Source organism: Mixophyes fleayi, chromosome 5 (genome assembly GCF_038048845.1).
Source record: "Mixophyes fleayi isolate aMixFle1 chromosome 5, aMixFle1.hap1, whole genome shotgun sequence".
Lineage (NCBI taxonomy): Eukaryota > Metazoa > Chordata > Amphibia > Anura > Limnodynastidae > Mixophyes > Mixophyes fleayi.
The window spans coordinates 269,609,826-269,898,183 of NC_134406.1; the positions used below are offsets into that span (position 1 = coordinate 269,609,826).

General features: G+C 40.8%; 1 protein-coding gene across 1 annotated transcript; it reads left to right on the forward strand.

Annotated features, from left to right (window-relative positions):
* The first annotated feature begins 19,363 nt into the window (after positions 1-19,363).
* On the forward strand, positions 19,364-198,322 carry ADCYAP1R1 (ADCYAP receptor type I). The gene is made up of 16 exons (XM_075214095.1): positions 19,364-19,771; positions 78,406-78,562; positions 128,916-129,018; positions 155,934-156,041; positions 163,838-163,858; positions 164,610-164,642; positions 165,430-165,533; positions 168,150-168,247; positions 170,829-170,961; positions 173,605-173,758; positions 182,138-182,198; positions 182,850-182,919; positions 184,587-184,678; positions 196,157-196,286; positions 196,381-196,422; positions 196,945-198,322. The coding sequence occupies exons 2-16, from the start codon at positions 78,512-78,514 to the stop codon at positions 197,131-197,133; spliced, it is 1,389 nt and encodes a 462-aa protein (XP_075070196.1). The 5' UTR covers positions 19,364-19,771; positions 78,406-78,511; the 3' UTR covers positions 197,134-198,322.
* Positions 198,323-288,358: the final 90,036 nt, after the last annotated feature.

Below are 288,358 nucleotides of genomic sequence, written 5' to 3' on the forward strand. Positions count from 1 at the left end.
AGCCAATTAACCTACTAGTAGGTTTTTGGAGTGTGGGAGTGAACTGGAGCACCCGGAGGAAAGCCACGCAAACATGGGGAGAACATACAAACTCCACACAGATAAGGCCATGGTCGGGAATTGAACTCATGACCCCAGTGCTGTGAGGCAGAAGTGCTAACCACTGAACCACCGTGCTGCCCAACAGTGTGTGTGGCTATGGTTATGTTCCACAGGGGTTTGTCACATATTCCTGGGTACATGCCCAAGACTGGGCCATCTTGAGGCCCTTTGCTTTCCTCCCCTAAAACCAGTGCTCTTTTTGTCATAGAACTCAAGGAACTGAGTTCCGGCACCTTTTTTCAACGGATTTTCCAAGTTTTAAAAGTAACTTTTGAACATTTAACGTTCGTTCCACGTGGACTTGAATCGCCCTGTCGAGAGTAGCACGTCGGTGGCAAAATCATTAAAACGGTGCATGCGGGCTGCTTGTGTGTCCAGTCCGATGCATGCGTACATCGTCCGCGCTGGTTGTGATGGCTGCTCGGCTTGTGGCGCTGCTCAGCTTGTGATTGGTCGAGTGGTCGCGCCCTGAGAGCTTACTGCGGACGGTGACCGTTATGTTTCGTTACACACCTGACGTGTGTGGACTGTGATTGACTACGTGATGTGAGTTCCGGCACATTTTATTTTACAAAGAAAGCAGTGCCTAAAAGTAACCCTTCAATGCTTTGCACACATGCGGATGATACGTTCGGGATTTAAGCAACTTTTGCGCTCTGAGGCTATGCATAATTATCATGTAAATAAAAATTGCCTCAATATTCTGACTAGGCTGCAGGTTAAGGTGTAAGTACTTTGGGGGCGCAAGATGTTTATGGGTGCAAAATTATAACAGAGGGAGGTATAAACTGAAATTCATTTTAAATTATAAGAGAATAGTTGTTCTCCAAAGTAAAAAGAAGACATGGAAGAAAAATGTAGAAAGGTTTTAATCTTAATGTATTCCCATGGTAAAGGCTGAAGACAATGAGTAATCCTTTGGTGGGCGCTTGAGGACAGGGGCGGATTGGCCATAGACCTTACAGGGAAGTTTCCAGGTAGGCCGATGGCCTAACAAGGCCACCTGGAGGCCACCTCAGATTTTCCCGGGGGGCGCATTTGGATGCGACGGGGGGAGGCACGTACAGGAAAGCAATCTAAAATATTGGTGTTCAGTGGGCAGCAATAGGCAGCCAATTGCTAGGCTCTCACGGTGCTGTTCGGCAGACAGGAAGTCTGACTTCACTTCCTGTCTGCCTGATGTGAGAAGAGACGCTGCTCGGAGCAACTGAAGGTAAGTGAGGGGTGCTTAGTATACTATACTATACTAAGGGGGGGGTCCTATACTATACTAAGGGGGGCTACCTATACTATACTATTGGGGGGCTACCTATACTATACTATTGGGGGGGCTACCTATACTATACTATTGGGGGGGCTACCTATACTATACTAAGGTGGGTTACCTATACTATACTATACTAAGGGGGGCTACCTATACTATACTATTGGGGGGCTACCTATACTATACTATTGGGGGGGCTACCTATACTATACTAAGGTGGGTTACCTATACTATACTATACTAAGGGGGGCTACCTATACTATACTATTGGGGGGCTACCTATACTATACTATTGGGGGGCTACCTATACTATACTAAGGGGAGCTACCTATACTATACTAAGGTGGGTTACCTATACTATACTAAGGGGGGCTACCTATACTATACTATTGGGGGGCTACCTATACTATACTATTGGGGGGCTACCTATACTATACTAAGGTGGGTTACCTATACTATACTATACTATACTAAGGGGGGCTACCTATACTATACTATTGGGGGGCTACCTATACTATACTATTGGGGGGCTACCTATACTATACTAAGGGGAGCTACCTATACTATACTACAGTGGGTTACCTATACTATACTATACTATACTAAGGGGGGCTGCCTATACTATACTAAGGGGGGCTACCTATACTATACTAAGGGGGGCAACCTATACTATACTAAGGGGGGCTACCTATACTATACTATACTAAGAGGGGGCTGCCTATAGTATACTATACATTTCCCCTGCATGGCTTTAGAGATGACTCACTGTGTGTAAAGTCATCACATCTAGGTTTTCCTAAATGTTACTACAACCAAATTCCTGTAGTTCTAAATCCCGCCTACATTTGTGTTGGCCCCACCTACAGTTATTTTGGTCCCGTCACCATGAGGCCACTTCAATAATTTTTTCCAGGGCTACTTTAAGTTCCCAATCCGCCCCTGATTGAGGATAACGAGTAGGAGAGACCAGACTGGCGCAGGTGTTCGCATCCTCACCCTCAGTAGTGTTCGTTCCCGTCCCGTTCTATTCAGTCCTGATTCTTATGAAAATGAAATGAGTGACAAAAAATGCAGTGACCCTTATAAAAAGCCAAGTGGAGCTGAGTTTTGAGGACTTGAGAACCTAAACATTGGTGGGGGGAGAGTGACGGAAGCTGAATTTTAAATTACGAAGGAGTCCTATTTTTTTTTAACCACGCATCAGCCTGGTGTGGAAGGCGAATGGGGCAATAGGCAATATTAGCCTAGGGCGGCCTAAATCCGAAAGCTGGCCCGGAAAACAACCACATTTTTGTTTGTGCACCCCTTCCTACCATCGTCAACCCCCCTTTTCCCTGCCGCTACTACTTTCACCTTTAGAAAAAAATTTGGTGTGCTAAGATCCATTTCAAATGGGAAATGGAATTTGGAACTTTAACTGACGGGGATTGGATTTACAGTTTGGGTCATGCATGGGAAGCTGCTCTTTCAGCTAAACAAATACATCTCTACATACTGTACAGTGTTTATAATACTCCTGTTAAGCTAATTTACTTTTCTTTAGGGGCTGATACATCTTGTTCGAAATGTGCCCGCAAGGGGAGCTACAATTTGGCATTTATTGTGGGACTGCCCAGTGGCTCGAAAGTTTTGGTATGGCATATTTAATTGCATAGATGTGGGCAGCACGGTGGCCTAGTGGTTAGCACTTCTGCCTCACATCACTGGGGTCATGAGTTCGATTCCAGACCATGGCCTTATCTGTGAGGAATTTGTATGTTCTCCCTGTGTTTGCGTGGGATTCCTCCAGGTGCTCCGGTTCACTCCCACACTCCAAAAACATACTGGTAGGTTAATTGGCTGCTATCAAATTGACCCTAGTCTCTTTCTGTGTGTGTGTGTGTGTGTGTGTGTGTGTGTGTGTGTGTTAGAGAATTTGATGTGAGTGAGTTCTCTGTACAGCGCTGCGGAATCAGTGTCACTATATAAATAAATGATAATGATGATGATAGATAGTACTGGTATATCTATATTTCTGAATATCCCTGTGGGAGGATTCAATTAGCTGTGCGTTTTCACCGTTACTACTGTAAATCTTCAGCTCATTTTCCTCGCACCTCTATGGGGCGCAAGGAAAAATCAGCAGAGATTTCTTGTAAAAGTCCCGCTGATGCGATCTTCCGAGGAACATCGCAGCTTATTGAATTCCACACTAGAATAGTTATATTCTTACTAACATTGTCTATATTGTTAGATACATTATCCAGACAATATGTAATTAATCTTATTACCTTGGCCAATGTTTTCAACACTAGTAACTAGACGCCGTCCTGGAGTCCTCAGTTCTGAGTAAAATTGGTGAATGAGACTTTTGATTGTGAGAATTTTATTTACACCAGCAGAAAAATAGATATGTTGCACTAAACAGTTTTTTAAGTGTATTTTACATTACACAAATAGGAACATTCTTAATTTAGGACAGATTGTTCTTTCAGTTCACCCAGGATTTCCAGCATATATCTACTTCTTTTTCATTCAAAGAAATACTGAAGTAAGTGTAGTTCAAATTACTTGAAAATACTTTAGTTCAACTTATGAAAAATTCCTTTTAAAGTTCTAATTTTCACTCAAAAAAATATTACAGTAGGTGGGTAGGGTTCATATTATCGGAAGAGAACTTCATACCAACTCCCCTCCAAAACTGTCTATCTTATAAACCAGATTTAATTAATAATTATCGCAGTAGGTGCATTTTAAATTATAGAAATATTCTTTACAGCGAGTACAAAAATTGTCTCTCTCTTAACACCTATTTTTCACGCAAATAAATATCACATACAGTGTTGTCAACTCTTTTTAATGTACCCTCTGTGTTTGAAAATAATCGGTCCTGTTTTTCACAAAAATATCTCAGTAGAGGAGGTTCAATTACTTTTAATATAATTTATATCACTTGTGCCCAAGAAGTGTCTGTCTTAGCAAAAGCTCTTTTCTGCTCATATACAGAGAGCACCACTGCAGCATTCACATTACATATGTAAAATAGGGAACCTTTTTTATTTCTTGTGAAAGGTACAGAATGCTTGCACAGTGCCAATCCATGGTGCTCAAAAGTGTTAATAACTTTATAGACCAAAGAGAATAAATATATATATATATAAATATATATATATATATATATATATATATATATATATATATATATATATACACAAGTTAACCCGTGCATGATACTCATGCACTCTAGTCAAATCAAGCTACTTAAGGTCTTAAAAAGGGTCTTGTCATGCATTTGGGCCTAGCCCAGGCCTCCTCAGGGGAAGAGCGTTACTTCCCGACGCAAGCGCCCTTTTTAATGTGTGTTCATGAGGTAAAATTACCTCACGAAAATGAGTTTGAGCCCTCAACTCGTAAATTTAGCCTTTATTACCCCTCCCACGGGGGGAAGGGGGGATGATGGAAGTTAACTGACTTCACTATTCTAATTTTTTTGTCAAATAATGTCAGTATACCAAATTTCAGGTCAATTGGATGAGTCCTTTCTGAGAAAATAGTTTTTTCCACACACACACACACACACACACACACACACACACACTAACACACGCCGCTAGGCTTTTACTTTTATATATTAGATAATGCTAAGAATTTAGTAGGTCAGTGTATAACTCCGCCCAGCAGGTGGCGCTGCAGCTTGTTTTGTTTTTTTCACACACAGACTAACACACGCCGCTAGACTTTTATATTATAGATATATATATATATATATATATATATATATATATATATATATATATATATATATATATGTATTATATATACATATAGTCTAAAAACACACTGGTTGTTTAATTCTCTGCTGAAAAAAATTATCCCTACTGTGCATGTGCTTCTGTGGGATAGAATATTAATAGTTTTAGAATCTTACAGGCGCAAGATAAACAGCAATTCAGCCCCTCCTTCTCAGTATAGGGTCACCTCATACATACAAGTATACAAATCACAGAAATGGAATAGGATAATAGGCGCCTGCTCAAATAAAAGCACAACGAATAGATACAGTGCATCCGGAAAGTATTCACAGTGCTTCAATTTTTTCACATTTTGTTATGTTACAGCCTTATTCGAACATTGAATAAATTCATTTTCTTCCTCAAAATTCCACACACAATACCCCCTAATGACAATGTGAACAAAGTTTTTTTTAATTTTTTGCAAATTTACTAAAAATAAAAAACTAATAAATCACATGTACATAAATATTCACAGCCTTTGCCATGAAGCTCAAAATCGAGCTCAGGTGCATCCTGCTTCCACTGATCATCCTTGAGATGTTCCTACAGCTTAATTGGTCCACCTGTGGTAAATTCAGTTGATTGGACATGATTTGCAAAGGCACACACCTGTCTATATAAGGTCCTACACTTGACAGTGCATGTCAGAGCACAAACCAAGCATGAAGTCAAAGGAATTGTCTGTAGACCTCAAAGACAGGATTGTCTTGAGGCACAAATCTGGGGAAGGGTACAGAAAAATATCTGCTTCTTTGAAGGTCCCAATGAGCACAGTGGCCTCCATCATCTGTAAATGGAAGAAGTTTGGAACCACCCGGACAAAACTGAGCTATCAGGGGAGTAGGGCCCTAGCCTAGTGAGGGAGGTGACCAAGAACCCGATGGTCACACTGTCAGAGCTACAGCATTCCTCTGTGGAGAAAAGAGAACCTTCCAGAAGGACAACCATCTATGCAGCAATCCACCAATCAGGCCTGTATGGTAGAGTGGCCAGACGGAAGCCACTCCTTAGTAAAAAGCACATGGCAGGCCGCCTGAAGTTTGCCAAAATGCACCTGAAGGACTCTCAGAGCATGAGAAACAAAATTCTCTGGTCTGATGAGACAAAGATTGAATTCTTTGCTGTGAATGCCAGGCATCATGTTTGAAGGTATCCAGGCACCACTCATCACCAGGCTAATACAATCCCTATAGTGAAGCATGGAGGTGGCAGCATCATGCTGTGAGGATGTTTTTCAGCGGCAGGAACTGGGAGACTAGTCAGCACAGAGGGAAAGATGAATGCAGCAATGTACAGAGACCTCCTGGATGAAAATCTGCTCCAGAGCGCTCTTGACCTCAGACTGGGGCAACGGTTCATCTTTCAGCAGGACAACGACCCTAAGCACACAGCCAAGACATCAAAGGAGTGGCTTCAGGACAACTCTGTGAATGTCCTTGAGTGGCCCAGCCAGAGCCCAGACTTGAATCTCATTGAACATCTCTGGAGAGATCTGAAAATGGCTGTGCACCGACGCTTCCCATCCAACCTGATGGAGCTTGAGAGGTGCTGCAAAGAGGAATGGGCGAAACTGCCCAAAGATAGGTGTGCCAAGCTTGTGGCATCATATTCAAAAAGACTTGAGGCTGTAATTGCTGCCAAAAGTGCATCAACAAAGTATTGAGCAAAGGCTGTGAATACTTATGTACAGGTGATTCCTTAGGTTTTTATTTATAACAAATTTGCAAAAATCGCAAAAAAAAACCTTTTTCACGTTGTCATTATGGGGTATTGTGTGTAGAATTTTGAGGGGAAAAAGGAATTTATTCCATTTTGGAATAAGGCTGTAACATAACAAAATGTGGAAAAAGTGAAGTGCTGTGAATACTTTCCGGATGTACTGTATATAAAAGAAGAACATTTTCAGTCTCGATTTCAATTAGAAAGTATCTTTCTCAGTCCAAAAAAGGAAGAGCATAGGTAGATCTTGTAGATAGTTTGGTCATATGAATGTTACTCCATTCTTCAAAAGAATGGATACAGACCGATGGGTTTGAAAAACAAAAAAAAAATCCACTTTCTTACAAATGTATGTATGTGTATATGCTCCTGCCGAAGCTTGTATCCGTATGTCTTGAGAAAGACTTGGTTATGAGTTGAAACGCGTCGGTTAGTTGATCGGGACGATATAAGCTCTCTCTTGTATCCGTATGGCCTTTTGCTGCAGGTGTTTAATAGGATATGCTCCACCCAACATAAAAAGAAAAAAAGAAAAATAGAAAAACACACACATAATCTAATACGGTTGATAAAAGTTAAAAAAACAATGTGCGTTTTTTTTAAATCACATTTTAGAACATATAGAAATGTGTAAGTAATAACAGTTCCATGGCAGTTCCATACATAGATATAGAGAGATCCGTACCAGGGACCTGAGTCACTAAGTAGAGCAATGCATAAAAAAGGAGTAACTTTGCACCTGGGCAAAACCATGTTGCATTGGAGGGGGGGGGTAAATTTAAGATGTGGGTACAGATTTATAGTTGGGGTAGGGCATGTCCTAGAATAAATTCAAATTTCAGTGTAAAAATAAAGCTTTCAAGTATTTGTGTGCTAGATGTCAAAACAGCCAGTGTTTAACATATGTGCAAAATAATAAACTAATTTGCAACCCTTGCAATGCAACATGGTTTGTCCCGAAGAACATTTACTCCTTTTTTTGCGTTACTCTCCTTAATGACTCAGACCTCAGATGTATAAAAGTATAAGGCATCCACAATACAAACAGCACTCGGCCGGAAAAAGGGCTGCTGGATCTGGACCACATAGATTACTCTGTAATCCTAATAGAGAGAGCTTACATCGTCCCGATGAACTAACCCACGCGTTTCAACTCATAACCGAGTCTTTCTCAAGACATATGGATACAAGTTTCAGCAGGAGCATATACACATACATACATTTGTAAGAAAGTGGATATTTTCCTTTTTAAACCCATTAGTCTGTATTCATTATTTTGAAGAACCTCCATATCCATTTGGATTGAAAAGTATTATGAGTAACATTCATATGACCAAACCATCTACAAGATCTACCTATGCTCTTCCTTTTTTGGAATTGAGACTGAAAAAGATATTTTCTAATCAAAATCGAGGCTGAAAATGTTCTTCTTTTATATATATATATATATATTCGCTGTGCTTTTATTTGTGTAGGCGCCTATTATCCTTTTACATTTCTGTGATTTGTGTGGGATAGAATTAAGACTGTAAGCTGCAATGATGCAGGGACTGATGTGAATGGTTAGATGATTAACTATCCTCTGTACAGCTCTGCACAATATGCTAGCTAGTTTTAAAAACAAAATAAAGCAACAAAATATATCCTGGCCTGTCAGCTCTAACTAATACATAATACAATCCCTCTATAAGTGTGGAAGGACCTAATATTCAGCACAAAAACCAAGACCAGTTGGCAAGTTTAGTTCACTTATCACATATCAGTTTTCTCTCTCTATTGAGGATTATATCCTCTTTCCCCATGTAATGAGCGAGACTTACCGAGCAAACTGACAGCCTTTTAAACTACACCTTGCAGGTGCAACTATAAACAGGCCTGCTGTCTGATTGATAGGTCAGAAGACCCGAAATGGACCTAATAAATGAAGGCCCGCCTTCTCTCTCCATTCACTCCAGGAAACCCTTCATTCTGCTCTTACTCGAGCCCAAAGCTTTTTGAAGACTTCTTTTTTTTCCAACAACAACCAGTTCCCCTGGAGTTCAAAACACATAAGTTAGAAACCTGGGACTTACATCCAGTCCGTTCATGATTCTGTTAGTGTTTCTGTCAGAAAAGTAATAAATATAGGAGAAAAAATATTATGGTATCAAATAAAGAGGAATGCAAAGACTTCCTCCTGTGGAAAGAAAGAATCAATTAATGCCAACAAAAATAAACTTCATGATATTTTTATGAATAAATGATTTTTTAAAAGAGCGTAAAGAGCAATATAATGCAATAATTTATGGACATAAATTTGTTAAAGGACACTCACAATGAAATGTATAAATCTCTGACATATCATGTTTGCAAAGTTGTTTAATATTATCACTCATTAAACATTTTCTTCTACAATAACATGAATAACATTAAAGTCTATTAAGAATAAACAATAACCCTGTCAAAATTACAACATGAATTCTGAAAGATTTCAGTTACTGAAATCTATAAGTAGTAATCATTTTATTATCTATATATGAATAGCATAAGTAAGACTATTACGAGTGACTTATTTCTAATTAATCACTCTGGAGAAAAACAACAATGGTTCTGGGCCTGGAGAAAACCGCTAAGTGGAAATTCCTTTAGGAAATGTTGCTTCTACTGGTGGTTTATGAAAATTGGGAAGAAAATTGGTAAATCAGATACAATAAACAAATTTTGACTGATTCGTTCATCTCTACTGCTCTATTTAGTTCTCTAAGGGCATCATGCATTTTTGGGATCATTTTGCGCCCCAAAACGCAGGCGTAAGAAGCGTCTGGGCCAAAGCTGTAAATCTGTATGTTTGCCGTGTGTGTGCTGTGTGTATGCTGATACGAATCACAAGATGGTTCCAGCTCTGCATCAGGTGCTGATTTTTACGCCAGGAGTAACAGAAGCATAGAGCGCTTGCTAGTGATAGTAGTAAGAGCTAAAGTCACATTGCCCTATTTGTACACAATGTAATACTGTAAGGAGGTGTCATATACATAAGAGAATTTCTGGACTCCCAACTCATTTGGGAAATCGGGACAAAATAGAACCCAAGACTCCCAAATAAAGACTTGGACCACCCAATGCCACACCCATCAAAAGCAAACCGAGGGGGGGGGGGGGTTCCTAGTGCCTGGAAACCCCCTCCAAGCCTGGGGCACTGTATAATTGAGGTGGCTGGACCCTGCTCCCGCTTCACACAGCTCTGCTTGAAAAGGGAGAGCTGCGTGCACCTAACAGTAGTACATGCAGCATTGCCCATGTATATTATGGGGATAGGAAACCTTGGAGAGCAGCCAAGCACTGTCTAATATTATAGGCACGCCCCCATGCATGCTGGTCAGGCCCACTGGGTATGTGGTGTGGAAACCCCCCTCTACAAATCCTGCGTTTGCCCCTGCCCAGGGCTCAGTGTGGAGATGAGGGAAAACTGGGAGCAAAAAATAATGGAACTGTACTGAATAGTGTGGTCTGCAAATGGACTTACTAGCAGTGTCACAAAAGCCTTGAAACAGGAATATTTTTATACATATTGACATTAATAAATACAAGGGAAAAATAATCAATATAGGGTTAAAATCCCTTTAATGTAAGGCAATCACTAGAACAAGCACCAAGTAGTGATGACACAGGTACTAACTATTGAGGTCAACACTGCAAAGTGTGTCAAACAATCTTCTGTCAACACGTTATGGAATTTTACAGGCAGGATCTTTTTAGAAAATTGTTATATTGTACAATAATGTCTAGTAAGGATAGGGGCCACAGAAAAAGCCTTAGAGAGCCACAGTCGGCCCACTGGCTCCTAATTAATGCCAAAGCTATTATAGGAAGCCCAGATATATAACTACGCTACATCTCACGTACAAAAGCTTCACTGCTGCAAGATGAGGATCTAGGGAACAGTTACTTTAGGGACGATGCGAGCGGCCAATTTTATTAAATGGTGCTAAATATTAAATGTCACCTTTGGGTAGGATCATGTTAATAATGCGAGGAGTGCGGAGACCATTATTGCAGGAGAATTAAATCTACAGGACTTCAGCCCAGGAAATAAAGTCAGAGAAGCCCTGAACTCAATTAATATTTATATTACATTTTAGCTGTGAAGTAACATAGAATTCAGCTTCACAAGTTCCGCGGTGAGATAGGAAGGATTGTCTGTAAGTAAATTACTAAGATATGTTACTCATTATAATTTGTACTCTAGAGAGAACCGTGGACATGAAGGTGTAATGTGAGACGTGGTCTCCGAAATATACGTCAGGACGAGATGAAACAGTGATCACCTGACATCATTAAAGAGAGTGTAATACTGTGAATAAAATAAAATGTGATTTCATAAACCAAACAGTGTGGAGGGAACGTCGTCATCTTCATCATCATCATCATTATCTATTTATATATCGCCACTAATCCTGCTAATTCTGCACTAATTTAGACATATGTTCTCCAAACGCTCCAGGCATAACTCCCTTCCAGTATTTTGTGCCAGTGGTTGAACTGCAGCAGTTGCAGGAAGGGCCGGATTAACCCAAAGTCTAACTGGGCTGCAGCCCAGGGGCTTCGGGCATCCAGGGGGCCCTTGACAGTGCTTAGCGGCATTAAGGATCGGTGCATGGCGCCCTCGACCAATCAATGCTGCTGAGCACTGCCAATGTAGTCTTTCCGCGGCACTCAGTAATCTCCTTACTGAGATCTTGTGAGTCTCGCTGTCATGAGATCTCCTCAGTAAGGAGCTTACAGCGCACTGCGGAAGGACTACAGTGACAGGACAACAGAAAGAGGTAAGCGGTTGGGGGGTGCGGCTCACAGGGTGGACCGGCTCACAGGGGAGGCTCACGAAGGAAATGAGGGCCCCATTAGCCCAGGGGCCTCCTTTCTTTTTATCCGGCCCTGGTTGCATCTGCACATCCTGCAAAGTGGCAGATATTAATAGTGGGTGAAGGCATTGCTAGTGGCTACAGGCATTTCTGCCATTGCCTACACTGACTATTATCTCAGAGACTGCATAAGGAAGCCCAAAAAGGGCTTCCTTGCATTTCTACATTACCCCATACATGCTCAGAAGAGCACATTGAGGGCCACACAAGAATGGACTGCTTCTTATGGCCTCCCCCAACAATTTTGCTATGGGGCCCGATAATGTAACATAGAAACATATAAGCATAGAATTTACGGCAGATAAGAGCCACTTGGCCCATCTAGTCTGCCTATTTTTTAACCTATGGTAACCTCAAACCCTATTTGTTCCTTAGTTCTTTGTAAGGATATCCTTTTGCCTATCCCAAGCATGTTTAAAGTCCTCTACTGTATTACCCTCTACCACTTCTGATGGAGGCTATTCCACTTATCCACTACCCTTTCTGTGAAGTAGTTTTTCCTCACATTTCCTCTGAACCTACTTCCCCCCAGTGTCAGTACATGTCCTCGTGTTCTAATACTTCTCTTCCCCCCAGTGTCAGTACATGTCCTCGTGTTCTGATACTTCTCTTTCTTTGTAGAATGTTTCCCTCCTGCACCTTGTTATAACCCTTGATATAGTTGAAAGTTTCTATCATGTTCCCCCTTTCACTTCTCTGCCCCAAACTATACATATTAAGATCTTTTAGTCTTTCCGGGTAAGTTTTGTGCTGTAGGCCATGCACCATTTTAGTTGCCCTTCTTTGCACAGTCTGCAATGTATTTATATCCTTCTGGAGATATGGCCTCCAGAACTGATCACAGTATTCTAGATGAGGCCGTACCAATGACCTATACAGTCATGGCCAAAAGTTTTGAGAATGATTCAAGTATTATTTTTCACAAAGTCTGCTGCCTCAGTTTTTATGCTAACAATTTACATATACTCTAAAATGTCATGAAGAGTGATCAGATGAATTGCAATTAATTTCCCTCTTTGCCATGACAATGAACATTATCCCAAAAAACACATTTCCACTGCATTTCAGCCCTGCCACAAAAGGACCAGCTGACATCAGGTCAGTGATTCTCTTCATTAACACAGGGGGAGAGTGTTGACGAGGACAAGACTGGAGATCACTCTGTCATGCTGATTGAATTAGAATAACAGACTGGAAGCTTTAAAAGGGGGGTGGTTCTTGAAATTATTGTTCTTCCTCTGTTAACCATGGTTATCTGCAAGGAAACACGTGCAGTCATCATTGCTTTGCACAAAAAGTGCTTCACAGGTAAGGATATTGCTGCTAGTACAATTGTACCTAATTCAACCATTTATGGGATCATCAAGAACTTCAAGGAGAGAGGTTCAATAGTTGTGAAGAAGGCTTCAGGGTACCCAAGAACGTTCAACAAGCGCCAGGACCAACTCCTAAAATTGATTCCGCTGCGGGATTGTGGCACCACCACTGTAGACGTTGCTCAGGAATGACAGCAGGCAGGTGTGAGTGCATCTGCACGTACAGTGAGAGGAAGACTTTTGCAGGATGGCCTGGTGTCAAGAAGGCCAGCAAAGAAGCCACTCCTCTTCAGGAAAAACATAAGGGACAGACTGATATTCTGCAAAAGGTACAAGGATTGGACTTCTGAGGACTGTGGTAAAGTTATTTTCTCTGATGAATCCCCTTTCAGATTGTTTGGGGCATCTGTAAAAACGCTTGTCCGGAGAAGGAAAGGTGAGCGCTACCATCAGTCCTGTGTCATGCCAACAGTAAAGCATCCTGAGACCATTTATGTGTGGGGTTGCTTCTCAGCCAAGGGAGTGGGCTCACTCACAATTTTGCCTAAGAACACAGCCATGAATAAAGAATGGTACCAAAACATCCTCCAAGAGCAACTTCTCCCAACCATCCAAGAACAGTTTGGTGATGAACAATGCCTTTTCCAGCATGATGGAGCACCTTGCCATAAGGCAAAAGTGATAAATAAGTGGCCCGTGGATCAAAACATCGAAATTTTGGGTCCATGTCCAGGAAACTCCCCAGACCTTTGTCCCATTGAGAACTTGTGGTTAATGCTCAAGAGACAGATGGACAAACGAAAAACCTACAAATTCGGACAAACGCCAACCATTGATTAGGCAAAAATGGGCGGCCATCAGTCAGTATGTGGCCCAGAAGTTGATTGACAGCATGCCAGGGCGAATTGCAGAGGTCTTCAAAAAGAAGGGCCAACACTGCAAATATTGACTCTTTGTATAAACTTAATGTAATTGTCAATAAAAGCCCTTGACACTTATAAAATGCTTGTAATTTTACTTCAGTATACCATAGCGACATTGGACAAAAAGGTCTAAATAGACTGAAGCAGCAAACTTTGTGAAAACCAATACTCAAAACTCAAAACTTTTGGCCATGACTGTACAGTGGTATTATTACTTCTTTCTTTCTGCTACTGATTCCTCTCCCTATACAACCAAGTATCTGACTTGCATTTCTCATTGCTTTAGTACATTACTTACCTGCCTTTAAGTCACTTGAAATAGTGACTCCTAGATCCCTTTCCTACTCAGTAGTTTCCATTATAGTGTCATTAATACTATATTTAGCCTTTGGGCTTTTGTGACTCGAGTGCATGATTTTGCATTTTTTGTCATTAAACTGTAGTTGCCACTCTCCTGACCATTCCTCGAGTCTACCTAGATCATCAGTCATTTGTTTTACCCCTCCTGGTGTGTCTACCCCATTGCATATCTTTGTGTCATCTGTAAAAAGGCATAAATTCCCTTCAGTACCATTTGCAATGTCACCAATACAGATATAAAAAAGCACTGGTCCAAGTACAGATCCTTGGGGCACTCCACTGGTAACATTTCCCTACTGTTAATATACTCCATTTAATGCATATTGCTGTTTTCTATCCTACAACCAAGATCTTATCCAATCAACCATCTTTGAATCCAATCCTAAGCTTTCCAGTTTATTTAACGGTCTGTGATACAGAAAATATAGATAAGCTAGTGCTCCACCGCTATGTTCATCTGTCACCTTAGTCTTCATGTTGGAGGAAGTAGTTATACTCGGAATAATCACCACCTCCTGCAGCTGCACTGTAAAGAAGTAACTGGTGGCAGGGAAGGTATGAGAGACTGGTTAACAAAATGAGGTTAATTGAATTGCAGAAACAGGCAACTGACCATCGGAAATAAAGTGTGACTCTGCAAAGTACAGTCTTAACATCATAAGTCGTAACACCATGTGAGACCTGTATTCAGGGGCGGATCTTGAAAAATGCTGTACCCGGGGCGATTTAGGGGGGGGGGGAGCGATTTAGGCCCCGCCCCTATCTAACATCTTAGGCTGCCGACGGCTGCACACTATGTGCAGGTCCGTCCAGCTGTGACAGGCAGGGACAGTGTGCTACCCGGCTGCTCTGATTGTGTTTTAAACACAGTCAGAGCAGCCGGGCAGCACACTGTCCCTGCCTGTCACGGCTGGACGGACCTGCACATACTGTGCAGCCGTCGGCAGCAAGTGTTTGCTAGGGGGGGCGATCGCCCCGATCGCCCCCCCCTGGATCCGCCACTGCCTGTATCTCGTTACCACCAAAGCCCAAGGTGAAGTCTATATTGTCTGCATTTCCAGATTCCAAAAGATCAGGATGTGAAATTCATCAACATTCAGTTATATAGCCCCAGCAAATTCCGTAGCGCTTATAATCGATAGTCTTTCTCCTTTGACAGATGTAACATTTGTAAGTACAGATGTTTCTGCAGATGTCAACATGTCAATAACATCCCTGCCACCATCAGGACCAGCCTAGTACTGTAGAAATAGACCCCCATACCTGTAGGATCCAGATCAGGGGAGATCAAGGCTCTTTTAAAGCCTCCCCCATCCTTGGCACTTTCTTATTTCCCCCCTAATGATGGGGGTGGACAGAACATTCTGGGATATAAGCTGATGCATTTATTCGTATGATCATCTTGGTAAACCTCTTGTAGAAAGAAGATTGTAGGAACCAGGAGTAACTACTAGAGCAATTCCATCTTCCAATACATCTACTCATGCAGGATCTGAAACCTATGAAAGTTAAGGTTCCCTCAAGGCTCTGTAGTTTAAAAGAAGAACAACAGAAATGTTTATGAAGTCTATGCATGTATTATAAAGACACGGAACATTATAATATTTCATGTTCAAGTAATAACCGTATTACTACAGCAGCTACCTGGCTGAATGAACCAATTACATCAGAGACATTAGATCTCAGTCCACAATTCCTACCAGTTAACCAGCTATGTCTTCAGGGCCTGAATCATTAAGGAAAGTAAAGCAAAAAAAATGAGTAACTTTGAACCTTGGCAAAACCATGTTGCATTGGAGGGGGAAGTAAATTTAAAATGTGGGGATAGATTTTTAGTGGGGGTAGGACATGTCCTATATCAACTTTAAGTTTCAGTGTAAAAATAAAGCGATCAAGTATTTGTGTGTTACATGAAAAAACAGCCAGTATTTAACTTATGTGCAAAATAATAAACTAATTTGGACTCCTTGTATTGTAACATGGTTTGTCCTGGAAAAAAAATATTTTTTTGCCTTTCCTTAATGAATCCGGCCCTCAATATCTGGGGGTTTGTGAAATCCACATCTTTATTTTTGGTTACCCTCCATTGGGTATAGGCACATGCGAAATACTTAATATCTATCTATCTAAAAGGAATAAACACATACAAATACCCCCAACACACTGCTATAGCCAGCAACAGATCTGCTATTTCTACTGTAGATAAAAATGCAAAAGTCTTAGTTGCACACATTTGCAAATGTATGTTGAAGCCACCCACCACTCCACGGTGCTTTTGCTAATAGGGTGGTCCTACTCTAAACAATGAAAGTCCCATATATTTGGGCCATACATATGTGTTTTTAAATTGAGAGCTAACTTACCAAAGAGGTACCCCAGAAGCCTCCAAATAGCAATCCAATGTCAGCAGTCCCCCTCAGCTACTGACATCAACATGCCTCTCAGACAAATAAAGAAAATGGAAGCTGCTCAAATCAATTTATAGGCTACATCAGGTGCATGAAAGGGTGGGGTTATCCTAAAAGGAACAAACACAGACAAATACCCCCAGCAGTGTGCCTATATGGCCACTTTATAAAGAACATCTTTCTAGTACTGGGCAGGAACCCCGGTCCATGTTGACATTCGTACTGCAAAATCCCATTCCACTGTCCAGTAGTGGAGCCCGGTGTGGTCTTCTGCTGCTGCAGCTCATCCACTTCCAGGTTCGACGTGCTCTGTGTTCAGAGATGCTCTTCTGCATAACACTATTATAACACATATCTAATATATAAAAGCCTAGCGGCATGTGTTAGTGTGTGTGTGTGTGTGTGTGTGTGTGTGGAAAAAACTACCGGGTGACAGAGTGCTCAAGCTGCAGTGCCACCTGCTGGGTGAACAGCAGAGAATCTAAATCAAATCAATATTTGCTGTGACCCCTTTGTCTTCAAAACAGCATCAATGTATCAGTTCTTCTAGGGACACTTGCACACAGTTTTTGAAGGAACTCGGCAGGGAGATTGCTCCAAACATCTTGGAGAACTAACCGCAGATCTGTGAATGTAGGCTGGCTCACATCCTTCTGTCTTTTTGTGTAATCCCAGACAGACTGGATGATGTTGAGATCAGGGCTCTGTGGGGGCCATATCATCCCTTCCAGGACTCCTTGTTCTTCTTTACAATGAAGATAGTTCTTAATGACATTGGCTGTGTGTTGGGGGTTCTTGTCCTGCTGCAGAATAAATTTGGTGCCAATCAGATGCCTCCCTGTTATTGCATGATGGATACGTACCTGCCTGTATTTCTCAGCATTCTGACCAAATCCCCAACTCCATTTGCTGAAATGCAGCCCCAAACCTGCAAGGAACCTCCACCATGCTTCATTGTTGCCTGCAGACACTCATTATTGTACCGCTCTCCAGCCCTTCAGTGAACAAACTGTCTTCTGTTTCAACCAAATATTTCAAATTATGACTCATCAGTCCAGAGCATCTGCTGCTATTTTTCTGCACCCCAGTTCCTTTGTTTACGTGCATAGTTGAGTAGAAGGTAAGGCTTCTTGGCCGAAATTCTTCCATGAAGACCCCTTCTGGCCAGACTTATCTGAACAGTAGATGGGTGTACCTGGGTCCCACTGGTATTTTCCAGTTCTGAGCTGATGGCACCGCTGGACATCTTACGATTTTTAGTAAAGTAAGTATCATGTGTCTTTCAGCTGATGCACTAAGTTTTCTTGGCCGACCACTGCATCTACGGCCCTCAACGTTGCCTGTTTCTTGGTGCTTCTTTAAAATAGTTTGAACAGCCCATCTTTAAACCCCAGACTGCTTTGCAATCTTTGCCTGGTAGAGACCTTGCTGATGTAGTATAACTACCTTGTGTCTTGTTGCTGTGCTCAGTCCTGCCGTGGTGTATGACCTGTGACATGAAACTGTCTTTCACAACCTCACCTTTGTAGCAGAGTTTGGCTGTTCCTCACCCAGTTTTAAGCCTCCTACACAACTGTTTCTGTTTCAGCTAATGACTGTGTTTCAACCTACATATGAAAATGATGATCATTATCAGCTATTTTGTATGACTGGTTAATCATACACCTGACTATAATCCTACAAAATCCCTGACTTTGTGCAAGTGTACCTAGAAGAATTGATGCTGAATTGAAAGCAAAAGCTGGTCCAACCAAATATTGATTTGATGTAGATTTCTCTTCTGTGTATTCACTTTGCACTTTTGCACAGTAATATATATATATATATATATATATATATATATATATATATATATATATATATACACATAAACATATGCCATATCCAATAAAGTGGCCACTGTATATATTGCAGAATTTAATTTAGAAAATGTCCTCTTGTGCTTAATATATTATTAGTGATTTATGCCTGCTCCTACATTCTGGCCTCTAGTTTATATAGTCAGTCATAACTGTGAGGCACCTTTCCATACATTTGATTAATTTGAGTGTTCAGACTAAATCCCTTCTTTTTTTTTCTATAACACTTAATATCACCCTAAAGATAAAACTGGACCTTGCAATGCAGTGCTGTTCTGCACAGGGATTTTTTTTATCTGACAACGAAGCTAAGAAATAATTAAGATTTTCTCCTGCATCTCTCTCTTTCACCTTTGAGGTCAGAGAAGACATCAATCTCTGAGGTCTCTGCAATGAGGTCACATGATGTTGCCAGGAGTAACACAGCATCAATGGCACATCCATAGGAGACAGGGCAGTGTAAACATCACACTGCAGTGCTACACTGCTCCAGGATTAATACAGCAGAAAGCATGATGTCCCTTCTCCGGAGTTGAATGACTCAGTTTGATTTAAGAGCGTAATTTAAATAAGCTCAGCCCTTACACACCCTAATTGGTCAAGTGCAATATATGAATATTTATAAGAAGTGGTGCATAGAGGTGATTGGCTAAAATGTCTATTTTTTCCCCCCTTCACTGTAGGGTGGTCTCCTCCTCTCACTAGAACCTGCTATGTTTGTTGTGCTTTGTCTAGTGATAAAGACCAGGGACCAGCAAATCCCTGAGAAGACACAATTCACACAGAATCAGCTATCTGAGTCTGGATATTGTATGATCATCTTTCCCATGGATTTCTATCCTCTGCCCTCTGATGATGCAAAGTTATGGATGTCATCTGCTAACGTGTAAGGGAATTCATTCATTGCAGGAGGCTGTGTAACGTTCTGGAGCTCGAGTCTGTATTCAGATCACATACTTCTGCCACTATACTCTGACTGAGAGCAAGGAAATTACTGATACAGGGGCTTTGATTAGGGCAGATGCTGTTGCAAGACAGTCTCCTCATCCAATGCCTCCATCAGCACTAAACTTCAATGTGTTGGGTCTCTTCTGCTTTGGGATTGAACATCTTGACGGCTCCTGTGTGAGACACTCTTAGCTGCATTTGGTAAGTCAGCGAACCTAGCATCTCGTCGCCAGTGCTATGCAGTCTTTATTCAGTATACACGTTATTGCAGTGTTGCCATCAGCTTGCAGGGGCTTCTAGGCACAAATGAGAACATGCAATGCAATAGTTGCGGTGGTGTTTCTGTAAAATGTACAATTTCTAAATATGTATCTAATTATTATTCCAGATTCTATCTATTTCCCCTGCAGACACTGTAGTCTTAGTAAAAACATGTTCTGATCACTGCTTGACATACTTCCATATCAACGATGTTACAATGTTGCATCTGTTTTAGTTACAATGTATCTTTAAAAATCAATGTGCTGAATTAAAACTGTTACATTGATATGCTTAGGTGGATATTGTTTGATATCCTTTAAAAGTAGGAAAGAACAGAAGCCCCAGATTCCACTGCACTGTTTTGCTATAGTACCACAATTATTGATGGGGATCACGTATGAGCTAATGCAATATGTCCGTTGGATAAGATCAAATTGCTGATTTGTTTCTAATAAATGTCTCCTTCACACTTTCATATGTCTGTATATTAATATATATTATAAATGTTTAAACAACAAATGGAAACTAGCAACACTTTGTGCTCATCTGAAACAGATTTGATCATTTTAGAGCTATTAGCCCCCCTGTAAAACACCCCATTCATCTGTAATTTATAAAACAAAAACACACAAATTGTTTTCAAAGTAATATTTTATGTGGATTTTAAAAGGTTTCCAGAAAAGGCAGATTAAAGCTTAATGAAAAGTGCCCATTGTTATTGCTTCACAATATTGTGTAATATAGACAGACATAATGAGCTTATGACTACTAAGTGTACACACTGACAGAGTTTGATTTTTCATGAAATGGTACTTGTCATGTCAAATGTGTTTGGTCTGATGGGATAAGATGATGTAATTACACAGAATTCATCCTATACATTAAGCCTGTAGGAGATCCTACTGCAATGTCACAGAGAGCTAATAGCCATATGGAGTGTACAGATCCTAGGTGGCTCTCAATGTATTAAATGACTGTTATTATTACAACATATTCAGATGGCAAATATACCAAACCCTGGTGGTCTGATGAACAGGTTCAATATATAATGTAGTAATGTAGTAACCCCCCCCCCCCCCTCCTCCCCCTATCCAATGAATTAGGTTGTGATTTTTTTATATTTTCTCCTTGACCTTGTCTTGATGGGAACCCTTATAGCCCAATGCATACGGGCGATGCCATCTCACTTTGTGTCATTTAATTTATAGGGCACTGTGTTACCGAAACAAATGGCAGTTTACAATAATGACGCTCCGTTAACTTTATAACATGTTGGTGTCCCGCCACCGAGATCTTGTTTCAAGGGAAGATAGCCCAATTTTATACACATGTTTTTTATGGTTTATTTTCCTATAATGTTTGCATACAACATATGGAGAGAGAAGTTATCTTTCACAGAGTCTCTCATTTTTTGATTCTGTGTTTGAATCCTTTAATATGAGTGCGAGCTGCCACATTAACTGTGGTGGCGGGATGTAAGTGTGTATCATGCATAGACTTTAATAGCACAATTGTACTCTCCAGCCACAGTAAAAGCCAGGCTCAGGCTGGTCTTCCCAAGACTGGTGCCTCCTGGGGAAGGGGAGGCTAAAGAACAGCCCCCCCCCCCCTCCCAACTCTACTTCAAGACTGAGTTGTGGCTCTTGCTGACCCCCTGTGTGCGGTCTGGGGAATCAAGATTAGGATGCCTGAATGGCCACGGCAGTGGTCCCAGTATCATCAAGAGGGGTCTTTATCCAATATGGTCCTTGGGATCCGTAAGACCCATACACAGTATAACAAAAAAAATAAAAAAACACAATTTAGTAATATATAATCCAGATGGTATACCACCCAGGAAAAAAAAGAAAAATATTCTTATAGAAATTCTAAATTATTAAAGACAGGACTCACCGAGATTGGGGGAAGAAAGGTCACCCTAAGCACCCACACGCACTCCTGGTGCATTACAAGCAACACCCCCCACTTCTTACCTTGGCGAACGCTGAATGAGTGACATATCAGTGCTCAATCAGTGTTTTAGACACCCCCTAAAGCATTGTGTCCTAGACTATCACTTAGGATTTCCTATTGGAACTGCTGGCCCCAAATCCCCTTCATCAGCTAACATGGGAATTACCAATTTTTTAAACATTATGTATTTATTTATTTTGTGGTAAATAGTGCTGGGTCTGTTAAGCCATCACAAGCCCTAAGGACTGCGAGAACAGAGAGGGGCTGGTTGTGATATCTCTGCGGGACCGTCCCCCATAGGAAATACTGGTAGAGTAGCAGTGTCCAGCGAGAGATTACAAATGGTCACCGCTAATTTGTAAGCGGGGGTGTGTTTGCCCAAATCTCCACCGTGTGTTACTTATTTGACAAATTTTTGCCAAATAGTGGGCTAAATTCGTCTGAATTTCAGAATTTCCTGAAATCGATCTGCTCGTCCCTTCTCAGTCTTCATAGTCCGATGTCTAATATGTACAGTGAGCGATGAGGAAACATTATGCCCACATGGATCACTTCTGCCTCACAGCACTGGGGTCATGGGTTCGATTCTTGACCACGGCCTTATCTGTAAGGAGTTTGCATGTTCTCCCCGTGTTTGCGTGGGTTTCCTCCGGGTGCTCCGATTTCCTCCCACACTCCAAAAATATACTGGAAGGTTAATTGGCTGCTATTAAATTGCCCTTAGCCTCTGTCTGTGTGTGTGTTAGGGGATTTAGATTGTAAGCTCCAATGGGGCAGGGGCTGATGTGAGTGAGTTCTCTGTACAGTGCTGCGGAATTAGTGGCACTATATAATTAGCTTATGATGATGATGATGATGGAGAAGCATAGAGACGAGGATTAATAAGTATGCAATGCTTAAGGGACATTTATTAGCGATATTTTTTGATGAGGCAGTAGGGGTGCTTAATGGACCTATCAACTACTACATGCAATGGCCAATTTTGTTGGCTGAACAATGCAATAACTAACTTTGGAGCAGCACTGTGGCTCAGTGGTTAGCACTTCTGCCTCACAGCACTGGGATCATGAGTTCGATTCCTAACCATGGTCTTATCTGTGTGGAGTTTATATGTTCACCCCGTGTTTGCGTGGGTTTCCTCCTGGTGCTCCTGTTTCCTCCCACACTCCAAAACGTAGGTTAATTGGCTGCTAATAAATTGACCTTAGTCTCTCTCAGTTTGTATGTGTGTGTGTGTGAGTGTGTTAGGGAATGTAGACTGTAAGCTCCAATGGGGCAGGGACTGATGTGAGTGAGTTCTCTGTACAGCGCTGCAGAATTGGTAGCGCTATATAAATAAGTGATGATGATATTAACTCGTTGTCACTGGTTCCTAGTGAATTGGTAGAGTAAGTATTGGTTTATCCTAAAAACTTGGTTTGTATAAAATAGAAATCCTTGTGTGGTCTATACATGAACATTAAGGAAATACAAGGAGTAAGTTTGCTCTTGGACCTTCGATGTTGGAGTGCAAATTGGTTTATTATTTTGCACATAAGTTAAGTACTGGCTGTTTTTTCATGTAAAACACAAATACTTTAGATAGCTTTATTTTTACATTGAAATTAAAAGTCGATCTAGGACATGCGCTACTCCAAATATAAATCTGCCATCACATTTAAATTTATGCCCCCTTCTATCATGGTTTTGCCAAGGTGCAAAGTTACTATTTTTTTTCCTTTACTTTCCTTAATGAATCAAGCCTAAACTATTTTTAATAAAAACATTATTTTAGGGAGAAATGATGAGGACTTGTAAATAATGACAGGTTTGGAAGGGTCTACATAGGAAACAGGAAAGTGATGATTCATTGAACAAAGGGGATGTTTGAAAAGTTTAGAAGTCTATAGAATAAACTGAATTCAATGATTTGTGTCTCCTCAAATCTTGTCCAGTGTATTTACATGAGACATCCCTTCAATGAAAGCAGCTGAATATTGAAGTTACTTGTTTAATGTGAAAAATTCAGTGTTCTCTATCTATACATCATTTTCACACTTTAAACGTGTTGTTTTTGAAAATGTTTTTATGAAAGCAAAATTGTGACTATATTTACTGCAATATATTGTAAAACAGAGGGAAGAGTTGCTTACTTTTTTAAAAATAAGAAATAATATTCCAAACATTAGTAATATTTTATTGCAATAAAACTATCAGTGCCACAGTTCAGAATTCTCTGGAAGTTAATATACACTCTTTAGATCATACTTCCCAACTTTTGAACCCGGAGGGGAGGTCTCCAGTTGCCTCACTGTAGCCCTGCCCCAGAGCTATGATTCGCAGAATTGAAATATGGGGGTGTGGCTTAAGAACGCAGATCATGTCATTAAGCCCCACCTCCGCACTGGATCTGAGAGAGTACCCACTTTTAATGTCTTACAAGTCTTTGCCCACGGTGCACTCGCCAACGCCAGATAGCTTGTGAACTACCCAAAAAGTGGATCAAGTAGGGGGATCAATAATATGTGGGCTGATCCTGCCACCTGGCTCAAGTGTTGATAGACAGGATCAATATACAATTTGACAAGACAAGTTGACCAAATTGGACAAGATCTGACCCTAAAGGTGTTGAGACCAAACGACCAGATCACTGGTCGGTATGGTTAGACGATTACTACACACAAATCGCGACAGAAGAAATATACCAGCCCCGTTCACGAACAATAAGACTCTCTACTGGTCTACAAACTTTCAAGCGTTCTCTGAAAACCCACCTCTTCAGACAAGCTTATAATATTCCTCAACCACCCTCTTAACCTCACTACATTACCCTATTATCACCCGTTACACAACTTCACACAAGACAACTACCCCTTGACCAACATTGTTGTGTGACACCTCATGTGTCAAACTCCCATTGTCCCATAGACTGTAAGCTTGCGAGCAGGGCCTTCTCCCCTCTTTGTCTGTTTTACCCAGTTTGTTTATTACTTTACTGTGTTTATCCCCAATTGTGTACAGAATATGTTGGCGCTATATAAATAAATTTTGGATTAAATACAGTGAGAACCCAGTTATCAGTCTAGGGCCAAATTACATAATACCTACAGGTAAGTGTGTTCCATTTAATATTCAGGCTCTTCCGGAGCGCTAGACACGCCCCCAAGGATGTGAACACACCCATTAATATGTGGACATATCCGCCCTTCAGAGGAGGTGTGGACATGTCCCCAGTTAGAAATTTTAAACCAAGTATGTCAGAGTACTAACGAGCCCTAAAACTGAGCGGAGAAAAGGAATAAAATTAGAAAAATGTTTCGTTATTTTTCTTGAAAGCCTGGAACAAACATCCAGAACATAGATTAGGAAAAATAGCGATAAAAGGATTAAACATGATTGGGACAAATGTAGGAGAAAAACAACATGGGCGAAAGCAATAAGCTAATTGGTCTTCAGCTCTAGTCAACATACAATATGTCGTATACATTTTGTCTCTGGATAACGTCATTTGTCTAATGTGCCTTATCCGTTGGTTTCTGTTGCTAGAATTAAAGATATATAATATTTATACATTGTATTCAGAAATAATTTACTTTAAGTGAGCTCTATAGAGCTACTGTTCTTCAGTGTGAATAGTGTTATAAAGACAAAGCAGTTATGTTTAAACAACACCATCGCTCGCTGATAAATCTGGATAATTAAACTCACACGGTCTGGCAAATGTGTGAGTTTAAACTATACATTAACAGTTTTATAATAAGCATACTTATATTTTCTGTCACTTCTATAAACAGCATGGCGCCTGTTTACATATACACGCTTAGGTTAAATAAATATATATATATATATATATATATATATATATTGTTGGTGTGTAGAGAATTATAGCAATTTAAACTGGTCTGACAAGGAGGTAAAGCTGGGTACACACTACAGAAAATTACTGCAGATGCGATTTCCGTAAAGATTTTACCAACGACTGAAAGTCCCAATGACCATGGCGATTCCTGTGTACACACCTACACAATTTACATTCAGATCTGTGATCTTCATCTCTCATAACCATCTGCTAAAAAAAAGATCCTGACTCTGTACACTGTACATATATCTGCCTACACGGCTGGTCGTGACTGTGTACACACTGCCACATTTGCCCGACATCGTTCCATCATTGATCATGAATTTTAGGAAGTTTAGAGAGAAAAATCAATGGATACGTTGTGTTTTGGTACAATAAAACATGAATGTGGCAGTATACACTAGTGCAATATGTGACCAAACGGACGTTTATAGTGTGATCCGCGATAATTGCATGAAATTTGCTGTAGTGTGTACCCAGCTTAAATGATTGTGTTGTAGACTGCCCAGTAGTAGAAGCCGTATGGTGTCTAGATTACGCGGGATCAGAACATGATCAAAAAGGACCAATAAATAGAATAACTGTGCACTGACTGCACCACTTATTACAGAGATTGAAAATCTGAAAATCTGTTATAGCCGTAATATTTCTTTGTTGAAACATCGCTCAGCTGTCCGGCGATACAGGGCGGGAGTGATGAGGCTTCACTTACCTCTATGCTGGGCCAATCTCGAGGCATATGCGCGGGCGTGACGCAACTGGACGGCGCAAACATGCGCAATGGAACTGAAAACCTTTTTGCTTTTAGTCCCACTTAGTGGGAAAAAAACAATAGAAAAAAAATATTCTAAAATATTTACCTTTGAAAAAAATACTTTATTTAAATAATAAAGCATTTTTTTTTGTTTCGTTATCTTTTGCTAACACCGTCTTGCGATGGAGATAGGGAAAAGAAGATTTTGGAGGTCGGGGTCATTGTTAAATAGATTTCCCTATGCAAAGTTGGCAAATCTCTGTGTTGCAATAAGTGTCCGGTGTGTTGCCTACATTTTTATATCATGACTTGGTATCTGTCATTCTATAATAAACAGACAAGCTGAGTTCAGGATCCAACTTCATGTTTAGTGTTGGGGACTGTAAAATGTTTTCTATACCTTTGTGGGTTGATACACCGCATAATGTTTTCCTTCGGCCCTCTGAAGGGACTGTACACTGAGCAGACTGGCCCAAAAAAAAAAATGGACCATTCATTTAATAATACACAGAGACATTAATGCGTCTCTTCTCCGGAATACATGTAGCTTGGGTAATCTTTCCTCTTAATTAAACTCTTACATACACCTCTACTAATTTAGTTGCCATTCCCTGCATTTACTTCATATTCAAGCTAAAGTCTCGTCATTCCTTTATAAACTGACAGCAACCTGCACCTTACTGCTCAGTCTCTTTTAATACTTCATTACAACTTGCTGGCTCCAGGTGTTGCAGATTGGCCATTGCATGCCGATGCTAAGTCTGTAATCTAGAATTAGACCTAGATCTTTTCTCATGAACCCAACAATGTCCCACATAAAGTTGTACATGTTTTTCTTCAGTTAAATATGTTGATATGAATAAAACACTATAAGTGCAGTATCAAACATCAGTGTTGTATATACTTTCCGCAAGGTTTATTTTATTAAAATGTTGTACCTCTATTCCTGGAAGTTCCTTATCTACCTTTGTACAGCAGTTTCCAGACTTCCTGAACAGGCTGAGGGATTCCTCTCATGCTTGTAATTTGTTTTAGAAAGAGGAGGAGAAGCTCCAAGAGAATTCAGCCCTATTGGGCCATCTGAGGCCCTCTGCCCCTCTTCCTAGTAGAGCCTACATGACTAGACACCTTACTCCTCTGTCAGCCATTACAGTAGGAAGACAATGGTGCAAACTTGGCAAATTTTTGAACTTACCCTGGAGGAGAGACTCAAAGACAAGTACAGCGGTGGAGAAACATGACAACGCGTTTTGCATCATATCGACCACGCCGTGCAACCATATGAATATAACTATATGTTTTACATAATCCCCTTTTTCCCACACTAGCGCAAAAGTGGAGGTCCCATTCCTGGGAACTGTGACCCTGTACTAAATGTCCTGTAATAACTATTATCAGGAACGTGTGCTAGAATCAAGTTTAATTATTTGTGTCATCACTGTCCACCCCCACAATGCAATGAGTGATTTGCATCAAAACAAGTCATCAAGGCTTTGGCCACTTCCGAAAAAATTCTGAAGTGTGGCCTACTTTTCCGGGAGTCCGAAAACACTCCACAAAATTCCCGTCTCCTGTATATTCCAGGAGAGTAGATAAGTTTGGTGTAGGGCCAGATATCACCATGCGCTTTCTTCAGCTTTCACTACGTGACTGTTGCTTTGATGGACAGAGAGCATGGATCTGATACATGTGTTAGGAATGTGTGTTAAGCCTTTGCCATTGTTTTGTATCTGGCTGCGGTACCTCTATGTCACCAGAGGTGCTGCTATTCTACCATGGACATTTTCCGACCACTGGTAGGAGTTAATCTTCTGCTCCGTCTTAATTACCATACCTGTGTCTCTGAGTATGTATGCCTGTTTCTCCCCATTCGCCTTGCTGGTCATTATTTGTTTTTGCTTTGGACTACCTGCATTGCTTCATTCTGTTTTTGTTATATCCCTGCTCTCGCCTGTACCTGCTGTTCAGTAACCAATTACTACTCATCTGTACTCAGTCACCAGGAGGTTAACCTGAAATCTGTCTTATGCTTGGATATACTGCAATTTTACAGTTCCTGTGAATTCCTGGCCCTCGCTGATAATCTTTGTTCAGCTAAGTTACCGGTACCTGCTGTGTTGTTTTCATTACCATTTACTTATTATCCTGCCACACCCGGATGTTTGTTTACTTACCAAGCCTCCTTTGGTCTGTGTTTACCTTGCATTACATGGGATCTGTTCTTCCTGCAATAAGTAGTTTTATGTTTTCATCTTAGTTCTGGCTTCAAGGCTGTCATTGCAAGGATCTAGTTTTGGAACAGCATCGTAAAAACAGAGGATATATTCCTTCTCTTCTCCTCTATGTTCGAAAGGATTTTAAGTAAAAAAGTTACTCCACTTCCACTGTCAGTCACTGCCCTCCTCACATAATGAATTAGAAGCGAAACGCGTTGTGTTTGTCTCCTCAATCACTGATTGACCAGTTCTGTGACTGCCTACATAGAGGACTGGAGTGGGAAGGAAAGTAAGTACAATAAGTGGTTTTCCTCTTTTATGATACAACCCCTTTAATATGAATTATAGTGAGTGATTTCAAAATCCCCTGTAACCTTAATCTCAGGTGTTACGGTGGCCAGTGACCCAGTTAAGAACTGTGTTTTCAGTCTTCTACAGGTCAGGAAGTGTTGGTATTTTTTGTATATATTCCATATATTGTACCTTTGTTTATTTACATTTATCTGTAAAACAGAGGTACATTTTCCTGCAGGAAATGATTATATTAACACATAAGCTTGTATAACCTATAGCCTCTTATATCTTTCATAGCATTAATTTTCTAATTATTAATTTGCTGACCTCTGCTGCAGAACATTGCCCTCTCGCTACCATACGACAGGTAATTATTCATAAATTCAAAAGTGGAGATCAATCTCCAGGGATTATGTACTAACTGTCCTGTAATTACTAGAAGTGTCTGCTAAAAGAAATCGTGTTTAGATATAAGAGGACCCAAAAAGAAAGGACAGATTGTTGCTGATTGGGTGGTCGTAGCACTCATCCAATCAGTTGGTGGCAGTACTCTGGTTCAGACCCCACAGAAATTATTAGGAGTTCTTCCAGCATAGGTCCATGCTAGATCCCCACAAGGTCTTCCAGCGAAGGTCTCCACTAGGAGTAAGTACAGGACTTGAGAATACAGTAGGGGATCGGTCTATGCAAAACAAAGAGGTGTAAACCCCCCCTTTAGGTAAAAAGGATTTCTGAAAAGTTAAAATCTACACTCACCCTCACTTCTCACACCTGCAAGCAGAGACGTAACAATATAGGATGGGTTGGCTACAGGGCCTGGGGGTGAGGAGGTCACCCCCCCTCAGAGGTCCTTACCATTACACAATTTTACACAAGACAACAACCCTCTGACCAACATTGTTGTGTAACGGAATCATTTAGCTTGCGAATCACTTTTACCTTTGCAGTCTGGCTGGACCGAAATGCAAATTGTAGACTTAACCTCATGTATCAAACTCCTATTGTCCCATAGATTGTAAGCTTGCGAGCAGGGCCTTCTTAGCTCTTTGCCTGTTTTACCCAGTTTGTTTCTTACTGTATTTGTCCCCAATTGTAAAGCGCTACGGAATATGTTGGTGCTATATAAATAAATGATGATGATGACGATGATGATGATAAGCAGAAGAGAATGGCACAGCCAACCCTCAACTCAAATATTGCTATAGAGCAATCACTTATATTGATAATAATTGGACAGTACGATGACACAGTGGTAGTACAACTACCTTCTGGTGCTGGGGTCATTGGTTTGATTCTGACCGGTTCCCAATAGACTAAATGTTAGATAGTGAAGGGGAGCAGCATCCCCCAACAGCACAACATAGTGATATGTCACACTGATAATAACATATTGTGGTGTCAAAAACACCTTTATGTGATCATCTTGTTTATTACTCTTTTACTGTTCCCACTTTCACCACTCACCATCAAGCACCATCATTTTTGTGAAAAAAAAAAGCAAAAAACGGAGACAGTGAAAGATGAGAAAAATTTTAGAGATGTTTCCCACGGTTGTTCCCTGTTGAGTTCCGGTGATATAATTGTTCAATTTCCGCCTTCTCTATTGTATTTGTATATTTGCATTTCACGGAATTTATACTGTTGTCCTTGAATATAGCTGAGTGTGACTATGGTCAATTCATTCTGCTGTATAGGACAGGGGTAACATTTAAGGCAAAAAAAAATGTTTCACCCAAATGTTTTGTGAAGCAGTTTAAAACCTTTTGTGTATCTCTAGTGTAATGCATCGCTCAGAATCTGCAATGATCTGTGAGAAAATGATCATTGTAACACACTGTTTAGTTATTCATAAACAATGTATGCATTTTCAATTTCTTTAATGTTGTTAGAAAAATATAGTATAAAAAAAAAGAAAGAAAGAAAAGAAAAATAGGGACACCAAAAAAATAACCATACCAAACCAAAACCTAATCAATATTTAGTTTATTAGTCAGGAAAACACAAAAAGTTTGCAAAGGGCTTCATGGGGACTCACTGTAAGTAATGTGAATGCTGACCCACATGTATAATAATGATGGTTTTCTTAATTTGCATCAAGAACCGTCAACTCAACTTACCAGTTAAAACACGTAGACGTCAGGGAGTAGCTTGTAGAAGACATGGTGATGGGTATCAATTTTAAACCCTACAAGGTATTATGATGATTATATGATATGATTATATTATGATATGATTATATTATATGATAATATGATGATTATGAGCTGATTGATGATTAAGGAAACTTACAATGGTGATTCTTCGGATCAATATGGTATACAGATGTTAACGCTGGACAGCAAGTCGGGAAAATAAATAAAGTCATAACAATTAAAACCTGGACTAGTGATCGGAACCTAACCAGACTCCATCTGGTTTATTGTTGAGCAATAGAAGATATCTGACAACCCCCTTCCCCAATGCAGGACTCAGGATGGCTGTTCAGCACCGAAGCACCAGACTACAGATATTTAAAATTCTGTAAAACTATTTCCCAAATCGGTTTGTTGAATATGATCTAACGTTCAAAAGTTTTACGGAAATTTTTGACCTTTAGATAAATTCAAAAATCGAGCTTGAGCAAGCCGATCTCAAACGCAAACCATAAATGCAAATGGCCAACCTCAAGCCCAAATGGTAAACAGAACTGGCGTGCCTCACACGCGACTGGGTAAATTTGAATAGTAAAATTGAACCGGCATATAGATTGTTCTGTGAACATGTTCATGACCCTCGAACCAATGAAATTCAATAAAATTTCGAACAGGTTTGAAAATTGTTAAGCTCTTCTTCACACCAGTAGGTAAGGGGGTTTATGTCCCATCACAATTTGAAGTGGGGTGGAGCTAGGTAGAAAGTAAAGTGGAGCCTCTTTTCTAGATACAAAACAGTGCCATCATAGAACCCTTGGCTGGCACGATGTAACCGATGTAAGAGTAGTCTTGTTTTAACAAGCATAAAGTGAATTTCAAAACATTTACTGTATAATAAATTGTTATCACTATACAGTGCCTTTAAATCAGTATTATTACCAAGCTTTATATTGTATCAAATGTCATCTATTAAAAAAATAAACAAAGCTTTATGAATGTAAAGTAAACAAATGAATGACTGATTATTACCAAATGAAAAAAGAGTGATTTTTTTTTTGCCATTATAAGTAAACTTATAATGTTTTTAATTTTCTTGGCAAATATTGGCATTTTAATTATTTTATTAAAAATGTCTACAATTTTAATAGACTACAATGGTTTTATCGCTTAAGCAAAATGATCTTCTATCTCCACAAACAAATAATAATATGCTAGAAAAACAATATTAAAGTGAATATAGAATATTGAAACTACTGTATTATCCGTTTGATGTTTGAAAGGGAAATTACCTACAATTTGTATGGAGAAAAAGTAATTTTCCCTTGAGTATTTCTCGAGGCAGCTATTTATTCCAAGAAATAAGCCTATATAATTTCTCTTTATAGTAAACAGGAAAATCACATTACAATTAATGAAAAGTCATTATAGAGGACAAGGGTCATAATATAGCTCTTTGAAGACATGTTCTAAAAAAAAAATCACTAAGGTTGCAAATTAAACAATCACTAATTGTAATGCAATAATATATATATAAATGTATTTGTGCTTTTTCAATTATATTTTCTGAAGAAATACTAAAATATAAATGGCTAGGAAATAAGGAACAATAATTATCATGCCACTACTAATAATATAATATAATAGCCTCAAAGTAATAATAATAATATTTAATAATAGTAATAATAATAACAACAATAATAATAAATAATAATTATTATTATTATTATTATTTTCATTATTTCATTTTTTAGAATATCAAACATCAAAAATTGTAACTTGGTAGAGAACAGGCACTTAATGTATATTTACATAAATGCCATGTTTTCTTTTCTTATAAAAATCAATCTATGCTTTAGATTTAGTAACTATTTATTTGATATAATTACCAAATCCCTATGATCATGATAAATAAAAAAAAAACAGGATATTTATGAATGCAAATTGATAATTCCACAAACACTGGCCAGGTCACTGTCTGCATTTCTTTATTTTAAGAATTACACCGTTGTTTTTTGTTTTTTTTGTTTGTTTTTGCGGCAATCAACTTTTATTTTACTAATAGTAATTGAAGGAAAACAACTTCATCAACTGAAAGGCTACGAAAAAATGTCACCTGCTGAATTGCATCTACCACAAGTGAACTATGCCAGTTTATGTTATTCTTTTGACGGGCTTTGAGAAAATGTAGGTGGTATTGTCTCATATCTCACTATTATTATTATTATTATTATTATTATTATTATTCATTTGTAAAGTGTCACAGTGTTGCACAACATCTTTTTGCTGGCTCTCTCTCATACTTTTGTTCTTTCCGGACCCGACTATGCCTTCAAATGACATCACATACCACCACCAATGACATCATGGATATCTCTTGTCATGAGGTTATGCCCACAAGCTTATTATGCAGCAAGGATGACGTGTTATAATGTATCTTGTTGACCTGGCATTTAAGGATTGAGAGTATTAATTGTCATCTATACACAGTGGAAGCAGCAATATTGTGGGCTGAATCTATGTTCATTGATAACAAGAGCCTCATCACTGTTAGTCAGACCTCATGGACTCTTACGATATCTCAGAGATGCTACTGGTTCCTAATGTATCTCTAAGCTACATTCTAAAGAAATGAGATTGGCAAATTGATTTGGCAAATTCTGAAGTTTTGCCAAATTTCAGAGATTCGATGGCAAGTAGTTAATTTGAAAATCGCTCTTGTTTCACCCAGAATTCAGCAAATAAATAGCACTGACTGTAGCATTGAGCAACACAAAGCTGCGGTCACAGGACCGGCACTGTTTAAAGTAAATCAAATAAATTATTAATAAAAGTAGGCAGGAAGTCCTCAATCAGTCCCAGCACTAGGCAGCCTGGCCTGGTTTCCACTGTACCAGGGAGACCAAAAGGTTAAGATTCCCGTGCTATGGTAAAAATCATTACCAGGAAGGTCAGCACAGGGGCTGTGCCTCAATGTGAGCACAAAAGTCAGCACGCCCCCTTTCCAGAGGGTATCTAGTTCTACACTTTTCATCCTGACTCCTCTGGGCTGTCGAAGATGGGATAATAAATAAGATTGGGACTCCTGGGGGGAGGGGGCAATTTTGCCGTCCCAGTGGTCCTGGTATTATGGACAACGGTTCCTAAGACCCTTGCCCAAAAGAGTAAAATAAAACGAATTCACAACTTAAGTAAAACTTTGAATAGAAGACTTGCCAAACCATCATTCCTTGTTAGTCTATAACTATAAAAGTACATATAAAAAAAGTCTTATGAACACAATAGCACTGACGACCGCAAAATGACCAAAGCCTGGATTCCCTTGGACTCCAATTGACTGGAAGCCAATCACAAGCATTTGCCCATGATGGCCCCCTGTGATTGGCTGATGGAAAGTGGAGTGCCAGCTTTGATCGCTTCACACTGGCCGGACGTAGTGTGTGGGTGGGTTGTTTTTTAATGGGGATTTTTTTTTTTGTATATGATGGATCCAGAAGTAAATATTGAATCATCTATTCAGTTAAAGTTTATTTTAAAATTGGGTAAAATGTAATCTTCTGTTTTAATGGGTAGGGGTCTTAAGGACAGCCCAGGGACCCCCATTCCTTTTTATGACCCCATGCCTTGTTACAGGTTAATCCACCCCAGGCTGTTTTGAGTCGGAGCTGGTTTAATATTCGGGTAGGGGGGTAAGCTATCTTTTTAAATTATTTTTATTTTGCACAAATCCACCCCTCTGAAATCATAACCATCTGTGAGTTCAGGATGGGATATTTTTCTTTTTTTTCCCCCCAAAATTTTGAATAAAAAATAAAATTTGCTACGATTCATAAATTTTGAGCCGGAATCCGGGCGAATTGCAACAATAATAGTTTTTGGGGTTTTATGCCACCCTACTAATAAATAATGGTTCAGTCCTCGCAATGACGGCTTTCACAGTGTGTCGAGGACAGGTGTTTTTTCCAGGTCTTTGTGGTATCTTGCTCATTTAGGATTTGTCTGGAACAACAATATGGTTTAAAATGACCGAAATATAAGAGAGATTTATGATGACCTTTATTAACCAGGTCACGTTTTTGTTTTTTCCATCTTGCCTTTCATATTTGCAGGTAAAAAAAAAATAAAAAAAATGTTTCTCGAGTGGCTCTACTAGATATTTGCTGGGTTGTTCCATAAAGTGCTGCCTGATAGAATAATGCAACAATGAAAGTGCTTTCATATAGCCTGAGTCACAATGAGACTATCCAGGGAAGAAAATTGAGCTGCAAAACGATTGCCAGGAAGCTCGTTCCATTATAAAACGTGTTCTGCTCTTTGCTTTTGTTCGAGCAAACCTGCTTTCAGCGAGCGCCTTCTCAACGTTTTATTTTCTCTCAACACGCTGCTCCGTATTTTTGCATGATGAGAAATTGCTTAGTTTCATACATATAAAAATAGAAAAACTGTAGCTGTACATATACTACGGTAAAGTATAAGGGTATTACAAGTCAATAAGGGTTATTTAATAAAATTTGCAATGTTCAGAGGTGCAGATCTTCACTAAAGTCACATCAAACAACTTGCTGTCATTTTTGTTGACATTTTTCAAAACATAAAGAAAACCTTAACACAAATAACAACTATCTATCTATGTTGAAGTCATGGCTTGTTTTGTACATAAAACCGTAAACCAATATGTACAGTAGTTGATTTGTAGACGACAAACACTCGGTGGAACAATGGAGAATTCGTTCTCCCTCCTTAGGGGTCCTTCAAACCTTGTTTCTCATTCATCATTTTCTTAGAAGCTACCGATGTGTGTTCTTGGAATTCCACTAATTGGCTTCCTATTTACAATAGCAAGTGCGCAGTATGAAGGGCCAGAATCAGTTTGCTCGCTAGTCCATAGATTATATACACATTGTGCTCAGAGCAAATGAATATGGGTTGTTTGAAAATGTTCTGTTTCACAGCTTAGCATAAAGGTTTGTATGTTGCAGGTTCACAAGATAAATTGCAATAGAACATTGGTAGTAATCACGTCTTACTGCTAGACTATGTCGATAAAATATTACTGTGTACTTGATGCACTGGAAGTAATTAATAATTGCAGGTGCTGCAGAAAAGTCAGAGATTTGGTTATGGCCACTTTCATCATCATCATCATCATCACCATTTATTTATATAGCGCCACTAATTCCACAGCGCTGTACAGAGAACTCACTGACATCCGTCCCTGCCCCATTGGAGTTTACAGTCTAAATTCCCTAACACACATACACACGCAGACTAGGGCCAATTTGTTAGCAGCCATTTAACCTACCAGTATGTTTTTGGAGTGTGGGAGGAAACCGGAGCACCCGGAGGAAACCCACGTAAACACGGGGAGAACATACAAACTCCACACTGATAAGGCCATGGTAGGGAATTGAACTGATGACCCAGTCAGTGGTGTGAGGCAGAAGTGCTAACCACTGAGCCACCGTGCTGCCCCCACTTTGCAAACCTATTAATGCGCTATGCACACCGCCATTGCTATCAGGACACAAGGTAAAAATCTCGGATGCAGAATCACAGCTTCGACAGAGATAAGGTCTGCACCTCAGTGTCCAGCCCACAGTACCCCTCCCGGTGGTATCCACTGCTGTGCTCCTCATATAGGTACTGCTGGATGGAGTGTGATACATGGATCAGTCACTATGTGTTTCTTGTGGCACAGAAACTGGAGTTGATACAGGAATTAAATGTTTCCTTCCTCTGTATTTCATTAGCCACTGGTGCACACGTCATGCAGCCTCTCTTACCTAGTCAACACATTTTTGCTGGGCTGTCCATATTCTTGGACCCTAAAAAGAATCTTGCCTATTGGAAAGAGTTGGTGGCTTCATTGGAATATGTTTGTGAGCTGATTGGGTTGTAATTTGGCCGGACATTGGGCAGTCTTATTTTGTCTCGATCTTGTTTTTTAAAATGTTGAGATTTATATGGTAACTGAGACTATAACAGAAGCGCAACATTGAAATGTCTGTGGAGGCTCGATAAATCCTGGTGGTAGTGTGGTCTCCAGGGAAAGAATGTGCAAGAATGCCCCTGGCTACCCATTCCCATCAAACGCCAAGGCACAGAGACATTTCTAAGCTTGGTCTCTTCTCCTGCCAACTTTTTAAAATCGACTTCATATTTGTACAATCATTAAATAACTTATTTGACTAAAGAATATAAAGGAACAACAGAGCTGTCTCTCACTCATGTGCCAGGTTTGTCAGTGCATTGTTTTACTTAAATTTCTCTTCCGGGTACTGTGCAAATGGCTTCTGATTAAAAGTCTGTGGTGAGACCAAAGAGTATGAATCCAGATTGTTCCTGCTTTGGAAAAACTTTAAGACCCTATGATGCACTTAAATGTCAGACCACCAAAATTGCTTTGTTACGACAACTTTGATGGATTTACATATCAGGGATGTTTATCCGCCTTGTTTTCATTTTCCAGCCAAAATGTCTCTTGGCCGATATATTTGCCACCTTTGGTCTCTATGTCCTAATGTTCAGAGTCCCCAAACCGCTCCGTTCCTTCGTATAATGCAGCTCTCCTCCGTAAGCCGTAGCAATGATGTGGTTGAGGATTTTGTTTCACACAAGAGGGGATGGTGCGCACTCCCAACCATGAAAATGATAAATCTCATTACCACGCTTACCTACAACAGCTTCAGCCTGACTTCTCCTCAGGGCCCTCTCACCAGGGGCCGCGTAAAACAACAGATATGAGACAAATATGGAGGAAAGTGTAATGCTTTTACCTTTTCCTCGCTCCAGCGCTGTCTTCCCCGTGCCACGATTGGCACTTGAAATTGAACTTGTCTGATCATCCGCTGCCTGATTTCCTGTGTACCTAATCCAAGCCTGTCTGACTTTCCTCTTTCTGATTTCCCATGTACCAGATCCTGGCCTGTCCGACTATTCTGCCTGACTACCCGTGTATGACCCCTTAGTCCCAAATGGACTTACCTTCTTACATGAATAAGGCTCATACACAGATAAATAGATTAGTCAAAGAGCAAAGCATTCAAAAGTGCTGCTAACAGGTGAATATACAGTAAGTGCAGCTGTTATTTGGGCTTTTCAACACTTATGTAGTAGTCAGTATTTCAGTTTGACTTTTAAGACCGGTGGTGACAGAATTTGAGGCAGACCAGCAGGGTTGGAGTTCCTGAGGTAAGGAGCGGTTAGAGAGAGTATAAGAGAGAGCAGCCAGAGAGGGTGGTGCAGAATCACAACAAATGATCTCAGCATATGACGATATAAGCAGTGATACAGTATGTAGGGAGGGACAATTGCATAAAGTAATATAATAACTAGAGGTTGTTCTAGCACTTAGTTGAAAGATATTATATTTGACATTAGGGGGCATATTTACTAAAGTGCGGGTTTGAAAAGGTAGAGATGTTGCCTATAGCAACCAATCAGATTCTAGCTTTTATTTATTTAGTGCATTCTACAAAATGACAGCTAGAATCTGATTGGTTGCTATAGGCAACATCTCCACTTTTTCAAACCCGCAGTTTAGTAAATCTAGCCCTAGGATATTTTATGTAACATGTTTTGTTTAATTAGGTTACAGATTACTTCACTGCGCTTATAATTAGCTCTATTTGTGTTTTATTGTGTGTACATATATTTACTTTTCCATGTACCAGTTTGCTTGTGTTGTCTCTATGCAGTTCCTCTATCCCAATTGTTGTCACTATGTCTGCAGACGCCCTGGGGAGTCTTCTCATAAAGCAGGGGTCAGGGAACTTTTTTACCTTTTACCCCAAAATATATTTAGATACCCCAACGTTACCCCCTTCATTTGAAAGGAGGGAAATCATATGTTATTAATTATTGGAATTCAAAATTTTATTGCATTTATTCAAAATTTCTTTGAAAGCTTCAACTTCAAAACTTCAGGTTTTGGAGAAATGATGTTGCTTCATTTTTGATACGTGAGCATCAATATTGGGGCATTTTGATGTCAGAGCAATTTGGATACAGTCTTCAGCGTCCAATCAATTTCTCTGCTTTGTTTTTATGTTCGTTAGAGTGGAAAATCCTTGTTCGCAAAGGTAGGTTGTTGCACAAGGCAGCAACTTTTTGACTGCCTCCTCATGTGCAATTTTGAATGCCTCCTCATGTGCAATGTTGATGCCTTTGCAGCTGTTGACATCCAAAAATATGACAGATCTGCTTTGTTTTCAAATGTAATACGTGCTTCATTATTGCATGGAAGCTCAAGAAGTGCCTCTGCCAACCTTTGAGGCTCTTCTGGTACAACAGCAATTTCACATTTAAAGGGGTCTACAATCCAACTGACAGCATGTGAATCTGCAGCATTACCCCAAGGAATTTAATTTTTACCCTATTTGGGGTCATTTACCCCTGTTCCCTGACCACTGTCATAAACTGTCGTCTTCATTTACTTTTCTTAAGTCTGTGCCAATTTTTCATAGTCTTTCCTTCTTCTTTTTTCCTTTGTTTATAAGAAACAGTTTTATTTTCTTCCATTGCATTATGTTGTCTTTTCCCAGATAACGGGTTTGTGTATTGATGGCGCTGCAGTTCTGGCTGGCTGCAGTAATTGCAGCATAATTTATATCGCATATCGCAGGGTCCTCTTACTTCTCTGTCTGTATTACCCAGTATTGTTTTATTACTGTGTTTATTCCCAATTGTAAAGCGGTACGGAATTTGCTGGCACTATATAAATAAATGATGATGATGATGATGATAATGATATCGCAAAACTATTCTCAGAAAAACATAGGGACAGATAGTAGGATGGTTATATTTAAACACCAGGGGGTATATTTACTAAACTGCAGGTTTGAAAAAGTGAAGATGTTGCCTATAGCAACCAATCAGATTCTAGTTATCATTTATTTAGTACATTCTACAAAATGACAGCTAGAATCTGATTGGTTGCTATAGGCAACAGCTGCGCTTTTTCAAACCTGCAGTTTAGCAAATATACCCCCAGGTCAGAAGTTTCATTCTGCCTCAGTAAAGTCACCGATATCTTGTGAAATTAAGGCTGCATTTTCATGAATATTGGGCTGGTCCACAAAAACCCCCAGAAACCAACAGAGCTTATTTATAAATTACAAGCCGCCCCCTGCACGGTGGACTCAACTCGTGCCTTGATTTCTGCCGAGACACATGGGTTTAAGGAGCAAGATCGCAGCGGGCAAGCAGCGGTTTGCACAGGCAGAGACAAGGGGGAAAATGTATCAAGCTGAGATTTTTCCAGCGGGTTTGAAAAGTGGAGATGTTGCCTATAGCAACCAATCAGATTCTAGCTGTCGTTTTGTAGAATGTACTAAATAAATAACTAGAATCTGATTGGTTTTTCAAACCCGCAGGAAAACTCTCAGCTTGATACATTTACCCCAAGGAGTTGGATGAAAACAAATATCCCTAGCAAAGTATAGAGGAGGCGCAGCGTTGCGCCTCGTTTTGCAGAAATTCGATTTTTGGAGTGAGATTATAGAAATGATAAATAGAGGGTGGAGAAGTTGCCTTTGTAGGGGTGTTCCTTTTTGGGAATTGCCATTTCCTTTCTGCATAAATCTTGTACTTACCACAAGCTCAGAGCTGGTGGTCTCCAGGTCTTGTCTTATACTTTGGATGGGACCTATTTTTCTCCTCCATGTTTCACTTCAGCAGAGAAGCGAATTATCAGGCATACTTCCAGAAATATAATAAAAAGCTTCAAACAAAAAAATTTGCCACATGTAATAAGTCGATCTAGATGTTTCCTTACTCTTGATTCGTTCAAGCCGGCATCTAAAGCATTTAGGAGTCACTCATCATCCCGGTGGTACCTAACGACTAAAACTCTGCGCTCTTGACGAATTGTGGTTTGTATTGTGAATAGAGGCTGAATTGAATAGCGCTTTTGACATATTACAAACGGCAATCTGTTGAAAAATTGGAGCTTCAAAATTCTACAGGAATCAATCTTGAGAGCCACCAAGGCATAGGCAAACCGAGGGGGGGGGGGGGAATTCCTAGTGCCTAGACACTCCCCTCCAAGCCTGGGGCACTGTATAATTGATGTGGCTGGACCCTGCCCCTGCTTCACACAGCTCTGCTTGAAAAGGGAGAGCTGCGTGCACCTAACAGTAGTGCACACAGCATTGCCCATGTATATTATGGCGATATGAAGAGTTGGAGAGCAGTCAAGCTCTGTCTAAAATTATAGCCACGCCCCATGCATGCTAGCCATGCCCACTGGCGGCGTGGTGTGGAAACCCCCCCTCTACAAATCCAGCGTTTGCCCCAACAAGGTGTTAGTTGCATGTTGAAGAGGAATAAAATGTCTGTAATCCACTGACTTCAAGAAATGTAGGAAAAGAAAAAAGTATAAAAGGCTAAAATATATATTGCTGATGTATAACTCATTCAGACTTTGTAAACTTTTATATCTATTAAACAATGTTTCTTGTAGAATGTGCTCTATCTATATTTCTATACCATTGTTATGTTGCATTTGACATTACTATACTTGTGTGTTCATTACATACTTACCTACTTTTTAAGACCTTCTCTCTGGGAGAACAGATAAGCATGGGATATTATAAGTGTACTCTCTTGATATATAAAGATGTGTGACATTTGAGAAAATGTAAAGGTTCAATAACCTGTGTTTGTCCTGGCTCTCTGATATTGATTATTGATTCTATACGCTGATTGGAATGTTAGGATTTTATAGTCAGTGATCCTTCCTTCATTTCACCCACAAGTCAGATTTAACATTTCCAATTAGTTCAATTTAATTTCTTCTTTTGACTTTTCTTCCTTTTTCTTCATATTGAAGAATATATTGGCATGAAACCATATGTTGTAAAAGTATAGAGTCTGCGATAATAAGAACTTGCATGAAGGTCACTTGTACCTTCTCGTACTCCTCGTCCTCTCTGCTGTTTGTGTCACCGTCGATCATTCCCCTTCACCACCCTTCACTCCCTAGGGCTTCACGAAACAGCTCTCTCCTGGTTTGCCTCCTTCCCCTCTGGCCACTCTTTTAGCGCGTCTGCTTCCGACTCTTTCTCCACCCGCCTCTTCCCCAATCTATTGGAGTCCCCCAAGGCTCTGTCCTCGGGCCTCTGTTCTTCGCTCTCTACACCACCTCTTTCTGTGAACTCAATCAATCATTTGGCCTCCAATACCACCTCTATGCCGATGACACACAAATCTAATTTTCCTCCCCTGATCTCTCTTCCGATTTTCTAAACCAGGTATGTAGCCGTCTCTCTGCTGTACCCGTGCTTTGGAACTCCCCACCTCTTCTCACTCGACTCTCCCCCAAACTTCAGTCCTTCAAACGCTCACTCAAAACTTACCTTAAGCGTGCCTATCCTACCAACTCCTAATCATTCTATCCATCACCTCCTTTCTTCATCTGCCATCCGCTTTTTCTTAAGGGATAGTCATACTGTCTCTCACCACCCCTCCCTCTAGAATGTAAGCTCTCGGGGTCATGGTCCTCTCTACCTAATATCACACGTCTGTCTACTGTCTGACTCCCTCGTACGTCCTGCCTGTAATGTATTTTGTTGCACTCTGTGTAAGTCCCCATAGCGTTACTCACTCTCATCTCTGCTATGGGGTTATGTGTATTACCTCATCTATTTGTTACCTGCCTCTGTATCCGGCGCTTCGGAATCTGTGGTGCCTTATAAAAAAATAATAATAATGACGATAATTTAGGTAAAATTATGGTGAGCAATAATACTTCTTCTTGCCAAACACGTAGATCCATTTTGCTCCATATACTTTGAATATGAAATGACCAGATCCATGTCCATTTGGCAACACAATTGTCTATTCGCACGTCATGTGGCACAATTAGTGTAGTCAGATGACCTAATGATGTCTACTTGTCCCTATCAGCTTCCTAATGCTCCCAATCAGACCATGATTAGGTCGGATATTTGGTTTGTAATTGCTAAAACAATTGCTAAACAATTGCTAAAATTTGCAGCCTATTATGTGTAAAATGTTGTATGTATTTTCATTTTAAAGGGTCATTTTGCAGTACAACAATAGTGGAAAAGGTTATTCAATTTGTTTTTATTAGTAGTACTTTGTTGAGATGAGTATTGTGTGTGTGTATATTATAGGTCAGCTTTTAGTCTATTATCAGCCCTTCTATTATTGTCGCTCTTTGGTTTTTACCTTTGAGGCTTGCAGTTGCCTAATTTTAGGAACAGCAAGTTTTATTTTTAATACCGTTCCTCAAGCTCGGCAGTGTTTTTTATTAGATTATATATAACTATTTGTTGTTGTGGTGTCTGTTAGTTATTATATTTTTCTATAGATCTCTTGTGAATAAAGAAGATCCCCTATCCGTATAAAAACATTCGAGCTGGTCACTCTTTTATATAGTAATTTGGTCAAACTGACACCCAAATTAGTACATGTTTATATGCAGATAGATAAGGTTCTCCGTGAAGAGTAGCCGGTGTTTTTCTGCAGTTGGTGTATCAAGTTCACATCGCCTGCTCTGGTATTTTGGATTGCACTCCACAGGCCACCTTTGTAGCATCCAGCGGGAAGACGTAAGCTCCTAACCCCCTCTTTTGTACTCCGTGTGCTTCACACAACACCATGCAGAGCTATTCTCTCTTCTGTCGTACACACAACCTGGCGGGGGAGCTGCCAGTTCTCTCCGCATTGTGTGGAAGTAGAGAGGGCGATGTTGTTACCGTGTAGTCGGTGACAGGCCACTTTTAATAATTAGAGAGCTCGGGAAGCAGGACACAGACTGGAGAGAACTCACCGCAGAACCGTAATAGAGAGATTTAAAATATCTTCAGGACAAGAACTATGAAGTACAGACACATTTTAGGGATGGCAGGAACCCGCTCTATGTAGTTGAACTCACTGTGAAGAAGTTTGCAATCAATTAATAGAAATGACTCAAACTTTAACAGCCTCTGGCAGGTGTAATAATTGGGCAAGTGTCACGAGCCGCGGCGGTACTCACAGCCGCCGCGGCTCGCTTCCTGTAGGTCCCAACGTCCCGGCCGTCACCATGACGACCGGGACGTCATTTCCTTCCAACTCCCGACCGTTGCCAAGGCAACGGTCGGACGCTTCCTCAGCGCCGTGTCCTGGCAGCCAGGCGCGCATGCGCTCTAGGGACAATCAGGCAGATTTAGCCTGTGGCTGAATTAGCAGGCATTAGCCTGCAGGTGTGGATTTCAGTGCTAAGCCCTGATTGGTCTTGCTAGGTGCTGGCAATTAGCCTACAAGTGTGGCCTTGTCTAGGGGCAGGTTCTGATTGGTTATGGGTTGTATTTAAGGCAATGAGGTCTGCTGCCTCATTGCCGGTTATAGCTTCTGTGCTCCAGTCTGCTGACCTGCTTGTTCCAGTCCCTGTATCCTGTATCTACGTTTGACTTCCCGTGTATGACCCTTGGCTTCGTATTGGACTTCGCTTGTGTTTCCTGTGACCCTGATCCTTGGCTTGTTTACCCGTTCTGCTACTTTGCCTGTGACCTCTGACCTCAGCTTGTTCATCATTACTGTTACCTGCTGCCGGCCTTTGACCTCTGCGTGGACCTGACTCTTCTTGCCTGGGTTCTCCCCAGCCGGTACACACTTCACGACCCTCTGTCAGTCTGCGGCCCAGTCTGTCCCTACCATCAGGGGCTCCAGTGAACACCTGACTGGCAGAGTAGACTCCGGGTTGTGTTGTGCCGGCTGGAGGGGTTCCTAACATTATAACCGGCCCACTCACGGAGACAAGATTAGGATGGATACAAGTGGATCCACACCGTCTCCAGCACAAACTCTAGCAGGCCACGTTGAGTCCTTGTATCAGATGATGCAGGGATTGGCTGAGCGTATGTCTGTTCAAGAAGAAGCCACAAAAGCTTCACAACCGACTCCAGGTCCCATCTGTGAACCCAAAATGAACTTACCAGATCGGTTCTCCGGAAATAGAACCCTGTTTCGGAACTTCAGGGAGAGCTGCAAGCTCTATTTTCGGATGAGACCTCGCTCCTCCGGTTCAGAGCAGCAAAGAGTTGGGATTATTATTTCCCTTCTACAGGGTGACCCCCAGTCCTGGGCGTTTTCTTTGCCGCAGACCAGTCCGGCCATGCAGTCCGTAGACTCCTTCTTCGAGGCACTGGGTCTACTGTATGATGACCCGGATCGAGTGGCCTCCGCGGAAGCTCATCTACGGTCCTTGAAACAAGGCCGACGGTCGGCAGAAGAATACTGCGCTGAATTCCGTAGATGGTCACCTGATAGTGGATGGAACGACCCTGCCTTACGGAGTCAGTTCCGTCTCGGCCTATCTGAACAGATTAAAGATTCTTTGGTGCAATACCCGTCTCCTAGTTCTCTGGAGGATCTGATGCACCTCTCCATTAAAATTGACAGGAGATATAAGGAGCGGAAAACTGAAAAGGAAGCATCATCACCTCCATTCGCCTTCGTTCCTGTTTCCCAGGATGGTGAGGAGCCTATGCAATTAGGAGCATATCGTCTCTCTTCGGAAGAGAGAGACAGGAGACGTTCGCAAGGTCTATGTCTATACTGTGGCATAAAAGGCCACTTCTCCCGTTCTTGCCCAAATAAGTCGGGAAAAGATCATGCCTAGGGAATGAGGGGAAAGTTCACCTAGGTCTGCAAATTATCTCCCCGAAAAATGCTGTATTAATCCCTGCACAGCTCACCTTCCGGGCTCGCTCTGTGGACCTGTCGGCCTTCATTGATAGCGGAGCTGCAGGCAACTTCCTTGATATTGGGTTTGCCCGCTCTGCCGGAATTCCGATGGTAAAACTCAACTCTGCCATTACTGTCTGTGGCTTAGACGGAGGTCCGTTGCCTGGTGGCAAGATTTCCTGGGAGACCCCGCCACTACAGTTGAAGATCGGAGCTCTCCATTCTGAGTCAATCACCTTCTTCCTGATCGATTGTTCGTCGGTTCCTATGATCTTGGGCCACCCATGGCTTTCCTGTCATAACCCTGTCATAGACTGGGTAAAAGGAGAGATTGTCAAGTGGAGTACTTATTGTACACAGTCTTGTTTGTCACTGTCTCTGCGTATGATTCAGCCTATTCCGGAGCGGCTTCCCTCACAGTATCATGAATTCTGGGACGTGTTCTCCAAGAAGGCTGCTGATACCTTACCGCCACATCGTGACTTTGACTGTGCCATCGAACTTATTCCTGGTTCCAAGTTACCTAAGGGGCGTTTGTATTCCCTTTCTGCTCCAGAAACAAAATCCATGCAGGAGTATATCGATGAAAACCTGGAGAGAGGCTTCATCAGGCCATCTAAGTCTCCCGTAGGAGCGGGATGCTTCTTTGTATCAAAAAAAGACGGAGGGTTAAGACCTTGTATTGACTACCGGGGATTGAATCATATCACAGTCAAGAACACCTATCCTCTTCCGCTCATCTCGGTTTTGTTTGATCAGCTAAGAGGGGCCACTGTCTTCACTAAAATCGACCTTCGCGGAGCATATAATCTCATCCGTATCAAAGAAGGAGATGAGTGGAAGACGGCATTCAATTCGCACTCTGGCCACTACGAGTATCTGGTCATGCCGTTTGGCCTTAGTAATGCACCTGCAGTGTTCCAGGACTTGATCAATGAAGTTCTTCGGGAATTCCTTGGTTGTTTCGTGGTCGTCTATTTAGATGATATCCTCATCTATTCCAGATCTTTGCCCGCCCATCAGACTCACGTCAAACAAGTTCTACAGAAATTACGAGAGAACCACCTGTACGCTAAGCTGGAAAAGTGTGAGTTCGAGGTACAGAGAGTATCCTTTTTAGGCTATGTAATCTCTTCTGAGGGATTCTCCATGGATCCAGCTAAGGTCCAGGCTATTCTGGATTGGGTGCAACCCAACAATCTTAAGGCGGTGCAGAGGTTCCTGGGCTTCTCCAATTATTATAGGAGATTCATTCACAACTTTGCCGACATTGTGGCTCCCATTGTCGCTCTGACCCGTAAAGGAATGGATCCAACTAATTGGTCGTCCCAAGCAGTAGCCTCATTCGAAAGCCTGAAAAAGGCCTTTGTCTCCGCTCAGGTCCTCAGACATCCGGATCCAGCTAGGACATTTATTCTTGAGGTCGACGCCTCTGACATCAGTGCCGGTGCCATCCTATCGCAGAAGGATCCTCATACTAATCGTCTGCACCCATGTGCTTATTTCTCCCGTCAGTTCTCTTCAGCGGAGGCCAACTATGATGTCGGTAATAGAGAACTATTGGCAATCAAATGGGCCTTCGAGGAGTGGCGGCATTGGTTGGAGGGTGCTTCACATCAGATCTCTGTCATTACCGATCACAAGAATTTACAATATATACAGCACGCCAAACGTTTAAATCCCAGACAGGCCCGGTGGGCATTATTCTTTACCCGGTTTAACTTCCTGATCACCTACCGACCAGGCTCCAAAAATGTCCGGGCAGATGCCCTTTCCAGAAGTTTCTCGGCACACCACATTCCAGTCACTATCCCAGAGCCGATTATTCCCCCTTCTGTAATCCATGCCGGGTTGACCCAAGATCTGAGTATCACACTTCAGAGATTCCAGAAATTAGCCCCTGATACTACTCCGGAGCGACGTCTCTTTGTTCCAGTCCATCTAAGGAAGGCGGTTATTGCAGAGGCGCATAACAGTAGGGTTGCAGGGCATCCTGGAATTTTCAAGACGTTAGAAATCCTTTCCCGTACAGTCTGGTGGCCATCTATGTCTGCTGACGTCAGGAGTCATATCCTCTCATGTGAGGTTTGTGCCAGAAACAAAGTTCCTAGGATCCGCCCAATAGGCCAGTTAGTTCCTTTGGCACCACCTGCAAAACCATGGACCCACTTGTCCATGGACTTTATAGTGGATCTACCACCTTCTGCAGGACACAATACCATTTGGGTCGTGGTAGACCGGTTCAGTAAGATGTCCCATTTCGTTCCCTTACCCAGACTGCCTACAGCTCGGGATTTGGCCGTCTTATTCATTCAACATATTTTCCGGCTCCATGGACTCCCTACTGACATAGTTTCCGATCGGGGTTCCCAGTTCATAGCGCAATTCTGGAGATCTTTCTGTACCCTCCTCGGAATCAAGGTTAGTTTATCATCCGCATATCACCCTCAGTCCAATGGGCAGACCGAAAGAGTTAACCAGTCCTTGGAAAAATTTTTGCGATGCTACACGTCAGAGTTCCATGATAATTGTTCTTCCTTGTTACCCTGGGCAGAATTCGCCTGTAACAATTCCTGTCATTCATCTACTAAAACTTCTCCGTTTTTCTGCAATTATGGTTTTCACCCCAGATCTAACTCCCTGTATTCACTTAACCCAGTTGGTGTCCAGGAGATCCGTTCCACTGCAAGAGATCTCAGAGTTATCTGGAGGAAAGTACAGGCATCTCTGAAACAGGCTTCAGTTGTCGCAAAAAAAAATTCGGATCGCCACCGTACCATCTGCTCCTTCAAGGTGGGCCAGAGAGTGTGGCTGTCTACAAAAAACATTAAACTCAGACAGCCTTGCAAAAAGTTAGGTCCCAAGTTCATCGGCCCGTTCCTTATCATCAAGCAGGTTAATTCTGTTGCATTTAGGTTAAGAATTCCGGGCTCATTGAGAATTCCCAACACATTTCACTGTTCTCTGTTGAAGCCGGTATTATATCCTACTCAAATCCAGTCTTCAAATTTGCCTGAGAGAAAATCAAACAGATCACCAAGATACGTTGTTCAGAAGATCTTGGATTCCAAAAAAGTGCAAGGTCAGGTGCACTTCCTAGTGCAGTGGAGGAATCGTGGGTTAGAAGAACGGTCTTGGATCCCACGGAGACAACTCGATGCTCCTAAACAGTTGAAGGACTTCTTTAAAAAATTTCCAAGGAAACCGGGATGTCGGGGTTCCTTAACCCCTCCTCAAGGGGGGGGTACTGTCACGAGCCGCGGCGGTACTCACAGCCGCCGCGGCTCGCTTCCTGTAGGTCCCAACGTCCCGGCCGTCACCATGACGACCGGGACGTCATTTCCTTCCAACTCCCGACCGTTGCCAAGGCAACGGTCGGACGCTTCCTCAGCGCCGTGTCCTGGCAGCCAGGCGCGCATGCGCTCTAGGGACAATCAGGCAGATTTAGCCTGTGGCTGAATTAGCAGGCATTAGCCTGCAGGTGTGGATTTCAGTGCTAAGCCCTGATTGGTCTTGCTAGGTGCTGGCAATTAGCCTACAAGTGTGGCCTTGTCTAGGGGCAGGTTCTGATTGGTTATGGGTTGTATTTAAGGCAATGAGGTCTGCTGCCTCATTGCCGGTTATAGCTTCTGTGCTCCAGTCTGCTGACCTGCTTGTTCCAGTCCCTGTATCCTGTATCTACGTTTGACTTCCCGTGTATGACCCTTGGCTTCGTATTGGACTTCGCTTGTGTTTCCTGTGACCCTGATCCTTGGCTTGTTTACCCGTTCTGCTACTTTGCCTGTGACCTCTGACCTCAGCTTGTTCATCATTACTGTTACCTGCTGCCGGCCTTTGACCTCTGCGTGGACCTGACTCTTCTTGCCTGGGTTCTCCCCAGCCGGTACACACTTCACGACCCTCTGTCAGTCTGCGGCCCAGTCTGTCCCTACCATCAGGGGCTCCAGTGAACACCTGACTGGCAGAGTAGACTCCGGGTTGTGTTGTGCCGGCTGGAGGGGTTCCTAACAGCAAGATACGACATGGACTGTTGTCCCACGCACCAATGATTGCAGTGATTGGTATCTGGAGCATATTGGAAAATACAGGTTTAGTAAAAAAAAGATTAACTTCTTGACAATCTTTTCTTTGGGTATCAGCATATTAATAGCACCTGGCTGCACCTTCTGGGTGTGCTAATATGCACAGTAAAAACATATTTACTGATCCAACAGCCATTGCGATTAAACTGTCAAATTCACCATTTCCTCAGACCCAAGGTACCCATCAGCATGAATGTATCTCTCTCTGAGCATTTTACTGCATTATGGGGGCCAAGAAAACGGCTATCTATTATGACACGGTTCAAACCTATTTCATTTTGAGATTTTGAGAATTCCTCCCACAAACAAGCTTCAAAAACACAAACAACCTAATAAAAATTGCTGGTTATGCACCCGACACAAAAATTTAACCACAAAGTTATACGTTTCATATATGTACTACTAACATTATACTCCAGCCATAGTTTCCCCTATGCAGCTCCCAGGCCACTTTCTACCCGAACAGTTTTCTCTCCTCCTCCATGTACTCTCCTGTTCTGGTTCTTTCCCCAGTGCAATTTACTGTCCCAGTCTCTTTCCCCAGTGCGCTCTGCTGTCCCGTTCTCTTTCCCCAGTGCGCTCTGCTGTCCCGTTCTCTTTCACCAGTGTGCTCTGCTGTCCCAGTCTCTTTCTCAAGTGTGCTCTGCTGTCCCATTTTCTTTCACCAGTGCGCTCTGCTGTCCCAGTCTCTTTCCCAAGTGTGCTCTGCTGTCCCATTCTCTTTCCCCAGTGCGCTCTGCTGTCCCAGTCTCTTTCCCAAGTGCGCTCTGCTGTCCCATTCTCTTTCACAGTGCGCTCTGCTGTCCCATTCTCTTTCCCCAGTGCGCTCTGCTGTCCCATTCTCTTTCCCCAGTGCGCTCTGCTGTCCCATTCTCTTTCCCAAGTGTGCTCTGCTGTCCCATTCTCTTTCACAGTGCGCTCTGCTGTCCCATTCTCTTTCCCCAGTGCGCTCTGCTATCCCATTCTCTTTCACCAGTGCGCTCTGCTGTCCCATTCTCTTTCCCAAGTGTGCTCTGCTGTCCCGTTCTCTTTCACAGTGCGCTCTGCTGTCCCATTCTCTTTCCCCTGTGCGCTCTGCTGTCCAGTTCTTTTCCCACAGTGCACTCTGCTGTCTCATTCTCTTTCCCCAGTGCACTCTGCTGTTCCTTTCTCTTTTCCCAGTGCACTCTGCTGTCCCAATCTCTTTCCCCAATAAACTCTACTGTCCCAATCTCTTTCCCCAGTGCACTCTGCTGTCCCAATCTCTTTCCCCAGTGCACTCTGCTGTCCCTTTCTCTTTTCCCAGTCCACTCTACTGTCCCAATCTCTTTCCCCAATAAACTCTACTGACCCAATCTCTTTCCCCAGGGCACTCTACTGTTCCATTCTCTTTCCCCAGTGCAATCTGCTGTCCCAATCTCTTTCCCCAGTGCGCTCTGCTATCCCGTTCTCTTTCCCCAGTGCGCTCTGCTATCCCGTTCTCTTTCCCCAGTGCACTCTGCTGTCTCATTCTCTTTCCCCAGTGCACTCTGCTGCCCAGTTCTTTTCCCACAGTGCACTCTGCTGTCTCATTCTCTTTTCCCAGTGCACTCTAATGTCCCAATCTCTTTCCCCAGTGCACTCTGCTGTCCCTTTCTCTTTTCCCAGTGCACTCTATTGTCCCAATCTCTTTCCCCAGTGCACTCTGCTGTCCCATTCTCTTCCACCATCCATATCCCAGACTACTTTTTTTCTCGTTTCCTGTCTTGTGTTTAATGCAGTGAAGTTCCAAATCTTATTGGAAGACACGTGACTAATTAACAACTGAGCTTTCTTCAGAATATAGATAAGAATGATCACCTGCAGGTGGGCAGTGCGTTTTGCTGTCCCCCCTGTGGGCTGCTACCTCCCGGATGGAGGACAACTGTATTTAAGGGCCGAGTAATAAACATGTTTTGTTGTTGTTTTCTATACCCACTACTGCACAGGTATATCCACAAGAAAATACATAACAAGATGCACCTAGAAAAACAATACAATGATAATGATGAATATTTTGAGACACAGCCTTATGTTGTCTCAGATCCCTGTTAGTGGTCCAAGAATTCATTTTTCTTTCCATGTACAGTATATTACACTGTTAGGACAAAGACATTTTTCTTAACAATTAGTCTTGCAGGCACACACTCCGTAGGATGAAATGAAGTAATCTGTCATTGCTGAGGATGGTTAGTGATTATCTATGCTGAAGGTTTCATCAGAATTGATGCAATATTCAACAACAAACTGATACCTAGATAAGAAAATAATAACACAGATCACCAGTTATTACTTATTGGGAGCATAGAACTAACTTATGTTTTTATAGTCGGAGTAGATTAAGCGTTATTCACCATTTATACGAAATGCTGGAGCCTATTGCTATATATTTATATAAAACCACATTATACACATATACCTATGTCTGATACTCACCTATTGATTTAAATATATATATATTTTTTTTAAAGGTTATTTTTAAATGAATTGTATGTGTCATATTTTACAGCTTATTAAGGGTCTGGGGTTTGTATCTGAGAAGTGTGGTCTGCAGAGTTTTGATGATCAAAAAAAGTAACGCTCTTCTATAAAATGTGTGAAGCTCTCCCAGAATGTCTGGGAGACTCCCGAATTTTGGAGAGACTCCCGGAGGGGGTGGGGCCATGGTGACGCTATAGTGTCACCACTCCCCCCCCCCCCCCACACAAACTTTCTACCTGTTACAGAGGGGAGGTTTTAAACGTAGGCAAGAATATTGTAGCTTCACAGTAAATCGGCATGGTGTGAGCGGATGGGGACATGGACTAATTTGAAACAATTTGTGAATTGACAATGTTGCAAGGTGTGACTTTTGTGTCCTGTGCATGAAATAATCTACAAATATATCTATAATTAGTCAGAGAATTGTGTTTACGAGAAAATATTGTATACTTCATCACCATCACCATCACCATTTATTTATATAGTGCCACTAATTCCGCAGCGCTGTACAGAGAACTCACTCACATCAGTCCCTGCCCCATTGGAGCTTACAGTCTAAATCCCCTAACATACACACACAGACAGACCGAGAGAGACAAGGGTCAAGTTTGTTAGCAGCCAATTAACCTACTAGTATGTTTTTGGAGTGTGGGAGGAAACCGGAGCACCCGGAGGAAACCCACGCAAACACAGGGAGAACATACAATCTCCTCACAGATAAGGCCATGGTCGGGAATTCATCATCATTATCATCATCATCCTTTATTTATATAGCGCCACTAATTCCGCAGCGCTGTACAGAGAACTCATTCACATCAGTCCCTGCCCCATTGGAGCTTACAGTTCTAATATAGACACACACTCACAGACAGACAGAGAGGGAGACAGACAGACTAGGGTCAATTTTAAAAGGAGCCAATTAACCTACCAGTATGTTTTTGGAGTGTGGGAGGAAACCGGAGCACCCGGAGGAAACCCACGCAAACACAGCGAGAACATACAAACTCCACACAGGTAAGGCCATGGTTGGGAATTGAACTCATGACCCCAGTGCTGTAAGACAGAAGTGCTAACCCCTTAACCAACGTGCTGCATGTACTAAAGTAATAATAATAATAATAATAATAATAATAATATCATAAAATTGTAAAAGCAATTACTATAATTGTTATTATTATTTTTTTTAAGGCACCATACAGTAAACAGTAGACTATAACAATACAGTATAATATAATATAGACATAACAGTACAATACACGACACTGAATACTTGAACCAATATGAATGAGGTGCAAGGCTGGGGCGTAGTCTCTCACTATAACTTGAGGAGAGGGGCATTAAGAAAGGGGGACAAAATAAGGAACAAATCAGAACAAGCTGATCCTGTGCCCAGGAGTGTGGGCGCAGCTAGCAGGAGCAGAGCCACAGATTGAGGAACGACAGAGCTTGTGTTAGCATCTTAGAGATTCAGTGGTGTCTAAACGTTTGTATCTAGCTGTCTCTCTGCTCCCCTACAACAATGAATATCGAGGCATGAAATGAAAAGCTCTTCCGTCTCTTTATTACAGATACAGGATGCACTTGACTGATGTAGTTCACTAACCATTTGTTTTAGTGTTGAAAAAACTCCCATAACAAAGACTTTACATATGCAATACTTGTACACAATGATGTGATGTTACAGGATCGATGAACCTAACAGTGTATATCTGTGCTCAGCCCACGTTACAATTCACATCACTTTGCAAAAACAACACTAATTAATTTTTCATTCCAACTCCGTTGTCCGTCATCCTGACGAGACACTTTCACCTTTCAGACACGCTCCTAATATGCTCCTCAAATTATTTATTTATTTGACTAATTAACAAATGCATCTCTGTTCACTTGAATGGGATTAATATACAAAAGTGGGAAAGGAGGACTGAAAATAGTCTAGCAGCTTGTACACACAGGCATTCATTTCATGCATTTATTGCACATTATTAAAAAATATTAATTGAACTTTATTGCTGAGAGTTATAAAAATATTGTAAGTGAAAGAACCTGTACACACACTAAGCTTTGCTTTGCTTCAAGTGAATTTCATTATTTCCTGCAGAGTTCACAAGCGTTAACACTCTGTAAAACATAAAATATAATTCTCCTATAATGGAGAGCTAATTAAGCACATTGTACACTGTGCTGCAGGGAGGCTCTGAGAACACGCTTCAAATACTATGTTAAAAATAAGTACAAATTTTAGCTGTCGTAGTATTTCAACTGCCATGTGTACAAGCCTTTAGTATACTGAGAAACGACTTCTGTTTATAGGATTCTACTGTACAGGTAACAAATTCATGGAGCCTCATATGGGCATCAGGTGGCGATACAGATCCCTTCCTTTCAAACTGGGGGGTGTATTTATCCAAGTGCCATAAACCATAAAAATGGAAAATGTATAATTTATTAAGGAACCTCCCTGCCTAGTTCCTTAAAAAACTGTGTGCAAGCAGGGCCGGTGCAAGGTTGCCCGGCGCCCTAGGCAAAGTTTAAGCTCGTCGCCCCCCCCCCCCAAATAAAAAAATATTTTTTTATTTCACAGCCCCTAACACACTTAAAATTTTTAAAATAAAAATAACTCTTACCTCCTCTTGGCTGGCTAGGATGCAGTTCAGATGTCTGATGCAGCACTGATGTCTGATGCAGAATGCTGTCCAAGCTTCACTCCTGCCCAGGAGCAAACACAGGATATCTAGAGTGGAGGCTCTAAATGTTAGATTTCAGAACCAAACAAACAAAAAAAAGAAAACTTTACATCACTCACCTGTTACAGACTGACATGTACCCCGCTGCCCACCAACTTCTCTCACACATGCCCATCTGCCCACTAGCTATTCTCACATATGTCACCTATGCCCTTGCATAGCTGCAATTTGTCACGGCACTATTTTAGTACATAGACTCCATAGTCTCTAACTTAAGGACATTTATAAGTGTAATCCCACATTTTCTGTAGCATCCATTCTCCCCCCCACACACACTTTCTGTAGCATCCATTCTCCCCCCCCCCCACATATTCTGTAGCATCCATTCTCCCCCCCACACACACATTTTCTGTAGCATCCATTCTCCCCCCATTTTCTGTAGCATCCATTCTCCCCCCCCCCACATTTTCTGTAGCATCCATTCTCCCCCCATTTTCTGTAGCATCCATTCTCCCCCCACACACACATTTACTGTAGCATCCATTCTCCCCAACACACATTTTATGTAGTATCCATTCTCCCCCCACCACACACATTTTATGTAGCATCCATTCTCCACCACACACATTTTCTGTAGCATCCATTCTCCCCCCCCCCCACATATTCTGTAGCTTCCATTATCCCCACACACACATTTTATGTAGCATGCATTCTCCACCACACACATTTTATGTAGCATTCATTCTCCCTCTTCCCCTTTTTACTGTAGCATCCACTTCTCCTCCCCCCTCGGTTCTCTGCAGCATACTTCTGTCACCCTCCCCTCCGTTTCTCTGCAGCATACTTCTGTCACCCTCCCCTCCGTTTCTCTGTTCCATACTTTCACTACCTCTCCCCCTTTTCTGTACTCACCTTCACTTTTCTTCCGTTCTCTTCTCCGCCTCTTGTTTCTTGCTTTTTTCCTCTCTCTTTACTTCTGTCAGACTCCTGTCGGCTCTCTACACTGGTAGCGTTGTGACGTCACGACGCTGCCAGGCGCCGGGCACATTTGAAAATGCGATGCTGCTACAGTGCAGCACCGCTTAGGTCTACAGGACCCCTATATTGCTGGCGGACGATCCGCCCGGCAGCGATCGCGCCGCCCGCTTAAAATTAACTAATTAATAATTGTTTTTTTAATAATCAGTCTCCTCGGCCACAGTGCCGCCCCCCAGAGGCCGGCGCCCTAGGCAGCTGCCTAAGGCTGCCTAATGGTAGCACCGGCCCTGTGTGCAAGTGTACCTAGAAGAATTGATGCTGTTTTGAAGGCAAAGGGTGGTCACACCAAATATTGATTTGATTTAAATTTCTCTTCTGTTCTTTCACTTTGCATTTTGTTAATTGATAAAAATAAACTATTCATACTTCTATTTTTGAAAGTATTCTTACTTTGCAGCACTTTTTTGCCCAGTCCTGTATATATATATATATATATATATATATATATATATATATACATATACACACACACACACACACTAACATGTTTTACATACAGTATAAATTCCCTCTATACAAGGTAAGTAATGGTACAGCGTATCTGCAACATCATTTTCTACAGCCAGTTACTGTAACACACATTATTTATCTATTCATGAGCTCCTTGCAAAGCTTCTATAAAGTGTGCGTGTTTTCAGTCTTGTATTAACCTGACAGAGGTTTCTTGTTGCTCTTGGATTCCACACAGTGCATTGCTGTGCTCTGCATTTCATACAATTGAATCTTAAACATGCTGCTTTTTATTGTATGTAAGTAAAGAACTCTGTCTAATAGCTTAAAAGTACAAATAAAAGCTAGTAAAAGTTGCAAGGTGACACATGAATATCAATGCAGTGGGTTAAAGTCTTCAGGAGGTAGAAACCCCTTAAGTTACCTTTTAAAGCAGCAATCCCATGAAAAACACAGGTGTGCTATTTAGGAGTTTATTTCTGGATTACCATGGCAACCACAGTGACATGACACACAATGTAATGAGCAGAGAGGCTTTGGCACGCCTCTCTGAGCTCTGTCTGCACTGGGACATCCTCCTTCTCCCCCATCTGCTATCACATGATGTGCTGAGAGCTGTGAGCCTGTGCCTGACTGGGTCTGTGTCAGGCAGCCATTTTTGTTTGCTAACCAGAGAGTTTTTGAAAAGGAGACAGATTATTTTAAGCTGTCCTCTTACAAATCTCTGACATATGCTGAAAAAAATATGTAACTTGCTAGTTGTGAAATTGCTGCTTTACGTTAATGAATGAAGCTTGTACCAAAGCTCATTTTACTTCTACTTTGGATAAATATTCAGTAACAGTTAATTGCAAATAAAAAGGAACGATGAAAGCATCAGTATCACTATCTTAACCACAGTTGCCTACTCTCCCGGAATGTCCCGAAGACTCCGGAATTTTGGGGAGAGCAGGGCAACCTCCCGCAGCCTGCCCTCTTCGTTGGTGAAGTGGACGGGGACAGGGCTAAATGCGTCTTCCTGACCCCGCCCTGACTGTGATAGGCCAATATCAGTAACGTTTGACAGGGGTCAGGGTCTAATAACGCAATTCATGTAGCCACAACCCCATGACATTGACCACTCCCGGACATCATACTGCCAAAGTTGGCAAGTATGATCTTAACACTTTACTAGTACAGGTCACGGAATCTCGCAGCTAATCCCCATTGACTGCAATAAAGTCTGCTTCACCTGTATGACCGTGTGTGTGGCTGAACCAATATTCAGCCCTCGATTCAACAGGGACAACTGATATCAGTTAGATATGTGGTGCCAGGTACCTCATTGATGTACTTGATTCACATTAGCTCACAGAATTGCTGCTTCCTCTGTGTATGACAGGTACACATTAGTCCCATAGTTTAGCAAATTATCAAGATGGAGATTTGTACATTGTGTTGCAATTCTTGAAACACAATTAGAAACACACAATAGAAGACAGGTGACACATTGTTGCAAAATTGTTTTAAATTGGTTTGTTTCTTTACAGTACCTATACATGGGGCAATGTGTACAATTTCAGTACTAAAGGTTTCACCTATGCGCATTGTGTGGAAGCGCTGTATGTAGAAATAGTGTATACTTAGACATTTTTTTCAACATGGAAAAGCTGGTTGGACTCTGTTGGGTCAAAATACTTGTCCCAGGGGTGTTTTAGGACCCAGCAGGTGAATATACCATCAATAGTAAAAAAAAAATAAAAAAAATTGACATAGTCGTTCAAAATAGCAAATCTATAAATGATGATATAAGAAAATATTCTAATAGTTATAACGAGAGCCATAGGCTATAATTAGATAGAAAAAGAAAAGAATGGTATGAGAATGTTGACATATATTTAAGAAATAAAAAAAATGAAGGGGATGATATAATATGTTATAGTGTGGAAAATAGATAAAGACAATGGATATGGTGAATTACATACTCGTAAATATGGTAACAAGTCTTTTAAGGGCATATTCAATTAGCCGGATGAACATCGCGGCTGCGCTTTTTCTATGGTAGTACGGTACCGCCATATTGTGGGTTTCCCTTCGCAACCCTATGGGGGGGGCGAAGGGAAATACGTGATGTTGCGGTAACGCGGCGTGCCTTCGCGCCTGTTCCACAGGCATTACGCATTTAATTGATTATGCTCCTTAAATTCCAAAATGTTATATGGGAGCGGAAAATGGTCAATATTACTGGATAAGATTTTATAAATGAAAATTATGTAATAAAAATATAGCAATTGTGAAATAAAAATACTAGTAAAATGTGATATGTTGCTATGTTGGGAGGATAGTCCCACAGTGTGACAAGGGTAATATTGTGTGTGAAAAGGATAAATGGATTCAAGTAATATGAAATATGTAAAACAATTAATGAAAAAAGCAAGTGTCTAAAAATAAATTCTAATATTCATGAAGAAGTAATGAAATTGAAATGAATTAACAAATACATAAATAAATAATGAATCTCAAAAACCACATGCAGCGAAACGCGTGGAACAGATAGGAACTACCACTAGAAGAGTTTGTAAATTTTATTCATTTTGCATATTTATTAATTATATAAACAAATCTGTTTATAATCCGGATAATAGGTCATTTTTGTACAAAAGACCTGTTAGATCTCATATTTTACACAAATGCCTATCTTTAATACAAAGAAAAATTTATTTATCTGAAAGTTAAATTTCTACCACCTGTGATACCTATTGTCCAGGAGCCTCAACTAGCAGCCCCCATTGTGGGATTTCGGCAGCACATATTGTGTGATTATTCATTATGGACCCAGTAGTATAGACTGCAACCTGACCCGTTCTATCCAGTGGCTATTTGTCTCTTTGAACTTAGCACTGATTATTTGATCCTGGGCTCAATTCATTAATCATTTAAATTACTTATTTGACATCAATTAATTAATTCATTGAGCCCAGGATAACTTAAGAAAAAATTAAGTGCTATGTTCTGCAGCAATATATATATGATGAATTGTTAGCTCTCTGTAGAACTTGCATCATAAAACTCTCACCCAGATCACTGATACCATCTACCAATGGGCTATGTGTCTTAATTCTACTCTGTATCTCTCCAGATTCTTCATTTTTGCTTTTGATACAACCTCAGCCATGACCTATTGGTATAACATAAATAAATTAAATAGATGTATTTTACCATTAATTAAAAAACGATCACCCTGCTTTAATTTTGCCACCTCGGCCTGGTCCTATATGTTCTTTTGACAAACCGAGGTCACAGCACTATGGGGGAGATAGAAGACCGCTTCGGGTGACCGTCCTGTTCTAAGACCGTCACTGACATGAAGCGCAGGAGAATCTGATAACCCTGCAGCTATCTTGTAATCGTGTCATCACCAGTAATCAGCATTTACACCAGACCTGCTGCTGGTGCAAGTGATACGATTGAACATCATGTACTTGAGAGATGCCCAAAGCTTGAATTGGGGGGGCTGCTGCGTGCGCTCGAGCTTGACATTCATTACTGTATATTGACTACATGCAGATGCCCTTTCACCTCCCCATTCTGCCCTTCAAATCATAGGTTACCGTAAGTGTCCTTTGCGCCCGAAGTTGAAGTGGATGTTGTTGCATAGTTAATTTCTGGGCATGGGCAGTGCAATTTAATGCAAAATACATAATCTATCAACATTTATGTTCCTTAATGAATCAGGCCCATAGTCGGCCGTATGGCAGGGCCTCTACAAGTTTTTACACAGAGTAGGGTTAGTAAATTATGAGATTTCGCAGCCACAAATAAAATAAAAGCCATTATATCACCTTAACCTCTTTAAGGTGTGGAAGAAGCAAGAGGCTCTATTTGCATATTCGGTATTGGGTGATATTAATTTAGACCGTCAGGTGATGGATGGCCGGGTGTTACCAAATATATTCTCTGACACTCCAGGGACCACCAACCTGATAAAACATAATATTGTTATGTCACCAAAGGTCGTGATTCGCAAGCTCCCTGAACGGAAAAATGGAGGTCTAAGGGACATTAAAGTTAGGAATCATCGAATTCCCACAAGTGAGTGGTGTAGCCCCATTGTCCTTCTCCTGAAGGAACCAGTTAGTTCTTTGTGCTTTTCCATAAAATGTAAATATCTCCAAGTTTGATGCCTTGCTCCTCGTCTGTCTTGGGTCTTCCTGGTCTATTTCCTCCCTAGATCTTCTAAAAGGGTATTGGCAGATTGGGATGGTCGAGGAGACAAAGTTACATTAGCCACACCTTTGGCATATTCCAGTTCAAAAAAATGCTGTTCAAACTTAATGATACTCCCACTTCTTCCCAGCTCTTAATGGATGAGTTACTCTGCCCACATCAAAATTATGTGACACCACCCCTAATCGACACAGTATGTTATAGTATTGGCTGGAAGGCTTGATTAAATGCCTTCCTTGATTTTGGCTGACTATCTGTTCTGCAGGGCAATGCTTTCGACGTGATTCTTGGAGAGGTTCTGAATCATGACTTAGAGGTTGTGTTTCACCTGGTCTTATATCTAAGTCGAAAATCTGTCCTCAGGAGATGAACAATTCCACAGGGGAAGAGTAGAACCATTAACAATTGAATGTGTCTGGTATTACCTTGAGGGAAGGAATTTTGTGGTTGAGACCATCCACGCAGATCTGAGGTGGTTACACACTATTCGGCATGCCAATTCACAATTGACCATGGCTCCCCAACCCTAATCTTTTAGGGTGCTTCATAGGCCAGGACACTTGCACGATAATGCACACATTTTGTCTCCCAGGGCTGAAATTCTTTTGGGAAAATCAGTTTCTTGGGAGGCCAGCAATTAAGGGCTTACGAAAGGGTTTGAAAACTATAGATAAGAGGAGAATTGTGAATTTTACCATTTTAGACAAGCTATTTAGGCAATTACAGCTGGCTTGTATTCTCTTTATGAAAAATTGATATGTTTTGCAAGGATGTTGTATTTTGCAAGTATTCATTTTTAGATTTAACATTTGCAAAAGGAAGAGGGGGCAGAGAAAACAGGTATTTAGTGCATACAATTGTTGAATATTCCCTGTACATTGTTCTGATAAATTGCCCAAAATGTGTAAGAATCCATTTTTTGTCCAGAAAGTAGGCTGTCCTAATGGTAGTTATTTTGGTTTTGATCATTTTGAAATAGAGGTTGATTAATTTGGTTTCCATGGCTTAACGTAGGAGCAGGTTAAGCAACGGGTGTTGACGCTGATAATATTTTGGGGCCCAGCTCACATTTAGCAGATCATTCATATCGGGAGAGAAGGACATCGGCACTTATCCCATGCATGAGCTTATTTTAAATATGAAAGTGCTAAAAGTGAGAGCCATAACTGATTTAATGAGCATAGCCTAATCTTTGAGACAAGCATATGCTATTGGGAGAATCAACCAGGGGCAACGTTACCTGCGATTCAGGGAACGGTGGTAACTGGGCTCGTCTATTACACATCCTTGGAGTTGGCAGAGATTATAAAAGTGCAAACGTACAAAAGTGATTAAGACAGCTCTGATGTCTCCTCAATCTCAGGACTTATCTTAGAAATAAATGAAGGTAAACTGAACAATATTTGAATCGAAAAACATAAACGGTTTAGTAATTAAGGGGGTTGGTCCTAACGTGATATTAAGCAGAACTTTGGAGTAAGGGTTTGATTGCTTTCTCCAATCTCAGCTGGAACAACAATCCCCCTGAAAAGTAGGGACAAAGAGATTTTCTGTGCACAGTTTCAAAATGTGTATTGTGGGCGTTCATAAAGTGGATAAACAGTTCTTATGGTCCGGAAATGACCTCCAGTTCTCCTAGTTACAACATCACAGCTCTTGGAGTGGGAGCCAAATTCATAAAAGTGTTGATAAAAGAATTCTTGTAAAAGAAATAAAAACATCTGGAATAAAACAAACATGTTGTGTAATGTGGAAACCACAAATGTTTTATAAATGTCTAACAGCCTTGATCGTACATTTTTAAAAGAAAGCTTGGCTTAATATTTTCCACAATAATTGTTTTTTTGTTGGTGAATCTTGTATTAAAGTATTACTTGTTAATGCACTATTAAGGCTTAACATAATGATTGTTTGTAAGAATGTGTTTCTTATTTAACTTCTAAGTTTAATAAGAATCATTAGTTTATTTCTTAATCTGACTGCAAAATTTAACAACATTAAAACTGAACTTTTTAAAAAAAAATTAGTTCATGGTATGAAATAACATTTCCCTGGTGATCTTAAAATGTATATTACTTGACCAACAATGGATCTCATCAAAAGATCTATGTTAGCAGCATGCAATATAATTGTAATTTTATTTTTAATTAAATAATCATGGGCTGCATTTGTTCCGAAACGTGTTTCCGAGATGAGTTGCGTTCATTATTTTTGGACTGAGACCAATTTCTCTCCCTTGTGACAATGGATTGTTTTGCCTTTTATTTTATTTCTAGAAAGACCATATTTCACCAAATAGTGTGACTGTAGCAGGAGAGTAAAGTCATTAATGACTCACTAAGACAGCAACAGTATCTGGTCTGAGCAATGGTCAACATCAGCTTGCAGCCCTTCTGCTTGTCTCTAATGAGCTGCCTGACATGTGCATCTAATGGCTCATTAGATTAATTACAAGTAGGCATCACCACTAGGATGAAACATGGCAATTTTCTACTGCAAGACTCTTGAAAGCGACATACAAAGTATAATTAGGATTCTATGGCAAGAAAGGTGCATGAGATAGCTGCAGAATGTTTGTTGAAATATGTAGTAAACAGATTGAGCACTGCAGTAATATTGTACAGAAGAATACAATCATAAGAATGAACACACAGGGCAAAATAAATAGCAATGTATCTATGGTTCTCTAAATGTTCTGAGTGTCCTTCCTTGCACATGTGCTCTCATTGGGCTTCATTTAGAGTACAACATAAAGATTTTGCATATGTGCAATAGTGTGCCTGCAAGCTCGCATTTTTAAATATGCATTTTGCGTTGCAAATATCTTTTGTGCTACATAAATAGTGCATTAATCTGTCGAGAGCGAAGATAGGGTAGTCATCAACATGTAAACTTGTGACGGGTTTATGGACGCACAAAAGATGCGTCACTTAAAAGACACATCTAAAGATATTTGCAATTCTATTTAGAATGCGTCTCTAACAGCAATGGTTAATTTGCGCGTGAGCTTAAACATGCACTGATCAATTTGTGCTCTAGAGACAGGACAAGCTGCTATTTCAACTAATTCTTCTCACCATGAGAAGAATTAGCCGTAACAGAGGTTGGGGGGGGGGGGGGGGTCACACTGTTCTCATATTTGGCAGCAGAATGGGGGTTATTAGTGAAAAAATTATACGCAATTAGTTGAAGTGGACGTCTTTTTTTTTAGTAGTAGTTTTGGTGCATCATCAGGGATAGAAAATGTTTTAGAAAACAGAGAGCTGACTAGGGCCAACTGCCTGATTTAACACTGGGGGATTTGTTACTGTGAACAGTAGGTAGAGAGGGACGAGGGGTTGGGAATAGGGATAGGGATTCGACAGGGTAAAGGAAAAGTACTTAAAGGCAATTAAAAGGAGGTCATGACCTCCTTTATTTCCACATATATCTCACTGTCATGTGCTGATTTAGAATTTGGCTGGGAGAGAGGGCAAGCGTACCTTCCAATCGTCCCGATTCTGGAGGGACATCCCAATTTGCGGATCACGAGTGCCAGGAAATTGGCAGGGGATTTGTCAAAATTTGCGCAGTTGTGGGCGGAGTTTGGCGGAGTGGGGCGAAGCTTGTTTTGTCCCACTTTCGGGATTCTAAATGTTGAGAGGTATGCGGCTGGCTTCAGTGATTAGACGGCTTATGCGTGCTAGCTGTCTGTCATAACTTACCTCCCTTACCTATAACCTTGGGTTTCTCAAGCAGGGATACACCTACCGTAGACAGATTCCATCTGTTAAATAAAACTTATTATATTTGAATGTATTAGCATTGAATAAAACACATTCTAACAAAATATAATGGGGGAATTCAATTACGAATGTTCCCGAGACTCTTCGCGGAGAGATGTCTGTAAAACGAGCAGAGATTTTTACCATAATTACCGGCTATGTGTGTCCACGCGGCACATCGCTGCCAATTGAATTCCTCCCAATGAGTCATTTTTAACCATTTAAAGACATAAGGGTGATTTGGCAAACATTTACCATCATAAAATGTTACCAGATACAAAACGATTGGGAACGCCATCTGTAATGCAGGTTACTGAAAACAAATGTCTGATTGGTTTCTACAGCTCACTGTATAACGTGTTATTAAACACGTCTCTGTGAGTACTGTAGATTGGTGTAATACCTGTTTATTTCTCTGTTTAGATGAGACATAGAATTTCTCCCGGCGCAGTATATAGATTTTTTTGTGTACGGCTTTTCTGTCCTATCAAGCCCTGAATCTAATTTTTGTTCCCGGGATACAGGAAAGCAAAATAACTTGTTTTAGAGCACACAAGGACATTGAGATTCAAACCGTGGGCTCTACTAAGTTTTTCAGTGTCGTTATCGATCAGCCTGTGAATTTAATCACTGAGTCTTTCCTTTTTAAATACCAACCAGAGCTTCATGGATGAAGGGAAGAGCGAAGATTATTGTAACTACCGATAACCGATTTTCATCATTTTTAAAAAGACAATACAATGTAACAGTTTGTTTTTTTTACTTTAAATTTCATATTTTGATCATTTTGATCAGTTTGGGTTGTTGCAATCTCCAGAAAAAAGTGTTCACATATTTCCCTGACAGCTCTGTAATTTGTAGACTGCATGCTGTACTAGGCTGAGCTTCACACTGACAGAACTATTTATTTGCATTAAGGAAGATGAGGTTGCTAGGCAACAGCAACGCTGGTACTATATTCAATATAATTGGCACATACCGAACAATAGACAAATTAACTTCATATGCATCATGTTCTCTATGGAGGCCAAAGCACAATGATATGAGAGGGAACATTTGTTTTGCTGCAATGTTGCACACTTTGTGTTCTCTAAATAATGTAATCCAGAGAGGTTTCATTGACTGCTACACTTTGCTCATGATTCATAAAATGTCCATTCTAAAATGCTGGTTGGTGACTAAAGTGAACAATGACCATTTCTTGAATTGGGAATTTTTTTGAGGTATGCTGGGGCCACAGGGGCTGACTGTCAGATATTAGCCCTTGGGGCAAGACTCGGCTCAGCAGGTAGTCCAGTGGCCCAGACAAAAGTGGTTAACCCAGAAGCTGCAAGGGTCCAAACCATTACATAGATGAAGCTCACTTACTGTAATTTCTCAGGTAGGTGTTCATTGGTTCCCTCTTGCAGACAGGGGGTTGGCAAAATTTCCAAAGCACCTCCATAAAACGTATCACTTCTCTTTCTTCACCATAGGCTCAACCAGATTCTCCACCCAACAAAGCCTCTCTAATTTTAAAAGTGTTCTACTCAAGCCCAGCCCATGTGACTGATTTATATAACAGTGATTGGTTTAGGAGTAAATGTTCATAATTCCATTTGCTCCTGCCAACAGCCGATTGGAAGTTAGCAGATTGCGTCAGGCCCTCTTCTTAATCCAAGTCCTTGACACATGCGAAGGTTCGTAGATGAACTGCAAAATGGTAAACCACAGTGCAAGTGCTCTTTTATGATGTCACACACCTACCTGTGAGCAATGTCACCTGGTTTTATGGCAAGGAGTATGGAACTGCAGATTAAAATAGCATTGTATGCAAGGCTTCAAATTTTGCATCGGCCAAATGGAAGATGTTTAGTTTTGCAGGGTAAGATTATTTATATGAGATTTAGGGGTGGTGAGGATGCATTTATAGTGGAAGTTTCTTCTTTGCTGGAAGGCATGCAGACTTTTTTACCCTGCAAAAGGATGATTTTGACACTTCTGAGGTGCTGTTTATAGTGTCTTGTTCTATATCTTAAAGCAGAAGCCTTTCAACGTGCCGGGGCAATGCCCTGAATTATTTGCTGATAACAGGTTCTGGACCCAGGACAACAGTGAAAGACTTGAGAAGATTAGGTGCTAATAGCAACTCAATAAGGTTCACAATATCCAGTCTGATAAATCAGAACTAACAGTCACTGAGCAACAAGATGATGAAATTCACTCGCTGCTCGAATGGAAAAAATGACATATAAATATATTCCTAAAACCAGCAGTAATAGAGCTGAACAGTCTCGGGACTTTGTACACAAGGACGTGTATGGTGTGAGGTACATGGAGCCCCCATAAAGACCCCCAGATATGCAATATGCTTCACTTCAAGGAGGATATCTCGCTCCAAGGCTTCAGATGGGTTCTCAAAAGACACTTATTCACCAAAGCCTACCAGGTGTCCTCCTAAACCACCCCCATACCCCGTTTACACTGACTTAGGCCATTTGTGTCGTCCACATTTGTCTGCCCCTCCCTTTAGATTGTAGAGGGAGTTGCAGAAAAGGACCACCTAATAGTAGTGCCCACAGCATTGCCCAAGTATATTATGGGGATAGGAAGAGTGAGCAGCCAATGACTGCCTAATATTATAGCTACACCCCCATGCATGCTTGTCACGCCCACTGGCGGCGTGGCGTGGAAATCCCTCTCTACAAATCCTGCGTTTGCCCCTGCCTCCTCCCTTGAGGCCTCCTTACCTATGCCACCAGCACTCCTGTGCATTCGTTTCTTTCCTCAATAAATGACTCTGTTCCTGGTTGCTGCACCCACTTTCCTGGGTACAGGAGTATCTTAGCGCCAATTTGCTCCCTATTCTTTATCCCCATTACCCCATTTCTCAAGCCTCTGTCCTCAAGTGATATATACTTCATTGCTGCTGGTTTGGCTGCCCATTGCTGTGTATTGTGCTGTTATGTTGGGCACTATTTTACTATATGCTCTCTGTGCAACACTACAGACCCTTTCTTGCACCTTACATATAAAGATAATAATAATAATAATAATAATAATAACTTGAAGAGTATTTTGCCAAAGTAAGCAATAAGTTTTGAAGATAATGGGACTGAATATAAAAGTGGAAAGCGCCACCAAAAAGATACATGATTCTGCAACAAGACACCAACAAAGTTGCAATTAGCAGAAGCGGAAACAATGACTTTGTACTGCGGATGCTCACAAATAAAGCACGTCTCGATCCATATTCAGATTTGCTGGCATCTGAAAAGTGCGTCTACTTACACACTGGCAGACCTGCATGGAGTAGACATGTCAATTGTGGGAGCCTATGGGAGGGTTGGTGCAAATACACACTGATCATGAAGACTGTCTCTACCATGTGCTAGCCACTTCTGATTGGCTGATTGTGGATTGACCTGTGACGCTGGTAGTTGCTTTCATCATTGATTACATCTTTATTATATGCTTTTATTTTAAAATTTATTTTTTGCTTCTTTCATTTGAACATGAGAATGAAGATTATACCTGCTGTATTAGAGAGGGTTTTAGAAACTTTTCTTATGCTTTTGTGGTTGGGTATAACTCTATCTTATAGCATAAAACTAGCATTTATAAAAAGATTGAGACTGAAATTATTAAACCTCAGCATATGGGCAAATATGGACTATTTTTATGGGCAAATTTTTCACACATCTGCGTCTAACTCTTTGATTAAATTATTATATCTTTGAAAAAAGGTTTACACGACAGAAAACTAGAACCTGACAATGAGATGTGTGTTGCTGCAGTGTGATAAAATACTTGCCAACTTCTATTTACTCCACTCCGGAGATCGGTAGGTGAAGTGCAAGTGTTGAGGGGGCAGGCCGACGCATTTCACGTCATTAGGAAGTGTGCAGGATGCGGAGAGAATGGCTTGCCCCCACCGGAGTCTGGGAAACCTACCCAGAATTCAGCAGTCTCAGCAAAATTCCAGGAGAGAGGGCAAGTAAGTGTAAGAAGTAGCTAGTATGCTTTGCTTTCTAATAGAAACCCCTTGTTTAACTTCAAGTCATCTGGACAATGTCCTGAATTATCTATTGCTAATAATGTTGCATATTTCAGTTGTATTTCTGAGGAACAACATATTTGTAGGGGAACTTTAACGAGTCCACGTCTTCATATAAAGAAGAAAAATAAAATAGCAATACTCTAACAGCATCTCATGACCATGCAGACGAGCTCTGTCGTCTCTGGTGGACATAAACTAGACAACCTTGTTTAGATTTAATTCATTTCCAACTAATAAAATTAACATAGATTTTCCTGGTAAACCTGATTTTTTTTTTAATCTCACCTACAAGATGACATTGAAACTTTTGTCACACTCTACCCTAATCTTGGCTGCTTAGCGTTTGGTCTCAGCTAGGGGAGAGGTGCCCAGAATCTGGCTAATGAAGTTACAGCAGTTTTTGGTGAAGCACAACCAGTGTGAATGTCACCGAGGACATCTTCCGTTCCGTCCTTTCCACAATGTTATCTGTATCTCTCTGTCGTCTCTTTAAGACAGCGGAATGCTGGTTAACCAATAATTAGATTCTGTACGAGAGAGGAGAATGGAGAACAAGGAGAAATTCTCTCTCATTAAATACAAACTGAGTGACTTGGAGAGGCAAAACAATCTCTGCCGGGTGACAGGAGGCTTGTGTGTTGAATGCTAATGGTCTGCTGCTTTCTGCCAAAAAACTTTCATCTAGATTAACATTGGGACATTGAATTGCTGTTATTTTCTCCTCCAATATTTTACAATGTATTGTGTTTTTCAGGCTGTTAGACTTGTGTTTGTCATCACTTGTGATTTAGGTTTATTTGTTTTTCCTATTTTTTTTTTTTTCTTTAAAATGCTCAGAAGTGTTTTTTTTAAAGGGGCTTAATAAATAGATTATTTTTCAGTTGTATTTGCCTAAGGATCAAGGAATGAATTTGTAAAAAAACTATATATATATATATATATATATATATATATATATATATATATATATATATATAATTGTGTTTGACAGTTTTTACGATGGTGCTAGTTAGACATTTTGCAGAACCCTCCCAACTACAGCATGTCACAGTGGTGTAACTAAAGCCTCTCGGAGCCAAGGCTTCCCCTATATACACCAGCACAACTGTGGGGCAGTTGCATGTGATATTAATTCAGATCGCTTTATAATGCAATCCCACAGATCTCTGGTGATTTTATGGTGCAGACTCATAAATCTGTGGTGGCCTTATGATGCACAACCACAAATCTCTGGTGACTTTACAGTGCAGACCACACAATCTCTAGTATCTTTGCAATGTAGACCACAACATCTCTGGTGGCTTTATAATGCATTCCATGGACCTCTGATGGTTGCACAATGCAGGACCTAGATTGTCCCTTACAACTGAAAGACACAATTTGCAAAGCAGTGGCAACAATGATGAGCATGCACGTTATGCTTCCTTAATTAGGACAAGCACATCCACTCGTATACAATGATCATGTAAATGCAGCCACTCTCAGGAAACCTTTTCAGCACAGTTGCTACTAGAACCTATCATTATCTGAGGGCTGGTCCATAGGAGCCCAACATGTTGGGATATTTGCAAACCCCTTGGGGCCACTTTCATGGTAGTTTAGTTCTTCAATGATCCTACACCATTTTTCCGTAAGGGCATGAGGAGACAAAAGTTTCCTTTTCATAATGTGGAACAGGAAATGTTATGTTTTGAAAAGGAAATGATATCAACAGATTGAAGTATTCAGTATATAGTTTATTTGCTATTTGGCAGAAAAGCAATCCACAAATCATATCTCGGTCACTTTGTCTCTACTTTAGAGTACAAACGTTTTTCATGAATGGTCTTGCGAGGCAGACTTAGTAAATGTAAGCTCAAATGGCCGAGCCTCAAATGCCTTGATGACCTTTTCAGATACCTTTAGTGACACATACATTTTGAACAATGATCAATGTTTTTGCAAGGCACATTTACTGAATAAATATTGCCTTGAATTCTGTAAAAAGAAATATATTTGTTTTGTTAAACCCAATGCGTGTTATGAAAGTAAATTGAGTCACTCTAGGGAAATCCAATTGAACACAAGTACAAAGTTACAAAACACATTTAATCCTATACAAAAAATAAAAAGCAACAAAATGCACAGTTATGGTGCAGATATTAAACCATACGGAGCCTATTATAGAAGACTTTTCACCAGAGTGACCTGGGAATTTGATTTAAGTACAGATCAACAGTAATTATCATCCAAGAGAAGCCGGAATAAGGTGCAACAAATATGGAAAATGGTCCGTCTCTGGCCCACCCTCCTATATTGGGCTTCCTTCCAGGTCTAAAGGGTGCTGACGTGGGCATTGATGAATGGGCCATGGATGAAGAAACAGTCCCAGTGCCCAGTGAGAAATATGAGATGGATGATACACTGAACTCTCCTATAGGGAACAGAAGTGGTGAAGGGACAATTTGGGCTGGAAAAAGTTACTGCTTGTCTCAACTTAATTAAAATATTAAGTTTCTGTGTTAACCGATCTTATTAAATGTATAAAAGAGTGAGAGGCATATTTACAGTGTTGGTTAGTGAGGGGTATATTAGTGGGTAAGATGTGGTAACAGGGAATGGTGGTGAGTGAGAGACATCATCATCATTTATTTATATAGCGCCACTGATTCCGCAGCGCTGTACAGAGCACTCACTTACATCAGTCCCTGCCCCACTGGAGCTTACAGTCTAAATTACCTAATATACACACACAGACACACACACACACACACACACACAGACAGACAGAGAGGGAGAGACTAGGGTCAATTAAGATAGCAGCCAATTAACCTACCAGTATGTTTTTGGAGTGTGGGAGGAAACCGGAGCACCCGGAGGAAACCCACACAAACACGGGGAGAACATACAAACTTCACACAGATAAGGCCATGGTTGGGAATCGAACACATGACCCTAGTGCTGTGAGGCAGAAGTGCTAACCACTGAGCCACTGTGCTGCCCATTTCAGTGGATATGGGATGGTGTCAGTGAATAATAGTGGGTAAGAGGTATTGTATACGGCAGGTCAGGCCAGCCTGTGGATCTCCAGGTGTTGTGAACTACAAGCACCAGCATGCTTTGCCAGTAGACAGCCAACTGATAGCAGCTGCTGACTGTTCCAAGTAAGTTGGCAGGAGTCTTTCCTCCTCCTCAACACCTCTGCGCAAACACATAGTTCTAGTACCGCAGTCGTGCATTACACCATGCTGTCTGCCCTCTGATTGTGTGATTAGAACACAGGGGGGATTCTGGGTTTTACTAGATTTACTTTTTTTGACCACCCCTATACCATTTTCTTCTGTTTCATCCCCCCCCCCCCCACTGTCTTAGCTATCCTCTGCTTATAATTTCATGTAGATAAATTAGCCCAAACTGAGCTCGAGTTGAAATATTTAAAATCTTTGTAACGCATAATATACAAAATTAGAGAAAAACAAAAACAATGATGTGTCGAGTGAGCAACGTCCCGCCCTCGTCGCCCCCACTAGGACGTGCACCTCTCCTTCTTTAGGTCTGTGTCTGTGTGACATTCCCAGAAACAATGGCCTGTTAAATAATAACTACTTATTTTCTAGAATGTGGCTGAGCCACTATACCGTTAACATCTAAGCTAGTTAGTCAATTTAATAAGACATAATGTACAGTAATGTCTGATCAGCCTGTTGCTAGGCAATACATATGCACTACTTGCTTCACTAATTCATAATTAAAGAGGGAATATTTCTCTTGGGTAAAAATACTTTCATGTATCAATTTATCATTTTATAAATCTCCCTATAAAGAGCTTTGAATAATGTTATCCTAACATTCACAATAGAATCATGACACTATCCACTTCTTTATGGTCGATATCTGACAGTAACGGTGAGATTACAACAGTGCAATATTATGAGTTTCTTATAATGCAGTGTTAACATATTCTGCAGCCCTCAATAGAGATGAACTACATTAAATAAAACATAAATATAAAACATAAAGAAGAAATAGTGTAAGAGGAACAAAGCCAGATCCCATCTAAATATGAAAGTAGAAAGTAACTTAGCTACGCAATGAAATAGCTTTAATCCTCTCTTCAGTTATTTAAAAGTACAAACAGCAGCTGTGGGATTCACCTTAGTGGCCCCTGACCACCCTCAAATCATACTGCTTTCTCAGACCCATATATATGTATTTTTCCTGATCTGCATCTCTTCACAATTGCATGTACACCCCTTTACTGATGTTCATGTGAGGGTCCACGGGCGATCGAATAATTGTATAGCAGGGGCCAGGGAACTTTTTTACCTTTTACCCCAAAATATATTTAGATACGCCGATGTTACCCCCTTGATTTGAAAGGAAGGAAATCATATATTATTAGTTATTGGAATTCAAAATTTTATTGAATCTATTCAAAATTACTTTGAAAGCTTCAACTTCAAAACTTCAGGTTTTGGAGAAATGATGTTGCTTCAGTTTTGATACGAGAGCATCAATATTGGGGCATGTTGATGTCAGAGCAATTTGGATACAGTCTTCAGCGTCCAATCGATTTCTCTGCTTTGTTTTTATGTTCGTTAGAGTGGAAAATCCTTGTTCGCAAAGGTAGGTTGTTGCAAAAGGCAGCAACTTTTTGTCTGCCTCCTCATGTGCAATTTTGATGCCTTTGCAGCTGTTGACATCCAAAAATATGACAGATCTGCTTTGTTTTCAAATGTAATACGGGCTTCATTATTGCATCGAAGCTCAAGAAGTGCCTCTGCCAACCCTTGAGGCTCTTCTGGTACAACAGCAATTTCACATTTAAAGGGGTCTACAATCCAACTGACAGCATGTGAATCAGCAGCATTACCCCCAAGAATTTCATTTTTACCCCAATTTGAGTAATTTACCCCTGTGCCCTGACCATTGGTGTATAGGATAATGTGGCTGGTGGATAGAGTGGACCCATTGAATTCTTTCCTGAGTTTGGGCAGACTCAATAGGACCCACACCATGGCAGAGAGGCAAGAATTCCCACCAACAGCTCACAGACAAAGGGACAACTGAGCGTCACTATAGAGCTTAACACATACAGTTTTATTTAAAAGCCTGCCGACTCTAACGCTTGTCCTGGCTATAGGATTGGCAATAAACGTAGCCCTTGGTTTAAATGTCATTCTAGTATACAATACACATCAGAGGCGGAACTAGCGATCTGTGGGCCCCAGTGCATGGAAGCGGTGAGGAGGGAACTGGGGCCCAGAACTTGCTAGGTCACTGTACAGTGGGCCCCATTATCTTCATGGGCTCCGGTGTAACTCCCCTACTGCACCAATTGTAGTTCCGCCACTGATACACAGTACTAAACCACATGCAATTATAAACAGAGCAGAGCAGATACAATAAGCATTCACAATAACATCAACAATGCAGCAGATATGTATATTACACTGTGTTTATCAATAAAGGCCTTACTTTACTAAGCAATCTAATAGTACTATTTGGCGTTGAAACATTAGGGGCCCCTTCTGGAGAATGATGCAGAGTGTTCTGTCAAAGTTGCTTGTGTTCCAGTAGATTAATGTGCAATCAATCAGGAGAACGAGTTAACTAAATCCTGAGCTGGTTAATCAAGGGTTAATACTTTTTATCTTTACACATAGCATTGAGTGTGTAGTGCTGACTTTAGCAAGCAATAACTCACGTTATCTTACCAACCACACTGTTTCTTGTTTAGTCTCACACAGTCTCCTCCCTTTCCGTTTTTGCCCATTTTTACAACAGATCTCCCCATTCCCAGTGCATTCTTGGTTGGGTAGTTTAGTCTTCTAAAATAGCGGCCACCAGTCTCACAAATAGGCTCACCAAAGATGGCTGCTGCTGGTCTCACAAAAGGCTTCTCAAAGATGGCCGCCATTAGCAAGAACTGTTGGACAGGTGAGTGGTACTCAACATTAGTGGGATATCACAATAGAATGCTCCTGTCCCACCCTGCCCTACCTTTACAGGTACAGGCTGGTGTAAGTTGTGTTATCATGTAAATCTGCATGGACCCACTTTCAACGCATGTCAGTGCGTTTTCACGCAAGATACCAGTCGCAAACTGGCTGTACTTCCCACTCTGCATTAGCACCAATATGTTTAACGAGTGATCAGGAAAACCCTTCCTTTCCAAAGCCATGGCATTCACAGGCCAACATAGACTTTCAAACTTATGTGACATCATCATAATGCCATTGATGAATATCCAGAACCTCAGTGCTATACAAAAAAAACTAAAAATATGAAAAAGTAAATATACTATGATATACACTCGCCCACCCGCTCTTGTCTTATGGACCTGGGAAATCCTAAATGGGAGGTTCAAAAAGTGGGAATGTATGCGCCTCCATGTTCTGACACCAGTCAGTTCATTTTATTGTCATTGTGGTATTTTTGTTTCTCCTTATTTGTTTAGTTTTACGGGGACTAGCACACATATGGGGTTTAGTGTCACATGTTTGGGAGGGAATATTTAAATTAATTTTAGGTGGGGGAGACTGGTCATTTGGTGGGATATTCCTGAGTTAGAGGGCAGATGAAGGATCCCATTGCGGTTGCAAAATTACCTGAATGTACATGTACTAGGCTGTAACGGAGATCAAGAAAAGAGCAAATTTTGACACTTGAAGATAATCCAGATGTTAATTCTGATCTCATTATTTATTTCATACGTGAATAAGGCTAAAACAAGCTGTATTTAGGAGAAAAATTGAGACATTGTAATCAATTACAATAGTCAGAGATTTGGCGTGACGGTTTTACTTTTTGCACAACGCATATTTCTATCTGGGATGACAAATGATCGTGCTGAGCATCTGCAAAAAGGAATTTCCCTAAGGAACACGGATGTCTTCCTTGTTATGAGCCTTTTAAATATTAACATTTACATTAATGTTGATGTACGGCATTGGAGAGCTTTGTAAGGTCTGTGGAGGTTTATGTCGCATTCTCTGCGAGTGTTGTATTATAATAGGGGCAGATGGAGTGACCATCCGTTGCCCAGCCTCATCCACCTTAAGAATACACCGATCAGCCACAACCGTAAAGCCATACCTGCCTAATATTGTGCAGGTTGCCATCCTGCTGCCAAAACAGCTCTGACCCGTTGAGGCATGGACTCCACAAGACCTCTGAAGGTGTCCTGTGGTATCTGATCCCAAGACGTTAGCAATCCTTTAAGTCCTGTAAGTTGCAAGTGGGGCCTCCATGGCTTGGACTTGCTTTACCAGCACATCCCACAGATGCTCGATCGGATTGAGATCTGGGGATTTTGGAGGCCAAATAAACACCTTGATCTCATTGTCATGTTCCTCAAACCGTTGCTGAACAATTTTTGCAGTGTGACAGGTCTACAACAGTGTTTAGGTAGGTGGTACGTGTCATAGTAACATCCACATGAATGCCAGGACCCAAGGATTCCCAGCAGAACATTGCCCATCTCATCACACTTTGGCATTTTCTTAATTTATCTAATCTGCAGCTAAGATTCGGTTCAAATGTCCACATATCTTCTGTTAAAAGCCCTTTGTTAAGGGAAAAAAAAGGCTACAACGGGTGCATTTGGATTCAAAGGGTTAAACGCTATTGGGAAACATCCTCCTCTCTCCTCTCTCTCTTGTAATACTTGTAGTCATGGATTGCTGCCTGTGCACATCTCCACAGGCCTGCATCAAGTGTATTCATGACCTTCTCTTTGCTTTATATATGTATACCTTACTGCATCATAAAGCACCAATTGCCTTTCCACTATTAGTTACCTGTGTATTATATGATTAACCTCATGTGTATATATACCAAATCTGTTTATATGGACGTGAGTTTGGAAGTGTGGATGGAAGTCATATGCAACAAGGGAAAAAGCACATACCCCCAGATCGTCTTTAAAATACCTCCCAACATTTAGTCTCGAAAGCGTGACAAAATAAGCCACGCCCCCAGTCCAGCACACTCTCCACTCCACCTATCTCCATGGTAACACCACAGAGTTCTGACTTGTGTATAGCAGGGGTCGCTCTTTTGTTCTGCACATGCGCTCTATGGGCGACTGGATGGAGATTGGGACGTCACAGTAAATCAGTCTCGGAGTACATACCTCCCAACTGTCCCGATTCCAGTGGGACCGTCCCACTGGAATCAGAGATATGTCTTAAATAACCAATGTTGTCTGAGACTGTCTAAGTGATGCATCTGGTCTTTATCTACAGACCTGAAATATAAGCTATGACTGTCTCCAAAACTGTATTTTTAAGTATTGAGAATTCTAATATTAAGCATTTAGAACAGGCCAATTCCTAGTCACCAGGTTTGATCAGAGGCCAACACATGGCAGCCTGAGCAGAGTGCGGGCCAGTTCTAAACTCTGTTACTACAGTGGTGAAGGGAACCATTAATAATGTCTAATGTGCATTCGGTAAGGACAATACACTGGCATATGGTGGAAACACAGTGCCACTATAATGTGGGCAGATATTATATGTATAAGAACAGGGTAATAATTTTTTGGGCACACGGCATTTACAACAGACTGGTACAATAATGTGTGGGCACACGACTGGTATATTAAGTGTTGGGGCAAAGGCTGGTATTTGTATGGTCACATTGATGGTACAATCTGTGGGCACATAGCTGGTATATTATGTGGGAGATGACAGAGCATAAAAATTGTTTGTGGAACGTGACCGGTAAGTTATGTACTGTATAGACGGCGACTGGCATATTATTTGATTCGGCCAGAGTTGGCACCAGGGGAGGGCTGGAAATTTTTAGCCTAGGGGAAGAGACTCGACTCAGCAGCCTATAGGAACATTTTAAAGGAAAAAAAACGTAGGTGGCCCAGTGACCCCACCTAAGGTAGCCTACTATGGGAGCGACCCGGTGGGCAGATGCCCCTATGGCCCCCAGCACAGCCTGCACCTGGTTTCCACATTGTTTGAGAAGACAGGGTTAAAATAATGTGGTTGGTACAGGCTGGCATAATAGCAGTACGGGGCGGTCCGTGGTAACACATATGTCCTTTAGAGGCTTATGAATAACTGTCATTTTAGCTTAGCCAGACACATAAATGTGTATACACCCTCCCCCCAAGCTCTGCTTTCCTTTTTTTTGTTAATGACGGTCAAAAAGAATGTTACATTAAGTAACTACTGGCTACTAACATTTAGAATAATTTGGAGCTTTTGAGTACTTAAGGGAACATTTGGCGGCAGATTCAATTAGTCGTGATGTTCCTCCAGCACATTTTTACCATTTATATGGTAAAAAGGAACACTCGCGTCTTTATAGGGTGTGAGTGAAAGTCAACGGATAATTCACCCCAAAAAATTGCCGCTAAGCATCTCGCAGCCGTTCCGGCCCACTGTGCTGTGACTTTTTTTTTACAATTCATTCTGCCCCTTGAAATCAATTTCACATTGTGGGCAGAAGATGGCGCCATGATCAGTTACCCATAGCCCCCATCCAATCCCTTGAATTATCCCGGAGCGCCCTCCCCCCTGTTTTCATGTTTCTGGCCAATCACGAACACAGCCACCGTCTTACGAGCGGCCCTAAGGCAGGAATGCGATTGAACGCTTTTAAGTTAATTTTTTTCCAGCATGAAAACACCCATTACATAATTCACACAAATGTACTGAAATGCAGAGGGCAGGGCTGACACTGTCTAGAAATTATATCAACTGAATAAAGAAATAGAAAGGTCAGGATTTGGTATGCGGCAGAATGTCTGTAGTGCTGCCAATACATTCATCTCTGTAGCCCTTGCTTTTATTACACATCCTTTACATACACTTAGGCTTCAACTGCCTTTCAAAGAAAAATACATTCATATTCTATAGTTCAATTTTACTGTCATTTTTCTAGCAGTACATAAGCTGTATTGGTATAATTTCTTGACTATTTCTTTGAACCCTTTTTATTGTATTTGTTACAGATTCCTGGGCTAAAGATCTGAATCCTTTGTTGTGTGGATTTTTTTTTTTACTCCACGGCTAGCATAACACAACAGCGTATTTCAAGGCGAGTTCCCGCAGGTGAAAATGGAGCTCATTCTCAGACTGTACATATTCTTCATTGTGGCTTCCTCTCTGGTATGTATCCAGCACAATATAATGTTAATATATGGCAGCATTAAATACGTTCGCTGCGTTCTGTCTGCATTTTCATAATGAGACTAAAAAAGTGCTGAGCTCGACATAAACAATGTAACAACGAACGATTACAGTAAATGCACTGTGTCCAAGGGAAATTATAGATCTAAAAAAAATTCTAAAGTAACTAAAAATAAGACCCATAAAATAAACAGCTAAAAATTGTTGATGTTTCATTTTTCCTCAACATTTATTCTGTGTGTATTACACTATTATTCTATTGTTTACTAATATCAGAAATAAATAATATCTTGCTGAAAATGTTTAAGAATAATATAATTTACATTCGAAATGTGGGGTCGGCCCAAAACAATGCAAGGTGGCCAACTTTGGAGAGCAGTCCAAATTTTTGTTTTTTAACATTGATTTGGGTGAGGAAGGGAACTCTCCCCCTTCACCCATGCCTCTTCCAGCCTGCTTCCTTACCGGGGGCAAATGCAGGATTTGTAGTGGGGGGTTTCCACAGCATGCCGCCAGTGGGCGTGACCAGCATACATGGGGGCGTGACTATAACTTTAGACAGTGTTTGGCTGCTCTCCAACTCTTCCTATCCCCATATTATACATGGGCAATGCTGCGTGCACTACTGTTAGGTGCACACAGCTCTCCCTTTTCAAGCAGAGCAGTGTGAAGTGGGAGCAGGGTCCAGCCACCTCAATTATACAGTGCCCGAGGCTCGGAGGGGGGTTTCCAGGCACTTACCACCCCCCCCCCCCTCTCGGTTTGCCTATGCTTACATACCGAAAATCAATTCCCAGCACCCATCTAGTACTAATTTCATAGTGTCATTGCACAGTGTGCCCAGGAGAATAGAGCATAGTCAGGGGCTGCCCCACCAGGTAGGCTACCTTGGGCTGGATGACTGGGCTACCTGCACTTTTTGTCCCTTTAATAGGCTGCTAAGCCGAGTCTCGTCTCCCAGGTTAAAATTTGCCAGCCCTCCCCTGAACATAGTCCCTCTATCTCCAAAACTGGCATACTAGGGTTGGTGAGGGAATTGGCGGCAAGCCACAGGTAAGACATTAAAGACGTTCTTCTACACATATTTGCCTACTTTGTATGCCTCCCTCTGCGAGATTCTGAAGGGGAAATCCAGGGGGCAAATGTAGGAATTATTGATGGAATTCGCCCACACCCTGCTGTTTAATTCTGGGAAAGTGGAGATGTTGCCTATAGCAACCAATCAGATTCTTGCTATCAATTTGTAGAATGTACTAAGTAAATGATAGCTAGAATCTGATTGGTTTTTCAAGCCCGCAGGAAAACTCTCAGCTTGATACATTTACCCCCAGATCAGGGAAGGTATTAAGAGCTTAATAAATGCTACTAAGAAGAGTCATGTGATAAAGTTGGGCTGTTCCTGCCTATTTACTACAAACCTACAGGGAGACTGAGTTTTACTTTTCTTGACTGTTATAAAATATAGCCACAAACAACTGAAACAAATCAATAGATTTATTGTGTAATACTTTGACTTGGAACAAATCAAACAGTACTGCGCCAAAAATACACTCACATTCCATAGAAGCTTAGAAGAGTTGAAGGGAGTAAATTAAGACCATAGATTGTCATGTAAAACTAAGGCTGCACACTGGAAGAACTAGGGAATGAGGCACCAAGGTGCAGAAATATATTTTGCCCCTGTCTACACCTTATGACTCAGTTTTTAACGTCTCCTAAGATCCAGTTCCTTCTGCTGCTCTTACTCCCACACTGTAACAATTGCTTTTTCCAAAATAGCCCCAAATCTATCATGCTAAAAATCGTAACCTTGTAAGAGACTCTTTAATATCATTGGCTGGAGATAGCAGAAAAATAATATTATATAAATACATTACGTATTTCCAAATGTTTATTGAAACATGTTCTCAATCTCAAAGTTTTTCAAATATGGCCCTTCCCCTTACTAGAGCATTTATCATCATCATCTATTTATTTATATATCACCACTAATTCTGTAGCGCTGTACAGAGAACTCACTCACATCAGTACCTGCCCCATTGGAGCTTACAGTCTAAATTCCCTAACATACATACATACACAGACCAAGAGAAACTAAGGGCAATTTTAATAGCAGTCAATTAACCTACCAGTATGTTTTTGGAGTGTGGGAGGAAACCGGAGCACCCGGAGAAAACCCACGCAAACACGGGGAGAACATACAAATCTCCACACAGATAAGACCATGATCGGGAATTGAACTCATGACCCAAGTGCTGTGAGGCAGAAGTGCTAACCACTGAGCCACCGTGCTGCCCAATGAGGGGGGCGCTTTCTTTAGGAGCCCCCCTGTTATCAACATATAGCCACAGATTTTCTTCCTCTCATCATTTGCTCTGGGACATTTGTTAAAAATGATGTAAAGTGGATGATGATTCATTTTGTGCATCAGTGGGATAGCTGCGGCTCCAGGGCCAATGGGCAACAACTGAGCCGGGGGCCCACCAACACAGAATGCACACACCATTACCTAGTGTATAACGCAGCCTCAGTCTGACACTGCAATACATACTGGTCAGTGATCGCTGCATCATGCACATTGCACAGAGATATTTCCCGCTGCCCACTGATGTCCTATTTGCACTGACAACCCCTTGCAGAGATCCCACACTGCTAGCTAAGCCTTTGGCGATGGTATGGTGCCTTCACATCTACCTGGAAAAATCATACAGGTGCATGGGGGTGTAACCACGTTGAATCCTGTTGCTGCACCACGTTTACAGGTGCATTCATAGCTGCGTATTAAAAACCTTCCACCTGTAAGGAAGAGAGTCTTTCTGTACCCTCACTCTCTGATTGATATAAGTCAATAAAGAGGCTTCATTTTAGGAGGATAAAGTAAAAAGTTATTTTGATAGAGAGTGGTGATCCTAAAGGGGTAGAAGGTTGAAGTTTGACAAGAAGTTTATAGGTTTGTACAGTGCACCGGGAAAGATCATCTTTGCAGAGGTGTCTCTCAATAACGGAGAGCGGTCTTGCACCTAGAAGTGTGCTGGGTGGGCCATCGATCAGCGCAAACCAAGATATTTTGTTGTATGTACCATATACAAGTTATAAATGGTCTACATAGAAAGAAGTCATTTTTTCAAATTAGACCAAAATCCAAGTGATAGACTGCATGGAGATGAATGTTAGTTCAACCCACAAAATAGTTATCAGAGCTCTGTGTAAATAAAATTTGTTAAAAAAAAGTTTTTGCAAATGTTGGACTACCTTAGGGGGTAAATGTATTAAACAGCGCATTCTTCAAGCTTTGCCTTGAAAGCCATTTTAAATGTCCCCTGCAAAGTCACCGAATATCGTCGACTTGCAATATCCGCTTAATACATTTACCCCTAGATATCCATTTGTAGTTAAGTACCTAATGTTTAGTTTTACTTACAGCGGCAGAGATAACTACAACTTAGTGGAATTCCCTTTCCTAACCCATCATCTTCATCATTTATGTGAGAGATTCGGCAGCACCGCACAATCAACAAAATATAAACAGAACAAAATTTAGATAAGTAAGGGGCAAGAAAACCAATAGGATCAGTAAAAGTCAATACAAGAGACTATAGAGAAATCAACTAGGTTAGAAGACAAAACTAGGTCAAAGGATGGGAGGTCAGAGGGCCAAACTCATGAAAGCTAAAAGTCAAGAGGGGCAGGGAAGGAAACAGGGATGATAGGGATGGAGGAAAGGAAGAGCAAGAGGTAGAGGGAGCGAGAGTAGGAGTTGCTTTTGATGGAGCTTGGAAGCAAATGGAGACAATACATGTGGGGGTAAAGGAGAGGAAGGGGTAGGTGGAACGTGAGGATGGAGTTGTCTTTTGGATGGAATGGGGTAGGCAATCCTGAAAGGTATGTTCTGAGGGTGCGTTTGAAAGATTGAAGGTTGGGTCATTTAGGCGGGGAAGGGAGTTACAAAGGTCTGGAGCAGTGCAAACAAAGTCCTGAAGGTGGGTGTGTGAGATGGTGATTGGCAAAGTCCTAAATGTGGGAGTGTGAGATGGTGATTGGCAAAGTCCTAAATGTGGGAGTGTGAGATGGTGATTGGCAAAGTCCTGAAGGTGGGAGTGTGAGTTGGTGATTGGCAAAGTCCTGAAGGTGGGAGTGTGAGATGGTGATTGGAGAGGAAGAGAGGCAACGGTTATTGGCAGAACAATGTGGTTGAATAGGGTAGTATTTAATGACAAGGTGTGAGAAGTAAGAGGGGGATGCATTAACAACTGCTTTATACGTGAGGATAAGCATCTTGAATTCTGGAAAGAATAGGGAGTCAATGGAGGCCTTTGCAGACAGGCACAGTGGAAGAGGAATGGTGGGAGTGAAAGATTAGTCATGATGTTGCATTCAGGACAGATTGCAGTCGGCACAGACATGGAACAGACATTCCAGAGAGGAGGAGGTTGTATTAATCAAGGTGGGAGATCAAAAGTGAGTAGACGATGGTCTTGGTGACATCTGGGGAGAGGGAAGGGGGAATATTTGCAGCATTGGAAAGGTGACAGTGACAGGATTGAGCAAGGGACTGAATGTGGGGAATGATGTTGAGGTCAGAGCCAATGATCACCCTCAGGCGGCACGCATGGGGAAAAGGGGACAGGGTGGCACCATCAACTTTAAGGGGGATGGGATGAGGGATGTGACACTGGGCAGTGGAAAGATAATTTTAATTTGTGGATATGTTGAGTTTGAGGTAGTTGTTTGTCTCCAATAAACGGGAACCATCTCAAACTACCCAATATTCCTATGGCTGTGCAATAAATAAACATTCTCCATAGATATAGTTATAGTTACCTTCGCTATAACAGACTCCACCTTCTTCCAAAACTTCCAATTGTTAAATTTTTTAAAGCTTTTGTCTCAGACAATTGATACTTTGTAACAAGTTCTCACCTGGACCGTTGGACAGAAACTGAGGTTGTAGTCAGTTCAATAGCGGATATCTTGCGTACGGCAGGAAAAAAATTTAGTCTGATTTTAATCAGACCTAAAACTTAAAATAATATTGACAGCAAAAACAATATTCAGTGAAAAACTTGTTATTATATTTTTACTTTCTACATCTTCACGTGTTGTGTTCTGCAATAATCACAAAGAATTAATCAGCTCACTCCTGCTTGGATAATGCATTTTTTTGTGCCGAGCCCCGCTGTTTTTTCTTCAGGTTTCGGCAGTAAAAGTACAGCAATGATATTTTATTAACCTAAGTCATCTTTACAAACCATAGGAGAAATTATTTCAAGTGCCATTCTTTTAGGTTACAAAAGGCTCTCGAGAAACAATGACAATCATGAGTCATAAAATTGGCTCAGTGTTGAAAGTGAATATTAAACTTGACTGCAATGCAGGTGTTTTAACAGTCAGTGATAATTCAGTCGGATTCGTTTCCATAGATATTGCTTGATGTATTTATCAAAGACAATAAATACGTGAGGCCAGGACAAGAAAACATGTTGTCATGAATATAGTGTGTGTGTATTCTGATACTGACACCTGGCAAAAGACAGGCACAGACAACTTCTTGCTTGGAAAAAGGTAGCTTTTATGGTGCATAGGAGACTTTTAACTGGATGACACTAGGCGACCTTCGCTGTAGCTAGATACAGTTCACCTCCATAGCCAACGGCCAACTCATCGGCATCGGTCACTCCGCCTACAAGAGCAGATAGTGTTTTATCCTCCACCTAAGCAGGACCAACCAATGGCAGAAGGCAACAAACCATGTGTGCTGCAAAAGAAACCAAGACGGAATTTAACCCTGTCTGCAGCCTGTTCCTGCAGACTCCATGGGATTATATCTACTCCTCTGCAGGAGAGGTGTGGTAAATAAGTCTCTTTGTCACAGTATATACTATGAGCTTGCTTTAGGCCCCTACTTATTAATCTGCTTACAGAAAATATTTTATCGTCGGAATTTGTTATTTAAAAAAAAAAAAAAAGCCGCTGAATGATACCCAGGTAAGGCTTATTTGAGTATTTCTCAGGGCCTATGCATACACGTGATCTTGTTCTCTGGCTCACAGATGCACAGAGGGACTGGAAGCCCAAACCATTTGCTGAAAAGGTACAATAAATAGAAAAAAAAGTTTTGTTTTGTTTTTTAAATTTAAATAATGACTTAGAAGTATTTATTTCAAACATTATCTATGCTATCGCCACCCTGAGATGACAATAGTAAAACAAGGATTGTGGGGTATGTGTTAAATAGGCTTCCCCATGCAAAGCAAAATTTTCGATAGAGAAAACTAGTGAATCTGTTCACTGGCAAGGCCTAACGCTAGTCGAAAGCTTTTGATAGGGTGAAGCCCTATCACTATAGGTTTTCAGTGTAGAAAGGGCTGATATTGATATAGATACATCAATGCATCAAACTAAAATTTCATCAAGCCTATTGGATGCCCAATGATAAGCTGCCTAAGTGGTAAGAGTAATCCAAAATTGGATGAACCGCTAGTTGACTTGTGTCTCCAGACTACAACTGTGTTAAACAAACACATAAACGCAAGAGGGTACAAGTGTAAGATACGCACAATTCAAAATACAGACACAAGTTGTACAAATTTTCCGCAAGATACATGTGGCGCCAACAGACTTAATTCTTATTAGTATGCAACACATTTCTTAGAGTAAGTTTAAAGACAAAACACTACAAATGTTTTCTGAACAACATGAGGGTATATTTACTAAACTGCGGGTTTGCAAAAGTGGAGATGTTGCCTATAGCAACCAATCAGACTCTAGCTGTCATTTTCTAGAATGTACTTAATAAATTATAACTAGAATCTGATTGGTTGCTATTGGCAACATCTCCACTTTTTCAAACTAGCAGTTTAGTAAATATACCCCCAGATCTCCTCCTAACAACAGCTTCATTTTCTCGCTGTAGCTCAGCCCAGTGAGAACTGAGAAGTCAATAAATGACAAATTACTGGGAGGAACTGCAAGTACGGAAGCAGAAAGAAATGTGGGAGAAAGAAGCCAAGATGAGTGTTTATAAAGTAGAATATGCAGGCAGCAGTCTTAGTGACGGAACCAGAGAACTAGCTTTAGCGCACCAAGCCTGTGTCCATCGTCTAATATGGGGTGTGTGCGCAATGATTTCTCAAGGCTATTTGGATGAAAATTAGTTTTGATGCACGACAAACATATTCTGATGAGAACAGGTTAATAATAAAGTTAAAAAAAAAAGGAATACAATTTAAGAAATAAATGAATAAAACCTTGAATAGTCAATAATTATATAAAAAAATAAAACATTATTAATAACATAAAGGCAATATCCATGACTAATCCAATAAAAAGACATACTTCTTTATGTCATTATGTCATACTTCATTACATACTACATAGTACTTTATTACTACAATTTTATTAAATTCTTTTATTAGTTTTCACCGTTATTATTGAAGTTTCTAGAGTTCAGGAAACTTCACGCTTTCCCGTCTTCACCCTATCTATGTTTGAAGACATAGGGGGGTATTCAATTGACCGCAAGTTTGTTTTTAAGACTGCATGAAGTAATTTTAACGCTGTTTTTTTTTTTATCATTTTCGAGCGGGTTAACTTTACCCGCGATTCAATTCCATTTTTAACGCTCCGGTTTTTTTCATGAAACGGTCCTCTCGCACTCCAGTAGACGGTCTATTGAAAGTATAGGGTGTGCGAGAGGCAGCCGCGTTAAAAGCTATTAAATTGTTTTTTTAACGCAGCGCGTTATACAGGCAAATATGCTGTTTTATCTCGCACCTCTTTGGGGTGTGTTAAAAATAAAAAACCTCTGAAAACTATTTGAAATCATGTAATAATGAGAAATAAAAGATAAACTTATGTTTATCACTAATGCCTAACAAGTAAAAGTTGATTTTCTTGGGAAAAGATAATTTTAAAAAATCACTAATTAAATATATTTATGTATGTTTTTGGTACAAATATGTTTGCACTAATGTGTTTTAACATGGTATAGATGATTCTATAGTAAAAAAATAGTTAAATAAAAAAATATGCTAAAGAAAGTACTGTAAATGTATGCAAATCCTTTTTTTTGTGTTATACATGACCGCGTTAAAACTCCCCTTCACTCCCTAAAAACTCGCAAACACAATGATTAATGGGCGGGGGCAGCGTTCCCTCTTTTTCAATTGAATTGCACGAGTTTTCACAGTGCGTTAACTAAAAACGGTCGCTATAGCAGTTAAAAACCCACAATTTTTTTTAACGCTGCGGGGAAAAGAAAAACTTGCGGTCAATTGAATACCCCCCCATATAGTGAGTTAGTCACGTGAGCTTTTTCCACTCAATAGTTTCATTTGTGCACACAATTTTTTCACTTTACATGCTAGGTCCAGCAAAAAGTCTTCATAATGACGTTAGGTAATACCTTTGGCACAAAACTGAAAAAGTAGAGTTTTGCACCTGAAAGCAAGCGCAAGAGTAAGCAAAATCTGTTCTCATGTAATAGAGCAGCACATTTAGTTGTATTGTGAAAGTAATTAGGCAAAATTAAGCAAAAATACAGGTGACCCAGTAAAATCTGATATAAAACCTGCAGTTGATAATGTTTACATAGCAATCTGTCAACATATTGATGGGCATGAATTGTCCAAAAACTGAAAATTAGATGCTAAATGCCATGCATAATATAAATGTAAAATGTTTGCAGTAATACTGGAAATAAGCAGAAGATATTACATACAAAGCCGCAAGCATGTTTTACTAATACACCTAGGGCCTGAGTCATTAAGGAGAGTAAGGCAAAAAAAGGAGTAAGTTTGCTCCTGGACAAACCATGTTACACTGCAAGGGGTGCAAATTAGTTTATTATTTTGCACATAAGATAAACACTGGCTGTTTCTTCATGTAACACACAAATACTTGATAGCTTTATTATTACATTAAAAATATAAAATTGATCTAGGACATGTCCTACCCCAACTATAAATCTGTCCTCACATTTTAAATTTACCTCCCCCTCCAATGTAACATGGTTTGTCCAGGAGCAAAGTTACTTCTTTTTTTGCTTTTTGCTTTCCTTAATGACTTAGGCCTCTTCTGTCTGCAACAGATAACACAGTGAGCCCAATTTACAAAGCAGAAAACCGCTGGCGGGCCTGTATTTCCGCCAATGTGGATGACTTTGCTAAGGAAGATTGTGGAGGGACAGAAGTTTGCACTGCATAGGTAGAGTAGAGTGCGGAGCGATTGCATTTTTTGCTAAGGAACTTGCGTTCCTTACTGCCGTGACTATTTCTGCGGAGCAGTGCAAAAAAACAAGATTTGAATTTGCAAAGCTACATTACGAAAATTAAAAAATGGAGTATTGTTAGGGGTGTCCCCATTTTAAGTCCTAAAAGCAGATATTGCATATTGCAGATTTAATAATGGAATAAATAATGAAATGCCAATATTCCCTCAGGTTCAGGGTTAATTTAATGCCTAAATGAGGCTATACCTCAATAAAAAGTAATTCCATAAAGGCTGAGGGGGAGATTTATCAAACCTTCTAAAAAGGAATTAGCTATTATTTTTATTATTTATTAATTTATTTATTTATAAGGTGCCACAGACTCCGTAGCGCTGGATACAGAAGCAAGTACCAAATAGATGAGGTAATACACATAAGTAGCAAAGATGAGTGTGAGTAATGCCATGGGGACTCACACAGAGTGTAGCAGACATGACAGGACAAACGAGGGAGCCAGACAGTAGACAGACGTGGAAGGTAAGGTAGAGAGGACCCTCCCCGCGAGAGCTTACATTCTAGAAGCAGGGAGGGGGGTGAGAGACAGTAGGACCAACTGGGAGAAAATGTAGATAGCAAGAGAGGAAGAGGAAGCGATGGATGGAATGGTTAAGAGGCGGTAGGATAAACAAGTTTAAAAAAAATAGTTTTGAGTAAGCGTTTAAAGGACTGGAGGTTGGGGGAGAGTCAAGTGAGACTGGATAGGGAGCTCATCACCATCATCAATTTATATAACGCCACTAATTCCGCAGCGCTGCACAGAGATATCATTGACATCAGTCTCTGCCCCATTAGAGCTTACAGTCTAAGATCCCTAACATACAGAGACAGAGAGGGATACTAAGGTCAATTTGATAGCAGCCAACTAACCTACTAATATATTTTTGGAGTGTAAGGGGAAACCAGAGCACGAGGAGGAAACCCACGCGAACACGGGGAGAACATACAAACTCCACACAGGTAAGGCCATGGTTGGGAATCGAACTCATGAATCCAGCACTGAGAGGCAGGAGTGCTAACCACTGAGCCACCATGCTGCCCCAAAGAATGGGGGCAGCACGGCAGAAGTCTTGGAGGCGATCATGGGAGGAGGTAATGAGAGGTGAATTGAGGCAGAGATCAATCATATTTCAGCTACATTCTAGATAAGTGACATCTAGAATCTGTTGCTAATGGCAACACCTCCACTTATCCCTTTTAGAAAGTTTGATAAATCTATCCCAGACACTCCTTAACAACCTCTACAGCTGTAGAAACATTATGTGCTGTCCACATCTTGTTTCCATTGTTACAGATGTTACTAGGGACTGTCTGTATTTAACAATCTATTTGCATGTTAAGTAGTCGATTCCAGACAAATGTCCTAAAACTTATTCCACTAAAGAGAAGTAATCATTTAAGAGTTAAGATACCCGTAAGTGATTTCACTAACTCTGGGCAATTGCATCATTTAACACCATTGACTGGAAGCCGGGGGCAGATTAAAAATATAGTAAGTTAAAATTCCCCCTCTCCTTTCCCCACACTGTCCCTGACATCATTGTTAAATTGTTTAGCAGAGCTCCTCGCAGTGACTTGGGGATGGTACTTGGGGATTGTCTGCATGTAAGGCTTCCATTCCTCATTACCTCTGTACATCAATTCATTTTTGAAAATATAATCGTCAGCGCTCTGACATCACCCTCTGTTCCTTGGGGCAGCGTCAGATGGGTGATTTTTAGCTCAGTGGTTTTCTGGCCAGGAATACGAGTCTTCCTGATAATTCTCTTTCGCAGTGTAACATTAAGATGAATTCCACAGTCAAAGTCTTACAAGCAGTATTCTGACCGCTGAATCTCTGAAGTGTATGTTACACTAAGGCGTAGGCAAACCGAGGGGGGTGTCCTAGTGCCTGGAAACCCCCCTCCAAGCCTTGGGCACTGTATAATTGAGGTGGCTGGACCCTGCTCCCGCTTCACACAGCTCTGCTTGAAAAGGGAGAGCTGCGTGCACCTAACAGTAGTGCATGCAGCATTGCCCATGTATATTATGGGGATTGGAAGAGTTGGAGAGCAGCCAAGCACTGTCTAAAATTACAGCTACACCCCCATGCATGCTGGTCACGCCCACTAGCGGCGTGGTGTGGAAACCCCACTCTACAAATCTTGCGTTTGCCCCTGTAAGGGAGCGTTTCATCCCTACAAATGGCCACGATTTTCTGGGCAAAAAAAATTAACATTCTGAATAATCATCCCCTGCAATAAAACAGCGGTCAACCAAGACTTGTTACTTTGTATTTTACAATGTTGCAACAATGTTGTAGTGTCTCTTATGCCTCTGTCACACGTGCGTGTTTCACTCCATGTTTAAAGAACGACATCTAATCATTCTTTTCTATGAGTAAAACTGATAGGATGTCATACAAGTGCTTTAACCGCTCAATTGTCTTTTAAAGCCCTGACAGCAGTTTCCTTAAAAACACTCTCCTATTAAAATCTATAACTGTGTGGTGTCAATTCCGCTCTCTTCCACTCACACAATAACAGACCAAGAACAAGGAGTCTCCAGAGTAAATGGTTAAAGCTTGAGGGATTGAATCATAACCCTTAGAAAATTCATTCAATAAATGTATCTGGGCAAAAAAAAATTCAGATTGGTTCTATAATGAATTTTTTTTTAAAAAAACACTGTTTAGTGTATATTATAGAAGGAGAATTAGCATCAATTGGACTGAACGGCATTTAAATAAAACATTATGATGCAGCCGAAGTGAAGAATTTTCACATTTCCTGCAGAACTGAGAACTGAGCAAAAGGGGGAAAAAAAAAATATTCATGTTCAACAAATAATTATTACTGCCTTTTCCTTCTATTGAATGCAGAAGATAAATTGAGAAAGCTTCAATTTTTATTTCCAAGTTTTGGCTTAATGGGGAGCATCCATCTGGCAGCTCAAAGCAATTTGCCGAGACAATGCTCCGCTGATTGCCGAAACCATCGTGAGCCGTAGCTGTGGCTACATAGGCGAGTGCAGATGCTTCTACAGGAGCAATATTCAGAGGCACAAAGCATCTTCAGTGATGATTACATCTGGCGAGTGGCTAAAGTCAGAATTGGACACTTAGGCTGCGAAATTGAAGCTGAGGGGGTTTTAAATGTCCAAACATTGAGGGGAAAATGATGTCCATATGGAAAATATTACTGTGTTTGCAAATTTTGATTTGTATACCTTGCTGGTGTCAAGTTGCTTGTAAATGGCAATGCCTTTTGGTTGTCACTGTACTGCTGATAATAGAGGATATTTCAGGTAATATAGCATGATAGAATATTTCTATTGTCTCTGTATGATGTGTTACCTAGAGATGCTGCCCAAAAACTTAGGGTTTCCAATCGATAAGATAATGAACTTAAAGTCACAGGCGAAAGTCTATGAAAACATAATGATGAAAATTAGACATAAAAAAATAGATAAATAGAAATGGAAAAGGAAGTATTCTATACAGACACAATATGATCAAATAAACAGATAATATTTATCAATATTAATCAAACAACATCAAGTAATTATATATTGAAGGAAATAAAATTGTTCTACACCAAAATAAAGTTGTTCATATCACTGGTATATCATACGTGATTAAACATTCATTAAAAAACGTTTTAAGAGGCTGTGATGGTTCATAGAAAGTTGTAGGTGTAGGTGTGAGTTCCAGGTCTTATAAAAGACACTAAGGGGGTTGGTTGAAGGTGAATATCTCAAATTTAGCTAATGGAGGCATTTGTCAAAGGTCTAAGACAGGAGATGTTGCTTTGACCAAAATACAGCTGAATATCGCCATCGCCATAGTCCTGTATTGGAACAGCGCCCTTGTCCAATTTAACAAGCTTGTCTCCGATAGCGGAGGAAGGCGTTGGCAGCCCTTGTCTGTGTACAGAGTCATCAGAGAGTGTAGAGGTCTCTCTTACGATCGCGCCATCCTATCCTGTGTGGGCGCTGGCTTATTATCACGCGTACGCAATGATTGCAGCCAGGACAGAAGTGGAGTCTTTGGCCGCTGCGGGGAAATACATCTGCTTGCAAATCTGTCCTCGCCTGCACAGCCATTTTGTCACTCACCGGACTGTGAGTGCTTCTTCCCGGACATTTAGGAACCGTGGCCGTCCTCCATCCTGAGGGACTGCGCATGCGCAGCCCTTTCTAATGCTTCAGTGTATGTTCCTTTAACTTAATTGGCAGATCAGGCAACACTCCCTATATTAAGCACCTGTGGTCAACACCACGTTGCCTGATCTTGGAGTCTCATTCCTCATGAGTCTCTGAAGGTGTTCCTGTGTTTCCTCGTTTATTCAGCCCAGCTGATTCCTGTGGTTTCCAAACCACTTCTACCTCTGTGGTTTCCAAACCACTTCTACTACTGTGGTTCCCATACCACTTCTACCATCTACTGTATCATCGTGACTGTGAGCTGATTCCTATCCGCTGCCTCCGTGCACTACAGTCTTCTACCACTTCAACTCTACCATGTATCATTGGGACTGTTAGCTGATGCCTATCCGCTGCCTCCGTGCACTACAGTCTTTCATTCACATCCACTCACCTGTTCATGAATGTGACTGCTAGCTGATTCCTATCCGCTGCCTCCGTGCACTACAGTCTTCAACCTGCAACTCGTCTGTGTTTCATCATCGTGACTGCTAGCTGATTCCTATCCGCTGCCTCCGTGCACTACAGTCTTCGACCTGCAACTCGTCTGGGTTTCATCATCGTGACTGCCAGCTGATTCCTATCCGCTGCCTCCGTGCACTACAGTCTTCAACCTGCAACCCGTCCGTGTTTCATCGTGACTGTTTGGCTGATTCCTATCCGCTGCCTCTGTGCGCTTCAGTCTTCAGTCCTTGTCAACTCTCCCGTGTTTCCGTGAGTCTGCTGCCACTATTGCTACCCGCTACTCTCCGTGATCAACAGTTCCAGTTCAACTCTGCTCTCCCGTGTCCCATCGTTACTGCACCTGCTGGTTGCTATTGGCTACCTCCGTGTTCCCGCAGAGACCCGCTGCTGTTACTCCTCAGCGCTATTTATCCATCTACTGCTGATCCGCTCTCCACGCCTTCCTGTGTTCCCTGCTGGTCTACCTACCTGTGCGCTGCATCTGCTAGACCACCGCTTCACCCATCCAGGGACTTTGCATCCTGCCGGCCTCCTGCCGTTCAGGTATCTCTGCACTCCTGTCTGACTGCCTTCTCCTGAACCACGGTATGCATACTTCCCATTGACTGTGCTGTGTATTGCATACCTTGCTGGACTGTGTTGGTTCTCCTCTGGAGTTTGCTATCCGCTGAGTCTATTGCCATCATTGACTGTGTTATCTCGTGTTGGATTACTTCAAGAGACTTTCTATATTGGCAGTGCTGTTCAGTCATATATACATATATATTGTGCATATTACTGTGGATCAGAGTTAAGGTGCCCGTGTATATCTTGTGTTGCAGTCTCTCCCCGTGCACCTCCTCACTTATATATTCAGTGGTACAACTTGCTAGTGGCAGACCACTGACCCCTGTTTCCAGTTTCACCTGTTCCAGTATCCTCTCACATAGCAGTGGTACAACTTGCTAACGCAGACCACTGACCCCGGATACCTCCACTTGGATTCTATTCCTTCACTCAGACAGCGGTACAACTTGCTATCCGCAGACCGCTGACGCTCATCACCCCCTCGTTTCTGTTGGACATTCCTCCTCACTATAGCAGTGGTACAACTTGCTACAGCAGACCACTGACTACCTTCACGTGTCCTTTGTCCATACAGTTCCTCGTGTATTACTACCTCCATATTGCCAGTGCTGCTAGTCATAGACTTTCCTGAGCATCTCATCATTTGCTGTTTCCTGTTCCGTGATCACCCTGCTACCAGAGTACCATATTACCACCTATACTGCTCTGGTAAGCCTATCACCTGGTGATCCCTGGGTAAAGACTCCTAGTGCCCGTGACAGTAAGATCAGGCCATGACAGACCCAGATACGGAACCTACCGCTAAAGAGATGCTGCAGCATCTGGTCAGCCGTGTGGAGCAACAGGATGCTCGCCAACAGCTGTTACTTCAATGTTACCAATCGTTAACCTCCCAAGGAACATCTGGACAGACTGTTACAGCTAATATTGAAGCTCCTGTGCTTTCCTCCGTTTCCCCAGTGCCATCCCAGGTGTCTACAGTTCCTACGCTTCACCTGCCTACTCCGTCAAAATACGACGGGGACCCCAAAACTTGTAGAGGTTTCCTTAACCAATGTTCAGTCCATTTTGAACTCCAACCTCAAAATTTTTCTACCCATCGTTCCAGAGTGGCCTATCTTATCTCATTGTTTTCTGGACAAGCCCTGGCTTGGGCTTCCCCTCTGTGGGAAAGAAACGATCCAATTCTACAAGATAGTGCCAAATTCATTTCCACGTTCCGAAGTGTGTTCGATGAACCAGGTCGTGTGACCTCCGCTGCTTCCAGCATCCTTCGTTTGCGACAAGGCTCCCATACAGTAGGACAGTATGTCATTCAATTTAGGATCTTAGCCTCTGAACTTCAGTGGAACACTGAAGCATTAGTTGCCGCCTTCTGGCAGGGGCTCTCCGATAAAATTAAAGATGCACTGACTACCCAAGAGCTTCCTTCGTCACTAGAAGATTTGATCTCTCTTTGCCATCGTGTAGATATGAGATTTCGTGAAAGAGAGTCTGAGAAAACAACGGCTGTCAAAGCACCTCTTCGTTTAAACCCTCAATTTCGTCCAGCTCCATCCTCTGTGATTCCCATGGAGATAGGACGTTCCAAATTATCTTCAGAGGAGAGGAAACGAAGAGTAAAGAATAGACTCTGTATCTATTGTGCTGATTCCACGCATATGCTCAGCTCTTGCCCTAAGAGATCGGGAAATGCCAGGCCCTAACTAGTTCTGGAGAGGTGAAGTTAGGGTCCCTGGAGTCCTCTCCATTGTCTATGAAATCTAAAGTCTGCGCTTTTGATGTTACGATTTCCTTTGCTACCAAATCCTTTGAGTCACAGGCATTGATTGATTCCGGAGCAGCAGGAAATTTCATTTCTAAATCACTAGTGAATCAATGGTCCCTACCAGTGATCACTTTAAAAACACCCATTACTGTGACGGCTATCGATGGATCACGCCTCATCAATGGTCTCATCACCCAGAGTACGTCTCCAGTAACCCTTCAGATTGGTGTACTACACCATGAAGAAATTTCGTTTTTAATTCTTCCAGTTACGACAAGTCCGATTGTCTTAGGCCTTCCATGGCTTCAGTGTCACTCTCCCCAGATTGACTGGCGCACCCCTCAAGTTACGTCTTGGGGGTCTGAATGTCACCATCGTTGTCTTTCTCAAGTTATTCCTCTTAAAGTACAGCAATCTTCCATCTCATCTTCCTCCCCGGGACTCCCTCCTCAGTATGCTTCATTTGCCGATGTGTTTGATAAAGCTCAGTCTGAACGTTTTCCTCCTCATCGTTCTTGGGATTGTCCGATCGACCTTCTACCTGGCAAGACTCCTCCCAGGGGTCGGGTCTATCCTCTCTCGTTACCTGAAACTCAAGCCACATCTGAGTACATACAGGAGAATCTCCAGCGTGGGTTCATTCGTCCTTCCACCTCTCCCGCTGGAGCTGGGTTCTTCTTCGTCAAAAAGAAGGATGGATCATTGCGCCCTTGTATAGATTTTCGTGGACTCAACGCCATTACTATCAAGAATCGGTATCCCATTCCGCTGATCACTGAGCTATTTGATCGCATCAAGGGAGCTCGGATATTTACTAAGTTGGATCTTCGTGGTGCCTACAATTTAATTAGAATCCGTTCCGGTGACGAATGGAAGACCGCGTTCAACACCAGAGATGGGCATTACGAATATTTAGTAATGCCCTTCGGGCTGTGTAATGCCCCCGCTGTTTTCCAGGGTTTCATCAATGAGATCTTTCGGGACTTATTATATGTATGTGTCGTTGTCTACCTGGACGACATATTGATCTTCTCACAGGACCTGCCTTCTCATCACCAACATGTGGCAGAGGTCCTCTCCAGACTACGGAAAAACTCATTGTTCTGTAAATTGGAAAAATGTTCATTCGAGTTACCCCAGATTCCATTCTTGGGGTATATAGTTTCCGGAGTTGGCCTGAAGATGGATCCAGATAAAGTAAATGCTGTACTACATTGGCCTCAGCCAACTACTCTTCGTGCCATCCAGCGTTTTTTAGGTTTTGCCAATTACTATAGACGCTTCATTCAAGACTTTTCATCCATTGCATCTCCTATTGTGGCCCTAACTCGGAAAGGGGCTAATACTAAGCAATGGTCATCTGAGGCTCTCCAAGCCTTTCAAATTCTCAAAGAGTCCTTCTCGTCTGCTCCCATTCTTCGACAGCCTGATGTGACACTCCCCTTCTTCCTAGAAGTAGATGCCTCTAATGTGGGTTTAGGAGCTATTCTCTCCCAACGCTCGGAGCAACAAAAATTACATCCTTGTGCCTTCTACTCTCGGGGTCTCCTGCCCGCAGAGAAAAATTATACTATCGGGGACAAGGAGTTGCTGGCCATCAAAGCTGCATTAGAGGAATGGAGATACTTGTTGGAAGGAGCTCGCCATCCGGTGACGATCTTCACGGATCATAAGAACTTGTCATATTTGCAATCTGCCCAATGCTTGAACCCTCGTCAAGCAAGATGGTCTCTTTTCTTTTCCCGTTTTGAATTAATTATAACCTTCAAACCAGCCGCTAAGAACAAGAAAGCTGACGCTCTATCTCGAGCTTTTGTGACGTCCTCTGATGTAGAAGAGGTTCCCAACCATGCTATTCTAGACCCCAAATGTATTTCTCTGGCTGCTTCATCCACCAAAATGCTACCATTTGGGAAGACCCTTGTGCCTCCTACTCTGAGGAGGAAAATCCTTTCGTGGTTCCATGCCTCTCGTTTTTCTGGACACGCCGGTGAACACAAGACCTTTGAGATTCTCTCTCGAAGTTACTGGTGGCCTTCAATGAGGAGAGACGTCAAAGAGTTTATTGCTTCCTGTGATTTATGTTCTCAGTTCAAATCCTCCCGCAGAACTCCAGCAGGGTTGCTGCGACCACTACCCATTCCGTCCAAGCCTTGGACCCATATTAGTATGGATTTCGTTACTGATTTGCCACCAAGTAAGAATCATAATACTATTTGGGTAGTGGTAGACAGATTTTCGAAGATGGCTCATTTCGTCCCTCTGTCCGGTTTACCTTCCTCGTCTACTCTGGCTGAACATTTCATTAAAGAAATCTTCCGCATCCATGGATGTCCGTCTGAGATTGTGTCAGATAGAGGAGTACAATTCGTTTCCAGATTCTGGCGGGCCCTTTGTAAAACCTTGGGCATACGATTAGCACTCTCATCGTCTTACCATCCGCAATCTAACGGACAAACGGAACGAGTCAATCAAGATCTTGAGACTTTTATTAGAATGTTCTCTTCAGCCAACCAAGACAACTGGGTAGAATTGCTCCCTTGGGCTGAATTCGCCCATAACAACATGTACCATGAGTCATCATCCAAAACTCCATTCTTGGTGGTTTACGGTCACCATCCGTCTTTTCCGGAATTTCCTGCCCTCCCGCCCACCCAAGTTCCTGCTGTGGAGACTGCTTGTCAGACCTTCAAAAATATCTGGTCTCAGGTCAAAACCTGTTTAAAGAAGACATCTAACAAATATAAGTCTTTCGCAGATAAGAAGAGGCGGGCTATTCCACCACTAAAAATTGGAGATCGTGTCTGGTTATCTACCAAAAATATTCGTTTGAAGGTTCCATCTATGAAATTCGCCCCTCGTTTTATTGGTCCATATAGGATCATTCAAGTTATCAATCCAGTATGTGTTAAACTTCTTCTTCCTAAGAATCTTCGGATTTCCAATGCCTTCCATGTGTCCTTGCTCAAACCTCTCATTATCAACCGTTTCTCGGCTCCTCCCTCAGCACCGCAGCCAGTTCAAGTTCATCAGGAGGAGGATTTCGAGATTACTGAGGTATTGGATGCAAAAATTTCGCGAGGAGTCCTCCGTTTCCTCGTTCATTGGAAGGGCTTTGGTCCTGAGGAGCGTTCATGGATCAAAGCTGAAGATCTTAATGCTCCTGCCCTTCTGAAGAAGTTTTATTCCAAAAATCCGGACAAGCCCGGTTCCAGGCGTTCTGTGCCCACCTTTAAAAGGGGGGGTACTGTCACTCACCGGACTGTGAGTGCTTCTTCCCGGACATTTAGGAACCGTGGCCGTCCTCCATCCTGAGGGACTGCGCATGCGCAGCCCTTTCTAATCCTTCAGTGTATGTTCCTTTAACTTAATTGGCAGATCAGGCAACACTCCCTATATTAAGCACCTGTGGTCAACACCACGTTGCCTGATCTTGGAGTCTCATTCCTCATGAGTCTCTGAAGGTGTTCCTGTGTTTCCTCGTTTATTCAGCCCAGCTGATTCCTGTGGTTTCCAAACCACTTCTACCTCTGTGGTTTCCAAACCACTTCTACTACTGTGGTTCCCATACCACTTCTACCATCTACTGTATCATCGTGACTGTGAGCTGATTCCTATCCGCTGCCTCCGTGCACTACAGTCTTCTACCACTTCAACTCTACCATGTATCATTGGGACTGTTAGCTGATGCCTATCCGCTGCCTCCGTGCACTACAGTCTTTCATTCACATCCACTCACCTGTTCATGATTGTGACTGCTAGCTGATTCCTATCCGCTGCCTCCGTGCACTACAGTCTTCAACCTGCAACTCGTCTGTGTTTCATCATCGTGACTGCTAGCTGATTCCTATCCGCTGCCTCCGTGCACTACAGTCTTCGACCTGCAACTCGTCTGTGTTTCATCATCGTGACTGCCAGCTGATTCCTATCCGCTGCCTCCGTGCACCACAGTCTTCAACCTGCAACCCGTCCGTGTTTCATCGTGACTGTTTGGCTGATTCCTATCCGCTGCCTCTGTGCGCTTCAGTCTTCAGTCCTTGTCAACTCTCCCGTGTTTCCGTGAGTCTGCTGCCACTATTGCTACCCGCTACTCTCCGTGATCAACAGTTCCAGTTCAACTCTGCTCTCCCGTGTCCCATCGTTACTGCACCTGCTGGTTGCTATTGGCTACCTCCGTGTTCCCGCAGAGACCCGCTGCTGTTACTCCTCAGCGCTATTTATCCATCTACTGCTGATCCGCTCTCCACGCCTTCCTGTGTTCCCTGCTGGTCTACCTACCTGTGCGCTGCATCTGCTAGACCACCGCTTCACCCATCCAGGGACTTTGCATCCTGCCGGCCTCCTGCCGTTCAGGTATCTCTGCACTCCTGTCTGACTGCCTTCTCCTGAACCACGGTATGCATACTTCCCATTGACTGTGCTGTGTATTGCATACCTTGCTGGACTGTGTTGGTTCTCCTCTGGAGTTTGCTATCCGCTGAGTCTATTGCCATCATTGACTGTGTTATCTCGTGTTGGATTACTTCAAGAGACTTTCTATATTGGCAGTGCTGTTCAGTCATATATACATATATATTGTGCATATTACTGTGGATCAGAGTTAAGGTGCCCGTGTATATCTTGTGTTGCAGTCTCTCCCCGTGCACCTCCTCACTTATATATTCAGTGGTACAACTTGCTAGTGGCAGACCACTGACCCCTGTTTCCAGTTTCACCTGTTCCAGTATCCTCTCACATAGCAGTGGTACAACTTGCTAACGCAGACCACTGACTCCCCGGATACCTCCACTTGGATTCTATTCCTTCACTCAGACAGCGGTACAACTTGCTATCCGCAGACCGCTGACGCTCATCACCCCCTCGTTTCTGTTGGACATTCCTCCTCACTATAGCAGTGGTACAACTTGCTACCGCAGACCACTGACTACCTTCACGTGTCCTTTGTCCATACAGTTCCTCGTGTATTACTACCTCCATATTGCCAGTGCTGCTAGTCATAGACTTTCCTGAGCATCTCATCATTTGCTGTTTCCTGTTCCGTGATCACCCTGCTACCAGAGTACCATATTACCACCTATACTGCTCTGGTAAGCCTATCACCTGGTGATCCCTGGGTAAAGACTCCTAGTGCCCGTGACACATTTATCAGAGGTGCTGTCCTAGCAAGACTCCATTTAGAAATTGCCCCGTAATTCCATTTCTTATTGCTACTCCCTCCTCCTTCTTTATGTAGCGTGCAGCATTTTGTAGCGTCATCTATTTATTTATATAGCGCCACTTATTCCACAATGTTGTACAGAGAACTCACTCACATCAGTCCCTGCCCCATTGGAGCTTACAGTCTAAATTCCCTAACATACATACACAGACAGAGAGAGAGAGAGAGACTAAGGGTAATTTAGTAGCAGCCAATTAACCTACCAGTATGTTTTTGGAGTGTGGGAGGAAACCGGAGCACCCGGAGGAAACCCACGCAAACACGGGGAGAACATACAAACTCCACACAGATAAGGCCATGGTTGGGAATCAAACTCATGACCCCAGTGCTGTGAGGCAGAAGTGCTAACCACTGAGCCACTGTGCTGCCCTACAATGGAGTGTCCTTTGTTAACTCCCCCCTCTGAAAGTGCAAGTACATGTCAAGCACATTTGACTATCATCATCATCGCCCTTTATTTATATAGCGCCACTGATTCCGTAGCGCTGTACAGAGAACTCATTCACATCAGTCCCTGTCCCTGATTAGCGGTGTCACTGACAGTGTACACAATGTCAATGGGTTAGGGGTCTAGGGGATCCAACTATACACCCTAGATCCTATAGATACACAGGAAGAACACATATTACACCTTGGTTATTATCAAGCCCAGGAGTCCTGTACTGCTACAGAGCAATGGTGAGAAAGCTGTTTTTTACATGGTGTGCTGTTATTTCACTGTTTATTTCTTTCAGTCTTTTAATGCTATCCTCTGTTGTCAGAGATTATTGGGGGTCACTGATCACGTTTGTTTGTTAACCAGACATAATCATTGTGTAGTGGTTGCATAACTAGTGTGTTTAGTTCAAAGTGTGTTAGTTACAAGTGTATTAGGATTAATATAATCCCGATTGTAAAACGCTACGGAATATGTTGGCGCTATATAAATAAATGATGATGATGATGAATATAATATAATTCATAGTTATTCTGGAGTTCAGAAGGAGGTAAAAATGAGGAGAAGACTCTACCTGATATCACTGATACAGTAGGACAAAAATGCAACACTCCAGGGAGTCCTCATCCACCTGCCTGGACACTCCTTACTGATCTTACTGCGGTACACCTGTCAAACCGTAACGCAGGTGTCCTAAGGCGAGCTCAGGGAGGACAGAAACCTCCCGTGGAGCAGAAGGGCAAGATCACTTCTGATTTTATGAACCAATTGCAAACCTTGTCTCTCAATTCTCAGTGTGTCCCATCTGTTCATGTGTATTACCATGTAATTGTACCCACTCTATGCTAACTGCTTTCCCTGTCTATCCACACTGCACCACCCTCCTCTCCACCCCCCCCCTCTACCTCTCCTCCCTTGTTCCCATCTCCCCCCATTCTCCCAGCCCAATACCCTCACCTGCTACAACCTACTCTATCACCACTTCTACCCACCCTTCTGCCAGTCCGACTGTGTCGCCTCCCCCTTCTCTGCTACTCACCTGGACTGCTAAATTTAATGTCCCTTTAGTTCCTATTATTCTCACTACCCCCTCCCTCTAGAATGTAAGCGCTCACGGGTAGGGCCCTCTACCCAATGCTTCGCATGCGTCCAGTCTATCTTCCTTGTTTGTTCCCGTCATGTCTGATGCTGAATTGTTTCTGTACGACATGCGATTTGTTCTGTTAATTGCATCCATGCATTTAATATTCTGCTCTGCACCCATTTGCTTGTTATGTCTTCATGTATGTCATAGTTGTACTAGTATGTCAGGCGATAGGGAATCTGTGACACCCTACAAATAAACGATAATAATAATAATAAAAATAATAGTATCCAGCCTGTCACCATGCATACTGTCCTTGCATCCTTTTCTTGTATACCAGTTTTCATTAATGTCTCCCCGTATGTTTCTATGCTGCAGAAACCTTCCAGCTGTGAATAACACAAACAGATGACAACAATGGTCAGCTCCTCCTTAGCACATTAATAACTTCTTTTACTTTGTGAAATTCTGGTCTCAACATTTACAGCAACTCATTTTACAGAGTCGGAATTCTCATTCTCCTTAATTCTGCTACTGACAGATTCTAAATCTGGTCATCGTTAAGGCATCTGAATCCCTCGGACCCATCCAGTACGACATTAGAATGCTCCAAATTTGTGTATCATTTATATTGTGGCTGGAGTCACTTCCAATAGTGACAACGCCAAGGAAATGTTAATTTTTGGTAAAGAAGGTTTCAGAAATAACTTTTTTTTTTCTTTTTACAAGTGTGATTTTCCGAATAGTCATTAATAGAATAGTATGAGTTACTCAGGAGTTAAATAGGAGGTAACGGAAGGTTAAATATCCACCTGGAAGACACAGAATACTCTTCTGTGAGTTCTTTTCATTTCTGCACTTGAAATCTCAACTGCACAGATGCTCCCTGATATGTTCACAACCCATCCATACTGCACTTATATGACGACCTTTGTGCTGATTTCTTACATACCTAAGCTGGGTGAATTGAGGTCTTGGTGCTTTATTCTTAAGCCGAAGTAGTTCTTACAGAAACACAGCTGAACCTAAGATTGAGAATATGTTTACAACAATCCAAGGCTATTAAGGGCAAAGAGAGGAGAATAAGTTATCCTATATTGAAGATTCCCCACATTCTGGAATGATAAGTCATTCTGTGGTCCTGTCACACATTGCACCAGCTAAACCTGCATTATGATCTGTTCTCACCTGTTTCCCTCTTTCTGCATTCACTTGCTGGGCTGAACTGAGCATGCACTCACCTGGTCTGCTCATTACTTCTTGCACTCTCTTGATTGGCTAATCACCTGTCAGCTCTGCCTATTTAAAACACCTGATTTTTTACCAAGTTGTCAGATCTTCAGGTCTCTCCTCCAGGTTAGATGTGTCCCTGTATTGGCTCCTGTGTCTGTGCTTTATTGCTTGTGTTCCTGACACAAAGGCGCTACCAAGCTCCACAGGATTTATCAGCAGCCGCCTCTGCAGAACCTTTTTACTCAAGTGTTCCTGATTCAAAGGCGCTTCCAAGTTCCACAGGATTCATCAGCAGCTACCGCTGCAGAACCTCTTTCTACTGTATTCTGGCTTATAGGCTCTGCCTAGATCCACTGGACCTCTTCAGTAACCACTTCTGCAGAACATCCTCTTCTGTCCCCCTGTTCCTCAATATTTCAGGCTCTCCTACAGTTTTCGCTTGTTGCTCTCTGAAACGACCGTGACCTGTGGTTAGGGAGCCTCCAAGACCATACTTCCTGTTGAAAACCTCCCTCTCCGTTAGGCTCCGCACCTCATAAAGGGTAGTGCTAAACCGGGCAAACTATTCGGGCACTCCTAGTCCTCCGTATTGTAACAGGGCCATTTATATTTGCCTACTTCATTGGAAATATTTTCCTTCACCAATCATTATAGCTGGAATATATCTACTCCCCAGAACCTCCATGTGGTCCCTAATTGATATACTAAAATTTCCGGGAAAAAATTAGATTTTGGTTCTTGTGGACTTTATTCTGAATTGGTTGGACCACAAAAACAGCAAATTATGTGCCAAATTCCAATCACTAAATTTAAGCCAACTAATTTCCCTGGCAGCCAGGACGTAGCTCAGTTCCTCCAATCATTCACTTCTAGGAGGAATCCTTTAATCTCTCAAGGTCGAATCCAATATTCGGGTATCTTCCTGACAGTAATCATGAAATAATATTAATCTTGGATGTTTCCAAGATGACTTAACTAACTGTTTCTGGCATCAAATCAATAGATGCCTGAAATGAATTCTACAATGGCATTACCTTCAATAAGACATTCTAATCCTCTGCAATAACTATGCATCGTTCAGAGTGAGTTGGTCTCAGCTTCCCTGGGTTCCCTCAGATCTTTTTGCCTAATACCCTTTCAGAGATACCTTTTGGATCTACTGGAACGTACGTGGTTCTACTAAAGATCTCCATGATTACAGGCACATATGAAGTCCATGCATCATGCCCAATATTTAACAATTTCCATCAAAACATCTCAAATTCTGAAAAATTCTGGAGAGTCACTAGTAATTGTCACGACTTTGTGTTGTGTACCTGCTATCGTTGGCACTACTCGAAGGAAGGTGCGGAGTCTAACGTGCCCCTGGTATTCACCAGGGACCCCCGCAAGGAGGTATGGACTCAGCTGCAGGAGACACGCAGGTCGCGGTCCTTCCACGAGTCGGATAGTGAAGCACGAGAGAAGAATTGTCAGACAAGCCGGGTCGGTAACGGTGCGGGCAATGAAGGTACACAAGGAGAATCCGAAGGGAAAGTGAGCCAAGCCGGGTCGGTAGCGTTCTGGAAGCGCGGTACAGAGGGAGATCCAAAAGGGGTAATCAAAGGCAGTCCAGGTCACAAGGGTCACAGGTAAGCAGGCAAATATCAGGAAACAGGCAAAGATACTGGAACACTTAGGAAATGCTGGAGGCAGGTAGGGACCTGATACTCTGGCACTGGTAGGAGGGCCAGGAGGGGTTAAAATAGTGCAGTTGCCCAATAGAGGAGCAGCGCCGCAGCGCTGTCATAATTAGCGTCATAGCGCTCGTGGCTAAGCGTCCCGTTGCCTAGAAACAGGGACGCGCTATAGTATGAGGTGGCCGGAAGTGACGCGTCTGGTTGCTAAGCAACCAGACGCATTGGAGGGGGAGCACAGGCGGCCGTCCCGGGAGATCGTGGGACGGCGCCTGACAGTAATTTATTTGAGCCCTCTTGTTATTAGGAACCCACAAGTATTAATAGAATGACTCATTATTCTCTGACAACAATGCTATTGTCCGCACATTCAGTGAATTCAGATACAACACCTCCCCCATCAAAATATAATCACACATTCACAATTACTGCAGTATATGAAGTGGCGGTTCAGTGTGATTTATATTGATCAAACTGAGCAACCAATGTGGTCAAGGGCAGTTACAGTCAAAGTCATTGTCCTTGACCCTTACTACTATTGTGTCATCTGGTCCAGGGGCGCTGAGAGGGGGAGACAGGTAAAAAGTACCACCCAGGCCTGAGGACCCACTAACTTGGTGTGTCAATGTAAGGGACCAGTGCTCGGAGTGGGGCTGGTATGACATACCAGCACTTCTCTGCCCCACTTCTTCATTGACATTGCTGGCGGTGAGCGGGGTAGGCAAGGCGGTGGAGCGCCATACCTGTGAGGAGCTCTACTCTGCCTGACTTCCCCACTTGTGCTGCATCCTGCGGCGGCACCTGGCTCCTCTCTCTGTTCTCTGCTAAATTCTCACTGACTGTCAGGACATGATGACACAAAACAGATGCTAATGCCATTGTAGACAATGAAATGTAATTTATGGTACAGTTTCTCGTATTCATCTAAGCATTGATACACTTTTCAACTTAATCTGATGATTTATGCTGCTGTGTGACAGCATTTCCCACCATTTTGACATGTTATCTGTTCTAGGTTGGCTGTCACTGGAGTCCAAGTTCACTTTACCTATATATCCTTCAAAAGCTGTCTGAACAAATTACAAAATACATGAATAGATTTCTTAGCCTGCACTTATCACCTTAGACCTACTTCCAAAAGGCAGTTAATGATGCCTATAGCCAACAAGGAATATGACCGCTCTGCCTCATCCAGTAGGACTCCAAATTTCTGGAACAACTTATGTGAAAGCAAAACAAAAGATAGTCCAACGTTCTGAAACAAACAATATATAAATCACTATGTGTCAGCATATACACAAGTAGGAAAATTTTGCACACAATATAGCTATATTGGGATAAGTTCACCTGCCAATGTCAAGGCATTACCTGGAGGAAAGTCCCTAGCCTGTTTAGCAACAAGTGTACTTTAGGATGTCAAAATTAAATCCTTCCTGAGTCCTCATTTTCAAAGTATGCAGCAGTATCAACAGGTTTCACTGACTTCTAATCTGTTTTATAGAAGTCAGACCTTTCCCCTCATAGGTGCTGCCTAATTGTGACACATAAACAGCTCCCATTGAGCTTTGAGAAGCCATTATTGGTACCATTAGAGATCGTGAGGACCATCCACACAGCCACATTATTTAACACAGGGTGAACGCTTTATGGGGCATAAATGTAGCTTGCAGTTTTTTGTCATCCTATGCCCTCTCAAGCATTCCCAATGTGTTGTCCTGAGTGTCTGTGTGACCTTCCCTTGCAATCATCATAGCAATAATCCCTTTCTAAAGGTCCCTTTCAGGTGCTTTCTGTTTTGTTCAGGTGAAGGTTAAACAGAAAGCAGCTTAAGTGAAGGCAACATGGCTTGGACAGTACACACAGCATTACAGTTGAACAGCAACATTTAAATTTACGAGTTATTCATTTATCACTAAGGATTACTGCAATCCAATGCATAGAAACATTGTTTCAACAAAATAAACAAGAAAGCAAACACTATAATTCCAGGCTGCTTTCAGCTAAATTGTTTTCTGGTGCTTGATAAAATGGTAGGAGGAGGAGGGGAGGGTGTATTGAGGGGAGGAGGAGGAGGGGGTGTATAGAAGAGGAGGAGGAGGGGGGTGTATAGAAGAGGAGGAGGAGGGGGGGTGTATAGAAGGGGAGGAGGATGGGGGTGTATAGAAGAGGAGGAGGAGGGGGGGTGTATAGAAGAGGAGGATTAGGGGGGTATATAGAAGAGGAGGAGGAGGGGGGGTGTATAGAAGAGGAGGAGGAGGGGGTGTATAGAAGAGGAGGAGGAGGGGGGTGTATAGAAGAGGAGGAGGAGGGGAGGGTGTGTAGAATGTTGCACTGAACTTGGCTAAATTTTCTCTGTGTTAAAACATCTTGAAAATATACTTCAAAATATCCCTCCAGAAGGCAGCAGAAGTATACTGACAATGGTCTGCCATTCATTGCATTATCAACTGGGGAATATGATTTAAACAAACAAATAAAATGTTTTTCTCTTTTAAGTTATGTCTAGAATGCGGAATGTAACAGATGAACAGTATTTCTGGATGTTAGAGTGACCCTTTAATGGAGACGATCCACAGACACCAGTACAACCTTGTTCACAAGAAACACTATATAAAATAGTTAAACAGATATAATTCAGTGAAACTGCAGTGAAGATCTTTCCATCTTTTTTTTCTGTAGAATTTAGCAGGTGAGTAACACACTGCATTCCCTCGGTAACCTCCAAACCAAAGGACAGATGGCAGAGCACTGGAAGATAGACATATCTCTCCCCATGATCCCTCCACGCACTTCTGCTGAATTCTGCATAATAAACTGAGTAGAAAATAAGAAAGAAATGAACAAATGCAGCATAGATACAAAAACATACAAATATTTTAACTTATTATAAATTTCCATCCCATGCTGTATTTATCACTGCGTCATAAATCAAATTCGGAACCAAATAATTAGAAAGGCAATCTCATTTCACAGGCAGTTATACAAAAAACAGAGACTTCTCAAAAAATTAAATCCAAGTTAATTCATTCTAATGCAGTCTTCTGTTGTACTGAGTCTCTGTGGTTCTTGGCACTTCTACTTGGGTACAACCTGTGGGAGGATAATCTGACCAACGTGATTTTATCTATAAATACATTAGAGACCATACAAAGAAGGGCAACTAAAATAGTGCATGGCCTACAGCACAAAACATACCCGGAAAGACTAAAAGATCTTAATATGTATAGTTTGGAGCAGAGAAGGGAACGAGGGGACATGATAGAAACTTTCATATATATCCAGGGTTATAACAAGGTGCAGGAGGGAAACATTCTACAAAGGAAGAGAAGTATTAGAACACGAGGACATGCACTGACACTGGGGGGAAGAGAAGTATTAGAACACGAGGACAAGTACTGACACTGGGGGGAAGAAAAGTATTAGAACACGAGGACATGTACTGACACTGAGCGGAAGAGAAGTATTAGAACACGAGGATATGCACTGACACTGGGGGGAAGAGTAGTATTAGAACACGAGGACATGTACTGACACTGGGGGGGGAGAAGTATTAGAACACGAGGACATGTACTGACACTGGAGGGAAGAGAAGTATTGGAACACGAGGACATGTACTGACACTGAGGGGAAGAGAAGTATTAGAACACGAGGACATGTACTGACACTGGGGGGGGGAGAGAAGTATTAGAACACGAGGACATGTACTGACACTGGAGGGAAGAGAAGTATTAGAACACGAGGACATGTACTGACACTGAGGGGAAGAGAAGTATTAGAACACGAGGACATGTACTGACACTGGAGGGAAGAGAAGTATTAGAACACGAGGACATGTACTGACACTGGGGGGAAGAGAAGCATTAGAACACGAGGACATGTACTGACACTGGGGGGGAGGAGAAGTATTAGAACACGAGGACATGTACTGACACTGAGGGGAAGAGAAGTATTAGAACACGAGGACATGTACTGACACTGGGGGGAAGAGAAGTATTAGAACACGAGGACATGCACTGACACTGGGGGGAAGAGAAGTATTAGAACACGAGCACATGTACTGACACTGGAGGGAAGAGTAGTATTAGAACACGAGGACATGTACTGACACTGGGGGGGGAGAGAAGTATTAGAACACGAGGACATGTACTGACACTGCGGGGGAGAGAAGTATTAGAACACGAGGACATGTACTGACACTGAGGGGAAGAGAAGAATTAGAACACGAGGACGTACTGACACTGGAGGGAAGAGAAGTATTAGAACACGAGGACATGTACTGACACTGAGGGGAAGAGAAGTATTAGAACACAAGGACATGTACTGACACTGGGGGGAAGAGAAGTTTTAGAACACGAGGACATGCACTGACACTGGGGGGAAGAGAAGTATTAGAACACGAGGACATGTACTGACACTGGGGGGAAGAGAAGTATTAGAACACGAGGACATGTACTGACACTGAGGGGAAGAGAAGTATTAGAACACGAGGATATGCACTGACACTGGGGGGAAGAGAAGTATTAGAACACGAGGACATGTACTGACACTGGGGGGGAAGAGAAGTACTAGAACACGAGGACATGTACTGACACTGGGGGGGAGAGAAGTATTATAACACGAGGACATGTACTGACACTGGAGGGAAGAGAAGTATTAGAACACGAGGACATGTACTGACACTGGAGGGAAGAGAAGTATTAGAACACGAGGACATGTACTGACACTGGGGGGAAGAGAAGTATTAGAACACGAGGACATGCACTGACACTGAGGGGAAGAGAAGTATTAGAACACGAGGACATGTACTGACACTGGGGGGAAGAGAAGTATTAGAACACGAGGACATGTACTGACACTGGGGGGAAGAGAAGTATTAGAACACGAGGACATGTACTGACACTGGGGGGAAGAGAAGTATTAGAACACGAGGACATGTACTGACACTGAGGGGAAGAGAAGTATTAGAACACAAGGACATGTACTGACACTGGGGGGAAGAGAAGTTTTAGAACACGAGGACATGCACTGACACTGGGGGGAAGAGAAGTATTAGAACACGAGGACATGTACTGACACTGGGGGGAAGAGAAGTATTAGAACACGAGGACATGTACTGACACTGAGGGGAAGAGAAGTATTAGAACACGAGGATATGCACTGACACTGGGGGGAAGAGAAGTATTAGAACACGAGGACATGTACTGACACTGGGGGGGAAGAGAAGTACTAGAACACGAGGACATGTACTGACACTGGGGGGGGAGAGAAGTATTAGAACACGAGGACATGTACTGACACTGGAGGGAAGAGAAGTATTAGAACACGAGGACATGTACTGACACTGGAGGGAAGAGAAGTATTAGAACACGAGGACATGTACTGACACTGGGGGGAAGAGAAGTATTAGAACACGAGGACATGCACTGACACTGAGGGGAAGAGAAGTATTAGAACACGAGGACATGTACTGACACTGGGGGGAAGAGAAGTATTAGAACACGAGGACATGTACTGACACTGGGGGGAAGAGAAGTATTAGAACACGAGGACATGTACTGACACTGGGGGGAAGAGAAGTATTAGAACACGAGGACATGTACTGACACTGGGGGGAAGAGAAGTATTAGAACACGAGGACATGTACTGACACTGGGGGGAAGAGAAGTATTAGAACACGAGGACATGTACTGACACTGGGGGGGAAGAGAAGTACTAGAACACGAGGACATGTACTGACACTGGGGGGGGAGAGAAGTATTAGAACACGAGGACATGTACTGACACTGGAGGGAAGAGAAGTATTAGAACACGAGGACATGTACTGACACTGGGGGGGAAGAGAAGTACTAGAACACGAGGACATGTACTGACACTGAGGGGAAGAGAAGTATTAGAACACGAGGACATGTACTGACACTGGAGGGAAGAGAAGTATTAGAACACGAGGACATGTACTGACACTGGGGGGAAGAGAAGTATTAGAACACGAGGACATGTACTGACACTGAGGGGAAGAGAAGTATTAGAACACGAGGACATGCACTGACACTGGGGGGAAGAGAAGTATTAGAACACGAGGACATGTACTGACACTGGAGGGAAGAGAAGTATTAGAACACGAGCACATGTACTGACACTGGGGGGAAGAGAAGTATTAGAACATGAGGACATGCACTGACACTGGGGGGAAGAGAAGTATTAGAACACGAGGACATGTACTGACACTGGGGGGAAGAGAAGCATTAGAACACGAGGACATGTACTGACACTGGGGGGAAGAGAAGTATTAGAACACGAGGACATGCACTGACACTGGGGGGAAGAGAAGTATTAGAACACGAGGACATGTACTGACACTGGGGGGAAGAGAAGTATTAGAACACGAGGACATGTACTGACACTGGGGGGAAGAGAAGTATTAGAACACGAGGACATGTACTGACACTGGGGGGAAGAGAAGTGTTAGAACACGAGGACATGTACTGACACTGGGGGGAAGAGAAGTATTAGAACACGAGGACATGTACTGACACTGGGGGGAAGAGAAGCATTAGAACACGAGGACATGTACTGACACTGGGGGGAAGAGAAGTATTAGAACACGAGGACATGCACTGACACTGGGGGGAAGAGAAGTATTAGAACACGAGGACATGTACTGACACTGGGGGGAAGAGAAGTATTAGAACACGAGGACATGTACTGACACTGGGGGGAAGAGAAGTATTAGAACACGAGGACATGTACTGACACTGGGGGGAAGAGAAGTGTTAGAACACGAGGACATGTACTGACACTGGGGGGAAGAGAAGTGTTAGAAGACGAGGACATGCACTGACACTGGGGGGAAGAGAAGTATTAGAACACGAGGACATGTACTGACACTGGGGGGAAGAGAAGCATTAGAACACGAGGACATCTACTGACACTGGGGGGAAGAGAAGTATTAGAACACGAGGACATGCACTGACACTGGGGGGAAGAGAAGTATTAGAACATGAGGACATGTACTGACACTGGGGGGAAGAGAAGTATTAGAACACGAGGACATGTACTGACACTGGGGGGAAGAGAAGCATTAGAACACGAGGACATGTACTGACACTGGGGGGAAGAGAAGTATTAGAACACGAGGACATGTACTGACACTGGGGGGAAGAGAAGCATTAGAACACGAGGACATGTACTGACACTGGGGGGAAGAGAAGTATTAGAACACGAGGACATGCACTGACACTGGGGGGAAGAGAAGTATTAGAACACGAGGACATGTACTGACACTGGGGGGAAGAGAAGCATTAGAACACGAGGACATGTACTGACACTGGGGGGAAGAGAAGTATTAGAACACGAGGACATGCACTGACACTGGGGGGAAGAGAAGTATTAGAACACGAGGACATGTACTGACACTGGGGGGAAGAGAAGTATTAGAACACGAGGACATGTACTGACACTGGGGGGAAGAGAAGTATTAGAACACGAGGACATGTACTGACACTGGAGGGAAGAGAAGTATTAGAACACGAGGACATGTACTGACACTGGAGGGAAGAGAAGTATTAGAACACGAGGACATGTACTGACACTGGGGGGAAGAGAAGTATTAGAACACGAGGACATGCACTGACACTGAGGGGAAGAGAAGTATTAGAACACGAGGACATGTACTGACACTGGGGGGAAGAGAAGTATTAGAACACGAGGACATGTACTGACACTGGGGGGAAGAGAAGTATTAGAACACGAGGACATGTACTGACACTGGGGGGAAGAGAAGTATTAGAACACGAGGACATGTACTGACACTGGGGGGAAGAGAAGTATTAGAACACGAGGACATGTACTGACACTGGGGGGAAGAGAAGTATTAGAACACGAGGACATGTACTGACACTGGGGGGGAAGAGAAGTACTAGAACACGAGGACATGTACTGACACTGGGGGGGGAGAGAAGTATTAGAACACGAGGACATGTACTGACACTGGAGGGAAGAGAAGTATTAGAACACGAGGACATGTACTGACACTGGAGGGAAGAGAAGTATTAGAACACGAGGACATGTACTGACACTGGGGGGAAGAGAAGTATTAGAACACGAGGACATGCACTGACACTGAGGGGAAGAGAAGTATTAGAACACGAGGACATGTACTGACACTGGGGGGAAGAGAAGTATTAGAACACGAGGACATGTACTGACACTGGGGGGAAGAGAAGTATTAGAACACGAGGACATGTACTGACACTGGGGGGAAGAGAAGTATTAGAACACGAGGACATGTACTGACACTGGGGGGAAGAGAAGTATTAGAACACGAGGACATGTACTGACACTGGGGGGAAGAGAAGTATTAGAACACGAGGACATGTACTGACACTGGGGGGGAAGAGAAGTACTAGAACACGAGGACATGTACTGACACTGGGGGGGGAGAGAAGTATTAGAACACGAGGACATGTACTGACACTGGAGGGAAGAGAAGTATTAGAACACGAGGACATGTACTGACACTGGGGGGGAAGAGAAGTACTAGAACACGAGGACATGTACTGACACTGAGGGGAAGAGAAGTATTAGAACACGAGGACATGTACTGACACTGGAGGGAAGAGAAGTATTAGAACACGAGGACATGTACTGACACTGGGGGGAAGAGAAGTATTAGAACACGAGGACATGTACTGACACTGAGGGGAAGAGAAGTATTAGAACACGAGGACATGCACTGACACTGGGGGGAAGAGAAGTATTAGAACACGAGGACATGTACTGACACTGGAGGGAAGAGAAGTATTAGAACACGAGCACATGTACTGACACTGGGGGGAAGAGAAGTATTAGAACATGAGGACATGCACTGACACTGGGGGGAAGAGAAGTATTAGAACACGAGGACATGTACTGACACTGGGGGGAAGAGAAGCATTAGAACACGAGGACATGTACTGACACTGGGGGGAAGAGAAGTATTAGAACACGAGGACATGCACTGACACTGGGGGGAAGAGAAGTATTAGAACACGAGGACATGTACTGACACTGGGGGGAAGAGAAGTATTAGAACACGAGGACATGTACTGACACTGGGGGGAAGAGAAGTATTAGAACACGAGGACATGTACTGACACTGGGGGGAAGAGAAGTGTTAGAACACGAGGACATGTACTGACACTGGGGGGAAGAGAAGTATTAGAACACGAGGACATGTACTGACACTGGGGGGAAGAGAAGCATTAGAACACGAGGACATGTACTGACACTGGGGGGAAGAGAAGTATTAGAACACGAGGACATGCACTGACACTGGGGGGAAGAGAAGTATTAGAACACGAGGACATGTACTGACACTGGGGGGAAGAGAAGTATTAGAACACGAGGACATGTACTGACACTGGGGGGAAGAGAAGTATTAGAACACGAGGACATGTACTGACACTGGGGGGAAGAGAAGTGTTAGAACACGAGGACATGTACTGACACTGGGGGGAAGAGAAGTGTTAGAAGACGAGGACATGCACTGACACTGGGGGGAAGAGAAGTATTAGAACACGAGGACATGTACTGACACTGGGGGGAAGAGAAGCATTAGAACACGAGGACATCTACTGACACTGGGGGGAAGAGAAGTATTAGAACACGAGGACATGCACTGACACTGGGGGGAAGAGAAGTATTAGAACATGAGGACATGTACTGACACTGGGGGGAAGAGAAGTATTAGAACACGAGGACATGTACTGACACTGGGGGGAAGAGAAGCATTAGAACACGAGGACATGTACTGACACTGGGGGGAAGAGAAGTATTAGAACACGAGGACATGTACTGACACTGGGGGGAAGAGAAGCATTAGAACACGAGGACATGTACTGACACTGGGGGGAAGAGAAGTATTAGAACACGAGGACATGCACTGACACTGGGGGGAAGAGAAGTATTAGAACACGAGGACATGTACTGACACTGGGGGGAAGAGAAGCATTAGAACACGAGGACATGTACTGACACTGGGGGGAAGAGAAGTATTAGAACACGAGGACATGCACTGACACTGGGGGGAAGAGAAGTATTAGAACACGAGGACATGTACTGACACTGGGGGGAAGAGAAGTATTAGAACACGAGGACATGTACTGACACTGGGGGGAAGAGAAGTATTAGAACACGAGGACATGTACTGACACTGGAGGGAAGAGAAGTATTAGAACACGAGGACATGTACTGACACTGGAGGGAAGAGAAGTATTAGAACACGAGGACATGTACTGACACTGGGGGGAAGAGAAGTATTAGAACACGAGGACATGCACTGACACTGAGGGGAAGAGAAGTATTAGAACACGAGGACATGTACTGACACTGGGGGGAAGAGAAGTATTAGAACACGAGGACATGTACTGACACTGGGGGGAAGAGAAGTATTAGAACACGAGGACATGTACTGACACTGGGGGGAAGAGAAGTATTAGAACACGAGGACATGTACTGACACTGGGGGGAAGAGAAGTATTAGAACACGAGGACATGTACTGACACTGGGGGGAAGAGAAGTATTAGAACACGAGGACATGTACTGACACTGGGGGGGAAGAGAAGTACTAGAACACGAGGACATGTACTGACACTGGGGGGAAGAGAAGTATTAGAACACGAGCACATGTACTGACACTGGAGGGAAGAGTAGTATTAGAACACGAGGACATGTACTGACACTGGGGGGGGAGAGAAGTATTAGAACACGAGGACATGTACTGACACTGCGGGGGAGAGAAGTATTAGAACACGAGGACATGTACTGACACTGAGGGGAAGAGAAGAATTAGAACACGAGGACGTACTGACACTGGAGGGAAGAGAAGTATTAGAACACGAGGACATGTACTGACACTGAGGGGAAGAGAAGTATTAGAACACAAGGACATGTACTGACACTGGGGGGAAGAGAAGTTTTAGAACACGAGGACATGCACTGACACTGGGGGGAAGAGAAGTATTAGAACACGAGGACATGTACTGACACTGGGGGGAAGAGAAGTATTAGAACACGAGGACATGTACTGACACTGAGGGGAAGAGAAGTATTAGAACACGAGGATATGCACTGACACTGGGGGGAAGAGAAGTATTAGAACACGAGGACATGTACTGACACTGGGGGGGAAGAGAAGTACTAGAACACGAGGACATGTACTGACACTGGGGGGGAGAGAAGTATTATAACACGAGGACATGTACTGACACTGGAGGGAAGAGAAGTATTAGAACACGAGGACATGTACTGACACTGGAGGGAAGAGAAGTATTAGAACACGAGGACATGTACTGACACTGGGGGGAAGAGAAGTATTAGAACACGAGGACATGCACTGACACTGAGGGGAAGAGAAGTATTAGAACACGAGGACATGTACTGACACTGGGGGGAAGAGAAGTATTAGAACACGAGGACATGTACTGACACTGGGGGGAAGAGAAGTATTAGAACACGAGGACATGTACTGACACTGGGGGGAAGAGAAGTATTAGAACACGAGGACATGTACTGACACTGAGGGGAAGAGAAGTATTAGAACACAAGGACATGTACTGACACTGGGGGGAAGAGAAGTTTTAGAACACGAGGACATGCACTGACACTGGGGGGAAGAGAAGTATTAGAACACGAGGACATGTACTGACACTGGGGGGAAGAGAAGTATTAGAACACGAGGACATGTACTGACACTGAGGGGAAGAGAAGTATTAGAACACGAGGATATGCACTGACACTGGGGGGAAGAGAAGTATTAGAACACGAGGACATGTACTGACACTGGGGGGGAAGAGAAGTACTAGAACACGAGGACATGTACTGACACTGGGGGGGGAGAGAAGTATTAGAACACGAGGACATGTACTGACACTGGAGGGAAGAGAAGTATTAGAACACGAGGACATGTACTGACACTGGAGGGAAGAGAAGTATTAGAACACGAGGACATGTACTGACACTGGGGGGAAGAGAAGTATTAGAACACGAGGACATGCACTGACACTGAGGGGAAGAGAAGTATTAGAACACGAGGACATGTACTGACACTGGGGGGAAGAGAAGTATTAGAACACGAGGACATGTACTGACACTGGGGGGAAGAGAAGTATTAGAACACGAGGACATGTACTGACACTGGGGGGAAGAGAAGTATTAGAACACGAGGACATGTACTGACACTGGGGGGAAGAGAAGTATTAGAACACGAGGACATGTACTGACACTGGGGGGAAGAGAAGTATTAGAACACGAGGACATGTACTGACACTGGGGGGGAAGAGAAGTACTAGAACACGAGGACATGTACTGACACTGGGGGGGGAGAGAAGTATTAGAACACGAGGACATGTACTGACACTGGAGGGAAGAGAAGTATTAGAACACGAGGACATGTACTGACACTGGGGGGGAAGAGAAGTACTAGAACACGAGGACATGTACTGACACTGAGGGGAAGAGAAGTATTAGAACACGAGGACATGTACTGACACTGGAGGGAAGAGAAGTATTAGAACACGAGGACATGTACTGACACTGGGGGGAAGAGAAGTATTAGAACACGAGGACATGTACTGACACTGAGGGGAAGAGAAGTATTAGAACACGAGGACATGCACTGACACTGGGGGGAAGAGAAGTATTAGAACACGAGGACATGTACTGACACTGGAGGGAAGAGAAGTATTAGAACACGAGCACATGTACTGACACTGGGGGGAAGAGAAGTATTAGAACATGAGGACATGCACTGACACTGGGGGGAAGAGAAGTATTAGAACACGAGGACATGTACTGACACTGGGGGGAAGAGAAGCATTAGAACACGAGGACATGTACTGACACTGGGGGGAAGAGAAGTATTAGAACACGAGGACATGCACTGACACTGGGGGGAAGAGAAGTATTAGAACACGAGGACATGTACTGACACTGGGGGGAAGAGAAGTATTAGAACACGAGGACATGTACTGACACTGGGGGGAAGAGAAGTATTAGAACACGAGGACATGTACTGACACTGGGGGGAAGAGAAGTGTTAGAACACGAGGACATGTACTGACACTGGGGGGAAGAGAAGTATTAGAACACGAGGACATGTACTGACACTGGGGGGAAGAGAAGCATTAGAACACGAGGACATGTACTGACACTGGGGGGAAGAGAAGTATTAGAACACGAGGACATGCACTGACACTGGGGGGAAGAGAAGTATTAGAACACGAGGACATGTACTGACACTGGGGGGAAGAGAAGTATTAGAACACGAGGACATGTACTGACACTGGGGGGAAGAGAAGTATTAGAACACGAGGACATGTACTGACACTGGGGGGAAGAGAAGTGTTAGAACACGAGGACATGTACTGACACTGGGGGGAAGAGAAGTGTTAGAAGACGAGGACATGCACTGACACTGGGGGGAAGAGAAGTATTAGAACACGAGGACATGTACTGACACTGGGGGGAAGAGAAGCATTAGAACACGAGGACATCTACTGACACTGGGGGGAAGAGAAGTATTAGAACACGAGGACATGCACTGACACTGGGGGGAAGAGAAGTATTAGAACATGAGGACATGTACTGACACTGGGGGGAAGAGAAGTATTAGAACACGAGGACATGTACTGACACTGGGGGGAAGAGAAGCATTAGAACACGAGGACATGTACTGACACTGGGGGGAAGAGAAGTATTAGAACACGAGGACATGTACTGACACTGGGGGGAAGAGAAGCATTAGAACACGAGGACATGTACTGACACTGGGGGGAAGAGAAGTATTAGAACACGAGGACATGCACTGACACTGGGGGGAAGAGAAGTATTAGAACACGAGGACATGTACTGACACTGGGGGGAAGAGAAGCATTAGAACACGAGGACATGTACTGACACTGGGGGGAAGAGAAGTATTAGAACACGAGGACATGCACTGACACTGGGGGGAAGAGAAGTATTAGAACACGAGGACATGTACTGACACTGGGGGGAAGAGAAGTATTAGAACACGAGGACATGTACTGACACTGGGGGGAAGAGAAGTATTAGAACACGAGGACATGTACTGACACTGGAGGGAAGAGAAGTATTAGAACACGAGGACATGTACTGACACTGGAGGGAAGAGAAGTATTAGAACACGAGGACATGTACTGACACTGGGGGGAAGAGAAGTATTAGAACACGAGGACATGCACTGACACTGAGGGGAAGAGAAGTATTAGAACACGAGGACATGTACTGACACTGGGAGGGAAGAGAAGTATTAGAACACGAGGACATGTACTGACACTGGGGGGAAGAGAAGTATTAGAACACGAGGACATGTACTGACACTGGGGGGAAGAGAAGTATTAGAACACGAGGACATGTACTGACACTGGGGGGAAGAGAAGTATTAGAACACGAGGACATGTACTGACACTGGGGGGAAGAGAAGTATTAGAACACGAGGACATGTACTGACACTGGGGGGGAAGAGAAGTACTAGAACACGAGGACATGTACTGACACTGGGGGGGGGAGAGAAGTATTAGAACGAGGACATGTACTGACACTGGAGGGAAGAGAAGTATTAGAACACGAGGACATGTACTGACACTGGGGGGGAAGAGAAGTACTAGAACACGAGGACATGTACTGACACTGAGGGGAAGAGAAGTATTAGAACACGAGGACATGTACTGACACTGGAGGGAAGAGAAGTATTAGAACACGAGGACATGTACTGACACTGGGGGGAAGAGAAGTATTAGAACACGAGGACATGTACTGACACTGGGGGGAAGAGAAGTATTAGAACACGAGGACATGTACTGACACTGGAGGGAAGAGAAGTATTAGAACACGAGGACATGTACTGACACTGGAGGGAAGAGAAGTATTAGAACACGAGGACATGTACTGACACTGGGGGGAAGAGAAGTATTAGAACACGAGGACATGCACTGACACTGAGGGGAAGAGAAGTATTAGAACACGAGGACATGTACTGACACTGGGGGGAAGAGAAGTATTAGAACACGAGGACATGTACTGACACTGGGGGGAAGAGAAGTATTAGAACACGAGGACATGTACTGACACTGGGGGGAAGAGAAGTATTAGAACACGAGGACATGTACTGACACTGGGGGGAAGAGAAGTATTAGAACACGAGGACATGTACTGACACTGGGGGGAAGAGAAGTATTAGAACACGAGGACATGTACTGACACTGGGGGGAAGAGAAGTACTAGAACACGAGGACATGTACTGACACTGGGGGGGGAGAGAAGTATTAGAACACGAGGACATGTACTGACACTGGAGGGAAGAGAAGTATTAGAACACGAGGACATGTACTGACACTGGGGGGGAAGAGAAGTACTAGAACACGAGGACATGTACTGACACTGAGGGGAAGAGAAGTATTAGAACACGAGGACATGTACTGACACTGGAGGGAAGAGAAGTATTAGAACACGAGGACATGTACTGTACACTGGGGGGAAGAGAAGTATTAGAACACGAGGACATGTACTGACACTGAGGGAAGAGAAGTATTAGAACACGAGGACATGCACTGACACTGGGGGGAAGAGAAGTATTAGAACACGAGGACATGTACTGACACTGGAGGGAAGAGAAGTATTAGAACACGAGCACATGTACTGACACTGGGGGGAAGAGAAGTATTAGGAACATGAGGACATGCACTGACACTGGGGGGAAGAGAAGTATTAGAACACGAGACATGTACTGACACTGGGGGGAAGAGAAGCATTAGAACACGAGGACATGTACTGACACTGGGGGGAAGAGAAGTATTAGAACACGAGGACATGCACTGACACTGGGGGGAAGAGAAGTATTAGAACACGAGGACATGTACTGACACTGGGGGGAAGAGAAGTATTAGAACACGAGGACATGTACTGACACTGGGGGGAAGAGAAGTATTAGAACACGAGGACATGTACTGACACTGGGGGAAGAGAAGTGTTAGAACACGAGGACATGTACTGACACTGGGGGGAAGAGAAGTGTTAGAACACGAGGACATGTACTGACACTGGGGGAAGAGAAGTATTAGAACACGAGGACATGCACTGACATTGGGGGGAAGAGAAGTATTAGAAAACGAGGACATGCACTGACATTGGGGGGGAAGAGAAGTATTAGAACACGAGGACATGTACTGACACTGGAGGGAAAAGAAGTATTAGAACACGAGGACATGCACTGACACTGGGGGAAGAGTAGTATTAGAACACGAGGACATGTACTGACACTGGGGGGAAGAGAAGTATTAGAACACGAGGACATGCACTGACACTGGGGGGAAGAGAAGTATTAGAACACGAGGACATATACTGACACTGGGGGAAGAGAAGTATTAGAACACGAGGACATGTACTGACACTGGGGGGAAGAGAAGTATTAGAACACGAGGACATGTACTGACACTGGGGGGAAAAGAAGTATTAGAACACGAGGACATGCACTGACACTGGGGGGAAGAGAAGTATTAGAACACGAGGACATGTACTGACACTGGGGGGAAGAGAAGTATTAGAACACGAGGACATGTACTGATACTGGGGGGAAGAGAAGTATTAGAACACGAGGACATGTACTGACACTGGGGGGAAGAGAAGTATTAGAACACGAGGACATGCACTGACACTGGGGGGAAGAGAAGTATTAGAACACGAGGACATGTACTGACACTGGGGGGAAGAGAAGTATTAGAACACGAGGACATGTACTGACACTGGGGGGAAGAGAAGTATTAGAACACGAGGACATGCACTGACACTGGGGGGGAAGAGAAGTATTAGAACACGAGGACATGTACTGACACTGAGGGGAAGAGAAGTATTAGAACACGAGGACATGTACTGACACTGGGGGGAAGAGAAGTATTAGAACACGAGGACATGCACTGACACTGGGGGGAAGAGAAGTATTAGAACACGAGGACATGTACTGACACTGGGGGGAAGAGAAGTATTAGAACACGAGGACATGTACTGACACTGGGGGGAAGAGAAGTATTAGAACACGAGGACATGTACTGACACTGGGGGGAAGAGAAGTGTTAGAACACGAGGACATGTACTGACACTGGGGGGAAGAGAAGTGTTAGAAGACGAGGACATGCACTGACACTGGGGGGAAGAGAAGTATTAGAACACGAGGACATGTACTGACACTGGGGGGAAGAGAAGCATTAGAACACGAGGACATCTACTGACACTGGGGGGAAGAGAAGTATTAGAACACGAGGACATGCACTGACACTGGGGGGAAGAGAAGTATTAGAACATGAGGACATGTACTGACACTGGGGGGAAGAGAAGTATTAGAACACGAGGACATGTACTGACACTGGGGGGAAGAGAAGCATTAGAACACGAGGACATGTACTGACACTGGGGGGAAGAGAAGTATTAGAACACGAGGACATGTACTGACACTGGGGGGAAGAGAAGCATTAGAACACGAGGACATGTACTGACACTGGGGGGAAGAGAAGTATTAGAACACGAGGACATGCACTGACACTGGGGGGAAGAGAAGTATTAGAACACGAGGACATGTACTGACACTGGGGGGAAGAGAAGCATTAGAACACGAGGACATGTACTGACACTGGGGGGAAGAGAAGTATTAGAACACGAGGACATGCACTGACACTGGGGGGAAGAGAAGTATTAGAACACGAGGACATGTACTGACACTGGGGGGAAGAGAAGTATTAGAACACGAGGACATGTACTGACACTGGGGGGAAGAGAAGTATTAGAACACGAGGACATGTACTGACACTGGAGGGAAGAGAAGTATTAGAACACGAGGACATGTACTGACACTGGAGGGAAGAGAAGTATTAGAACACGAGGACATGTACTGACACTGGGGGGAAGAGAAGTATTAGAACACGAGGACATGCACTGACACTGAGGGGAAGAGAAGTATTAGAACACGAGGACATGTACTGACACTGGGGGGAAGAGAAGTATTAGAACACGAGGACATGTACTGACACTGGGGGGAAGAGAAGTATTAGAACACGAGGACATGTACTGACACTGGGGGGAAGAGAAGTATTAGAACACGAGGACATGTACTGACACTGGGGGGAAGAGAAGTATTAGAACACGAGGACATGTACTGACACTGGGGGGAAGAGAAGTATTAGAACACGAGGACATGTACTGACACTGGGGGGGAAGAGAAGTACTAGAACACGAGGACATGTACTGACACTGGGGGGGGGAGAGAAGTATTAGAACACGAGGACATGTACTGACACTGGAGGGAAGAGAAGTATTAGAACACGAGGACATGTACTGACACTGGGGGGGAAGAGAAGTACTAGAACACGAGGACATGTACTGACACTGAGGGGAAGAGAAGTATTAGAACACGAGGACATGTACTGACACTGGAGGGAAGAGAAGTATTAGAACACGAGGACATGTACTGACACTGGGGGGAAGAGAAGTATTAGAACACGAGGACATGTACTGACACTGGGGGGAAGAGAAGTATTAGAACACGAGGACATGTACTGACACTGGAGGGAAGAGAAGTATTAGAACACGAGGACATGTACTGACACTGGAGGGAAGAGAAGTATTAGAACACGAGGACATGTACTGACACTGGGGGGAAGAGAAGTATTAGAACACGAGGACATGCACTGACACTGAGGGGAAGAGAAGTATTAGAACACGAGGACATGTACTGACACTGGGGGGAAGAGAAGTATTAGAACACGAGGACATGTACTGACACTGGGGGGAAGAGAAGTATTAGAACACGAGGACATGTACTGACACTGGGGGGAAGAGAAGTATTAGAACACGAGGACATGTACTGACACTGGGGGGAAGAGAAGTATTAGAACACGAGGACATGTACTGACACTGGGGGGAAGAGAAGTATTAGAACACGAGGACATGTACTGACACTGGGGGGGAAGAGAAGTACTAGAACACGAGGACATGTACTGACACTGGGGGGGGAGAGAAGTATTAGAACACGAGGACATGTACTGACACTGGAGGGAAGAGAAGTATTAGAACACGAGGACATGTACTGACACTGGGGGGGAAGAGAAGTACTAGAACACGAGGACATGTACTGACACTGAGGGGAAGAGAAGTATTAGAACACGAGGACATGTACTGACACTGGAGGGAAGAGAAGTATTAGAACACGAGGACATGTACTGACACTGGGGGGAAGAGAAGTATTAGAACACGAGGACATGTACTGACACTGAGGGGAAGAGAAGTATTAGAACACGAGGACATGCACTGACACTGGGGGGAAGAGAAGTATTAGAACACGAGGACATGTACTGACACTGGAGGGAAGAGAAGTATTAGAACACGAGCACATGTACTGACACTGGGGGGAAGAGAAGTATTAGAACATGAGGACATGCACTGACACTGGGGGGAAGAGAAGTATTAGAACACGAGGACATGTACTGACACTGGGGGGAAGAGAAGCATTAGAACACGAGGACATGTACTGACACTGGGGGGAAGAGAAGTATTAGAACACGAGGACATGCACTGACACTGGGGGGAAGAGAAGTATTAGAACACGAGGACATGTACTGACACTGGGGGGAAGAGAAGTATTAGAACACGAGGACATGTACTGACACTGGGGGGAAGAGAAGTATTAGAACACGAGGACATGTACTGACACTGGGGGGAAGAGAAGTGTTAGAACACGAGGACATGTACTGACACTGGGGGGAAGAGAAGTGTTAGAACACGAGGACATGTACTGACACTGGGGGGAAGAGAAGTATTAGAACACGAGGACATGCACTGACATTGGGGGGAAGAGAAGTATTAGAAAACGAGGACATGCACTGACATTGGGGGGAAGAGAAGTATTAGAACACGAGGACATGTACTGACACTGGAGGGAAAAGAAGTATTAGAACACGAGGACATGCACTGACACTGGGGGAAGAGTAGTATTAGAACACGAGGACATGTACTGACACTGGGGGGAAGAGAAGTATTAGAACACGAGGACATGCACTGACACTGGGGGGAAGAGAAGTATTAGAACACGAGGACATATACTGACACTGAGGGGAAGAGAAGTATTAGAACACGAGGACATGTACTGACACTGGGGGGAAGAGAAGTATTAGAACACGAGGACATGTACTGACACTGGGGGGAAAAGAAGTATTAGAACACGAGGACATGCACTGACACTGGGGGGAAGAGAAGTATTAGAACACGAGGACATGTACTGACACTGGGGGGAAGAGAAGTATTAGAACACGAGGACATGTACTGATACTGGGGGGAAGAGAAGTATTAGAACACGAGGACATGTACTGACACTGGGGGGAAGTAGGTTCAGAGGAAATGTGAGGAAAAACGACTTCACAGAAAGGGTAGTGGATACATGGAATAGCCTCCATCAGAGGTGGTAGAGGCTAATACAGTAGAGCAGTTTAAACATGCTTGGGATAGACATAAGGATATCCTTACAAAGAATAAAGGATCAAATTGGGTTGGAGGTTACTATGGGTTAAATAATGAGCAGACTAGATGGGCCAAGTGGTTCTTATCTGCCTTCAAATTCTATGTTTCTTTGTTTATATGTCTAGAGATAAATATGCTGCTTAAAAAGATTTAGAAAATATTTTTTACTTTGCATAACTTTACTTGCTGAGCAAAAAACATCTCTCTACGATGCATGTATTTTGCTACTGAAGCCAAATGCGTTTTTTTTACCATTTACCAACTTCTGTTTTTAATGAGAAATTATATCAATTTGCAATTTGTCGCAGATTGTTTATCTGGTCAGCAATTTAGAGCAGTGATAGGAAACCCGATACACTGCTGAGTCCACAGGTGCAGCTCTCTAGCGTTCAAAAGGTCACATGTTACCCTTAATCTAACTAATGAGTAAAATTATACATCTGATCAAACAAAGAGACATCTGTCTGTAACAACATATCAGCAGGTAAAATAATAGGTCAAATCAGACTTTCTCTCCCTCAAATGTTACTAGATATAGCTGGAAGAAGGGTTGGCTCTTATTAAGAGGTGGTTTTGCAGAACATTTAAAGACCTGAAGTCCTGGGAGAGACTCTGGTTCTGAGTGGTAAGGAATGAGTGGCAGCACGGGAGAAGTCTTGGAGGCGGGAGTGAGCGTTAGTTACAAGGAGGAGCAGCAAAGTGTCAGAGGTAGATCATGGAGGGACGTGGGGGATTAGGTGTATGAAGGGCTGTTGTTGCTGAGGCTTTGTAGACGAGGGTGATTAAATAATGAATAAACAGAATAAACAGAAACATATGCTGAAGCAGATGTTTTTTCCATGCTTGGCCTGCTTATAATCCACTGCAAAACATTTCCTTAATTATACAGTTCTGTTACCCATTAGTTAAATAACAGCATAACCTATTTTGGGAGAACACAGCCTTACAACTTACACTTATGTTTGCAACAAATACCAATAATTCCAGTTGACTGAACCATACCTGAACCTAGATTTGGATATCAAATTTGTGTAGGAGGGGTCTGAATGATGAAATCTTACCTGTAATTTTAGAGGGCGACAAATGCAAGTTACGTACAACTTAAAATTACTCTTTGTTTTAGTAAGTACATTAAAGCACATTTTTGTGTCCTGGAGTTGACACTTTCTTGATTTATTTAAGATAATAATACACTATTCTATAGTAGTTGGCTGTATGAACTGTGTTTCATATAGAGTTGCTCTAACACCAGATTGATAGGAATAAATGATGTGTTCTGTACGGGCCTACTGAGAAGAGATTTTAATAATATAATATAATTATACAGTTTTTGAATATTACATTTGTTAAAAGAATCAATATTTTCCATTAACCCATATAATGAGAAACAATGTTCTATCAATCACGTATACTTGCACCAGACTTGCGTTTTAATAGGATACATTTTAAGAACCTAAAATTTGGATGAGTCAGAGGCATCTTTTCCTGAATGTATGTGATTTTTCCTCCTCAGAAAGTAATACAAATTGACTAAACCACTTTAAAGGAGGATTGCATGAGATCTCTCTTTCATTTTTTTTCTAAGTGTCTGAGAAATGACTGTAATTTGAAGCACTTTATGCAGTATTAAAGGATCAGGATCAACGTCAGCCCAAATCCCGTCGTCAAAGTATAGTTTGTGACACATTTTGACACGATGGCTGAAAATCTGTGACATACACAGGAAAACATTATGTAATTTTGCTTCAATCCTCTGCACGTAAGTCACAGAGAGACAGAAACGTTGGGTGATTACCAGGTTCTTCCCACTTGCATCTTGCAAAATGTTTTGTCTGTTTCCCGTGGCGGAATTAAATCATGTAATTCTAATTATGAATGGAGCTGTTCATAGAGGTCAGTGGTTATTGTTTTGCCCACAGTAAAAATGTGGTATGTGTTATTATCTAATCTATTATGTACATTGAAAAGTGGAGCTACTTTCTACTCACTGTGATAGATATAATACAGGTGGTACCAACGGTCAAAGTCGAAATTCAGTAATGGCGGTTTGGAAAATGGTGGTGAATGGAATTTGATAGTTTTACAATGAAGGCAGTAGTAGAAGTGCATAACAATTATAGCAGAACAGTCCAAATTTAGGGCTCTGTTCCTCTATCCTGTCTGGGGACATATTTGTCCAGTGGGTGGGAATATTGAGGGAAGGGAGATAGACAATTACAGCGCTAAGCAACCCGCTGGGGGTGTGGCTGCATCACATTGAGGTGTGGCCACGCCCCCTGTCCCACTGCCTGGGACTTTCATGTTGGGAGTAATGGAATTGGCGGTATGACAAGCCACCATATACCAGTCCACTTCCACCACCACAATCAATCCATTCACTGATCACCTGATACTGTACAGCGCTCAATGGTGGTCCACCAACCTCCCTCTACACAACATGGACACAGTCTTGTTCCCTTCCCATCAGTGAATTCAGTGGACCGATTACTGGCGGAGGGGTAACGAGGCACAACCAAGGACAAATCTAGTGAATTTAATTTCTAAGAAGAGAATCTGGGGCCTGATTCATTAAGGATCTTAACTTAAGAAACTTCTTATTTAAGTCTCCTGGACAAAACCATGTTACAATGCAAGGGGTGCAAATTAGTATTCTGTTTTGCACATAAGTTAAATACTGCCTGTTTTTTCATGTAGCACACAAATACTTGATAGCTTATTTGTACAATGAAATTTAAAGTTGATATTTGTGTGCTACATGAAAAAACAGTCAGTATTTAAGTTATGTGCAAAACAGAATACTAATTTGCACCCCTTGCATTGTCACATGGGGCCTGATTCATTAAGGATCTTAAATGAAGAGGATTCTTATTTCAGTCTCCTGGACAAAACCATGTTACATTGCAAGGGGTGCAAATGAGTGTTTTGTTTTGCACATAAGTTAAATACTGACTGTCTTTTCATGTAGCACACAAATACTTGGTAGCTTATTTGTACACTGAAATTTAAAGTTGATATTTGTGTACTACATGAAAAAACAGGCAGTATTTAACTTATGTGCAAAACAGAACACTCATTTGCACCCCTTGCAATGTAACATGGTTTTGTCCAGGAGACTGAAATAAGAAGTTTCTTAAGTTAAGATCCTTAATGAATCAGGCCCCTGGTTCGCGTATTAGTGGGACCCAGGTGAAATTTGCTCAGTCAACCAACAAACTCTTGTAGAAGTCCCTGTATTCAAGGAGGGCTGGCAACTTTTTGGACCTGTGAGCATATACAATAAATGGCCCACAGCTGAATGACCCACATATCTGCAATTCTGTGATATAATTGGAAGTAATGCAGAGATACTGATGCGTCAAAGGTCCAGTATCTATACATGGTAATGTTCACATGCAGGGTTTTGACTATTTCTCCTCCTGTAACATTGCGGGGAACTCCAGAGTAAGTGTTTAGGATTTTCTTTAAAAACAAGAGCAATTGTCCCTCTTGTACTATGTCAACCCTCCCCCGGTAATAAAATCAAGATTTTTTGTCAGTTATGATAAATACAGTTCTGCTACATAACTAAACTACAGATGTTTCTAGAGAGGGTCATTGAGTGAACGCTAGCTTTTAATTGGATGGTACCATTTTTTGACTTTTGTTCACCTTAACGTTGTCCAACATACAAGCACAATGGTGATTTTTTTTTTGTTTTAAGACAGCATAACTGAACTTATATTTAAGAGTAATTGTCAATGTAAAACATTATGTCCTTTGATAAGATACCACAGTGTAATAAAGCAACAGGATGATTGTCATCATCATATCCCAGTGTTTTGCTGAGTATATAATAATTAAAGTGCAGCCCATTCCTTCATAGGAAACTTTTTTATTTTCAGATGGCCGTCATGCATCCGTACTGTATGATTAAGAAGGAGGAAGAAGCCTGTTTAGAGAAGATACAGAGATATGAAGCTGAGATGTGGAACGACTCTCTGCCAGGTACGTTGTATCCATAGTTTACCTTCTTACCGAGAATTATTGTATCATTGACAAAAATAATAATTGTTCGAACAATGTAAACAATTGCTTGCCCATTTGACTGTCAATCAATGTTAAAAAAAATAAACACAGCGTGCAGAGTGGGTCTATAATGATGAGCTTTTAAAAGGCAAAATGACAAGTGAGACATGAATTAATAATTTTGTCCCTGTTTCACTTAACATTTTGCTTTTTTATTTAATGATGAGTGACATGTGATTTTATGAAATATTACAATGAAACATAATTCTGATATATGAATCTAACAAATGATGATACAGTCTGCAACTTACTTGTGTTACTGACGATTTATAAAAGAGACAGAATAATTTGAAACAATGTCAGACCTGATTTCGGTGGAGTAGTTTCCAAATCTGAATCAATATTTAGTCTTATTACTATATATTAGCCCTTGTTGTAGACAATTATTTTCCACTTGGCTGGTTTACCAACACTGGAGGTTATTTTCGCCATAGTTTTGCGCCAATATGCCTCAATGGTCCGCCCAGAGCGCATCGAGGTGTACGCCTCAATGCGTTCTCGAGATCCTTCTCTAGAAGTGTTTCTAGGTGTGCGGAGAGGCAGAAAAACCTGAGGAGATAGACTGCGTGAGTGTGTAAGCGTTGTATCAGTCCGACCTGCTACCACTTTAGTATAACACTTTTTTACAAAAAAAAAACTTTTGTGTTTTTCTCCTTATTGTTTTGGTCTCATGTGTAGCTTAAAAGTCTTTATTACAAGCAGCAATTCTGTGTGTGTAAAACTTTTAATGACATTGTTGTGGAAGCACGCTAATAAGAGGTGGTGCAAAATTCACGTCCTTTGTGGAGTGGAAATGGACATTCCTAAAAGTGCGCCTTCATAACATTAAAATAATCTCGCTCCACAACAATATATCTTGGATCTGCACTGCTCCGCAAAATGAGTCCCAATGATGCGCCGCTACGTACATTACTAGGAGGGCCCCGATTCCACCCAGCACTACTGTTCTGCTTGTATAAGCTTCTGTTCCTCTGCAAACTCATAAAGTCCCATTAACTTGTGTGTCTCGGAGGAAGCACTTGTGAATATTGAGGTACACGGCAGGTTCAGGGATAATTTTGTAGTGTGCAGCGGACTTTTTGCACTTTATAAATGACCTCGTTTATCACTTTTTTTTTTCATTCTTCTACATCTCTCTGATTGGTAAATCCCGTTGCTAAGTACTGTAAGTATGGCACAATGGGATGGTGCCACTTGAGAAGGCATAGGCGCGTTCTGTTTAATATACTGAAGGCAGATCCCTCTTTGAAGCTCAGCCAGCAGATTCCCTTAAAGATTCTATTTATTATGTAGTGTAGTAGCCATAACTCCGGCGAAATTAGGTATTTTTTTCCAGAGATAGCGGTTCTCCTTGTCTATCAAGGGTTAATACCTTAGCCTCACCGGCAGTGGTCCTCTAATCCTCACCAATGACACCGTACTTAGTGGTGGTTTCAATCCACTATGAAGGATAAATGTATAATAAGTTATCTAAATTACAGGATACTACATCCTCTGCCGAGTTATCATACTTGTCCTCGTGTATCAGTTATCTTTCTCTCACAGGTCATTTTTTTCCCTGTTTTGCTCTCCTCTCAGAGTTCATGGGAAATGCATGGATTTGTGTATTTTCATTAATTGATGTTAATGTCTGGGATTTACTTATGCTGCATTGGGAACCATAACACAGGACCCATGGTGCAGGGGAGAATGGCCCTCGCTGCCTATCACCACCTGTCTATCACACCTCTGTCAGTAACACCCATTAGTTTGTTGCTCTTATAAGCCTATATATGTGTCAAGGTCCCCCCCTTTATCTGTCCCCTCCTTCAGCTATCCCCTGCAATGTCTTCTCACTGTCCTCTTTTATATGGATTCTTATTCCCTGTAGCTAAAGTTCGCTCCTTACACTTGCTGATTGGTCGAGCTGAAGTCCCCCCATGTGATTGTATGATCCACATCATCAACATTTGCATATATAGTGGCAGCATATTCAGTAGCGCTTTACAACTGGGAACAAACACGGTAATTAAACCATACTGGGTAATACAAAGCGACATACGGCCCTGCTCACAAGCTTACAATCTATGGGACAGTGGGAGTTTAATACATGAGGTTAAATTCTACATATTGGTTATTGGTCCAGCCAGAGCGCAAAGGTAGAAAGTGCTTAGTGGGTTATATGATCCAATCACACGGTAATGTTGGTCAGGGGCAGGGGATGGCAGGCAAATTTTAGCGCAGGAGACAAGACTCGACTCATCAGTCTATTAGGAACATTTTTAAGGAAAAAAATGCAGTTGGCCCAGTGTCCCAGCCAAGGTAGCCCACTATGTAACCGGCCCAGGGGGCAGATGCCCCCCTGCCCCCCAGTCCAGTCTGCCCTATTGTTGTCTTGTGTTAACTGTGTAAAGAGTCGTAATAGAGTAACCTAGGGGCATTAAGAGAGTGGTTGAGTAATATTATAAGCTTGCCTGAAGAGGTGGGTTTTCAGAGAACCCTTGAAGGTTTGAAGACTAGCGGAAAGTCTTATTGTGCGAGGGAGGGAATTCCACAGAGTGGATGCAGCCCGAAAAAAGTCCTGTAATCGGGAATGAGAGGAAGTGATGAGAGTGGAAGAGAGACGCAGATCTTGTGCAGAACGGAGGTGTCGAGTTGGGAGATAGTTTGAGACAAGTAAGGAGATGTATGTGGGTGCAGTTTTGATGATGGCCTTGTAGGTTAGTAGAAGGATTTTATATTGGATTTGGTAAAATACAGGCATCCAATATGGAGACTGACAGAGTGATTCAGCAGAGGAAGAACGATTTGCAAAGACAATCTATCTAGCCACTTTTTTGCAAAATAGATTGTAGGGGTGAAAGTCTGATTCGGGGAAGACCAGTAAGGAATTAATTGCATTAGCCAATGCGGGAGATGATAAGTGCATGAATTAAAGTTTTTTGCAGTGTCTTGTGTGAGATATGTGCGTATTCTGGAAATGTGTTTTAGATGTATGTAACCTGATGTAGATACAGAGTCAATGTGGGGAACAAAGGATAGTTGTGAGTCAAGGATCACACTTAGGCAGTGAGCTTGCAGGGTGGGATTTATGGTCATGTTATCAACAGAAATAGAAATATCAGGTAGGTAACTTCTGTAGGTGGGTGGGAATATTATTAAATCGGTTTTTGAAGATTGAGTTGGCAAGAGGACATCCAAGATGAAATGGCAGAAAGACAGTCAGTAACGCGAGACAACAGAGATGGCGAGAGATCAGAAGAGGATAGATAAATTTGTGTACCATCTGCATAGTGAAACCCAAAGGAGCATATTAGTTTTCCTATAATGTTGGGCAGTTAAACAATGCATTTAGGGCATATTTCTGAAGCTACTTTTGCTTGATTATAAAAACATTTGGAATGACAATTAAGTGCATTGTTTCTTATTTCTGTTATTTTTTTTTCCATAACTTGTAAAATTTCAAGCGTCAGGGATCACACCTAGGCAGCGAGCTTGCGGGATAGGATTTATTGTCTTGTTGTCAACAAGCTCCGTGGTAATTATTCTTTAGCACAATAGGTAAATATAGTAAGGTCTGACAATTTCTGAATTGGGTGAATCCATTCACCAATCTCTTTTGAAATACAGAGGTTACTGCGTTCACACAACCTCTAGCAATGCACTTTGATCACGTTTCCTGCGATAAATGCATTCACCACTTTCTACTATCACCTAGGTTTCTACCATAACTTATATTCTTTTGATTTTCTTCTTGAATTATTGCATCCAATCTGCATTGTCGTAGGCCTGAAATCTTACAATTGTAAACTTGATTTGTATCTACAATAATATAGACATTACAATAAGCTTTATTTCGAAATCAGGGGGCTGATTCATTAAGGATCTTAACTTAAGAAACTTCTTATTTAAGTCTCCTGGACAAAACCATATTACAATGCAAGGGGTGCAAATTAGTATTCTGTTTTGCACATAAGTTAAATACTGACTGTTTTTTCATGTAGCTCACAAATATCAACTTTATATTTCAGTGTACAAATAAGCTATCAAGTATTTGTGTGCTACATGAAAAAACAGTCAGTATTTAACTTATGTGCAAAACAGAATACTAATTTGCACCCCTTGCATTGTAACTTGGTTTTGTCCAGGAGACTTAAAGAAGAAGTTTCTTAAGTTAAGATCCTTAATGAATCAGTCCCCAGATCATTAAAGTTGGTAATTTGGTCCATACATAATATAAATAAATCTGACTGCTTCATATATATATATATATATGGGCTATTGATACATTTCATCATGCCAGAGCTAGGAGAGAAAGCAACATATTTTTTTAGGTATTAAACCATTTAAGGTTATATTATTGTAGATGATGCTGAGTGTCTTTTTCAGTACGGATGGAGCGACATTTATATCTAAAAAAAACTATGAATTTTTCCGCAGCTGTTTGGAACTATATTAGTTTTACCTTAAGATCTGTAATATTTTGTTACCATATTTATGTGCTGTTATTTTATTTCCGTTTGTATGTAATAATGAACATGGGTGCCAGTGGTTATCCATAGTCTTTCAGCATGAATATATGATTAAGGGTCTCATGCCTTTACCCTTAATACGTGTAATTTATTTGGAAGTGTTTATCAATTATCCACATGGCGGGTTAGAACACTGACGGTCATCTGTGGGATAAAGCGGCTTTTTAAATTGTTGCAGCTGGAGCAGACGGCAAATGCCTAATTTGTGTCCACATAAAATGAGGTCTGCTGACAGGATACACAAGATTGGGATGGGTTATCCGGAATGATTATTATCATCATCACCCTCAGTCATTTATATAGCGCCACTAATTCCGCAGCGCGGTACAGAGAACTCACTAACAACAGTCCCTGCCTCATTGGGGCTTACAGTCTAAATTCCCTAATATACACAGAGAGATACTAAGGTCAATTTGATAGCTGATAATGAACCTACCAGTATGTTTTTGGAGTGTGGGAGGAAACCGGAAAACCCGGAGGAAACCCACGCAAACACGGGGAGAACATACAAACTCCACACAGATAAGGCCATGGTCGGGAATCGAACTCATAACCCCAGTGCTGTGAGGCAGAAGTGCTAACCACTAAGCCACCATGCTGCCCACAGCCAATCAGATATCAGCTTTTTAGCAGTATAGTCTAGTCAATCTGATATCTGATTGGTTGCTGTAGGTTACATAATTTTACTAAATTAGCCTCTTTACCTGATATGTGCAACAAACGTCATTGCTGGGCAGATGATTTGAGGGCTGACAGCGTCTTGATGCTCCTCTAGAACAGAAATCCCTTTTAATGTATATCTGGCTGGATGTCCCATTCATCTGGTAAATTCTGAGGCTGTACTGCTATTAATTCCTCAGCTGGATCCTTGTATTATCTGTCCTTTAACATTCACTCCAGTGAAGTGTCTGCTTCAAAGTGTGTTTGAAGAGCAGCTGCAGTACTTGTACTGTGCTGTCTGTATGCAGAACTCACATCAAGACAGAAACATCCTGCAAATCAGCATCACCCAGCTCAGTGTCGTCTAACCCTGAGCCCCAGGGACTCGTGTAGATGTCTGTGGTGTGCGCTGCTTGATAAATACATCAAGCTGAGAGTTTTCCAGCGGGTTTGAAAAGTGGAGATGTTGCCTATAGCAACCAATCAGATTCTAGCTGTCATTTTGTAGAATGTACTAAATAAATGAGAGCTAGAATCTGATTGTTTTTTCAAACCCGCAGGAAAACTCTCAGCTTCATATATTTACCCCTAAGTGAGGCTAATATAGCTATAAACTCTGGAAAATAATAACTGTATAAAATGTGATCTTGTTTATATCGGAGATTACTGATGTCACACCACTCCAGGAAAATGTGTGTATTATAAGGAACATTGCACCTCCTGCTGTAATGTATTAAAAGTTTTAGAAGTCCTCTGTCTGTAGTGTTACACAGTTATATAGTCATGGAGCTCTTTATTAACATATTAACTTATAATAATTTGCAGTAGTTTGTATAATATTCCATAAAGGGGGAAACGCAGGATTTGTAGAGCAGGGTTTCCACACCACGCCCCCAGTGGGAGTGACCAGCATGCTTGGGGGTGTGGCTATAATATTAGACAGTGCTTGGCTGCTCTCCAACTCTTCCTATCCCTATAATATACATGGGCAATGCTGAGTGCACTACTGTTAGCTGCACACAGCTCTCCCTTTTCAAGAAGAGCTGTGTGAAGTGGGAGAAGGGTCCAGCCACCTCAATTTTACAGTGCATCAGGCTTGGAGGGGGGTCTCTAGGTACTAGGACCCCCCCCCCCCCCCCACCTCGGTTTGCCTATGCCATATATGTGTCTATAATAGTTATACAATATTATAACTTCACCTGGAGGTGAATCAAATCTCATTCCTGCAGGTCCTTATGCATCTCATTGCATTCTACTGTTAAAGAAAACTGAATTTGGACTAATTTTCTCACTCTCTCCCGTACTGGATCTTCCGCAACTGTGATTGTATGAGGCTGAGGCACCAGTGGGATTGTTGTCCAAAGCCAACAAGAATCGTTGGACTACTGCAATTCTGTTACTTGGGACAAGGGGTAATTTGAGGATTTTGACATGTTTTCCTTGAATTCTCCTTTAAGTCCAAGGTTTGACGGAATCATCTTGACACAAGTGTATTTTGTAAGACAAAAGTTATTCCTAAATAATTCCTCTGGTAAAATTAGCATGCTGGGAAACATTTCTACACTTTAACATTGTGACCTTTTAGTAAATTTAGCCCATTAATGTAATTACAGATAATTGTGTGAACATAAATGTATGGTTTTTATCTGAGCAAAAATGAACTCTTTTAAATAGTCATTTCATGGGTTTTCGTCATTTCTTAAACGTGATGGAATGGACATAGCCTCTAACCCAAGTTGGAGGTTCAGCAAATCTATCATTTCCATGTATTCTGTCAAATGACTGAATTAAGATCCGAGGCTCCGACAGAGAGAACTGAGAATGTCCTCTGAGGTTTGGCCTTGGAACATTTTTGGATTTCGCTTTCATTTCTCTTTGACTTCAAGTGATGTCCCATCTACTATATATCAACCACGGTGTATTAGTAAGCTGAATATTATTATTATTATTACCATTTATTTATATAGCGCCACTAATTCCGCAGCGCTGTACAGAGAACTCACTCACATCAGTCCCTGCCCCATTGGAGCTTACAGTCTAAATTCCCTAACACACACACACACAGACACACAGACAAGGATTATTACTTAAAGCACCACTAACATTGATCCACAAAGATCAATGTTAGCCCTACCCCTAACATTGCAACCTGTCGTAGAGAGGTGGACACATAATGGATTTATTCGGCTAAGTATAAACACTCAGTTTTTGTATGTATATTTTTCAGCTCAATAATAAAGTTTGCTAACAAGTCTCTTTACTTCCCTATTAACTAAATGTGTCCATCTAAATCTCTTTCATCTCTTTATAGTATGTGAATATATTAGGTGGATGGTTCTTCTCTATGAGCCGGCAGAGTATGACTGACAGTTTTGCAGTCTTGCTCTGCAGAAATGTCCTGTGTAGATAGGTGTATTCATGCAAAGGGGAAAGTATGGTCAGAACAGTCTCAATTTTATGAGCTGTATAAGATTATTTCAGGACATGACCTAAAAGGCTTTAGCTGTCTGTAACGAAGGGGGGAAGGTAAAAATAACTCACTTTTTATCAAAAGTGCAGTGCCATGTAGGGGTAAAACAATGTATTTTATATTCATGCATCATATATGGTGTTTTCAATTTTTTAACTATATTAATACGACAATGGGCAAGACCGGCTCAAACAATTCTAATACTGAGGAATGGAGTATTGGGGATGGCGACAAGGCAATCAATACTTTTCTATGAATATATTTAGCAGGACGTCCACGGCATGTGTGACAATTGCACATTATCTTTTTCACTGTAATAGTTGAAGGCACATTACATTGAAAGATTGCCGTTTTATATACTGTTTTGCAGAGCTGTTTAACAAATAAACCAGATAACATAGGTACTTCCATAGATCACTGGTTAGGTTTAAAAAACAGTTCCCATATAATTGTAACCAAAAGGGACGCTGTCTTTCAAATTCTCTGAACAATATTTCATTTGAACTTGCCAGACAGGCAGCGTTGCTACTTAAAGTTAGCTATTTAAGTTTCTATTTTCACTACCTTTCTAAATAAGCATATATTAGTAAGTTACACCAGTTCTACTTACTTTACCATTGCAGTTGGGCTGGGTTCAGACATTAAACTGATATGCACATATGGCAGAGATCCTGGATGCTGGCTACCCAGTGATCTTCTGGTATGTATCGTGGATTACAATGTGTTGTACTCTAATAGCACAGTATAGTATAGACATGATAAATGTGATGATATAGACCATACTTTGCCTACTTTGGGCAAGTTCTTTCCGGGAGAGGGGCGTGACTGGAGGGCGGGAGGGTTGGGCGTGGCCACCCACGACAAAATGACATTCTCGTTGCGGGGGACGGGGCCAAAATGACGCCATTCACCGCAAATCGCTTCATTTTGGAACAACAGTAGCGGGATGCAGGAGATTTGCCTACTCTTCCCGGAGTCCGTGAGACCGACCCAAATTTCGGGAGTCTCCCGGACATTACGGGAGAGTTGGCAAGTATGATATAGGCTTCCACGTCATAACAAACTCTATGTGTCAGGGGCAGTGGTGGGCTTACCGCCATTGTAGGGTGTGCAGTGGTAACAGGAGGTGAGGCCGCGTGTCCTCCACCTGCAGTTGTTCCTTCACTGTCTATATCTATTATCACATAAGAGCAACGGTGGTAAAGCCGAAACAGGGCTTCACTAAATACGCACAGGCTCTCATGCATACACAGAAGGAAAGAGTGGGGGTCACGGGATTACAGACAGCATCGCATGGCCCCTCTCCAAATTTTGCTATAAAGCCCATCTCCAAATTTTGCTATAGGGCCAAGCAATATATAATTCCGCCCTTGGTCAGGGTAGTGTACATTTGCCAGAATCTGAAAAATCTATCAAAGACTATAATTATGTATGTCAGGGTTAATGTAACTGAAAGTCAGAAATAAAGTTGTGACCCACTTACGCCTCCCAGCACCACCAAAGTAGAGGATCCAGTGAAGGATACAGTAGCAGTTCTACCTGTAAAATAATGTCAAATTCATAGGAGCCAACCGGAGAGTAGGCTGGCAAATCCGATGTCAGGACTGGCAGTGAAAGTTTATAAGCCATAGACAAATACAAGGTCAGGGGAAGACGGTAATATGGAAACTCAAATACACAGTCATCGTCAGCAACAGCAATTTGACAGGCAGCAGAAGTAATCAGGAGTAATACAAACTCAAAGGGAATGATTTCAAGCAAGGATTGAAGAGTTCAACAGGGTTTTCTGTAGTTCTACCCTATGATATAATTTCCGTCAATTAAATATACTAAAAATTAAAGTGGCAATAAACCTTATATTTTAATATAGTATATCTTGCTTTTAAATACAATATATACTGCCTCATTTACAGTTGAACGTAAGTCCATTTGCGCTCAGTAAAAACGAGCCCTGTGTAAAATATGTCACACTTTGTATGTGCTCAATTTGCATCCGTGTCAAAGATAATTTTTACTTACGGCCCCTTGGAGAGGCTGATCAAGGACATTCACGTGGAAATTCAGTACCCTAAGGGCATGGGGGTGCAAGTTAACCACACCTCTTGGAGATGCATCCTAGACTTACATGCATCTTTTAAATGTGCCTGTTAGGAAGCGATGCCACTGGAATACAGACATGGGAACTTAAGCGTACATGCGCATTTTTGCATTTACAGAAAAGGCGCGTCTTAATTCTCAGCTTCAAGTAGTCTTTCGATTCTCAAGGAAGTACGATGACTTGCAACTTTCAATGAATATATATTTATACATAGATTACATAAGTGCAGATTTTTAATAGAAAAAGCAGAAGTAGTTTTAGTGTTTAATGCCATATTCTGACTCTGTCTATTCTCTCTGGAGGACATATATATATAAAATATATGCTTTGCTATTGTTTCTAATCAGTTATATAGTTCTGGTTCCTTTCAGAGGAGGCATTCTAGACATATCTTCCCATCAAGTTAATGGGAGGTATATTCAGTAGATGTACACTGACAATCCGCATAATCTGAAGCAGTACTGACATACACAGCTGTAGGGCAACGAGATGCTTAATAGCACAATCGACAGGATAAGACCCGTAGAGTTGCGCTATGAATTGTTTAGTCCAATATTTTGCTTTTTATTGTTTATGGAACTACACAGATGTAGGGCATTTATTTCACCCATATTTTAGCTGAATAACAAATCCTCTTTTTATTAAAAATTTTGCAAAATAATTATCCAAATCCAGACCCCTCATTAAATGTATGCGGAAAGCATTAATGTTCCAAATGCTGATATATGTCTTTACAACATTATGTTTGAAAAGTAATTTCTTAGCAAAAATAGCTGGAACCAGATAGACACATTTTACAGTTGAAGGTTTATAATGTAAGTCTACCATTACACCTGTAGAGATGCCGACATTGCGGCAGCTACAGAAAAACGCCTCGATTGCCTTCGAGACGAGGAATAAGGGGGACACAGTCGCTGCGATGGACGCCGTTAAATACATCGCTGGACTACAGGGCAATGATCTGATCATACGCGATTTGTAAGAGACACTAAGGGCTAGATTTACTAAGCTGCAGGTTTGAAAAAGTGGGGATGTTGCCTATAGCAACCAATCAGATTATAGCTGTCATTTATTTAGTACCTTCTACAAAATGACAACTAAAATCTGATTGGTTGCTATAGGCAACATCCCCACTTTTTCAAACCCGCAGCTTAGTAAATCTAGCCCTAAATCTCCTCTCTGAGAGGATTGTTACCTGAGATAATGATGATTTTAATGAAGGAGTTATAGAGCATTTGAAAAAATATCTCATTAAATGTGACGCTATTAAACCTGTCGTATATGTGATATAGAAGATACATAAAACACCAGCATTAAGCAACAGTATTATAAAGGTCATGGGCCTGATTCATTAAGGAACTTAGGCAAGAATTTTTTTACTTAAGTCTCCTGGACAAAACCATGTTACAATGCAAGGGGTGAAAACTAGCTTTCTATTTTGCACATAAGTTAAATACTGTCTGTTTTTTCATGTAGCACACAAATATCAACTTTAAATTTCAGTGTATAAATAAGCTATCAAGTATTTGTGTGTTACATGAAAAAAACAGACAGTATTAAACGTATGTGCAAAATAGAAAACTAATTTTCACCCCTTGCATTTTAACATGGTTTTGTCAAGGAGACATAAGTAAAAAATTTCTTGCCTTAGTTCCTTAATGAATCAGACCCCATGTGTGTTTCTGAAAGCTACAATGCCTTTATAATACTGTGACAGGATGGACCTCCTATGCCACCCTGTTTGTGTGTTGCTGGGTACCGGTTGGGCTTACCATGCCACTGTCTCCTTTTCTTTATTTAAATAAATGTGTCCTCTAACCGCACTAGGAGGGGCCTGCTGCCACCACTAGGCTCCTTCACCGGGACCTAGAACCGCTTCCTTCTGGGTAGATCTTGCTGCTAGTGTACCCCCTCTCTGGGCACCTACGCTGGTACCCCAGACCTCTTGCCTTCAGATCTGAGTTGCTGTGGATGGTTTCCCCTGGCCTATCACACTGGCCAGAGCTGCTCTGTTGTGGGCAGAGCTGTGGTACTAGACGCTGGGTACCAACCTCAGAACAGCCGGATAACGGATTAGATTTGGTCTAATCTGCAGGTCACAGGAATTACAGCAGGTAGGTAGTCGACAAAGCAGGATCTTGAAGTAGTGATGTTTATTAGCTCATGTGTCCTAATAAGGACAGTTAGACTAGTTTGTGGTACTAGTGATTTCCAGAAAGGTACAGATGGAATATTACTCCATTACATGGTCAAACAGTGTGCTTTTTATACAGATTTACACAGATACCCTGACTGGAGGTAATACAGTCTCCTGCCCCTCTAACCAATCCAGGTGCTTCATGCAGCCTGCACATAAGCCTGGAGGGGTGTGACACCTTTTTACATTGCTGCTAGCGGCACCACAATGTCTGAGGTTTTATATTTAATGCTTACCATCAGGATATAGCATTCTCTCTAATCTTGCTTTTAACACAATTTAACTTGCAAGTTCACATTAATCTATGATCACTTTTATTCTGAAACTCCCACACATAGGAAGACTATAAGCTAGTCTAATTACCCCCATCCCCCCTGTGCTTTCAGGCTCAACAGACGTGTTGGTTATTCATTAACTTGAGATTGCCTGTCTCCAGATAGTTGCAAAAACACATCCCCTCCACTCATATGCTTACTTGGGGCTTCCTATAGAAAAGTTACGAAACCCAAGCATGACATACTGTCTCTGAAATCAATACATTTCTATACAAATCACATACCAATATAAAAAAAAAGACATTTGCAATCATGTAAAATAGCGCCTGTACCACTAATTTGAGTGATCCAGCCACAAATATTGTTTCATATTCATTTTAAAATTTTAAAAACACTTGAGCCTAACCAGTATACAATGAATTGAATTCTGCATGATGCACTTTACAGAATTTCTAATCTTTAAATAGAGCTGGAACAAGACATTGTCCATTTTTTCTGTTCTGTGTTTGGTTGGGACCTATTGGGAGAAGTCCAGGAAGGAACAAAAATGATAGGAGATTTCGTGCAGAACACTTAACGCAAATCCCACATCCACATGCGGAAATTGTCAAATATTCCACTGGACAGTTGGGATATGTTTGCTCATCACTACGTGTAATAGGGCTCCACATAGATAGAAGACTACAGGGCAGCATTATAATAAAGCTTCATGGGGGTATTACTGTGCGCGCTAGGAGGCATGTGCACCAGTGATGAACTCTAACTGCGTCACATTACAAACATCTATGCGCATTCGAGAGGTGCCTCACGCTTGTTCCAGTCCACCAAAAACCTGTATAATACCATCATATATGATGTACCTGATTCATTTTCGGACGTGAATCCCGTTGCGCGCCGTATCCTGCGTGAACTTGCTCTGCGCACACTCAGTAACAGACTTTACGCCAGTGAATGCAATTCATCTCCAAATGCAAATCACACTTCCGAATGCCTACCGTTTGAAGGGGGTGGGAAATATACAATCTAAAAATGCATTTTATCTACAGTAGGCATTAATAACATCCTGATTTTTGTATTACATGACGAATAAAAAAAAAAATAATGCAATTTAGTATATATTTTGTAATGGTGCTTTAAATTATAGACAATAGAAAAATGAGTACTAGAATGTGATTGGTTGCTATGGATATAACAAACTTTTTCCCATAGTTGCCTACTCTCCCGGAATGTCCGGGAGACTCCCGAATTTTTCTCAGTTCTCCCGGACTCCCGAGAGAGCAGGCAAAAATCCCGGATCCAGCGTCTCCCCGTTGTTGTAGATGGTGGGGGCGGGGCTAACCGCGGCATCGTGGTCCCGCCCCCTGCTGCGATTGGCCAGACTGTCTCATGATTGACAGGGGGCGGAGCCAAACGGCGCATCCCCGCGTGGCCACGCCCCCTCAACGGACCCCCTCCCGGACGGCTGTCTTTAAAAGTTGGTAAGTATGCTTTTTCCTCAACACCAATTTCCAGAAACGTTTCTCATTGTCCCTGTCTTTTAATATGTCTATGCTATTATTGTGCTAGACTGATGGGAGCAGACATCTGCTTATTTACAACAGTGTTGCTCTAGTTTGGCTTCCAATCCTACAAGTACAATACACCAGTATATAGGGCAGAGAGCCGCAGCTTGCTGGAGATGCGTCCTTTCACCTTGGAGGCTGGTTTGCAGTAGAATAATGAGGGTTTGCTGTGGATCGGGAATCAGTAATGTCTTTTTCCAGATGGGAGGGAGCTCCCAGCTGTGTTTCACACAAGTTATCAGGAGGAGGGAGAGCAGAGACTTGCAGGATACGACTCTATTGGAGAGAACACCAGCTGCTTCTCTGTTATCCCATGTAACACAAAGTGCCCGAGGTCTCTCTGTGCTCTGAGATAATAACTGTAACATCATCAGCAAATCTGAACCAATCAGAACTGGATGGCTGCTGATACAATGTATTTACATAGTGGTCCTTGCTGTACGCTGTGTGTGAGACAGAGCTGTCTGCACAACATACATTTGTTACGCTACAATAATCCTGCAAAATGTATACATCGCTGCTATACAATGGTGCCACAGCTGAAATCTGCAGGCTAGTTGTCTATACACTGCTTGTAATATTGTATCTGGAAGGAGGGATCTTAAACTGGGCACACTCCTTGGTATACCCACACATGAATGCTGACAAGTCCCCCAGATTGTTTGCTGCAAACAGCGCATTGTGAGGCTGTCTTGTTACTAGGCGCCATTGTGCAAAATCAGAATCGCAGTTTATGCCAAATTTGGGGATATATTTACTAAACTGCGGGTTTGAAAAAGTGGAGATGTTGCCTATAGCACCCAATCATATTCTATTTATCATTTATTTAGCGCACTCTACAAAATGACAGCTAGAATCTGATTGGTTGCTATAGGCAACATCTCCACTTTTTCAAACCCGCAGTTTAGTAAATATACCCCTTGATGTCTTTTCCTAACTTAAGTAAAAAATTAAAGCATATACTTTTGGAGATAGCAGATTACTGTTACAATGTAAATGTTATTATCAGTTACTGTTACTACAGGAAAGATACAGTTGTCAGGATTGAATGTGAAGAGAAATGCCAATTTGTGCATCTGAAATGCGTGGGGTGTTTCCTAATGCTGCCTATACAAGGATAGGGGTTCCCATCCTATGTGTTATTTTTGGTTTGTAAACGTCAGAAGCAAATGGGGGGTTCTGTAGGTCAATGGTTGCGATTTAAGTCAATATAGTAAAATATCTCCCTATTCAGACTATTGGTTAAAGTTGCAGCTGGTGTACAAAATATAAAGCTTTTGTTTATTAGTGGAAAAGAATGTTGTACAATTAGATAGGTAAAGGAAATAAAACAAATTACCGAAAGCTGGTCAATAAGTTTGCAAGCATAATAGTTCATAATTATGTTTAAAATAAGGTCTTTTAGGTAGTTTCAGTAGTATCCATAGACTTTGACTGGAAATTGTATAAGGTCCTGTGGTTTTGGTAAAGACCTGGGGGCTCAGTGTGGATTCTTCAGGGACTGAGTACTAGAGACTATTTTTATCCTTTGTATATTTAGAAAATTTAAGTGAAAATGGGATCTGTGTGAGAGTAAAAAGTGAATTTATTTAGATAAAACCATATTAATGACTTATATTTCAGTCTTAAAAGTTGTCTCAAGTGATGACAGTTGTGAGTGTGGCATCGGCAGTGTCTTTTGGCTGCTGGAGAGTGGGGAGCCCCCCCCCTCCCTCCCTCGCACACACCCCACTGTTCTCCTTCGTTGTATTGGTCTTGCGGCGGTTGAGCAGATTGCAGCTGCTTTCGGTAGCCCAGAGGTATCCCGTATCATGCTCACTGGTGTAACACAGTGTCAGAGTAACAAATGCGTTTCGCTTGCTTTCAGTTTACTTTCTCAGGGAAATATGCATATATTAATGTTCCCTTAATTAGTTGACGAGGGTTGTGCTAATTGTCCAAGGTTGATTGTTAATTGATTCTTTAATTGCTTTTTTGAAACTCTGTTCCCTGACCTCAAAGGGGCAGTTGTAAATGTCTAACAGTATGTGACAAAGTATAATACGTTATAGAACAAGTAAAAGAAAAATGCAGAATGTGGGATATATTATGGATCTGAATTTAATGCTCTTGCTATATAGCTGATGCTTATTCGTTTTAGATGTTAGTACATTTAAACCAGGGCTTTTAATGATTACATAGATTTAAAGTTGAGACATATCCTTTGATATCAGTATCAAACAGGGCCGGACTGGGACTAAAAATCAGCCCTGGCATTTAAAGTACACAGGCCCACCTTAGTTCTAGCAAAAGAGAAAATATGTACCGCCGCGCAGCGGCGGCGCCGAACAGGGCATGACCTCATTGTGTTGTGGGTGTGGCCAACATGGGGCATTGATACATACATTATAATAATACATTACATTCATCATGCTCTCCCAGCCACATCACGCCATCCCCCCAGACACATTATGACACCCCCAGCCCACTGTACTTATATATCTTTCTGGTGTTGCTGACATCCATAAGGGTGGGAACTTCCTGTAGAGTGAGCAGGGAAGCTCTTTGTCTCACGAGATTACCAAATCTTGTGATACTTAGAGTTGCTACTGTTTGTTTTTCCCAGTTAGCCACACTGTTTGTTTGCCCCAGTTAGCCACACTGTTTGTTTGCCCCAGTTAGCCACACTGTTTGCTTGCCCCAGTTAGCCACACTGTTTGCTTGCCCCAGTTAGCCCAACTATTTGCTTGCCCCAGTTAGCCACACTGTTTGCTTGCCCCAGTTAGCCACACTGTTTGCTTGCCCCAGTTAGCCACACTGTTTGTTTGCCCCAGTTAGCCACACTGTTTGTTTGCCCCAGTTAGCCCCACTGTTTGCTTGCCCCAGTTAGCCACACTGTTTGATTGCCCCAGTTAGCCACACTGTTTGCTTGCCCCAGTTAGCCACACTGTTTGCTTGCCCCAGTCAGCCACACTGTTTGTTTTCCCCAGTTAGCCCAACTGTTTGCTTGCCCCAGTCAGCCACATTGTTTGTTTGCCCCAGTTAGCCACACTGTTTGTTTGCCCCAGTTAGCCACACTGTTTGCTTGCCCCAGTTAGCCACACTGTTTGCTTGCCCCAGTTAGCCACACTATCTGCTTGTCCCAGTTAGCCACACTGTTTGCTTGCCCCAGTCAGCCACACTGTTTGCTTGCCCCAGTTAGCCACACTGTTTGCTTGCCCCAGTTAGCCACACTGTTTGCTTGCCCCAGTCAGCCACACTGTTTGTTTGCCCCAGTTAGCCCAACTATTTGCTTGCCCCAGTTAGCCACACTGTTTGTTTGTCCCAGTTAGCCACACTGTTTGCCCCACTATTACTTACATACACAGACACACTATTACACACACATACACACAAACAGACACTTACCTTTTTTCATCTAGCAGCAGCACTGTGCGCGCTGTCCGGCAGACGGAGAATCAGTGACAGCCGCCTATGCGAGTAATCACATGGGATGGCATCACCCCTGTCAGGTGATGCCGTCCCATGTGATTGCTCGCATAGGCGGCTGTTACTGATTCTCCGTCCGCCGAGCAGCGCGCACAGTGCTGCTGCTCGGCGGACATGCGGACCGGCCCATCTGGCCATCGGCCCTTCTGGCATTTGCCAGAAGTGCCAGATGGCCAGTCCGGCCCTGGTATCAAAGGACAATGTAAACATCCCCAATGGTAAAATACATTGAAATAAACAGATTTATTATTTTAGCTTTATTAACTTATTGAAGGGAAAACTTTAAGATCTGTTTGGACAATAATATCTGTGGTTCTGATAACTGTATAGTTACATTCCTAATTCCAAATAAACATTTAGAGATTGCGGCAAGTGCGCATTTTGTAAATCCACTTTGCTCTGATTGGTTGCTAGGGGCAACGCCACCCCTGTCTTGTACCAGATATCATCTTTTGTAAAATTATGTAGAACATCAAAGTAGGATTTTCTAACGTTACATTATCTGGGGCCCAGTTATCAAGCCCTAAAGCTTGTGGAAACTGCTTTTTCCGCATGGTTTAGACAGCTTTAAATAAAATGGCTATTTGACAAAAGCCTAACACAGAAGATATCTCCTGCGTAAAGGCAAAGTACCAGATAATACCACAGTCCCCATAATACTGGGGACTGCGGTGCGGGCAAATAAATCAAGTACCGAAAAGCGTAGCTTGACCCCAATAGCTAACGGCATCTGAAGATGTAGAGCTAGATTTACTAAACTGCGGGTTTGAAAAAGTGGAGATGTTGCCTATAGCAACCAATCAGATACTAGCTTTCATTTATTAGTGCATTCTACAAAATGACAGCTAGAATCTGATTGGTTGCTACAGGCAACATCTACACTTTTTCAAACCCGCAGTTTAGTAAATACACCCCGTAGTCCCGGTATGAGATAGCAGGGTCATTACGTATGTATGTTATTGTCAGTTACAGTTTCCATAGGAAATACACAGTAGTTAAGATTTACTCGCTGCTTAGGATCATATGTGGAATAGAGAATCTGTGACACTCTTAACCCAGTACAGTAAATTTTCCTGCGTGTAAATGGATATTTATAGAACGTTTGCATTAGTTTAACCACCTTTTCTTCTTACATCATGTTACAATGTGTATATGTGGCTTAATTAATGTCTGGAATCTGCTTAGTGTTGAGATGGATTGTCTGGGTCAGTACTGGCCCATTAATAACTAGGGATCTTTAGTGACCGGACTGTATCTCTGTGTTTCACTGTTACTGAATATAACGTCTTAACCCCTTTTTGTAATCAAGTACATTTTACAGGTTATGGAAAAGATCTAAAAGAAATAAGAAATAATGCACTTGTCATTTCAAATGTTTTTATATTCATGCAAAAGTCGCTTCAGAAATATGCACTAATTGAATTGTTTAACTGCCCAACGTCATAGAAAAACGTATAAGCTCCTTTGGATTTCAGTATCATCTCTATGCAGATGATACACAAATCTATCTATCCTCTCCTGATCTCTCACTGTCTTTCTGCCATTTCATCTTGGATGTCTTCTCAACAACTCAATCTTTCAAAAAGTTAATAATATTCCCGCCCACCAACAGAAGTTACCTACCTGACATTTTTATTTCTGTTGAGAACATGACCATAAATCCCACCGCGCAAGCTCGCTGCCTATGTGTGATCCTTGACTCAGAACTATCCTTTGTTCCCCACATTGACTCTATATCTAAATCATGTTATATACATCTAAAAAACATTTCCAGAAATGCACATATCTCACACAAGACACTGCAAAAACCTTAAATCTTGCACTCATCATCTCCCACATCGACTATTGTAATTCCCTGCTTACTGGTCTTCCCAAAGTCAGACTTGAACCCCTACAATCTATTTTGCATGCAGCGGCTAGATAGACTTTCTTTGCAAATCGTTCTTCCTCTGCTGAGTCACTCTGTCAGTGTCTATATTGGCTGCTTGTATTTTTCAGAATCCAATGCAAAATATCTCCACTAACATACAACAAAATTGCACCAACATACATCTCCTCACTTGTCTCAAAATCTCTCCCAACTGGACACCTTCGTTCTGCACAAGATCTGCGTCTCTCTTCCACTCTCATCACATCCTCCCATTCCCGGTTACAGGACTTTTTTCGGGCAGCAGCCACTCTGTGGAATTCCCTCCCTCGCACCACAGGACTTTCCTCTAGTCTTCAAAACTTCAAGCATTCTCTGAATACCCACCTCTTCAGGCAAGCTTATAATATTCCTCAACCAGCATGTTAATCTCGCTAGGTTACCCTATTTCTACCCTCTACAAAGTTGGCACAAGGCAATATTACTGTGTGACTGGATCATACAGCCCACTAAGCACTTTTTGCCTTTGCATTCTAACTGGTCCAATGTGCAATATGTAGCACTTACACTCATGTATCAAACTGCCATTGTCCCATAGATTGTAAGCTTACAAGCAGGGCCCTCTTACCTCTCTGTCTGTATGTATTACCCAGTATTGTTTTATTACTGTGATTTCTCCCAATTACAAAGCACTACGGAATATGCAAACGCTAAGTAAATTAATGTTAACGATGATGATTCTATATGCTATATGTGTAGTTCATTAGTTAATTGGCTCATTAAGGAGCACAAGTTAGTTTACACGTGTGTGTGTGAATGAGACATGCTAAATTTTAACTTGTAGAGAACTCCATCACACAAGGCAGAGGCATATCTAGGAATAGCATCATTCTGTAGGGGCCCATCCCTAATCCCCCCCCTCACATAACACCCCCCTGTGACAGCCATGGATATTAGTCTAGGTACTCTGCACTTAGATGCTGTGACTGGCACATAGCTGACAGCGTGACCTCTAAGTTCCTGGCACACAGACATTGATTTGTTCTGTGAATGCTTTTGACAGTGTTCGTGTGTCAGGATTTTAGAGCTTATGCTGTTAGCTATGTGCAGGGAAGCAGAATGTAGACGTGTACAGCTCCCCAGGCCGGTATACACAAGCGCACAAAGGGCCCATAAGTCTCACCGGGCCCCATGTGCCTCTGGGCCCTATAAACAGCCACGAGAGCTATTATTTTGTCCCTGAAACAAGGACTTGAATATACATTTAAACCAGAAACTGGTTAAATACATGAACTGTGTTGTGATAATCGTCCTTTTTACAGAGAGTCAAACTTATTGCGGCAGTTGTACATTTCAGACACATTTTGTCAGAAGAGGAAACGATGGTTAGGAAAAGTTTCAGATACATTGAAACAAAGACAATGTTGGCAATCCGCATGGCTGCTCTGTATAATGCTGGATCAGAGATAAATAGTATCAAAATGTGGTCTGTACCATTCATTGAAGGAATTACATAGACTGCAGGAAACCACGTGTGTGCGGAATCTATGTCCAACTGATTCACAATGGAATAGTGATGTCACTGAGGTATATAATGACCCCTTATTCACTAAAGTGCAAATACAGATATTATCACTACTGTGCACTATAGTGGCAATGTCTGTGTTTGCAGCACTTATAAAATAGTAATGCTGAGACTATTGGAGCCTGAAGTCAGAGTGACAGGGGGTCCTCTATTTATTGACTTTGGTTCAATGTGTTAGTTAGATGACATAGGACCATACATAGACGTTGTCATAGGACAATACATAGATGTTGACGCAGGACCATACATAGATGTTGACGCAGGACCATACATAGACGTTGTAGGACCATACATAGACGTTGTAGGACCATACATAGACGTTGACATAGGACCATACATAAACGTTGACGTAGGACCATACATAGACGTTGATTTAGGACCATACATAGATGTTGACGTAGGACCATACATAGACGTTGTAGGACCATACATAGACGTTGACATAGGACCATACATAGACGTTTACGTAGGACCATACATAGACGTTGACATAGGACCATACATAGATGTTGACGCAGGACCATACATAGATTTTGACGCAGGACCATACATAGACATTGACGTAGGACCATACATAGATGTTGACGCAGGACCATACATAGACGTTGTCATAGGACCATACATAGACGTTGATGTAGGACCATACATAGATGTTGACGCAGGACCATACATAGACGTTGACATAGGACCATACATAGACGTTTACGTAGAACCATACATAGACGTTGACGTAGGACCATACATAGACGTTGAGGTAGGACCATACATAGATGATGACTCAGGACCATACATAGACATTGTAGGACCATACATAGACGTTGACATAGGACCATACATAGATGTTGACGTAGGACCATACATAGACGTTGACGTAGGACCATACATAGACGTTGACGTAGGACCATACATAGACGTTGACGTAGGACCATACATAGACGTTGATGTAGAACTATACATAGACGTTGTAGGACCATACATAGTTGTTGACATAGGACCATACATAGATGTTGACGTAGGACCATACATAGACGTTGACGTAGGACCATACATAGACGTTGAGTTAGGACCATACATAGATGTTGACGCAGGACCATACATAGACGTTGTAGGACCATACATAGTTGTTGACATAGGACCATACATAGATGTTGACGTAGGACCATACATAGACGTTGACGTAGGACCATACATAGACGTTGAGTTAGGACCATACATAGATGTTGACGCAGGACCATACATAGACGTTGTAGGACCATACATAGATGTTGTAGGACCATACATAGACGTTGACATAGGACCATACATAGATGTTGACATAGGACCATACATAGACGTTGACGTAGGACCATACATAGACGTTGACGTAGGACCATACATAGACGTTGATGTAGGACCATACATAGACGTTGATATAGGACTATACATAGACATTGTAGGACCATACATAGTTGTTGACGTAGGACCATACATAGACGTTGACGTTGGACCATACATAGACGTTAACGTTGGACCATACATAGACGTTGACGTAGGACCATAAATAGACGTTGACGAGCATCATACATAGACGTTGATGAAGGACCATACATAGACGTTGATGAAGGACCATACATAGACGTTGATGAAGGACCATACATAGACGTTGACGTAGGACCATACATAGACGTTGACGTAGGACCATACATAGACGTTGATGTAGGACTATACATAGACGTTGTAGGACCATACATAGTTGTTGACGTAGGACCATACATAGACGTTGACGTTGGACCATACATAGACGTTGCCGTTGGACCATACATAGACGTTGACGTAGGACCATAAATAGATGTTGACGTAGCATCATACATAGATGTTGATGTAGGACCATACATAGACATTGATGAAGGACCATACTGGAATGCACACAGAGGAATCATTTCAGGGTTATTTTTTTGTTGCTTATCACAGCAATCGCCAATGGACTTATACGTCCAGGCTTTCCATGTTGTGGAGAGATGGTCCACTTTTTGGTTCCGAGTAACCCCACACCTTATTTTTATCAACTATTTTATAGGCTTTCGAACTGAGTATCTGCCTTTTAAATTCTACATAACTACACCAATTAGTATAATTGTATTTTTTTTTAAGTAAATTGTGCTTTATGTAAACTCGTATCTGACAGTGTGCTGAGATGACTAATCTGTAAGCGTCCATCTTTGGACACCTGGACATACCAAAACTTCTAAAAAGGAAAAGTGGAGGTGTTTCTCTTAGCAGCCAATTAGATTCCAGATGTCATTTTCTAGATAATTGACTTTTTGTGTTTAGAAGTTTTAGTAAATTTACCCCCCTATCTTAGGTGAAGATTTAACTGTCAACATTTTATAAATAGTTAACAGCTAAGATGTCATCCAAATCCATCCAGTAGAAGGTCCAGAACAGGCTCTCTGGGTCAAAGTTCTGCCCAGCGTACACCAATGGGAGGTCATAACGGGACACTACTCCCCTAAATCCTGGCCAGGGTCCAACTGGACCACTGCGCATTGGTTTCATCCCAATCGGTGCAGGGGTGTCCGAATGCATAACCGGAAAGACAAACAAAAAGACCAATGTTTTTTATATATAAAATATATTTTTTAGATAATGCTGTTTAGTAAACAGACACGTGTACGTAATACACTGGAGATGTGTGACAATGTGCGACGGCACCGTATCCTGCTCTTAATTCTCCTAGTCCAGATACTGCAAAACTCTACTACAATAATCAATCTGATAAAACACAATTCTAGTGGCAGAAAGGAGAGGACTGTCTATGGAAACCTGCAAGACAGAAGGAGCCTATACATGCAATTTACAGTAAAATCACAAACACATTATATTAAAACAAGGACTTTTCAAGGTGACTATTGGGCTGTTTTAAGTGCATTTCACTATAGTCAGGGTCCCTGTTATATTCAAGCAGGAGATGGGGTGGGAAGACTGTGGCCAATCAGAGCATTAGACTGTCAGGAGCAGCACAAAATATTTCAGCTTCTGTGCATCAATATGACAGCAAGTTTGAAGTGGGAGGGGCTATGACAACACGCAACCAATCCAAGCATCTAACCATTGACAACAGCCTAGAAAACTGATATAAGGATTCTATCGAAAGAATTTGCTGGGCTGGCTGATACATTGTATCCCGGGATCAGGGATCTCAGCTCTGCAGCCAAATAGGAACATTTTAAAGGAAAAAAACTGTGGGACTGTCCCCGGGGGTCCCTGCCCCCCAGCCCAGCCAGTACCTGGGTTCTGAACGATTGGGGTATCAAGAGAACCTCTATGTGAAATTAAATTTTTACATCCAAATTGTCTGGCTATTCATGAAAATATATCAGTTTATTTCTCACCTTCTGCCAGATTTATTCCCCCTTTTCACCTTGAGAGAAAAGTGTTTCACATTTTATTGAAGTGTGAACTTTCCTTTTACTGATACAAAGTTTTTCTGCACATTAAATAAAACAGAGAATCAAACACATTTCTGCCCTGTAATCATCCCTGGCACTAAAAGAGTTAATTAGCAGCAAAGTAAATGGTATTTAACAAAGAGTGAAACCTGGCGGATTGTTTTTATTACAGATGTAAATTATGTCTTTTAGTTGTTGTTATGAGAGGAGCTGTGGAATTAATTTTCCTTCTTATGTGTTTTGCTTATTGTTGTGTAGATACCTTTAGATAACACATCTAAGATTCATGGCGACATTATAAATGCAGGGAATGGAGTTCGATTCCTTTTCTGTTTGTTGATGTTTGCTGATATCTATGTTTTAAAATAAAGCGATAGCGCATTAAATTGAGACATCGCTATGTTTGGACCATGTTTATTTTATATTTGAATGTTTAAAGAAAATCTATTTTAAACGCAAAAATAATATACATATTTGTAAGATGTTGTTTTTGTCTCAAAAGACCTTTTATGGTTTGAATGATCGTGAAGCGGCCAAATCATAGGAAAATATATTCCAGGGCAGCTGAGCTGAAGATTGATCCACAGTTAAAAAGACTGTCAGCTGGTTGTACATAGACTGAGGGTCTGATGCTGCAGATAATCTCCTGTTTCAAGAAAAAAAATATGATCCATTCACTTAAGTTTGATTAGAACACAAATATCCTGTTGGATGAAGCCTGAAAGTGTAAATTTTGTGGATCCTTTGAATCTGTAACAGTGCACTTACCTGCTGCTCAGACCCAATCTGTAACAGAGCACTTACCTGCCGCTCAGACCCAGTCTGTACCAGTGCACTTACCTTCTGCTCATACCCAATCTGTAACAGTGCACTTACCTTCTGCTCATACCCAGTCTGTAACAGTGCACTTACCTTCTGCTCATACCCAGTCTGTAACAGTGCACTTACCTGCTGCTCAGACCCAGTCTGTACCAGTGCACTTACCTGCTGCTCAGACCCAGTCTGTACCAGTGCACTTACCTGCTGCTCATACCCAGTCTGTAACAGTGCACTTACCTTCTGCTCATACCCAGTCTGTAACAGTGCACTTACCTTCTGCTCAGACCCAGTCTGTACCAGTGCACTTACCTGCTGCTCATACCCAGTCTGTAACAGTGCACTTACCTTCTGCTCATACCCAGTCTGTAACAGTGCACTTACCTGCTGCTCAGACCCAATCTGTAACAGTGCACTTACCTGCTGCTCATACCCAGTCTGTAACAGTGCACTTACCTTCTGCTCATACCCAGTCTGTAACAGTGCACTTACCTTCTGCTCATACCCAGTCTGTAACAGTGCACTTACCTTCTGCTCAGACCCAGTCTGTACCAGTGCACTTACCTGCTGCTCAGACCCAGTCTGTACCAGTGCACTTACTTGCTGCTCAGGGTACCTTCAGGATAGTAAAGACTTGAAGTTTTTGGGCTCTGTGGATGGAAATATAGAGTATGTTCTCTTGCACATGCAAGTTTGGAAATGGGTAGATAGTGGATCATCATGAGTACATTAACACATTTGAATATAATTGGTATATTTATAGTCCCAAAATCACCTCTGAACAATTCCTACACAAACTTATCAGTTGCAATAAAATGTATCAGAACTCCCACGCTGTTGTCTAAGATCTGACACTTAATGCCTAAGGGATAATCACTCTCACCATCGTTCTGTGTACTTTCCCCTGTAGCTATTTCCATCCTCATCTCCACAGGTCATATACACTTCACCATAGGTCCATTGTCCCTCTCTCCTTCTAGACGTGGAATCACACTCAAGGTTTGGTTCCCTTTGCTCTTGCTCATTATTAATGATTAATTTGGCAGTGTCGGGCTTGGTGCGCTTGGATCCAGCATACCACTCATGGTGCGCGCTTGGCTCTTGGTAGTTGCTCCATTGGGTCTCTGCCTCTCTCGATGGCTCTCTCAGTATTCACTCCCCAGAGACCTGGTTAGATACCAGATAAGGCCAAGGCTGTCTTGAATCCTTAGACTTGGACCTGACCATTACTCACTTCCCCAATAGCTTCTCAGGTCTTAGTCAAGGGTCGGTAGTTGGTCTATTAGGGTTCAGACCGATATATTCCAAAATGCTCCTCAAATGAGTCCATCAAATTACTGTATCTACCCTCCAGCTACCTACTTTATTAGATAGACTTTATTTTAATCCTTAATCCCGTTCTTGACTCCCAATCTGCTCCGAAAGGACAGTGCTCATAACCTCCTAATGAGTGCATTCCACTAGTCTAGTACTTAACCTAATGGATATACATATATAACAGTTCATTTAACATTATAGCTAACTTTGGATGTTGATGAATTTATTAACATTTTCTATGTAGCTGTATGTAAGCTAGTGTTCTCTGTTATCTGACATTTTCAGCTACAAAAAAGACTAACCAAAGGTTCCTTCAATGTGCATGAGAAAAATATTGCCCTCATGGTAAAAAAATTTCATTTCTGATAGGCCCCTGAACTTGTACAAGCATACATATTTGTGAATGGTATCGTTAGAGTAACGGAATAGATCTGACATATAAACCAACGTATATTTCAGGCTTATTAGACCTTTGACGACAATAAAGCTTTCAATATTCTCAAGAATATTTTCAAGAAGTGTAATTAACGTAGAATCCCGGCACAGAGTACAATAAAAACTCAGTCTCTCTCTGTTTTAGGTTGTCAAGGAATGTGGGATAACATAACTTGCTGGATGCCTGCGCCCGTCGGCAAAGTGGCGTTCATCCGATGCCCGGAGTGGTTCAGCATGGTAGAATCGGAAGACGGTAAGATACAATCCATATTAAGGCTGCAAAGCTTTCTGCGTGCTTCATAGTGTATCAATTCTTTATCCCTTAAATCAGGGGTCAGGGAACTTTTTTACCTTTTACCCCAAAATATGTTTAGATACGCCAACATTACCCCCTTGATTTGAAAGGAAGGAAATCATATATTATTAATTATTGGAATTCAAAATTTTATTGAAAACTTCAAAACTTCGGGTTTTGGAGAAATGATGTTGCTTCATTTTTGATACGAGAGCATCAATATTGGGGCATTTTGATGTCAGAGCAATTTGGATACAGTCTTCAGTGTCGTCCAATCGATTTGCTTTGTTTTTATGTTCGTTAGAGCGGAAAATCCTTCTTCGCAAAGGTAGGTTGTTGCAAAAGGAAGCAACTTTTTGACTGCCTCCTCATGTGCAATGTTGATGCCTTTGCAGCTGTTGACATCCAGTAATATGACAGATCTGCTTTGTTTTCAAATGCAATACGTGCTTCATTATTGCATTGAAGCTCAAGAAGTGCCTCTGCCAACCCTGGAGGCTCTTCTGGTACAACAGCAACTTCACATTTAAAGGGTTCTACAATCCAACTGACAGCGTGTGAATCTGCAGCATTACCCCCAGGAATTTCATTTTTACCCCATTTGGGGTAATTTACCCCTGTTCCCTGACCACTGCTTTAAATTGTCCTGTATTTCCCTCTCATGATGTTGTTACTAAGCTACATAAAGTAAGTGGGGCTGCCTGTTGCCCACCACTGAACTAAACAGTACAAGATGTAGCAAGGAGACCTGTTGTGTAGCCATGGTAACCAAAGTTACTGTTTTATACATTGTTGACACAATGTTGCAGGTCTCTGCAAGACAGTAAACCCTAAATGCTGATAGAAGCTGTTACTCCAAACTTATCCTAGTGGTCAATAGTCACTTTAAAAATAACACAAATGTAGTCATTTTTTAAATCCACTACCTGTAATTTTTTGGTTCACTAGGAAATCCCATTGTCATGGTAACTGCTTGTACAAATGTAGCAATGTTTCAAAATGTCCCGGGAACAAATGTGCAACACAGAAGTTGTTTCTTCCTGGACTTTTTTGGCCACATTGCAGGTTTTACCAGACACTGCAGTGGGTTATTGTGGAGTCCGTTGCAAATGTGGCTATTATTATAAGAATTTAGATTGTCAGGTAACTTTTGATAAAGAGGGCTACATTCTAATCCACTGGTTGTTTGCTTTACTCACCTTGAAAGATAATACAGTTATTGTTCTAGAACTCATTATTTTTTTCTGCTCAGTTTGAAGCATTTTATAAAGAAAACACATTATTATGCTAAGATAAAACATCCCATATTGTCTCTTCTGACTTAAGTTTTAAGCTTAAATGAGGCTCCACTAAGCAGTATTTAAGGAGAAAAAAAGGAAGAGTTACAATTAATGAAGGGGAATATTTGGGGTGAAGTTTGTACCTTTGCAGAAATACTAATTTCAGCCTCAGACCCACATTTGCAAAATTAGCAAAGTATTTGTAAAGCCATAAAATGCAATAAAAAAATAAGTGTTAACTATTATGTATATTATGTATGAATGTAGCTAAAAACAGGTATATACGTGCAAAATACAATCCCTGCATCTGTAAAATACACTCTCTATTTTATCAAGATTTCATTTCCATTATATTATATGGACTGAATTTAATTTTATAAATTATGTCTCTTTCTGCGATACTGCACTGGTGAATTTAATTGTAAATCTTTCTGATAAACCAAAACCTGCAATACTGAAGGATGACAAAGGCTTGACTCATACTGACGTAAATTCATGCTGGACAAGTAATGATATCAGAATCCTCTTAGTGCCCTCTAGTGGCCGTACACTGCCAATGACAACACTTAGATATTCTGCCAAATGCACACTGTCTAAAGAAACACACAGCAAAATCACTAGATATACTTGAGACTTCTGTTCCAAGTCCTAATGTCAATGCAAAAAAAAAAAAACACAAATAGTTTTCAGGCCACCACATTTGAGTGCAAGATTGTGCAGAATTTCAGTTCCTGGACAAAGAATTGACATCACTGTTTGCAGCTGTGGCCCTCTCTATGTATACAACATACTACTCTTCAGGAGTGGTTGTTTAATTAAGTAGGATACGTGGGGAGCAAACAGGGGAAATTTGAGGGTGATTATCAAAAAATGGATTATTTAAAATAGGAGTGTTTTGGATGGCCTATTGGCACCTCCTAGTGGCGGGTACCTGGTAGTGCATTGCACTCTCCTCATAGCCAGAAGCCATCCTAGGAGATAAAGACCTCTAAATTAAAAAAGCATTTGTATCTATAGCACTGCTTCCAAGATACTAACTGGTTTATGTATTAATATAATGCGGTGCCAATCTACAGTCATGGCCAAAAGTTTTGAGAATGACACAAGTATTGGTTTTCACAAAGTTTGCTGCTTCAGTATTTTTAGACCTTTTTGTCAGATGTTGCTATGTTATACTGAAGTACAATTACAAGCATTTCATAAGTGTCAATTGACAATTGCGTTAAGTTTATGCAAAGAGTCAATATTTGCTCACAGTTTTGCCTAAGAACACAGCCATGAATAAAGAATGGCACCAAAACATCCTCCAAGAGCAGATTCTCCCAACCATCCAAGAACAGTTTGGTGATGAACAATGCCTTTCCCAGCATGATGGAGCACCTTGCCATAAGGCAAAAGAGATAACTAAGTGGCTCGGGGATCAAAATATTGACATTTTGGGTCCATGACCAGGAAACTCCCCAGACCTTAATCCCATTGAGAACTTGTGGTCAATCCACAAGAGGCGGGTGGACACACAAAAACCCACAAATTCTGACAAACTCCAAGCATTGTATAGGCAAGAATGGGCGGCCATCAGTCAGTATGTGGCCCAGTAGTTGATTGACAGCATGTCAGGGCGAATTGCAGAAGTCTTCAAAAAGAAGGGTCAACACTGCAAACATTGACTCTTTGCATAAACTTAATGTAGTTGTCAATAAAAGCCTTTGACACTCATGAAATGCTTGTAATGTTACTTCAGTATAACATTTGTCCATTTTACGTAGAGAACAGCTGTTGTCTCCGTTTTAGTGGCTGATCACAGATTAATACATAGACCCCTCACACACAAGACAGCAGTGTTGATTCTCTCATATTTTATGCTGACAGTTTCTTCTTTCTACATACACGATTGATGGCTGAAATCTTAACAGTGGAACAAAAAATGTATCACAGACGAATCCCTGCTCATGAGTCTGAGAAATGACAAGTTAGTGGCGGCTTCAGTGTCACCTCCCCTCTACCAGCTGCCGGTGTCACCCCCTACCCTGCCTCCGCTGCACCTCAGATATATTGGTGTATGGTAATAAAGATAGAGAGGGTAATGGCAGCGAAGACAGAATGAATCTATCGCAATGTGCTACAATGTAACTGTTCTGCGATCACAATATTCCGATGTTATACAATGTGCTCTGTACTGTACTCTCTGGCTCCAGCCCTCTCTCACTTCCTCTCCTTCTTTTGCCTTTGCACTGAGATATAAGAAGTGTAGTCACTATTCCCCAGATGCATATTTTATGTAATAAACGATTCATTAGTTTATCTAGAGATACCAGCTGGACAGGAACATTGTACTTCTGTAGCAGGCGTAGAAATAATACATAGAACACATTTAGCTTTACATTCATCCATTACTAAGGGGTCACAATTTTAACGGAGAAAAAAGCCCCTGCTACCTCTACCTAGCTACTGAAAGGTCACCGCGCTTATAGCAGCGCCGTCACGGTCGCTGGCCGTAGACGCCACCAGAGAAAAGATTTTTCTCCAGCGATAGCGGGGAAGTTTATTTATCAAGGATGGCGGTGACAGCAGGAGATGGCGATAGAGGGAAAAATGTAATGAAAAAAAATGCTTTATTGTTTAAATAAAGCATTTTTTTCACATGGGAAAGAACATGTTTTTTTTTATATATTTATTTTTTTTTGTTGTTGCAAAAAATGGAATTGGAAGTTCAGGGTTTCAGTTCCTATCCGGCATCACGTGTGCGCAAATCCTTGCAGACTGTTGCGGCAAAGTGGTGAGGCATATTTGTCAACTCTCCCTGAATGTCAGGGAGACTCCCTGAAATAGGGGTGATCTCCCTCACTCCCTGAAGAGTCTGGCATTCTCCCTGATGCTGAGCCAGTACAAGACGTGGTTGGCTTCGCCATCTGTGGCATGATGACACAGTTCAGAAATTGTGTCCTATGTCCATGTATTGATGCCTATGGAGGTGGCCATTTTCATGCAGACCAAGATTTAATCAAAGACTGACAGGTAAGAAAACATGACTTTAGTAATGGAGACAGAAATGTAAAAGACACTTCAGTCTCTAGACATTTATTAGCTGCTTTTCTTTAACGCCTAGTTGTCTACTCTACCGAAATGTCCGGGAGATTCCTGCATTTCTGGAATACCTCCCAGGCTCTCTGGAGAGCAGGGCAACCTCCCGGTTCTCGACCCCGCAATAGATAAGTGGTGGGGGTGGGGTTAATGACGCAAATATTGAGTCATTTTAGCCCCACCCCCTGCTGTAATTGGCCAAAATTGTGACAATCACTTAGGGGCGGGCCAAAATAATGCAATTCGTCAAGCCCCACCCCTGCACACCCACCTCCTCCTGTACACATGGAAGCCCCATTGCAGGATAAGTGCCGACTCTCTGCGGAATCTAGGCGGTCTAGAGAGTAGGAAATCACAGGAGAGGAAAATTTTGGAAACATCTCTGTCGCAAAGGGGAAAAGGTGCTACAATCCACAGCAACCAATCAGACATCTGTTTTATTTTTGGGACCTGTACTAGTTTGCTGTGGGTTTAAAACCTTTTTCCTGTGATGAGACTTGCAGCTCTACAACAGTTACTGTAGCTACGTGTTGCGTAAGCTGCAGTATGATCGTTCAGCCACTAGGGACTTTGTTTATTCTACATTTATTGCTATATTCTCAACATGGATAAACATGGGGTTATTATATGTCAGAAGCCAGTTAACCTAACGGTATATCTTTGAAATGTGGAATGATACAGGGGCACCAGAAGGAAACCCACACAAACACAGGGAGATCATACATACTCCATACAGACAGAGCCCTGGTTGGATGAACCCGTTACCCCAGCGCTGTGAAGCAACAATGCTAACCACTGTGCCATCGTTTTCCCCCGGATGCTTTGTCCCAATATGCAGCCTTGAGATCGGCCATATACTGTATATTACAGTCAAATTTTCCATCTTAAAGGTTACAATAAAACAATATTTTCTGCTACATTCCGAAGTGAATATTTCTTGCTATTCTAAGATTCAAGCTAGTTGTAATAATTAATGGTCTAATTAGTGAGCAGTTTAAATATGTCAATAAGCAATTCAGCATGAAAAGAAGTTTTAGTTGAGCCGTTGGTTTAACGATAGGTTTTCTACAGGGAAAACTGTAGGAGAAGTGGCGACAGGATTAAATCAGACTACTGGGGATTGTAGTTTATAAATGGGGCATTTGCTGATTTTTTTTGGGTGGGTTACAAGTGTCTGAAGCCGAGTATTATTGCATTGCGATAAAATATAATAAACCTATGCTCTGTTGTTTGTCACTAGACCCTCTTGTTCTGTCCTGCTGAATAGGAATGGATCCTTGTAAATATGGACTTAGGGGAGTGATCTCTGTTTGGCTAATGAGTCAGGTACACTCACTCCTCCTTATGTTGTGTCGTTAGTGAGAGAATCTCCTGAAATATGAGACTTGTGTTCTCATCATAATAAATATTTTATGCAAATAAGCAGAATGGATTACTTCCAATAATTGAAAATAGTTACTGGAAGGAGGGTTTAAAATGCGAGCGCTGTATCTAAGATTGACGGAAATAAGCAGCACCGCCCGATGATATAATTACAAGGCCAGAGAGCACAGTGTATAAAACAATGCATTTAGTAAAAGCTGCATGAGGGCGTATACATGTCTTTAAAATAAATTCAGATGAAGTTGGAAAAGCTTTTCGTTATTCAGCTAAAGTGTATATAGTACATCCAGCCTTAACAGGGATATGTCAAAGTACAAAATTGCCCCTTAAATAGTCAGGTTATATAGTGGATTATAGCAGGGACACTGTTCCAACCCCTGTAAGAAAAGTATGACCCTAATATGGCAGCAGTTCTTACAGAAAATAGTGCATCATGTCTACGCCCAGCACCAGGGGGTAATATTTAGATACCCAGAGTAAATACTACTAGTTGGAGATTTCTGGAAGCTAATTCCAAAAAAAGTATAAAATTATTGGGTTATGGAATCCCCCTCAGACATCATTTCCTATGTAAGGGGAGAAACAGCATAGAAAAAATATATTTTCATTGCATTTTGATAATATATACACAGTATAAGAAAATATTATTATGAAAACATATTACTGTTATCGTAATCTCTGTTTCCTGAACTCTGTCGCCATCAAGTGGTGGAAATGTTTAAGACGTCAGTGCTGTTGTACAGTAAATAAGACTTCAAGGGTAGATTTATGAACCCATCTAAAAAAGTGGAGGTGTTGCCTATAGCAACCAATCAGATTCTAGCTATCATTTATTTAGTACTTTCTAGAATATGATAGCTAGAATCTGATTGGTTGCTATGGGCATCACCTCCACTTTTACTTTTTTTGGAAGGTTTATTAAATCTATCCCATGTGTGAGAAGAGAGGGCACTTAGATGTCTGTGAATAATACTCTGAGACCTGTAGTTTCATTACAAGAATGAATGTAAATTATACTTGCCAACTTTTCCTCGCTTACTTCAGGGAGATCCCGGGGGAGGTGGGCATGTGGGGGCGGGACTTGACATATCCCATCATTTTGGCACGGCCCCTAAACGAATGTCACAATTTTTGCCAATTACAGCAGGGGGCAGGGCTAAGATGACGCAATATTTGCATCATTAAGCCCCACCCCCACAACTTATCTATTGCGGGGGTGAGAACCGGAAAGTTGCTCTGCTCTCCCGGGAGGTCTCCCAGAAATGCGGGAGTCTCCTGGACATTCCGGGAGAGTAGGCAACTATGCGTTAAAGAAAAGCAGCTAATGAATCTCTAGAGACTGAAGTGTCTTTTACATTTCTGTCTCCGTTACTGAAGTCATGTTGTCTTACCTGTCAGTCTTTGATTAAATCTTGGTCTCCATGAAAATGGCCACCTCCATAGGCATCAATACATGGATATAGGACACAATTTCTGAACTGTGTCATCATGCCACAGATGGCGAGTTTTGAGTTTGTCAGAGGAAAAGCGATAAGAGCCAATATGCTCAATAATGTTACCTCAGCTTTAATTAATTGCGTTTTTTTAGCCAGCTGAAAATCTCTAATCTGACACTCGCTTGAAGTGTTCTTATCTCCCTATTTAAGAATATATAGGTGTCTTAGAATTAAGGAACTATTTGGCTGTGTTAAAAAAGAAAGAACCATGTAATTACCATTTAAAAATTCCATATTTATTTTTGCATTATTAGAATGCTGCTAATTCTTTCCCCTGTCCGTCACCTGCGGACGCACTTCTAGAAGACATACAAAGCTAAATATACATTATATATCATAGTAAAGACTCTGAATATGATACCAGCAGTAACACATCTATTATTAAATAACTTGTTTCCTTTGTTTCCCTTGAAAATATTTCCTCCTGAGCTGGTTTCACGCCTGTTTTATGCTAGAAAATTTGGTATTTTTCATTTAGAGAAGCCCTAAATGTCTTTCTTTCTGTTTATTTTAGAGATAGACCTGTCTAGAATGGGTAAGACGTCTTTTTTATCTGTTAATATACAGGTTTTTTTTATCACAGTTTTATGCCTCCTTACCTATGTATGTTATACTGTCTCTATATATCATATTAGACCTTATGTCCATGACAAGCTCCACGGAACAACTTCTTGCTTTATCGGGCTTATAAGTCCTACCTAAACCTCTTCCTAAAATCAATCATTATTTTTACATGTAAACATTGTTACGTTGAGAATTATATATTTTGTTATATCAACAACAAAAAAGAAATTTAATGTATATGATGCCTACCTATTACCCCGACACTTTGCAGAGAGTAATTCACATTAGTCTATATTTTAGAAGACTTTGAGGTCCCCTGTTAAAATGGAAATCATAATATAAGGGACAATCCTACTATAAAGATATATTTTAACGATAAGAGTGCCGATACAGCATAGTTGTCAGCAAATCACCATTAAAACTTCTACAGTGACTGCTTCATTCTCCATGTCTGTTCCTTCCTCCTAAAAAGTAAAAGTGGAGGCGTCGCCCAGACCAACCAATCAGATTCTGGCTGTAATTTATCTAATACATTCTAGAAGACAAAAGCTAGAATCTGATTGGTTGCTCTGGGCGACGCCTACACCTTTCCGTTTTAGAAGGTTTGATAAATCAACCCTTTTGTGTCGTTAGTTTAATTTATTTTAAGATATATATAATTTATATGTCAATTATGTATGTACAAGTACTTAAATCTTCCTTCTACAATTCTTAATGCACAGAGGCTCTGGACAGCTTGGAAGAACTCCAGACAGGTAAGGAGATAATATTCCAAGTCTTTGGGCGTAAAAAATGAGATTATTACGCTTCCACTATTTGTTGCTCTACTGTTATCAGCTTCCATTTAATTCATTTACTGATTTGACAGACGCAGGGGTGTGGATGATAATTATTCATGTAACGCTTAGGAAAGCTTATAAGCCTTTAGAATAAGGAATTTTTTTTTACTCTACCAAATAACTCATTAAAATTCACTGAAAATAGCACTAAAAATACTCTTCTAGCATTTCAGTGTAAATAACGAATAAATCACAATATTTTTAGAATTCTTAAGGAGGATACATTTGCTGCTCACAGTGTGAGACGTTTATTAAAACTTGTACTTAGAAAAACGTGTGGAAATGGAACACTGTCAGAAAATGTACATACTTTGCTGCTTGATGTTCAAAGAAATATCACAATTTTTCCACCATTTAACTGTCTAATGCTTGACCTTGTCTGTGTGGTTACCGTAATAAGTCACAATTATACAAATATTTTCTAAAAGGTTTTGCAAATTGTATTCAACCCCCCCCCCACACACACACACACACACACACACATCTTTAGAATCCAAGACTATTTCATTAGTCTCAAAGTGGGAAAACACATTTTTTTTAGAACTCCTTCCAAAGCAGTCTTTTTAGTTTTAGGTGAAATATGGCTTTAAAACGAATTTATTTATCATAATATTCCTGAGTTGTCGAGCGATGGGTAAGCTGCCTGTTACTGTGTTACTTTCAATGAACCTCATTTGAAGTGCTGTGGTTTTGTTGTACACAGAAGGTGTAGTCAGCAGGAATTGTACTGAAAACGGCTGGTCCGATCCGTTTCCTCATTACTCAGATGCCTGCGGCTTTGATGTAAATGAAACAGGACCTGATCAGGTAAGAAGCTAAAAGGTTCATCAAACTGCAGACACTTTCTAAGTATATACATGTCTCTTAGAGTCAACATTTATTGGTAAATAAATAAAAACATCAGCAATTATTATTCTTTATATAGAGCTACCAGAGAATATTTCATCATTCATAACAGTTCCTTCCCCACTGGCGCTTATAGTCCAAAGTCTCTAAAACACACTCACACACATATATTGGGGGGGTCTGTTTTATCAGAATATAAGTAACCTACCAATATGTTTTTGTATTGCGGGGGGGAAACCATCATGGGGTTAACATACAATGTTCAAACAGATTGTCTCCTGGAATCGAACTCATGATTCTGATGCTGTCAGAGAGCAATGCTGACCACCATACCGCCCAAGCCGCAGCAAAAAATCCCCTTAAAATCTTTCAATTTTTTCTTCTCTGCCATCCCAATCTCCTCTCATCTGCAAATCCTAACCCTATCCCTAACTCTAATCTTATCCCTAACCCTAATCCATTAACCCTAACCCTATCCCTAACCTTATCCCTAACCCTATCCCTAACCCTAACCCTATCCCTAACCCTAACCCTATCCCTAACCCTAACCCTAACTCTAGCCCTAACCCTAACCCACTACTCTAATCCTATCCTTAACACTAATCCACTAACCCTATTGCTATCTCTAACCCTATCCCAAACCCTAACCCACTAACCCTAATCCTACCCATAACCTTATCCATAACCCTAACCCACTCACCCAATTCCTAAGTCTAACCACAAAAGACTGGGGACCTGATTAATTAAGGATCTTAACTTGAGAAACTTCTTATTTCAGTCTCCTGGGCAAAACCATGTTACAATGCAAGGGGTGCAAATTAGTTTTCTGTTTTGCACATAAGTTAAATACTGACTGTTTCTTCATGTAGCACACAAATACATGATAGCTTATTTGTACACTGAAATTTACAGCTCCGTTTAGGCAGCGCTGTCTTATACAGCAGCTGCGGCGCTGTCAAAGAAGCATCCGCGGCGGTGCTGTATACACTACAGCACTGCCGCGGACACTTCTTTGACAGCGCCGCGGCTGCTGTATAAGACAGTGCCGCTATAGTGGCCATTTAGTTAGCGCAGGGGGGTTTCTGGAGACTCAGATACCCCCCCCTGCGTGCGCCACTGCTCTAAAAGCTGCATTGTAAATGAATTCCTGTAATTCTTTATTTTTATCTTATAATTTGTATTAATGTTTAACAAAGTACAAGTACAACATGCAAAATATACAACAAAAATTAAAATACTTTTTGAGACTCTGCTCTAAATAACATATATATAAGATATACTATACAAATATATTGATACAATATCCATACCATATAATATTTTGGAGATATTGAAGTAACAAATGACAAACACTCTGAAATAAGTGAATTTGTAAGGTAATGACTTGTCTTCCGCAGATTTTGGAAATAAATTAATTGCATAGTGTACGAATCGTTATAGGCGAAACGCGTGTTTTAGTATTTTACTGTTCCATGCTTATGAGAACAAATCTGTTTTCTGAGAATGTCAATTCAATTGGGTACTGCCAAAGTGAAAATGACCTTTCCACGTCTTCAAAGTTAATGCACAGAGACATCAGTAGAAAGATCTATTTTGTGCCTTATTTCTTTTCTTTTTAAATATCACCTCATAGCTAGAATTCTATTACCAAATAATGTCTTATCACTGCACTGTATATTGTCTTGTTCTGCATCAGATTGCCAAAGGGGACCACCAGTGTCTGAGGTTCACCTTTTGCAATGAAATACTGTTAGAACTTCTATACAATGTAGAACGTTTGACCCTACTAGAATGTGGTTGAACGTGTTACTCAAAGTTAGCTCAAGTCTTTGAGTCTATATAAAACATAGAATTTCTAGAACTTTATAACTGATTTGACAAACTAGTTGGAGCATCTGCAGGTTTGACATGTGAGGTTGGGGAGTCAGGGCTGATGCTCTATGTATTGTATGCACTGTAAAGTCTAAAGACAATTTGAAGACGAAGGACAGGAACGAGAGAGAGAAGATGTAAGTATTGTTCAAAGTCAGCGTATGAGCAAATGTGAAATATGTTATCGGTGTCACTTTCTGGCCTGGGTGAGGATCGTTCTAATATGGCCATTGTAGGGGAAGATATAATATTAACTTGTCAACCCTTAACATCACTAATGAAAGATAATCATACCTTCCAGGGGCAAACGCAGGATTTGTAGAGGGGGGTTTCCACACCACGCCGCCAGTAGGTGTGACCAGCATACATGGGGATGTGGCTATAATTTTAGACAGTGCTTGGCTGCTTTTCAACTCTCCCTATCCCCAAAATATACAGTGGCAATGCTGCGTGCACTACTGTTAGGTGCACGCAGCTCTCCCTTTTCAAGCACAGCTGTGTGAAGCGGGAGTAGGGTCCAGCCACCTCAATTATACAGTGCCCCAGGCTTGAAGGGGAGTTACTAGGCACTAGGAAAACCCCCCTCGGTTTGCCTTTGCCTTCCATGGCTATTTATACAATTCACATCCCAAAAAGTTTATAGCCCATGTTGTATTATATCACCCTATGTAGGCATGATCTTACCATGATCTTATCATTCTACAGGACACCTACTTCCTGTCGGTGAAAGCGCTATACACAGTCGGATACAGCACATCTCTCGTAGCACTTACCACTGCTATGGTGATCCTTTGCCGCTTCAGGTAATTGTGTGGAGTTGTTACACTTCTTGTCATACAGTAACTATACGTCTATATTAGTAATGAGGACCGAATGATTGATCTAGGGTTATATGAACAGAGAAGTATCAATGTATATTTCTCTGTAAACTCACGACCCCCTTTCACTGAAAAGTCATTGTGTTAGTTTTTTTGTTATATTTATTGGCCTATATTTCACAGTGGTTTGTATGATATGCCAAGATTTTAGAGATGTAAATCACTTAAAGGGCCGCTGCACCTGAAATGTAAATTGGTATGTACAATAGAGTAGTTACATATATAATTAACAGATGAGATAATATCTGCTGGTTGGTTGTGCTAGTGGTGGGAGATATTTTCGTACACACAGCAGGGGCAAACGCAGGATTTGTAGAGGGGGTTTCCACACCACGCTGCCAGTGGGCGTGACCAGCATGCATAGGGGCGTGGCTATAATATTAGACAGATCTTGGCTGCTCTTCCTATCCCCATAATATACATGGACAATGCTGCATGCACTACTGTTAGGTGCACGCAGCTCTCCCTTTTTAAGCAGAGCTGTGTGAAGCAGGAGCAAGGTCCAGCCACCTCAATTATACAGTGCCCCAGGTTTGGAGGGGGGGTTCCAGGTACTAGGAAAACCCCCTCAGTTTGCCTATGGGCAGACTTCCAGTTGGTAGCACTGATTCCTGATAACAGAGAATACTGGTTGTACTCAGCTAAATAGCTAATGTAAATGCAATCTTTCTGGAAATAATTCAGATTCTAGATATAATTTTTTTAGTACTTTCTAGAACATGCTAGCTACAATCTGATTGGTTGATAGGGGCAACACCCCACAGGTAGCTTAAAATGCATGTTAGAAGTCTCTAGTCAACAGGTTCTGGTGTGAGCGCTCTGCTCAGCTTTACCAAGAAACTGCCATGTACTTAAAAATACACTTGTATACGGACCATGAGAGAAGTACGTTGAAGCTTTTAAGAAAAAGAAATATATCTAATTCAACACAACATATTAGCAAACAACAAACCGTTAACGTTCGACCCATTTTTATGGACACTCACCCAGAGTTCTGACTATGAAATTGGCAAATGGCACCTACTTGTTCTATTCTGTTACTGTACAGGTTTTATATAAAAATCCCAAGATAATATCGAAACACCTTTTTCAAGACAGCGTATGTCCTACAGTATATGGTCAATGGCTAGACATTCATTTGGTCAACAATATTATTATGTTATATTAATCCAAATGTTGACAGTATTATTAGTTTGACAATTTGCATGTAGACAGTATTATATGGTTAGTGATAGGCTGAGTGGGTTAGGGTTAAGTATAGGGATAGGGTTAATAGGTTAGGGTTAGGGTTAGGCTTAGGGTTAGGGGGTTAGGGCTAGTGGGTTAAAAAGAGGGAGAGGGTTAAGCTTAATGGGTTACGGTTAAGGATACGGCTAGGGTTAAGGAATAGGGTTAGGTTTACTGGGTTAGGGTTTAGTGTTGGGATAACATTAGGGATATTATTGTCAACCTAATAATACTGTCTATATTTGAATTATCAACCTAATAATACTGTTGATGTTATTACTGTCAACTTTCCAACCCTGTCTATATTATGTTGTCAACCATATAAATGTTGATCATGTAACTGTCAAACATATGTATCACACCATATCCTACGCCTGGAAACATTCAAATATTTTATTAATGTTATGTAGACAGCAGCTTTCTCCACTGACCAATATATTCTAGATAAATACATTCAAATGGACATAGATAGCCCAAAATATGATACATAATTTATGTAGTATTATGAATACTTACTTTTGTTTACAGCAAAGCTTAATGCATTTCCTAAATTCATCCACATTCCAAGGTACATTGCAAATGAGATACTTTTTCTGTTGTTTGGAATTTGGTCTGCGGGTTTGTACAGTACCTAAACTAGGCTGGTTTGTAAATTACAGAACGGCCTATTTACAATACACAGTCCCAGCCAAACATGTTTTTTTTTTTATTCTTTATTCGGGGGCATCAAATTCTATAGTCAAGAAAATAAAACATGACTCATTCCTTACAACATGTAATGCAGTAAAATTATTGGTATGGACAAGGAATGAGAAGGGACACACGATTTAGTTGTTTCATCAGGATGCAAAATAATCAGGTGCATCACCAGTGTTACATACAACATAATAAGCTCTATATAATAATATTTAGCTCCATGGACCAAAATAGCTGACAGAACAATGTGGTTCACATTCCAAAGATTCACAGCCTGGCGCTTACACGTAAAGTTCTGCAGATAATAGTTATCGACGTATCTTGTCCAGCCAGGTGCGCTGACAACTTTCCTTATCGGTATTTTAACTCCAGATTCCCCCGTAAGTGCTCCGGTTAACCACGGAAATGCGAGTTCTTTAGTTATTTTGTTTTCCTAACAGCTCTCCTTTTAATAAACATTTTAATTTTAGTGTATCTAGTTTTTATAATAATGTGAGTAAATAATTAAAGGGAATAAGATAACTGACAGGTGTGGATATAGAAGTCTTTGGTTTGTTGGTTATTTTGCAACTTTGTGTTTCAGAAAACTCCACTGTACTCGGAACTTCATCCACATGAACCTATTTGTCTCATTCATCCTGCGTGCCATATCTGTGTTTATAAAGGACGAAGTTCTGTACGCCGAGCAAGACAGCAACCATTGCCACGTCTCTACTGTAAGTAAAGATTAATATACTCTTAACCTCTTGATGAAATAACCAGCCAGAAAAAAATGATGTATTGCACTAATAAATTATTTGTTCTGTTGACGCCATCCGGAGATCCTGGCATTAACGGATCAGGTACCACAAAATGATAATTCATGAATAGTATCACCAGGGAGTGCCCATTGATACTTTAAAAAAAGCTATAAGTGTCCCTTTTGCCAAAGAAAACAACCATATTTATATACCCCAAAGTCAGCTGTAAAGTGGAGGAAACCAGATGGAGCAGGAAACAATTTAGTAAACCATTAAGCAATGTTAGGAGTATGCAGCTGTTTAAAAATTAACATCAAGAGAATCGTTACTGGAGCAGAGTATATTATTCTCAATGTACTGCAAAGTACCTCTATATGATTTGTGCCATTTGTTCCAGAAATATTTTTTACACTATTTTTCAGTCTGTTTTAATTTTCCGCTGTCAGTTTCTGCCTAATGCAAGTGACAGTCTCTGCAAAGACGGGAGAGGACTCATCAGCATTCAGTTTGAGAAGAACCACTGACACTAAGCTGACACTAAGCTGAATAAAATGCACGACACAGTCAATTCACAATCCAGCATTTTAGATGACCTCAGATTACGCAGTTTAAAGGGTACGGCAGCCGCGGTAGCTTTGGTGAGAATACCGGAAAGGTAATTGCAAGTAAAAGCAAATTATTGTTTTGCTTCACAGATATACAGACAAATCCTTGTTTAAAGGGTTCTCTACCTGTTTTGATTTTTTTCCTATTTCCAGAGTACCTTATTTTTATATTAGACCATAGCCGCACATATTCTTATAACTGCAGTCTCAGCATTGCAGTGAGCCATAATGATAAGTTTATCTAATTACAGGCATTGATGGAGTTGTCTGATTCTGGATGTCCTCCCTGCTACAATGTGCTATATTGCCACAGTAAAGCTGTTATGATTCCTAGCAAACTCAGGAAGCAGCAACAGAAGTATAATAAAGCAAATGTCTTTATTAAGGCAAAATACATAAACAAGAATTCAGTACGTGGGATATGCAGATTTCCAGGTTGCAGTATAAAAAGATATAACTCAACTCCACAGATATGATTAGGTGAGATCAAGGGCAGCAAAAGTCCACAGAGCAACAGGTTCCATGTAATGACTGATACAGATAAATAGCAGGGACAAGTATTATGAGTTACCCCAGTCCAGGAGGCACGGGGCTCTCCAGGGAAGCAGACAAACTGAGTCTAGTGATCAAGCAGAGATCAGGTTAAGCAGAATCCAATAGCTGGGCAGAGGTCGGGGTCACAAGCGAAATAGCATAGTCCAGCAATCAAGCCGTGGTCGGGGCAATAGGCAAACAAGCAGGGTCCAGGAATCAGGCAGAGGGGCACAATGGGAGATCAACAGCAGAAGCACAAACAGTGGAACTGGGAGGAACCAGCAGCAGCCAGGGATGATTAAAGATGAACTACACAGAGCAGAGCTTGAGGCAGGTATTTCAAGCTGTGGGACAGGTGCAATTCTAATTAGGCATCAGGCAAGGGGATTAACTCCTACAGACATGGTGTTAAATTAAGGATAAGAACAGCAGCACCTCTGGTGGATTTTAGGTACTGCTGCTACATACAAAGAATAGGCAGAGTCGAAAAAAAAGCTCATTACATGCCCCAGAACATGTAAAGTGCAAAGTGGAAACAACTTCAGACTCACTTGGATTTGACCAAACCACTCCCTATCAGACTGGACACACCTATGCTTTCTTGAGGCCACACCCACTTCCTTCTTTTAGGGTCCCCAAATCGAGACAAAGTCACCAAAATAGAGATTATTGCAAAGCAGGACATTTATGATCAGCGTGTGGCGTGGGCATGTGGGCAGACTAGGACTCAGGAACTGTATCCAAAGAGGCTCTATAACAACCTCTCCTAAGCAAGGCTCTCTTTACCTTTTGTAGTCATGTAAAAATCTTACTAACTGTTCCCAGCTGTATAAAATATCAGTGTTTCATAAATATTGTATAATAATAATTTTGAAGTAAACCATGAATATTCAAAATCTGCAACTGCACGGGCCATTTGGTCCTTAGTTGTCATAAACCTTACTTGGGGTTATTCACAAGCTGCAACATGTGGAAGAACGTAAGTGTAATCCTGGGCTACTGTTATATTCAATTCTCACAACTGTATACTGTTGCTTTTTATTTGCATTGCTTTATGGATACATATTAAAGCATGTCCCTACAAATTGTGCTAATATGGAGTAAAAGTATTTTTTGCGGTATAAAAATTTGGTAGCCTTGTGGCACCAAAGATCTGCAGACACCTCCTTAAATGAAAATACCTACCAAATATGCACACTCTCCTCCTTTTCTCATTCCATAGGAAAGCTTGCTCCATAAAATAAAATCTTAGTTTTGCATTTGTGCTCAGAATTAGATGCTGCATGTCTGCATGGGCCCTAATCTGGTCATGCTCAGCCAGCCCCGCCCCTGAGGAGTGAGAATTAGCCTTCTGCTCTTTATTGTGCATAAGTCTGTAAGAACAAGCTGAACTCTCGAAAGATTGATGTGTGATCACAAATGTAGACTAAAGAATTTTACAATGCCCAATTTATTCGTCAGTATGTGTTTTGTTTTACAGGTGGAATGTAAGGCTGTAATGGTGTTTTTCCACTATTGCGTGATGTCCAACTACTTCTGGCTCTTCATAGAAGGACTCTACCTCTTCACACTCCTCGTGGAAACGTTTTTCCCTGAACGAAGATACTTTTATTGGTACACTATAATTGGATGGGGTATGCATTTTTCATATAAAGGACGATGTAATAGCTGTACAGATGGAGCACATTTATTCTTGACAGTTAGCCCAATTTAGACCCCCCCGAGCTTCCGGAACACACTCTATCACACTAAGTAGGCTACCGGAATGGTAAAAATTGTGGCAACTACAGTTTAATGCCAAAAATTGCAAAATCATGTACTTGGGTCTCAAAAACCCAAAGGCTAAATATAGTTTTAATTGCACAATAATGTAAATTAATGAGGAGAAAAAGGATCTATGATTCACTATTTTAGATGATTTAAAGGCAGGTAAGTAATGTAACAAAGCAATGAGGAAGGTAAGTCAGATGCTTGGTTGCATAGGGAGAGGAATCAGTAGCAGAAAGAAAGAGGTAATAATACCACTGTAAAGGTCATTGGTACGGCCTCATCTAGAATACTGTGTTCAGTTCTGGAGGCCATATATCCAGAAGGATATAAATACATTACAGACTGTACAAAGAAGGGCAACTAAGATGGTGCATGGCCTACAGCACAAAACTTACCCGGAAACATTAAAACATCTTAATATGCATAGTTTGGAGCAGAGAAGAGAAGCAGGGAACATGATGGAAACTTTCAAATATATCAAGGGTTATAACAAGGTGCAGGAGGAAAACATTCTACAAAGGAAGAGAAGTATTAGAACACAAGGACATGCACTGACACTGGGGGGAAGAGAAGTATTAGAACACGAGGACATGTACTGACACTGGGGTGAAGAGAAGTATTAGAACACGAGGACATGTACTGACACTGAGGGGAAGAGAAGTATTAGAACACGTGGACATGCAGTGACACTGAGGGAAAGAGAAGTATTAGAACACGAGGACATGTACTGACACTGGGGGGAAGAGAAGTATTAGAACACGAGGACATGTACTGACACTGGGGGGAAGAGAAGTATTAGAACACGAGGACATGCACTGACACTGGGGGGAAGAGAAGTATTAGAACACGAGGACATGTACTGACACTGGGGGGAAGAGAAGTATTAGAACACGAGGACATGTACTGACACTGGGGGGAAGAGAAGTATTAGAACACGAGGACATGTACTGACACTGGGGTGAAGAGAAGTATTAGAACACGAGGACATGTACTGACACTGAGGGGAAGAGAAGTATTAGAACACGTGGACATGCAGTGACACTGAGGGAAAGAGAAGTATTAGAACACGAGGACATGTACTGACACTGAGGGGAAGAGAAGTATTAGAACACGAGGACATGTACTGACACTGGGGGGAAGAGAAGTATTAGAACACGAGGACATGCACTGACACTGGGGGGAAGAGAAGTATTAGAACACGAGGACATGTACTGACACTGGGGTGAAGAGAAGTATTAGAACACGAGGACATGTACTGACACTGAGGGGAAGAGAAGTATTAGAACACGTGGACATGCAGGGACACTGAGGGAAAGAGAAGTATTAGAACACGAGGACATGTACTGACACTGGGGGGAAGAGAAGTATTAGAACACGAGGACATGTACTGACACTGGGGGGAAGAGAAGTATTAGAACATGAGGACATGCACTGACACTGGGGGGAAGAGAAGTATTAGAACACGAGGACATGTACTGACACTGGGGGGAAGAGAAGTATTAGAACACGAGGACATGTACTGACACTGGGGGGAAGAGAAGTATTAGAACACGAGGACATGTACTGACACTGGGGTGAAGAGAAGTATTAGAACACGAGGACATGTACTGACACTGAGGGGAAGAGAAGTATTAGAACACGTGGACATGCAGTGACACTGAGGGAAAGAGAAGTATTAGAACACGAGGACATGTACTGACACTGAGGGGAAGAGAAGTATTAGAACACGAGGACATGTACTGACACTGGGGGGAAGAGAAGTATTAGAACACGAGGACATGCACTGACACTGGGGGGAAGAGAAGTATTAGAACACGAGGACATGTACTGACACTGGGGTGAAGAGAAGTATTAGAACACGAGGACATGTACTGACACTGAGGGGAAGAGAAGTATTAGAACACGTGGACATGCAGTGACACTGAGGGAAAGAGAAGTATTAGAACACGAGGACATGTACTGACACTGGGGGGAAGAGAAGTATTAGAACACGAGGACATGTACTGACACTGGGGGGAAGAGAAGTATTAGAACATGAGGACATGCACTGACACTGGGGGGAAGAGAAGTATTAGAACACGAGGACATGTACTGACACTGGGGGGAAGAGAAGTATTAGAACACGAGGACATGTACTGACACTGGGGGGAAGAGAAGTATTAGAACACGAGGACATGTACTGACACTGGGGTGAAGAGAAGTATTAGAACACGAGGACATGTACTGACACTGAGGGGAAGAGAAGTATTAGAACACGTGGACATGCAGTGACACTGAGGGAAAGAGAAGTATTAGAACACGAGGACATGTACTGACACTGAGGGGAAGAGAAGTATTAGAACACGAGGACATGTACTGACACTGGGGGGGAAGAGAAGTATTAGAACACGAGGACATGCACTAACACTGCAGGGAAGCAGGTTTAGAGGAAATGTGAGGAAAAACTACTTCACAGAAAGGGTAGTGGATAAGTGGAATAGCCTCCATCAGAGGTAGGTAGAGGGTAATACAGTAGACCAACTTAAACATGCTTGTGATAGACATAAGGATATCCTTACAAAGACCTAAGTATCAAATAGGGTTTGAGGTTACCATAGGTTACACAAGGGGCAGACTAGATGCGCCAAGCAGTTCTTATCTGCCGTCAAATTCTATGTTTAGTATCCCCACCCACTACATTTTGCCAATAAAAGCACAGCAAAGTTAGTTGTTTGTTTTCCTACTGTGTTATGGTTAAAAATCAACATTTAAACTTTTTGGCTTCCACACAACATTAAAGCGTCAAACTCACTGTCAGTTATTACAGTTTTCCTCCCATCTTTAACACTACCAAATGCTTGAAAAACAGGTCTTGCACTGGAAACTATACTCCTAGTATCCCAATTACTACCGCCCCTATTATGGCAGTGTTCCGTTTGTGTTTTGGCTTTTAGAATGCATCGTGCTCTATTTTTTGTGTTCACCCTGGGTAAACTGATTGGGAAAGCCTACAGTAAGCTCCTAAATGCTAGTAACAAACACACCTCAAATGCATTTACACTACTTTGTATGTACTAAAGGTTCAGCTATTTTGCATTGTGCATTTACATGGTATCAACTACAGATGTTCACTGACCCCCGTGAACTGGTTTTGGTTTTGGTTTTCGATCTGGATTAGCTTCGTGTTTTGGTTTTGAATTTTTTAGAAAAAATCCTAAAATATGCTAAATTCACATAATTTTGCACTTTTTGTTCCTACATTATTATTAACCTCAATAACACTCATTTCAAGTCATTTGCAGTCAATTTTGACCACCTCACAGATCAGAACATTATTTTCATACACTTTCAGACAAATACTGCAGCGATCTGGCTGGATGGTAAGCGACAGAGCAATGACACAAACACACGGCAGTTCCTAGCACATCTAGGACACATTGGCACACAGCAGTGGCAGAAAAGAAAAATGGTGCAAGATGGAATTGTCCTTTGACACGCCCTAGTTATGTTGGATCTTAAAAAGGAATCCAAAAATTGCAAGATCCCAGATCCGACGACGTCACAATGGCGTTTTGCCTCGTTTTAAAATCCGAAAAAGCGCGATGGTACCTGGCCGGCTCGGTACTCGGATCTGCTAAGTTCAGATATATTCGGTTCTCGGGAAACCGAGCCAGAGCATCTCTAGTATCAACAATGATGACATCTGCCTGCTAATGTCTACTTTGCTGAATAATGAAGTGAGAGTGGGAGAAGATGGGGAGAGTGTTCCTAGCGTTGTCTAATCCGTAACATTATTCTGTCATCCAGGGATGGGCAAATATGTATCCCAAATACTTAACTGTTGTGACTGCAGCATTATCTTCTAACATCAAAGACTTGGAATGGCACGAAAATGTATTCATACTGTGAAATTCAAACCTGCCAACGTGTGGCAGATGGCACAGCAGTATGTGAAGCCATGCACCCCTCAGAACAAAGGATAGTCTCACAGTATAGGTATTATTACATGCACTCTGTAGAGATTGAGTCTAGCAAACTAAAAAATATAGACGCAGAAAATATTTTTGGGGTCATTTCCACTTATTAACTTGCAATAATCTAATGTTTGCTAAATTTGCTAACTAGAAGGCAGCAAAAAGGTTAAATACTATAAGTTGCAAATAATCTAAAATATATGTGGCATTAAACGAAATATTTTTTATTTCTTTGCAAAATGTTTTGTGTTTTTTAAATTGAGTGCCCACTTTTTGCCAGCCCTCTCTTATTTTGACCTACTCCCTCCCCCCCACATAGCCAATAAGTAGCCAGTCCTCAAATAATTAGGAAAGATTTATATAGCACTAATGAAGAGGATTGGGCGGATTCAGTTCTCCTTTGCTGTGAGATGACAGCATATATCTGCCCCAGATGCAGATAGTGATGAGTACTATCTAAGGGTGGATTACCCTGTTAAAAAACAAACTACTTTGTTTCCCCAATTCTTTTTCAGGCGGACGTCATCACTTATATTCCCAGATGACTTTTGTTTAAATTTTCCTACTTGAATTATCTGTTTCTTGCTTGTCAAAATCTCCTGAAACTTAAAAGAATTAAAAAAATGAAGAAAAAAAAAATGGAAAAGCGTAACAAGTATAAAAATCAATTATTAATTATCTACCTTGCTATTCAGTATATATTCAAAGTTGAGAGTCCTTTTAATAATTCATCTCCTGGAGTAAGTCCCAGCGTATCCAGTGCTCCATGACATATATTTGCATTTTAATTACAAGCTTCTTATCAAAAGAGTGAATTCTGCCTTAGCCAATTTATGGAGGAAATCTACTGTAGCTTCAACTTTGCATTTCAAAGAAAGTGCTACCGCGCTCTCTTTAGCTGCTCTGAGTTTTCAAGAACTCTTTTTTTTAATGCACTCAGGGTTCTTGTCGTTGGTTGGCTTTCAGGGTTTTTTTTTTTATCCCTCTTTGAATTTCAGGTATGTTGTGACAGCTTCTGTGTGATGTGATTTCATAAATTATTATTTAGTTTCTTCTTTTATAGTGTGCTCTTCAATATTGATTATTTCCAGAGAGTGTTATTGGTGTTAGATATGGGATAATGTAACCTCAAACGTATATTATAGGGATAACAAATGTCACAAAGAATGTACTCATATATAAATATGAGTAATAGTCTAGGAGCTTTTATACCAGTCACAGAAATCTAAAACAGCTTCAAATATCCATAAAAAACATATAGTATGGAGTGAATTATTCTGTGTAATACACAAGTTTTTCTAATGAACACTAGTGAGGACACCAGAACTCGGCGATTTGACATTAGAACTGTTCATACAAATATTATTTACCGGAGTTCCTATTTTATTATTATTATTAATTTTTTATTCATAAGGCGCCACAAGGTGTCCGTAGCGCCGTACAGGGACAAACAAATTACAATACAATGGGAGACAGCACAGTACAGTAAACAGTAAGCACAGTAACTCAATAAGCTCAATGCACAGCTAGAGAGGGCGGGGAAGGGGGAGGGAGGATCCGCAAACAACTGGGCCCAAGAAGGAGGGCGCGGAAGACAGGGAGACCCTCAGGGGGGAGGAGGGAGCGAGAGTGGACGTGGGGTGGAGGACCCTCGAGGAGGAGGGCTAAGTAGCTGGAGAGCAGAGTTAGAAGTGGTGGAAACAGGAGGAGAGATGGCCCTGCTCAGAGGAGCGTACAATCTAAAGGGAGGGGTGGACAGACAGAGAGATGCAGGCAAGAGAGGGAGAGTAGGGGAACGGAGGCAGAAGATAAGGTAGGAAGGTAAGTGGGAGACAGAAAGGCTTTAAGAAAAAGGTGAGTTTTTAGGGCCCGTTTGAAACTGGACAGATTAGGGGAAGTTCTGATGGAGGGAGGGAGCTTGTTCCAGTGGAGGGGGGCAGCGCGGGCGAAGTCTTGGATACGCGCATGGGAGGAGGTTATAAGGGGGGAAGAGAGGCGACGGTCAGAGGCAGAATGGAGAGGGCGGGATGGAGCATGAATAGAGAAGAGGGTGGAGATGTAGGGCGCAGTGGAGTTGGCGAGGGCCTTGTAGGTGAGTGTGAGGAGCTTAAAGAGGATTCTGAAGGGGAATGGGAGCCAGTGAAGGGATAGGTAAAGGGGGGAGACAGAAGAGGAGCGGCGAGAAAGGAAAATAAGCCTAGCGGCTGCGTTAAGAACAGATCGAAGGGGAGCGAGATGAAAGTGGGGGAGGCCAGTGAGGAGGAGGTTGCAGTAGTCCAGGCGGGAGATGATCAGAGAGTGGATAATACAATAAGTGTGTATAGAAAAAGAGATATAGAGAATTTATACAGTTTTAATAAAAAACAAAACAAATCCACAGTATAAAAACATATATACAAACATACCCATCAATCACAAACCCATCAAATTTTATATAATCAAGCAGTTGTAATAAATAAAGGTATTACTGTCACATTGAAAGTATTGGCTGAAAATTAGTTTCTGTCACCTCCGAGAAATTTGCATGACAGAAAAGGTTGTGCGGCTATTGGGAAAAACAAGGACTGCCCCGTTAATGCACTCCTCCACCTTGAATAATAATTAAATATCTAATCCTGCAAAAACAAAAATTTGTTTCTACACGCAGGCGCACGAGTACTTCTAGCTCATATTTAGTTGTCAAGGCTTCAATCCACATCCACCCAGCTTCTACCATCAGAACATGCAAAATTTTTGCACCCCCGACAGTTGCCGACATTTTGACATGCAAAGTCCATGTGAATAAGATCAAACGGGTTTTAAAAAAACAGGTCAAATTGAAAGTCGTTTCACTCGATCTGTAAGGGTGCACTAAAAAATTCGCTGAGGAGGTTTAATCAAACACATTTCCTTCAACGTGGATTAAAAGATGTCGATCTACACAATTTCAATGTAAGATTACCCAGGAGCTGCCTATAAAAATAGAGACAATAGATAATAATAAGAAAAAATTAATACATTATAGTACATGAAAATTTAAAATCTTTTTCACTTTTCTTAAGTACAGAGTTTTGTGTTTTTTTTCCAAAAATGCACATTTTATTTATTGGATTTATTGCTCCAGACTTATATTGTAACATAAAAAGGAAAGTAGTCATCAAGTGGCGTGAGACCTGATTTATTACTTGTTAACATGCATTAGCTGTGGATTTGTCATGTTAATATGACGGAAATGATGGCGTTACAGGATGTCTGTTATGAAACGCTTTTATCTGATTTCCTTTATAGAAGCTTCAAACATTTGAGAATTATGCATCAGTCTGTTCAGATATTCTCACTGATGTCTTGCTGACTATTCTCGGTTGTCATTTATGTTAGGGTTGAATGTTCAGTCTACACGCTGATACTTACATGTGGGAAACGCTGATATATTCCAGGTTGCAGCTGACTTCAGGAAGCTGAGCAATGATTGACAGCTCTCTATTTCCAGAGCTTATACAATGGTTGCTGCTTGTATGCATTTGGTACAAATACCCATACTGACAGTTCATGACATCAGTGCAATTATTACTTTTGCAATTGGTTATGTAACCCAAGTCCCGCCCCTTTTTGTGCTGTTGCCACACCTCCTATCTACTGGGCCACACTTTGCCACAGTGTTATCGGGACTATACTGGGGAAAAATTGAACTGTTGTAAATTTAGATGCCCGTGTTGCAGTGTGCTTCCCTGACATATATGATCCCCACCATCTGCAGTAATATATCTTCTGACTGTCCTGATTTAGGTGGGACAGACACGATTTCAGTAGAGCACCAGGGGACTGGTGCACTGGCATGTACAGCAATGAATGAGTGTCTTGAGGGGAGGAGGGTGAGGGGTGACCTAGCATTTGAGAGGCACGCCCCTGAGGTGCAACCAGGCCCCTTGTTGACATGGTCATACCCCTGAGGATGTTGCCTCATCCCATGTTGACATGGCCATGCCCCTGAGGATTTTGACTTGTCCCATGTTGACATGGCCATGCCCCTGAGGATGTTGCCTTCTCCCATGTTGATATGGCCACACCCCTGAGGATGTTGCCTTGTCCCATGTTGACATGACCACTCCCATTTTCACAGTACTGATTTGAAGCGTTCCAAATTTGGGAGGTATAAAGACAGCACAGCTGTTCTCAGTGTACTGGCAGCTCGTGTGCAGTACATATGATGGGCCATACACATACATGGCTATAGATTTATATATTATTCTGTGTAAGTTTATTTACAATGGTTAATGTTCAGTAACAGCTATGTATCTCTGTTTTCTCTAGGCACCCCGCTTATATGTGTTACTATATGGGCTGTTTTGAGGCTTCACTTTGATGACATGGGGTATGTATCCGATAAATGCAATTATACAACATTAAACTTAAAGATGTATTTGCTGATATAGTTGAATGTTTTACTAAATATTATTTGAAAAGTGCTACATTCAATTGACATCCTCTGTGACATTGTGAGTTATTTACAGCACCAGATTGCTTTGTTGTTAAAATGTGCGAAAAAATGACACCATGTATGCAGGTTTTCATACATTGACTTAATATGAATCAGTGCAAAATATTTCCATTAACATTTTTATTTGCTAAGTACATACCATATAATGTCGTCCACTGCGGAAAATGTCATAACGATTTTTCCCAGTCGGCAAAAGCAGCAATGTTTTACTTGATCCAAGTCAGTATAAAATAACTACTTATATTCACATGTACAGTATTAAGATGCCGCTTATGATGTGTCCATTTACTGAAGGTAGTTTGCTGTAAGGTAAGTTTAAAGGGGGCCCCCGACTGAACGCTATATCAGTGTAGGGAGGAAGGTATATATATATATATATTGCCACCATACATATTATTCCTATTTGAATAAGCTGTGCAGAAAATAAGGGAGCTACAAGAAATTAGGATGTGTTTGCGGCAGGATTATTTGTGGCCGTGTGGACGTATCAGGTAATAAGCCGTATAATATTTATTATCGCCCTAGCTGCTGGGATATGAACAACAACGTAGCGCTCTGGTGGGTGATTAAGGGCCCTGTCATTGGCTCCATTATGGTAAGTTATCTGTAGATCCATGTTGCAAAAATATTAAATACAGCTGAAATTAAGACAGTGGGTAAGGATAATTATTATTCCATTGTAAATTATTTTATATTATAGGCTAAGCAGATAATATTGTATGTAACTCTTGAATCTGATTGGCTGCTTTTGGGGTATTATTCTGCTGTTAATGCCCAGAAATGTTGGTAGTCAGTCAGCTCAGGGTGAGCTGCTACAATAACAGTTTCTTCCCTTAGTGGCACTTCTTGTACATTTGTCCTCATGAGATCTGCTGTCTCTGTGTGCCTCACAGCAGCTCCCTGTACTATATGAGCTGTCTCTGTGTGCCTCACAGCAGCTCCCTGTACTATATGAGCTGTCTCTGTGTGCCTCACAGCAGCTCCATGTACTATATGAGCTGTCTCTGTGTGCCTCACAGCAGCTATCTGTACTATATGAGCTGTCTCTGTGTACCTCACAGCAGATCCTTGTACTATATGAGCTGTTTCTGTGTGCCTAACAGCAGCTCCCCTTTACTATATAATTTGTCTGTGTTCCTCAGAGTAGCTCCCTTTACTATATAAGCTCTCTGTGTACCTCACAGCAGATCCTTTTACTATATAATCTGTCTCTGTGTTCCTTAACACTGCTTGTTTTACTATTTAATCTGTCTCTGTGAGCCTCACAGTTGCTCCTTGTACTATATGAGCTGTCTCTGTGTGCCTAACAGCAGCTCCCCTTTACTATATAATTTGTCTGTGTTCCTCAGAGTTGCTCCCTTTACTATATAAGCTCTCTGTGTGCCTTACAGCAGCTTCTTTTACTATATAAACTGTTTCTGTGTCTCACAGCTGCTCCTTTACTATATAATCTATCTGTGTGTTCCTCATAGCTGCTCCTTTTACAATATAATCTATGTGTGCCTCACTGCAGCTCCCTTTAGTATATGAGCTATCTCTCTGTGCCTCACAGCAGCCCCCTTCAGATTACACCACAGTGGCACAGTGGTTAGCATTGCATCCACAGAGAACTAGGGCCATGGCTTAAATTCCAACCAAGTCCCTATCTGTATGGAGACAGTATGTTATTTCCGTATTTGAATGGGATTTTTTCTCCAGGTGTTAAATTTCCTCTGACAATCTAAAAAATTTATTAATAGGTTTATTGGACAAAATTGAGCTTAGTGTTTATGTGGCAGAAAATTAAGACTGAGAGCTCCAGTGGGACAGAGACTGCTGTAGATGATTAAACATTCTCTATAAAACGTTATACAGTCTCCTCAACTTACCTCCCCCCCACCACCACCTGACTTTACCACTTTCTTATCCATTCATTGTAACAGTCGTTCCAGGTAGACCATATAGTTGTTGAATAATTGTTACTTACATGAACATAGTTAACTCTTAATATTATAGAGAAGACAAAGTGCTGTATTTTGGCCATAAGGAATCTGAAAAATAATAAATTGCTAATTATGTAGAGATGTAGAGTTAAAAAGCTAATTTACACATTAAAATCGTAGGATTAGTAATTTCAGAAATAGCGGATATACTATCCTTTTGGCCTGTCCTTCACACTCTTTGCATTAACCCCAGGATATGAGCATGTGTTTCTGTGAAATGTATTAAATGTATTAAATTCAACCTTGTTTGTTCTTTTCATTTTCTCACTTTGTCCAACAGATCAATTTTGTGCTGTTTGTTGGCATAATAATCATTCTTGTACAGAAGCTGCAGTCCCCGGACATAGGAGGCAATGAGTCCAGCATATATCTGTAAGTATCTAATGACTCATCTAGGCACGTTCATATCCCACATTATATGTAATACATAAGGATTTAATTATATCCTGTATAAAACACATTTTTTACTTAATTTTTCATTGAGGAAATTCCTTGTTCGGTGTCTAATGCAGGGTTAAGAACAGGACTTCAGATTTTTTGATAAACGGATGACATATTTATATATATATAAGTATGGTTTGGTCTACAGACCTCAATGTGCTATTAATATAGAGTTAGAATGAATGACATCTGCATATCTGACACCTGGTGGTCATATGTGGTATTATTTTGTTTATTTATTTATTTTAGTATTTTTGGACTTTGTTGCTTGACTTGAAGGGGGGAATCCCCTCCCCCCAAATATGCTAACTATGTCATATAATAGACTTTACCATGGGGAAACAAAGCCATAGTCATTGTGCGGAACACAGAGCATTTCTATGCTTGGATAATTCTACAAATTCCAAATAGAAAAAAAAGATATTTGACATTTTATGTTGCAGTGTCTCACCCAGCAGGATGTTGGCCACCATCCCTTCCCTTTATGGCCAAGGACCTGAAAGTCACATTTGATTTAATGTTATTAAAATGTAGGTAGGTATAGATAACAGTAGGTGTAGATGACAGTGGATGACAGAAGGTGTAGATGACAGTAGATGTAGGTATAGATGACAGTAGGTGTAGATGACAGTAAGTGTAGATGACAGTAGATGAAGATGACGATAGGTGTAAATGACAGCAGATGTAGAAGACAGCAGAAGTAGATGACAATAGGTGTATATGACAGTAGATGAAGATGACAGTAGGTGTAGATGACAGTAGGTGTAGCTGATAGTATTTGTAGATGACAGTAGTTGTAGATGACAGTAGGTGTAGATGACAGTATTTGTATCAGACAGTAGGTGTATCAGACAGTAGGTGTAAAGGACAGTAGATATAGATGACAGTAGATGTAGATGGCAGTAGATGTAGGTGTAGATGACAGTAGATGTAGGTGTAGACGATGGTATGTGTAGATGACAGTAGGTGTATCGGACAGTAGGTGTAGATGACAGTAGGTGTAGAGGACAAAAGTTGTAGATGACAGTAGATGAAGATGACAATAGGTGTAAATGAGAGTAGATATAGATGACAGTAGATGTAGATGGCAGTAGATGTAGGTGTAGATGACAGTAGATGTAGATACCAGTAGGTGTAGAGGACAATAGGTGTACATGACAGTAGATGTAGAGGACAGTAGGTGTAGAGGAAAGTAGATGTAGATGACAGTAGGTGTAGATGACAGTAGATGTACAGGGCAATAGGTGTAGATGACAGAAGATGTAGAGGACAGTAGGTGTTGAGGAAAGTAGATGTAGATGACAGTAGATGTAGAGGACAGTAGGTGTATCGGACAGTAAATGTATATGACACTAGTTGTAGATGACAGTAGCTATAGAGGACAATAGTTGTAGAAGACAGTAGATGAAGATGACAGTAGATGTAAATGACAGTAGATGAAGATGACAGTCGGTGTAGATGACAGTAGATATAGATGACAGTAGTTATTGATGTAGTTGACAGTAGGTGTAGATGACAGAAGGTGTAGATGACAGAAAATGTAGAGGACAGCAGAAGTAGATGGCAGTAGGTGTAGATGACAGTAGATTAGGATGACGGTAGATATAGATGACAGTAGATGTAGACAACAGTAGATGTAGAAGGCAGTGGGTGTACAGGACAGTAGGTGTAGAAGACAGTAGGTGTAGAGAACAGTACATGAAGAGCACAGTAAATGAAGAGCACGGTAGGTGTAGAGGACGGTAGGTGTAGAGAACAGTACATGAAGAGCACAGTAAATGAAGAGCACGGTAGGTGTAGAGGACGGTAGGTGTAGAGGACAGTAAATGTAGATATAGATGACAGTAGATGTAAACAACAGTAGATGTAGAAGGCAGTGGGTGTACAGGACAGTGGGTGTAGAGAACAGTAGGTGTAGAGGACAGTAGATGAAGAGCACAGTAAATGAAGAGCACGGTAGGTGTAGAGGACGGTAGGTGTAGAGGACAGTAAATGTAGATATAGATGACAGTAGATGTAAACAACAGTAGATGTAGAAGGCAGTGGGTGTACAGGACAGTGGGTGTAGAGAACAGTAGGTGTAGAGGACAGTAGATGAAGAGCACAGTAAATGAAGAGCACGGTAGGTGTAGAGGACGGTAGGTGTAGAGGACAGTAAATGTAGATATAGATGACAGTAGATGTAGACAACAGTAGATGTAGAAGGCAGTGGGTGTACAGGACAGTGGGTGTAGAGAACAGTAGGTGTAGAGAACAGTAGATGAAGAGCACAGTAAATGAAGAGCACGGTAGGTGTAGAGGACAGTAGATGTAGAGGACAGTAGGTGTAGAGGACAGTAGATGTAGAGGACAGTAGATGTAGAGGGCAGTATGTGTATAGGATAGTAGGGGTAGATGACAATAGATGTAGATGACAGTACGTGTAGATGACAGTAGACGTAGATGAAGATGACAATAGACGTAGATGAAGATGACAGTAGACGTAGATGACAGTAGATGTAGGCTGAGCGTACAGGCCTCATTACGGGAACCTTTTGTGGAGAATGTAATTGTAAATGTAAACTGTGCAACAGTTCACATTTTGCATTTGTAATATTCTGATAGTTGTGGCCCACTGTGATAATGATGTGACAACCTTCCCATTAAAGTAATGATTTTTTTGTGCAATTATCTTGTGTATGACGATTTACTAAACCCCTAATCTCCCTTAATCTGTAAATAAGTGTGAGATGCCAATATCACTCATAGTGGTGGTGGGGGTGGAGGGGGAGTGAGTAGGGACCTCAGAATGCTGGAGAATGGACATGCCTGTTGGGGATATCACAAAACTGAGTATTCACCAACCTTGTGTGATTAGGGTAACATTCGGACTTTGCAGAGTAAGAGAACAATATCATCCTAGTGAATGTGAGATCCACTCTGTGTGACACTAGCCAAGGCTGAGTATCTAATTGAATTAGAAAGCAGAGGATTGTTAATAGATCAAGGAATTTATTGATAACAATATAAAACACATGCTCTTACAATATATGTGTGTGTGTAGACAGACATGTGCATATGTGCTATATAAAGTCCCGTCTGAATGCATGCAAAAGAAAATTAATTAAAATAAATGTGTACTGTAAATAAAATACATTTTTATAGTTTCTCTTACTTGCAAACACATGTTCTGGCACACATACGTGTAGCCATCACTATCGTCTGACATTCACACCTGCCCTGTAGCTGATACAAGTGATACCCACAGCTTGAATTGGACAAATGTTTGCACACTCGACCTTGGCACGTCCTTAATGTACATTGCAAACATGCGTCAACCCCTTACAGACACTGTTCCGCCGTACAAGTCAGTTTCACGCAAGATATGGCACGCAACGTCCGAAGTTGAATCAAGCCCTATACGTTTGAGGTGTTAGCTACACCCCTGTATCCGAACTCTTGTAAGAGGGCCACAAGTCAAACAGTGTTGCTAACACATGAAGATATTTGGAGAATCACTCCTCTAGGAAAATAGCATTCTACAAAACTGTCACCTTCTCTACCATAAAGTGGTTCTATGTTCACAAAATATTGTGCAATAAGACAGGTTTTTTCTTTGGGAAAAATATTTTTTTTCGTATTATCTTCTAATGTGTGAAAGTAGAGCTGCTTCTAATTTATTTGTTCTTATTAAAAATGTAACCCTGTTCCTCATCAGCCTTTCCCTTCAGTTTGTTGTTGTTGTTGATTATTTAGCAGATTTGCTGACGGTGTTAAGTAATAGGGTTATATAAAAGTATTTATTCTGGAATATATAGTATAGCTATCTGGTTGCTGAAAATATGTAGCTGCGGAAACCAAATTTATGTTTTGCGTAAGGGAGTATTGTAATAAGATAAAGGGATTGTATATTATACATACTTAGAGGTGTTTCCAAACATCCAACAATCATCAGAACTACTTCGGGATGCCTTTTGCTCCATATCTTGACACTATCTTCTATTATCTGTTCATAATTGTTTGACACTATGTAATTTTATACATCCACACAAAAACACATTTACATTGTGTTACATTATATAAATGTATCAATACATGCATAAGCAGTAAGGTCTAATAGGGTTGGAAGTATGGCCTAGGTCTTTACGTCCACTGTTGTTGCAGAAGAACCATGTCACAAATATTGATATCCATTGTCTTGTGAGATGTCTGTGTGGTGTATCGTCCTGTGATTGATTGATTGTCAGCCTCGTGCCCAGCTGAAATATGCTAATCTTGTCATGTTCATCAGCTGCCTTCAGAAATGCTTCTGTAAGAGTAGGAGAGCTAAGCAGTACTCTTTCAAGATGTCTGAGCTATCCATCATCACACTGTAAGTGTGCACAAAACCCGTGGCATTCCCGTGCTTGTGACGCATGATTACCTGTTGTACGTGTCCAGCTCAGACTAACTGCATGTTTAATCAATGTTGTGTGTTACTGTCAATTGTCAGCACCTACTAGAAAGGTATTGTAGGGGTTGACTAAGTTATACTGTATTTTACTGTAACTGTTATAATGTTCCCAAATATAAAACATTAATATGCCCAATATTCATCCAAAGTTTGCCATGGTCAAGTGAGCAGTAAACAAACTTGATGATCTATCTATGGTATAGTCCATTTTAAAGGGTATTTAAGGGACATTTTCCAATTTGAGTTGAAAATATATATTTCCAATTCAATACGATGCAAACATTTTGATAAAAATCTACTGCAGCCGTGCGGTTTAAAAGTAACATTTTATTTAATTGGTTGCTCTGCTGAAGAAGGGTTAACTGTTGTGCAGAAATCTGAAATATTGTTTCAACAAAGTAAGAAAGAATCTAGCAGTGTTGTGGCTGACTGACAAGTTCCTTTGCACTGTATTGTAAAACTCATTTGATACAGGTCAGCTGAAATGTCCCGCATACATTAGGGACCTCATTTAGAGTCGGACGCAAAGTCCGTGTAAGGAGTGTAGGAGTGGGAGTGTGCCGCAGCTTGGTAGGGTAATACGAGATGCAAGCAAACCCCAGTTGCGTCCCACTTGTAATACCCTATCGAGCTGCGAGCAGTTCCTGCAACTGGCTAACGCTTGCGCCACCTAATTCCTGCCGCACAGCTTTAGCCCTGTTTTGACGTGTGTTGCGTCTGCGCCTCACTGCGACTAGGATGTATTTACATGGTCACGCCTTCACAATTCCGCGTTCCTCCTATTCCCTCGTAGTGAGTCGTAAGCTGTCGCAAGTGTTAATTGCGTCCAAGATGCAGGCGGATTTGGTGCTTTCTGCACATGTGTGGTAGTGTTTTCTGGTTAGATGCGCCTAAATCGGACTTTGCGTCTGACTCTAAATGAGGTCCTAGATTGGCAGGTTAGAAACCACGTTAAACAAATTTAATATGTGTTTACTTTCTCCACCAGAAGGCAACAGAACAATACATAGCAAAAACGTGCTAATTATTTTATTGAAGGATTTATTTATTTTTTTAAAACAAAAGGCTTTTTAACCTCAACTAATGTTATATTCCAGGGTAACGGTGCATATTCTATTAAGTGTAGATTAAAAATTCTGATGCTGAATATGTTGTCTTCAATGCATGCCGGAGGCAAACTCTGCACTGAATATCTGGGCAGAAGTGAGACATTGTGAGCAAAGTTACTATACAGAGCTTCACAAGCTTTGCAAATCCTATTTGTAGAACTGTGTAATCAACTTAGTTGTTTCTAATATTTGCAAAACATACTTCATGGCAACTCAGGGCATAATGGGGATAATAATTGTAAACGTATTGGACCTGAGTCTTTAAGGAAAGTAAGGCAAAAAAAGGAGCCAATGTTCTCTGGGACAAACAATGTTACAATGCAAGGGGTGCAAATTAGTTTATTATTTTGCACATAAGTTAAATACTGGCTGTTTTTTCATCTAGCGCACAAAAACTTGATAGCTTTATTTTTACACTGAAATGTAAAGATGATGTAGCACATGCTCTACCCCAACGATAGATCTGTCCCATTTTAAATTTACCTCCCCCCTCCAATGCAGCATGGTTTTGCCCAGGGGAAAAGATACTCCTTTTTTATGCATTGCTCCCCTTAATGACTCAGGTCCATTGTGTTTTATTCAGGGGATAGTGGAGAATGGCAATTTACTGTACATAGAGGATAAGAACTGAGCAACATCAGAATTCACATTGTATTTAGCACCTCGAGATGCATCCAAGTTATCATATGTTCATGAATACGCTATTTGTACGTACTCCTCTTAAGAGCTTTTTGTTTGGGATTCATATGATGGATTCCACACAATACTTTCAGCTGAGGGGGAGGACGGACGGTGGATCCAAGCCTACGTCATGTTAATATCTAAGCTTTGGTCTGGAAAAAATGGAGGCTTGGAAAAATCAGTTAGCAGGATCAACCCTATTTACTATACGTGTGAGACAGGATTGATGAAGGGCTTCTCCCAAAGTTGAGAAGCCCTTTAAGTGCCATTGTATGAATAAGGGAAATGATCATTGCAAGACGCAAAGAGACAGATATTATGTGCTGTCCAACCCACTGTGTAATACATTTAAATATGCAGATGAATTGAATTCTTTGTGCAGGGATAAGATGTCCTTGTGACGTACTAAGCGGGGAATTAGATTTCCCCCAGAATAGCACTGCGATAAATGTACTACCGTTATTACGGTAAAGTTAAGCCAGATTTCTGCAAAAATCCGGCATTGAAATTACCGTAATAACAGTAATTAAGAGCACTTTTACCGTAATAACGGTAATTAAGAGCACTATTACCGTAACAACGGTAATTAAGAGCACTATTACCGTAACAACGGTAATTAAGAGCACTATTACCGTGATAACGGTAATTAAGAGCACTATTACTGCAATAACGGTAATTAAGAGCACTATTACCGTAATAATGGTAATAGTGTGCAGGCCGCGTTATTTTTTACGTTCATGCGGCCAATTGAATCACCCCCCCCCCAGGCATTTAAAGAAATAAAGGTAGAAGTGGACATTAGTGTTTGCCCTTTAATGATCTATTCTAGTCCTATATGAAATATTATTGGAGAAGTACAATCTGGTTATTGGATAAACATTACATTTATCAGTAGGTACAATAAAAGCTCAGTTTAAGATGTTAAAGTTTCCTATATGAAACTCATCTAAACTCTCTGATGTCATCTCCACCGTTTTTGTCCCTCGTGTGAAATGTTACAAGACATTATTACATTGCTCTGTAATGATTGCGCTAATTACATTACATATAGGTGCAAAAAGTTGCAGCGAACTCCGAGCAACAGGTCAGGAATTTAGTTCTTATCAGTCTAGTGTAAGTTACACAAGGAAAACAAGTGTGTAACGTTTGGAACAGATTTTGCATCTGAATAAAATGTTTGTGAATGTAACATACAATGTTTATTCTTTAACCGGCGAGATGAGACTCAGCAGAATTAGTTCTTGGATTCATCCCGTGTCGTTGTTCACATGTTATTTTAAATGTGGTTTTTTTTAAGCACTTACCACTTATAAACACAAGATTCTCTGTAATGACACATAACTCAGAAGCTTTTTCTTACTTACACATAACAAGTAAACAAACAGTTATTATGTAAGCAACCAGATTCTATCTATCATTCATCTAATACATTCTAAAATCGGATTGGTTGCTATGGGCAACATCTCTACTTTTCCTTTTTAGGATTGATAAATCTACCCCTCAAGCTCCTTTAGCTGCAGTTACAGCTGTGGTCCTATTTCAGTCTCTACCAACCCTGCCCATATGGACACTGCACTCTACCCCTAGTTGTTGATTATTTTATTTGACAATACAGAGTATTTTGTGTTCTGCATTAAGAAGGATTTCTGGGTAGATCCATTTAAATTCCTTGATGTGAAAAACTTAAGTGAGATAGTACTTCCTTGTTGGTGATACAGTTTAGAAACATTAATGCCTTATTCAGTGTTTATGTTGTAGCATTTACAGATCTGTGTTCATAAACATGGGCCTGATTCATTAAGGATCTTAACTTAAGAAACTTCTTATTTAAGTCTCCTGGACAAAACCATGTTACAATGCAAGGGGTGCAAATTAGTATTCTGTTTTGCACATAAGTTAAATACTGACTGTTTTTTCATGTAGCACACAAATATCAACTTTAAATGTCAGTGTACAAATAAGCTATCAAGTATTTGTGTGCTACATGAAAAAACAGTCAGTATTTAACTTATGTGCAAAACATATACCTTGGATATTGCCAGGGGGGCAATCTAAAAGTGGTATTATTGGTGTATTTGACCCATACTTATTTTATTTGGATAAGACAGTAAAATAAAAAATAAACAGATATAGAAATATTTTTTTTTCCATTATAGCAGTATAATAATTATCATTACGCCCCAAGTTAAGTGTCTTTTTTTGTTTAAACATATTTCACTAGTATATTTGTGTTTTTCCCTCCAGCTGCTCCAGGTGTAGAGAGGAAGTTCATGTTATCTAATTATTTGCATTTTTTCCCCCACGATTTTGGGAGCTGCAAATACTTTAAAAGGAACTATTTATTTTCCTTATAGAAGAGCAGATGTTAAATCAGGACAGGGATTAAATCCGCACAAGACTGGTTATTACAACATCAAGCTCATTTCCAATATAATATTTGTTAAGGATTTCAAGTTCCATTTTTCTCCTGTAGGCGGTGACCCCCAGAATAGAAGAGAAATGTCAAACCAGAAAGAAAGAGAACAGATTTTCCTATATTGGGCACTAATGTATTTCAATAAATATTGAGTTTTATTTTGACTTTCTCTAGACCTTGAGTGCCCTCTATAGCAATATGTTTTCTCTTTCTTTCTGGCTTGACAGAAGAGAGTATGTTGACATTAGAGATGTTCACTGACCCCTGTGTTCTGGTTTTGGTTTTGAAATTGGATTAACTTCGTGTTTTGATTTTGGTTTTTGATCCTGATTTTGTTCTAAAATCACTTTTTTTTGCAAACATCTCATATTTTTGCTTTATTTTCCCCCTACATTATTATTTACCTTAATAACACTAATTTCAAGTCATTTGCAGTCAATTTTGACCATCTCACAGGTCACAATATTATCTTCACACACGTTCAAACAAAGACTACAGATTTAGAAGACCAAGCCTGTCAGCCCTAGTATTTGTATTTTAACAATGACAATTAGCAATGGAGCTCTCATCTTTGTGTATTACCTATATAACACAATACAATGTGACTGCAGATTTAGAAGACCAAGCCTGTCAGCCCTAGTATTTGTATTTCAACAATGACAATTAGCAATGCAGCTCTCATCTTTGTGTATTACCTATATAACACAATACAATGTGACTGCAGATTTAGAAGACCAAGCCTGTCAGCCCTAGTATTTGTATTTCAACAATGACAATTAGCAATGGAGATCTCCTCTTTGTGTGTTACCTATATTACACAGTACAATGTGATTACAGATTTAGAAGACCAAGCCTGCCAGCCCTATTATTTGTATTTCAATAATGACAATTAGCAATGTCTCTCTGTGAAATGGCGCTGGATCAACGTGGGAGGCGGTACTTATAGAAGCCAAAACTCACGAGTTCCGAGATCCGACGACGTAACAATGACGTTTTGCCTCGTTTTCAATTCTGAAAGCGCGCAAAAGTACCAATACTAGGATATGCTAAGTTCGGGTGTGTTCTGCTCTCGGGGAACCGAGTCTGAACATATCTAATATACAGGCACGGTCAGAGAGCTTATTTCGGTCAACCTGTAGGCTCCTTCTCCTACCCCGAGACATCATTGATTGGCTTTCCTATACAGTCGGTTCCTCCAGAAGTCTAAGTATGGCTCTGGTAGTGCAAGCCCAGTGTTCTAAAAAAATCTTTTGTTATATTTTTTCCAATTAAATTTTAAAAGATACAAAAAAAAATGAACTTCACATTTTGTACCTATGTTTACAGTACATTTTGAACATAGGGTAGCAAGCGTAGGAGATATTTCCTATGACTGCACTAGTCCTAGTAGTTATTACATCATTCCACACTGTGCTGACCGAGAAAATCAAGGCTGACAAGATATGTCTATCTTGTCAGCCTCGATTTTCTCGGTCAGCACAGTGTGGAATGATGTAATAACTACTAGGACCAGTGCACTCAGATTAAAAATTAGTAGCAGTCAGGAATTTGTCATTTCTCCTTTTGCTACCAAGCTGGGCCTGTAATCCCACAAATGACTGTGTAGAGTGTTTGCCAGTTCCCGTGCCAAAGGAAAACTGAGCGTTTTCCTTGATTTGCGCTTGAAGCTTAGAAACATAGGCGTTAGATTAAATGGACTGTGTGTGTCTGCAATTTATGGTGTTAGTACTTAAACCTTACTACTAAGTATACATAGATAGCTGGCTGGCAAATTTTCGACTGGGGGGGATGATGCCCCCCTGCCTAGCCAGCCCCTGACCTGGCTATATCCTGAGAAGCAGTAATTAATGGAATTAACCAATCTGGGAATATGTAAGGTGACTACATAATTTCACATTTAGTTTCTCTATAGTTTGTTATATTATACTCTGACAGATGATACTTATTAATGTCATTTGAACTTTTTTCGTAAATTAGCAAATCTGGTTGATTCTCCAATTTACATAAAATACAAGAAAGCTGAATTACTGTGGCTTAATGTCACCGGACGTCTTTAATTATTTGTAGGTGATTGCAACTTTGCAGAATAAAGTCCAGAACATTAAAGATGTCACACACTAAGGGGTAAATGTATCAAGCTGAGAGTTTTCCGGCGGGTTTGAAAAGTGGAGATGTTGCCTATAACAACCAATCAGATTCTAGCTGTCATTTTGTAGAATGTATTAAATAAATGATAGCTAGAATTTGAAAAACTCTCAGCTTGATACATTTACCCCTAATTCAGCAGTCATTCTCCCCTATCCCCCGGATATTATTTGTACGTTTTAGTCATTGTTATAGAACGGAAAAAAAAATGACCATCTGAAATGGGTTTAAAAAGTCTATCTTGCTAAAACATTGGGAACATATATATTTATTTAAGGTATGTATTTAGACTTCAATAAGTTACTATTTTTGTATCACAGAAGACTGTTGCAATGGTTGAGAATTTGGATGTTACAAAATATTTGCAGATTCACTAAAAGTCAATATGTTACCAAACTAAGAAAGTTAAGGAAACAGATACTTTTTCATCCCAAAATAATATTTATGGTTGTTTGTGTAAGGCAGTGATGTAATTAATTAGTTGTAATCCTGAGGGCCCCCTTATGATAAGTCCTCTTTAAGGGATAACACATACATTATCTAGTAATGAGAAGAAACCATGTTCGTCGTAGGAGGGATGTAATGATGTCATCCCGCGGTTAACGTTGCGTCATTTTCCATAACAGGAGGCTGGCCCGGTCCACGCTGCTGCTGATTCCGCTCTTCGGGATTCACTACACCGTCTTCGCCTTTTCCCCTGAGAACGTCAGCAAGCGAGAGAGGCTCGTCTTCGAACTGGGACTTGGTTCTTTCCAGGTAACATGGGCTGAAATAAAAAGGGCGTCGAAATCTGCATGTTCTCAAGCATTCAGGCACACAGTAAATGTTTATTGTTTCTCTCTTTCTTAAGGGATTTGTTGTTGCCATCCTCTATTGTTTCCTGAATGGTGAGGTAAGATCGGAATTACTTACTATATCTTTTTGCTTGTAATGATTAGTCAGAGCTTCATTATACTGTTGTAGCATGTATACGCTTGTATACAATGTATTTGTCCAGAATCTGCTACTCCATAGAATTATATATATAGATATAGAGATAGATAGATAGATAGATAGTTATGAGATAGATAGATAGATAGATAGATAGATAGATATGAGATAGATAGATAGATAGATATGAGACAGATAGATAGATAGTTATGAGATAGATAGATAGATAGATAGATAGATAGATAGATATGAGATAGATAGATAGATAGATAGATAGATAGATAGATAGATATGAGATAGATAGATAGTTATGAGATAGATAGATAGATAGATAGATAGATAGATAGATAGATAGATAAATAGATAGGAGATAGATAGATAGATAGATAGATAGATAGATAAATATAGATGTTACATGTTTACCATCCTGTTCCATAGCAACAAAAGTACATAAAAAATGACCTTTTAAAGTTTCTCCCTAAAGGTGCAATCAGAAATAAAGAGAAAGTGGCGGAGTTGGAAAGTCAACCGGTACTTTGCTGTGGATTTCAAGCACCGTCACCCATCCTTGGCGAGCAGCGGAGTGAATGGGGGGACGCAACTGTCCATTCTGAGCAAGAGCAGCTCCCAAATCCGGATGTCCAGCATAAACGCGGAGAATCTGGCAACATGAGTTCGGAAACGGCCTAAACCCATTCGAACATCATTTTTTTTTTTTTATTCTTTTTTAAATTTTTCACATTTACTTTTCTTTGTGAACGGATAAAGCGGCGGAAGCGGCAGCGGCAGACGGTGCTGGGTTCCTGAAAACAAACAAAGTAGAGTTTTTAGAAGAGAGATGGTAATTTATTGTAAAGTGATTCCACCAGTGGCTCAATGATATCATGTCGATCACTTACATTGTTTTAGGAGGTTCTTAGCTAGCAATATATCTACATAAACATATGAAACATGAATGTGTTGTAATACAAGTACACAGCCCACAGTACAGATCAGTCTGTCCAGTACTGTATGCCTATTTCTCTTCAATTCTTTACATATCTGGTGATACGGTACGAAAAGAGAATACAATGGAGTACATTTATTAAAACTGGTGTAAAAAAAAATGTTTCTGTAACCCATCGGCCAATCCCATCCAAGTTGTCATTACTCTAGTAAAGTTTAGAAAATGAAAGCAACTATCTCATTGGTAGCTGTGCGTTACATAAACTTTGTTGCTCAATTAAACACCACGTATATTTAATTGTAACAGAGAAGCATTTGATATGTATTATATAATGCATTATAGTGTGTTGAACAAATGCATCAGATTTGTTAATGAAATCATACTATATAAGTGGCAGCTTGAACTAATATCTTTCTTTTTTTAAAGATAATGTGTGTTTTTGTTTTACGTTTACTTTTTTTCGGCTTGTAAAACGATTGAAAATGTGAATTAACTGACCTAACATGAATGAATTGTGTATATAGATTGGACTGGGTATGGCGACGGATGCAGGGTGTATCTGCAGAACGTACATAAAATTCGGATTACCGTATCAGTAGTATTTTGATAATATTGTGGAACTAGCAGGGGTAATGGCAAACATTTCTCTTAAACACTGGAAAAGACCACAAAACTTAATATAGTATTAACTGATATTTTTTAACAAGTTAAAAAAAAATATAAAATATATATATATATACTTATAATTCTTGATATTTTCTGACTGTCGTACATAACTTTGCCTTGTATCCAGCTACAGCTGGTGCGTATTTTCTTATCTCACATATGATGTCAATTAATTCTGAAAACTCTTTAGGTCAACGCTAGTGAGTATAGTTTTAATTATAAAAAGAAATCTAAAATTAACTAAAGGAAAACTGGATAATTATGATACGATTATAAGTATTTTTGGTATATTTTAAATGATCATATATCTATATATATATATATATATATATATATATATATATATATATATATCTATATCTCTATATATATATATATATATATATATATATATATATATATATATATATATATATATATAGAATATGATAAAATAGGTGCATTTAAGACCGTGGCTTGGTTTCATTGAATGTAATGCATTCATCAAAACTTTGCTATTTGTTTTTAGTGAAAAAGGCAAAGCCTGTTATAATGCAGAATGTGTGTATTTAATGCAGAATGTGTATAGTTCAAATATTTCACTTTTATTTTTTTTTCGTATAGGAAAGAAATGGACTGTGATGTTAATTGTGCCATAGTTCGCTCTGAGCCATTTTGAAAATGATTAACAATATTCTATGTGTGCAATAGAAAGTACTCTCTATTTTCTGTTATTTGTACGGTGATGAGCATGTCTGGATGTTTAAACACATAACGGTTTCTCATCTCAGTGAGTTCATTCTCAATTTTTGAAGATTAATAATTGTGTTGTGCCCCAGCCTATCATCTAATGTGCAGAATGTTAGAAACCTCTTTAGAATAGAAAGGTTCAACATTTCGGATTATACCTCCCTGGGTTCATTTGATAACGTGGCGCTGTACAATGTGGACACACGTGAGCTAATGCAGAGTTGGCCGTAAAATGGGAAAGTAACGTATTTCCGTCAAAATGCTGAGCCGTACAAATCTCAAGATGCCTCTTCCACACCGGCATATTGTCCGGGTTTAAGTCAAGTTATCATTGGTGACTTTATGCACCTGCCCTATAGCAGGCGCAAATGACACACCTCCTAGTGGGAATAGATGCAAGTTTTAGCAGGTGTGCATTAGCCTCATTTGCATAAACACACCTTTACTGTCGTCAGGCTATGGTAAAATGCCTCTTCCCTCTCCCGCCTCGCCTCTCCAGGTGCAGCTGGGGTTATATACCGGGAACATACAAGTCTGCATAGGCGCGTATGTGTGGGTCCACATTCGGGGCATTCGCAGAACGGTTTCATGTACGATGCTCTGCGCAAACTGGCGCATGCCTCAATCCGCATCGGCTCCATGTTGTCTAACTCATTTCAACCGATCTGTCATTTTTTTCATCCGATTGGTTGCTATAGGTTATACTGTACCCCCCAACATGCAAGACACCGGCAATGGGACAGGGGGCGTGGCCACATCACAATGGGGATGTGGGCAGGGCACGATTAGTTATCTCCCTTCCCCCAACATAACTACCTGCCGGAAAAACATGTCCGACGTCGGGACAGAAGGACAGAGCCCTAAATTCTAGACTGCTGAAATCTGGACTGTTGGGAGCTATAGTTATGCACGTTGCACTATTCATTTAAGCGTTCCTATAGTCTGCACACAACTGAGGCATTCATTCTGTGGGTTGAATCAATATTCAGGACAATACAGCCTATCGAATTACATGACTGAGGAATAAGGTCCCTATTGGATTGGCTATATCCTCATAAATATTGCATCAACCTTCAAAATAGCTGCCATCACTGTTTTCATGTGATTGGTCCACTTTAAATGAACCCAATCATCTTATGTTTCAACTCAACATCATATGTTTAGATTTTAACAACAGAGGTCCCTCAAGTGCCTTTTCACAACAGTATTTTCTGTTTTCCGAACAGAGCGGGTTTATTCTAACTTTTGAAATATTTCAAAACAACAAATGGTCCTGACATTATTGCAGAATCAAATATTAAAAGCAAAAAATACATAAAATAACAATTCAGAAAAGCCAGAAGACCTAGATTTTTTAAAAACGGATATAATTTTAAAAATAAAGCCTCAGAATACACAAATCTAAATAAAATATAATTATGTATTTGCATTTGGAGCCAAACGAGTTTATTAGAGACATTTGGCTTGTGTATGATCTGGGTCACTGTGTTACATTTTAGCAATTTTTCTGAAGATTAAGCTGCCTGGAATGCTCTGTTTTCAAACAGTGTTAAAGCTGAAAGCAAAAAAAATAAAATACAAAAATAAATAAAATACAAACAAAAACAAAATGTGTTGAAATAAACAATTAAGACAAAGACTACATTTTGTTAGGACATTTACTATTGTTCTTAAGGCCAATTGATGCCAAATTTATTAAATGTCAATATATAACATTCTTTTAACGCTAACCTGTTAATGTGAAATTTCCCCTTTGTGGATACATTTTTCTTATAGGGATACATTTTCCTTCTAGTTTGGTAGAAGTTGTTTGCTACCTAGTGCCAACTTTTTTTCTGAAAGTTTATTCCATATCCCAGCAATTTCAGTTAATTTAAAGTGCTGTTCTTCCACTCTTACCAATAATATGTTAATTGCTGTAAACTAGGCTAACTTATTGAATTGGTGTTCAAGAAAGTTTCTTCCTTTTAAAATTATTTTATTTTATTTTTTAACAACAATACTGGTACATTGTATATCTGTCACAAGTTTTAGATTGTAGCGGACCAATTTGGACAGTATTATTTTTTATTTGAGGTTCCACAGTGGACATGCACTTTAACAGTGTTATCAGGAATCACAAGTAAAGTAACAGATCTCTTGTAGTATCTGTGTGAGGAATCAGTGGGGTAAGGGGCTAGTATTAGGGGAAAGAGAGATAAAATAACTGAAATAATTTTAAAAAGATGTTTCCAGCCTTTGTTTTAACTTACAGTGCAAGTTTATAGTGAGATGTTCTACAAATCAGTATTATAGCTTTTTTTACGGTGCTTAATTGCTGATATAAGAAGTTACACTTAGGTTTTATGCATAATTTAGGATTAATTATTTATTAACGGATTTGTGATTGGACAGGTCCTTTAATTGTCTGTCTATAATGGTTTGTTATGGTGAATCGGGTGAAAGAAGCTGCAATTTGATGAAGTAAAACTACATTAAAACAACATTAGCATGACATGTGTACAGCAGTTACTACACGGAATCCTTTATCTTTGTGAAGTATGTTAGAATGTATTATTGATTTAAAATGTACATGGAGTTCAGATTAAGTGAACTTGAACCTTCAAAAAAAATAAGCATGCAAAATATACCATTTGAGTCAGAGATTTAAGTTTATTGTGATAACAAAATACATTATAGGGACAACTACATATACTGTAAATATTGTATTAATCTACGTAATTATAAAAGTCCCATACAAATGTGAATGCTCTATTTTCATACAAGATCATTTTTTCATTTTAATATTTCCCAACAATGATGTTACCAAGGTATCCTTATTACAGCAGGTATATTCCAGATTAGAATTAGCAGCTAGTTGAGATGAGCAAATTGATTCCGAAAAAAATTAGATTTACTGACTTTCGGTGATTTTGAGCCAGCAAACGTGAATTTAACATATGTTCTTCTAAAACAATGGAATTTTTTTTTAGATGAATGTAGCTTACATATTTTGCTCCTTAATAAGGCAACATAATACATGCCTTTTTTATTTGCTTTTCATATAGTATTTTCTTTCACATTTAAAAAAAATGTAAATATTTTCAAGCAAAAATTTACAGAAAATACCCATGATAGTATATTATGAACATGTGCAAAGTAATTCATTATTTTACATAATATATTGCATGCCCAAATATTCTACAAATATTTTTTTCAGAAACTTTTTTTCCTGCAAAACTAGACCTTTAACTAATTTTTTCCCCCAATTGTATTTGTTGCTGATATAGATTTTTTTGTATGCAAATAAGGCTCAACCTTTCATTTATTTGTAATTAGGATGAGTATAGTCTGTTTAAATGTTAATATCCCCACATAGCTACAATCAATTCATACAAATTCGGAAAATGTCCTTTTAAACAATTTTTTAATACTATGGCTCCTAACTATATTTAACTAATTGAGAAAATTGTTACAGATAAATAATTTTTTTCTTTTTCATAACATATAGACTATATTGAGTTATATTTGATGCACATTTTTTTTTGCTTTTTTTTATTAGTGATTGTAGAAAATAGAAGAGGCATAGCAATAATTTAAAATTACACTAATATGTAACATGTACATGCATAAAATATAATATTAAAAAAATGTATTCAATAGACATAAGGAAACAAACATTTAAAATAACACATTTTCCCAGGCATGAAAAAACAAGTAAAAAAATATATAAATTTGTCTGCCACATATTGTGCCAAATCCATTCACTATTAAAAAAAATTAAGAATGAGGAGTGTAAGTAAAAATATTCATCACAGTTTTATGTCAAATAAACATAATTATACATTCTGTACACAAGAGAACTTAGGATTTGGTTGACCAAATTCTAAGTCAATTTCATTATTAAAAACCCATAGGGCCTGATATAGAGTTGGATGCAATTTAGACTGAAATCGAGGGGATGCGCACCTTTTTTTTTTAATTGAATTGCTTTTTTACTTCTTTTTTTAATATAGCAAGGTCTGTTGCACCAGGACAAAGCACTCGCAAATGATATGTCTCCTAGAGACCTATCTGCGGATGCATTCAAATCAGTGTAACTCTATCTAAGCTCAGAGAGGTACAAGGGGGAGATCTGTGCAAACGGAAACGGATCCTTGGCTAAAAGTGCTTTTTGCTCTGATCATTTGGACTTGCGTCCAACTCTACATGAGGCCCTTAGTATTTATTTCAATCCTGAAACAATTAACTGTATTTGGCGAATTGATGTTTTAACCATTACAGAGAGTATGTTTTTTGCACACACAATATAAATAATATTTTTTAAAATATTAAATTAACACTAATGCTAAAGTTAATAAAAAAAAACACTGGACATAAATTAATTTTTTATGTTGTTGACTACTGAAAAAACTATTGTTCTTATATAAATAAACCATTCACTGTATAACACACTTAAATATATTTGGCACAATTTATAGATCAGTGATTATATATACTTTAACTGAGAGTTTAAATTAACATTGAACAGGACTGTATTTGAATGGAAAAATAGGCGTGTTTTCTTTTTCTCCCACTTGGTTTAAATATGGCCACTTTATTGTATTTAATTTCACCTCTTGCTCATCTGTATGTATCCTGTTTATTAACCATTATCATATAATCATAATGTCCACAGAATTATATAGTGGAAACAGCAGGGTCTTCCAACAGCACAGAGTAGAGATTTTAAGCGCCTATCAAACACGACTCTATATGATTTGAAGTTCATACGTCAACATATTCAATTATTTTATCTATTTTTAAGTATTTATGACAAACAGCAGTAATGCTAAATCTTAATGAAATTCAACCAATTTTAAGCAATTTAATTTATGCATTTTTTTCTAATATTGCCTTACTTAAAAATTCAGTAACAAGTAGACAACACAGACATTCTAATATAATTAATTGTTTACAATAATATATTGTTGTACCAGAGGGTACTGTATTTTGGTAGCGTTAGACATTTTTTTTTTTACAAACAGTATTTAACAGATAAATTCTCTCATTATTTTCTTTTATTATATTTTTTATTTTTAAATGACAAGAAGATGATTTTGGAAATATTGTTATTTATTTTTTTCTCCCAACATGTAGTTGAAAAACATTTAAACTTGAAAGGAGCACAGCAAGGCTGGCTGGTTTCCAGTGTGGAATAACTGTCAGTAGGTGCCTACTATGATTTATTATAGCAAACAGGAACATGCACACCTGATGCACACTGACTAAGATCTACAGCTCACAAGTAGTTAGGTTAGACATATATAATATTCTTGTTGTTACAGCATAATATGACATAAATGTAAATAACAACAATCTGCTTTTAATAATGCTTAGTTGTCCAAAGGAGGAAACATCAGCTAGAGCTATTTGTTAACAGAAAACCAAGGAGCCTCTACGATATTAGTGGCTAGATTTTGCAAACCTTCTAAAATGGAAAAGTGGAAGTGTTGCCCATAGCAACCAATCAGATTCTATCTTTCATTTATCTAGTACATTCCACAAAGTGATAGCTACAATCTGTTTGGTTGCTATGGGCAACACCTCCACTTTTCCTTTATAGAATGTTTGATAACACTACCCCTAAGACTGAACAGTCCATAAGCTTCATCTTTCCATTATTTTCAGGTAGTCAATACAGTGAATCCGTTAAATAAATCTCTTCCTATTAATTATGTTAATTAAAGTATATCACATGTCTAAATTCTATGAAAAAACAAATCTTAAAAAAAATCAGGACTGTCCTTGCATAAGCAAGTCAGGATTCTTCTTTTGCGCAGTGAATTTGTAACATTCTGGACGAAAAAAAACCCATAACATTATTATGTTTTTAAACTCAACAAATTATTTTGTGATTCTCTACGTGTTTTTCTGTGAGCGTTGAAAGGCCACTTTTAACATGAAGCAAATTTTAAAAAGATGTGCTTCATTATTAGTTTATCATATCCACATTGTATGAAGCGATATGCTTTGTATATACAATTTTAATGTAAAAAAAATAAATGACGTTTAAGAAAACCAAGCACTTCACAGATTATTTTTGAATATAATAGTTAATTTAGTTCTTGAGGAAACCTGGGTTCTGAGTTTGTTAAATTATTCATTACAGATACACGAGGAACCTTTAAAAATGATACGGTTAGCCATGCAGAGGACTTGCTGTGTGAGTAATTAAGAGTCAAGTGGCGGGTTGCTCTACTATAATTTCATGTCATATTAGCATGTTCACTTGACTGTTAGCGCAATAAGTGCTTCTAAAACTGGCGTACTTATCAGTTCTATATTTCATGTGTCATGGCAACTCAACAATCGGAGTGCCTTATTGCAATTACAGACCATGATTTCTGTATGTGTCTACTGTGATGTCAAACAAAAAAAAAATGTCTTAACCTATGTCATTGATGAAATGACCTTCTGATGTCTGTAAGAGAATAAAAAAAAAAAAAAAAAAAACAATAGCAAAAAGAACAGCTTTAATAAAACGTAACACGTCCTCTGTTGCTATGTGTTGTACAGTGATTAATGCCAAATTAACTTTTTGAGGTGTGTAGCATGTGTAACTTCTAATGAAGACGTGGTGTACAGTTGTGTGTTTTTTTTGTAATAGAGAGAACAGTTCAATAAAATGTATAGTGTATTTTAATGTATGTATAAAATGATAACCTCATATGAATTTTAACAGTGTTAAGTACTGTCATATTTTTTTAATTGTTATAGTTCACATGGCTTTATCTCCAATTTTTTTTACATTTTTTTTTTTTACAAAAAAAAATAAATCATTTTTAAAAGTCCGCCTTGGTTTACTGAAGTCGTATAGACTTACAGATGCTCTTGTAAATATCAGTAGGTAATCTTAATGCTTCTAGTATTGCAAAATTGACATCTGTTGCTTCCTAACGTGAAATCACAGTTCATTTTATAAATTGTAAGGGAAACCGTGTTCAAGCCAATCTATGTAGATTGTTGTTTTAACTTTTGAAATATCTAAATAGAAATGTATTGATATTTGGGGGGAAGGGGATTTGTTTTGTTACAGAAATTGTCAACTTATTAAACTGTGTTTGCTAACTACAAACTCTGTGTACGTCAATGTGTTTGGGGCAATGTATAGATAACGCACGTACAAAGTCATGTTTTAGATTTATTATCAGTAGAGGAATCAAAAAAACAGGATTTTATATGTAATTATGCATACTTACCAACTTTTCCTCGTTGGCTTCAGGGAGATCCCGAGGGAGGTGGGCATGCGGGGGCGGGGCTTGATGAATCACATCATTTTGGGCACATATTTGCATTATTGAGCCCCGCCCCCTGCCACTTATCTATTGCGGGGGCGAGAACTGGGAGGTTGCCCTGCTCTCCCGGGAGCCCGAGAAGTCTCCCAGAAATATAAGAGTATCCCGGACATTCCAGGAGAGTAGGCAAATATGCGTTAAAGAAAAGCAGCTTATGAATCTCTAGAGACTGAAGTGTCTTTTATATTTCTGTCTCCATTACTGAAGTCGTGTTGTCTTACCTGTCAGTCTTTGATTAAATCTTTGTCTCCATGAAAATGGCCACCTCCATAGGCATCAATACATGGACATAGGACACAATTTCTGAACTGTGTCATCATGCCACAGATGGCGAAGCCAACCACGTCTTGTACTGGCTCAGCATCAGGGAGAATGCCAGACTCTTCAGGGAGTGAGGGAGATCACCCCTATTTCAGGGAGTCTCCCTGACATTCAAGGAGAGTTTGCAAGTATGTAATTATCATGTGCTAAAAATGTAATAAATTACATTAAACTGTATGATAAAACCTGCCAATCAAGATATCTAAACTAGAAATAATAGTGGCAGATTTTTTAAGTTTATGTGGGTGTTCAGTTACTCACACACATATCAACCTTTTACAAACTAAACACAATTTTAAGAATTACATAGTAAACAATTGATTAAAAAAGGAATTGGGTTGCATCTACTATAATAAAAATATTATTTTAGAATATAATTATTAGGTCCGATATCGCATTAGTGTCTATGCTCCAACGATCATGTTTCATTGTTTATAAACAGAATAAAAATCTAAGCGATGGAATGGTGTCGGGCAAATCCTGCAGTGTGTGCGCACTCAGGACCGGCAGTGTCCATAGATCTCCATAGAGTTTACAGAGTCACCATCTTTTCAGCTGATGGTTATGACAGATGAAGAGCACAGATCTGAAGGTAAATCCTGTAAATCGTGTATAGTGTGTGCACATGAATCGGCTGCTGATCGGGACTTTCAGTCGATGGTAAAATCGTTAACTATATCACATAAGGATAAAATTTTCTGTAGCGTGCACCCAGTCTTAGAGTAGAGGACCTGCTAAGAGACTGTGATGATGGAACTCGACTCAAAGCGCCAGAACCTGCTTCTAAAAGAAACTAACTGTCCAACTACCAGTACATATCACCCAGGATTACGTTCTTGTATATTTTTGTCTGTGATCCCTTTCTCCACCAGTGTGGACTATGCAGACAAGAGTTAGGGGGTAGAGCTACAATCTAAAAGGGACAAAAACTGGCAAATGTTTAGTGTTACTTTACCGCTAATGTTTTTAAAACAACCGGTAATGATCAGACCCCACCTTTTGAAAACTCGCACATGTGTTTGCCTGTTGATGACAGGGCCGCCATCAGGGGGTACGGCCAGTACTGCTGTGAGGGGCCGGACTCCCTGGACTGTCCGGGCCCCGCAGTCACCGACTGTGCTGCCCCTTATTTTTCTTACCTTCTTCTCCGCGAAGCTGCAGCTCCGCTTCCCAGACTCTGACAGGCTGGAAGCGTGGCGCGGTGACGTCATCACTGCGCGCCATGCTCCCAGTGTATCAGTGCTCGGGAGCCGCAGCATTGCGGAAGAGAAGGTAAGTTAATCAGCTTTCCGTTTTTTTGAGGGTGGGAGAGGGAGAGCCCAGGGACCTTAACTGTGGAGGACGGGAGGGAGAGCTTGGGGGACCTTAACTGTGGAAGGGGGGTGAGGAAAGCATGGAGGACCATAACTGTGGAGGGAGGGGGGAGAGGGAGAGCCTTGGGGACCATAACTGTGGAGGGAGGGGGGAGAGGGAGAGCCTGGGGGAACCATAATTGTGGAGGGGAGGGGGAAGATGGAGAGCCTGGGGGACCTGAACTGTGGTGGGAGGGAGGGGGGGGAGAGGGGAACCTGAACTGTGGAGGGAGGGAGGGGAGGAAGAGGGGGACCTTAACTGTGGAAGGGGAGGGAGAAGGGGACCTTAATTGTGGTGGGGGGAGGGCAAGAGGGAGAGGGAGAAGGGCACCTTAGCTGTGATTGGGGGGGAGAGGGGGACATTAACTGTGGGGGGTGGGGGGGAAGGGAGAGCCTAGGGGACCATAACTGTGGAGGGGAGGGGGAAGATGAAGAGCCTGGGGGACCTGAACTGTGGAGGGAGGGAGGGAGGGGGAAGAGGGGAACCTGAACTGTGGAGAGAGGGAGGGGGGGAGAGGGGGACCTTAACTGTGGAGGGAGGGAGGGAGGGAGGGGGGGAGTGGCAAACCTGAACTGTGGTGGGAGGGAGGGGGGAAGAGGGGAACCTGAACTGTAGACGGAGGGAGGGGGGGGAAGAGGGGAACCTGAACTGTGGAGGGAGGGAGGGGGGAAGAGGGGGACCTTAAAAGTGGTGGGGAGGGAGAAAGGGACCTTAATTGTGGGGGGAGCAGAGGGGGACATTAACTGTGGGGGGGTATTAACTGGGGGGGGAGAGGGGGATGTTAACTGTGTGGGGGAGGGGGACATTAACTGTGGGGGGAGAAGGGGATAATTAACTGTGATGGGGGGGAGAGGGGGACATTTACTTTGTGGGGAGGGGAGCATTTACTGTTATCAGGGAGTGGGGGGGAATGTACTGTGATGAGGGATAGGGAGCGCATGTATGGCGAAGAGGGAGGGGGGCACATGTATTGGGAGGGGGGCCCACCAGATTAATTAGTACTGGTTCTGATGGCAGCTCTGGTTGATGATATATGTTGCTGCTTACAGTCTTTGTTGTAGAATATATAGAGAAATATCAACTAACCACAGATTTACTGCACTAGTCATTAATGTAGTTGTGTTTAATAAATAAATCTTGTTGTGATGTGAGGTACATGGCAGCAGACCCCGACCGTATAACGCCAACATGGGCGACAGTACATGTACCAGGAGTTCATTTCAGAGTACAACCAATCTATAATCTGGAGTCATGTCGGCTTATTACAACAGTTGGGTCCTATTTGCTATTTGAAAGACACAGGGAAAAAAAAGAACATAATATCCCATAGTCAGATTACCAGGTAGTTCTAATAAGCCAACACTATAAAGTAAAGTGTCTAACGCTGAATCCTACTCTATTTTGTAACGTATACAAAGCTAATTCCAGTCTGACGGCTGGTATAAAACGTTGAGCCTGATTCAATAGTTGAGAAACTAAAGCAGAACTCTGTGAGGTAATAAGTAATAAATATATTAATAAATAAATAATACATGAAACATAAAAAAAATATATTCTCTTTGGATAATAGAGCTGCCATCAGAACTTCATATCCTTCCTATACTGAGCTCCGGTAACTAGCTGTAGAGGATGATATGCAGCGCTATCAGCCTGTACTAATGCAGGATGAGAGTATTTCTGGTGCCCGGTCGGATACACCACCTGTCTGCGCTGCCCTGTTACACTCACAGATTTACTAATCTATGAGCAGGATGCATGCAACACAGACAGGAGAAGGTGACTGGTACATTCAAGCATTGCAGTCAACCAGCCGCATAGGATGTAGCATGTGATGATCCAGTAATCAGGTGAGCCTGTCTACACGTAAAATAGCCCCTGTGCTCTTTAGCTAAGGTCTGATCTAGTCATAGATTGGCATAACCAATAACAAAGTAGATGGTATCTGACCCTCTGAGTCCAGTTTTTGGGGTTTACCCTTAAAACTAGGAGATAATTTTGGACGCCCGAAGTAGACTGAGGCTTCACTGTGCACAGTTGGGTGATTGGTATTGACAGACCCCTCTGAGCCCTGCAATTGCTCTCTTCACTGTCCCAAAACACCTGCCGCTGCTCGGTGGGTCATTATTTTACCTTACTTTGGGTCATTCACAGGCACCTCTATCATGACGGGAAAAGTAGTATTTCTTGTAAATGCTATGACCTTGTTTTGCTGCAAAACCACACATGTCGGTGACACCCCAATGCCATATTTCAATAGTCCGAGCAGATGCTTTGAGCAATACTAAGTGAGATGCAAAAGTAAAAACATCACATTAAAGTATTTCTTACTATCACATTTGACCCAACGCCTTAATTGAATACTTAATTTTATTCTCTTAAAACACTGCTACAATCACCTTCAAATAAGTATTAAATGCCTAATTGGTCTGTTTTGATGTCAAATGTTACTTAACTTTTTTATGTCTTTTTGCACTAATGCACAACCCCTATAACATGTATCTAAACTGTGCAATATGCATCTCACTGAAGTACTAGCATTGTATGAAGCCTATAGCAATTCAGAAAAAGCTCTGATTCTTTCAGTCATCTACAATCTATTTCTCGGGGTCAATGTTTCAAGCTGCGGGTTTAAAAAAGTAAAGATGTTGCCTATAGCAACCAAACAGATTCTAGTTATCATTTATTTAGTACATTCTACAAAATGACAGCTAGAATCTGAGCTGCGAGCAGAAAGCCGGGTTAAATTTACCGTAATAAGGTGATAGCTTTAACACGATGGTACTTCGGGGGAAATTGAATTTCCCCCTTAGAATCACAAAAGCAGACAAAATAAGACGCTCCTGTGATCACCCCAAATTCTGCTTAAAAATGGGCAAATACATATTATTCAATTAATGTCACCTGTTAATAATATGAACAAAGCATTCAAAAAAAGTGTTTTTCTTTTTATCTCATGAAAAACATTTATAAGGTTGTAATTAATGACTATTGCACATAAAATAATTTGCAAGTGATACGATAGAAAAAAACACATACCGTAGGGATGCCCAAAGCTTGAATCGGACGCTGCCGGAGCTTGGCACGCCCTCACTGTACATTGACCAGTTCCCTCTCCGTTCCTTCCATGAATTCGTAGGCTATAGTAAGCGTCCTTTGCGTTTAAAGATGAATTGGATGTTGCTGCGTTCTCCGGTGTCCGGTCCGGTTCTGGGCAGAATAATTGTTTGCATCATACGCAAGGTATCACCAGTTACATTTCTTCATGAATCAGGACCAAAGAGTTTAAAATAAAAAAAATAAAAATAAAAAAAGTTTAAGGCTTCATACACCCTACTATCACATGACAGATGCCCGTTGTTATTCCATTAACCTTTTCCCCTCTGTATGTTTAATTGGGACATTATTGGGGCGATGCAGAGTGGGACGTACATCAGTCTGTGCAGTGTTTACACCTATGCAGACTTATAAAATTCTGACACCCACGCTGGCCTGGAGAGAGTGGATGGGGGCAGGTTAGGGGCAGTCTAAAGGCACGTTTACACAAATACGGCTCATGAAGATCTCAGCAACACACATATGCACTCGCTTCAGGACAGGTGCAAATTATCGCTGATGATGATGACTTAATCCAGGCACATGTGCTGCTGACGCGGTGGCGGACGCATGTCAAGATTTTACGGCTCTGCATATGGGTGGAAATACCCGAACTTAGCAGATCCAAGTACCGAGCCGAGCGAGCCGAGTCGGCTCGGTACTGTCGCGCGCCCTCGGAATTGAAAACAAGGCAAAACGTCATTGTTATGTCGTCGGATCTCGGGAGCTTTGGATTCTATAAGTACCGCCCTCCACGGCGATCCAGCGCCATTTCACAGAGGGACACAGAAGAGGTAGCACAGTGTGTAGAGCAGTTATAGGTAGAAAAGAAAAAGGAGGGGTAGCGGGGTTCTTCAAAGTCTACAGTGACATTCTGGAGAGCTCCATTGCTCCATTGCTAATTGTCATTGCTGAAAAACAAATAATAGGTCTGGTAGGCTTGGTCTTCTAAATCTGCAATCACATTGTGCTGTGCTATATAGGTAACACACAAGAGGAGAGCTCCATTGCTAATTGTCATTGCTGAATTGGTCTGGCAGGTTTGGTCTTCTACATCTGCAGTCTTTGTTTGAAAGTGTATGAAAATAATATTGTGACCTGTGAGGAGGTCAAAATTGACTGCAAATGACTTGAAATGAGTGTTATTGAGGCTAATAATAATGTAGGGGAGGGGGAAAGCAAAAATATGTGATTTCAGAAAAAAATAATAGGGATTTTAGAAAAAAATCGGGATCCAAAACCAAAACACGCAAGGGCGGTTTTGCCATAACCAAAATCAAAACCAAAATACAAAGTTGATCGAAATCCAGATCCAAAACCAAAACCAGAACATGGGGATCAGTGAATATCTCTAATTACAGCCGTTGAGGGAAAGTATAAATGTTTTCTTGTATAATTGTACATATGTGTTTAAATTAAATGTGGGATCATTGCAATATAATGTGTGGCCACTAGATGTCCTCGTGCCATCAATGTGAGAAGTTTAGTCAACATTAAAATAGAATGCAGATGGGCAGCAATCTAAATATGATCCGTATGGACCCTAATTCAACCCAGCTGAATCCTTTGATCCTTTTGTGATTTTGCTCCATAACACATTATATTTTTAGAAAATTGTAAGTTTAATTGAGTCTGTTCTCAGGAGATAAGACCGAGGGACTCAGAAGTTTGTATGTTCTCCCCGTGTTTGGGTGGGTTTTTCTTCCAGGACCTCTAGATTCCTCCCACACTCCAAAAAGCATCATGTGTTAATTGGCTGCTGACAAATTAAAACTAGTGTATGAATTTAGACTGTAAGCTCCAATGGGCCATGGACTGATGTGAATAACAAAAATAATCTCTGTACAGCGCTGCAGGCTTGGTGGCGCTATATAAATAAATGGCGGCGGTGATGATGATTTAGGAAGTCATATGAGAAGATAAAACACAGACCCTAGAGTAGTAAATCTACTGCAGTACTTAGTGCTTATCACAGGGGGAACTGACAGTTTCCAGGTCTTCTCCCTGACATTCTGTATTCAGCCCCTGTCCACACCAATCAACAGTGGTCAGATAACCCCTCCTAAAAGAATCCCCTCCCAATAGCAGGGACTATAAGTGTTAGCTGCAGGAAAATGTCTTGGCCCGAGGGGTTAACTGATATTTCTGACTCTCACGCATTAAGGCTGAATCGTTTGCGGGCGCATTGAATTGAACATAACGATAATACAATCCATAGATCTTGTCTCTGGTCAATGCTTCAAGCTCAATACTTTAAAGGTACCAATATATGACGATTGCACCACCCGTTTTTGCCGCACAAGTCGAAGTGCACTTCAAACACTGTCATCAAAACACACAAATATACAAAACTGACACATTTATTAAAAACACTTCTCCTCATTCTCAACATTAATTTAAGAAATAAATGGCACATTTAAAGGAAAAATAAAATGAAAAGGTTTATATGAATAGAAGGAGGGAGTGTAAGGTGTAAGCAGGTCGAACATCAATGTGATGTTTCTACTGTTTCCATCATTTCATACCGGTACCCTTGAAAATGTTGGTGCCGATTGATTGTACAGAGGTGTTTCCAAAGATGTGTAAGTGGGTGAGCGCCATGAAATGTGCTTAGCGGACAATGAGGTAGAGGTAGAAATTTGCAAATAAAAAAAGGAGTGCTGCTCGCATTGTCACTGGTTCATGAATGGACCTTAATGCTGACAATAAGGACAGTTGGGGACGTAGAACAGGCTCCATAGTTGATACAATTAAAATTTTAAAAAGTAAGGTTTATAAATTGAAAGAAAAATTATTTCTTAGCCCTCCACCTCCCTGATATCTTACATAACAAACACATATTTGGTGTCCGGATACTCGTATGGACCTGATGATTCATTTCTGAGACATGTTTTAAGGCTTGTGTTATTTGGGTAAAGTAATGATGTGTATTTGCTTTGCTCGTTTTCCCCACGTACTGTCTTCTGTACCAACTACAAGGTCAACCAAGATTTTAGTTTTATAATGCGTCCACAGTGAAAACAGGATTGTCGGGCACTGCCGCAGTCCAAAACACCACGTTGTTATCCAAGAAATGGCAAAGCTGCTACAATAACAAAGGACCCTGTGGTGGAGGCTGAATGCTCATTGGTGGAGGGAAACAACATTCATCTGTCGCACGTCTCTCCAATAGGATGTGGACTTTACATTCCTACCCAAAATAAACCACAGAGCAGAATGAAATGACACCGGGGACCCTCTCCCCCCCAGCTTTCAGGGCCGCAGACTGCGGAATTACATGTACAGAGATGAACGACGTTTCACGGAATGGGGAAGCAAAGATACAAAAATGTAACTCAAACAATCTCCGCTAAGCCCCCTGTTCCGCCGCGAAACTTGTTCAATATATTGCAACAACTTTGCACATCTCTAATCACTTCTATTGGTGTCTGCAGAGGAGAAAAGTCACTAAATGCTGCTGTGTCAGAATAATAACGATGCTGAAATGTAGGCGAACCTCCCAAATTAAAGCGTGAATTGTGTTCCCATGTGAGGTTTAAATAGAAACCTAGACACTCTAAGGGGTATATTTACTAAACTACGGGTTTGAAAATGTGGAGATGTTGCCTATAACAACCAATCAGATTCTAGTTATTATTTATTTATTACATTCTAGAAAATGACAGCTAGAAACTGATTGGTTGCTATGGGCAACATCTCCACATTTTCAAACCTGCAGTTTAGTAAATATACCCCTTAGAATGTCTAGATTTTGATTTAAACCTCACATGGGAACAGAACTCACGCTTTAATTTGGGAGGTTCGTCTACATTTCGGACAAATGACAACATGGCAGAAAAGTAAACAAAATGGGACGGATTCATGTTCGGATATAAGTCCGTTTGTGCGCCCTATCTTGTGTGAATTCCATCTGCACATACAGAACTTACACCAATGAACGCAATTTCATGCAACTCTTCTCCAAACCCAAATGACATTTACTACTGTCTACTACTTGAGCGGAACGGGGCTGGGAAGGGGCGGAGTAACGTAGGTAATGCACAGTGAGGGCGTGGTTTTCTTAATTGCGCTTGGGTTTAGACCAGAGGTGTCTAAACTCAGTCCTCTAGAGCTACCAACAGTTCATGTTTTCTGGATTTCTGTCTGTAGAAACAGGTGGGATCATTTCTGACTCAGCCAAAAAGTTTAACTCACCTGTGCATGATTAACGAAATTAATGCACTCTTTTCTGTCTGTTGTTAGAGGCAATAGACTGTTTGTCACTTGTAAAATCCGCACTGGAGAATTGATCTGAGACACTCAGTTGTCTGGAATAATCAGTTCTGTTTTACTGAAACTGATATACTAATATTTATACAGAAAACATGGCATACCCTCTTGTGGTTACATAGTATAATAATTATCACAATCCTTTACATTGTATTTATGACCTTCAATCAATTGTACAAAGACTAGAGATGCTCACTGACCCCCGTGTTTTGGTTTTGTTTTTGTATCTGGATTACCGTCGTGTTTTGGTTTTGGTTTTGCTAAACCGCCATTACGTGTTTTGGTTTTGGTTTTGTTTGGTTTTGTTTTGCTATTTTGTTGAAAAATCAATGTCTTTGGGCATAAACTAACCAAATTTAGTGCTCCACCTGTTTCTTGGATAAGTAAGGTAATTCTAAATCTAATAAATTAGGAAGAAAACAGTTTAATCCCTGGTAGACCGTCCTTAATTCTGCACACAAACCTGATTGTCTTCCTCTCCATCTTAGCCTATTGGCAATGCAGCCATCGTCTACACTTATAGTTAAATATCTAAAGAAATGGACAAAGGCAGTTTGGTTTCTGTCTCTATAGCCCCCCCGCCCTACACTTGTAGTTGAATAGAAAAAAAGCAGCCTGGATAGAATGAACAATATAAAAAATAAATGGACCAAGGCAGTTTGGTGGCTGTCTATGACCCCCTCGCCCTCCACTTGTAGTTGAATAGAAAAAAAGCAGCCTGCATAGACTGTAGAACTAGAATATACAAAGAAATGGACAAAGGCAGTTTGGTATCTGTCTGCATCAGATCCCCTCTCCACTAGCAGTAAAATAGAAAACTTTTCAGCCGCTATATAATCTAGAATATAAATAGAAATTGAGAAAGGCAATTTGGTATCTGTCTGCATCATAATCATCAACATCATCATTAGCGCCCTCGTCGCCTATACAAATCTCCCCCTCATCCTCTTCTAATTCCAAAGTGGCATCCTCAATTTGTGTATCACCGGCTACACTCGGGCTGTTCAGGCACACATCAGCAGAACTGCTGAAAGGGCCCCTCTTTATGGGTACACTAAAAGAATGCTCACGATTAGACATCCCACTGTTGGATGGACTCTGTCCCTCTGTCAAATGGCGATGGATTGCTGTGGAGGCGTGTATTTATGCTTTTCAAATCTCGTGAGAACCGAGCTCAGAAAAAGGAATACGTCACAATGACGTTTTGCCTCGATTTCGAATCCGAATGGGAGGGAGAGTACCGAGCCTGCTCGGCTCGGTACTCGGATAGGCAAAGTTAGGACGGCTTCGGTTCTCTGGGAATCGAGCCCGCCCATCTCTAACAAAGACATCTGTAAATCTTTGTTACTTAGAGCAGGACAGACGGCTTATCTTTCCTGAAAGTGAGTTATATCTAAGTTTATTTGAAGCAAAACCGCTCATCTTTAAAACAGTCGTTAATCTAATTGGAATTCCTTTAGCTATGAAGGTCTATTGTTAATCATTTTTAGCTAATTAGCTTCTACATTAACTATTTCTATCACCATCATCATCATTTATTTATATAGCGCCACTGATTCCGCAGCGCTGTACAGAGAACTCATTCACATCAGTCCCTGCCCCATTGGAGCTTACAGTCTAAATTCCATAACACACACACAGACAGAGAGAGAGATTAACCTAACAGTATGTTTTTGGAAGGTGGGAGGAAACCGGAGCACCCAGAGGAAACCCACGCAAACATGGGGAGAACATACAAACTCCACACAGATAAGGCCATGGTTGGTAATTGAACTCATGACCCCAGCGCTGTGAGGCAGAAGTGCTAACCACTGAGCTACCGTGCTGCCATTATGCTATATATTGCTTAATTAAAACAATCATGATTTCTTTTACACTGTCTACATACGGCCAGTAATGTTTAGGCAGAACGTACTTACACCCAGATTTAAATCGAAACACATCTCGAGATCCGCTTGGATTTGAATACAAGCGGGAATGTGCTTGAGTTCCATGATCTATTTTTAGCTGCAAGTTGCAGGTATCATGAATCAGACCTAATGTTTTAATATCCTCTACCCCACTTTCTATAGCTTCTGGTGAAGGATTGCAAATTGCAAACATTATATAAACACAAACACTAAAACAATGCACTTATTGATTATTAACAGATCTCACAACCGATCACCTAAATAGGAAGTGTAGTTACGATTAGGCAACATTTTTAGAGGTGCAGGAATATATTTTACCACTAGGTAGAGTGCTTTACCCAGAAATTATATTGTGGGATCTTTAGAACTGTTTTATGAAATATTTAACCTTATCCTGGACTCGAATATAACATTTTGGATGTTTTGACAATAGCATTTCACCTTAGGTGTTCCGAATCCCATCCCAGACACACCACGGATATTTAATTGACCTCCAACCCCCTCTCTTTCATAGACTATATATTATGTGAAATGCATATTTACAGGTACAGTGTGGAATGTCAGTTTGAGGAACGGCAAATCAAAAGCCTAAATTGAAGATTGTTTCGCCGCAGCTTTGCACCTCTGCACTATTGCCTGCCATGAAAATCGATTAGCACAAAATTCACAGTGATTTCGATCACCTCTGTCAGAAAACATAAATCACTCCAATAGATGGCGCTGTTTTCTCATTTACAATAAATAGTAATTTCTAAAAAATACTTTTTAGCAGATTTTCTTCACAGAATGGTGGCAACTGCAGTTTATTAATTTGAGAAATGATTTATATTAGGAAGACGTCTGACTGTGTCGCGAATGTTTGGACTAAGACGCCACAGATCTATCCCACATACTGCAGCTGTCGAGATGGGAAATATCCAAATCCACGTGTAGAGATGTTCAAAGCAAAAATTCTCAGTTATAATTATCTGTTTACTTGAATTTACAGAATTAAAGAGTAGTAATTATGTTTACGTTGAAGGTCGTACAAGAAGTCATTCTGGTTAAATGAAACACAAGTTTCCTGTACTCTGTCAACTTAGTGTAACATTGGTTCATGTTACACACACGTTTCTGCAACAAGTCTTACACGACAACCTATGAGAGCCAGAAGAGGACACCTGATTGATCCCATTCAATTCAAAAAATGGGGCTATGCTCAAAGCATGAAGAAATACATCAAACATTGATGTCCGACTTACACTCTGTGTAGGACTAAAGTCTTAGGATTGACCCACAGAAAGTGATCATTTTTGTGTAAGCACAAATGAAATGTGGGGACATTTGAACATCACCAATCAAAGAATGAATACAAGAGGCATTGACAATATCATGCCTAAAAATAATTATTTGAAAACATGATAGAAAGTGAAAGTTGAAATTAAAAGGAAAATTTTAGTGGTTCTGGTAATAAAAAAATAAGATCACAGTCACTTCTCTTCCAGGGTTTCCATCTTTAAAAGTATAGCGCTACATACAACATTATCACCATTTATTTATATAGCGCCACTAATTCCGCAGCGCTGTACAGAGAACTCACTCACATCAGTCCCTGTCCCATTGGGGCTTACAATCTAAATTCCCTAATATACACACACACACGGACACACAGACTAGGGTCAATTTGTTAGCAGCCAATTAACCTACCAGTATGTTTTTGGAGTGTGGGAGGAAACCGGAGCACCTGGAGGAACCCCACAGAAACACGGGGAGAACATACAAACTCCTCACAGATAAGGCTACGGTCTGGAATTGAACTCATGATCCCAGTGATGTAAGGCAGAAGTGCTAACCACTAAGCCACCGTGCTGCCCTTGACATAATTGGATTTGAATTAAATAGCATAACTAGATTTCTGTGCTGGCCAGTTCAGCTTGATGATATAGGGCATGTGACGCAATGGAGGTGTGTGTAGAAGATGTAGACCCTACTCGAGAGCTAAGTGTTAGATTCATTCTGCTAGAGAGGATATCTAACAGACTATTAGATATAGAACAGTATTTAGAGCTGCAAAACAGGCCAAATTGTCTATTTTGTGCATATGACCAAAAAAAAAAAATCATTCCATACAACTGGACTGAGCCTATAATAGCTTCAACAACCTTTAAAGGAATTGCATACACCCTCGTGCAACTTTTACTAACTTTATTGCATTCTTTGTTTTATGTTTTTTAACCATGCATTTTATATCATCAGAGTTGTTTCTTTTTATTGCCCTGTGATGTAACATATAGTTGGGCTCTTAATATTAAATACAGTATCCAGAGATAACATTTATGTCATATCCCACAGCGGTGAGAAAGGAAAACTTGGCCTGATGATGTAAACACATTGCTACACAGCACGAAGGTGGCTGGCAAATGACATATGGGCCTGATTAATTACTGATCTTATCTGCCGTTTTTTGAGGATCTTAAGAAAATCTTTGCTGAGCATGCCCAGAATAAGGAGACAAGAAGGAAATTCCACTGTGTAACTTAAGATTTCCTTAAGTTATGATGAAAATCCTTCTTAACTGCTCTTAAGAAGATTTTCTACACTTAGAAAAAAGAGATGGGAATGGGAGGGGAATGGGCGGAGATCCGAAAGAAGTTAAGAAGAGTAGGCGTTAACTGTACTGAGTTAAGAAGAATAGGCGTTACCTCCGGATCTGTCGGATAGTTAAGAAGAAATGCTGTTTCAGCAAAGAGTTAAGATAAAATTCAACTTAACTATCAGAGGGATCCGGAGGTAACGCTTACTCTTCTTAACTCAGTACAGATAACACCTCCTCTTCTTAACTTATTTAAGATCTCTTCCCATTCCCCTCCCATTACCAACCCTTTTTTCTTAAGTGGTCAGAAAACTTCTTAAGTGCAGTTACGATGGAATTTCACCTAAACTTAAGAAAATCTGAAGTTACACAGTGGAATTTCCTTCCTATCTCCCTATTCTGGGCATGCTCAGTGAAGATTTTCTTAAGATCCTCAAAACACGGCAGATAAGATCAGTAATGCATCAGGCCCATAGTGAGAAATTAAATCAGATTTGAATGGAGTAGCGGATAAATGGACGTCTTTGAAGCTAAGCAGTATCGCTTTGTAGATGGTCACAGACTTGATATGGAGCCAAGAGAGGGATTTGAGGATGGAGAATATGAATTGATCTTCGCTGTATAATTTTGAATAGATTGCAGTGGAGAAAGCTGGGAGGTCGGGAGGCCGTAGGAATAGTTTACAGTAATCAAAATGGGAAAGGATAAGGACAGGAATTAGAGTTTGCAGCGTGACAGATAAAGGTGGATCTTGGGAATATTATGGAGGAAAGAACAGCAAGTTTTAGTCAAGATCTTTATATAAGCAGAGGAAGGAAGCAATCTTTGGTGACAAGATGTATGACAGATGTATGACAGGTGTATGACAGATGTATGACATGTGTATGACAGGTGTCATACACATGTCATATGACAGATGTATGACTGGTGTTTGACAGATGTATGAGAGATGTATGAGAGATGTATGACAGGTGTATGACAGGTGTTTGACAGATGTATGACATATGTATGACAGATGTATGACATATGTATGACATATGTAAGACATATGTATGACAGGTGTATGACAGATGTATGACAGATGTATGACATGCCCCCAGGAGAGTAATCCCACCAAGAAAGCCGAGGTGACGACTAGTTCCCCCACCACCATCATTTTTATACTGATAGACAATGTATATATGTAGCAGTGTCCTTATACGCCAGACAGCTCATAATCTCCCAATGCACATACCCTTCCGACGTCTTAACTTATTACCTTAGCTATTGCCTAAAATAAACAAACGGACTAATCTTTACAATTTGGGGCACTGAGAACACAGGTCTATTGTAAATGATGGTGACAATGAAAGCAGAGACAAGTTCCACTAAGCAGCTAATACCCAATCAATAAAGGGATGGTCGACTCGCCCTGAATCCCAGGCGCTAAATTACGTCGTAAGTGAAACTGTGCCCCCTTGTGGCTTCAACGGGCACGTCTGCAAAAAACAATGTCCAGGGCATTCACACAAAGGAGCCCAACACAGGTATATATGAAAAGGGCAAGAATCCTGCGGGCCAGACAAACTCATGCGCCATGTATTAGCCAATGACTGCGCTGCTTCCCCGCTGACTGTGTCTCGTCTGAAAGAGGAAAAAGAAAGTTAACAAAATTAAAGCACAGCGGAGTTTACTTGCCAACTTTTCCTTGTTGGCTTCAGGGAGATCCCGGGGAAGTTGGGTGTGTTATGGCGGGGCTTGGCGATATCGCTTCATTTTGGCCCCGCCCCCTAAATGGTTGTCACTTATCTATTGCGGGGGCGAGAATCAGAAGGTTGCCCTGCTCTCCCGGGAGCCCGGGAGGTCTCACAGAAATGCGGGAGTCTCCTGGACATTCCGGGAGAGTAGGCAACTATGCGTTAAAGAAAAGCAGCTAATGAATCTCTATATGGAGATAGGGGTTTTGGTGAGTGCTCCCTGGTCATGTAAGAGAACATAAGGCTGCTTGGGGGAAAAAGAAATTAGATAAGGGTAGTTCCAGCCCTTAAACAAATAGGTACATTGAAAGAGAAAGGTTTCCCCTAGTGCACAAATATGTAAGTTAAACTCAATTTAATAATGACATAAACTGTATTGGTTACATACAATGTAAGGTTGCAACCTATATATTCAAGCATGTCATAAATAACAGGCATATAGAGACATAATCGTCACACGGCTCAAACCTATATAATCAGCAATAATCCTATATAATTGGACACAAAAGTCCCAGGTAGCTGGTTAGGTAAAGTGAGTCCCAATATCCAAGATGAATGCAGGAGGTTGATAAGTTCACAGTCTCTAGAAAGACAAACTGGCCCTGCTTCCCATCAGAAACCGGCTAGATGAAGTGTATTTCAGCACATTATAGTAAATAAGGGCTGGCTCGATTGTCCTAGAGCTGTAGCAGAGTTGAGATACTCCCAATATGCATCAATGTAGCAACGCAATATAATGGGAATGCAATCTGCTTCAGAAAGTGTGGATTGGTGTCACTTACCCCTATGGGGTTAAATCGCTGCTTCGTCCTCCCGAAATGATCTCCGCATGCCGACGGTAGCTGGAGCCTCCAAACAATGGTGTAGTCGCGGCCGCGGCTAACATCCAGTGGCGCATGCGGCTTAGAGGTAATAGTAGAGGGACGGGCGCTGTTCCGGACTCAGTACTGAAGTTACAGGCAGAGTTTCGGATAGCAGCTGTCCTCTTGTTCTCCTACGCGTTTCGCTTACTGCTACTTCAGGGAAGATAAGTTGTGTAGTGAGGGCTCCACTTTTTTTAAAAGTATTTATGCAGGAAAGAGTCACATGATTGGTTATTCCTGGGCAGCTTCCCCATTGGTCGGGTAAATAATGGAATGGTTGTGAAACCAATCCAGGAACATGCAAAGAACAAAGTAATTTTCTAATTGGTCAGACAGTTGGTGGATGAATAAATGATCAGGTAATGAAAGGAAAGAGGAAAGTACAAGTAAAGCCAGGGATAAATAAACACAAGGACAGGCAAACTATATCTGTGTTCATTTCATATAGATGGTTTTATAGAAAATGATTTAATTCAAAATCGATATTTAGTCCTTTTGGGGCTAAGGTCTGCAGATTGAAAATAAACTTTGATTCTTCTTGTGAAATTAATCGAATATGGTCTCCCCCTCTCCATGATCTATTTACTTGTTTAATGCTTATAAAGTGAAGTAAAGAAGGGTTTTTTTCGTGGTGAGTGAGAAAGTGTTCTGATACACTATGGTTTATAAAACCATTTTTGATATTCCTCTGGTGTTCGCTTATGCGTACGTGCAGCTTTCTAATAGTCCTTCCTACATACTGTAGGCCGCATGGGCACTGTAGTAGGTAGATAACATATTTGGAATCACAAGTGATCTTACTGCTTATGGTATGTACTTCTCCCGTACTTGAAGATGAATAGGTAGTGGTGGATTTGGCATTTCGTACATGGCTGGTTTTACAAGCTTGCCATCTATAACAGTGATAGAACCCCTGAACTTTCTCCCCTAGCAATGTTCCTTCGGTCGTGATATTGCTGGGAGGGATTGTACTATACACTAATTGTTGTTTGAGGTTGTTGGCTCGAGTATAGATAAATTTGGGTTTCGTTGGAAGTAGGTCTTTCAGTTTTTCATCCCCTAATAGGATGTGCCAATGTTTAGAAAAGATTTGTTCCACTTTTTTCGAATCTCGGTTGAATTTAGAGATAAACGGAATTTCCTCAGATAGGTTTCCTTTTTTGTTTTCTTCGTTTCGCTTAACCAAAAGCATTTCTCTATTGGTATTTCTGATTTGGTGTTCAGCCTGCTGTAAAACTTCTGGATTGTAGTTTCTTTCTTGAAAGCGTTCCATAAGGACAGATGCTTGTTCATCAAATTGTTCAAGTTTGGAGCAGTTTCTTCGTAGTCTTGTGAATTGTCCCTTGGGTATGTTTCGTATCCAATTTCTATGATGGCTACTGCTTAAAGGAATGTACGAATTGGAGTCTACTGCTTTGAAGAAAGTTCTTGTCTCAATGGTGTTGTTTTCAATATAGATTTCTAGATCGAGGAAAGGTACTGAATTGTCACTGTAATTGGCTGTAAACTGCATATTGAGGTTGTTACGATTGATGTATATCAGGAACAGGTCAAGATCGATCTTGCTGCCTGTCCAGATAAACAGTATGTCATCTATGAACCTGAGCCAGAGGAGAATATGCTGGGAGAATGGGTTGTTGGTCCAGATGTTTTGGTTCTCCCATTCAGCCACGAACAGGTGGGCGTAACTGGGCGCGAATTTCGCGCCCATTGCTGTCCCGCGAACCTGCCTGTAGAATTTCCCCTCTGACCAGAAATAGTTATGGGTTAAAGTGAAGGTGATACCTTCCATGATAAAGTTGATCTGTTCAGCTGGAATGTTGCCGTCATGAGTAAGAATGTTTCTGACATGTGTACAGCCTGCATTGTGCTCAATGACTGTGTATAGATAAGTCACGTCGCACGTGGCTAGAGTGTAATTGGTTTTCCATTTGATGTTCCTCAGTACCTCTAATACGTGACTGGTGTCCCGTAGATAACTCTTCTGTCTTGTGACTATCGTCTTGTAAGACTTGTAAGAAGAAATCTATGTATTCAGATAAATTGGTGGTAAGGGATTGGATCCCTGACACACTTGGTCTCCCTGGTGGATGCTCAAGGGACTTGTGGATTTTAGGCAGCTGGTAGATGACCGGTATTCTTGGAAATTTAATGTATAGGTATTCAAATTCAGTTTTGCTTATGATTCCTTTGTCAAACGCTGGTTTCAGAAGGTCTATTATTTCTTTCTGATATGATAAGGTGGGATCGCTGGTAAGTAATTCATATGTGCTACTATCGTTCAGTTGTCTGTTTAATTCTTCTAGGTAGTCTTTTTTGTCAAGAATCGTAATTCCTCCTCCCTTATCAGCTGGTTTGATGATGAGTTCTGGATTATTCCTTAGTTCTTTCAATGCTTTTCTCTCCTTGAAGGTGAGATTTGAATTTTGATTTGGCTGGTGGTTGATAGACAGGCTGTCCAAATCTTTCTCAATCATTTTTTGGAATGTAGTTATAAAAGGTCCTTTAAGATAGCTGGGATAGAATTTTGATTTTTCTTTCAAATTAGTTTGTATGTATTCAGCTGTGTTGTCATGTGTTTGTTCCATTGGGAGTTGTCTCTCTTCTATTTTTGACTTGGCAAAATATTTCTTAAGAGTCAGTTTGCAAATGAATTGATGTAGATTGATATATGTATCAAATTTGTTTAAAGACCTATCCAGTGCAAATTTCAGACCTTTCTTTAGTAGATCTAACTGTGGCTTCGTTAGTTCTGTATTACTGAGGTTGAAGATGCCTCTACTTGTGGTGTTTATTTCCTTATCTTTGGTCTCGCACCTCCTAGGTCTTCCTCCTCTTCTTCCTCTAAGGGTTTTGGTCTTTTTTGTGTGTTTCCTAGAGAGAGAAGTCTGTCTGAGTTGTGGTACAACGGATCTGATTGGCATGTTGTCAAGGACGTGTGGTTGGACAAGGTTTCTTTCTGTGCTAGTCCTAAAAAAGGTCAATATTTTCTTCAGTTTCCAAATTCAAAACAGGAAGATGTTCTTTTGGTTGTTCCGGTTGGCCCAATCTTTTCAAAAGTCCCGATTGTAGATCTTTGACTTCTTTATGGTATATGACTTTTCCTTTATTGAAGCCTTCTTGTGCTCTCCCTGGATATTCTTTATTCTTTCTGGCTGGGGTTCTTATTCTGGGTCCTACACCATTGTTTGGAGGCTCCAGCTACCGTCGGCATCCGGAGATCATTTTGGGAGGACGTAACAGCGATTTAACCCCTTAGGGGTAAGTGACACCAATCCACACTTTTTGAAGCAGATTGCATTCCCATTATTGTCTTTCTAGAGACTGTGAACTTATCAACCTCTTGCATTCATCTTGGATATTGGGACTCACTTTACCTAAACAGCTACCTGGGACTTTTGTGTCCAATTATATAGGACTATTGCTGATTATATAGGTTTGAGCCGTGTGACGATTATGTCTCTATATGCCTGTTTTTTATGACATGTTTGAATATATAGGTTGCAACCTTACATTGTATGTAACCAATACAGTTTATGTCATTATTAAATTGAGTTTAACTCACATATTTGTGCGCTAGGGGAAACCTTTCTCTTTCAATGAATCTCTAGAGGTTGAAGTGTCTTTTACATTTCTGTCTCCATTACTGATCATGTTGTCTTACCTTTCAGTCTTTGATTAAATCTTGGTCTCCATGAAAATGGCCACCTCCATAGGCATCAATACATGGACATGGGACACAATTTCTGAACTGTGTCATCATGTCACAGATGTCGAAGCCAACCAGGTCTTGTACTGGCTCAGCTTCAGGGAGAATGCCAGACTCTTCAGGGAGTGAGGGAGATCACCCCTATTTCAGGGAGTCTCCCTGACATTCAGGGACAGTTGACAAGTATGACATAGACTAATGGGGCAAGAGGGAGAATGACTTCTTGTTTCTACCTTACTATACCGGCCGGCTAATCCACCCTCTTCAAACCTATTGGATAACTCAAATTCAAGCCAGGAAAATTAAACCCTTGCGGATAAGTGCACTGATAAACCACAAGCCTGGCGCTTAATTGCATTTATGCTTATGCAGGCCCTATTTTTTTTTAATGTCCAGTTACTTACATGAGTGGATCATCTGCTTTATTACTCAGTCTACATTTCCAAAAACACTATAACCTTATAAGTGCAGATTTCTTTAGACTACAACCATGTATTTGGTCAGAAACTGGACGGACTTTTTATGTTGTTTACCTCATATAACATTGTACACAAGGTGACCTTTCTGGTGTGACGTCACAGCAGCGGACAATATGCACAGTAATGCCCAGTAAGATGCCCGCTATTAGGATTAATGTCCAGTAATAATCATTTTATTTGTAGTAATGCCTAGTAAGATGCCCAGTAGTTGCAGTAATGCCCAATATGATGGCCATGAGTGGCAATAGTGCCCAATAGATTGATCATTTGGATCAATAAAATACCCATCAGTACATGTAATGCTCATTAAGATGCTCTTTAATATCAGTAAAGAAATGCCAACCAGGATGTCCATCGGTAAAGATAGTGATCACTAGTACTCACCCCCTTTGCCACTGTCTCCTTCGCTGCACCACAGTGTGCCAGGGTGGTAACTGGATTGTTAGTCCAGTTTGCAAAAACTAACACATATGTGAGATAAAAGCGTGGGGTAGCCAACTTCTAATTGGCTTCAGTGCTCAATTATAAAACATTGGGCACAGTGCTATAACTATGTTAACGTCTGGATCAAGAAATTAATGTAATGCCCCCAAAACCTTCAACTGCACCCAAATTAATGTTAAATATTAAATATCTGCGCCCCTGTTCCTATTTGTGCCCTGGACGTCAGCCCCAGAGCACAGATTTGGTACTCTGTTCCTCCCTCAGAAATCATTCTGGTGGGTTGTAGGATCGTGAGAGGTAAAATAAATGTAAACGTTTTTTAAAATTGCTGATTAAAAGTCCAGAACATTTCCAAGGACTCCGTGAACCCGGGATTGTTAAAAACCTGGGAGTACCTTGGAAACGTGACACAGCAGGTATGGAGGGAAATTACATTAATGGACCCAGAACCATCTCTATTTGTGAATCTTTACTGCTGAAACTTGTATCAAGGCAAACAGAGGGGACAAAGCAGCACATTCCCAATTGTGCAAGATAGTTTATATTTTATCTACACATCAGGCCTTTCCATCTCTCTTAATCGAACGTTATTGAATAGTGTGACTGGCTTCCACATACTTCACTTAATAAGACGCATCGCTGATTTTCTAGCAATTATTACCTGACCTTTGCAGATAATGAGCAGCCACATATATATATAAATAGATATTGTTCATTACCAAGATGTAGACATCTTCCAATATGTAGGGTGAACATTTTTCAGCCTTGGAAAGTTTTACTAAAACTCATGAAGTGATGGGAACAGAGGTGAATGAACAAGTGGCAAAAATGTTACTCAAATCAAATTTTTCAAATTTCTCAAATAATTTTTGAGTTACACGTTTTACTACAGTCTGTGGAATTTGTACCAACTTTGTAAATCTGTATTCTTTAGCGTTCATAGTCTGTAAATAAAGGTCTGTGGTAAGGTTGAGGTATATAGAGTTGCAAGAGTAATAAACACAACATCTGAAAATTGGTTTTGATTTTGTGTACCAGAATTTAAAATTGTCAATACTAATACTTATTTTTGCACATAAGCTAATGGGTAACACACCTATGTATCACTAGGAAAATTGCTATCTCCTGTGGTGTTTATTGATTGTCTTCCCAAACTTATAAAAGGGTATTTGTGATTCACAGCGAAACGCGTCATGATCTCACCTTGCCCACTTAACAAATAGATTGGGCGGGATCAGGGAGAGTTGAGCTCGTGTAACAGAATCCTTCTCTTGGCTCTGAGAAGAGATTAAATGCACCATTGATCTAAAATTGTGCTGCATTTTAAATTGTTTTATACAGATGGAGCTCAGTGGGGATATCAATCATAAGGAATCAGTGATTACTATTGGAGCAGCATAGAAAACTAAACCTGCGGTAAACATGTTAAATCCAGAACACAAATATTGATATATCCACCAACTGGGAATATCACTGTTAATGCTGACTGTGTACAGTTCAGGGTCTTCACCAAGGCTTTAACCCCTTTACTGCTAAGGGCAAGGGTGGGGTACGGAATAACGGTGCTGATTGTACCGACAAGACTTACCACGACATCTTGAGTCCGGACAGCTGCTTCCCCAACGAGGATCCATCACAACTCTTCTGTGAAGAGACTTGAAGCGATCCCAAAGAAAGAATACGCCGGCGGGACTGGATGACATCACTAACATAGGCGACGCTGTTACTGCTGCTCTTAAGGGGGTAATGGAACTATGCGGCCATGTACCATGTACTTTACAAAGGGTTGTACATTATACATGGCCCCATAGTTACATATATTTATGTAACCTGAAAGTTTCAAGCAGTCCTCGTTACCCCGGGGTTGGATAAAGATTACCCCGGGGAATGATTTTTCCATACTCCCCCTCCCCCATAAATATATATGAGTCCTCTGGTTTGATTAAGAAGGGCAGCATTATGGCACAGAGCATATAAGTAAAACAAGGTATTGAAAGCCATGCTCTTAGCAACTGATGAATATTCTGGCAATATACTGTGTGCCGAATTCTTTAATTTTTTTGTGGGGTTGCAGGCCACATTCATCTTTCAACATCCTCATTTATTTATAAAGTGGCAAGATAATGAAAGCCATGCTCTTGGCAACCGATGAATACTCTGGCAATGTATTGTGTGCCTAATTTTTGTAGTAGGGGTGCAGGCCACATTCATCTTTCAGCATCCTCATTTATTTATATAGCGGCAAGGTAATGAAAGCCATGCTCTTGGCAACTGATGAATACTCAATGCATTGTGTGCCTAATGTTTTAATTTCTGAAGTGGGGGTGCAGGCCACATTCACCTCTCAACATCCTTATTTATTTCTATAGTGACTGCAAATTAGATATAATTGAATAGATTGAAAAATAGAAAAGATTAGAATATATAGCATTTTTTAGGGTATCCAGCTGCAGGTTGACCGTCAAATAGCCTTCTATAAATATAGATTGCACTGAATGACCCTTCCAAAATATAAATGTATTGGGGTATGCAACTGCTGCTGAATCTCAGAAGTTTTTTCTAGATTATTGTCATTGCCTCACACAAGATTACTTTCACTAGAAAAATTTGCAAGTTTAATGGAAAGAAATCTGTTTGTTTTTTGGATTCTGCTGCTAATAGTGTGACAGGAAAAGCTCTGTTTTTCACAATGAATATATTAGTGGTTAGTTTATAATGATCTATCTAACTCAGTCTGCATATACTGTCTAGTATGCATTAACAACAACAGCCACTTGTCTGTGTAAAGTGTATTTAAGATTGAAATTAAAAGCAATAGATCAGCAAACTATTGCAGCTGACTAGTCTACACAGAACTGCTTTACAATAATGACAGGATTCTGCTGCTTTCCTGTGTCCCTGGTACACCCTTCATCATCATCATCGTCATCATCATCTTTTATTTATACAACGCCACTGATTCTGCAGCGCTGTACAGAGAAGAACTCATTCACATCAGTATTTGGCCCATTGGAGCTTACAGTCTAAATTCCCTAATATACACACAGACAGACTAGGGTCAATTTTGATATCAACCAATTAACCTACCAGTATGTTTTTGGCGTGTGGGAAGAAACCGGAGCTCCCAGAGGAAACCCACGCAAACACGGGGAGAACATACAAACTCCACACAGATAAGGCCATGGTCGGGAATTGATCTCATGACCCCAGCGCTGTGAGGCAGAAGTGCTAACCACTAAGCCACTGTGCTGCCCTTAACATTATTATATCAGCAGAGCACCGCATCTAACCTCCTCCCTACACACGGTCTCTTCTAAAATGGCACTGAAGACAATGAGGATTATATATATATATATATATATATATATATATATATATAGCTTCGTTTTGAGATCCGAGTTTGGCGGGAGGTACAGAATCACGACTCGGTTTTACTAGTTGGATTTCGTCAGATTTCAAGTACTCCGAACCGACCCATCTCTATTAGTAAATAAGAGCAAGTTGGTTATCCGCTGCTGTTGTGTCACATTCCAGAACCTACTGTGCATTCTGATCTTAGGATATAAAGAAACAAATTATATTTCCAGAAAATGCAATGTCTTATGAAGAAAGAGAGGTACCACCCATGCTGGGTGCTGCCCAGAACAATACTTAAATTGGTAATCGGAACAGAAGTGCCAAAATAGCCTCCCAACAGAGGTGAAAGAAAAAAACAAAATGTCTTGGCAGCAAAAGGATTATAAAATCAGATTATACGAATCTCATTTGTTAAAATCATATTGTCTTCTTCTTAAACTATCGAACGAAATCTGTATAGAAATAATTATTGCAATTTAAAGGTTTCTCGTAGTTATGAAAAAAGACGCCGGAGAGAATAAGAATGATGTAAGTGAAAGTATTCAGTAATCACCTGTGTATTCTAGGTTTGAGGTACATAGAGAGAGATGGAGAAAAGTTTCTGAACATTGCGGGTTTTGCATTAAAACTTCTGGAACACAATAACCAAAGCCGTGACCAACAAGAGGCGTTGTGAGAACCTCGGGTGGCATTTCTGCAAGGGCGGCATTGATTAAAATCATCTGAACTGTCCTTAAAACAGAAGCTAAAGCATGACTGTCACATGGTAAGAGGAAGTGAGGAAGCCCCCATTAGACAATGGGGAAAAGCAACTAATCTGTGTTAAAAAGAGACAGTTCGTTGATCTTTAGTTCAAGAATTGCTGAACCCTAAAGGGAGAGTCAAACAGAGATTGGCCTCTGATACCATCAGCAACGTTTGTTCTTGGTCACAGATCTCAGTATTTTAAAACGTTTCATCTAATACATTGTTGCATTTGTGTCTATCCAATGACCAAGCATTTGCAAAACTACAGTGAGATTTGAAACAGTGTTGCTCATGGCAATCTATTGATAAATGCACAATCTGCATCTTCTTTGAAGTGAACACAGTGCAGGGTAACACACGATAAGATCTGCCTCACAGCGCTGGGGTCATGGGGTCATGCACTCCCACAGTCCCAAAACACACTGCTAGATTATTTGGCTTCTGACCAAATCCACCCTAGTCTGTGTGTGTGTGAATTTAGACTGTAAGCTCCAGTGGGTAGGGGCTGATGTGAAAGACTCGGTATTCTGTGGAAGTCGCTGCATATTAAGAGGGTGCTATAGAAAATTAACAATAATAATGATAATATTAAACCACCCAACAGTATGTTCCTATTTGTTGTCACATGATGGTGCTCGGTAATGATTTGGGATGCTACAAATTAGGTTTCTAACTGGGAACCAGGAAACAGCAATTATAATGGTCTTCTTCTTCCTTCTTCTTCTTCCTTATTCTTCCTTCTTCTTCTTCTTCTTCCTTCTTCCTCTTCTTCTTTCTTTTTCTTATTTTTCCTTCTTCTTCTTCTTCTTCCTTCTTCTTCTTCTTCTTTCTTCTTCTTCTTCCTTCTTCTACCTTCTTCTTCTTCTTCTTTCTTCTTTTTCTTCTTCTTCTTCTTCTTTCTTCTTTTTCTTCTTCTTCTTCTTCTTTTTCTTCTTTCTTCTTCTTCTTCTTCTTCTTCTTTCTTCTTTTTCTTCTTCTTCTTCTTCTTCTTTTTCTTCTTCCTTCTTCTTCTTCTTTTTCTTCTTCTTCCTTCTTCCTTCTATCACCTTCCTTCTTCTCCTTCTTCTTTTATATAGTGCCAATCATATGCAGTGGTATAAAGAGAAAATGTAATCATTCACATCAGTCCCTAAACCATTGGAGCTTACATTCTAAATTTTGTTCCACATACATAATAATTGTCAGAAGTCAATTAACCAACCAGTATGTTTTTGCACTGGAAGCAACCCATGCAAACACGGGGAGAACATACAAACAACACACGGAAGGGGGTGAGGCACGAGTCTAAAGTTGAATTCAACCTGGTTATCGTTTTTCATTTAACGTGTGCTTTACCCATCGTAACCTGCAGGTGTCACTGTCGCTTTTGCTCTCAGCCCTTCACCATGAACACACACTGTGCACTGTATGCCACATTTGTCCATATCTCATTTCAGATGTTCAGCCAGACTCAGATTGGCAGTATGCATGGTTAGGTACTTGGCTAAGAATGACTGTGTTCACTTGTATTAAAGATTTAGAAGTCATTTATATGTTGATATTATTATTTATTCTTGGTTTCCTTCTGCTAAATGAAGGGATAAATATTTCTCAGTACAAATATATAATATACACTGCATATCACATGGGCAATTAAACATATGGCATAGCTTGTAGCCCTCGGGAAAGATACATCAATTTCTCTTCTGTGAAATAAATACAACCGGTGATGGAACTGACATATCAGAGATCAATATGGATCGTAAAAATCTAAGAGACTGGTAAGTTACCATAAACAGCTATTAGCAATAATGACCCTCAGTATAAAGGACTAAAATACTTTCTTCTCCTGTTGCCTAGGAAATAACTGATACCAGTCCGAACGTTATCAATTCTTTCAAAACAGCAAATAACCCTTTGCATTCGCTGTTAAAATATCAAAGACGTTTGTGATTTTAAAATTCCCGTATCTGTCATCCGATTTACGTTTTTATAGACTTTTGTAATGTAAGTACATTTGCGTATTATATCTTGCGTGAAATAGCTCAGCGCATGCAAACAAACGCAGTTGCAGCTTCAATTTCTGAGTCACACCCACAGAACTCAAATATTCATGAACAAAATAATTTGCCAAATGTGCACTCACATTTTGCACACTACACACTGATCTCTCCTTTTATGAGTTCCAATTTGGCAGATATTCAGATTTCGTTTAAGCGATTTCTTTGCAATATCACAGTATTGTAATTTTTCTTCTCTCTGAGGAAAATCTCATCTTTGAACGAGCTTGGTTTATCTTCATTTTCAGTGAATGTCATTGCTACATGTGCACGCTGATTTATTTTATGTTTTTTTTTCAAAAAATTTTCACTTGGGTGTGGACAATGTGCACTTACCACATCTGGGGGTATTTGCTTGCATTTTTAAAAGATTGTATAACATATATATTTTGGCTTTGCAATTCATTTTGGTTTTCATTTATTTTGAGATACTTTTCATAATTTTTTGATACAATCACAGAAAGAAAGAACTGTGACTCATTAATAAGAATTTGCTATACAGAGACGAGCACAGACCTCTGGATTGTGGAACTTTTTCCTTTTTGTTTTTTGCCTATTGATTTAGGACTTTAGTGCCGATAATCTTCTCATGTTGTATATTAAGTGCATGCAATTCATGTCTGAATGCAAATGTAGTGACGGCTTAGGAATTGAGAGGCGGAGTAGTGGAGGAAAGATGTACAGCATACTTGCCAACTCTCCCTGAATGTCAGGGAGACTCCCTGAAATAGGGGTGATCTCCCTCACTCCCTGAAGAGTCTGGCATTCTCCCTGATGCTGAGCCAGTACAAGACGTGGTTGGCTTCTCCGTCTGTGACATGATGACACAGTTCAGAAATTGTGTCCTATGTCCATGTATTGATGTCTGTGGAGGTGGCCATTTTCATGGAGACCAAGATGTAATCAAATACTGACAGGTAAGACAAAATGACTTCAGTAATGGAGACAGAAATGTAAAAGACACTTCAGTCTCTAGAGATTCATTAGCTGCTTTTCTTTAAAGTATAGTTGCCTACTCTCCCGGAATGCCCGGGAGACCCCCACATTTCTGGGAGACCTCCCAGGAGAGTAGGGCAACCTCTCGGTTCTCGCCCCCGCAATAGATAAGTAGTGGGGGGGCCTTAATGATGCAAATATTGTGTCATCTTAGCTCCACCCCCTGCTGTAATTGGCCAAAATTGTGACAATCATTTAGGGGGCAGTGCCAAAATGATGTGATTCATCAAGCCCCGCCCTGCACGCTGGGCTGGGGGGTAGGGGGACATCTGTACCCCGGGCAGGTCTCATGGTAAGATACTTTGGGCTGGGTCATTGGGCTAACTAAATTTTTTTTACATTAAAATGCTCCTAAGAGGCTGCTGAGCAGAGTCTTGCCCGCTCCTGGCTAAAATTTGACAGCCAACCCCTGGTTCTGAGCAAATGCAGCAGATTCAAGTCCTGGGTGTCCTGTAAGAGCGTTTGTTTTCAACCGTATCCTTTGCACCAACTACAGGTCAGGTGTAAGTCCGGCTGATAGTGATGACGGATACGGCATAGTTTTTGATTTAAAACTTTTATATATGCTGCTAATATACAGTAAATGGAATTCCAGGCGCAATATAGATGAATGGAGGATTGTAGTGTTGTAAATTGGTTAATTGTGGTATAATGTAATTTCAAGTTCACAAAGTGATGATAAAGACAACAAAATGGTACAAATCAATGTATTAAATAAACCAAAACAAGTTCCAAGGCACTGGATAAAATTAATACATATAAGGTAAAATCCGATATGATCTCGATAGTATCAAACAAACGTTTTGAAGCATAGTGGTCACACATGCAGTAGGTGCATCTACAGTGGGTCACATCAACAGGACAAACCAGCTGATAGACCTGAGTTTAGGACCTCCATCTAGGTGGGAGATCTAGATAAGTAATATCAGTGTAAGTCATTACATAGTAACATAGTTGATCTAGTTGAAAAAAGACACCAGTCCATCAAGTTCAACCTATTTTGGATCTCCTGCAATCCTGCACTTATATTTGAAATTGATCCAGAGTAAACAACCGCCAATCTGTTTCAATTGTGAAAATCCCCCAAGGCCCAATATTGCAGTCCTATTTTTACCCAATATCCACTACTATGCTTCATTTTAATTAATGGTCGTATCCCTGGATACACTTTTACGCCAAAAATTTGTCTAACCCTTTCTTAAACATATCTATTGAATTTGACGTCACAACCTTCCAAGGCAGTGAATTCCATATCTTGACTGCCCTTACTGTAAAGAACCCTTCCTTTGCTGGCTATGGAATTTCCTCTCCTCTAACCTTAGGGGGTGACAGCGTGTTCTGTGTACAGTCCTTGGGGTAAAAAGTTCCCATGAAAGTTCTCTGTATTGACCCTTAATGTATTTGTACATAGTAATAATAGGTCCCGAAATATAATGTCTTCTCCGGAGTCTATAAGCTCTCCGGACAATGGATATTCTGTATTGTTAAATAAACTGCAGATGCCAATCCTGCTTTGTAGCTATTAAATCAAATATGGGCTACTTAGATGAATTCCGCTGGATGATGTGATCTAAAGAAAGTAGCAGAGAGGAGCTTGTTCACAGTCAGAGGCGCCAGGTGTGTACTGGCATTAATGGTGAATCGGCATCGCTAGTAGCTCCACTTTTCCGTGATGGCGATGATGTTCGGAAGATAGCGGGACTAGGGTTGTGGATATCACTCACCCTTGGAGTAGGTTGAATCTTCGGAACGTCCGGTCCGCTTTGCCGTCTCTCTACTAGTTATCACAGAACTGTATGCAGCTAAGATAGACAAAACAAATGGATTGTACGTACTGTACGCACAGAAAGCATCTTCATTATGTAATTAATGTAAAAAAATGTTTTTTAAAAAATCAATATTTATATAAATGATTATACTGATAACAGTTATTATATCATTTTATGAGAGCATAAAAGATTTGTGCATTCAGATGTGACTTTTTATTGTACTTGTGAATGTGCGTGTGACAGGATGGACCGCTTATGCCACCCTGTCTGTTGTTGCTGGAAACCGGCTGGGCTTACTTTGCCACCGTTCCCTTTCATTATCCCAAATGTGCCCTCTTGTCGCAGTAGGAGGGGCTTACACGAGTTGCCACCACTGGACTCCTATACCGGCATCCAGAACCAGGTTTCTTCTGGGTAACTGACGCTGCTTGCGTATCTCATTGCTGGTGTTCCTGGGCTGGTACTTCTGACCTCTTACTATGGATCAGGGAAGCTGTGGATGGATCCCCCTGCCCTATAACACTGACCAGGACTGCATGGGTAGCAGGCAGAGCGGTGGTACTGCAAAAGCTTGGGTTCAAACCCCAGAGACAGCTGGAGAACAGATTAGATTTAGGGTCTAATCTGCAGGTCACAGGAATACAGCAATATTGAAGATGTTTTCAAGCAGGTCTTTGAAGCAAGATGTTTATTTGCTCTCACACTGGTTAGAGGTACCAGTGATCAGGTCAATTGTTGAAATAAGAAGAACAAGTTTCCAATACAAACTAGTGCCTTTTATACAGTTCAGACACAGGCTATTTTTAGAATCAGGATGTACCCTGTTTACCAAACATTTACAAGCATTGCAAAGCTAACAATATTTACACTTATCTGTGATATCTTACAAATTCAGTGATGTCCTGCAGTTTGTTTTTAGACACAGGAAATATAGTAGCATAGGTCTTAATTAACCCTTCCTGTCTTCAAAAGGCCTCACACATCAAAAGGCCTGATTAGCATGAGGCCTTTTGTTCCAACAGTTGCAGAATACACATTCCCAAAGAAAGATATAAACTTCTAACAAGTCATTTCCCCACATCACAATACACAACAGACTTTCAAGGCTCATTGTATCAGATATATACATCAGAAATAAGGTATTTCCTTTAGCAAAGGTAAAACAGAAAAAGCTAATTTTCTACCCTGGTCTCAGAAATAACGATTACCTATCTCAAAATATAGACAATATCAAAAGTAAGTGCATTGGCAATTATATAAATTAGCGCCCTGCACTATTTCCTTTAAATAAATTTATACCATAAGTTATTTATACGTGATCAAGTCACAGTCCGTATACTGCAGTCTGTTCTGTGTGTCTATGTATGTCAGTGGACCCTACTTACAACCAGATTCATATGGAAACGTATCTTGAGATGCGCTTGGATCTGAATACGGTCAGAACTATGGACAAGTTCTGTGTGATTTTTAAATGCACAACTTAGTTACAAGTTGCGTTCGCACTTGAATCAATTCCCTAATATCTACAAATGAACGAATCAGCCACACATAGGGAATTTTTAATCCTTGTGCTCCAAGTACAATGATTGTGAATTACATGTATAGAGAAACGGACTTTAAAAAAATATTTTTAAATAGACGGTGTGTGAACGTTGAAAATACTGCTGTAACACCAGGAAAATAAATACATCAGATATATTGTATATTTTGGAAATCATAGGGATTTACAGAGAGAGGACGAAGACAAATGTCAAATGGTTTAAACAAATTTGCTGCACCAGTACTATAAGTGGCTAATTTATTGGGGATTTATTATGGCATGGAAATGTTTTGCACAGTATTTCAAGCCTGAGAATACCACAATGTGTCATACTTTTTTTGCAAATAAATCAGATAAATTGTAACAAAAAAAAGAATGTAACATCAAATACTGCATTCATCCTCCCTCGATATCTGAACCCGATTTTATCTCAGCACCATGTGTGGCTCATCTCTGTTCAGTCGGTGCTTTCTAAAAGTATGTGAGAGTGTTTTGATATTAACTATTACCTGTGTTACACTATTGAGCGGTGATTTTATGAGAACATTTTGGTCTGGTTGTTATGTGGCCTGACACAGAGCAACTGACTTCCTTTTGGTCAACTAGCCAATTAAGAACAGATGTAGGCTGTTTCTAAAGCACACTTACTATATATTAGCATTCATTGTGAAGGGTGAAATTACTAAAAATCAGTGCAATAAGCATCCCATTAAAAATGTAGAATGAGTCCCATTGTGATTAAAAAACGCTGTGTGGTTCTGTGCTTAACCAGGAACGTCCATCCTAAGTATACTATCAGGAAGCATGATGGATGCAATCTGGAACCAGCTCCCTCACAAGTTTGTGATTCCTATCCCCAGGGTGCTGTGCCCATTATGACATTGGTCTTTACCAGAGCCTGCCGCAAAGCAGGATGGAATTGGCTGAGTGTGCCACGCAGTCACGAACCCTGAGACAGGTCTTGAGCACAGTTCGTGTGCGGCAACAGACTAACACCAGAAAATAGTAGCACATAGATGCCGCTCTGAGAATATGGCAGCAGGTGCAGTGGCGCACGCAGGGGGGGGTTTCTGAGTCTCCAGAAACCCCCCCTGCGCTAACTAAATGGCCACTATAGCGGCACTGTCCTTTACAGCAGCCGCGGTGCTGTCAAAGAAGCGTCCGCGGTGGTGCTGTATTGTATACAGCACCGCGGCTGCTGTATAGGACAGCGCTGCCTAAACGGAGCTGCTGCGCATGCGCCCGCGCATGCGCAGTAGCTCTCTCACGGGTTGGGTTTTTGTTTTGTTTTTTGGGTCGGGGACGACGACTCCCCCCCCGACAATCCTCAGTGCGCCCCTGAGGTGGACGGTGAGCTATAGCCAGCAGGGTATTATTCCAAGAATATAACCAGCAGGATATGACACCAGGTATATGCCATCAGGATACAGTACCAGGAATATGCCATCAGGATATAGTACCAGGAATGGTCAGCAGGATGCGGCACCAGGAACGGTCAGCAGTATACACCACCGGAATGGACTGAACTAGGAATAGAGCTGTAATTGTAAACACAGCACTGGAACCAACAGGGAGAGAGGGGACAGCAACTGGGATAGATAGCTAGAATAGATAGCTAATATAGGGAGCCAGAAACCAGCACTTCAAGTAGGAGCCAAAGACAAAATCTCTGATACCCCAACGGTGTACCGGGCAGTTTATATAGTGGAGAAATAGGCAGCAGGGCAGGCAGAAAGTGCGCTCGGTCATGTGACTGAGTTTACATAAGGTTGGCGAGCTTGCACGTCCATGCATGAACATTGGGAGCTTGGGTTAAGAGAGGATGATGTTGGATGGAAGAGGACCCAACAAAGAGAGGATAGCCCGCCGGACGATGGAAAGTCCAACACGTTACATATACCTCCTACCGTCCTTGTATTTCATTTAAATAATCTCATCATTATCCCAAAATGAAATAGTGTTTTACATGTTAGTGCATAAGCAGATGCAGTCATAGGGACTAGCTTCTGAGTAAAGGTATGAAAATAGTAAGGTTAGCTGGTCGACCTGGTGACCCACATTTTCATTTTTTTTATTCAGATCAATAATAAAGATTTTCTTGGACTTAAGGAGATCTCCTAACAGACCCTAGCTCTGTCCATGAGAGACTGCTCTCTTTAATCTTTTGGATACTTTGGATTTATGTACCTTGCCCGTATTTAGCAAACAAACTCCCTTATGTCACCCAGCTCTTCCCACCAGAAGATGCAAAATTATAACATGTTACAGCATTTGCACTTTTGCAATTTTGCACTTCCAGAAATGACCTTTAAAGTAGACAGAAACCTCTAAAAAGGGTTGGGGTTAAAGTTACATTTTGACCTTCAATCATGTTTCCCTCTTAAATTTGCAATTGACCATTTGCCTCCTTTTAAAAACACATTCAAACAAAGCATCATTTTATTATCTTGTATTTGTTTAGCGATTTTCTGCTGCAACCATTTCACAGCAGTTATATTAAGCTGAAATAATCCTTTAGGCACTCGCAGCTGAGGACAGAAGATTTATGGTCTTGCGTCATTCCTGCTTAATCAGAATAGATTGTTACAGCATCTAAATTAGAGCCGTGTTCACTACTGTATACTGTAACACTTGCTAAGAACCTAGTATATTGGGTACACCAGACCTTCGCATGACATTGACTGCTAAATCAGAGACAATGTCCTATGTGTAGACAATGCACCTGAAAGCAGGTAGGTGGGTAACAGTGAATTAAATGTAATAATTGGCCAAAGAAAATATGTAAGTTTGAATACTGCATGTTACTGTTTTTGAGAATGTGCCAACACCTCAATGACATCCAGCCATTGGTGGAACTGTTGTTGGAAAAAGGCCATTGATGAGAGTAGCCAATGGACACTGACATGACATGTGCTTCGGAGTAAATGGGCTACAGTCAACTAACAGTTGTCAAGGAACAGTCAAGAAAAGTTATTGGTGCCAAAGAGAGCATCGCAAAATGTGTAACTTGGTGTACCCTGTAACAAATGGTCCAAGCGACAACAATTCATCAATCATCGAAAAACAAGTACACCAAAGACTGGCAATATCACCTGGTTTGATCAATTCCAGTTTCTGCGGTTTCATGTTGATCGAAGGATCAGGATATGGACAACCACATGAGTCCATGGATCCATTTTGACAGGTGTTGATGCTGGCTGGTGGTGGCAGCGTAATGGTGGGGGGCATGTTTTCCTGGCACACATTGCATGTCATGATACAAGCTGAGCTGATTGGACTTTTTACCTGTGAGGGGTTAGTCTCGTCTTTCACCTGATTACCTGCACTTGCCCCCCTGCTCTATATTCCTGCCTATTGCTCTGTTCATAGCTTGACATTGTTTGTACAAATTGTTGTTTTGACTTCCAGCTCGATCCTTTCTTTTTTTCCAGTGCCCCCTCCAACCCCCCAAGTTAGTTTCCTGCTTTCCTGCATCTCATCAGATTCCTGATCCTGGCAGCTTGCTGCTGTTTCATTGGATAATTTCACCTGTGCTCCTTCCGACTGTCAACCTACCACTCCCTATTATTATCTCAAGTTTGAATTTAGCTGCACCTCGGTGACTTTGGTTTCTTTATTATTGTGGCTGGTATTATTTTTATTCCCTATCTTGGACTATTTGATGGGCACTCCTGATTGTTAAACCCCAGTCTAAGGGCTCCGCCAACATGTTTATGTCATATTAAACTCCATTATTATTTCATCCAATTTTAACTGTGCTTGCTCTGTCCTGACAGTGGGTGTTGGCCGCAGTGGAGTTGGCAGCTTTGCAGAGTCTACGGCGGCTATGCCCCCCCACTTCTGCTGCTTTCAACTCGCCCTCTACCTTGTAACTTGAACTTTATCCTTTAGCTTGCACTTGGTTTGTACATTGCGAACACTAACTGCTGCAGAGATAAAGTAATATCACCATTATATCAGTCCTATAGAAGAAATTAAAAGTGTGATCCGTGATTTTCAACAATGCTCCCAAGTCCCAAGAATGTTTTAAATATTTCTTAACAAATTTTTGCCAACTGATTTATAATGCCTAAATTATCTGAAATCTGACAAACCATAATCAAAGGTTTTGGTATAAAATTGGCTATTACTGTAAAATCACTACATTATTAGAATGTTTTTCACATGTCCTTTATTGTCAATGAATGGCAAACAATACCTTTCTTCCACATTACGTTTTCATTAACTGCATTAATATCATTGTAATCCAACTGGCAACCTTTCAGGCTTTTCATTTAATCTCTTTGTTAATGCATCTAAAGATTTAATTCAATAAGTAACAAATCCACATTGTGCATTGCGGGACTGTTCCCCAGAGCATTGGAGAATGACTCATAGCTCGCTAGTTATTGTAACAAGGTTAACGTCTTCTTCAGTCAATGACAATAATACAATTAAGTCAGCATTTAAAAGTCCTTCTTTTATTCCAGTTCTGTATTAAGTCATTCAGAAACTTTTGGAAATGTTGTTTATTAAAACAAATAAAGTGTCCTGTTATGTTTTTAGTATTAAATTTTTTGATTTGTTTAAATTTTTAGTGATTTGCTTTTTTTCATTTGCAATAAATGCTCTCATATGCCTGGGTGTCATTCTTGACTCTTCCCTCTCCTTCACCCCTCACGTTCGATCCTTTGCCCAATCCTGCTGCTTCCATTTCCACAATATAGCCCGGATTAGGCCCTTCCTCTCCTCTGAAGCCACCAAAACTCTCTTGCACTCTCTGATCATCTCCCAACTTGATTACTGCAACCTCCTCCTCATTGGCCTCCCCTGTACCCGCGTTGCTCCTCTTCAGTCCGTACTATATGCTGCAGCCTGACTTATCTACCTCTCCCGTCAGTCTTCATCTGCCTCCCCTCTCTGTCAAGCCCTACACTGGCTCCCCCTCCGTTTCAGAATCCTCTTCAAAGCGCTCTCTAACTCTACTGATCCATATCTCTCCAAGCTCCAATGACGCCTCACCTCCCTACTGGTCACTTCTCCCGTGCTGCCCCCTTTCTCTGGAATGATCTCCCAGGCTCTATCAGGCTTTCCCCTAGCCCGTCAAACTTCAAATGCTCCTTCAAAACCCATCTGTCAGGAAAGCCTACTTTCCTTCACCTAACCCTGCCCTCATCCAACCCTCTTCTCTATCTTTCTATATTAACCTTTCTAAACCTCACCCCCTCCTACTGAGCTTCTCTCCCCTCAGTGTTCTCATTCCTAACCCCATCTTGCCACTCTGTGTCTAGTGTTAGTCTCCCCCTCACATTTAGATTGTAAGCTCTCTGGAGCAGGGCACCCTTTTCTCTTGTCCTTTTGTTTTACTCTTGCCTTCGGCGTCTCCCTCTTCTCCCTATCTCCTCCCCTATCTTCTAATCTCCTCTTCACCCGTGCCTCTGCTTCTCCATCTCTGCCCTGATCCTGTAGTTGGCACCCTCCATACTGGGCACAGGATCAACCCCTCACTCACTCCCCACCTCCCTCCTTCCCTTCCCATTCTATCTGTACACTGGAATTCACATTTATCTCTTTGTCCTGTGCACCTTTCTCTGCTTAGCTGGTACTTATTTTTATTGCACTTTGTTTACACTTATTGCACTTTGCTTTCACTGTACATTATTTTTTTACTACCCTGTACTCCATTTTATTTTAATGTTACCCTGCACTGTTAACCCATGGTCTATGTACGGCGCTGCGGACCCGTTGTGGCGCCTCACAAATAAAAGATACTAATAAAAGATAATAATGAAGTCACATTTTGAGGCCTCCACTCTGTGGGCTGAGTCCTACCTGCACACAGAAACTCACCTTATTATCATTAATAATGTCATAATAATTATTAATAGCAAAAAATAATGTCATATTTATTTATTTTTTATCTATGCTTGTTATAGAGCACAGTATTGTATTGTTATATATATGTGTTATGCTTTTGCCATATGTTTGCTCAGCAGGGAAACAGGGAAACCTACAGGTATCTATTTAACTTTGAAGTTGTACATTTTCTATTTCATATAGATCAAGTTAAGAAATTGTCAAAGCACAAAGGAAAAGCACTTTCCATGTAATGTAAGAGGAAACAGCAAGTTGTCTGTGTCACTTTCATAATGGAACGACTGAGATGGAACAAAACATTACATTTCATATATTGTGAGAATTGATTTCTCTTTTGGATATGTAGCGTTTTATAACATTGGTTGCTGTAATCTCAGGTCGGGATCACAATAATTTAAGGCTTAATAACAAAGTGTTGTACATATGTATCGGGCAAGAAAGAAAAGATCTGCCAACCTATATATTTAGACGGGTCGCTTGTTCAACACAACCAGTCCCTATTGAGATGTAAAATTATTTGCAGTCACTTTTCACACTCCTGTAACGATTAGCGCGACAAAATGGTGTTTATTGCTGTCTGAGCAAATTGTTGCTCTCTATGATTGACAGACCAGAGCGTGTCTTCCAAAATACAAGATGTCCACATGAACAATAATAATAATCATAATAAAAAAATGCGCAAAAGTACACTGCGCATGTCCACTAAGAGAATGCACGTCGATGCAAGGTGCAAGGTTGCGCGGATTTGACACTTGAACCTTCTTACGACTGGAGAGACAGAATGGGGAAGGGAAGGGGCAGTCTAACACTGGCAGAGTACACTAAAGGTGGCCTATGCAGACCAGCGTGGAAACGTACAAAGCCGGTCAGAAGTCGTATCTATTGGGGGTACTAGAGGGCAGGTGCAGATACTCAGTGATAATGATAATAACAACCTGCGCCATTACCTAGTCACTTCTGATTGGATGATTGTAGATCCAACTCTCCACCTCAACATCCTTCTTTTGCGCGTGGCTATATTACGGGATCTCATTGATTTGTTCGTGGGACTTTCTTGCTGTTTGGTGGTCAGACCACAACAGCACGAGCTATACATTTTGATTTCTACAACGAAGAGCAAATGCGTGTCACGCTAGCAAAACAAATGTCGGGAAACATTCCTGTTTAGGACATTTACATTACAGTTATGTATGTCTAGGTCTATATCTAGGCATAATACGCTATTTTTGCACTTGGTAGCCGTTGCATCTGGATCAGTATACGGGTGTAAAATCGCTATTTTTGTGTGCGTCGTTTTTTACCGTAAATTGCATGAAATTTACCTAGCATCAGGCCCAAGATTTTACTTCTGGAAATGAGAAATTCCAGTGAACACTAAGAAGTCTGTGGAACATTTTAGCTACAGAAAAAATTTGCATGAATTTTACAAGAAGTTCAGTGGGACGGCGGATGATTAAAATATGGTTTTTTTAGAGGAAGTGAAAATAAAAAACACAAAATGAAAAATGGTTTCACTTAAATTAAAAGCAGCCCTGAGCTCTCTTTATGGTCATGTAATATGATATTTATAACACATTATAAGACAGTGACATATAATGGAGTATGGAGTGTATGTATATTGTGCAGAGAATATATCTGGTGGAAACGGAAGGTGAAGTTAAAAAGCAGAGATAGTATAAAGAAGTGTAAGAACATAATTGTATGGAAAAATTAGAGATGCTCACTGACCCCTGTGAACAGGTTTTGATTTTGGTTTTGGATCTGGATTAGCTTCGTGTTTTGGTTTTGGCAAACCCACCCTTGCGTGCTTTGGTTTTGGATCCTGATTTTTTTTCTAAAATCACATATTTTTGATTTTTCCCCCCCCTACATTATTATTAACCTCAATAACACTAATTTCAAGTCATTTGCAGTCAATGTTGACCACCTCACAGGTCACAATATTATTTTCATACACTTTCGGACAAATACTGCAGCGACCAGGCTGGATGGTAAGCGACAGAGCAATGACACAAACACACGGCAGTTCCTAGCACATCTAGGACACATTGGCACACAGCAGTGGCAGAAAAGAAAAATAGTGCAAGATGGAATTGTCCTTGGGACCTCCAACCCACCCTTATGTTGGATCTTAAAAAGGAATCCAAAAATTGCGAGATCCGAGATCCGACGACGTAACGATGAAGTTTTGCCTCATTTTCAATTCCGAAAAAGTACTGATCTGCTAAGTTTGGGTATGTTCGGTTCTCGGGGAACAGAGCCTGAGCATAAAATAAAGGAAGACTTGATGTACTTTTATTGTCTTGAGTTATATAAAATAAAAATGATGAACAAATGAGCAGTAGATCAAAAGGAAAAGTTTCTTTTAAACTTGTGGTCCAACTAGAAGAGAAGACAGGAGTTTGAGGAGATGCTTTTACTTTTACATTATACAATGTCTGAAAAAATGTCACAAGAAGCATCTGCTCAAGTAAACCATGAAAATGTGAATTGGGGCGCGCACCAAGTAGTATAGCACCTGAGGCCGTAAGAGTCACAGCTGCCGCGGACCCTGACTCTATAACAGCCTGTTCAGTCTACGCTGCACCTGCAGTCCCTCCGGCACTGCTGGGAACAAGGACTGCAGTCCTCCAGGAAAGGAAGAGTATAGTGCATGTCTATAGATTGTATTCATGTATGTGTGTATCCTATTGGTATGTGTTCTGTGTAATCTGCAATCATTTATAATAATCTATAATCTGTAAAAATCATTATATATAAAAATAGGACTTGAAACTATTTAAAATTTTGAATGTCAAATGGGAGAAACCTGGTGAGGACTGAATACTTTTTCAAGGCACTGTGCACCAAGCTGAAAAATAGGCGCCACTGAGCACCCAAATCGTTTTTAACTTGTAAATATCCTCCATTATGTTGTATAGGTTTTATTTAACTTCTGTGAAAATGACAAAATTGATATACACAAACATGAAATACATAGCTAATTTAGCATTGTTAGTTCAGTTTCATAATATGCAATATAGTATCGGGAATAAAATAAAATAATCTGGAAATAGAAGTCTGATAAACACGATAACATTCATAATATAATAAATCTACTATGAGAATTATCTGGGAAATGCTGTGAGCCAATTAAGTTAATGCACTTCTTATCTATATAATCAACATCAATCCAAAGGTATCAATAATCTGTCTTGCATTGTCAATGAAAGCTGTGTCTCTGGTATTTTCTGAAGAAGCCATATTGGAATTTATGCTTTGGTAAGCTATTTTATAAATTGATAACACTACACTGCGCTGGTCATAAGCAAGTTCTTACAATACAATTAATGAATATTCTACACAAATGCACCTGAATAGAATGGATGTACTTGCATCAAATGTTAAGCTTTAAAGTGGATCTTTAATTTCAATTACATTACATCTGAAATGTATTTAGGGAAATTGTGGCTGATTTGGGCAAATAAGAATCGTGGTTATGTAAGGCTTGGATGAATTGTAACAAGGTTTATTTTGTCCCAATTATTTTATTTTCAAAGTTTAACAGGTACGGAGATGTGTTTATGTGAAAGGAGCAAGTATTTTATATTTACAGTTTATTTCAGTGGGAATAGAGAGACCTGTTTGTACCTGATTGTGGGCTGTGACACCTATATGTGAATGTCACTCAAAGGCTGCTGGTAACCCCCCCCTGGCCTGTATCAGTGCCAATACCTGCTTTAAATAGGTACCCCATTCAATGTATTGGTGGTCAATGATGTCCAAACTGACTGCCGACTCAAGAACGAAAGAAGCATCCTGTTGCCTAGCAATGTGCCGAGCATGTGCGAAAATCGAGAATCGAGGCTCGGGAATCGGAAGGAGCAACACGTTGCTAGGCAAAGTGAAGCACATACCGGCATCCCCACTGCAAGAAAAGACAGTGGGGACAACAACTGACAGTATCTCCTTTTTAAAGATAGACCTAGCATCAGTCAAGGGCAGTCACTTTCACGGTGGATAGTTTGAACCTTAAGTTCTTTGTGGACAACCAAACTCTGTCTCCTGGGACTCGCCATCTTTTTCAGCCGTTATTTTATAACAAAGAAAAGTCTCTAACAATCTCTCCTTAGTTTGGGACCAAATGAGAGTGAAATTGTGAACCAGAGTCTCCACTGCGTGAACAGTAGAGTTATTCAAGAAAGAGATTTTGAGCAATATGGGGTAGGTGCCGGAAACAGCAAAGAAAGGAGTGGAACCAGAGGACTCATGCAGATGATAATTGTGAGCGAACTCCACTCATACAAGTAAGTCACTCCAGTTGTCGTGATTCTCAGAAATGTACTGTAAATTCTCAGGATATTCTATTATTTCAGGTCTCCATTCACCCACTCTGTCTGTTCGTTTGTTTCAGGTTGATAACCCGAGTAGAAATTGAGATTGATTCCCAGTTCCTTGAAGAATGCTCTCCAAAACTGGGAAATAAATTGAACACCATGGTCTGAAATGATTTCTTGAGGACAACCATGGTGACAAAAGATTTCTTTAATAAAGAGCATAGCCAGGGTTGGAGCAGAAACCAATCCTTTGAGTGGTGCAAAGTGAGCTATATTAGAAAAATGATCCACTGTTACCCATATGGTGTTAAAGTCGTTGCTATCAGGCGGGTAGGTAATGAAGTCCATAGAGATGCTGGAATATGGTTTGTCGAGAATTGGTAAGGGCTAAGGTGGACCTAGGAGAGACTGTCTGGGAATTTTATGCCGACCACTGATGGTACAATATTGGACAACTAGTTGGACATCTTGAAGGAGAGTGGGCCATCACTAGTACCTGGAAACCAAAGCAAAGGTTTTTTTAACTCCTGCATGCTCTGCTAATGTTGAGCTATGAGTCAAACTGAGCACATTAGGATGGAATTTGAGATTCAGGAAGGAGCAACCAACTGATGGCATTTTGAAATAGGTATTTCTAAGTGTCAAGATGCTGGTTGGATCCAAAATTGGAGAGGGCATCAGAACCTACTCTATAGGTCACAATAGGATTGAAACGTGTAAAGAAAAGGGACCATCTTGCCTGCCTGGGTTTGAGAGATTGGGTCAATTGAAGATAGATTAAGTTCTTATGACCTATGAAAATGGTGGTACGATGAGCTGAATTCCTCAATGCTGACTTGATTGCGAGCAGTTTCTTATCTCCAATCCCATAATTCTTCTCTGCCGCAGATAATTTTTTGGAGAAAAACCCATAGAAGCAAAATCTCCCTCATATATCCTTTTAAGACAGGACCCCTACAGGAGAGATATCAAAAGAATGGTTGAGTGATGTCTGGTTGAGAGAAAACTGGTGCAGAGGAAAAATCCTTTCTTAAGGTTTAAAATGCAGAGATGGACTCCAGTGGCCAAGTTTTGTGAGGCGCTTCCTTATGGGTAAGAGCTATGATGGGTGCTATAACTGTAAAATAATCCTTGATAAACTGATGATAATAGTTAGTGTATCCCACAAATTGTTATATAGCCTTAACACCCGAAGGTTGAGGTCAATTAAGGACAGAGGCCACCAAGGAATGGGATTTTCTATTGTTCAAAGAGATATTTCTCCAGCTTACAGTACAGAGGATGGGATCGAAGATGACTGAGAACCTCCCCTACTTGGTTACGGTGGGTTTTCAAATCCTTGGAAAAAATCACGATGTTGTCAAGGTACATGACTACACAATGGTACAGAAGGGGTAGCGTTTATTTATAGTTATAGTGTTAAACCTAAAATAATCTATACAGGGTCTGAGGGAACTGTCCAGAAGAGGACTTGACATTCTGTGAAATGTATTCAGACATGGCCTGAGTTTCAGGCAGTAAAAGTGGGTAAACATGGCCATAGAGAATGGTCTATGGCGCAGTCCCAAGGATGGTGCGGAGGTAATTCTTCATACCATGGTCTTACAAAAAACATCCTGAAAGGAAGCGTAGATAGGCGGCAAAGAGAAACAAGACGACTGAATCTGGCAACACATTTGAAGGGTCCCAGAATATCTTATCGGAGGTAGTTCTCTGAACATGAAGGGCCCCAGTAGGTAACATGCATCAGAGTCCAGTAAAACTGAGAAGAATGAATTTGGAACCATGGTAAGCCTAAAATGATTTGATTAATAGCCCAAGTAGGACTAGTAGACTAATGCATTCATAGTGTTGTGACTCCACCTAGGAGCATACAGGGAGAGTACATCTGGAAACAGTCCAATTAAGGACTCAGTTGCCATCCATGGCAGTCAAAGACAGAGGGTGTGCCAAGGGTTTGGAAAGTAACTAAAGGTCAGAAGCTAGAGGAGCAGAAATAAAATTACCCACCAAGATGGAATCTACAAAGGCAGAAACTGAAATGAGTGAGTGGACTGAGACCGGTATAAGAAATTCAGATTTTTTTTACAAAGGTAGACTAACTGTTAAATATTAACTCGCCCATCCCCGTACCAGTTAGGATTTTCCATTTGTCAGTCTCTTAGGGCAATTCACCAAAATGTGGCCGGAATCTGCACATCTGAAGCATAAGTTATGCTTAAATCTCCCCTCTTACTCCTCTTGTGACAGACGGGAGTGACCTACTTGCATAGGCTCCTCATGGGTTACAGGAAGAATCTGTAGTTTAGGTGCCAGGCGAGCTAAAGAGCAGCGGAGTGTTCCCGCTCCTGAGTTCATTCCCTGAAGCCGATGTCAGAGAGAAATGAATTTATCAAGCCTAGTAATTGGACGCTCAAGCATGAAAATCCAGTCAGGAAATCAGAAGTCGTTTCCTGTTGCTTGACAATGGGACGTGTATACCGGAAGAGAAGGTGCCCTTCTCTGCTGCAATGAGAGATCGGGGCAGAGCTCACAATGACCCAGCAACCTTCACTTTATTAACAGACCCTAATGATAGTGGTTCCTAGAGCTTAGCTGCCAGCTTGTTTATTTTCCATTTTCAAGCAGTTTATCTGGAAACTCCAATCCTGCAAAGGTTTCAGATTCTGGGTTACAGTGTTAGCTTTTTTCACTTTGTGTTAAAATTTGACCGCAGTGCAGCCATGTTGATTGAGGGAATTTGCAGAGCATCGGCGGCTCATCTGAGTAATTACTTTGTCAGTTGCACCCGTTGTGATGCATGTTAGTCACTGTCATCCCAAACACCATCTTGGTGGGTCTTTTCATATTACTCAGTCAGTTGCAAGCATGAGGCCTGGCAACTTCTCTAAGAAGGAACTCCTTATAATAGTCATGTCAGCAATGCCCATAAGTGCAGCTCAGATAGGATTGCGAAGAGATAAATCTACACAACCCTAGGCATCAGGCGCAACATCCGCCAACTACAGAAGTGGCGCCAACTACAGAAGTGGCACCAACTACAGTAGTGTCGGATTGTCCTCAGCAGGTGGCAGCAACGGGCACCGATGCGAATAAGGAGGATAATAATAAGAGATAAGTAAGACATTGTTCACTTTGTGCTGTGATGTTTTCTGTTCCCGAATTCTCTTTACACAGTACATTTGTTAAAAGCAAATGCTTCCAATTGTGAATCTACTGTGCAATAATCCTATAAATTTAACTAAAAACATAAGAAAATAAAAAAGAGGAAGTACGTATATTTTATCAAACAGACATTTTAAAAGCCATCCAAAGATCCACACACAGATTTATATATAAAACATAAATCGGGGAAACTTACAGTGTATTCTTTATTACACCCATTAAACTACTTAGCATGCATTAAAAAAGAAAAAGAATCAAAAAAACAAAAAAGACCAAAAAATCACCATAATAAAAGCTACTGATAATAGCATTATTGCCAATCTCTGTTGATCCACATTGGTGGGAAATGGAACTAGCATTAGAAGTCCCTTCATACAGAGCAGTGTACTCACGTCCATATGGTACAATAGCAGGAATAACAATCCGAATAGTCAGATACAACGTATTCTGTAGCAGGCCTTATATTGTACATAATGTTCGTCATTCATTTTTTTTTTTAACCACATCAACATTTCAAAAAGGGATCACACAATATACAGACGGGGGCCTGATTCATCTTTAGACGTAAGTTCATTTGAGTTCCCTATCTTGCGTGAAAAAGCTCTGCCTGTGCGTTAGAACGGGACTTACGCCAGTGAACGCAATCGCATGCAACTCATGTCCGAACGCAAATTACACAACTGCCTAAGACTTAAAGGGCATAACAGGGGTTGGACGGGGTGGATGTATGTAGACAATGTTTAGTAAGAGCGTGCTGAGAGCGTGCCGAGAGCGTGCCGAGAGCGTGCCGAGAGCGTGCTGAGAGCGTGCCGAGAGCGTGCCGAGAGCGTGCTGAGAGCGTGCCGAGAGCGTGCCTATGCAGATGCGTCCAATTCAAGTTCAGAGCACCTCTATGTACCGTATTTTTCGCTCCATAAGACGCACCTGACTATAACACGCACCTAGTTTTAGAGAAGGAAAACATACACTGGCCCCTTCACTTACACTCACCAACACACACACACACTATATTAACACACTAATCCCCACTCTTAGACACGCATGCTATGTTAGCACACTGGCACACACACAGTATAGCCTCCAGGACACACACAGTATAGCCTCCAGCACACACACAGTATAGCCTCCAGGACACACACAGTATAGCCTCCAGCACACACACAGTATAGCCTCCAGGACACACACAGTATAGCCTCCAGCACACACACAGTATAGCCTCCAGGACACACACAGTATAGACTCCAGGACACACACAGTATAGACTCCAGGACACACACAGTATAGCCTCCAGAGCACACACAGTATAGCCTCCAGGACACACACAGTATAGCCTCCAGCACACACACACAGTATAGCCTCCAGCACACACACAGTATAGCCTCCAGGACACACACAGTATAGACTCCAGCACACACACAGTATAGCCTCCAGCACACACACAGTATAGCCTACAGGACACACACAGTATAGCCTCCAGGACACATACAGTATAGCCTCCAGGACACACACAGTATAGCCTCCAGGACACACACAGTATAGCCTCCAGCACACACACAGTATAGCCTCCAGGACACACACAGTATAGCCTCCAGGACACACACAGTATAGCCTCCAGGACACACACAGTATAGCCTCCAGGACACACACAGTATAGCCTCCAGGACACACACAGTATAGCCTCCAGCACACACACACAGTATAGCCTCCAGGACACACACAGTATAGCCTCCAGCACACACACACAAACACTATAGCCTTATCTTATTCCCTCCGGTGTCTTCAGCGCTGCGGATCCTCCTGAAGGAAGGAAGAAAATAAAACTTACATGTCCAGCGTGGATAAGCGGGTCCCGGCCAGGCTGCAGATCCTCCTAAGTTTTATTTTCTTCCTTCCTTTCTGGCATGCAGTATTCGCTCCATAAGACGCACACACTTTTCCCCCCACTTTTTTGGGGGGAAAAAGTGCGTCTTATGGAGCGAAAAATACGGTATGTGTTTTTTAGCCATATCATTTGTACCAGCTACAGGGCAGGTGTAAGTGCCAACTTATAATGATGACTACACTTATATATGCCACAACATGTGTTGCCAAGTAAGAGAAACTATAAAATGTATTTTATGTACAGTACACAATTGAATTCATATTGTTGGTACCATCTATGTACAGTTATTGTTGTGGTATTAAAATATGAAATAGCAATAATCCAGAATCTAAAACACAAACACGTCTTATTGTGATTAGAAACGCAATAGCGAATAAAGTGTGCTTTATCATTATTGTCACACATATAAACAAAAAAACTAAAACACATATGACTCAAAAACATACAATTGAAATTGTATATGTTTCATAGAAATGTCCCAAAGGAGGTGGTCATCATCATCATCATTTTTTTATATAGCGCCACTAATTCCGCAGCGCTGTACACAGAACTCATTCACATCAGTCCCTGCCCCATTGGAGCTTACAATCTAAATTCCCTAATGTAGACACACACTCACACAGATAGGGAGACAGACAGACCAGTCACAGATGAGGAGGTGGTCCCAGCCTGACTCCTGAAGAGGAGGAGGAAGTGGTCCCAGCCTTTGCTCCGGAAGAAGATTAGGAAGTTGCTCCAGCCCAGTCTCCTGAAAAAGAAGATGAGGTTGCTCCAGCCCAGTCTCCTGAAAAAGAAGATGAGGTTGCTCCAGCCCAGTCTCCTGAAGAGGAGGAGGAGGTGGTCCCAGCCTGTCTCCTGAAGAGGAGGAGGATGTCGTCCCAGCCTGTCTCTTGAAGAGGAGGAGTAGTTGGTTCCAGCCATGTCTCCTGAGGAAGAGGAGAAGGTGGCCAGAGCTCCATCAACCTGAAGAGGAACCAGCTCAAGCTCCAGAGGAGGAGGTGCCAACCGCAACTTTGGAGGAGGAGGAACCAGGCCAAGTTCCTGAGCTTGCAGAACAGGCAGAAAATGTGGGGGATCTCCAAATAGTTGTTCAGAGCAATGAAGGAGACCTCCACAAAGATAAATATTCTATATTTACAAGCATTTTATACAGATAAAATACTTGTTAGAGGTTGTATGCATGACACTGTAATTTCATGCTAAACTGTTGGCCAATCTATATTAGTGTCTATATGTAACTTCAAAGAGTACCTTGCATTTTATATTTTCTCCACAATTATTGCAGAAATATTTATTGCATCAGTGTATTAGGCCTGCAAGGAATCATAAAATGTTGCCCAAATTAAAATGAAAACAGTGTAATACACAAACATATTTCAAACAGTGTTGTAATTATGCCATGTTAAATTCTGCGCAAAAAAAGTATATTGTTACACCAAAAAAATTAGATTTTTGTCCTATTTAGGTGCTACATACATGGAGAGTCCCCTGGATCACGAGGATTGATGGTAGCACATCAAGCCATACCTGAACGACATGGAAACAATAGAGTTTATACAGTTATTGTACAAAGTTATCTAGCGCTGGTCTTTTTTTTTATTAAGTTCAGTAAAATTAAAATATTTATTTTTATTAAAATAAAGAGTTATTGTTGGTTAAATCTGCTTGTTTTATTGCACATATATTATATTGCCTTAACATAAATAAATGAATTGATAACAGAAATACACAGTGGGATTACAGTGTTAAATATTTATGATAAAGTAATGGTACACAAGTCATACTGAATAATATATTAATACTCAAGGGAAACAAGTGTCCTTACAAGTCTTAGATATTTATGGTAAAGTTGCATTACGCAAATCATGCATTATAATGTATGAATCCACAAGGGGAGAAAATGTTCATTGTTAATGATTTAGCAGCAGTACACAGTCATTCTCATTGTTTATGTAGCAATACCCTATTCTTATACAATATTATGTAAGGAAGTGTCCTATACACAAGGATAATTAGTGTATTTACTGTGAGTGTTCTCTGTTGATAAATGTGACCCTCCACTCTAAAGACTACTATTTGAAGCACCAACAGAGAAATAGAAATCCAAACTTTGCTCATGCAAAGTTTGGTAGGAGTGTGCGCCTTAGAAAGCCTGCATACAAGTAAGGTCTCTTAGTATTGGTTTACTTGACGAGAACTTCTTATTGCAGTAAGTGATAAAGAATGTGCAGTTGTCAGTGTTGATGATGCACTGCCACCTGTCATCTGTACCTGGTATTGTGGAGGGTTCTCACATCTGGCACATATACTACAATATTTGAACTGAACACATCTTGAAATTAGGCTTGTGCACCGGCCACTTTTCGTGTTTTGGGGTTTGGGTTTTGGGTTCTGATTACCTTGAGGTTTTGGGTTCGAATGTGTTTTGCCAAAACACCCCACTCAAGGTTTTGGTTCTGATTTTGGGTTTTGGGTTCTGATTTTTTTTTAAAAAAGCATAAAAAGTGCTAAAATCCAGATTTTTTTTTTTTCACTCCTACGCAGGAACAGTGAATGTAGTTATATTGCAGTACCACTGGACTTATATACTGCGGTAACAGTGAACGTAGTTATATTGCAGTACCAATGGACTTATATACTGCAGGAACAGTGAACGTAGTTATATTGCAGTACCACTGGACTTATATACTGCAGGAACAGTGAACGTAGTTATATTGCAGTACCACTGGACTTATATATTGCAGGAACAGTGAACGCAGTTATATTGCAGTACCAATGGACTTATATACTGCAGGAACAGTGAACGTAGTTATATTGCAGTACCAATGGACTTATATACTGCAGGAACAGTGAACGTAGTTATATTGCAGTACCACTGGACTTATATACTGCAGGAACAGTGAACGTAGTTATATTGCAGTACCAATGGACTTATATACTGCAGGAACAGTGAACGTAGTTATATTGCAGTACCACTGGACTTATATACTGTGGTTACAGTGAACGTAGTTATATTGCAGTACCAATGGACTTATATACTGCAGGAACAGTGAACGTAGTTATATTGCAGTACCAATGGACTTATATACTGCAGGAACAGTGAACGTAGTTATATTGCAGTACCAATGGACTTATATATTGCATGAACAGTGAACGTAGTTATATTGCAGTACCAATGGACTTAGCAGGACAGAGCACAAGACACAGCACCACTGGACTCAGCAGGACAGAGCACAGGACACAGCACCACTGGACTCAGCAGGACAGAACACAGGACATAGCACCACTGGACTCAGCAGGACACAGCACAGCACAGCACAGCACGAGAAAGAGCAGGACAGAGGACCACCTAACACACCCTCCCTCTTCCCTGATCAATGCCCGAGTGAAGATGGCGGCGGCAAGCGGGGAATATAAAGAATCCGGATCTCGCGAGATCCGATGGCGGGATCCTGACGTTCAGCCTCGTTTTCAGTTTGGCCATCGGCGGGAATACCCGAACAGTGCTCGGATCGGGCTCGGATCCGCACTGTTCGGGGGGGTTCCGATTGCCAGAATCCGAGTCCGCTCATCCCTACTTGAAATGCACCAGATTCAACATATACACACAAATTCATTTTTTTTTTTTTTTGCATCTTGATTATTTTATTTTTGTGCATATTCGGCAACAACTACATGTACTTTGTTTTTTTTCTTCTTATAATCATCTTTGTGTTATATAAGAGCAGCATAAATACCTTGTTTGAGAGCCCTCCACATATATATTCTTAAAAGGGAAGATATTTCAGAAAGGCAAGTTTCCTCTTGGCGAACGAGTTCTAGGCCTTACTATTATGTGTTAAAATAGAGTATATATAGGAGAAAACAGGGTTGGGATACAAAAAGACACTAAAAGGGGAGAAGCATAAAGTTAACAGAAGAGAAACTGCTCAAAGTAACAAAAATTCCTAAATTAGATTAGTTCTTGGACAAGACATCACCAATGGGAGCAGGAATTACACAGTGAAGAACTCAATAAGAAAAACATCAAAGTTTTGAGCACCAAGAATGTTAACACCAGAAACTAACAACTTATTATTCAGTGCCTTCAGGCTGCCACTCCATGACTTCTTCATGCTTGTCTGGCTGAAGCTTTGTTAGGTCAAATTCGTGGCTTCTTCTTGGAGCAGGTTAAGAGATTGAAGGACTCCGAGCATATTATCTTGCACATGTATAATGAAATCTAAAAAATAAATCAAAGAAAGCCACAAATACTTAATTTTCTTGTTTATCAAAGTTCCCTGTCACAGGCTTGAAGCTACTTGATTTATCAGTGGTCGAGGAGGCTAGGTTAGGAAATAATTGGAAATTTTGGTTTGTAGCTGAATTAGTTTCCTTCTGCTGTGCGGTATTTGTGCATTTTAGGTAATTAAAAACACAACAATATATCACGGGTTAATCTGTTTTTCTAAGCTTGCAGAAGGCTCTATGTGTATATAGTATACAGTATTCCGCCAGATCCACCTCAGGAATCAAAGAGACAAATAGTTGTGAGGAGCATCCAGTTAAACCTTTAGACCCATTGCAGAAAACCACTTCTAGACCTGTTTGTTACATCCTCAGCTTAAGCTTCCAGGGATTCATTGCCATAGATTGATGATAGATGAGCTCCTTGTTCCTGTTTAGAGTTTTTATAATGGAATCTGTATTTTCCTCTAGTGTCTGCGTTCTAAGGTGAATTTCACTAATATGCATTCCCAAATACGAGCACCTCCATCTGAATGCAGATTTAACTGATGTACACAATTGTTTTAACTCAGAAACTGCCGTAGAAAACGTTCTTTGGTGTTAAACAATTGGGGTCGACGTTGGCGTCTGATGTCTGTGGCTCCTTCTGACCGGCTCTAATCTTTTTAGCTGGGTCGAGGTGATATTGTGGCAATTCAGGGGGGATGGGACACCGAGAGGTGCAGAAGGAATGTAAGAATAAGGTTTAGGTTATACTAATATGGGCTGTGTAAGCCCTGCATATGGAGAGGGTGCATTATGAGTGGACCTCATTGGCTTAAATAGATAATAAGTGGAGGCATTTCTCAGCTAAAGGCCTACACTTTTAATAGGACCCATTCAACAGAGAAGAACAGAGAAGAACATTTGCAGGTTCTCTCACCGCCTGTAATAAAACAGGTCTCAAGTACATTGCACAATATAACTGTTGAAGTAATAATTAACAAAAAAAACCTATATTACCAATTAGTTCAATAGAATGAACCAATGATCTTGAATTTTATGTGTTTGTGCTTTTAAAAAAAACATGTATTGCACAATACAGAAAACAACAAGTTATATAATGGTCACATGATCTTCATTTTACGCTATAAGGCCAAAAGACATATTTGCTCCAAATAAGGTCAAGAAGACCCTTCCAAAAGACCCCTCCAAGAACATGTCACTTTAATGAAGATTAATGATAGAGACTTAGAGAGTCAGCAGTGATCTAAGTTGGAAAGATGTGGTTCTGGCAGTAATGAGTAACATTTTCTATAATAGAATGACTTAATCAAATATAGATTGTCAGTTGGCGTTTAAGACCTTGGGCGTATGTCTGCTTTGTCCAGTATGGCTGTATCTTTGTATAATATATTTTTAATAAAAAATAGAAATATTATATTTTGGAAACCTGCTCATCTCATTATTATGTAAAGAGAAGAATAGGAAGATCTTAGATATAACATAGTTCATTAATGAAATAATGAGTGAATGAATGAATGAATGACTTAAATACAAAGCAATCTGCATCCGCCAAATCTTTAACCACTATTCTGCTGTTATTTAAATAGTTATGTTTATTTATCAGGGCACAGTGTATGTTAGGTATTTTGTCTCATTATAAGTATAGAACAAGACCAGCTCTGTTCTAGTGCAGAACTTTAAACCTTTTCTGCAAGAAAATTGGAGGTGCGTGGTAGGGAATACCCCAAAAATATGCATACCACCCCTATTTATCTCATTAGAATGCCCCATCCCCCTGCAAAAATCACATTTCTGATCTGCATTGCTTTGCAAAACTGAATGGTTGCATCTCTTCTGTAATTCAGTGGTAACACCTCAGCTCTATCCAACCCTCCCTGCTGCCTGTGCAAACGTCTACTCTTATGCAAATGTGTCCATTGTGCTCTGCAATCCTAGATGCCCCGAAGGAAAGCGTTTGCACAAATCAAGGTGTACCGCATGTCCACAGCTGTATTTGAGCTGCAGAATGACTGTTTTCCCTTTTGTAAATGTAGCGCTGACGGGCGCGGATGTCTACACAGGTGCATTAGGGAACTGAAGTCGACCAGGAAATACAATCCTCGATTTGCACTGAGCTGCTTCCGGAGGACTCAGTAAAAGTTTGGGCAGCACGGTGGCTTAGTGGTTAGCACTTCTGCCTCACAGCACTGTGGTCCGGAGTTCGAATATCAATCCATGGCCTTATCTGTGAGGAGTTTGTATGTTCTCCCCGTGTTTGTGTGGGTTTCCTCCGGGTGCTCCGGTTTCCTCCCACACTCCAAAAACATACTGGAAGGTTAATTGGCTGCTATCAAATTGCCCTTTCTGTCTGTGTGTCTGTATGTTAAGGAATTTAGACTGCAAGCTCCAATGGGGCAGGGACTGATGTGAGTGAGTTCTCTGTACAGCCCTGTGCAATTAGTGGCGCTATATAAATAAATAGATGATGATGATGATGAAAGGAAGTAGAAAAAAGGAACTAAAAAAAAAACGGGACTAACTGGAAATAGGACAGACAAGGAGAGAAGGAACTGACAGGTCACTAATGGTGGAGGAGCTGAGGATAAAATTAAACAAAGATTTTATCACAGGGTCGTGGCGATAATCAAGAGGAGATTTAAACTTAATCCTGTCAGTTGGATCAGTAGTGAAACAAGTAAGAGAAAGTTGCATGACGAGATGAGAAAGATCCTGAGATCTCATGAGGAAAGGAGTTCTCTGGAGAAAGAGATAAGTAACCATCATTTAATTATTGCTTTTGGGGATTGGACATTGTATTAATTAGCTAGTAGTTAGATAGATAATAGGTGGGGAGAGACCTGAGGTTTAATTATAAGCCCTTTTGCGGGACTGAGCATAATAATAAGACCTGTGAATTGTGAGTGGCAATCAGGGAGCAGAGACTGTACAATTCATAGGCAAACCGAAGGGGGTTACTAATGCCTGGAAACCCCCCTCCAAGCCTAGGGCACTGTATAATTAAGGTGGCTGGACCCTGCCCCCGCTTCACAAGGCTCTGCTTGAAAAGGGAGAGCTGCGGGCACCTAACAGTAGTGCACGCAGCATTGCCCATGTATATTATGCGGATAGGAAGAGTTGGAGAGCAGCCAAGCACTGTCTAATATTATAGCCACGCCCCCATGTATGCTGGTCACGCCCACTGGCGGCGTGGTGTGGAAACCCCCCTCTACATATCCTGTGTTTGCCCCTGCAATTTATATACAATAATCCAGATTGTTGCTGCTGATAAGAGTTGAATTACCACTGACAACCCTATAAATGGCTTCAACACCACGGTTTACCCGACAACGGGGATAATATCCTGGACCAGCTGCCACTTATATATTGGACTGTCATTAAATGAGTGGAAAGAACTAGTTGGACGCTGAAATTTATATAAGGGCCTATCCTCCATAATAAATGTATAAATGTATATTATTTACTGAAATTCTTATATATATGTACCCAATTGCAGTTAGTGAATCTATAGTATTGTCAGTGTGTTAACTTAAGCTATATTTAAAACTTACATTTTGATAAAGAAATTATATTTAATAAGAAAGTCAAGTCAAACTCAGAAAATTCATTTGGGAGCTGACGCTGGATTAACAAACAGGTCAGCGTGGTTTTCAAAGAGCAATTTGTGCACTGTTATTGTTTGTGTGTGCCTGTGGTTTTATTAGAAGGCGGCGGAGGGTTTCTTGGTCTCCCTCTGGTGTTGCTTATACAGAACACAACCCAACGAAGAGCCCGCTGTAACTGACCAAGATGGAGGCTGCGCTACTGAAGATTAAATGCAAAGGGAATGCCACAGATCAAGGCTTGTTTCATTTAAAAAACACCCAGTCGACACTAGGGGAAGGAAAGGTGTTACATAAATAAATAAAGCATTGTCCTCAGTACAATTTCTACTGAAATATAACTAGCGCACAACATCTAAGATTAATCTCGCTGCCCGACCTCTAGCTAGTCACATGACTTCCACTGTCAACCATACTTTGGGATTTAAATGTAAACTATATAATTAATTTAAAAAAAAACATCAATACCCCTCAGGTGACAGGTTTTGTTTTAGATCCACCTTTAAATCTTCCAGGGCTAGAGGCATAGCCACATATGAAAATGCCTGTAAACAATGCTCATCAATTGTCTGTCTATAATTAAGAGGGGAAAGTCCACCAGCCCCTTTAAGATGCATTAAGCCTGTGATTTCCCTAAATACGAAAACCCAAAATCTGATGATACACAGAAAATAATAAACTATTTGGTTTTATTCTGCTACACCTTCATCAATTTAAAACAGGCATTATGATTTAAAAGAACCTGAGTCGGAATCTGTTCAGTCAGACCTCTTGAATTGATGTAACAATCGCTACATTAAATGATTTCAATGCAGCTAATGTATTAAACAACAGTAGGGATTTTACTAATTTATTTAAAAGATCCATTTGCGGATGAAGAACAGATTACTCTCAAGCAGCAAATGAAATATTAAAATCAATTAAAGAAAATTAAATACCTATTATAAACTGAAATGACTTAAATGTGGGCAAGAAGCCATGAAACCCATTACATCATCCTTCTATACATTTTAACTATTTCTTGTATGAATATCCCATTTTCTAACAGCGATCATGAGTATTTTATGTACATTACAATTATTTAAAAGCTATTCACGATTTTTCTATTTTTTAGGTGAATTATCTTTTTAGCCCCTCAAGTTAATTCACTAAGGGCCTGATTCATCGAGGAACGTAAGCCCAGTTATGTGGCGTAGTTTGCATCTTTACACTTTTCGTATGCGTGAAACCAACATACGCCAAGTAACGCAATTCATGTATGCAAGTAAATTACACTTAGGAGAGCCTCCGATTTTAAAGGCAGATCAGGGAAGGGAAGGGGCCTATGCACATAGTCAATGTACAGTAAGGGAGGGCGTGCCAAGGTTGACCGCACGCAACGTCATCCAATTCAAGCTTTGGCCAATGTTTTCTTATTAATAACTACACCGATCAGCCACAACATTAAAACCACCTACTTAATATTGTGAAGGTCCCCCTCGTGCCGCCAAAACAGCTCTGACCCATTGAGGCCTCTGACCCATCGAGGCATGAACTCCACAATACGTCTGAAGGTGTCCTGTGGTATCTGGCACCAAGACGTTAGCAGCAGATCCTTTGAGTCCTGTAAGTTGTGAGGTGGGACCTCCATGGTTCGGAACTTGATTTTCCAGCATATTCCACAGATGTTTGATCGGATTGAGATCTGGGGAATTAGGAGGTCGAGTCAACACCTTCATCATCATCATCATCATCATCATCATCACCATTTATTTATATAGCGCCACTAATTCCGCAGCGCTGTACTGAGAACTCATTTACATCAGTCCCTGACCCATTGGAGCTTACAGTCTAAATTGCCTAACACACACATACACAGACACACATAGAGAGAGACTAGGGTCAACTTGGTGCAGCCAATTAACCTACCAGTATGTTTTTGGAGTGTGGGAGGAAATCGGAGCACCCGGGGGAAACCCACTCAAACACGGGGAGAACATACAAACTCCACACAGATAAGGCCATGGTCGGGAATTGAACTAATGACCCTAGTGCTGTGAGGCAGAAGTGCTAACCACTTAGCCACCGTGCTACCCGTCAACACCTTGAACTCTTTGAAGGCATAACTAGTAGGATAAATTATCCGCTTCAGAAGATGCGATTCCTTAAATACTAATAACCGGGAGTTTTAGAGTCTGCCCAAACCCAGAGAGCTAGACTTGTATAGGAAGTTAGCAATTCACTCCGTCACCAATAGTATTTAAGGAACTGCATATTCGAAGCGGATAATTTATCCTACTAGTCCTGACACAGGAAGTCTCTCATATTTATTGCTCTATATCCTGAGAATTAACTGATTATTTTACAACAGTTGATGGTTTAATTATATACATCGAATGGAGCTTACAATACGAGAATATAACTCTAGACTCCTTTATTGCAATTTGTATCAATCCTTTCATATTGATTCATTACAAGTACTACAAGAAATCAAATACAGGATAATAAGGAATAACACACAGTCTCTTTTATTTTCACAGGTTTCACTTATATTTTGCTATTTTTATTCTATTTAACTATGTTAGGTGCAATCAATAAAAGTTATGTTTCAATATTCAATAGGGGCACAAATGATTCTTTCCAAGTGGCAATGAACGAGATTCAGTGCACCTAGTTATACCAGTTCTGTTTTTCTCTTTTTGCCTTCATGTTATTTGTAACTGGTGGGTGGCACCTCGCTATCATGTTAACTATTGTTGAATAATATGAGAATCTGTATCAATATGATTGTACAATATCAAATATACATGGTTTAGAGTCATAATCTTGAATGCAATAAGACTAGTGAGACTATACAATTCTTTCCAGGTGACCTTCAGCTCTTTGTCATGTTCCTCAAACCATTCCTGAACAATATTTGCAGTGTGACAGGGCGCATTATCTTGTTGTAACAGGCCACTGCTATCAGGGAATACCGGTGCTATGAAGCTGTGTGTTTGGTCTACACAATGTTTAGGTAGGTGGTATGTGTCAAAGTAACATCCACATAAACGCCAGGACCCAAGGTTTCCCAGCAGAACATTGCCCAGAGCATCACACTGCCTCCACTGGCTTGTCTTCTTCCCATAGTGCACCCTGGTGCCTTCTCTTCCTCGGGTAAATAACACACATGCACCCAGCTATCCACATGAAGTAAAAGAAAATTCATTAGACCAGACCACCTTCTTCCATGGCTCCATGGTCCAGTTCTGGTTCTCATGTGCCCATTGTAGGTGCTTTCAGCAGTGAACAGGAGTCAGCATGGGCACTCTGACCGGTCTGCAACTACACAGCCCTGTGTGCTGTGTGTTCTGACACCTTCCTATCATAGCCAGCATTAATTTTTTCCGCAATTTGTGCTACAGTAGCCCTGGAGGATTGAACCAGATGCACTAGCCTTCACTCTTCACGAGCAGCAATGAACATTGGTCACCCATGACCCTATCGCCAGTTTACCGGTTGTCCTTCTTTGGACCTCTTTTGGTAGGTACTAACTACTGCTCTAGCCCAGTTGTCTAAGCCACCACAATTTGACCCTTTCAGCTTGGTCATCGCCTATTAACTGAATTATTTTATTGGGAAAAAGAGTTGGAAAGTCATCCTGTTCTTTGCCTGTGATCCTCCGCTTACCTCGGGATTTCTTATTAGGGGGGACGAGTGAGTGTATTAGCGCTGCCTTAGTGTCACTAGTCTCCTGTCACTTATGTGCTACTGGCTTATAATTAACTACCAGTGACTCAGTCGAGCATTACTGCAACCATGGTGGAATATTTCTGGCCACTACTATTACTACTAGAGTGGTGGCATATTACTTGGCTCTACTACTATTTTGGTGGCACATTAAAGGGCACTACTATTAATGTTGAATTACAGTGATGGAAAATACTATGGTGGTACATTAATGTTGGTATATTAATTAACACTACTATTGTGGTATAATACTGGACACAACTATAGCTGTGCGGGCACATTAGTGACACTGCTATTGGGATGGCACACAACTGTGGACTACTACTACTGTGCTGGAATATTATTGGGCACTGCTATAACACCTAGGGTATTACTGTATATTATTACACCTAGGATAATACTGGGGCATTAAAATAGACATAAACATGTTTTAAATAAATGAGGACTTCAATTGTGGTCCACACAGTTTGGTGTGGATTACTTTAGGCTGAATGTGATTACCCACAGGAATGTTCACCTATAGCCAGCTTAAATTAGCCACATGCCCGACACCTAACCACCACATTTTAACTGAGGTTACTGTAAAATCCCTTTAGCTCTAGGGCGTCAAGAGAAATCAGATTTTGTTACTTTGTATGGGTTATATCAGTTCACTTTCATGTTATTCAGGATGAAGAATTGGCCAGCCATATCGTAGCTTTCCAGCTGACTCTTGGGAGTAAACATATCAAGCTGAGAGTTTTCCGGCAGGTTTGAAAAACCAATCAGATTCTAGCTATCATTTATTTAGCACATTATACAAAATGACAGCTAGAATCTGATTGGTTGCTATAGGCAACATCTCCACTTTTCAAACCCACCGGAAAACTCTCAGTTTGATACATTTACCCCCTGGATGACTTCAGGGAGTTTGGTCAAGTTTATCTATATATTATTGCTGTAATTAGCGACTCCAGGGATGAGAGTATGGGGCATCTAAGTCCAGATTTTGACAAAATTGCATGGCTAGGTTGATCTGAAAGCAGAGGAATGGTTAATTAGCAATCTTCTAACTGCAATGTGACCATTGGGAGTATTTAGCCATTGTTTAGGTGCTCAAGAAGCTCCAATCCTATCTGTATCGCCAGGAGTTCTCTATGATTACTAACCCTAGCTCCCTCAAATGGTTGCAACTTGTACCCAGTGATAATGACAAACTTGTATTGTGGAGTCTTATGGAATTAAAGTAATTTGAACCCAGAGGGGTAGCACCTATTTGACCTTATTTGACAGCTGGACACTTTTGGCAGGAGCAGCCGGTCTACCACTGAGTAACAAGTGTCAGAGTCAACTCCGGACACTGCATCAACTGGGGGGAGGGGTGCGAAGGGGAAGACTTTTAATACAAAATGATTCCTCGGTGACACACTGTATTGACCCGTGCACTAGCTGCAGAGCAAGGATTGAGATGGAACACTGAGGAACACGAGGAACAAGACCAACCATGTTATTTGAGCTGGGTGGGTTTCTTGTTTGATGGAAGAGATAATATGGAGTGCAATAGGGGTGCAGGATTTGTAAAGGAATTAAAGGACTTGTCATCTGATTATTGCATCTAATGTCGAGTATGTAATTCCTTGTAATGGGGATACTGTCACATGGGGTCTGGTGTTTGGGTTCCCCAACTAATTTTTTTATATCCAGCCTCCTCTTCCATTGCCTGCTAAACAAACATGGGAAGCATTTTAATTATGTATCTGTCAGACGTCAATATCAGCTGCTTTAAAAAATAAACACTTACAGTAATTACCTTTTGCAGCTGTGATTAATTAGATATCTAAATGTATAGCAGCAGCCTTTATAAACCTTAGTAATTAATACAGCTGGTTTATATATAATCAGTAAAATGTTAAGCTAGGAGCATTTAATTCTTATTAATGTTTCTTATTTTACACTGGTGAAAATTTGTATCAACAGATAGCATAACAGCAGGGGGAGTAATAGAAGTTTTTATATCACTGATTGCAATCTCTTAAACAACACAAAAAAATAGACATAAACTAGGAATTATATTGGTTGAATGAGTCTGCTCTATCAAGATCTAATTACATGTTTTTATGTGCAAACAACAAATGATAATTTGTATTAAATAAGACACCTATGAGTATTAGCAATTATTATAAACAGGAAAAGCAATAACCAGAGTTGATTAATCACCTCAAAGACTTCCATAAGAAAACTTTCTTTATACATTGTCTGCATGCTCAGTACTAGTCAAGTGTTTTTTATACTTTGTCATAGTTTAGAAACAGATGGATTACGTACCGTAAAACTTGTTGTCTTGTACCATGTACATTGTACATTGACTGTTGCTTCAGTATTAGCAGAGATAACAACTTTGGAAAGCCCCTATACCTGGGAGGTGAGTGCATCTGATTTTAAGTGCATTTTAATGGTGTTTTAAAGCATATAGGTCAGTGTAGGACCTGCATATAATGAGGTGACCCCCTTGACGCTGGGATGCAGACTTAAATGTTTTGATCAAAATATGAACTAATATCTAATGTTTTCCTGTTGTTAGATACACACAGATATGCAGTGTAAAAGGACAGCAACTGTCTTTTTGTCTTGTATATATATATATGGGCATTTATATTGCCATACAGCTAGTACCCTATATAATATGGAATATACCGAGCTCTGGTTTAGAGCCACGCAGCTGGTGCCATATATAATATGGTGATAAACAGAGCACAGGCTAATTCCTTCTCTTTTTATTTTAAAATATTGCCTTATTTTTATAGCAGCTGTCCATCAAGAGTATTGAAGGCTCATTTGGGTGTGGCTCACAAGCCAGCCCTTGCTAGGTGTAAGCCCCTATACCTGGGAGGTGACTGCATCTGATTTTTAACTGCATTTTAATGGTGTATTAAAGCACATAGGTCAGTGTAGGACCTGCATACAATGAGGTGCCCTTGATGTTGGGATGCAGGCTTAAATGTTTTGATCAAAATATGAACCAATACCTCATGTTTTCATTTTGCTAGATACACACAGATATGCAGTGTTAAGGATAAGCACTGACAACTGCATTTTTGTCTTGTAACTATGGTAAATGCCAAGATGCACAAAGACTAAGAAATCTTCCAAATATGGTTTAAGTTCCAAAGTACACAGGGTGCATAGGGTGGCTGGACAAATAGATCTAATAATGTGCCTTGGAGGATATGAGGAGCTGGTATAAATCAGCCAGAAGGGATTACTCAGTTTGCATGTACTATAAAACCACTCATTAAAAAGCTATATCTCTAACTTGTGTAGATCAGAAGGAGATATAAGGCAACCTGGAAATCCCAAGTGTTTACAGGGCACCTTATTGCTGTATTTTGGAGAGAAGGAAGAGGAGGATTCTAGTCCCTTTTTATTTTTGAGTTTACCTGATTCCCCCTTATATTACACTGTTGAGCACCCACTTCTCCTGCACACCTTTCACTTCATTGGGTTTTGTGACAGTTATTTCCTGGATTACTTCCTACCTATCAAACAGCTTTTACAGTGTCTCTACCTCTGACACATCCTCTCCTCCACCCCCCCCCCCATCCTTTGGGGTCCCCCAATGCTCTGTTCTTGGCCCTTTGCTTCCCTCACAATATACTGTTTTTCTTGTTGACCTAATTAGCTCACTCAGCCTCCAGTAGACTCTCAACCCACTGTCTCTCTGCCATCCTCATATGGATGTCCCAAAGATACCTAAAACTCAACATATCCAAAACAGAGCTTATTATCTTCCCTACCAGAATCACAGAAGAAAACAAAGTTCTATATATCGGAGGCACTTAGCATTTGTGTATTACCAGCATGAAGACAAAACTTCTTTTCGTTAATTCTTTATTTCTTAATTATCCTAACAATTAACTTGATATAGTGCTATATTGTCCCGTGTGACATATTTAAAAATGCAATAAATAAGTGATAAAGATTGTATAAATATTAATGGAATACCTATAAAAAAGGGGGGGAAGATAAATGTCCCCCTTTTTAAGCACCTGATGAATTCTTGATATTCTTATTTTAGCAGGTATAATATTCATTTCACTCCTGATTTATTGTTAATTCAAATACATATTAAGTATGACCTCAATTGTATCAATTTACAAGTTTTCAATATGAAAGAGCTGCATAATCATTTAATTTATGGCAGAGGACGGGCATTGATAAAATTAGGTCATTGGTGGATCTGCAGGGTAGGACACTGCTTACTGTGGCTCATCTTACTACCAAACTTGAGATACCCTATACTCATATATTTGCAGTATACTAGGCGCAAAATTATGCTTCTTTTGTTCTTAAACATTTTTATTTCCGGGCCTGGTCTAATGAATTAGACTTGTTAGTCTCTAAGGCTATGTTTGGCCGTGGGGTGATTACTGTTCATTATAAACTTCTGCAAAAGAAGTTTGATTATACGAAAACTTGTCCTTAGATATTTTTCATGCAAAACTTTTGCTTTGCATTTAGAATGGACTGGCTCAAATCCTCATTGCATAAGGAACATCGAGTCAAGAATTGTTTTGAAGTATGGGAAGGTTTTATTGATGCGCTACCTGATATACTCAAATTACAAATCTTTTCATGTTTCAAATTCACAAGTATGTATGAGACTAGAATGGTTTTAAATTATCCTCCTTTTATTATCTTTAGCAAGTCGAAATCTTGTTCGATTGATCTGCTCCCTGAAGCAGGTATAGATTTTTCTTTAAATATGGACACTTGCTAATTGAATAATTGACCGCACCTGGAATGTAACTGTGAATTGTAAAATGAATTGTAAACATGATATAACTGTAAAATTTTAATCTTGCTTAGGAATTATATTTTATGTTCAGTATTATAATGTTTTATCACTATCGGTGAGATTTGGTTGTGATATTTTGTATCTTTGGTTTTTTTTTTCAAAATAAAAAGGTAAAAAAATATCATATGTATAATTTTCACCATTATGATCATATCATTTTACAATTATTGTTGTTCTATTAGGGTTAAATTTATTGGGGCACATTGTCACTCAATGATTAAGTATTGCATTATAAATGGCTTTATTCTAGCTCAAGTTATGGTGTATTTTGCATATATCTTAATTAATTATAACAGCAATACAATCCAATTGAGTTACGAATCTTGAAATTGCTAAACAACGATTCAGCATACCCTATTATTTAAGTTAATTTCCCTTATCACCTGCAATGAGTCTTTTAAAGATGTTATTACACCTCATGCACAAAATTGTAATGGCGATTTAGAACAATCTAACTTCCTTTCCATTGCTTGGAATATCCCCCCCCCCCTCCCAAGTTTCAAAATAAGTTACTATGGGGCAGATTCAATTGTCCGCGATGTTCCTAAGAACATCATGAATGCACTCTTTCACCGGTATCACAGTAAAAAGTAACACAAATTTTTGCTTGTACGTCTGTGGGGTGAGAGCAAAAATCAGCGTTACATCTTATTAAAGTTATTTTTGTCGTTTACCAATAATCATTGTCTATGCAATTTGTGTGGTTCCAACTCACAAAGCGATTTATTAGCAAAAGCAAAAGAATAACAATTAAATAAATAAGTACAGCCGATACATATGCTGCGCCCCCTGCTGGGTCCAGCTTACAGTCATTCAATCCTGAAATCTGTGGTCAATGAAACTGTAAGCTGATTCCAGAGAGCAATATATATATACAATTGGTGTTACAGTAAATACAATACAGATGACTTGGCATATTTCCATAGGTTCAGGCTCCACTACAGTCCAGTATAATGTAGTTCATAGGTTAGTTCAAACGATGCCCTCCAAGGGTGGGGGTCATCTCTCCGATCAGATGCATACTAATCTTCCCACCGAAAGCTAGTTCAAACTGGTCTATTTACATTATACAGACAATACCATTCTGATCATTAGTTTCCTATATTCCATAACTAGCATACGCGAGGTGCAATCTCATAGCCGATGGAACCGGATCACTAAGGATAAATAGGGGATTAGAATGACACCAAACATGACATGTTTCCTGTAACCTGAACCTTATATCTCAATAAAGTGCTTCTTAACCTTATCATATATAACTATAAATTCAATAACATCTGTTCATAAACGACTGTGGGTTGGAACTATTATAAAAATTAACTATGTACAAGTGAATGTGTAAGTGTAAGTTTATGCGTGCTTTATTTATTGTGCAATTGCGTCACGACACGTGGTGTAATGATCGCAATCGCTCGGTAAAACAATATCAATCAATATAGTTTATTTCATCCAATTATTTGACTTTGACAATCTGTAAAAAAAAAATCCATGTGAGGTATCTCACACCCGTTCCGGAGGCACCTCGCACAGATTTTTTATTAATTGAATCTGCCCCTACGTATTTTATTTCTCTTACGTTACTGCAAGATATTGCTTAAAGTTAAGCTTTAAAACATCCAGCTCTGTCTGTTGTGGATTTCTGTATTTACTCGCCCTTTTATTTTAGTACCTTCTTGTAACACAATATCAGCAATTGTTTACTTTTTCAGGCCCAATTATTTTATTTGTGGTGCACTATCCACTATATATCTGGGCAGATCGTATGTCCTAGCTTATATGCTATTATTTTTACTAGTTTTCACATGCACTCATTCTTTTAATTTGGTATTAAGCTGACAGTTCAATACTTGTGTGTTATTGCCTGTCCCCAGTGCTTTCCGCTGTTTACAATTAGTGTAGGTGTTTTATTTTTGTTGCTTCTCTCTGTGGTGTTCATCCATCAAACATATCACTAATGTACAATATTCTTATACCAGTTTCACATTTTGGAGTTCAAGAGAAGCCAACTACATTCCTTCAAATCTCTACTTTTTCTTACTTTGATGCAATAACTTCATAAAGTAAGAACATCATCACTTCCAAAAATGTGGCTTATTCAAAAGTAGATAAGAGAAGTCTAGATGGGACAATGGAACAGTTAGGCAATATATGGTGTTTCAGGTATGTTATGCAGCCATCATGGTCAAATTGAGCAGATGGCATCGGTGGTGATTGTTACCTGATGTTCGTACTGTACAATACAGCATTTTACTTGTTATTAAATGTCACCAGATGGGTTTTTTAAATACAAATATGTCTCCAACATGTCCCCTAAGAGAACTGTTTTCACCTAGGGTTATCATGGCACCATGAGTGGTTAGATCAGCTGCTGGCTAAAGCCTTTGCCGGACTACCTCCTCTAGCAGTTGGTCATGTTGGGCTACAATTGCCTGTCAGCTGTAGGTCCACTTTTGGATAAAAAGACACATATGGGTTAACTGATGGTACAAACTGAGACTATACTAAGTTATACTTTATTGCCTGACAAATGTGTGCCCTTTGTTCTCCACCGAATTCAGCCAGACACAGGGTGCTTGCAGCAACCCGATATGGCTCAGTGGCCACCCTTCTGAATGGAGGTACTTAATTCCATGAGGGAGTCTAATCTCAAACCTGAGGCCACACCACCATGGGAACCATACCAAATTTAAAAGAGGGAGTGCAGAAAAATGCTGCGTTTTCATTCTTTATTGTATTTTGGGAAGGCTGATTAGGGGTTATGGCTCCTGTTGGATTCCTCCAAGATGGTGTCTATCATTGAACCATCAAAGCCTCTCCAGACAATGTGACTTTACGTACCTTTTGCCTAAGTGATTCTGAACCCAAAAGACGGTGCAGGGTGTCCTCAGTTAGCACATATTGGCAAACCAGCTAGTCTTATTGGCACAAGAGCTAAACATAAACTCTCCACAGTATAAATTTATTTTCTAAAGAATTGGAACCATGTCAATTGGTCTCAGTGGATTCCCGTGGAAATAAAGTGAATAAATATTTAGTATGGTGTGATAAGAAGCACGATTTGAAGAACAACAGATATTTCCACCACAGTTATATCACATGCCAGCGTAAAAGGCTGGGGAGCGCTGAGTGTGGGAAAGACAGCACAATGTTAGTGCCACCAAATTAGGCTATGCTCCCATTGAATGTTGAAAAAATGAGACCATTTTAGGCAATGAAGATTTTTTCCCCCTTCGTTGAAGGGCTGTTCTTTGAAACTCCAGATGGTCTTTACAGTTGCACTTCAGTGGATCAGGTTAAAAAGGTCGTACTAGGAGTATAATAATTAGATGAGATCGAGCCAGTTACAAAGTGGGCAGAAAGTAATAGAAGATTTGATGGCAGATTTCCAGAATTCCAGGGAAGGAAAAATTACATTGTGGATCAAATAATGTTCTGTATAAATTGTGCCCTACGTTGGGAGGTTGGCATCTGAATCCAGAGGAAATTTTTGCTAGTATACATCTTACCTCCCATTCCAACTATCCTAAAATTATTGGTAATGATCCATCAAGTAACATTTCAGACTATTGCAATTCTATCTAATTGGTCCAGCTGAAACAGTTCCCTCTCTTAATGATGGCGGTGGGGCCTTCTTCACCGGTTTCATTCCCCCCAGGCCTTCCAAATTAGAAAAACTAAAAATTCTCAATGTAATGACCTGGAAGACGAGATGTGGAGGCTGTTACAAATACATTTATTTTATCTGGTGATAGATACTCTGTTGAATGCAACATCATTGGGATCTGGGAGAGTTGTTTACCTGGGCAAAAGTGGACTATCTAGAGCCAAGGTTTGGACTTTCTGGAGTCTGTAAAAGGGGATTAAGTTTTAGTTCCAGTGCAGCGCAAATGTCTGTTATTTTCCGCCTTGATAGGATTTCCGAGGGTTTAAAGTCCTCTGATCATTCTATTTGTAAAAGCAGTCTCTAAATTTAGCCCTCCTATAAAACCTTTATTCCCTTAGTGGGTCTTACCTTTAGTGCTAAAAGCACTTCCAATTCAGCTGTTTAAACCCACCTAATCTATCTGTATATGTGATAATTGGCACTAAAAGTGTTTTCCTAGCTACCATTACTTCAGTAAGAATAGTTTATGAGATAGAGGCTCAATGAATAAGGGAATCCGATATTACATCCTTTCTAAACAAGGCAATCTAAGACTATTCAAGGATTTTTTTTTCCTAAAATGGTTTTTCATTTCATGTTAAACAAAAAAATAAATATTTTCAGCAATTTTCCTCTGCCAAGAACATCTAGGAATTTAGCTATAACTTCAATCCTGCTGGATACTTGAAGCCATAGCTAGAAATGACAGAAGTCTGGATAAAGTCAGAAAGTCTCTTTGTCATTACCTAAGGAGCAAGGAACATCTACCAGAACAATTGGTACATGGATGAAGAAGGTGATTAACTTATCTTGTAAACCAGCAGGAAAGACTCATCTTGCAGGAGTTACATATGCAAAGCAGACTAGCCTTGTCTCGAGCAGCCTTTTTAAAAAAAACCTAATGCAAAATACAACAACAAATTTACCTTAAGTGTTAAATAATTATGCAAATAGTAAATATATGTTTTGTGAGTCCTGGAGCGGCTGCCATAAAAGGAAGTCTCGTATCACTTTAAAACTATAATATGAAAAATAAACAAAGTATTGGCGTTGCTGAATATACACCTGTTCGGTACAGTTAGAATGTACCAGCAAACTGCAAAACCATTAAAAATATTTATAATGTTTCATATAAAACCATTTAAAAATTGTCCACAATTATTACTCTGATTATAGTATGGAAAATAGACACATTTGTAAACAACTTTATACATGTTTAAGGGATCAGTCTGCCCCTAATTTATTTTAAAATATCCCAGAGATCGGTATGTATTTTATATTCTGTTGTATATATTGTTTCTTGTAACAAACTCTTTCTGAGTAGAGGGAAGAAACTAGAAACAGATGTGAGTTAATTAATGGCTTTCAATGATAGGTCACTTTGATTTTAAATACTAAGGATGGAAACTTTATCTCAACCTTCTAAGAAAACAGTTAAAGCGGAGAAATGCGTCAGTCTGATCTATTTGTGCACCTATCCACTCGGGAGCGCCCTTATTATATTCTATGATGGAGACACACTTAAATCTGCTGAGAACTGGAAAGCAACTAAGTTGGAGCCCTGAGAGCTGGCATAATTCTATGTTTTAGAGCTAATGATTGCTTTAACTGTCATTGTCTCATTATCTATATTTCACCAAAAGCATAGACTATATTCTCTGTTTGCCCAGTCGAATTTGAAAATAATTGCGACTGATTGTTACTTATAAATTTGTTTCCTTGATGATGTACTGGTTTATCTGTTCCTTAAGGACTCAATCTTTGGGGCACACTAGTTCATTAAAACTATATGTTTACAAATTTGTCTATTTTCCATACTATGCCGTGAGTAGTCATTATGCACAAATATTAATCGTTTTATATGCAACATTGTAAAATGAATTTAACTGTTTTCCATATTGCTGGATTCTGGGCTAAAATAACAATTTTAATGATAACATACCAACTGTACAGAATAGGTGTTTGTCCAGTGCTGCCAACATTTTGTTTCGTTTTCTTTTTAAAAAAATGCCTAGACTATATGTAAGGCAGCTAATTGGACTTCTCTTAACAATTCTAAAACATTATACACATTATACATGACGGCTACCTAGCATTTTACTTATGGAAAGGAGGTCTTAAATTTGTTGCCCTATTAATACATTTTTGTAGTTTTAGAATTTATTTTATTCAGTTAATTCTCATCTGTCTGTTGCCATGATGGATACGAGGAAAACAGAACTTTGTATCAAAATATTCACCAACATTTTTGTTTTCATAAATGTCCATAAATATCTTCCCTTCCATAGTTGAAGACCTAATTACATAGAATTAAGTCTGAACGAGAGATAGAGCATTTATTGTTTTGGAGGAGGGAGTCTGTCCTAATTTATGGGATGATAAATTAGGACAGATCCCCTCCTTCACTCATACTCCTTCTCACCCTCATCTCCACTCATACTCCTTCTCACCCTCATCTCCACTCATACTCCTTCTCACCCTCATCTCCACTCATACTCCTTCTCACCCTCATCTTCACTCATACTCCTTCTCGCCCTCTATGGTCTTCCAATGATCGCCGTCTCACCTCCCATCTGATCACCACTTCACATTCCCATGTTCAAAACTTCTCCCGTGCTGCGCCCCTTCTCTGGAACGATTTTCCTTGTTCTTTCAGGCTTTCCCCTAGCCTGTCAAGCTTCAAACGCTTCCTCAAATCCCATCTGTTCAGGTTACCTACCTTCCATCTGCCTAACTCTGCCCTCCCCCGACCCTCTTTTCTATATTTTCTATGTACTAACCAAACTATAACCCACCCCCTCCTACTTACTACTGAGCTTCTCTCCCCCCAGTGTTCTTATCCTTCATTCCATCTTTCCACTCTGTGTCTCCTGTTAGTCTCCCCCTCACCTTTATATTATAAACTCCCTTGAGCCAGGCCCTCTTTCCTCGTGTCCTCTTCTCCTTATTTACCTTTCCCTTCGGCCCCCCGCCTCTTCTCCCAATTTTGTCACTTGACTCCACCCCTATCTCTAATTCTCCTCTTCTCCCGTGCCTCTGCTTCTTCATCTCTCTCCTGATCCTGCAAGTGGCGCCATTAATACTGGACACAAGCTCAAACACTTATTCACTCCTCACCTCCCTCCTTCCCTTCCCTTTCTATCTGTACACTGAAATTTTTGCCCTGTGCACCATTCTCTGTTTAGTTGGTACGTATACATATTGCACTTTGTTTTTACTTATTGTACTTTGTTTTTACTGCATTTTGCTTTTATACTACCTTGTATGCCATGTATTGTTACCCTGTACTGTTATCCCATGTTCTAAGTATTGCACTGCGGACCCTTTGTGTTGCCTTTTAAATAAAAGTTAATAATAATAATAGTAACGAGTGAATTAACCCATAAGTAAACTTCTATGTTTGGCCCCCGGGAATGTAAAAAATTGCTTATATTACTGTGTACAGAATATGTACAATTCAGTAGAGAATGTTTTTGTCCTTGAAATAATCGGCAGAACTAAGTTTCCGAGCAAGAGATGTAACCTGCAGCTGGTGATCTGATTAGGGACGGTGCACACATATTTATTCATTTTTTAAATTACTTTGGAATAGAACAGAGATAAAAGCTTACTTAAAATAATAGTAGACATGTCCTTGTTGTGTGTTTCAGAGGCACAAAGCAGAAGCAATACTGTAAGAACGCAGTCTAAGAAACACAAAAGAGGAAGCAGATTAATACATACAGTAAAAAGGTAAAATATTTTTTGTGAACTGAATATATCAACATATACACTTGTCAGATCTATTTTCACACCATGTTTTTATAAAAAAAAATAAATGCACATAAAAGTATTTTTCAGATAAAAATTTTGCACCTTTTAGATGGATTTGTAGCCCCAAAAGTAATTTCAGTCTGCAATTTGGAAAAGTAGCATGGGGGAACAGATTATTTTCAATAACTATTGCAAAGCAGAGACTGCAACTCACAGGTCTTGTGATCAAAAAGTTTTATTTTGAAAATCAACTCCTTGGAATATTTTTTCAATACAAACAAGTAAAAAGGGTATTATACAATATTCTTCAGGCCTCCCCACCTGTTCCCTAATTTACTAATAAAACAATACTCAGTCCCAGCAAAGCAATATTAAGGTAAACATGGGTCACGTATCCCCACTGGTCTCCACTATCTGCATCGAAGATGGCTCCTATCTGTTCAGGTAAGCTCTCTCACTGGGAAGCCTTTTCCACTCTCCCCTTGCGTCCCTCCCTCTCTGGGATGGTCTCACTTTCAGTGAGACCACCGTTCAGCTCTCCAGCTGTCCTGCTGCAGAGGACTCCCTCAAGATACCTGTCTCCTTGTGTCCCCCTCAGAATTCCAACTGCTGTTTGTAACTGCTCTATCACAAGCTCCTCCTCCCTACTGCATGCTGGGATATGTAGTTCTCTTCCTGCAGGAGAGGCATCCAAAGCGCATGTGCGTCTCTGGTCGCCGGGGCCACATTTAGAATGTGGGGGTGTCCTTAACATTTATGTGAATACAAATTAACAAGCAATCTGTTATAAAGTTCTTAAGTTGCCTCACTGTGTTGTTTCAAAATACTATACTGAGCAACAATTCACCCTACTGTTTATACTGTTAATTAGTAAATTTTAAAACATAGCTAGCAGCTTATGCAAAAAAAATAAAAAATATTTCTAAAATGATATTAGAAATATTAATTTGTAGTTTACTGCCAAACAAAGTGGCAATTTAATTGATACTTATAGTGTTACATATCGCTATGTTACACCTGTAAGAACTTTCTCTGGCATGTATGCACAAAATAAAGCCATTACAAAAATCAAAGAATTCATAATAGTTTACAATCACAAGGCCCGTGAAGTTATTCCTATGTTTTACAGATGCAAATTCCATGTCAACCATAGATGTATGAATGACTATACTCATGTTCAAACATCAAATATTAAATAAACCAATCTGGCATCTATGTTGTGAACATTATAACTATCATCATCATCATCACCATCATTTATTTATATAACTAGAACAAATATATCTGTAAGCCTCATTATAGTAAATTAGATCATTATTGTGATAACAAGGCATTAAACATGAAAAACAAACACCCTACTGATCATGTTCAAAGTGGTGAAAGATGCCACAGTGAACAGGAATTGATCAAAGGAAGCATTGTAAGCTTAACGACTCAGTTAGGCCTTATGGTGAAACAGTTAGTAAATGATGTGTCCATTTGGCTTCTAATCGCAGCGGTTTCTATGCCGTGATCGCCTCCTCTAGGTAATGAGAGCACTGTACACATAGCCACGTGTCATAGAGTTTCTTCACTCATCCTTTATTAGAAATTGCAATATGGACTAGGTGCAAAATGCTCCTTGACAATGACCTATGCCTTGATTTCATTGGCAAGATGGCGGTGGTTGAGGTAGGGCCGAAGTTTTGGGAAGATAGATTTGGCAATAATAGAAGTTAGGAGCAGTTAGGGTGGTCTGTGCAAGTGATGGAGTCAGCGCACTTCTAGGCCTAGTTCTTCAGAGTAGTGAATAAGTAATATTTCAGTTTATAGAACGAGGCTACTGAAAAGCAATAAAGGGTTGGGCAGATTTTAGGGGCTTTGCTTGCTGTATGGACCATTTTCGCTCAGCAAATTGACTTGATCTCTCCACGTAGCCACATGATATCAGAGTACACAAAGAGCTCTACAGATGATAGATAACATTTTGCAGTTGACAAAAATCAGCAAATTGTTAATTGCCACGGAAAAGACAATCAAAGCATATAAAGGAAAATCTCTCGAAGAAATAGACGATCCAACCATATTTTCTTTCCTTGGTCCTAGTGTGCTACCAGACTTCTCACACAGTTAGAGTATAACGCAATCAAACGGGCACACTGATTGTTTAACAATGACCTGGATTTTCTTAAAGAATCACTGTCTAGCGACAAAGACTTTCCAAACTTGGATACGGCAGACAGTAGCACAGTTACTCTTGCAAGTAGAAATAAGGAAACAAATTCTGGGCCCTTCAAGCACCGGAAGAATTTACTGAAACGGCAGCTGTGAGAAAAGAGTTTTGCCAACCTCTAAAGAGCCACTGGAAAATAGATACCAGCGCCGGTTTCTGGCCTCCACAAATGGTTAATCAAACCAAAAAAATAATGATATAAAAATGTACTACTTTGTCTACTTAGAATAAATATTCAGTATTTTTATTGGTAAGCGGACTTAATAGTACATTACTTTATAATTATTTGAAGTTCGAAAGAAATGCTGTGACCAGCGGCACAATAATGAGTGTCTGCAGCAACAGTGCAACATGGTGGAGGTTCTTTGCAAGTTTGGGGCTGCATTTCAGAAAATGGAGTTGGGGATTTGGTCAGGATTAATGATGTCCTCAATGCTGAGAAATACAGGCAGGTACGTATCCATCATGTGATACCATCAGGGAGGCATCTGATTGGCTCCAAATTTATTCTGCAGCAGGACAATGACCCCAAACATACAGCCAATGTCATTAAGAACTATCTTCATTGTAAAGAAGAACAAGGAGTCCTGGAAGTGATGATACGGCCCCCACAGAGCCCCGATCTCAACATCATCGAGTCTGTCTGAGATTACATGAAGAGACAGAAGGATTTGAGCCAGCCTACATCCACATCTGTGGTTAGTTCTCCATGATATTTGGAACAACCTCCCTGCCAAGTTCATTCAAAACCTGTGTGCAAGTGTCCCTAGAAGAACTGATGCATTGATGATGTTAAGAAGGCAAAGGGTGGTCACAGCAAATATTGATTTGATTTAGATTTCTATTCTGTTCATTAATTTGGCATTTTGTAAGTTGATAAAAATAAACTTATTAACACTTCTATTTTTGAAAGCATTCTTACTTTGCAGAATTTTTTCCACACTTGCCTAAAACTTTTGCACAGTATTGTGTGTATGTATATATATATATATATATATATATATATATATATACACACACACACACACACACACACACACACACACACACACACACACACAGTAGATTAACCCATGGTTTGGGTGGAAAATATCAAGAAAATTAAATACAGAATTTTAGCTTCCATATTCATTACAACAGACAGACAGCAAAGTAGGAAAAAGGTCTATCAGTGTACAAATTAGTGTAGAAGTATTGATTGAATACAGCAGAGATACATTTTGCAATGTTTTTACTGTTGAATGAATGTGAAAGGTTTCATGCAAATGTTTCTGTATTATTATATTAGTAATACATATTTCTGATTAGAAAGATGATTTTGCCATTGTAAACTGCAGGTCTGTTCTGATAGACGCTGTTATGATGCCACTCAAGTCACCAGCAATTCCTCTGTTATATTTGGGATGTCACCTTTAATTTACCCTTGTCTAAAATATACTTGTTTACAATGATACAAGGTCTGTCTTAGAACAGAGCTGTTTAGAACAAGCATATTGAGAGTAGAGGATGAATGAGGTTAATTAAAATGACAGCCGGGATAATCAATTCCTTTGCTTTCTGCTGCCAATTCCAGAGGCAAATTGATGGTTTGGAAATCAAGGAGAGCGTGTGATAATTATCACATTTCCCATCTAACTGAGTCAAGAAATCGCAGTCTAATGATCGATGAAGTTGCTTTAAGAATGTCTTTTCAAATATATAGACCTGAGGTCCCGTTTGCATCCTCATTTACATTATACAATTTATCCTTTGCTTTTCAAGTATTATTATTACTTTATACTCTTTTTTCATGTAGTTGCATAACACCTGAAAAGCCACATAGCCTTTCCTAGTGTAAGGGACACTGGTACACACATTGTCATCATCATCATCATCACCATTTATTTATATAGCACCACTGATTCCACAGTGCCGTACAGAAGGGGCGATATGACATACCCTTGATTACCCTCCACTTCCGCCACGGAGTGGAACTATAAATTGTTTTCCAGTTGGCTTGCTGCTGTTATCCACTTGAGCAGATACAATAACTTTGCATATTACCTTATTCCTCCAGAAACAAGAAAAGTAATAATAATGTGAATTGCAATAGAAAATATAAGTAGAAATTGAGCTTTGTCTGTATTGCCCCATTCATCAAGTTTTCTGTTCTGTTTACTCTTAAGTTATTTTTCCATCTCTCGCTTACAATTTCTATCCCCCTTAATATTTAATCTACCCAGAAATTTATTATAAGGCCAATTGCGGTACAAAATGCATGATCAATATCAATTTTACTGTGCACAGTTTCTATTTGTAGAAAAGTACATCAAATAGAGCAGCAGGAGTTTGTTTTCTGAAACAGGGGAAATACTGTATGCAGAGAACAGAACTCCCGTTGCCACATTTCAAGGTACACGAAGGACACGTCCAGTGGGGATCATTCATACAATCCAAAAAGAGGTGAAGGGCAAAAGCCGTTTCCTTCTGTTACAAATTCATCTTCGAGTGCAAAGGACACTTACCACAGCCTATGAGTTCATGGGCGGAACAGGTAGGGACAGGTCGTATGCACGTAGTCAATGTATAGTAAGGGTGTGTCAAGCTCGAACGCACATTCCATAGTCTGAGCTGTGGGCATCTCTCAGGTACGTGTTTTTCTGTCATATCACTTGAACCAGCTACAAGTCAGGTGTAAGTGCTGATTACTAGTGATGACGGCTGTGTATACAGTTAGTATAGCAGACATTCATAACATTCTAATAAAATGTATTTTATGGAAAGAAAAGAAAATAAATAAAACACTTTTTCTATTTTTTAATGTTTTAGCATTAATGACTATATTATAAACAGGTGACTGTGACAGGATGGACCGCCAATGCCACCCTGTCTGTTGTTGCTGAGAACCGGCTGGGCTTACTTTGCCACCGTTCCCGTTCGTTATCCCAAATGCACCCTCTTGCCGCAGTAGGAGGGGCTTACAATGCTGCCACCACTGAGCTCCTTCTATGGCACTCAGAACCACGTTCCTTCTGGGTAACTGACGCTGCTAGTGTACCTTGTTGCTGGTGTACCTGGGCTGGCACACCTGACCTCTCACTATGGATCCGGGTTGCTGTGAATGGATCCCCCCCCCCAGCCTATCACACTGACCAGGGCTGCATGGGTAGCAGGCAGAACGGTGGTACTGGAAAAGCTTGGGTCCGAACCTCAGACAGCCGGAGAACGGATTCGATTTTGTGTCTAATCTGCAGATCACAGGAATACAGCAATATTGAAGATGTTTTCAAGCAGATCTTGAAGCAAGATGTTTATTTGCTCTCACTGGTTAAAGGTCCCAGTGGTCAGGTCAGTTGAAATCAGAAGAATACATTTCAGTGTACAAGTCAGTGCATTTTCTACAGATTTGGATACGGGCTATTTTTAGAATCAGGATGTAACCCCGTTTACCAAAACATGGATTTACATGCATTGCAAAACCACTAATATTTACACTTAACTAAGAAATTATTAAAAACCTTGCTGTGATTTCCTGGATCTTATTTCAGAGGCAGGACACCACCTAGCAAGTCAAAAGGTCTGACTGGCATGAATATTTCATACAGTCGCCGAATGTGCATTCCTACAGAGCAAAAAAAATAAAACCAAAACAAGTCACGTCCCCACATCACAATACACCAAAGGATTGGTAAACAAAGGCTCATTGTATCAGATATATACATCAGAAATAGGAATATCCTATAGCAAGGTTAAACAAGTGACAAATTTCTTCCCTTGATCTCAGAAATTAAAGATTTCCCTATATTAAAACATACACAATATTAAAAATAAATGCATTGGCAATTTATATAAGTCAGTGGCCTGCGCTTTTTCCTTTAAATAAATTCATACCAAAAGTTATTTATCAGTGATCCCCTCACAGTGACATTAATGGAATAGTTATATTTTCTGTGCTTCTTTTTGTGACTTTATATTCCACATATGTATTGGACGTACCCTGCAGTGTATTGTCTGTTAGAGCAGAGCGGACCTAGACCCGTATTCATCACCAGAAGTATCTTCACATCTGCTCCTTGTTGAATACAGACATGCGCATTGTCCGATGTACATGCGTTTTTTTAAAAAAAAAGGCACATTGCTTTCGTTTTGCGCCTGATATATAAGACACAAATGAGGCTCAAATGAGCATTGGATAGGAGAATAAAGGAATTGTTGAGGTTAATTAACGGGTCAGTTCAATGTAATACTTTTTCCAGCTGTTATACAAAGCATCCGCTCATGCAAATGTTGTAATTGGGACAAGGTCATGTTTGTATTATATAGATATATACATTTATAAATCTAATTATTTACAGGTATTTTATATTGTGATGTGTTATTTGGACAGTCAGGGACTAATTCAGAGTGAGGACCACGCCAGTTGACCTAGCGTGTCTTACATGAAATTTTAGATACAGGACTTTTTTGAGAGTAAATTATGTCCATTCTGCAACCACTTCTGCATCTGGCTCTATTTGGATGAACTATCCCTACTTTCTTTAATATTGTCCTGATTTTAAGGGTAGGAGTGTTGAATGCATACAGCCTACCAGTGAGTTAGTTTTGGGATAATGCAGTCGTATATTATTAGACAGAAAACATTCTTGGTAAATCAATCGCAGCAGAGCAGGTAAGCGAAAAATCATCAATACAAAAATGCCATCATTATTTTCTTGCTCTATATCAATAGGTAGCATGGAGTGTCCTGTGCTAAACTGCCTCCCATTAACTAGCTTACTGTGATTTTCAAAGCTCTCAAACAAACATATCAATACAGCAGACACGACTGCCTTGAAATAGGCATTTTATTTCATCAATATAATCGATCACATTTTCTGATTCATGTGCGGTATAATTAGTGATCTTTTCTATACGTTTCCTCCTGGGGCTTCGGTTTTCTTCCATACTGCAAAAAAATACTGGTAGGTTAATTGGCTGCTGACAAAATTAACCCTAGTCTGTGTGTTAGGGAATTTAGACTGTAAGCTCCAATGGGGCAGGGACTGATGTGAGTAAGTTCTCTGTACAGCGCTGCGGAATCAGTGGTGCTATATAAATAAATGGCGATGATGCTTAAGACCCTGGTTCACTTGTCCATTCTGCCTGTTGGTCGGAGTATGGTATGCTGTAGAGAAACAGTTTACAGAGAAAGCTTTCCAAAATCTAGAGGTGATTTGACAACCTCAATCTAAATAATTTTGTTGTTTGGGGAGGCTGAAGAAAGACCCTTTAATGGAATGAAGTATGCCAACTTGGTCTACCACCACAAATATAGTATTGTGACCTTCAGAAAGGGGAAATTTCAATATGAAGTCCATAGACACCAGGAGGTGTTGAGAGTCATTGGAGTCATTCATATGGGCACATATTGGGCAGCGCAAAGCATAAGATGCAGGGTGCAAGGCCAGGTTACAAGTAATTCCAACTGATCCAACTAATTAAGGCTTGAGTCTTGAGGATACACCAATGCTCAGCAGTCTGTGCATCATGTCAAGAACTTATAGTTACAGGTTGTGAGTTTGAGTAAATAACAAAGAATGATACAATAAACACCAATCGATTTAGAGAGTTAAAACCAGATACTGATTTTGGAGCTAAGAAAAGCGGATAACTCAACTGGTGACCATGGCTAACCTAGAGTGGAACGTAGTGTAGCCCTGGGTAGCCATGACCTGACCTTGAGGCATGATAAAATCTGCACCTTGAAAAGGGGTCTCTGGATCTGTTAACTGTCTAGATGGTTCATCTGCTTTGATGCTTCAGGAGTCCTAGCAATAGATGACAATATGGTTGAACCAGACACAAAACATGTTCTATGTGAAATTTAACTGTTTGGATGTTTTGAAGATATTAAAGGGTACAGTGGTCTGTGAACACAGTGATTGTAGCTTGGGCTCTTTTGAGGAGATGCCACCACTTTTGAAGGCCAGATGGATAGACAGATGTTCATTGCATAGTTCTGTGTGTAAGGAAGTATCTTAGTTTCTTAGAAGTAAAAGCACAGGGATGCATAATCATTTTTTCTCCCTGAAGTTAAGAAAGCACTGCTCCCAACAGCCTTTTCAGATGTAACCACTTCCATTATGAATTACCCCAAGGTTGAATTATGGTGAGAAAGAACAGGGGCTGTTGAGAACACCATCTTCAAAGTGGTAATGGTGTGTTGTGCATTATTGCTCCAGGTGTTTTTATATCTTTAAAGATGGAAATTCCCTAATTGCTTTCATTTTATCAGGATCTATTTGGAGCCCCTCTGGGTAATATATATGTACCAAGAAAGCAATGGTAATGATCTTAAATGCACGTTTCTTGATCTTATTTTACAGATTATTTTCTCAAAGATGACTCCATACTGTCTGGAAGTGGATACCTGTTGATAGTAATGTTAAGGCTTGGTTGTTAATGCATATCCATAGAGAACCATACTTCATCCTAATAAAGCAAGTAAGATGTGAAATGTCCTTAGAAGGTTCTCATCCAAAGTTATGTTGTAATGTCTTTATCTTCGGCTCAGAAAGAGAGTAGCTCCAACGAAACATAGTTGGTGCCCCTAGCATCAAAGGGCTTGGGCAGTGATATGAAGTTGCAGTTGTTCTGCTTGAATTTTATAAAACACATCACATCCGCACACAAGGTCAGATATATTCTTGTAATCTTGGAGATTTCAGTTGAAGACTCAAATAGATAAACTGCAGCACTAACAATAAAGTGGTTGTGAGGAGTCAAACCATTACTAGAATGATGGGACGAAAGAAAAAAAATCATCTTGGTGACTTAGTCAACATTAGGATTAATAAAGATAGTCTATACATGTCAACTCTCCCAGAATGTCCGGGAGACTTGAAATCCAGGTAGGTCTCCCGGGACTGCCAGGAAAGCTGACAATTCTCCCGCATCTGCACACTTTCTAGTGAATCGCATCATTTTGGCTCACCTACCGTGGTAAAATGACGTGTTTGCATCTTTACGTCACAGGGGGCGAGACCAAAATGACGCAATTCACAGAGTCACGCCCCCTAATGCCCACCTCCACACCGAGACTCCTGGAGACCAATCTTACATGGTTGGCAACTATGAGATAACCATGGGAGCCCCAGAATAATGAAAACTGGGGGGACTGACAATGTGACAAGGTTATGGGTCTTGAGACAATGCAGGACCCATCGATGGTCTCCAATACAACATGGCATTCTTTGACTGTTGACAGAATGTGTCTGTGATGGTCAAACATTGAATCAATGAAGTCGCTCATAATGCCAGAATTAGAGTGGCAGAGATGAAACAGCTTGGCATGGGATTGGGCACCTGGAGAGTCAATCTTAAAGGAACTCTGGCAATGCCCCCTTCACGTTGTCCTGGTTGGGACTTTCCCCATTGGCTTTTTTACCCTCTTCATATATGAATTTTTTTTAACTGCAGAAATATAAACATTATTCCTTTCCTCTGTTTCAATCATATCCTTGTTCAGCGCTGCAGAATTAGTGGCGCTATAGAAATGATAATGATTGTTTTATTACACATATATAGTAAAACATAATGGAATTTAGATTTTCATGTAAATTTAACTTGCATCCCCCACACCCGGAGTGACGAGCAATAACAACTGAAATACAGTAAGGTTGGAACACACTCAAGTGGTCTGAAGTGAGAAAATAAAATCATTGTAAGAATCAGCATAGCTCCATCATCCAAATTGAAAACCAGTGCTCATCGCCTAGGTACAGCTAATCTAGAAGGGGGGGTGCAAACAACGCAGTCCCCCCACAAAGCCATGAGTGGCACCAGGATATGCTAGGCAGAGCTGGTCACACCATAACATGGAGACACGCAGTGTAGGGTGCCCATATCACAGTGAGATTCAGCCCAGTTTGTTCAGCATCAGGTTGAATTATCTAGGGGAATTAGGCCCACACAAAAAATGTGGGCCGTGACTAAAAATACTCTGTGTAGTGGGGGTTATGGTAAAAATTAAAGTTTAAGACACTAGTACTGTAGTGTGTGGCACTATAAGTCCCAGCAAACCTTTGCAGCCCTTAAATACTTGGGTATGCTGGTGCATGTAGTGCAAGGCTGTTGGTAGCCTTGCTGGGACTTATAGTGCCAAATTGTAAAGCAAAAGTAAATAAATGTGTACACTGTGGAAATAATAATACTATAAATAAAGACTCGTCCATGCCCTCATTGCCATCTACATTCCTCTATAGGCTTTAGGATCTTCTTTTCTTCTTCCTTCCAGTAATCCATGAGTTAAAAGACACTATAAACCCCACTAGATGAGGTTGGAATTGATTCGCAACAGGCAGCGGGCGCATCTGCAATTCTCCAATGAGAGTGGCTTTGCTCTGATTGGCTAGAGCGTGGTGAAAACACTCTGATTGGGTACTTGCGTTTAGACTCCATGCAAAGTATGAATAAAATTCAATATATCAATGAAGTGGTTATTATTATTACTGCTATTATTGTTTACTTATATTGCTCCACCGTATTACAAAGCGTTTTAAAGACAATATTTTTTAATCATTCACATCAGTCCCTGCCCCTTTGAAGTTTACAGTCTCAACTCTCTAGCGCACATTAACACACATGTACACACTTGGGTCAATTTTGTCAGCAGTTATTTATATAGAGTTGTCTTAATGCATTGGCATGCTGGGCAGTTGCCCCGGGGCCCCACAAGCATAGGGCCCCATAGGCTTGCCAACTTTTCAGTATATTATTTCGGGAGATTTATTCAGAGCCTTCAAACCCTCTTTATTAAAATGTTTAGGTGGACTAATTCCCTCAGTATCAGCTGTTATCCGTACATGCGATCTTGCTGTTGCAAATACATGTCTTGACCTTGACAATAACAATGTAAACTTTTCTCTGTTGAATCACTCTGTATGTCTCTACACTGGTTGCCTGTTTTCTACCGAATCCAATATAAAATACTTTTACTAACCTACAAGGCCATCAACAAAGCTGCACCAACATACATCTCCTCTCTTGTCTCAAAATATCTCCCAACTCGGCAACTCCGTTCTACACAAGATCTGCGTCGTTACATCCTCCCATTGCCGGATACAGGACTTTTTTCGGGCTGCACCCACTCTATGGAATTCTCTCCCTCGCACAATAAGACTCTTCTCTGGTCTTCAAACTTTCAAGCGTTCTCTAAAAACCTACCTCTTCAGACAAGCTTATAATATTCCTCAACCACCCTCTTAACCTCACTACCTTTAGCTTGTTACCGCCTGTTACACAATTTCATACAAGACAACTACCCCCTGACCAACATTGTTGTGTGACAGGATCATTTAGCTTATGAGTCACTTTTACCTTTGCAGTCTGGCTGGGCCAAAATGCAAAATGTAGACTTAACCTCATGTGTCAATCTCCCATTGTCCCATAGATTGTAAACTTGCGAGCAGGGCCTTCTCACCTCTTTGTCTGTTTTACCCAGTTTGTTTATTAGTTTATTATATTTGTCCCCAATTGTAAAGCGCTACGGAATATGTTGGCGCTATATAAATAAATGATGATGATGATGATAATAAACTTACTAATTGTACATAAGACAAAATCAACACACATAATATTTTGAAGCAATTCTCTGCAAAGAAATTTTCGCAAACACTTGATTGATAATAAATAATTTGTAGCAATTTCATACTGTGCCATTTCCCTCTGTATAATTTACCAGCTGAGCACCATGTTTATGTTGAATTTCTTGTTTTTCAACTGCAACGTTATATTGTCCAAACGTTTGTGTGGATTAATCTCTGCTGTGCAACATGTTTTTTAATGTTTAATCACTGATTTTGTTGCAGGTACCAATAAAAATAA

What these genes read in the sequence shown, in the direction of transcription:
- ADCYAP1R1 (XM_075214095.1), top strand. Translation starts at nt 78,512, where the DNA reads ATGGAGCTCATTCTCAGACTGTACATATTCTTCATTGTGGCTTCCTCT. An exon ending in CATGGTAGAATCGGAAGACG is followed by an intron (nt 156,042 to 163,837) that starts GTAAGATACAAT and finishes TGTTTATTTTAG; the next exon opens with AGATAGACCTGTCTAGAATG. An exon ending in CTTCACTTTGATGACATGGG is followed by an intron (nt 182,199 to 182,849) that starts GTATGTATCCGA and finishes TTATCGCCCTAG; the next exon opens with CTGCTGGGATATGAACAACA.